The 259,102-nt window shown below is 39.9% G+C and overlaps 7 protein-coding genes and 2 long non-coding RNA genes across 28 annotated transcripts; 5 read left to right on the plus strand and 4 right to left on the minus strand.

Moving 5' to 3' along the window:
* Positions 1-2,712: 2,712 nt before the first annotated feature.
* Positions 2,713-13,524, plus strand: cfap36 (cilia and flagella associated protein 36). 3 transcript variants are annotated; one of them, XM_044372380.1, is made up of 12 exons: positions 2,713-3,123; positions 3,903-3,967; positions 4,113-4,214; positions 6,799-6,913; positions 7,000-7,087; positions 8,674-8,833; positions 9,124-9,213; positions 9,994-10,084; positions 10,198-10,376; positions 11,021-11,188; positions 11,685-11,789; positions 12,239-13,524. In XM_044372380.1, the coding sequence occupies exons 1-12, from the start codon at positions 3,018-3,020 to the stop codon at positions 12,320-12,322; spliced, it is 1,353 nt and encodes a 450-aa protein (XP_044228315.1). In that variant the 5' UTR covers positions 2,713-3,017; the 3' UTR covers positions 12,323-13,524. The 3 variants fall into 3 exon arrangements, with proteins under 3 accessions (XP_044228315.1, XP_044228317.1, XP_044228316.1); XM_044372382.1 differs by lacking the exon at positions 11,685-11,789 and having other exon boundaries at positions 2,715-3,123; XM_044372381.1 differs by lacking the exon at positions 9,124-9,213 and having other exon boundaries at positions 2,715-3,123.
* A 433-nt stretch (positions 13,525-13,957) lies between these two features.
* ppp4r3b (protein phosphatase 4, regulatory subunit 3B) lies at positions 13,958-24,658 on the minus strand. Its single transcript, XM_044372379.1, has 16 exons — positions 24,181-24,658; positions 23,381-23,436; positions 22,738-22,836; positions 21,889-22,512; positions 20,990-21,067; positions 20,465-20,581; positions 20,237-20,353; positions 19,295-19,426; positions 18,973-19,075; positions 18,829-18,870; positions 18,199-18,357; positions 17,802-17,971; positions 17,557-17,696; positions 17,261-17,409; positions 17,028-17,167; positions 13,958-16,425 (listed from the first exon to the last, which is right to left on the minus strand). The coding sequence occupies exons 1-16, from the start codon at positions 24,320-24,322 to the stop codon at positions 16,321-16,323; spliced, it is 2,373 nt and encodes a 790-aa protein (XP_044228314.1). The 5' UTR covers positions 24,323-24,658; the 3' UTR covers positions 13,958-16,320.
* Positions 24,659-27,193: 2,535 nt separating this feature from the next.
* Positions 27,194-52,670, minus strand: LOC122997511 (polyribonucleotide nucleotidyltransferase 1, mitochondrial). 2 transcript variants are annotated; one of them, XM_044373691.1, is made up of 29 exons: positions 37,820-38,105; positions 37,619-37,772; positions 36,602-36,662; positions 35,637-35,711; positions 35,277-35,382; positions 35,132-35,181; positions 34,936-34,999; positions 34,793-34,840; positions 34,550-34,663; positions 33,612-33,798; positions 33,207-33,258; positions 32,900-32,957; positions 32,605-32,701; positions 32,399-32,501; positions 32,129-32,199; positions 31,924-31,960; positions 31,747-31,813; positions 31,540-31,629; positions 31,317-31,370; positions 30,651-30,760; positions 30,431-30,502; positions 29,932-29,995; positions 29,743-29,826; positions 29,563-29,646; positions 29,283-29,389; positions 29,086-29,141; positions 28,820-28,898; positions 28,665-28,712; positions 27,194-28,556 (listed from the first exon to the last, which is right to left on the minus strand). In XM_044373691.1, exons 2-29 carry the CDS (start codon positions 37,735-37,737, stop codon positions 28,401-28,403), a joined length of 2,313 nt encoding a protein of 770 aa, XP_044229626.1. In that variant the 5' UTR covers positions 37,738-37,772; positions 37,820-38,105; the 3' UTR covers positions 27,194-28,400. The 2 variants fall into 2 exon arrangements, with proteins under 2 accessions (XP_044229626.1, XP_044229627.1); XM_044373692.1 differs by lacking the exons at positions 37,619-37,772; positions 37,820-38,105 and adding an exon at positions 52,589-52,670.
* Positions 52,671-52,788: 118 nt separating this feature from the next.
* LOC122997510 (girdin-like) lies at positions 52,789-127,085 on the plus strand. 5 transcript variants are annotated; one of them, XM_044373685.1, is made up of 37 exons: positions 52,789-52,898; positions 53,032-53,132; positions 64,489-64,597; positions 83,184-83,253; positions 90,892-90,950; positions 91,795-91,878; positions 92,001-92,141; positions 93,137-93,309; positions 98,396-98,477; positions 99,066-99,224; positions 100,540-100,686; positions 100,793-100,937; positions 101,567-101,745; positions 103,072-103,209; positions 104,981-105,164; positions 105,306-105,436; positions 105,601-105,894; positions 106,118-106,300; positions 107,208-107,486; positions 108,816-108,940; positions 109,394-109,532; positions 110,259-110,435; positions 110,587-110,748; positions 112,109-112,386; positions 112,690-112,833; positions 113,033-113,219; positions 113,453-113,598; positions 113,731-113,823; positions 114,246-114,448; positions 114,819-114,872; positions 117,043-117,120; positions 118,938-119,174; positions 119,318-119,371; positions 120,414-120,500; positions 121,175-121,264; positions 122,298-122,578; positions 122,839-127,085. In XM_044373685.1, exons 1-37 carry the CDS (start codon positions 52,836-52,838, stop codon positions 123,748-123,750), a joined length of 6,168 nt encoding a protein of 2,055 aa, XP_044229620.1. In that variant the 5' UTR covers positions 52,789-52,835; the 3' UTR covers positions 123,751-127,085. The 5 variants fall into 5 exon arrangements, with proteins under 5 accessions (XP_044229620.1, XP_044229623.1, XP_044229622.1 ...); XM_044373688.1 differs by lacking the exon at positions 120,414-120,500; XM_044373687.1 differs by lacking the exon at positions 114,819-114,872.
* Positions 127,086-128,707: 1,622 nt separating this feature from the next.
* On the plus strand, positions 128,708-135,063 carry LOC122996503. Of its 3 annotated transcripts, none has more exons than XR_006407007.1 (3): positions 129,318-132,052; positions 132,378-133,316; positions 133,999-135,063. It is a non-coding gene; the product is annotated as an uncharacterized LOC122996503 (long non-coding RNA). The 3 variants fall into 3 exon arrangements; XR_006407009.1 differs by having other exon boundaries at positions 134,002-135,063; XR_006407008.1 differs by lacking the exon at positions 132,378-133,316 and having other exon boundaries at positions 128,708-132,052.
* camk2g2 (calcium/calmodulin-dependent protein kinase (CaM kinase) II gamma 2) lies at positions 134,248-213,431 on the minus strand. Of its 11 annotated transcripts, XM_044371968.1 has the most exons (23): positions 213,209-213,431; positions 211,728-211,822; positions 177,903-177,962; positions 172,470-172,524; positions 171,338-171,403; positions 168,415-168,487; positions 163,309-163,411; positions 162,617-162,700; positions 162,422-162,516; positions 160,641-160,763; positions 159,371-159,454; positions 159,241-159,283; positions 158,318-158,377; positions 154,311-154,351; positions 149,399-149,479; positions 146,135-146,179; positions 144,397-144,442; positions 141,236-141,340; positions 138,957-139,088; positions 138,033-138,108; positions 137,787-137,881; positions 136,906-137,157; positions 134,248-134,396 (listed from the first exon to the last, which is right to left on the minus strand). In XM_044371968.1, exons 1-22 carry the CDS (start codon positions 213,271-213,273, stop codon positions 136,925-136,927), a joined length of 1,860 nt encoding a protein of 619 aa, XP_044227903.1. In that variant the 5' UTR covers positions 213,274-213,431; the 3' UTR covers positions 134,248-134,396; positions 136,906-136,924. The 11 variants fall into 11 exon arrangements, with proteins under 11 accessions (XP_044227903.1, XP_044227904.1, XP_044227906.1 ...); XM_044371969.1 differs by lacking the exon at positions 158,318-158,377 and having other exon boundaries at positions 144,388-144,442; XM_044371971.1 differs by lacking the exon at positions 149,399-149,479 and having other exon boundaries at positions 144,388-144,442.
* Positions 138,115-141,006, plus strand: LOC122996505. The gene is made up of 2 exons (XR_006407010.1): positions 138,115-138,256; positions 138,967-141,006. It is a non-coding gene; the product is annotated as an uncharacterized LOC122996505 (long non-coding RNA).
* A 12,768-nt stretch (positions 213,432-226,199) lies between the features above and the next one.
* Positions 226,200-233,852, minus strand: si:dkey-174i8.1 (arylsulfatase I). Its single transcript, XM_044371925.1, has 3 exons — positions 229,399-233,852; positions 228,463-228,795; positions 226,200-228,364 (listed from the first exon to the last, which is right to left on the minus strand). The coding sequence occupies exons 1-3, from the start codon at positions 229,701-229,703 to the stop codon at positions 227,278-227,280; spliced, it is 1,725 nt and encodes a 574-aa protein (XP_044227860.1). The 5' UTR covers positions 229,704-233,852; the 3' UTR covers positions 226,200-227,277.
* Positions 233,853-243,464: 9,612 nt separating this feature from the next.
* synpo2la (synaptopodin 2-like a) lies at positions 243,465-254,469 on the plus strand. Its single transcript, XM_044372742.1, has 4 exons — positions 243,465-243,806; positions 247,590-247,741; positions 248,051-248,763; positions 249,952-254,469. The coding sequence occupies exons 1-4, from the start codon at positions 243,705-243,707 to the stop codon at positions 252,600-252,602; spliced, it is 3,618 nt and encodes a 1,205-aa protein (XP_044228677.1). The 5' UTR covers positions 243,465-243,704; the 3' UTR covers positions 252,603-254,469.
* Positions 254,470-259,102: the final 4,633 nt, after the last annotated feature.

The following is a 259,102-nucleotide window of genomic DNA, read 5'->3' on the forward strand; positions in this document are numbered from 1 at the left end:
ACTTGTAAAATACTAATATTAATCAGCGGTGGAAGAAGTATCCCAATCCTTTACTTAGGTAAAAATACCAATACAGCAATGTAAAAATGCTCCATTACAAGTAAAAGTCCTGCATGAAAAATCCCACTTGAGTAAAAGAACATAGCAAAATGTACTGAAAATATTGAAGTAAAAGTACTCATTTCGTCCCTCTGACTGATATATTATTATATATGACATCATTATGTTATTAATGCTGAAGCATCAGTGTGTAAGCAGCATGTTACTGTTGTAGCTGCTGGAGGTGGAGCTAGTTTGAACTACTTTATATACAATTAGCTAGTTCAGTCCAGTGGTTCCCAACGTAGGGGTCGGGCCCCTCCAAAGGGTCACTAGATAAATCTGAGGGGGTCATGAGATGATTAATGGGAGAGGAAAGAAGAAAAAATAACGTTCTCATACAGAAATCTGTTATCAGTTTTTGGACTTTATCTTTGATTTCTGGTGAAATATTGGATCATTTGAACATTTATTGAAATGAAACCATTTAAGAAGTTTAGAGGGAAAAATCAGTATTTGGTGGAGCTGTTAACAACTCATAGACATCTGAAATGTGACCCCGACTACACACTGCAAGACTTCAAAAGCTAAAAAGGTTGAAAACCACTGGTTTCATCTTTAAAGGTGTACTATGCAGGATTATTGGTTGGTGTTTGTAAACACACAGCATTCAAAGTTGGCTCCTCCTTCCCCGAGCGAGAGAGAGAGAGAGAGCAGCAGTGGTCAGGCGAGCTATAGGAGTGAATGAATAGAGCAAGAAAAAAGCCGTGAATCAGATAAATAAAACGTTATTTTATGATTGTTTCACTGTGGTTATGTTCTAAAGCACAAATAAACACACCCACACCTCCACACAACCCTGCAGGAAGGTGCTGCATTGCCAGACTTTGTGTGAATGCAGAGCATCATCCTGTCTGCTGTGGCCTCTCTGCTCTGCGTGTGTGTACTTCAACCCCACCATCGGTCAAGCAGACACACAGACCTGCAGCTCTTTATACATCCATGACACAGAGACAGAGAGCAGAGCGGAGCAGAGGAGAGACACAAAGACAGCGATGTAACTTGGTCGCTATGTTATGAGTCCCAACCTCACACCCTGCTGTTATTGGCTGGGGGCTATACACCTAATGCCCAGAGACTGATGCCCAGAAACGTTCCAAACACACCAAAAGTGTCCCAAACTCAGCCACCTTTGAGAACGGAACATCTGCAAACTTCGATTTACCATCTGATGTCACATAGGAAATCAACATATCTTCGAGGGGGAAGGCGGTCATAGAGATCATGGTGGTCTCTATGATTCAGAATGCATGTGCTCCGTCTAGGGCTTACATGGCAGGTTGGCGGGTGTTTGTGGACTGGTGCAAGGCCAGGAACCTCAATCCCCATTCATGCCCCCTGCAGGGTACCCTAGATTTCCTGCAGGGCTTATTCAATAGTCGTCATGCTGCATCCACTTTGGGTTTTTTTTCCAGCAGCGATTACGGCAGGCCACAATGACCAGGAGCCATCCACTGGTGAAGAGCTTCCTGCAGGGGTCCTGCAGGCTGAGTCCCCCACTCGACACTTCGTTCCTCAGTGGGACTTTCAAAAAGTGCTGGGCGATCGAGCTGGTCCGCCTTTTGGGCCTCTGGGTCAGGTGGACCCAGAGGTACTGTCACTCAAGATGGTGTTCAGGGGTTGGTGGAACTACGTCTGAATCCGTCTTTCTGGCCCAAGGTCATCACCTCACCATTCAGGTTAAGGATCATTCAACTGAGGGCTTTTTCCCCCCTCCTCATGCTAATGGGGAGGAGGAGCGTCTTCATACCCTGTGCCCCCTTTCAGGAAGTCCGACTTGTTGTTCGTCTGTCGCGGAGGTTGGGCTCAGGGGGCCCCTCTATCGGTGCAATGGCTCGCTCAATGGATCTGTGATGCGATCCTTGGAAGTTATGAGGCAGCGGTTCGCTCTTGCCCAGCAGGTCTGAGGTTGCACTCCACCGGGGGCATTGCGTCCTGTTTTCAGGGGTGCCTCAGTGGAGGACATCTGTTTGGCCACCTCCTGGTCTACTATTTTGACCTTTGTGCAGTCACATCTCAAGGACATGACTGCTGGATCGATGTTTCATTCAGTGCTTGGTAAACTGTCTGGGGGGACCTCATCTAGAGCAGAATGAGGTGTTTCTTGATAGTGTCCAGCTTGTTGCTTGACCACTGGACTGCTGCTGTTTCTTAGTCGTGGCTGCATTTGAACTAATGTTGGTTCAGGCCCAGCTGGGAGTACATCTCATCCTTAACAGCCTTCGCCTTTGGTAGCTCCAGTTCTATGAGTATGTGCATGGCCCTCTGACCACAAGCCCAGCTGGCCCCAGTCGTTTGCTCCTGAGTTTCCAAGGGACGTAAGTAAAGCGTGCTGGGGCTTCATATGGCGGTGAGTGTAAAGAGTGTTGAGGTGGAGCCTCGTCGGATAAACGAATAGCGAAGCCCTTTAGAGGGATACGCACATATAGAACTAGAGTTACATAATCACTATTTACAAGTAGGTCTGGGGGGTGGAGGGGGTGGGGGGTGTTGTCGTGTCATTAAGTAGGCGTGCCGTGTATTAAAATGGGCGTGTCATATGTACACTGGGCGTATCATGTAGTACAGTGGGCGTGTCGTGCAGCTCTGCAAGGCTGCAGATAGACCCTTCTAGCTATTTACCTGCTAGGACTCGAGCAGCAGCCCACTGACGTAACGGTTACCTTGGCAACCGATTAGGCGTCGCCAGTCTCAACTGCAAATTCATGAGTGCGCATTTCTTCACGGAGACGTCCCGTCCCGTCAGGAGGGAAAAACGGCCACGGCAACGCGCAATGGGGACCAACTAGTTCATGACGGACAATAAAGCAGATGTGTTTTCCCAGCCGTTCGTGCTGTAGCGGAGCTGGACGCGCCGACCTGAAACATCACCGCTGTGACGGGGCTGTTGTTGATAACGTTACCCAGCAGCAGCCAACATGGCTGAGGATGACACGGAGTGGGTTGTGGAGAGCATCGTGGGCTACCTGGGGAGTCCCGAATGGGTCATTCCTGTCACGGACTTTATGGAAAACAAATGCACAGGTAGGTAAAAACATACCATCCGACATGTTCAGCCTCGGACATCTGGCCGCACAGTAAAACCTCCCCCGTTAAAGTGGAGCTGTGCACCGTTAGCTAAGTTAAGCTAACGCTAACTTGTGACTACGATGTTTTTGTTGACGTTTATTTGCAAACTTTGATAGTTTAACCGCCTGGTAACCCTGCATTTGACTCCATACATGTCCTAGTTGCGAGTTAATCAGAATTTATATAACATTTGGCACGACATTAAGCCACAAAAGACACAGGTGAGGATAAATATACCACAGTAAAAGTAACGTCGGCAAGTTTGCTAGCCAGGCAATCAAACAGCTCATGTATATTAACCTAACTGTTAGTGGACAGTTACAAAACGTTATTGGCAGCTATATTAAAAACAGAAGCAGTGATTTGACAAAAAAAAGATAGTGTAAAACACTTCCTTGTGCTCTCTAGTCTAAATGCTGACTTATTATCATTTAACATTAACATATACTTATATATATATATATATACATACATATATAACTACAGCTGCATCTACCAGAACCATTACTTCTGCACATATTTTATATAACTTTTCTATTTTTACAACCCACAAGTCAGATCATGCAGCCTAGTATTGTAATGTGTATAATGTTTATAATGTATATAGATTTAATTCCATTTGCTTTTCATTTTGTTTCATATCTGTAATCTTGTTTCCTGCACTGCTGTAATTTGTAAATTTCCTCTCTGGGGATCCATAAAGTCTTAACATATTTATCTTTTATGAATTTCAGTTTTTGATGACGAGGATGAAAATAAGTTATCATACACAGAAATCCACCAGCAGTATAAGAAACTGGTGAGTACACAAGTATCAAACATGTTAACTGACAGATGTACATTTTTCCAAACTGTCCTACTTTTCATGTTTTGCCTCATCATGACTAGTTTTACGTTGCTGATTCATCAAACTAGACTGACGTAAGCTGCTTTGCTTTTTGTAGGTGGAGAAGCTGTTAGAGAATTACATGCAGGAGGTTGGCATCAACGAGCAGCAGTTTCTGGATGCGTGCTCTTCTCCCTTTGCCAAGTCCAAAACTCTGCAGGTATGTTAAGCTCCCTGTCCCGCATAATACTGTCAGCCTGCCAGTTAACCTGAATGGAGAATCAAGAATAGGATGTGCTTACACAAACCCTTACACGCTGCTGGTTCCAAACATACTGTAGCTGCTCTGTGTGTCTCCTGTTTCAAGCCAGATGTTTTTTTATCCTAATGACTCAGCAAAATAAGAATCCAGTTTGTGACATAATCTACAACCATGTAAATATTTTTGATCTTAATCTATATTTAGATCTGTCCTACTTAAGTGTCATGGCTTTGTCTGGCTGCAGCGAGCTGACCAAACAGTGTCCTGAAAGTATATTACACTAAGTTAATTAGAAGTTTTTAATTCTTTGCCCTGGCCAATACATACACATATATCAGGAATCTCTCATGTTTTCAAAATTGTTCCTGAAATGGGACATGATATTTTTCTGTTTGTTGAGTTTCCACACATATTTATTCTGTGATCCTACTGGCAAACTACAGTCTACGACTATAGGTTTGGAAGAATTGGCAATTTGGTGTTATATAAACAAGAAATTAGCTCTACAGTGCTCTCATGTTTTTTCTTTTGGAAAAACTAGGAGGTTGCATCTCATTTTTCTTCTCCTGATAGGTTACATATAGTTATAGTTTGATAGTTTTACATGAATCTCTAATGATATTTTTGAGGAAGTTAAATTTGTAAATAAGTTTGTTAAATAAGAATTTTAAGATAATATTAGTCACAGTCTACAACTCTATTTTTACAGTCTATCCTTAGATTTCCCCTGGCACTGATCAAAGTGGCTTTGCCAAATTGGCAGAGAGAGAGAGATCCTCAGGAGGCTTGGATCTCATTAATTACCACTGAGATAAATAGTTAATGTCTGCAAAGCAGGTCAAATTCTCCTAATACAAAGATTAACAGTGGCAGATGTTGTCCTGAAATAGAAAGTACAGAATGCAGAAGTATAAAAATAGAAAAACAGTCTTATACATGCATAGAAAACAATACAAAAGCTGACTTTTCATAGGTTGTCTGTAGATGTGTTTAAGCTGCTTTTCGGGTTCACCTGTGTGACAGATTGTTGGCTTTATTTTTGTGTCCTGGGCAGCACAGCTCAAAACAAACTGAAGTTTTGTGATGATAAAGGGAAGTTTTAAACATAATTAATTGTCCTGACAGGAAAAATGGGAAAATAAAAATGTGGCCCAGGTTAAAAAACATTGAATAATTAGTCATTTCCAGTGATTTGTTTGGTCAACAATGTAAACAGACTCTCAACAGAATGCTTTAGCTACATTTAAAGCAAGGGAGAGAGTATTTAGCTCTGCATCCACACTCACAAATAGACTGAGGGATGTTTAGTTTTTCCTGTAATACTCTGCTGACAACAAGTCACAATAGCGTTTGGATTGTTTTGTTTTATAGAAAAAGTGATCGTATCTCAGACTGTTTTGCCTCATAACTCAGTTCAGTTTGTTTATTTGTTCAGTAACATCGTTGGATCTGGTCAGTTACTTTGTACAGGCTAATATGTCAAGCCGAATACATACCACTGTATCTGCTCTGCAAAGGTGGCGTCGTGCATCTGCACTGATAGGAGTAGAGGACTCAACTTTTAGTCTGTGTTGATGGACAGCAGCTAGTTGCAGAGGAATGTGTTGTGGTGTCATTTTTACTTACTTTGCACTTTTTGTGATTAAGTTACTCAGAAACAGGATTTTCTGAAGGATCGGGCTACAGACAGAGACAGAGAGAAAAGCAGAAGCAGGATGCGATAAGAGAGACTGACTAAGGGAAAAGGCAGATAGGGAGGAGAAGAAAGAGAGAAGCTGAACACGGAGAAGCTGATGACCCAGCTGAACGTACAGCATATTGAAGTTGGTCAGAACGATTTGCATAGTATTAGCCTAGATGAGGTACAGACCTTTGACTAGAGACAGGAAGCTCACGTGAAAGATTAGGCCTAAGTACCACTCTGTTCACTCTGTTCTGTTAGCTTAATTTTTTTTTTAGGGACTTGACTTGAGTGCCTACCATGCTAGAAGTACATCCAGTTCTGATCTGTTGTGTGCTTACAGGACAAGAAAACCTTGATGGGAACATAAAATATTCAATATCTCAACCTAAACCTCTAGTCTAGGGAGAGCTAATTTCATATGACAGACATCTGTCCCTTCAAATTTAAGAAGGTCTGTAAGACAAAATCTGGTGAGGAACTGCAACACTTTCAATCAGTAAAATTACACAATTTTTATTTAGACTTCAATTAGCTTGGTGAGACAGAAGTTTAGCTATGCAAAATTAAGTTTTAGGTGGAGTATGATACCAAAGAATTTCTAATATTTAAATAAACGCATGTATTAACATGCTGCATGATGGTGTCAAAGAAAGCACATTGTTTTTATAACTAATCAAATTAATACAATGAAGCAATTCATTTTTAGGTTCAGAGTATTTCAGCCCTAGTTTATACTCCCATTCTCCACACTCACAGACACTTTATCTCACCCAAATCTTAATGCCATTGATTCATCATCATTTTGTGGGTTCAGTGAATTTTCATAGTTTTAAGTAGTTTTTGTTTTTTGTTGTTCAGTCGGTATTCCAACCAGTTCTGGCCACAGATGATTTCCAGATGTTTCGTGCACTGATGGTCCAGAAGAACATGGAGCTGCAGCTTCAAGCCCTCAGGGTCATCAAGGAGAGGAATGGTAGGCTGGATTAACACACACATATGTTCACCCAAATACACACTGACACAGCTGCAAGTAACATCCCTGTGTGTGCGTGTGTGTAGGGGCCCTCCCAGAGTGTCTGACTGATGGCGTGGATGTGATGACAGAGTTGCAGCAGCAAGAGATGAAAATCCTGCAGGAGGTTCTCAAGTAAGTTACTTGTTCTTTCTCTCTCACACACAAAAACACAAAGTATATTGAACTGTACTGGTATTTCCACATTTCTTTTATCCGACCATCACCTATAAATGCCCAGGTAGATCCTGCCCCTGTTCTCTAATGGGATTTCACTAGTGGCAGCCTGGCCCAGAAGAACACGCTGTGTCTAATGGGACCGCAGCTAAGCTCCTTAGGGTCCAGCTAATTTAGGTTGGAGGGATTGAAACTAAACAAGCAACTGAGAAAAATAGTATTTTTATCCCCTTTGTCTTACCTGGATACCGTGGCTACTTATCAGCACTGCTGAATGTCCTCCTGTCCAGTCCGCCACTGGTTTCAGTTAATCTCAGTGTGCTCTCAAAATCAAACTGGAGAGACTTCAGCGACTTCAAGATGATTACAACACTGATTACAACAATTTATTGATTACAACCTTTGACAAAAGAATGAAAAGATTACGTCAGTTGAATGTTCACTGTGATGGATTTGGATGACCTTTAGCAGGTTTCAAGACTCTTAAGGGTTGATTTTTCATGCCATATAGACAAATATGTATTAAATATATACTGCTCAAGAAATACATTTTATACTTAGAATAATAAATACATTTGTAGAAATACTTTTCTCAAGTGCTGTAAAGTCTGATAGATAATCTTGTCGCCTGATGCACTGTGAGAGTACCATGGTGTACAGTTTTAGTAAAGAACAGAATCTGGATTTATTCTGTCCTTTTGGATCTATAAAAGTCTTGTATAGGATTTCTGACCTGGCACAGTCACAGTAACAGCTGGAATCACAACTCGGAAAAGGAATTACACTGACAGTAAAGGGCTCTAGTCAATCTTTTCTGTACTGTTGTAGTTTAATGCTCTTGGCAGGAAATCAAACAAACATCAGTCATTAAACATCAATTAAACAAACATTCTTTGTTTGGTTTTTTTTGGACCAATTCTGAGCAACACATTTATATGACATCACTCTTCTGCAAGATCTTTTCAGTAGGCAAATATGATTGTAGTTTATCAGTTATAAACCTGCCATCACTGAGTCATCATCATGCTGGTGTTTATTTTATGTTTTTTTTTTTATGTCTATTTTTTAATGTTTTTATCAGTTCCATCAAACATTATGATGACATGTTGACATTATATAGGTTTGTTTGTTTTTTTCTTTTTTAGATAAGTGAAATACAACATCTTTTTCTTGCTCTTTTACATAATCAATCTCTCTCTCTTGCTGTATACCGACTGGTCAATCCTTTATGGAAGTCTTCTCTAAGGCAATTTAAGTAGTTAAATCAAATTAAGGGATCTGTGTGTGTGTGGTGCCCTGGTGCTGCCCTGACGTTGTGGCCTTATTCTACCTTCTAGTCAGTATGTGTTGTCAGTCAGAGGCTACATGAACAATCCAAACTGGTTCCTGAGTGTTTTATAGCAGGACTAATTCAGAAATTACAAACTTTGTGATAAGAAAACATTTTTGCTTTGGGTAATTCATGAAAATTAATTACGCAACTCTAATGTTGAACAGTAGAGTAAAACTAGACACTTCATTTTTTTCTCCTACTTTCTCCTCAGAAAGTCAAAAGAGGAATATGATGAAGAAATGTCCAGGAGGCTGCTATTAGAGGAAGAGCTCGGTTCCACCTCCAGCAGCTGCTCTGATAAGCCAATGGCAGAGATTGGTCACACCCAGAAAGCCACCACTGCTCCCAGTCGACAAAGCAACACCACCAAGGTACAGCATCATGAGCTGTTTGTGCCAAATAATATATGAACCCTGTGAGCCTTCTCGTACGAGCCCAAAGAAACCTCTCAAAACCTGCAGTATTAAGGTGTTACCTTTGTTAAACTGCGAGATATCGTCGATTGCCTGTATGGGTTTTAATATCGCTGTTAACTGTGCCTCATGCGACCAATGTTTAATGGTTATTTCCAACATCCTCTTTACCCTTAAAGCCGCATTTCGCCTTTTTTAATGTGACCCTGTTTCCGATGTGTCCAATGTGCAATTTATTCCATCCTAAGACCAAAGGTGAGGGGACTGTTGACAGCAGCAGCAGTAATGGTCACCACGCCCCACTAAAGAACAGAAACACTGCCACTGAATCTAAACTGGTAATTGAACCTCCCATGTAGTAACAGTAGTGACCTGATAATAACCCACAGCTACTGTATGTACACCACAGTGTGACCTAAGGATGCATTAATACCCCATTAACAGTATCTCTAACGGCTAACACAGAATGAAAAAAGTAGAATAAATGTAAAAACTATATTGATTTTGGTCATGTTAAGCCTGCACCAGGCAATGGATTAGTATGAGGGATATTCTTTTATACCAAAACAAGCACTGGTATTGGCATGATAGGTATCAGTGCATCCTGTGGGCAGACAGTAGCTTTACAGTTTTATAGCCTTTGTAGTAGATTAGTCATGTAGTAGCTTTGTGTCTTAAAAGCTTGTAAATTAGGTTGCTCTTGTAGTATCAGTGGCTCTCAAATATTTGCTGACAGGCAGTATTTCTTTTGTTTTACAGATTATTAATAATTTGAGGTGAGACATAGTTTTCAGAGATTTAGAGCCAATTGTTAGTCAGGATCCTCTGTGATCAGTTTTTATCATTCAGAGCTCAACCATTTGAGGCTGGTGGAGTTTTAAAGAGCCTGCAGGGCATGGTACCAGCAGTAGGAGAGAAAGAGAATCAGTTGAAAAATATGGCGTATGTTGTTTTTTTTTTTCAGTAGACAGATGTAAAAAGTCCACAAATTGAGGACTGTGGATGTCATCGTAGCCACTAATTTCCAGCGCTAGCATGCCGCAATATTGGGCTGAATTTGATGCAGTGTTTATGTCATTATACTACATGTATTAATGCCTTTTGGTTTCTACCTCCAGGTCAACGGCAAACCTGCCAGAAAAGAGGAGAGCAAGATGTCTGCCACAAGAGGTGGAGATGAGAAACACGCAGCTACCTCTTCTAAGCCGGGTAACAGCTGCATCTACCACCACGTCTCCAACTCTAAACTCTTGTTCCTCTTGTTTTATTAAATCTCATCTGAAATTACACATTAATCAAACCAATTGAACATGTGTGTACAGATTGTGGCAGCAACAGTGCGGAGCCCAGAGTCCTCCCAGCAGTGAGAGCTCCAGTAAAGTCTGGCGAAACCTCCGTCAGCCTCAGTCCAGATACCAAGGAGCAGAGCAGCAGCCAGACTGCAGCTGAAGCCTGGCTGGAGGAGGCACACAGGGAGGCCGGCTTCTCCAAACCATATACTGTGAGTCTGTGTATCTGAGCACCTGCTACATACATATAGTACATTTTATATATTCTGCTCAGTGCCACACATGCTGCGTAATGTAGGTTAAACCAGTAAGGTGTTTAATGACCATCGCCTACACAGAGGTTTCTTCAACTGACAACTGATGCTGCCCATGACTCCCCAATGATGCTTTTTTTTATAGACAAATAATTATACACACACATTAAATGCAGCAAATTGTTGCTTTTGTTTGTTTTGTGAAACAGCAGGATATTGCAGTCATTTGTGACCAAATTCAGGGAATGTGTGCAGTTTGTGCTCAGCATAAATCACTTAATACATTCATAATTTTTAGAGAACAGTGTTTAATAGCACTACTAACAATGTTGAAATTTCTATGTTTTTAAAGGTAGACTGATTCTATCTTTGTCCTCTCTGTTAAGGCCCCAAGATCACTGAATTTTTACAGTTCACTGAGTTTAAAACATCAACAATGAGCTTGTTAGAAACTCAACCAATACCTGGATTTTTTTTATCATTGGATATGTTTGTAAAATAGTTAACTGGGCTAAATTTATGGTATTTGGATGTGCACAGTTTGAGTTGTACTCCTCCTGCTTAACCTCTACCTCCTCCTTCTCCTTCTCCTCCTCCTCCAGGAGCTGTCAGCGTCCCAGCAGGAGCAGCTCCAGCAGAGGGCAGCATATCTGCGTCAGCAGCGAGACAAGCTGCATGCACTGAAGAAAGAACAGCAGAAAACCAAGCAGACCACCACGCCGGAGGAGGCACCCACCACCCCCACACCAGCACCCACCACCACCACCCCGGTAAATACAGCCTGTTCCTCATGTCCTCGTACTTTTATACGTCTCTTCACAAGGTCACAGGTCATAAGACAAAACAAGTTCCTCCAATTAAAGGACACATAGCAGAACATGGTTTACTGTGGAAAAAATGTACTTTTCCTATCAGACTATTAGAATTTACTTGATTTTAGATGTAATTAAGTTTTTCACTATTTCCTCGGGTTAGTTATTGTAAGTTATTTATATAATTTATTTGTAATAGAGACAGTACAGATAATTTCAGGGTTATACCGGCAGAACTTACAAAATTAAGACTTAATATCCATACTTTTAATTTTGCTCATCTTTTAATTCAAAAACTTCATTCTTGATTTCACCTGCTTTTCTTTAACCCCCGTTTTTCCTCCTGATTTTTCTTTCCTTTTCTTTCCGTTTTCGAATCATCTTCGTGACTTATTTATTGGGTTCTTGTTCTTCATTTCCCTCTGCCTGTGTCTGACCTGGTCTGGCCTGTCAGGAGGCAGTGGGGCAGTCCCAAAGGAATGGGGCCTGTACCCCTCCTCCTCCCGCTGCTGCTCCTGCTCCTCCAGCACAACACTCTGCTAACTCCTCCAAACAGAAGGTGATCCATCAGCTGCCTCTGCCTGATGTGAACACGTGTACTCGTTCATGCTCAGTGTGTAGCTCTGGTTTTGCTGTGCAGTTCTGTCTCTGTTGCACTTTGTCTCACACACAAACCTGATAAAAGGAGTAGATGGTTACTGTTTTACTCCAGTTAATTGTTTCTAAAAGCCACAAAGTGAATGAGGTCTCATTGAAATCACACAAGAAATGTTAATATTTGATAATGTGGAAAAACCCCCTGAAAATACAAGCTTGCAATTTTCCCAGCTAGCTGCTTTTGTTCAATTTCCTGCTGATACATGTGTAGACGTGTGCTTGGTTGTATTTTAGAGGTCTTTCCCACTGCTTTTTCACTCCCTCAACATTTGGTCTTCAGCTGGTGGTCATTATTATATTATTATCTATCAGATTGTTTACACCACCGCCTGCTCTGCTCTCTTCACACAGGAGATTTCTGCCGAAGAGAGAAAGAAGCTACAGAAGAGAAAACATCTGGCTGACAAGCTGAAAGAGGAAGTAATCAAGAAATAGCTTCGCCCTCCAGCTGCAATATTCTTATTTATATCCTGTCCCTTTAATTCAGTAATCAAACATATGGCTTCCTTTACACAGCCTCCTTCATTCTGATTATTCACTTTCACAACACCGATCAGGGCACACATCAAAAGTACGAGATCTTCCTTCATAAGAGTCTTAACTTTTCATTGGTGTCAACAGATGAAAAAAAAAAGTATATATTTGTGTATGTTCAGTGGGCCAGTATGTTGCAGTTTTCACACTGTGAGAGACCACTCAAGTATTTTAAGACACTAAGATCAGTTTGACTGAGCGAGTTCAGAAAATGTTAAGGAAACTTGGAAAAAGCGTCATGCACCTGTCAGGGCAAGTGACGGCTGTACATGTTATTCATCCATCTGACATTCTGCTGCCAGATTCACCTGAGTTGTTTCCAAAATCGCTCTGAATTTTTGTCCCATTTTTGAGTTTCCAGAATCAAAGTGTTAAATTTATACACCGTGTGGAGACATTAAAAATCTGCACAGTGGAGCAAAAAAATGCCTTCCCAGCATGAACTTCTTGCTAAAAAATCTCACAATGCAACAAATGACCTTTTAATAGATGAGGAAATTACTATTATGCAACACTACATCCGCCCGTAATGGAACACAATCCTGATTTGAGTGTCTGAAATCTCATTTTCCCACTCAGTAGAGTAAACCACTGGCTGTTAGGGAATAGTGACTAAAGGAGTGAGTTTGTTTCTCTATAGACAGCAGTCAAAAGATCATTAATGGCAAAGTGGAAAACTTAATGTGAAACAGACTTTATGTGAGGCACAACTGGCCTCGAGTTCTGTCAATGAATTATGGGTTCAGACTTGATCGGGAGAGTCTTATCTTGAGGTGATGGTAGCATTAACTAGCACATGTGTACAGTCTTGTTTTCTACTGTCTTTAGCGTTCCCAGAGGGAAGAGTCAGCTGGTACATCGTAAAAGCTGGTAACACTGTAGCAGCTCATTAAAGAGCGCTGTGGAAGTTGTGAAGATGAACACGGGCGTCATGTGTTCGTAAAAAGGGGCCAAGATTAACAGTGTGTGGCTTTCTACGAGGAATGCACTATTTACCTTCAAACCAGTCTGCAATCTTCACTCTAAGCAATCATGATGCACCAGTTTCTATGTAATATTGTTACCATGCATGCTGTTTAATAAATCACATTTTATAGAAACTATCTGGACTCAGATTTCTGTGTATGAAAACTGTAAAGCTGCAGAAATTTGGCAGGAACTTCATGGCAGGTAGCTAGTCTCAGACTGATCCTCAGATTTGACCTGAAAAACAAGGTTTTTGTTTGGTTTTGCAGAACCAAACTGGATGTATTTTATCACAAATTACTGTATGAGTACAGAATATACCGTCCATTCCTGGTACAAACATTCAGAAAATGTGCTGTATGAATTCCCCGCTGTAAAAAAAAAAAAAGAATTCAATATAATTAAAAATGTTCTCGGAAATATTTCAATAATTGGCAGAATCCTCAAAACAAATGATACAAATCATATTGAGATAAAAGTCCACTAACTATAAAATCCAAAGCTGCTTGAGAGTCAAGTTTGGGATATTTGCCAATCAGTAAATTATTCAAACAAAGCTAGATTCACAAGTTCAATGTCAGGGTCACATTTAATTTCAAAACTTATCAAATAAATTCATACAAATGTTAAGAATGGATAGTGGTAGTAAATGCACTTGGTACAAATTCATCAAGGGAGAGCAAAAACAGTCATATTGTTGGGCGACACTAACAGACAGAATGTGTTGCAGGAGAAAAGACAATTCACTGCTCATGTACTGCTTTCTCCCTCATAACTTCTGAAAAGCACATTGGCAATGATCGTTTTGTGTTTCCTACCCTGCTGCTTGCAGTTTGACTCTTTTCAATTCCCTTCATCTGCCTCTCAATGTGCTTGTGGCGAGACCAGGAGAGAAGATGTCGACACGAGAAATGTTTCAACCCGACACTGAAATGTGTCTCTGCCCCTTCTGACATTGTCAAACCTGCTGTGCTGTGCTGAGAAATACTCCTCCTACACAGTTTCATTCAAAAGCTCCACTGCATCAACTCTGGGGGCTAAAATAAGTAATACAAACAGCTCATCCAATCATGGAGTTTGAATTAAACTTTAAAAAAAAAAAGAAAAAGAAAAAAAGTTTTCCTTCAACACATTTTTGATATGCAGAGTTGTTTAAGGACAGGTCAAAGTAAACTTGAAATTAGACGTAAACTGTGGAGCTAAGCCGGATACCTCCTGGCCTGGATCAACTTGGTGCTGAACTTTCTGGACCATCAGACTGAGATAAAAAGCTCCTGGCACCTCAAGCCCCGTATAACTCTCTAGATTTCTTCTCTATTCAGTAATAAACGTGAGATGTTTCACCAGCTAGCAGTGTTACAGCGCACAGACAAGGTGGATTTGCTTTTTGTGACACAAATTGAATTCTGAACCTGAGATCTGTTTGAGGGGGGGAGGAGGGTGCCAAGCCTTGAAACTCCTGAAACTAAAGTGTGCGCTATGTCTACTCTAAGCACACCGACAGCTCAGGTTTGTCACCCAGTTAAAACAAGAACAAAACAAAAAAAAACAAAAAAATAAAAATAAAAACGGGGCTATGTGCGCCACTAAAGACGCCACTAAATTCTTAAATCCACTAAAATACAAAACTCCAGACATCCTCAAAATGTTGGCTGCAAAAATGACTTTACTGCAGTTTTAATACGTTATTTTTAAAACCACCATTTGCAACTTCTCTGCATTTTACATTGAATCAAATGAACTGGACTGAAAGGGAGAACAGCGACCCCACCTCTTTGTGCAACAACAACAACAAAAAAAATACACAGGTAGGTAGGTGTCTCTCTCCCCTTTCAAAATCAGATCAGGGGCAAATGATTAAAAAGAAAAAAAAAACAAACAAAAAAAAAAAAAACACCTGTACAGTACTTTTTAACAAATTCATGAAATACAGGATTTCTGGCTAACGCAGTCCTGTGTGCGAGACGTCGTGTGTGTTTTCTTTTGTGTGTGTGTGTGTGTGTGTGTATGTGTGTGTGTGTGCCTTGGCCAAACTGACGCAATGGCTTTTGAAGGTTGAGTCCTGCTCCTCTGGATCTAAGCCTCATTACTGCTGAGTTTTCATCCTGGTACATTTTGTTACCTCCCTCGTCTCTAAAACATTTTGTTTGACTCATCTATGTTGCCTAGATCCCTCTATCCCCGATGAAGCTGAACAGTTCTGTGGCAGGGCGGCACACTTTGCTTCAGCCAGTCAAGCTTTCTATAACTATGACGGCTAGTCCTGCTAGCCTGACTGGCTCGCTGAACAGTTCATACACTGGCTGCTTGTGTTCTGGCTTCCTCTGCCTCTGGAGCTCTCTGGCTCGGGTCGAGGAGGATGGAAGGGAAAGTTCATATAAGGACATGTGAGGGTTCCTGTGGGGTTGCTGTAGTACCGCAGCTTCCTTACTGCTGTTGCTATAGCAACAGAGCAGAGTTGGGAACCGCCTTGGCACTGTTATTTCCACCGCAGCCCCTCTGGTCGGTAGGCAGGATGGTGGATGAGGGGGGAGAAAGTTGTTCAGAAGGAGGTCAGAACAGGGAGAGCAGGAGAGTGTTATGAAAGTTTGTAAAGGGTCAGTGAGTTCCTCGGGAGGAAGAAAGGAGCTTTTGGGATCCCCAGGACGAGGCGGTGGGTAGGAGGAAGAGGTAAAAATCAAGGGGCTGAAGGAACAGACAGATCTGTCTTTCTTTCCAGTAAAAGAGAAGCTCTCCATCTCCCTCCACTGAGGGAGAAAAGAGGAGCAGAGATCAGGAGGAACTGAGTGAGGTGGGAGCTCGTCTTTGTCTGTCTCCTCACTGAGACTGACAGGTGGCACAAGCAGGCCAAGGACCAATGAGACGACCAGAGGAGGGATGATGGGAGGGACTCGATGTCCGTCCCGCCACGACCAAAAAGAGGACATTTAGCCTTAAGAGCTCAGGCGGGGCCGCTTCCTCGGAGACTGCTCTTCCTCCTCATCTTCTTCCTCTTCATCCTCATCGTCAGGGTAGTCCACCAAACCAACCAGAGCAGTCTAAGAGAAACACAAGCAAGGCCAAATTAAAAACATTTAAAAACTTACTAAGATTATTAACTCTGATTTCTGCAGCTGCTTTCTGTCCGTCGCTATCAGCTCTCTTTTCTAGACGAGGAAGAAATATGTTTGCAGCTCAGGGATGTCACACAATTTTGTGAAAGAATGTGGACAAACACGAAAAAAAAAACACACACTAATTGATAGCTCATTTAACACCATTCTCATTTACCAGCCCAATCTGAAACATGTAATGTAGACATTAGCTTCACTCTAATTTTGGACTCATTTTGCTACACAACAACATGACTAAGAGACAATAAGGTCTGTGTGATGTTGCTCTTCTGTTCGCAGCGTTTAAGGACAGCTTCGCCTAAGAGGTAACACTTGAAACAGCACTGGCTTTACAAGTTGTGTCACATTTCTGAATTATGAAAAAATGTTGCATTTCAGTCCTCAAGTACTGAACATCGAAACCTCTTTGACAGCAGCGATGATGCTGGCTTCAAGTAGTTGGCAAACAGGTCAGTTTAGTGAATAACAATCAAAACAGGTGATCATGGTCTCTAATCTTCACAGCATTATTTGTATAGATTCATTACCTTCACTACTGGTGTGGCAGGAAGAGCAACTGTTTTGACAGAGGATGTTGAACTGTTGTTTGGAGTGACGGCTGGTGAGGCAGGCGGGATGGCAGCAGCCTTCCCGTTGTTGTTGGCACCATTAGCTCCGTTGGCAGCTCCTGAGACAGTAAATATCAAACTTAAAGGGCTGTTGCACTCTGGAGATGAAGGGGTTCCAGGAGGATAAATACAGTAATGCCAGAGCAGATTACCTTTTTTGGCTTCCATGTATTTGCCGTAGCTGTCAGAGAAGTCATCTTCCATTCGGCTCTTCTCGACAGCCTCTCCATCATCGTCATCCTCATCATCGTTGAACCACAACTCCTCATCCTCGTCCAACGACCGTGCATCTCTGCGATATCTGCAGGGGAAAAAAAATTTAACCACTGAAGTACAATTTTCTGTTTTGCAACTGGGAATGTTAAAAAATCTATCAAAATATAATCTCTAAGATTTCGATCACTTGACTGCATTTATTTGACCTTTTGTGACCAATCAGACTACTGACCTGTTGAGTCTCTGACTCTGCCGGTCTTTTTCCTGCTCGTACCGTCCTTTCAGGCCCTTGAAAGTCTGGACGTACTCGATGGATTCAAGTGCTTTGTAGAAGTTATCCACAATGTGAGCTATGAGAGACTTGATGTCCTCCTGCAAAGAGAAGACAATGGAAAAAGATTAACGAACCGCCCTCAGTGCCACGTGAACACACTTTATACAGATGAACACTTTTCATCAAGGTGTGTGACTACGCACCACTTTAATGAACTCAAAGAGCTCTATGATGGCTGAGTTGAGGAGGTTGTATCGGGTGCCGTTGTCCAGCAGGGCATTAATGACAGGCTCAAACAGGTTCCCTTTGATGATGTAGCGGTTGTAGTACTCATCCTTCAGACCAATGATCCTGCGCATGAAACGCAGGGCACCTTGGACAAACACAGACAACAACATTGTAAAGATGAAGCTGCGTTTGTGCTGAATTCTGTGAACAAGAACAATGCTGAAGCTGTTCATTGGTAAGAGCCATACCTCTGGTATGGTTAAAAACCTTGACAGTATACTAAAGATATACACTGAAAGGACATTTATAGGGAAAGCATGACCGAGAAACAGGAAGGTGTGTTCGTGTGTGAATCCTGAGCGAGCGACTTACAAAGAGCAAGGAAGGTGTGTTTTGAGTTCATGAGCACCAGCACTCTCCTGAGCAGGTCTTTATTCATGATGTAGGTCTTGATGTGATAAGTGTGGTGCTCCACACAGAAGGTCAGCAGCTCCAGGATGAGCGCCAGCAGCTGAGCTGTCTGGAAGTTATCTACACAAACAAACAAAAAAACCTACGTCAGGACATTACAAATGCATTTACGAAAGTTCAAATTCACATTACACATTTAAGCTGCAGACTATATAGTACCTTACAGTCTTGCCGTTTTCCCAACAACAAAAATTTTTTGTTATTCAATTGGAAGCAAGTGTGTGATCCTGTAATATTCAGTTTTATCTATTATCCAGTCTTTTTTAAACAAAACATCTGTTATAGTATTAGCTCTGGAAATGATGTCATACAATGTCTAAAATCACAAACACTGCATCATTTCAGCCATTTTGAAGCAGTACTGGTCATTTATTTCACCCTTTTCTAGCAGGTGACGGTGAAGGAAACAATATGAGACCGAGATAAAATTGAAATGCTGTTACTATCTGCTTCATGAATAATCATTCCCAGCAAGTGCTGGCATGCACAAGTTTCTGACTGATGATTGATGTTGAGTTACATAACACTCACCTGGACAGACTGGATTGATCTTAGTTGATCCCTCCTGCAGGTCTGAAAGGCCAAGCCAAAAGAATAATCAGTCAAATTCTCCACTTATCTCACAGTATGAAACAGTCACGTTCAGTTTATGCAAGATGTCTGTCCCCGGCTCACCTTTTGAGTTTTTGTCATGTGCAGTGTTCGCCAACAGAGGAGCAGTCAGGACATGCATGCAGTACTTGTAGAAGAAACTCAGAAACTCTGTCTTCTCAGTTTTCTGAAAGGACACAAAAGACAAGAGAGAGTGTCAGTGCTGCTGGCGTTTTAGTGTTGGAACAATCGGGGTTTTATTTAACAGCTTACAAGCCTGATTGAAAGTTAGACATCATTTTATGTGCGGTCTCCATTAAAAAACTTGACAGAGGCAGGCCTCACTCTTAACCCGATGTGGGAGTGTGTGTGTGTGTGTGTGTGTGTGTGTATCGGTTCTGCTTACGTTGGTGGAAGCCAGCATGTTCTCGGGGTCGATAAGCGTCCTGAGCAGACCCATCAGCTGGACCGCCCCACCTAACTCTGGGTCTGAGTCACAAATCATCTGCTTGATCACTACATTAATCAGCAGCACGTCCTGTAAACAAAAGAAACCACACACACACACACACACGCGCAAACAGTAGAAGGTATAGTTATTATGATGCAGTTTCAATCCAAGTACACAATATAAAAGAGAAGCGAAATTCACTAACAAATTTGCATGACACAGTAAAGTAACCCCATCTCTACTGAAAGAACATTAAGTTCAAATGTAGATTGTGGTTTCGCTGAACTATAAACGCTCCACTTCTGTTATGTATAGAGGAGAACATGTTAACCAGTAAATCAACCGCAATTTCTGTGAGCTGTCTCCAACTGCTGAAGGTGTTTCTTGTGATAACGACTGCCAAGTACATTTGTGTGTACCATATTTATACATGTTACGCTCCACCCAGTCCCAGAGGGGAAAAAAAAAAATCTGGCTCAGGGTTTCTTATTCTTTCCTGGGCGAGAGTCCATTATTAGGTCCTAAAAGTGACATGATCCCAGTAATTGGGTTGTCAAGTATGAAAACTGAGATGTGATGAACTGGGTATTACTGTGTACTGTGATTTTTGCACATAAATCATATGCAATTTGAAACTATAAAAACTCTATGAGGAAATATGGTTATGGCATGTTTGTTCATCAAGCTGAATACATCAAACTGGTATCAATGGACTTGAGGACAGTAAATAATTTAAATATTCTGTTTATCCCTTTTGTCATAAATGTACTGTGCAACAAAAAACTTGTTTTAAATATGTGGAATTTTTAAAAAACCCATTGCCGAACTAAAGCAAACTGCTCCCTGGCACCTAAAAAGTGTAACTACATTTGTTGAAAGGGACGTTCAGATGCTTACATCGTCAGTCTGCTGTGGTTCCTGCATGACAAACTCCCTGACCATGGAGGGGCTGAATTCCACCAGGTAGGAGAAGATGTCTGTAGCTGCTGCCCTCACCTGCAAGTCATCCATTCCCTGAGAAGGAGAAAAACAAGAGTTAAAAAGGGACAAAGAGAGCATTCATGAGTGAGAAAAAAAACCCCCATCAGCTTAGGTTTTCACACTGATGCAATGCCCAGAACATACCATGACTATTTCAAGAGCAGGTAAAATGCCTAGATTTGCCAGAGTTTTGAAGAAAGCATCCCTGTTTTGTGGCTGCAACGTTTGTGAAAAAGCACAGAATTCCTTGACAAAGTTCACCTGAAGAGTACAGAAGAAAAACAGATGTAATGGTTATTCAGCATCTGATACATTAAAGCAAACAGTTAAAGATCAGTGACAAAAATAATATCCCGAAGCATTACTTCTTTTGGGATACTGTACGGCAGCGGAAAAATTCTCTTTTGGTTCGGTCTCAAACACAGTCATCTTCTCCGTTCTAGTACACGAGAGCTTTCCAAAGTTAAATACATAAAAACATAAAAGGCCAATAAAATCAACTAGTTTCTATTTCACTTTCAGTAAGAGCCTGGACTGTTGAATGAATAATCTTGCCAAAGTTTATTACAAACAAGTTCACACTCACACCAATAAAAGTCAACATTATAATACAGTTCAAACTTGAGGTTTCTACACTAACATCAACCTGGCCTGGAGATTTTGACTTACAAGCTCTCTCCTTTTACTGTCCTCTGTGGCTTCATCTGTGAGCTGTGCAAAAACCTCTGTTAGGAACTTCTCGTCCTCCTGTGACACAAGAAAAACAGGGTTAAAAAAAGAAAGAAAAAAAACGAGGACACTGAAGAAATAAAAGGCTAAAATAAAAAGAAACTAAAGACAACAAAACTTAACCCGTGGCAATCTGTATTCAAGGGTTGAAGCAACAAGAAGAAAGAATCAAAACAGCAAACTACAACCCACGATTAACACTTCACTTGCTATTTGTCTTGAAAAACAACCATCACATATAAAACATTTTGAAATGGACGGACATTAAGGTACTGTCCGCATCATGAAAATGATTGTGTGGTACAAATTATTTTCCACAAACCTCAATTCATTTTGAAAACCCATTTAACAGAAAAAACAAGGGACCACTCAGTGAATATTTCAAAATAACTTATATTACTTTTATGCATTATTATCATAATGCACACACACAACACTTTTTTCTTTCACTTGTCCATTTCAGATTCAAATTTTTCCATATAAAACTGATTAAAAACTCAAATCTTTTTTTTCAGTCTTTAATATTTCACATTTCACAAAACCACTGATCACTTTAATCATTACAGATAGGCCAAACTATAGGTTATGTTATGGTCTTGGAATTTGCTGAAAGCCACTGGGAGGACAGGTTTCTTTGCATTTGTCAAACAAATCTGAGTGAGGGCAAACAGTGAAAATGGCACTCACCAAATTCAAAACTGTACATGCACCATCAACCTGCTTGACTGGCAATGAAATTCGGTCACCATAACTTATTGTCTACACCATTAGATCATAGGTTATGATGACAACGATTATGCCAAAAGGAACAGTACAAGCTACCTGGTTTGTATTCTTACCTGCAACATACTGACAATCTCCACCTTGTTGAAGAAGATGAAGGAGGTGAGTGTGGAGAGGAAATTCTCCTCAAAGACAGACGGTGTGGGCAGGATGATGTCCTGGATGTACTGCACCCGGTAGGTCTGGTGAATCTTCTGCCGTAGCTCAGAGTCTGTGATAGGGATCACCTCCTTAAACTTTGCTGTCTTGGTCAAGAATTCCCGGTGCCGTTTAGGCTGAACAAGCGCTGGGTCATACTCAAGACAGCCCACCACATCCATGATACAGTCGTCAGAGAACATCACCTCAAAGAGGGCCGCTTTATTGAGGAACAAGACACCTCGGACAATCTCATAGAGGTGATGTAAGCCTTCCCTGTTGTCCAGGTCCTCACATACTCTGAAGAGACCCAGGAGTTTCTTGATGTAGCCCTCACTCATTAGGGCCAGGGCAAGTTTTTCCCTCCGGATGGGCGAAGAAAGGACAGAAGTAACAAGGTCAGCTATCTCCTCCAGTCTGCTTAGCTCGCATGGAGGGAGCTCCACCAGGTGGCTTGTCTCTGGGATCTCCTCAAATCGTTCCTCCTCTGACTCATCAATGGGGTCCTGGGTGATGTCCAGGGCAGGGTCCTTCCCTTGCACCTGAGCAGTAAATAGTTGGTAGATATAAAGCAAAAAATTTAACTAGAAGTATCACTGTGTTGCCTATGTAAGGTAGGGTAAATTACATTTTAGCACCAGCAAACCAAAACCACTCGTTTGAGTACTCCCGAGGGAACAAATATCTTCTTCCCCTAATTGACTAGACACTACAAAATGCTGAAACAATGCACAGACAAAAATCAAGTAAAACTGGATTGACTTTACCTGGCAAATCTTCTCCCAGATCTCATCACAGCCAGCCTTTTCCTGGAAACTTAGAGCAAGGTCATAATTATCTGCTTCTGACCAGACAATCAGTGTGTCCTGAAAAAGAGGGAGAAAGAAACATTTAACAGAACAGAAAAATGCTTCTCAGTACATTCATAGGACACACTAAAATATGTTTGCAAACCTTCTCTCTCTCACACATACACACAAAAAAAGAGTGCAAACTCACATATGAGCAACACACATACGAGCTCTTTCATGCCTGTAAACGTATAAGGCAAGCAAGTCCTATGAAATGATGTCATTGTTTTGTCTATAATTTGCAAGGAAAACATTTAACTCAGGGTTATCATTTCAAACCATGTGAAATTTCTGTTACACATTTCATATTTGTTTGTTTTATTGTTGGTATGGTAATTACTAATGATGTTAAATGCTTATTACTTGTTTCCAGATTGACAATCAGACCAGCGTACTAAATTTCCACTATCTGTATCATTGTAGCAGTAAGTGTCCAGCACCAAGTATTAATGTTGAATTGATTAAAACTTAATACTGGAAATATTGAGAACTCATATCTAACAGGTATGTATTTGCACTCCTTCAGTAGCTGATCCAGTCTCAGCTTATCTATACTTACCTGTTGTTTCTGATATGCAGTATTTGGGCTTATCTTCGACTCCAATAGTAGTGATCCTACAACACAAAGAATTGAGCAACTTTCAACTGTTGAACTAGTGCAAATAATCACAACAAACTTTGCCAAATGATTACTTCACCAATTCTTGAAAGTTAAGGTCAACACATCTACCAGGCAGTGAGCATTTAAGTAGACAATGTGAAAACCTGAATAATACGTTGTAAAAACAGAGATAAAACTTAAAACAGAGGGGCCAAGCCTATTCCAACATTATTTATTTCCCAGTACATCATAGAATCAACTTCAAAATTCTGTTAATTGTCTATAAAGCACTTAATGGTTTGGTGTTCATTTTTAATCGTTGTATTTCTGTATTTTTAATACTTTGCTTTAAAACGATTTTATCATGTTTATCAAGCACCTTAAACTGCCATTGTGTATGAAAAGTGCTAAACAAATAAAACTGACTTGACTTGAACACATAACGGTGTATTATCCTGTGCAACATAACAACTTTGTACGTCCAGGACTCGACTTTGAGGCCCCCCCATGCTACCGAGATCACGTCGCCTGCTACAACCAATTATTTAACATATTGTCTTTTGCCTAAAGACAAGAACAAAACTGGCTATTCCAACAGTCTGGCTCCAAATGCTGCAGCAATATAAAAAACGCAACCCTAGTAAGTTAACCAAGTAAACATAATTGCCAACTGAAGCCTTCTGTCCGAACAACCAGGAGTTAGCATGCTACCGTTAGCCGACGTAACGTCGGTGCGGCTATGCTAACCGGGAACTTACCGTCTGATTCGGCCCGAACTAATAACGATATTCCCTTCAGGCGTTCAACAAAGGTTGACGAGACGTGTCCGGTACCCCGATCGTCCCATTGCCGGTCTTCATTCAGCGTATACACTTTGACTCGCCGCCGAGTGTCCGACATGGTTAACCGAGTCGGAGCTAGCAGGCTAGCTGTCTGCTAACAAGCTGTCGCCTCAACCCCGTCGACTGTTTTCTACCCGCGACCTGTTAACTTTGTTTCCAGCCGCATGTTACACTACATGCACGTCTAAAAGTCAACTTCACAACAGCCGTGGAAATATCTTAGTGGCTATTTCATGAACACATCACGTTCACGGCGTCAAGGAGCTCAACAGGAGGCCTAATGTGAAGTAGTAAAATTCACAGAGAACACAACAACTCCAACGGCCTCTCTGCTAACGTCCACAGACCGCCATCTTGTAATCCGATCTTGTGTTCCTTTTTTCTTCCTCGACGTCAATCAAGCGCTAACTGCCGCGCGTGTCCTCCTCCAGCTCCCGAGCAGAGCGGCGTCGTCCAATGGGAGAGCCGCAGCAGCGCCGCGTGCGCCACCTACCGGCAAGAATAGTAGCAGCAGCAGCATTTACCTGCAGAATTAATCTGTTTATTAGCCCAGTATGCAAGCATGGATGTATTATAAGATGTGAGACTGTAAGATATGTCTTATTATACATCCATGTGTCTCTGTGTTTGCTTGCTTTGCATTTCATTTTTTATTTTTATTTTCTTTTTTAGCAAGGCAAATTTATTTGTATTGCACATTCCAACAACAAGGCTGGTGGCACCTGGAAGCTGCTTGGCATCCTCTTCATTACATTCTTCATATATATTATAAATCCATTATAATTTTGTTATCTTGTTCCATGCTGCATATCTGTAATTTGTCTGTCTTGTTCTACATCTATTGCACGCCTGTCCGTCCTGGGAGAGAGCTCCCTCCTCTGTTGCTCTTCCTGAGGTTTCTTCCATTTTTTCCCAGTTAAATTGTTTTTTTTTAAGGAAGTTTTCCTTTATTTGAATTCAAGGGTCTAAGGAAAGAGGATGTTGTATTGCTGTACAGATTGTAAGGCACCCTGAGACAAATTTGTGATTTGTGATATTGCGCTATGTAAATAAATAGCCTCCAATAAATTTACTTAAAACATAAAAGGCATCAAGACAAAATGTAAAAGAAATATATTATAAAACACAAGATTTATTAAAGAGTTAAGAGAATAGGAAATAAAAATTAAGCAAAAATAAAATAAAACAGGAGAATAAAAGTTACAGTGGCAGGATAAAACAACGGAGCAATGTAAAACTATTACCAGCTGTCTGTGGGCCTGACTCAGTTTAAAAACTGTCATACAGTGAGCACAAAAAGAAATAAAAATATAAAACAAGACAGGCAGATAATAAAAGTTAACAAGTTAGACAAAAAATATTTTACATTAAAAATTCCATTTCAAAATTTTAACTGCTGGACACAAGCTGCTTCCTACTTCACTGGAAACTCCATCCTTCAAGTTTCTACATCAAACTTGTGTAAGGTGAATACTGGACCACGATTGGCTCAAAACTATTTGTGATGTCACAAATCATGCTTGTAGGCCCACCCCTTAAAATTGTTTTTTTCAATGAGCACAGAGAAACTTCCCACTTTCAGCAGATTGATGTGAAAACAGCCTTCTAGTGTCAAACTCTGCACATACATCATTCTGCACAGTGAAGCTCAAACATTCAACTGTAGAAACAAGAAAAACATATTTTTGAGTGGAGGGGGACTTTAAAGTACTAAAGTAAAAGTGCTCGTTTTGCAGAAAATCGGGCTGGGACTGATATATTAAATAAATTTACCAAAGTACATTATTAATACTGATGAGTCAATGCATAAGCAGTGTTTTATTGTTGCATCTGCTCGAGGTGGAGCTAGTTTTAACTGCTTTGTGAGGGATGTTAGATAAATCTGAGGGGTCTTGAGATGATAGATTGGGTAAGAAAGAAGAAAAAACAGTTCTGCTGCATACATTTGGATTAATTTTTCTGAACTTTTCTTTAATCTTTGCACTTTTCTGAAATATTGGAGAGTTTTACATCTTTGGGCCTCAAAGAGTTATTTCTTTGAAACCATGTGAGGTGAAATGTCTCTTTGGTGGAAATGCAAACAACTCAGACATCTGAAACATTAGAAGGAGACACAAATACACACTCATTTTTTGTTTTGTTTTGTAAGGACCCACAAGTCAAAAAGTTTGGGAACCACTGGTTTTATCTTTAATAATGCAGTGTAATTTATAAGCTCATCACTATGTTATTTTATGTAAAAATTGTAATCTGAAAAGTGACTAAAAACTAAAGCTTTCAAAAAAATGTAGTAGAGTAAAATGTACAATATTTCCCTCTGAAATGTAGTGGAGTGGAAGTATTAAGTAGCATGGAATGAAAATACTCAAGTACAATTACCTTAAAAGTGTATTTAAGTACAGTACTTGAGTAAATGTACTTACTTACATTCCATGCTAACTATGCTAACTTTACTATACTAATTAAAACAAAGACATTATTGCACCATTATAACAACCGGTGGATCTTAAATGGTTAAACATATAACACTGCTTTAATATTTTTTAATGAATTAATAAATTCATTAATTTCTAAACATCTAAGACCAGACAGCTTCACATTAAGCTTTTTCAGGCACTTACCCAGCAAGTCAAACACACACAAATCCTTTCAATACCATCCATGTTTATTAATACAGATATTAAACATCATAATCATTAGATGTAACCAGGGTGATAGACTATAAAGCTGATAATGTTCGGGCAGTAGTGGACAATATAAGAGACTCTGTTCTTTGCAGCATTATTAACAGCATTAACATTGACAGTTCACAACACTTGTGAACATCTAATTAACTGCACTTTTCTCAATTTTCACCCTCCTGGAGGTTTTAATTTGGTGCATAGTTCTGTGACTATATTTGAAAAAGGTTAAGGTTAAAAAATAAAAAAAAAACCCACATAAATCACCATAAGGGCCTCAGACGCAGGTAGTGTCTGATGGTGACACAGCAGCTCATGACATGGGTGTTTCACTATTTCAGGGCTGTATACATCTCCCAGGTGTTAAAGAGAAACTGTCTTTTTACCATCTGTTTATTTAGGAGTTCAGAGGCTGAAAATTATGTGTGTCAAGCAGCTGCAGAATTACAGCCACAGTTGATGAAGAGTCTTTCTATTTCCATCAGTGAGACAAGCAGGCAGGCCTCAGGGTGGGTAATTCTGTCCTTAACGATCAATCTTTCAATAAATTAACCATCCACTTTACTTAATTCTATCTCGTACCCTGTGATTTATAGTCTAAAATTAGACTTTTACTATAACTGGTTTCATACTACATCAATTGATTGTTTGGACCCTTCTCTCAAAGTGTTTTACATGGTGGGACTCAGGTTTAATTCTTTGTTGGCTCTCTCTTACAACATTTCACATCAGAATGATTCAAGTCTGGTTCTTTGTGGTTTTGTTTAGTTGTTTTCTAGAAACAGTGGTGAACTTTCATGCTACAAAGCAACCCGTCACTGTTTTATTTACAGATGACTCATATATACGGTAAAGGCAACACAGCATACAAGGAATATTAAAAAAATACTAACTGTACTCTTCTCTCGCTTCGCTTTTTTTTGTCTATAACCAGATCCTGGCAGCTCAAAAGGCACACCACCACAGTGGACACCAAACATGGAAGTGGTATACCACAAGGCGCAGTTTTAATCACGTGTGTGAATAACGAAACCATTGTTAGACTTTGTTGTGCCTACTGGATGACTGTGTTGGGCGAAACTGAAAGAAATGTAAACCTCTTACTGCTTGATAACGTCAAGGCTAGCTGAGGTATCAAATCAGAAAACAACACAACATAAACACGGGACGCTAATTTATAATTCTTGAAAACGTGTGTCTCCTGCCTGTTATTATCCGAGTGTTCTTCTCAGTTTGTCCACATTCATTGTACCTCAATGTCAACAGGACACTTTGATAAGCTGCAGGTCACTCCAGTGCAGTTCAATCATGTCCATATACCCACAACAGTAAGGTAAACACTGGTAGACACTGGTTCAGTTTGTGATGACATCTTCTCTGCAGGACTGTTTTGTGGCAACTTTAAATCCAGTTTGTTGGCAAAACCAGAAACAATAAGCCTGTTGTGTTGTCGTGTCACAAATCTGTGTTGGTTGTGTGATTGTTGTTTGATCGCATGGAGATACTCTGTTTCTCACTCAGTGTCTTGACAACAGTTGCAGCAGGAGACTGGAGCACCTTCCGTGAAAGTCTCATTCTGCCGTCTGTTGGGTCCCGTCCAAAGAATTTGACCTGTTAGCAGAAGCCCAGTCAGAGACATGTAGCCCAGAATATAAACACAAGAAACAACTGTTGTAATTCAAGAGGCTACTTTTAACAACACAGTCTGTAGTTACATACCTGGATCTGCTGTCCGACCTCTAAACCCAAAGCACTTGGATGTTTGATCTAAAAGAGGAAAATACAGAGCGATGACTTTTATGTGTCATTCTCATGTTTCACTCATAGAAATATGGACACACAGGCAAACAACATGCAGAGGCAAATTTACTAACCCGTTTGTGGTCCAGCTGTGAGTTGTGCAGCAGGACAGCGCTCATATTGGGATAGAGTTTCACCATGACACCGATGTCCCTGAAACAGAAGAGGAAAAAGGCTTTAGGAGCATTCTGAACACTGAAGGTGTGATTTAACCGTAGTTTGATTTCCTTTTCTATTAAGAACATGCATACATATTTCCCAAATAGCATTTTTTAAACTGAGTGCTCATGACTGGCATGAATTATTGTTTTACCATGAAGAACACAATACATTCATTTACCTTATTTCAGTGATGGTGGCGGTGTAGATAGCACCAAACTCTAGCTGCTGTTCTTGCTGCAAGAGATACACATGCATCTTCATTTACAGTACATACACAGACAAAAGGTCTCTTCTCTCGTTTTGGGTTTAAAAGTATGACTTTTTTTTTTAACATGCATCTTTTGAAAAGCTCCTACAAATGGTGGAGACACTCACATCATCTTTGCAGATCTCACTGATGAACTCTTGGGCTTCGCTCATGGCTCCTGGCGTTGGAGCAAACACAGAGAAAGTCTCCTCGTCCACCTGACTTATTGTCACACCTTTGAAAGAAAAACAAAACATTCAGAAGTTTGTAATTCTGCCAAAACATTTGTATTGTGTATTTGTATTGTATTAACAGAAAAAAATGTGCTGCTTTTTTTTCTTAGCACCACGTCTCAACAACAAGGATGTCATGTTCCTTTTAGATTTCATCAGATTACATGAATGTTACCTGTTTGAGCTTGTAGCCTGCGAAGGTTATAGCCTCCTGGACCAACGAAGCGTGCTCGTCTGGAGACAGGGACCCGCACGTTCTCTGAAGACAGAATAAAATTCACACATGTTAGAACAGCAGTCCAAATTGTTCCAAGCATGTCCCTCCTTTTAAATGTAAACTAATATTCAAACTTACCAACAACAGGTCCATTATCCTTCCTTGTCTCTCTTGGTTTTGCAATACATTTGTTCATGATACCCAAGATCTCCCTCTTTGCCACTGAAAAATAAAAATATTGAAACAAAAGCCATCAAACCACTAAGAAAATACAGTCACTTTATTCTTTAATATAAAATGTTGAGTTTCGCTGCTGTCTGGGATTACCTGTGGCCTGTTGAATAGCCTCCATGACCACTTTCAGAGGCAAACCTGGAATCTTCACGTCAGCCTGGAGGTTAAATAAAGGTCATGTGAAGGCGCATCAAAGGGGACCAAAGAAAAGGACAAAACTTCACGTAGCATTAAGAGCAAAGCTGTGATATTGTTGAGCTACTGTATGGGCAAGATGCAAAGTTAGCACCTGTAAGAGCCCTCTTTGTCCCATCATACAGTCTTCTAAGCAAAACAGTGTCTTTTTCATCCATAAGGGCCCTGTTTGGCTGAGTCTTACAATAGTTCAACACCATGTGGCACAGACTTATAATAAATAATGAACTTAATATCTTACCAGGAAGCAAATCTTAAATTAAAGCTCTAAATCTGACCTGGTCACCTCCTTAACGTTTCACACAGCACCAAATTCTAAACATTGAAAACAAGCCAGGTGAAAAACTTTCACATAAATGTCTTCCTCCCCATTGCTTTGGGGTGTCCATCAGAGTACCTGTAAAGCAGTGATGCCTTTGTTTGTTCCTGCCAATTTGAAGTCCATGTCTCCGAGGTAATCCTCAATTCCCTGTTTAAAAAAACAGAATCAAGTTCTTATTCAACATCCCCAGTTAGACCATTATCTCTTCTCAGGATTTATATTGCTCAACTAGACTTATTCTTCCAGCTGACATTGGTAAATGGTTCATCACACTCATAGCAACAGTTGTATGTACCAGAATATCAGTAAGTAATCTGTAGTCTTGGATCTCAGTAGGTTTCTCTGGGGTGGGTTTAGAGATGAGGCCAACAGCAACACCTGCCACAGCAGAAGAGATGGGCACACCTGGGAGACACAGATTTACACATATCAGCCACATATCTTCACACAATTGCTCTTTACTAAATTAATAGAAACACTGAAGAAAAACACAATCTAATGATCCTATCTATACATCTTTTAATAGCGATATCTAATTGCTTTGAGAGGCACAATAAAAAACAGAGGAAAAAGAAGGGAAAAAGGCCTGTATGGTAGAACAATTAAATATTCTTTGCATTGTTGAGTTGTATTTTGGTTTGTTAAGTATTTGAAAAATGGATAGTTTCATCATTGAAATACACCAATACCAATACTGGAAATAAATAGCATTTACACACCAGAGAGTGCGCCCAAACTTTTGACCAGTACTGTATGAAAGTACTCATAAAATTGTTTTAAAATTGCAACTATAGAACTTTGATAACATGTCTTAACATTTGACAATATTGATTTTTCATACAACAATTTTGAAAATGTGTTTTTATCCCAGATAGAATTTACTGCTTAGGTTATCTGAAAATTAAATTATATTAAGTTGAGTAAAAATAAAGAGCTAATTCATGCATCCCCACTCAGATACCTGCATCCATTAGAGCAAGGCTTCCTCCACAAGCTGAGGCCATTGATGAGGATCCTGAAAAGAGATAAAGAGGTAGAAATAGGACAAATCAGATTTTGTAACTCTATGATCCTGTCTGAGAGATCCTGCCAGACAATCATCATATCAGATTTCCTGTGGTGATTATGTTGTTGTTGTTGTTGTTACACTTAAAAAAAAAAAAAGAAACTGTCTCCACTCTCACCATTTGACTCCAACACCTCAGAAGTCACCCTAATAGTGAAAGGAAAGTCTTTAGGAATGATTGGTCTCAGAGCCTTCTCAGCCAGTGCCCCTATGAACACACACACACACATGCAAACATGAACAAACAAATATACATACACAGAGTAAGATTGTTGCTGGAAATGTGTGGTTACAAGTAGATGTAGATGTAAATATTTATACCAACCATGTCCAAGCTCTCTCCTGTTTATACCTCCCATCTTTCCAATCTCGTTGGTTGCATATGGAGGGAACTGAAATTAAATACAAGGTTGATTAAGGTTCATTTTAAAAACTAAAGGATAAAGAATCATATATCGAATCATCTACGTAGCTTTAAAAATGAAAACAGAATTTTACTCACTTCATAATGAAGCATGAAGTTTTTGTCTTTGATGCCACTGTAGAAAGGAAATAGGACAATAAACTGAGTACCACTGCATTCAGATATGACAGGAAAGTATCAGAAGGTTGATTTCATATACTTTGATTTGAGAAGAAAGGGCTGACTATCTGAACTGTATGTACTGAATGCGTGATTCTGCATGTGAGAATTAGATTGATTTTACCTCAAAGCTGTGGTGATGATGTCTGTCTTGACACTGGACTCCAGGGAATCAAATGTGACGCTGCACAGCACCTAAAAGGAAAACAAAGAGGATGAGGAGCGAGCTTTCTCTGTTCAAAGACTACAGCTGCTTTTTTCACTGTAAAAATCTCATTTCTTGATTCCATAAACATTTATTAGAGTTAAGACAGAACACAAAACTTATGTGGTCTCCCTCCTGCTGTTATGTTATGTTGAATCTTTCATTATTTTACTTTTTTTGCACACACACCTGTGTTTGTCCTCTCTGGAACAGAGCTGAGCCATGGAGCGGTTTAAAGAGGTCCACGCTGCAAGAAATGTTCCTTAAAGCAGTCAACTCCCTCCCATCGCACCTACACACACACAGAAAAGAAAACATAGATTTACATTAAAATATGTTTGTTGTAATTACAAGATCACATCATGTGTCATGAGAACGTACATCCACTAACTTACCTCCTGTACTCATTCAGCACTAAATTGCGGAAAATTTCTTTGCTCACAGTGTTGAAGGATTCAATCACTTCAAAAGGTTCAGCTTGAGGAAATTTTTCTGCACGAGAAAGAAAGAATTCGACAGACAAGGGTGCAAATTAATAAGTACTAAGTCAAAAATTGAAATGTCATAAATATAAATATATAAATGTGTGAGAGATTGTCATACAATTGTGAAGGAAGTTGCAGCAATATTGAAACAAATGTTCTAAAATGATTTTCATGCAACATAAACACTGATAGACGGATGATCTACCTTTTAGATCCTCTTCGGTTTCTAGTCGAACTTTGTTGATAGCTTCATCTCTAGAAATCTATGACAAGATTATTATAGTTACTGTCACTGATCAAGAGATAAGATCGTTTTCAGAAATACATACACATTCCCATAATACAGAAGAGACACATTAATGATTCTTCCTGTTTTGAATGACTTTAATCCACAACGCATTCACAAAAAAGATGGTCTCAGAATTACCACATGAAGTGTCGAGAGAGTTAACACACAGAGATAACTGTATAACAACATAATATAGCATACAGGGAATATAGACAGACTTTACCTTATCATGAGTGTAATCTGTGAAAACAGCATAGATCCTGTCTGAAGCCAATCTGCATGAACAAAGGCAAAAACAAGCCATTATTAACTTTTCATTAAATTTTGAAAAGTCAAGCTCACATATTGAGGTAAACTGCTGTATACAAAGTATTCCAACAATTAAATCCATTACTGCTGTTATTTAATTTACACACAATTTTATTTAGGAAAAAAAATCCTGAAAATTATTTTGTTTCAATCTGGAAATTGTATTTAAATACAGTCTTAGTGTTATATTCATGTTTTACCACCACATATACAATAATTCCTACTAATATAGCTAAAATACTGCTTTAACATTCTTCCTCCTCGCCTACCACCTTCATCGCTATCAAACTATAGAAAACAGTCTAATTATTGTTCTTACTTCCGAACATGTTCCACCATGTCAGCTGGGGCTGAGAAGACTTTGACCGGGGTGCGCTTGGTTACTTTCTGCTCCCGCACCAGCTGCTGGATGGCGTGTATGATCTGCTGGGTGTGTTTGACTCCGACCTTAACCGCATGGCAGAAGTCCTGCTGCAGCACGTTCTCAGCCGACGCCTCAATCATCACTGACAGAAAGAGAGTCACATGAGAGACTGGTGTTGTACGGCGCTCACATCAGACAGACGGAGGAGAGGTTAATTAATAAGGTGTGACGCTGAGTTGAAAATTGCAGATGCTGTGCAGTGTGGTGATGACATTTACACCTGATTAATTCACAGTGCTCCAGTACGTAGCTGATCATCTGGTTGATTCATGTTTTCACCAAAGTAAAGTTAATAAACTGGCATGTCAAAATTTAATAAAATATCCCTTTTAATCAGTGTAAATTTTAATAAAACCTGTAAAAAGCTCCTGGATAATGAACAGTAAAATTAACTGTTAAATTCACATGAATGTACTGAATGGGACATATGTAACAGCAATAATAATAACTAATATTGTTTGATAGCATTAAATTCTAAGTTTTCATATATTTTTAAAGGAGACATCACTATTATATTGCCATCTTCAGTAATAATTTGTGTAATGTTTAATGATGCATTTGTTTTTGTTGCAATTTTAACCAATTTAGATTTGTTGAAACAATTCATTAAGTTTGATATGTCACTACTATATATACAGAAAATCCAAGCCACTTGGTTGAGAACCTAAAATGTACAACTGAACTATTAGCAGCTATATTTTTTAGCATAATGACATATGTACATGCAGTAAGAACTAATGTATGGCTAAATGACTGTTCAGGTTGTTGCTGCTCTTACGGTTTTTTCCAGTAAATAAACAGTTGTGGATCTTTTACAGTGTTTGGAAACTTACCCACTTGACTGCTGGGGGCTCCAGCCACAATCAAGTTGAGACTGCTGGAAGTCATCTCCGCCCGAGTGGGGTTGATCAGCAACTCTCCATCTACCATGCCCACACGAACAGCGCCTAAAAAACACACACACACACACGTACACCCAAGCTAGATTTAAACAAGTATAAAATAATATCCAAGGTATTACAAGAGAAATCAAAGTATCTGAATAGAGATTCTGAATTAAAATGTGTGTTCCTCACCAATAGGTCCGTTCCAGGGGATGTCAGACAGGGCCAGAGCAGCAGAGGCTTTGTGGAAAGAAAATATTGGTTTTAGCTACCAAGTAACTAAAAAACTATGATGCTGTTTGCAGAAAAATGTTGGTGGCTGTGATTTAACTCACCTGCATTGATAGCCAGCACATCTGGATCATTGACACCATCAACAGCTAGCAGGTTACAAAGGATCTTCAGGAGACATGCACACAGACAAACATGAACACACACAAAAAAAAATGTTGGAGACAAATACATCACTATAATCTTTGTTCAAAAATCAAAACCACATAATGGTGAAACGATGTAAAAAACTGAACTGACCTGAGTGTCATAAAAGTAGCCAGCAGGGAAAAGAGGTCTAATTGACCTGTCTGAGCAACAGAAACAGGAGGGACTGTTATACAACATCAGTACACAGACCTGCTACATCAAAGGCCAATGTTGGGCCAAATATGTTATAACTCACCTATGAGTCTGCTAGTGAGAATCTCATTATCAGTGGTGCCCAGCTCTCGCCTCAAATAGTTAGTGGGGATTCGACCAGCAGCTGCTGCTTTCTGCCTGTAGTCCACCTGTCAATCAGAGTATACATATATTGCCCAAACAGCCCAAAAACAAGTTTCTATAAAACCTTTTTGCACTAAGTTCATCTTACTTATAATAACATCTTTTTGCTCTCTAGCCCCGGTAGACTGAGTTACAAATGCTTGATGGTGTCAGACTGGATAACACCAACTATCTTATACCAAAACCATTTTACATCACAAAAACACACGACTAAAGGACAACTCTTCTGAATGAGCTGAACATTACTTGGATAACGTACCACCAGAGGCATGAACTGAGACGGAGAGGGTTTGGTTTTGCTAACAGCAGTCACCATCACAGACGTCTCCCCCAGCTTCAGACAGAGAAACAAATAGAACAGGTAAACAAAAACAAAAAACAAACAAACAAACAAAGCTCACATGGCATCATGTGTGTGTTCCTAATTATTTGCTCCCCTAATGTATGTTAATGGGGTGGACAAAATATAAGGAACATTTTTCAATATAATGCACTGCAGTACACCACCTTCATGAGCTCAACAATAAACATAAAATAGAACGACAACGTCAACAAAAACTGAACATGTATAAGCTTCATAAAAGCAGAAAGAATTTATGGCAGAGCTGTTGCATTAGATCACACAGATGTTCCTAATAAATACAGCAAGTGTATATACAGAGTACACAATAATAACACTAGTAAAATTACTACATGAAGAACCAGAATGACAATATTAGAGAAATATAGTGCGGACATACAGTACTGTGCAAAAGCTTTAGGCACTTTCGGTGATTAGATTCTTATCCATAATGCAACACCATCAGGGAGGCGTCTGATTGGTCCCAAATTTATTTTGCAGCATGACAACGATGCCAAACATTCAGCTTGAGTAATAAATAACTATCTCCAGCAACAAGAAGAACAAGGAGTACTGCAACAGATGGTATGCCCCCCACAGAGTTCTGATCTCAACATCGTGGAGTCAGTCTGGGATTATGTGAAGAGATTGAAGCAGCTGAGACGCCTAAATCCACAGAAGAACTGTGTGCTGCTGTTTTAAAGGCAAAGCCTTGTATGACGTTAATTGATTAATAACACTATTGATGGTATTATTTTTGGAAGCATCCTCTTATTTCTTAGTACCAAAACTTTTGCACAGTACTGTATATTACAAATGTGGATCAGAAAGGATTCCAGGTGCTGCCGTGCACCTGTTTGGTGTAACAGTTGACTTTTCTGTACCTGAACTACAGCAGATCCATCAGCAAATCTGGCAAACCTCCCAGAAGTGATCTCAAGTTTCCTACAAAAACAAGGTCACAACATAAGAAACTGTCTGAGATATTAAACAGTAAGTGGTGGAAAGTGACTAAATACATTTACTCAAATAATGTACTTAAGTACAAATCTGAGGTACTTGTATTTTACTGGATTATTTCAGAGGGAAATATTGTACTTTCTATTCCACTACATTTATTTGACAGCTTTAGTTACTTTTCAGATGAAGATTTGACACAATGGATAATATAACAAGCTTTTAAAATACACATTTTAATAATATTACAATAACACATTATTAAAGATGAAACCAGTGGTTTCCAACCTTTTTGGCTTTTGATGTCTTACAAAAAGCAGTGTGTAGTCAAGGTCACATTTCAGATGTCTATGAGTTGTTAACAGCTCCACCAAATAGTGATTTTTCCCTCTAAACTTCTCACATGGTTTCATTTCAATAAATGTTCAAATGATCCAATATTTCACCAAAAATCAAAGATTAGAGAAAAAGTCCAAAAACTGACAACAGATTTCTGTATCAGAACTTTATTTTTTCTTCTTTCCTCCCCCATTAATCATCTTACGATCCTTTCAGATTTATCTAGTGACCCTTTGGAGGGGCCCGACCCCTACGTTGGGAACCACTGGACTAAACTAGCTAATTGTATATAAAGTAGTTCAAACTTGCTCCACTTCCAGCAGCCACAACACTAACATGCTGCTTACACACTGATGCTTCAGTATTAATAATCTAATTATGCCGTATATAGTAATATATCAGTCAGAGGGACAAAATGAGTAATTTTACTACTAACAACAGTAATTACAGTAACGTTGTTAGTAAAAACACTTGTTAGTAGTTACTCTTTGACAGCAGACAGGTAACTTACCTCACCCTGCCTGTTTCATTAACAGTATTAATAGTATTATAAGACGATGCTAATTAACTACATTGAAAAATGGAGGCTGGCAAAGTCAACTTACTTCTCCCCGATATCTACTCCCACTCTTCGAGGATTTGCATGGCTGCTGTAGACACTCTGGTGACACAGACGGATGTGAAGCCGAGCAAACGGCGACCCCAGTCTGAGCAGATACCTCATCTCCGAGAGATATACCGGGGTAGACTATACTATGGTATAGCGTATACTATGGTATACCGTATACTATGGTATAGCATACTATGGTATAGCAATACCGTGGTATAGCTGGAGCCTAATTGTGCGCATGGGGGCTTCCATGACAGTTCGTTACGTATACGGAATGACGTTGTTGAAGCAGCGTCCTCTGATTGGTCCGACCGACGTTTGTGTGTAACAACAAAAGTGTCCGTAACATCTGCCGCAAACAGATCCCTTCGCAACAGATCCCTTCTTTCTTGGCTGCGTAAAAAACACACCTGTGGCCATTGTTTCCTTTTTTTTTTTTAAATTTATTGTGGGATTGCTGAAAGAAGACAATGACAATTAAAATAGATAAGAGGAATAAAACATGAATACAATAAAATAAATGACTTAATAAAATAAATAATAGTAATAAAATATTCTAATCAAAAGCCAAGCAAAAAACTTAGGTTTTAAGTTTGAAGACATCACCTCTTTCAGCTGCTCTCAGATACTCAGGTAGACTGTTCCAACAGCTTGGAGCATAAAACCTTAAAGGTTTTTGTCATGCACAAGGAAAAGACATACATGCTGATTGTTGATTTTAGAAAAAAGGAGGCAAAGACACACACCCCCGTCTACATCAGTAGAGCTGAGGTGGAGCAGGTGAACAGTTTTAGGTTCCTGGGTATCAGCATCACAGAGAACCTGTCATGGACATCACACATCTCTACTCTAGTAAATAAAGCTCAGAAATGACTGTGCTTCTTAAGGAAACTTAAGAGGGCAAAATTCCCATCTCAAGTTCTTGTTAACCTTAACAGAGGAGTAATAGAGAGCATCCTAACTGCAAACATCACAAATTGGCATGGGATGTGCATGGCCTAAGACAAGAAGGCTCTGCAGTGGGTGATTAAAACCGCCCAGAACATCATTGGTACCCATCTACTGAGCATGAGTGATATCGGTGAGGTGAGGAGCCTGCATAGAGCCCAAAGGATACTAAAAGACAATATCCACCCCAGCCACAGCCTGTTCACCCTCCTGCCATCTAGCCAGAGATACAGAAGTATCTGCTGTCACCAGACTACAGAGCAGCTTCTTTCCTCAGACTGTGAGACTCCTCAAGTACTACAACATAAAAAATAGTTTTGTTTTTGTGACTTGCTGTTTATTGGTCCATTAGTGTGGTTTCTGTTTTTGTGATTGGCACTGGGGGGCTACAGACTACATTTCGTTGTGCAATCTTGTGTTGTAAGATGATAATAAAATGATCTTGAATCTTGAATAATGCTATTGTAACAACTACGTCCTAGGCTGTGCACACACATGCAAGGAAATTACAGCTTTTTTTTTTCTTTTTTTTTTCCAACAACTAAGCCAAAGTAAACCAGCCAAATTCTGTCCAAGACACAGAGCTACTTAAAGCTGAGGTAGGTGGTTTTCTGGAAAAGAAACACACACACAAAAAAAGCCAGAATTTGAAAATACCGCCCTCCTCCTGTACCTCTCCCCCCCTCCTCTCTGTCCTAAACCCCTCCCACCAGATGGGCATGAGCATATGCACGTACTTCATGCACATATGCAATACAGCAGCGTTTACTACTGCACTCACTCACACAGACACACACACAAACACACACACACAACGTCCTCTCAAGGTGCGACAACCTTCAGTAAACAGTAAACTCACCTGTTTGAAGCCCACCACAAGTTCGAGTGATATTGTGTCTCTTTCATTGTCCACCTCCAAAACCTCCTCAGTCACCAGATCGTCCTTGACCCGTAGCTCCAAACCGAAACCCAGAGTGATGAGCAGCACCAGGGCACAGAGACAGCTCAGTAACAAAAATCTATCACTAATTTTCACTTCTGAGAGCAGAGATCACTTCCATTGAAAGTCTCTCGCTCTCGCTCATCGTCGATAAAATAATGTGCTGTTCAGTTTCCCCCGCACTACAGGCAATAGTCCGATGATCTCACATTGCTTTTCATTCTGCTTTATGTTGATAATCTCGTCTTTTTTTCTCTCCTTCTGCAATTCATGCAGTCTCGTCACTTCCTATCCATCAGTATCCAGTATCCTGCTCGCCTGGCCTCAAAACTTTCCGTGTTGTCTGCCTATCCTTGTGGAAGACTCCAGTCACGGGCAGGGTGCACTAACCGAGAGGTTTCAACTGTATCTTACAGTCTTACCCATTTACATAACGACCATTACTGCCCAATAGGAAATTTAATGTTTGTATATGGTGTATAATTGCGACAAAGACCACACCATTTGCCTCATTTACACTTTGACGTATTTCAAATGTATGTAATTTGTTTGTTTAGCCAGTACGAAATCTTTATCTGTAGCATTGCTAGCTCATACTATCCCGAGTTTGTTTGTGTTTAGCATTATGTTTTGTTATAGTTACATCACATTACATTCCGTTAACTGCTTAAATCAAGAAAGTTAGGTATTGTTCAGTTTAGTTTTTTTTTTAAAATTTAGTCTACAGTTAAACATTAATTATCTTTGGTCTGTTACCATACTCACCATGCTTCCTGAAAAGTCAAAGTGGGTAGCAAGCAAACACTTCCTGCTTGTGTCCTCTTGCTGACACCATCAATGATGTAATGGGTTAAACCAAATTCGAAGGTGGGATTATAGTGGGTTAAACGTTTTGCTGATTATAATTTGTTTATCTGTGATATGATTAGTTTCTTGGCAAGTTGGAGAGAAATATTTAAAGTCGTGTTTGTATAGATGCGGTGTGTACTGATACAAGTAACACTGAGACACCCCTGAGAGCGATATGGTTCTGACTGAACTGATTGTAGGACCTATTTAAGGGAGTTGTTCGCCACTTGGAAGAGGGAGTGATGTCTGTGTACCTGTGTTCATGTGAGGATGCTGAAAGTTTTGTGAGTGAAGTTTTCCTCAGGTAAGAAAAGTTTGTTTTCAGTATGTTTTGCTTTTCATCTTTGTGGTAATACACATGTATTTTTGGTTGCACAGTGTAGATAATGTTTTCCAGTCTACCTGCTACCACCTTCCTTGACACTGGACAGACTTCCCCACAGGAAGACTTTAAGATGCAATTGAAAACAATGGAAAAAGCTAGCAAATGTACCTTGGTTCAAGATTTTTTTTTTGGCAAAGCTGATGAAGTTTCCCTTTTACCTATCCATCCCACCCTTTGTCCTCACAAACTGAGTTTTACTGAACTCAACTTTGCAGGAGACGTCCATGTGTCTTTCACCCATCAAGCTGTAAGACATTCAGATGGGGTGGATTTTAATTTAATTTAATTTGATTTGTTTAAGATTTTAGATTGGCAAAGAGAGTGAGGGGGTGTGGTGGACGTTCAGAGACAAGAATGAAATCCATTAAGAGTATGCCACCGATCTAGCATTACACTACATTACCCACAATGCAACTCCATGGCTGGCAGTTTGGTACGGAATTCAGGTGCGTTATGCTGGTAGTGGCTAATGTAGCCTGGAGCTGCAAACCTCAAGCAGTGATCCCCAGATCAATGCTGGGGACACACTAAAGCTACTTTATGTGGTTACCTTATTTCTTATGCCTCCCTGCAAGAAAAACAAACTCTGATAGTGAGAGGAAACCTCTAGAAGTGATTGCTGAAAGCAATCACACTTAGTTCTTCTTATTCTTTTTTATGTGTACTGCAAGCCTTATTTTTCATGCAATTAATTAAGTCTAAATATGAAAATCTGATCTTGCTTACTGTCTTGCGTCATGTTCAGCTCAGTGCACAGCATTGCTGTCAAACATGAGGTTGTAGGTTCAATCCCACCTGCAGGCAACATTAGTATTGGTCGAATTTTAATATTATTCAGCTTCCAGCAATACAATTCAATCAATTTCAGTTTTCAGCAATGACATGCAATTTCGGAAAAAAGCTAAAATTTCTAGTGCTATTTCTACTACAAAATTCATAATGGCAGTCTACAGGAGGAATAATGCAACTGAATGTTGTCCAAAAATAAACTAAACCCAAGATTGTCCATATTTTTATGGTTAATCTTGGGTTTACTGTAGTCTTGTTGTTGTTTTGTTCCATTGTTTATTTGTGCATACTAAATATTAATTAAATGCAAGAAACGGAGCCGTTTGAAGGTACAAATTACTTGATACCTGTTTTACCCGTACACTGTCTTTCTAAAATGTAAAGCAGCTCCAATATCTACTATATGCACATGCATTATTACTATATAGCTTATTTAAAACTATTTACATGCATGGAAGAAGACTAGTAGCCTGAAAACCTTAAAGATCCCCTACAGACATGCTTTAAAACATAGTGGACTGCAATTAGCTTCCAAACTAGTTGTGATGTCACAAATCCTGCTAATAGGCACACATCATAAACTCAGATTTACAGTGAACACAGAGAAACTTTTCACTTTCAGCAGATGATTAATGAAAACAGCTTTCTAGTGTAAAACTTTGCACATACGTCATTCTGCACAATGAAGCTCAAACCCTTTAAGTGAGGTAAGGATAATCAAAACACATTTTTGAGTGGAGTGGGACTTTACATAATATGCACTTTGAAATCTTCACCACCAGGTGTCAGGATTACCTCACAAAGATAATTTCTCAGCCAGAGTATGCATTTACAAATCAAATGATTAATTAGCACCGCGTACGCATATGTATAAAGTATACATTTATAAACAAGATTAATTCTGCACATATATTTTCATAATATTTTATTCAGTGTGATAAACCAAAGTAGAGCTGCAACAATTAGTCAATAAATTGATTAGCCGATCAACAGAAAATAAGTCGCTAAAGCTATTTTCATAATCCATTAATCGTTTTGTCATTTTTTTTTTTTTTTTTTTTTTTTAAAAAGCCCAAATTCTCTTTTTTCAGCCTCTTAAATGCGAATATTTTCTGGTTTCTTTAGTCCTCTATGATGGTAAACTCAACATCTTTTTGGTTTTGGACTGTTGGTCAGGACAAAACAAGACATTTTAAGCTGCATCTTGAGCTTTGGGAAACAGCAATCAACATTTTTCATTATTTTCTGACATTTTATAGACCAAACAACTAATCGATTAATTGAGAATGAATATAATTGTTAGTTGCAGCCCCGAAACACAGTTCACTTTTCAAACACAACTGAAGCATCAACGCCTTTTTTAATAATAGTTTACAGTAAGTGAAAAAAACTGCTGAGTGTCTGCTCTCTGTCAAGCCTTTCCTTCCAGCTCTTAATAAGTCAAGATAACTGCGAGCTGCTCTTAGGGTTGCAGAAAAAAATTGACACTGGTATCTTCTGACAGCCACTCACCCACCAGCAGTCTGTATTAGTCTGTCAGACAGTCAGTAAATCTGTGACCTTGCTTGCCGATCAGTCAGTCAGTCAGTCCGGAAGTTGTTTATCAGGCAGACAGCCCTCTAGTCAGTCAGTGAGCCAACTCTCTAGCGGGGTTGCTGCAGTTGTTATGGCAACAGATGAGTGTTAACAGCATCTCTAACACTCTCTGAATTACTTTCACGCACTTGTGCACACAAACACATGCACACACTCCAGCTAATTGCAGGGGAGAGTAGCAGGGTTTCACACAAGCGCACACAAACTGAAACACACATTCCCATTATTGCTAAGGTTTCTACTGGTATTATCTTGTTTCCATGGCTCCGGGACACAGTGAGATCTCATTATTACCAAGCAGAGCCATGGACTATTAGTGCGTAATGTACCCGTCAGTGTTTTCTGGTAGACAACAAGGATCATAAATAGCTCAGTGGAGGATGCTGTACTGCTTTGTCTTGACTCTACTTTTTGTTTAAATCTCCTCATGTAAATGTTCATCGACCAACGTAGAAATCAATTGGTTATCTATTGACTGTCCATCTATATATATCAATGCATTCTTTACCATATTCTAGACATTTTACAGAGACCTCTGCAACCCTTAAAATGATTTCGACCATGCTGTGTAAAGAGACAAGGTATTGATTAATGTGATTGATCAAATTCTCCTGAGTGGTTCTTGTTGATGAGTCGTGAAATTCACATTTCATTACTGCCAGCAGGCCAAATTTCAAGTTGAAAACTAAGAACACAGATGTCAAAAATGAAAACCAGATTTTTGTTTTATTGTTGTCATTTTCATCACCTCGTTTTTGGATTAATGTCACAGGGAAAATCAGCTTTGGTGTGTGTGTGTGTGTGTGTGTGTGTGTGTGTGTGTGTGTGTCCCTTGGTCACTTCAGGACTCAAGAGGTTTAAGTGCTTTTCTGATTATCATGCTGCGGTGTATCAGGAGGTGACAACAGGGCAGCCTGCACCCGCGTTGCACTGGTCTCTGTCACACACACATGAACACACACATAAACAGGATCCACAGGGTTTTTCAGCAGGGGTGAGAACCGAGGTTTCTGGGTCCCTGGCAACCAGACACAGCTGCGCCTTTAATAGGAAATTGTCATCAGATTGTCATCCTGAACATGCAGCTTCACTTAACAGGCTTTTTTATGTTTTACAACAAATTTCAAAACTTCTTAATTTTCTTGGTACATTAACCTTAAAAAATACTGCCGCATTGTGTATGTTTATTCATTTCCATCAACCAGTGATGCTGATATTGCTTGAATTCCACCTTTTCTGTTGTAAGACGTCACACCGTTACTCCAGTCTGTCACTGAAAAGCCAGTAATTGGATCCACGTCCTTCTGACTGATATCGACATGCATTAGTTTGAGGGAACCACCGTTTAGACAGCTTGGATTGGCAGAGCATAATTTCCTTTGTCACAAGCGTGGTAATTACATTAAGGCACATGGCACTGTTCCACACAATAAGGTCCCACTATCTCAAAACAAAGTGGAGCAGAATTGTGACGTGGGCAGTACTATGTACAAGTGCATTATGGTCAGTATTTATACTTTTGAGACCAGGTTTCTCTGTTAGATGGACAAAAGCTTACCTCAACAGACTTTGAACTATTAGAAACTTCTTTTGTTTATGGTACATCAAAATATTTATCACATTATGCGCTTATTATGGAACGTCAAGAAAAAGATACTTTTGCTTTCAGTATAAAAAGGTACTTGCATGCATGATGACAGTTAAATCTGTCAGGCATTGATTTACTAAAAAACAAAACAAACAAACAAAAAGAAACCTCTTTCCAAAGAAACTCAACTGACTGTACAATTGCACGTCAGTGGCCGGTACCTCTGTCAGTGCATAGGTCCCATAATAAATTAACCTCAAAGGATCAGTCGATTGATTGGATGCAAATTAGAAAACCCCCACTGTGTGTGTGTGTGTGTGTGTGTGTGTGTGTGTGTGTGTGTGTGTGTGTGTGTGTGTGTGTAGACTGTCTGGATATGAATGAGAATTCACAGATGATTGGGTAAATGTCTAAGCCTGTATAATAGATGCACAATCAGCAATAACCTGAGTAGGTTTCAGTGACAGGGTTCAGCTAAGGTACAGGTTGTCTATTTAAAATATTTAAAACAAAGATTGTAGTGGGAGAATAATCAGCAAAGCATCAATAAAAGAAAACAAAAAAAAAATACAGCAATTTTCATTAACTTTATTTGAGTAGCTTTTCTGATAGGACTTACCAATAGATTTACAGACAGTAAAACAAATCTTGTGAGAAATATAAGAATGAAATATATGAAACATAGTGAGTAAAAAGAAAAAACAAAACAAGGAAAAAACCTAAAATTGTTTTCCTATCGTCCTAGAGGTTTAATGCATCAACCATGAACTGCAACATCCTGGCCTATAATTCCCCATCTCTCTCTCTTCTTATTTCCTGTCATCTCTATATAATGTCAATACTCCAACAAAAGGCATAAAATGCCCCCAAAATACCTCAAGAAAATCCTAAAATTAGTTTCAGTATAGCTCTGACCCCTGGATTCCCTAACATTGGCTCCCTGCAGTGTTGTTGATTTAAAAAGCCTTTCCGATGGAGGGCTGATAGAGGGATTTAAAGCCTCGAGGCCTGGACTGCAAAGTGATGATTACTTTTTGCTCTCAAGCATTGAATCCAGAGTGGTTATTAAGGCTTTTCTTGAGGACCTCAGACTGTGCTGTGGCTCATGATAGGTTAAACAGAACCAAACAAACTCAAAATATTGCAACAAAATGTGTCATGTCATTAGAAATCTGGTGAAACTGTATAAATAAGTTTATTTTAGTGATGTGTGTTTAGTCTTCATCAGTAAGGTATCAACAAAGACAGTGTGTAATGCATCTCTGTGTTACTAAAAGATAAAACTCTCTGAGTTTATAAATGCATCAGGTTTAATAACAGATTTACAGGATGCAAAGAGTTGAACCATGGACACACAGCAACATGAAATATTAATCCTCATTGTGCTTTAATGTTATGTAATTACACTTTGACTGTGCCACAGGGGTCTTAATCATTTCAAATGGAGATTTGAGCGTTCGTCATTGATTTCCCATACAGATACCACAGAATGGAGACACACAGAGACAAAGTGGATGGTCAGAGTGACCTCCACTGCTAAAATAGAGGTCAGATCTCTACATTATTTAGTCAAGCTAGATAGTCCGGGTGATCTAGCTATTTAAAATCTTTTTTTGTACTATAGCGTCCTTATGATCCTGCCTCCATGAAGATGTATTATTGTTATTATCATATCTGCCTGCTGGTACTAGTATCTCTTATCTATTATGTCTGTGCACCACACTGGTCTAGAGGGGATATTTCAATCAAAAACTCATTAAATTGTCCAAACCACAGCTTTGGTTGCACAACACTACAAATAGTTTTTTAGCCATTAAAGGATGGGTTCACAGTTTTTCCAAGTCTGTACTGAAACAATAGTCAGGTGCCTGTATGAACATTGAAACATGTTAAGCTTGCTGTAATCATTCATCCTGTTCATACTGACCATTAAGAGGTCTCTTCATGATGCACTTTCAATGTGAGTGATGGGGACAAAATCCACAGTCCTTGTTCTGTGAAAAAAAAGTTAATATAAAGCTTCAGCCATCTGAATTAGTCAAATCAAGTGGATATCTTCCAGAGTTACACCCTTTTTAGTATAAATTTCCCTCCTTTTGTTATTATCATCCACTGCACCTCAACAAGAAAAACACTGTCCAGGGAACACAAAGAGGGAATTTTATACTAAAACGGCTGTAGCTTTGGAAGACACCCACTTAATTTGATTGGCTCAGACTGCTAAAGCCTCGTATTAACTTGTATGAACAGGAGGAATGATTACAGAGAGCAAAACCTTTCAATGTTCATCTGGGCACCTGAATATTGTTTTAAGACAGATAATATGAACCCATCCACATTACATATGTGGACGTATTCACACACTTAGTCTACTTTTCCGCCTCAAAAGTATTTGTTAATATATAGCTGCCTTGCCAAAGGATGGCAATGTTGGTTTGTCTGTCAAAGCAAAATACAAGATTTCACTACAAATAGCATCCAGATTGCCATGAAATTTATCATGGAAATAATGATATCCAGAGAATGATTCATAATGTTTTTGATGACCTTCTGATATTTTGTCTAGCACAAGTATTGGGTCAAAATTTCCCCTTCTCCAGGCTAGTAGTCTAAGACACATACAGTGTAATCACAGAGCATTTTACATATTATATAAACCATGGTTGGTTCGTGACAAGTAAACATAGCAAACACTGACAAGATTGCCATGAAATTTGGTATGAATATTCATTGTCCTCCCAGGATGAATCCTAATGTTTGTGATGTAATGGGTGACTCAGATTTATGAGGGTTTCTAAATCCATTACTCATCTACTTGTATTATCAGTCATATAACCTCATTTGGGGAAGTCAATGTAGGTTATGTTACGAAAATGGTTCTGCCCAGCGTTAGTCAGCCCACCTCGCATTCAAGGCTGCATGAGATCAGCACAGCTCCAACTCAAAATATTTGTGGTTACTTGTAAATTCCAGTGAAATAACTAACAGAAAACTGCAGTCATGTGAAGAAGACAGAGAATTTCATCTGTGAGAGAGGCGCTGCGAGGTCATCCGGTTGCTCCGAAAGGGAATTTATTTTTTGCTGTTGTGGATTTCAGAGCAGCGGTGCTTTGTGGTCAGTGGATTCTTTTCCCTGGGCTAGATTAATACCAACTAGAGGAAAAATGTCCATGTGTTTCCATATGTGCAGTGGTTCTGTAGGGTTTGAGCCAAAAGAGGCGGTTGGATTGTTTCCACTGGGTAGTTTTGGGTAGCTTTCAGAGCTGAGTGTGTGTGAGGAATGCTGCTGCGGGTCCGCACAATCACTGAGTCATTAGGAGGAGGTGGATGCTGTTTTGTGACAAAACTCCATAAAAGCATCATGAGTAATAGATTTTAATGAAACAGACATGAATACCCTGTTCAAGACAAGGTTAATGAATCTAACTCATACAAACACACACGTTGAGCTATATGAAATATCCATCTAATCCTCTACAGTAATTAATGAGAACATAATTGTGTTCAGGCTGCTGTGTGGTTTAGCAGGCACTACACGAGCCATGAAAGGTTTTCATTATGTGCGTCAGTGTTTAATCGTCTACTGGGGTGATACAGCTTGTAGAGATGTCTGTGGGTTGCTTTGTTAGCTCAGGAAAAAAAAAAGCTGGATTTGATTTGAAAAGACTTGATTTGAGTTGGTTCTGAAGCAAATTCCCCGTCTTTTTATTTTAGTTTGTTAAGATACGATAAACTTCATTGATTTCTAAGGGGAGATTGAATTGCTGTGGGAGCAGTGGACAAAGCAATGATGAGAGAACAAAGCATAAAAGATATTAAAGGCCCTGAAAGCTTTTTTTCTCAATCAGCTTATTACTCTGAACAACTGGGTCTGACTTGAACACAATATTTTATTCCAAAGTTGGACAGTTTTGTTTATTTGACGAGCGATTTTTCTGTATTTTTTGTTTTTTTTCTGTGCTCTTCTCAGTAGTTTGAAGTGGGCAGGACTCAAACAGGCAATGTCATGTTCATCATCTCTGTGCACCACTCCAGATTTAGCCACATTTGAATCAAAATGTGATGACAGATGTGGCGCTGTTTGCTTATGTTGACAGCACTGTTAAACAACTCAATCGCACAATGCCAATGACGCAGATTAGCTGAGTTTTTGACCATTATGATAATAACTAAAGATGTTTTTACTTTGATTGTTGCATATTTAGTCATGAATGGTTAATGTTATAGAGAAATATTTAATGTGAAAGTATGCAACATTTAAATTAAAAGTTTAATTCCTAAGAAATAAACTCTTTCTTGGTTCAATACGATGATGATGATTTTTGCTGCTACTGCCTTACTTGTTCTGGTATGACCAGTAGCTTATAGTGGATACTGTTAGCTAATCTATCTAAGTTCAGATAGATATTGTTGTTTTTAAAGCATATTACTGAGTCAGTCTAAGACTTTACAATTCCTCCTTGCTTGTGCCACTGTTATACGACATTTTGGCAAACATTATCCTGTCATGTTCAGCAAAAGTTGCATCGGTTCACTTTAAGATTTGAAACCACACTTTCAGGGGCTTTAAAGGATGTTATAGGTTGACACATTTCCAAGTCTGTCATAAAACAATTGTCAGGTGCCCAAATTAACATTGGCACATTTTTCTTGCTGTAATCAGTCCTCCATTGAAAGGTCCCTTCACGATGCACTTTCAATGTAAGTTATAATGGACAAAACCAACAACCCTCCCTCTGTGCAAAAATGTATTTAAAAGTTTATTTGAGGCTAATATGAAGCTTCAGCCGTCCAAATTAGTCAAATCAAATCATTATCAATTTCTTTTTAATGCCATGTTCCCTCTTTTTGTTATGATCCTTCAAATGCAGTTGAGGAGGAAAACACTGTCCATTGAGACAGAAAGAGGGTTTTTTTTTTACTAAACAGACTGTAACTGTGGAAGATGTTCACTTTATTTGACTAACTCAGACGTATATTATCTTATATTATCATATTATACATATTATCTTCAGATGAACTTTTAAATACATTTTTTCTCAAAACAAAGACTGTGGATTTTATCCTCCATCACTTACAATGTATAAGGACATTTGGAGAGGATCTTCTAATGGTCTGTATGAACGAGCATTACAACGAGCAAAGACCTGTTTCAGTGTTCATATGGACATCTGACTATTGTTTTGAGACAGACTTCAAAATTGTGAACCTAACAGGAAAAAAGGTAAGATTATTAAGTAGCACTGGTATTCAGAGTGCAAGATATGTCATAAAAAGGCATTTCTACAAAAAACAAGTAGACTTTTTGCACATTTGGTTTTGAGGAGTCTCTAAGCAGTACTATTGCAATGTCAGATGCCAGATGTTACCCAAAACCAGTCTTCTACTTGTAGTGGTGGTTAAATATATAGTCAGACATACTATTTTAAAACACATGTGACTTTGCCCAAAAATTAAAAGCAGAGCCTGGGATGAGTGATTTAATGTCTAGATGAAGATGAACACTCCAGCCTAAGTGACAGACAAATACAGAAAACCCTACTTTTGGTGGTTTTTGGAAGGCTGTTCTGGCTGCATTTTCAAGAAGCTGCACTTCATTCTGTAACCTCCTGATGTGCACTCACCCAGCTTACATCCCTCCAGTCCAACACGTTATGCAAAAAACAAGACAGGTCTAGCCAGGATCTTACACAGAATACCCTCGAGCTGAAACACCAACAACAGCAACCGTTATTCTAAATGCAAATGAGACCCTGTGCTTCTCCAAGAGAGCTGCTGCTGAATTGTGCTTACTAAAAGTTTTAGGGGTAAAATACAATAATCCATTCATTCCAACTGGGTTCCTGAGAGGAGACCCAGAGCCCCAGTTCCCAAACCAGTGATTGTGTTTTAATTGACTATTTGGCCACACAGCCTCTGGTTACTATTCACACCGACAGAGCCATTCATCAGTTGTTGATTAGGTGTCTCCTACCTCTATAGTGAATGACTTAGAGTCTAACTTGCAGTTATTACCTTGCTGCTGATACAGCTAACAGAAACACTGTGTGTTTAGAATAACTGCTGGTTGTTGGTATAAACTGAAGTTTAAAACTACTGTGCATTTCCTGTTTCAAATTTGTAGTGAATAGCTGCTCTCAGCCTCCGTTAAAGAGCTTCTTTCAGCAAGAACCAATTACAAATTCTGACTCAATTACAGTTTAACATGTATTTATTTTAATCATAGTTTTTAATTCCATGCAAGTGTCTTAACTTGTCTTATATTTTGGTATAGTTTGGTATACATTTGGTATTTTGGTGTACTTACAAAACCTCACCAGTCACAGTTTTTGGATCACAGTTCAAAATAGAGCTACAATGGTTAGTTAGTTGCCGACTGTTAAATCAATTGCCAACTAATGATATAATATACATGATATATATACGTGATTTGATAATCGATTGTTTTAAGTCATTTTTTTAGAAAAAAAGTCAAAATCCTCTAATTTCAGCCTCTCATTTTCTGGTTTCTTTAGTCAGCTATGACAGTAAACTGAATATCTTTTTTTTATATCTGTGGACTGTTGGATGGGACAAAACAAGACATTTGAGGACGTCATCTTGGGCTTAGGGACATTTTTCACCATTTTCTGACATTTAATTGAGAAAATAATCGACAGATTAATCAATAGTGAAAATAATCTTTGTTTTCAGCCCTATAGTTCAAAACAATGTGCGTCACAAATGATCCTAAATGATCAGAGGTTGATTCCTGTATAACATTTTTTTTTAGATCTTGCATGATGCTTTTAATACCTGCCTATTAAAATACCTATTTTGTCAACAAGGATGTGATATGCAACTGCAAATAAAGCGTCACACACTTTGGGAAAAACATATTGCTGTAGTTACTAAGGATAACTAATGATTTTTCTGAGAGAGGAACATTGATTTCAATTTAAAAAGCACTCCTTTTTAACCTTATTATTGGATCAAGCTCCCAGACCAAACCCTTTACTGTACATTTACAGCAGCCTCTTTACCACCAGGTGTCAGTAGCCTACTTGCCTTGCTGTTCTAATGTGTTGTGTGCTGGAAATGCAGACAATAGATGTGCATAAATTCCCAGTATTTTTTATTAGCTGAGGAGAAAATTAGCTAAAAATAGAGTATGCCATAGCCCATAAATTACAGGACTAGAGCTGCATGCAAACTTACTCCTATCCCATTTCTTTCTGCATCATTCTTTGAAAAACCTTGCTTCTTTCCAACAGTGCTCTTGAAACCATTTAATTGTGCTGTTGTTTTTCTAACAGATATAACTGACAACAAGACCCTGAAAAGAAATATAAACTGAATGGATGCCCTATTTTTTTTTCTTTCTTTCTTTTTAGAGCAAAGGAGGCGGAGGGAGATGCACAGGAGAGGCAGAGATGGAGGCGGTGCTATGTGTCCTCCAGTCATCCTCAGCTCTCCCTCTCCTCAGTAATATGCAGCATTTGAACGGAGACACACCGGAGAAGGCGAGTAACCGGCCAGAAACGACTTTACAATAAATATGAGGAGTAAACCGACGATTTTAAAACCAGGACCTTAAACATCTGGATTTTCTTTACACTTGATATTTTCTTTAATTTCGTCGCACCGGAGGAATATTTCCCCGTTAATGTCTTGTGAGCTGGATCTTTTTTTTCCCTTTTTTTTGCTAGTAACGGTCCGTTTTTTTTTTTTCAGAGTGAGCTGCTAGCATAAAACCACACCTGGCACAGGTCTCATGCAGTCTGCTTATTTCTGTAGATAGATAACTAAGTCAGGACGCTTAATTAGAGGCTTCATTTTAAGCTCTAAGGCTTTTTTAAAACAAACAAACAAAAAAAATGTGATTTCTTACCGTTTCCATGAAGTAGCTAAAACCAGCCGTTGGCAGTTGAAGATTGTGGATTAACGTTTTTTTTTCCTTCTTCTTCTTCTTCTCCTGACGTTTTTCAGCGGCCGTTAGCCAAAATGAGCGTCGATTTAATTGAATCAACCACATGAGTGGAGTCTAAACAAAACGCCATACTGTATTTCTCCCAAGGAGTGCACATTTTTCTTCTCCATATTTGCTGAAATAAACGGCGCCAGTTGCTCTGGAAAATATGGAAAGCGAGGTTTTCACCCCTTTACTGGAGCAGTTTATGCTCACGCCTCTGGTCTGCTGGGTAAGCTCCCCTAATTAACTATTCAAATGCGTCTTAAGCTCACTAATTAAACACCTCTGCCCTTTGTAAGCATTTCTTTTAAACGTTTATTGATTATCTTAACACCTATTTGCATTGTCCCATTTATTTCCAGGTAAAGACAGTCGGGCAGCCGACTGTGACCGATGGCACCACATTATCGGAATATATTGAATTAGTGGATGGGATTTACCTGAACGAGATCATGCTTGAGATGTAAGTAACTTGACACAGATTGAGAAATTTTCCAGAGCAATCCATCTATCTTCTGCATTGGCAGCCATGGTGCCACTTTCAACACTTAAATGGATACATGTGCAATCTGTTTGCTCAATGTACTGGGACTAGTGGTGTGGAGGAGGGCTCGCAAATGATACCCACCCTGGGGCTTTTAAAGGGGTCATCCACTCATGAGCAAATTAAGCAATCCTTCAAGAACCTGAACCTCTGTCCAGCACTTGAAATTGTCTGCTGAAGTGAATGTAGGCTACACACAATGGGATCTTGTATTGGGGGTAATAATGGGTCACACAGTCAGAAGTCTTTGCAGACAGTTATTGTTAGGATCCCTTGGAGCTGCGCTGGTTATCTGCAAGTATCCAGGGTACAAGGAGGGCAGCAAGCAGCTCCAAAACCTCCAGTAGCTCTGTTTTTTTTCAGTCACCCTACACTGTCATCTGCAGAGGACTGGAAGACACCCCGCCCCTGGAAGCTGCAGAGCTCACGTTTCCTGCTGTGCTGTAGATTAAACTAGAAATAGAAGCCTTAAGCCTGGAGAAACGCAGGTAGTAGCATTGCAGAATACGGCAGCTAATGTAGCAGGCCAGCACGGACACACGTTTGTCTGTTTTTAATTAGATGTTTTGGCAGATCTCTTGATGGAGAGAAAGGGGAGGATGCTGGAGTATGCTGCTGTATTAGTTGTCAATTCTGTCTACTCTGTCACCTCCTAATGTGTGTTTGTGTGTATATGTAGCATGATACAGGACAGCTTTCCATTCCTTTGTCTGCGCTCCAGACTGCTACTTCCCGCATGCAGGCCAGTTTTTCATATTTTTCCGTTAATGCCAAACTCCACACTGTCAGCATTTACTCCTCGTGTTTGCCTATCGAAGGATTGGTCAACTGAGCCTGCTCCCGGTGGAACTGATTTCCTCTTACTAAGAGATTATATTGTGTTGCAGTTTCATTGGACAACTTATCGTATCACCTCGCTTCAGTATCTCTTATATCTGTAGGTCAGATTAGTAGGATTGTATGCTTAAGGCGAAGTTGGTCTTTTGCACAAGTCTCTCTCTGTATCTATATCTGTACAGTTTTCTTTAGCATCCAGTGTGAATTGTTTTTAGAAGGGATAAGCTGTAGCTGTGTAGCACGAGGAGCTGATTAAACCAAACTGGCTATTTCCTGTCTCTGGATGGTGTCTCGTTTTTCCTGTCCTCTTCCACTGTCCTCGACCTCCTGCTGCTCAGCTGTATCACTCTGCTAAACCGCCTACCTTCAGTTTTCACCTCTCTTTCCCTTGTTTGTTGTCCCACCTACTTCTCCTCCTCCAGGCTCCGTCTACACACTAACAGGTATCCTTCAGAACAGAAAGGTGTTTAGGGAGTCCATCACAAGTTCAGTTAGATCAGGGCATCTTTCCTCCTCCACATCCAGCCTCTTCAAAATGGTGAACTATTCAGCAGTATTTTTAGAGTAATTTCCCATATGGGACATTGTATAATGGAGAGCAACCGGAAGGATATATGGGGGGAGGGTTGGAGGAGTGAGTGAGACAGCAAAGAATTCACCAAAATGGTAAAAACCCTTTAACATGACAGGAAAAGGAAAGAGCAAGAGGGTGTCACGCCAAATTCAAGTTCAAGCCCTGGTTTCCCGAACCACATGACAACGCCACAGCTCCTCTGAGATGTATGTCAGGTCCTCAGTAGGATTTCTGTCTGCAAATAAATAGAATGAGCTGGACGGGAATTTTCTGTGGTTGGTTGAGTGCTGCTGTAGAGAACAGCCAGCGTTGAGCTGAAATGAACTGTGACTGGCTTAGTGATCGCCTGACAGGATGTCGGGGATTGCCAGTCACAGCCAGCTCCCTGTGTTTATGTATGTATGTGTGTGTGTATGTGTGTGTGCGCCCTTACATTCAGGACTTCTGTGTCTGTGTGGGAGTATGTATCTGTGGGTGTTTTTTTGCGTGTGAGTGTGAGCGCCTGCATTTGGTTTTGGAGTCCGGCAGCTGTTGGTAGTCGTCTTGACCAGTCACCCTCCCACACAGAAGGCCTACAGTAATGATCAGATGTTGTGTTGGTGAGTCTGCTCTTTGTCTGCCTCTCCCACTTTACTAGCATTATGTGGTCACCTCCAGTAGACTCAGTGAACTGAAATAGGCTGTATCACAAGCAAAAGTGCATATTTACAGCTCATGCGTCTAAACTTTGCAGCAGCTGCAGGGCGTTTTTAGGTTGATGGCACTCATCAAAGACATATCTTTTTTTTCCTCGTCCTATTCATGTGCAGTGTTTTTTTTTTTTTTTTTTTACTTAACATGGGATAATTCAGTGTTAAGAGAGAAATGTCGTTGAAACACGGTACATGATGGTTTGTTCACATTTATGTTGACTGGAATGACTGCTCGGGTGTTTTGGTAACCCCTCCTTCCCTGTCTCCATCTTTCTGTTTGTCTTTTTCTCTCATTAAAAGTAACTTAGAAACCACAGGTGAGTTTCCAGACTTCTTTGAAAAACTGCAGGCGATAATTAACAGGGATTGCATTCATTCCAACACACACACACACACACTCTCGCTTACACATTTTGTTTCCTCCTCACCCCCTCTGTTCTGACAGCTTTAAATATAGTGAGTGTTAGCTGGCATTGCGCTGCTTGCGATTGATCCAGTCATGCTAAAAAGGGCTCCGCTGGTGCTCGCCTCCAGCTAGTAGCTGCTGTTTACACACAAAAAAAAAAACCCCGCTGGAGTTTACTACACTGTTGATAACACAGAAAATGTTTTTGGCAGCCAAGAAACACACTTACCTCCCATGATGGATGCTAAAACTTTAAAGATACACACACATTAATAAACGTTAAAATATTTTACTCTTATTATCTCGTGACTACTTACTTACGTATTTCTATGAAACTTGTGCTTTCAACATTTTAACTGGCGATTTCAGCTGTTGTATAATCTGTAGTGTTGCTTTGTGAGTGTCTGTCTCGCGCTAAGCAAGAGACATGGCAGACAGGTTGGCAGCAGTTGTCATTGGGACAGCATGGGAGAGAAGTGTAGAGGGACCTCGGGATTATCTAACGGTTTGCTGACACCCAGATGGCACCATGTCCCCTCCCCCCACTGCCCTCTTGTGACTGACATTACCTAGCCAATTAGATTGCCTCCTCAGTGCTGTCAAACCAATTAGTTTTCCCGCTCAGCAAGTGGCGGCCAATTAAATTTTTGCCAGAGTGACAACTGTCCAGTTGAATTCCCTGCTTTCCTGCCAATTTTGTAGACCCGTGCTGGCTCATCGGCCTTTTTGGTCAACCAGTCTGTCTGTCCTCTACCGGCTGTTGGGACGAAGTTATGTGATTGAGATAGACACTTGCAGCAATAAAAAAAGGAGATTTAATGTGTCATAGTTGATCAGTCTTGCAAATCAGTCACACATTTGTTGTGTTGACTGGTGCAGCGGGTTATGTCGTCTTTTTTAAGAATGTCTTGCATTGCATAATTGTGTGACCCAACTTTAACCCTGAAAGTTAGTCGAATAAATGATTTTTTTTTTCTTTTTTTTGTGCGTAGAGAGGTAAAAGGTGTGGATTATGAAAAGAATGCTGTTCGGCATGTTCCTCAGGTTGATATTTCTTTTGGCTTGAATATTCAGACAGATCCATGCATGTCTGTCCTGTAAATCTGTCTGAATGGCTGCACTCATGGGGATGAGAGTATAAATAACGTGAAGGCAGCCATCTCCTTCCAGCATTTTTATCTGCATAGTTCTTCCTTGCCAGTGGTTGTCTATCATAGTAAACCTATGAGTCACTGAATATGGATCTATTAATGCTGAATGCAGATTTGAAACCCTGCACAGCCCTATTTTCTCTCAAGGCTGCATTACAGTAAATCCAATGTGCAGGCTCGCATACGCAGAATATAGTCCTCACTACGCCTGTCATCACTTCCTTTCATAACAGCATTAGCTTTTCGACACCTCATGCATACACAAACACACTCAGAACTTGACCAATGAGCTTTGTAGAAGAGTTTTAGTTTGGAGAGGGGGCAACAATGAATGACATCTGTGTGGACTCATGTGGTCTTCTGTTGAAGATTATTTATTCTTACTTATTCTACTGTAGACTGTCAGATGCATCACTTGATTATCTGGTAATAGTTATGCTAACATATGGTGGCTACATTATGTATATGCTATGCTTTTTTATGGCTTTGTTGCTCTAGTAGAATATTTTGAGGTTAGACAACCATCTGGCAACATTTTATTGTTACAGACAGAATCTAGGAAAGGCTGCATGCAAAGAGACATATGAGTCAGCTCTTCCCTGGTTGTTTATCTCAACATGACATCCATCTTTCTCTGCTGTTTTTGAATGAGGACTCTTGGCTGTTTGTGAGGCTTAAGTTATAACAGAAATGGAGGCAGCAATGTAGAAATGAGAAAATTTAAGACTAGAGCTACAGTGATTGATCAAAAAACTATTTTGATAATTGAATTATTGTTTTAGTAATTTTATTATGCATGAAATTGCCAAACATTAAGCTGGTTTCAGTTTCTCATATGTGATTATTCAGTGCTTTTCTTTGTCAAACATGATAATAAACTGAGTATCTTTGAGTTTTGGACTGTTAGTTGAATAAAACAATGCATATGAAGACGTCAACTTGGACTCTGGGAAATTATAATAGGCAGTTTTCACTATTTTCTGACATATTAAAGACAAAATAGCTTATCGATTAGTTGAAAATAATTGCCAGATTAATCAATAATGAAAATCATTAGTTGCAGCCCTAATTAAGACCTATTTGCATGCAGCATCCTTGAGGAACGAAATTCATGTTAATGGGTCCTGTTTGACCTAATCAAGTATAAGACACAGATGATCGTAGTATATGGAGTTCAGAAAATATTTTTAAAATGCCAATTTAAATTAAATGGTCCTTTGCTCTCCTCCTTCTTTGTCTTATTCATCTGACATCCTAAGCCTACTTCTCTTTTCTCACCTGGTTTTTGTGTCATCCCTCATTTGTTCTATACTTCTCAGTTCTTTTCAGTCTGTCATCCCTCTTATTTAATCATGTCTCAACACCTACTGTTACCTCTTGCTCTTTCCATCTTTCTCCCGTCCCTCCTGCTGGTTTTTCTCTCTCTCTTCTTCACTTCTGTGTCTCCTGCTCTGTCCATGCCTCACCTCTCCTGCCCTACCTCCCCTTTCTCTTCTCTGTTTTCTTTGAGCAGCACGTTGAAGCCTTTGTTGGCGTTCTCCTGGGCTAGTTACAGCAGACATAGTTGAGATTCCAGCTGGACTAGAGAAAAGAAGCAGGCAGATCTGCTGCTGGGATTGTCAGTCTGTTCAGTTCCCCCACTGCTACTGCCTGATTGTGGTGTCCACAGCCCTCTGCATCAAAGTGTAGAATCGGACATAAATCTGGCCACTCTCATAATCATCTTTGTGTCATGCCATCCTCTCTGATTCTGTCTGGGGGTGTGTATCAAGTTAGACAGGAAACAGCAGCTGTGACCTTGAGAGGACAAAACTTTAACAAGCCTGTGTTAATGTGAGGCACACAAGACCCCAGAACCAAGGACACTTTAAACCCCACAGGGACCATTTTAGTACTTTAGACACAGGTTTGCCATTCGTTTCACAGCAAAATCGATCTTTAATACCAGTGATTTATACAGTGGTCGACATTTAAGGTAATGGATTCTTGAGATTAGTTGGAATTTCTGGGCTGCGCCAGCTTGTGTCAGCAGATAGCATAGATACTATTTAACTGGTCAATTGTGCTGCATTTCATTTGTGTACGCACTGCCCACAACAACTGAACATTTTGTTTTCGGATGTAATGATACTTGTACCATTTATGTAAGGGTATGTCAAATGGAGATGAATACTGTAAATTCTTAAATATTATTTACCTCAACTAAAGAGAGAACTGGGTCTTTATTTGAGACTGATATATTGTTAGAGACAGATGTTTATTTTCAGTTTCCCATTTCCCCTGCGTTATATTTGACTTTTGTCTCATCTGTTCCTTTTTCCTGTGTTAATTTGCTGCTGTGCTCATTTGCTGTTTAATGCAAACTCAACACTTCCTTGGTTCGTTTCATGTTACAGGCCCTTCAGCGGCTCAGGGGGCAGAATCCCTTCTGTTCCCTGGAAGACCTTTGCTGTGAAACATCTGCAGGAAGTATTGAGTTTCATTAATAGCAGCTTAACATAGAGAATTAACAGCAAAGCAGAATTAATCAGTGACCAAGTACAGTATTTCTGTGAAGAGGAGAAACTCAGAGCAGAGTTTATGGCATGAATATGTTGACATATTGAAGGAATTGTAGACCATCCAGGATTTACTTTGAGAGCCATTATAATACATGACATTTTGCCTTGTTTTTTGAGCCATTGAATTTTGTTTCAATGCTTTATGGTCTTAAGTGCTTGTCCAGTAAAAAGTAATACATCTAATGGCATCCAGCTTGGCAGCAGTGAGTTTAGCTGCAGTACCTATGGATACAATGGCAGAGGAGAGGAATGGGAAGAGGCCCAGTGGAAACAGAAAGACAAAGACGAGAGAGAAATGAGTCCATGAAAATCCAAGACAAGGAAATGGGGTGCTGAGAACCACATACAAATAGTCAGATCCTCACTGGTCTGTTTGTATACTACAGTTCCCATGGGAAAAGGGTCTGGAATGAGAGAAGAGGATGCAGTTATTTTCAAATATCTTAGCAGTACAAACTGATACTGATACTTACATGGTATATTTGTATATTATATGCTAAGATTGGTTGAGAATATGAATTTTACCAACTTAATTCAGTTGTTACTAGTTTGAGATGAACTGCATTTGTAAAAGCAGTGGTTAGCTTGCTTGTTTGTGCTTATTGTACTTAAAAGCTTCCACTTGGAAAGGCGGTCAGTGTGTTTACATGAACTCCAGTATTTGGATTATAACAAGATTAAGGGAAAATTCCAATTATTGCTACTGTCGTGTAAACACTTAAACACGGTTATCTTGATTGCAATGAGGTTGTACTTGGAGTACGCATGATTTGATTTTCAGAGCCAGATTACCCTTGAACTATGTCATACGTACTACTGACATGTAGTCACTGTTTTTCACAGAGTAATATGTTTTTATTCTGTGAAATCCAACATAAATATCCCATAGATCTATTTACATATATGAGTACATTTTCCCAGTATTATTTCCTATTGGCTTGTCAGCTTCCACACAGCCTACAAGTCAGTAGGAAACTTCCCAAACAAAAAAATGTCAATTTTATTCATTATTGGGTAAGTTGTGTTTCTACAAGGCAAGTTAATGGTTTATTACTTTGATCTGGGTAAAGGAGTTTGATGCTGTATTGTGGACACACTGGTCAAAATTTTCACATTTTGTCAATCTTGATTGCATGTTCCAGTGTGTTATGAGTGGATGTGGGCATTACAGAAACATACCCAATGAATTATCCTGAACTGAACTGTTATCCTTAGCATGGCTGCTAATCAGCTCATCCCCCAGATTCCTCTTTGCTGTTGGCTATCCCAGTGTGTGTGTGTGTGTGTGTGTGTGTGTGTGTGTCCCTCTCAAATACACATTAGACACAAACACACACTCCTGTGCTATGTTTGGACTGTACAGCTCATAGGCTCTATCCCAAACACGTGGCCAAATGTAGCCTGCATTTTTTTCTTTGTGTGTGTGCATTTACACTGCTTTCTGTGTGTGTGTGTATGGCATGTGCCTGGCTGCCCATGCTGACTGTAATGTAGCCTGTCATATATAGGTTAACACTACTCCCTAACCTACCCAGCCAATCAAAGCCAGGAGATGAGAGGAGAAAGCCCAGTGTCCCCAGGCTCTACTCTCTGCCTATCGACAGCACCGATAGTCCGGCTTATTGATTGGCCGTCTGGCTGACTTGCTGACTAGTTGTCTGTCTTGCTGGCTGTTCAGCTGGCCTTCTGGCTGTCTATCCCTAATCTATTTGTCTATTTAAAGTCTCAGGTTTACTGTATCAGCAGGAACACGGAGGGAGGTAATATCTGGGATATTTGACCCCCATTAGGGTTCTAAGTCCTTGTATTTATTCACTTGCTGATCCCCAAGGGGGAAGGGAGGGGGTGGTCGGGCTGTCGCGTGCTTATGTGTGGCATCAGAGAGGGAGCCAAAGAAACGAGGGGTGGATTGTGTGCCGTTGCTATGGTCTTGTTGCTGTGGCCGCCATGTTCTTGGCTGCCTCACTGGTGGTGAAGGAATGTGTGAATGGGAAACCCTTTCCCTGCTGTCTATCTGTCTTTTTCAGTCTCTTTCTCTCTCACAACTCATTTGCCGCATCACCCTCCTCGCCCTGACAGGATTACAGCCTCCACTGTGCTTTTTAATTAAGGGGTTAAATAGACCTCCTACTATGGACCTTGAAAGGGCTGCATGTGTGTGTGGCGGGGGGAGACGGGGAGGTCACATGACTGTTCATTTAGACCAGTATTAAAAAGAACCCTGTGTCCTTCTGATTAGCATGAGTGTGTGTGTGTGTGTGTGTGTGTGTATCAGGGCGGAGGCTGATCAGAAGACTAATTAACACATCCACACTGCAGCCATTTGACTTGAAAGACAAGGCTTTTTCATTTGGAACCAGAAATTCTGCTCTTCTTCTCTGTGTGACATAACAAGTATTGTGCCTTTTTATTAAAAGTTGTATTTAGGGTGCTATAGCAATAAATACACACTATAATTAGCATATGTTAAGATAAAAACACCTTTCCAGGAGATGCTTGGCAGAACTGTTTTTTATTGTTTTTTTTGTCATCAACACATAAGTTAAGAGTAAATTCATAGTTGGGTTCTAATAGTTTTTGTGGAACTGTTGTAGGTATAATTAGCCTTAATAGAAACACAGCAGCAGCATGGTATAGTGATGAGGAAGATGCCACCCCCCACCCCTGTGACTGCAAGCATCCACCAAGCTTAATGTCCTTGAGGAAGTCAAAGAATCCTTCACCGTCAACCTCCCCTCTCAAACACAGCAAAGCAAATAATACACATAAGAAAATCTTTATTATACACTGTGTTTGTGGTATTTCAGGATTAACCTTTATTACAGACATGGCGGTGCAATTCTGAAGCACGAGAGCACAGATGCAAACATGCATGACTAAACATGTGCTGCACACTACAAGCATGCATATATTCACAAGCAGGCAGGACTCTCCTCCCCCATACTAAGTGGATGTTGACCCCCCATATATAGGTCATGGGATGTACATGCTTTGAAGTCTTAAGTACATATTGTGAAAAATAGAGCTGCTCTCTAACAGTGTTGATGTAAGACTGGAGTCTCAACCACATGATTAGTGTTGTTTTCCTAGACAGTCCCATGGCAAATGTATCATAAATTAATTGCAGGGATAATGTTTTTTGGGAGGCTGGGAGGATTTTTATTATTTTTCCTTGGGGTTGATGTATGGTAAGGTCTGAAATACATTACGAATTGTTTTTACAAATAAATTTACCATAGCATGTATAAAAGACAGTTTCCATTCTGTAAAAATTATTTATGCATTGTTCATCAAGAGTGTTATTTTTTTTTACTGTGGAGCTGCCATCAAGATCCAGTCTAGAATAACCATGTTATATAAGAGTCAACAAGGAGTTATGTCGGTTTGGAAGAAGTGTGAATGACAAAAACCCACTGCATTTTACAAATATTTGAAACCTGCAAATTATGACAGCAAGTGGCCCCTCTACTACATGGGGAATCCACATCAGCTCTAGTGTTGCTGTTTTGTCAACACCTCGGATCTGTGAAGTAGGGAGTCTGTGAAATATAATTTCCCTTTGGGGGTCAGATGATATCACATTAATGCAACATGTCTTTAGCTCATTAACCTTTAGCTTGTCAAATTTACAAAAAATGACATTCAACAAGCTTTTAATTAGGGCTGCAACTAACGATTATTTTCACGATGGATTGATGTTTGGTCTATAAAATGTCAGAAAATGGTGAAAAATGCCAGTTATAATTTCTTACAGTTCATGGTGATGTCCTCAACAGTCCAAAACCAAAACATATTCAATTTACTGTCATGTATGACATCAAAACCTCACATTCAAGAAGTTACAACCAGCAAAAATTTAGCATTTTTGGTTTAAAAATTATTCAGTTGATCTGATGATCAATTCATTGACTAATTGTTGCAGCTCTACTTTCAATGAATACTACTCATGCTGTCAAAGGAAGGAGTTAAGAGGTCATGCTATGTTAACTTCACCACAGTTAAAACATGAGAAAGCAATTAGGTAATAAGCACATGGATGGCTGCCTACTACTGACCATGTGACTGACAGATAGTTGACATGTCTCCAAAGAGACAGAAATTCTCAGAAAACTCTTGTTTTTTGTATCGGGCAGTAACAACAATTATCTTGTCAGTAAATATGGTTTGAAAAGAGGTTTGAGATCAAATGCGGTTCGGTATTCTAAAGGTAATTTCCATAGATATGCGAATTGTAGTAAGGATTGGTTTAGATAACAGCGGTGAGGAGATAGAGTGAGTTTGTGGAATGTCTGAGGCTCACTAAAACATGTTGACACCCGTGATAACATCAGTCGTCATGCATGCTCCTTTTTAAAGTCCCTTGGGCGACTCTCGCTCAAATAAACACACAGCCTCTCCATTCTGCAAGCGCTAAGAAGACACCTCTTCTCTTTGATTCAGACAGATGGGAGGAAATGGGGAACACGGTTAAAGGTCACAGAATTACTGAAATCCACCACTGTGTGTTGGAGCTCTGATGAATGATAATTCCTCTAACTTTACTAATGAAATCAGTGTCATATCAAACATGAATCCTGCTCAGTCCCCTCAATCCTCAATCCCCCCTTTATCTATACAGTAGGTCTCTGGTAGAAATACACATCTGTGACAATCTAGTGTGTGGATTTAAGGATTTAAATGCCTCACAAAGATAGGATTTAACTCACCAAAGAATCTGATTTGAAGGCTGGACAAAACACTGTGTCTGAAACACTGGTGCCATCAGATTTATGGGGGCAGCCTTTTTAATGTGCTCTGTCTGCTAATGTGACTGTGGCTTCTTTAACATGGTTATGGCACTGACCCTACTCAAACAAGGGTCCATTGTCACTGTGCTGCTAACAGAGCAACATGGTGTCAAACTAAAACAGGCACATACATTTCACTGGTCTTCATCTTCCTGATTTCACGTTGTAAAATAGTTCTTTTGTGATTTATATCTTTGGTGAACAACAGTGTCAGACTTTTCATGATATGGTTTATTATTTGACGCTATCATGTTTATTTTTCTACAGAAATCCCAAGGCCACAGTGCAGAGGACCAATAAGAAAGTGAACAATGATCCCACACTGCGCATACAGAACCTTTCAATTCTCATCAGGCAGATTAAAGCCTACTACCAGGTAAGATTTCCTTAACAAGCTGCAAAGTCAGATATCTTGTTCCCCTTCTTGCTGCAAAAGTTGAGATTATCCAACAGTGTCCATTTTGAGATGAAGATTTTATGCAGTTCTCGTATGTAGGAGAAAGTGGCTCTACTGTGGGTAACTTGTGAATAACTTGTGTCAACAAATGAATAACTTGTGGTTTGGGAAGAAGCTAAGCGCCAAGTTAAGATGTACTTGTTCTCCTGTGCCTGAGTTGAGGTGGTCTTCATTCCACTTTAACCCCGTAGGTTAAAGTGGAAAAATACAATCAGACAGCAGTGTTTTCACTTGCATACATACAGAAGTGACTCCACACTAACACATATCACATAAAGACTTGGCAGTATTAACATAGATATATTTGCAGATGTGTATGTGTTTGACCGCATGTGATGTGGGACCATGACTCCAGTCCAGATGTCAGAGAGCATCCAGTAAATATACAGAGGCATCAAAAATGTGAAACACAGAGACCAGTGGCAGACATGCAGCCACTGATGTGGTTCTGCCTCTCCCCCATACTCTTATCAGTATTTGTTTTTCTTTTTTTTTTTGCTTCTTCTACTTTTCTCTTTTTTCCTCCAAAATTAGCTTCTTGGGCATTTTTCCCTCCAAATTATGATAATGAGCCTGACATATCAGCCTTATTTTATATTCAGTTTGTCTCCGGTGTCCCTGAAAGCACCCCAAACCACACAATGCAGCTCACAGCATTACATTCTTGCCTATGAGACAGACTTGGAAACTTTAGGTCAGAGAGATGTGTACTTGATAGAAGCATGCCGAGTCAGATGTAGTCAAGTCTTATCTCATGTTCAGCAGTGTTGTGTTTATTGCGTAGCACGCTATCAGATAATCAGGCCTCAGACTTGTCAATTTGCTTTCTCACCACGTTTAATCATTAGATGAGTTTCCTATTAATCTAACGGGCTGTAGAAAAAAAAATGGAGGAGGAAATGTGGGGGTGTTAAAGATGGGAAGGGGGGTATTGATATGTATGCATTGATATACAATTGGCGAGGCCGCTTTCAGAGATAGTCCAGGATGTAGTGAGCACAATTATTTCCCTTTGCAGTACATGCATATAGCACACTACGCTGTTGATTTGCCCATGTCACACAACTTGGACAAAGGTTTGCAGCCCATATTTGAGCCTGGTGCCAGATAGTCTATGTAATTCTAGTCTATTATCCTTCTCTGTCTGTATGACTGAGTGCAAATTAGTGCTTTTTCTTTTGTTCAGCAGTGCTCACAATTTCTCTCAAGTGAGAGATCAAATGTGAGAGGGGCTAGCAATAGCTGCTAGCAATAACTGCAGATTTGGACACAATCATAATATATCTATACAATATACTAAAGCTGAACATGACCTGATATCCTGAACTGTCTAACAGAATCAGGGAATCCTGGGAAAATAGCTAAATCTGGTCTTACCGAGCTTCACACCGTTGTCCTAATTTCTCTGCGTTTGGGCAAATTCATCGCTCAGACTGTGCGTTATCTTGACATTATCAGACCATATCATGTCACTCATCTTTACTCGCATGTCATTTTGAAATGTCCGCTAAGAATAACAACATGTGGTGGTTTCTGCTGGTATCCCACACAAATCACCAATATGATTTCTGTCACAGTTGTTCTGTTCTTTGGTTTTACTTGAAATGTTAAAATGAACTTTTTCCATTTTTTTTTCACTCTGCTGTCATAAAGTATTGCTTAAATGCACAGTGTCACTTCCTATACTGTGTAATTGCTGTGTCAGTTGTGAAATCTGTGAGCTTAACAAATTGAAACAATCCAGAGAAACATATGATTCACTACTTTTCTGCAGCAGTGTCTCGACCGTGTTTGTGATAACCAGGACTTGAGCGTGACCCAGCATGCTGTTGCGACAGAGCAGTGAGTTTAGGAATGTTATTATGGCCAAGCAGTCGCACTGACAGAGACACAGCTTTCCCACACTTCAGACTTAGGACTATGACCCGTATCCTCAGGGGCTGTGTAAAGGCACTTTCTTATCAAGCAAGTGGTAGCTTTTATATAAAGAAGTGTGAATGGAGACAATGAATTTAAAGGCCTAGTATAGCTTTTAGTTGGATCACATTATCTCTGTAACTTGACAGTGTTGGCATATAACCAAACAGGTATTAAGGTTTTTGTTTTTTTGATTCTTTATGCATCTGTTGGGTTTTTTATGTTGTGTGTTACATATTTTTTCATAGTTTAGCCCAGAAGTCAAGTGAAGAGTGTCACTGATTTGTTAATTGCTTTGTTAGATCTGGTTTGCCTTGGTGCTAAAGATCCTGTTAATCACTCCCAAGTCATCTTATTTAAACAATCAGCCTATTGTGTAGACGTTATAAGCCCACTAAAGCTCCACTAGGCCGCTCAAATAGCTAGCAGAATTATCTGTCAGTGGTTGGGTCAGTGGCTGCTGCGGGTTAAGTAGTGACCAGCGGAGTCTGTGGATGATGAGATGACGGGAAAGGTTAAGGACATTACCCAGGGCGTCCCAGTGACTCTTTTAGCAACAGGACATGCTCTACATCTTAACTGATCTGGATCTACCATGTTTATATAATGCTGAACTGTTTAATACTTGTTGAAAAGAAAACAATGTAGAAAATATGAAATTATATATGTTTTGCCATTGAAAGGATGTGTACATCTACAAAGGATGTGTAAACTTAATCTAGTCCATCTGCATAATTTCCTGTTTACTTAGAGTTGCGTTTTTAGGCTTGTTTGTACATCTGCTCAGCAGATTTTATGATGGATTGAAAACGCATGAACTGGATTGAATCATTGTTTTGGATTAAGGTTTGTACTTTTTGGGTTCAGTTTCTGATTTAAAATAAAGGCGACCAAAGCAAGTGTTTTCACCCTATTTGAAAATGTTGTAGTTATTTAAGGAGAATCATTACTTGTTGGATCAACAAGATGATCCTTGCCTCTTTTATTAGTATTTCATAAGTATCTTTTGGGGCCTTTTAAGTCTTTATTACAGCAGTGATGACAAACTCCATGAAAGAAAATGGCACGGTGTGAGTAAACAGGTGTTGTTTTCAAGATCTGAATGCAGGGCAAGAATTACAGTGTTCATTTAACATATACAACTAGGTAATCTAATTAAGTTGTTTTAGCTTTAGGAGGACAATGTAAGCCAACAATGAAACTTGTTCGTCCATGGTGTTTCAGTAATCTTCTCTGTTCATCCCATGCCTCGCTCTGTTGACCTCCTGGTCACACTATTGTTCAGCCACTTGTGTTTGCAAGCTCTGCCTCACACAGACCACCTACAGGTTAAAACCCCCTTTTATTCCCTGTTGTCCTCACTGTGTACCCTTGATGGCCTTTTGGGGACTAACCATCCACTGAACATCACTCAGTGAGTTGGTAATGAGATGGACCTGCTTGTTAAAATGGACATTTCACTGTGTACTTTAGACAAAAACCAAGCTGTGTCATAGTGTGGTTCTTAGAAAAAGATGAGTTGTATTGTGTACATGCATGGGACTCATTTCTCATACCAGAAATTTGGGGGATGGATGATGTAAAAAGTCACAAAAACACTTTTTTGTTCAGACCCTTGTTGTTGCATTGCATTTCCTTTAATCTCCCACTATCTTTGATTTACAAGTAGCAGTCTAGGTTATAAAGTGATGCAGTTATTGCTTTTGTATTTGTGTGTTTGGATGTGTATTTAATAGTCAGAAGTTGGTTGAGATAAAAGACTGCTGAGTAAGAGAGAAAGTGTGAGATAAACATGTTTTACCAAGAAAGAGATTGTGATCATTTGGTCTGTAGGCCAAAGACAAGTAAACAGTCAAACACATAGGTGGTATGAAGCAGACCTGTCCAGTTAAATAAATAAGTTGTGCGTCCTGGTCATAGCCTCGACTGCCTGGCTGCTGACAGCGCTGTCAGCCAAAAAGTCAATCATGTTTACATATATAGTGCACTCAGTAAGTACTGGGACAGTGACGCATTTTTGTTGTTTTGGCTCTGTACTCCAGCACATTAGAGTAGAAAAACAACAATGACTTTGAGATTAAAGTACTGCCTGTCAGCTTTAATCTGAGGGTGTTTTTCTGCCATGCTGTCCAAAAATTGGAGGGGCAGTGTCTAAACAGGAGCTACATTTCATACACTGTTCACCCAAAATAGGTGTTTTTAACACCCCTAAAGCTGCAAACTCTTTAACCTTTGTCAGTTTTCAATACAAATCAAATGTGGTGAAGTATAGAGAGAAAAAACAGCACAAAATGTGACAATGTCTTATGGATCCACACAGTACCTACTCACACACAGTTTCTGCTCTAAAGTCAATAGGAGCCGGTTCTTATTGGGGTAATGAGGACGAAAATTGGCTTTGATATGTGCTTTTGTGTCTCCTTTTCCTGTGGTTGTTTTGTCGCTTATCGGTTTCAGATTTCCAGAGCCATATGGATGGAGACAGAACCGTTCAGGTCTTGGGCTAATGGACTTAACAGGTTTTCAATTTATTCTACCACTCAGCAGTTTGAAAAAGGACACGAGCCTTGTAGAGGCTTTGTATGGTTGGTTGCGTTCTGTGATTCAATAAATTGATCTCACTTAAGACTCTTTTTAATTAAATTTTCCCAGGAATCGTAAATCAGAATAAGTTAGAAACCCCTCTCTGTCATTAAAGCGATTGGTTAGTGTTTTTCTTCATTGAAGCATTATTGAAAATACCTAAAAGTAATGCAGCAACATGAGCTGGATTTATATTGATAAATGTCTAACTCAAGGTAATGCAGTGATGCATACACCATTGGTGTCCATAGACGTGTTGTCTCGTCTACAAAAGCTCTGTATTTAGTTCAGAGTGGGAAAGGGGAGGACTTTGTTGAATTTGAGCCCTTGCTGACTCACCAGAGGATCTTCTGGTGTGAAGAGAAAAGTAATTAATTAACCTTTTTGAACCATTAGAGGCAGACAGTTGTGGACCTTTCCTTAGACTTTCTTTGTCCCTCTCCTCCCTCATTCCTTCCCTTCACTGCTCTACTCAGTCCCTACTTTTCCACTGCTCATTTCTGCCCCTTTGCTCTTGTACAAAATGTAATCCAAGTAGCATGTGTATGCATGAGTGTGTGTCATTTTCCACATGGGGAAACTCAAGGAGATCGATTTTTGTATAGTAGTTGAGAAAAGTGAATTGGCGCAAGGCAAGAAATTCAATAATACTGGTTTTCATTTTATAGTATCATCTCTCTTGGGCTGAGCTTGCATATCAGGAGTGTGTGTGTGTGTGTGTTCAAAGTCTCAGTGATTGTTCTGGTGAAGCAGATTGTGTAGGAGGAGTTCAATGTCTAGACAGGCTTTAGACTTTAGATTTCAGAATATGGTAAAGAGATCAAGGTTGAACAGCTGTAAACGTGTGTGTGTGCTTATCCGTGTGAATGTGCTGTGCATTTTAATGTTACATAGCAGCAGAAATGATGATTGCAGTGTCATATTTTCTAACAGCAAGTGAGCGTAAATCTGCATGCTAGCAATTATCCCATTTCTGCTTCCTGACTGGGATATCAACTTTTTCCGGTTACTCGGTCATTTCTGTATTGCAGAATTGAGTCCAGTGAAGGTTTCATTTCTCTGCTGGTCAGTCCAAATATACTCTGGGCCTCTTTTTAATTTAGTGGCCTTGGTTTGGCATTCTTAAGGGGGGTTGTAATATGGAGCCTCAGCCAGCTGAACTAAATTCTTTGTTCTTTTAGTGGCTTTTCTCAAAGCTCGCTAAGTGAATCCCTTTATCCTGGTTTATGAAAATCAGGCTCAGAGAGCATCTGTTGCCATTCAATGTCAAAATTACTTGATACCTTTTTCCCAACAAATAACATGGCTACTTTAGTTGTTAAAACAGTTTTTATAAATTTATGTAAGCTTCAGTGGTTGTTATTCAATGTTGATGTGTGTTTTTTCAGGGTGTTTAGCATTGCTAAGTTAAAAGTAACATTTCTCTCTGCCTCCATCCTTAGAAATACTACTGCTACTTTTGGAAATAAGAGCTGCTCTGTCCTCTTTGCGTCACTGCTTTGGTTTGGGGTGTGGCGTAAAGGCTGGTAGCTCTGTTTTGACTGTTCAAAGGCTAACAGAGGCCACCATTCATCCTGAGTGTGCCTGGCCCAAGACTTTTGCAAACCTCTTTGGCAAAGCTATTGGGATAGGTTATATAGGATAGGTTAATCAGGACTTTCTTAGGTGTTATTTGTTATCATCTGCAGGCTACATTGATCAGAGACAAGCCTGAGAATACTTTGATGGTTCTAGGCACATTCAACTCTGGTTTCAGAGACTATATCCGGAAGTTTCACTGACCTTTCCAGGGTTTTTACTGGCTCAGAATGAGCGTTTGGGGGGTGACTATGCACGACAGTAAGCATGATCGGTCCGCGTGCAATGAAGGCAATGAGTCTGTGTTAACTTATTTGACAGGAATATAGGTTTTCTCCTGTTATTTCTGACCATTTGATAAATAAAAATGTCTATTATGCCTGAGTAAATGAAAGTTTGAATTAACAAAACTGGTTAAAAAATGTTTTGTTTTGGGTTTTTTTTTTTTTTTACAAAATTGGAAGAGGGGGAGGGGAAGGAGGTTGAGGGAGAGGGGTGTGGGTTTGGAAGAGGTGAGGCAGTCAATTGCAGAGGTCACATCCTGCTTTACAGCATTTCACCCTCCTCTTTTATTGACTAGATAAAAGGATCTGACAAGGCCATGGTAGTCAATGTCGTCACCTTTTGGTCCGTCAGTGGCCACCCTGCAGCACACGTCAAGGTGGTCATCCTTGAGTCGGCTCCTCAGAAGTATTTTCACCTGTCGAAAATTGAATGGAGAATGCAATGATTGTGCTACCAACAAATTAGCCTATTAGTAATCCTTTAACTTTTAACATTAACGTTTCGCCTGCCTGTGGACTGTTGAGTTCCTGTGGCTGATGACAGAATCCAGCCTATAGGTCTTGCTGGGCTGCCTTACCCATACAACAACCATGTTGTTATGCTTTGTGCACACTGCACAGGTCATGCCCAAGTCAGTTTGGTGCAGCCAGTCATGGGTTTGAACCCACTCTGGGTCAAACTCACTGGCCCTATGATGGCTGCTCTTTTCCTTTGACTTCCTACAAAATAATACAATGTTAGTTCATGCAATTCAATTCAATTCCACTTTCAACCTCTCAGTCTCAGATCTGGTGCTGAACTTCCTGCCTGCTGTCCAGCTGCCTCTCCGAGCTCACCCTGTCTCTCTATCACTATCCCTCCTTGGGCCTCTACCTGGGCATTTCCTGACCCCCCGGCCTACTTCAGTGTTATGAAAGAGAAAAAAGATTAGGCCTGTAGGAATCACTGAAGCACTTATCTTTCATTTACTTTATTTAGGAGTATATCCAATGGTTGGCAATTCTAATAAACATTCACCTTTCTCCCTCATCTTCCTCTCTCCTTATCTTTTGAAAGTAGGCGGCTATTGTGCTTGCTCTCTTTATGATCAAACTGAAAACAAAGCAAAAAAAATACTGAAATGTATTCAAATAGAGAATTAGCCTATAATTTTTAATTTTCAATAACTTTTTAAGAACCATTTCCAAAAAATGGTTGATTTTCTAAGGATTCCAGTACTTGATTTTTTTTCGCTCCAACTTGAAGTAGGCTAACATTACTTTAACGACCTTGTGTGAACCCTGACAGAATAGTAATGGCAGAATTAGTTAGCTAGCTAGCTGTAGTGCTAATCACTCTCCTCATCCAACTACCACTTCTGAATAAAAGTTGGGAGACTTAGCAGTCAGCAGCCTCACATTTCTCTGATCTCTATTTCTGTGTTTAGCATCTGCAGGTTAGGCTAACCCAACTAACTTCGAGGCTAACCCCCTTCACTTTTACAGCAGTTGGGGAAACAGATGTGACTTTTCTTGGTCTAGAGATCACATATAGGACACACTGTGGCCTATACTGTACATTTACTGCCAGATTGACAACTTACGGCTAACCTTTTCCTCTGCTTCGCTTGCATTCACCGTCACTTTTCTGCCGATTGCTCTCTTGCTCAACTACTCACTACACCTGCTACGCACATATATTATGCACTGCCCTATTCCTTAAAAGGAGCTACGCTACCAAGAGTTTCCTGGGCAGTGACACTGAGGTTAACTCACGTTTCGGAACAGCGCTGCACAGAGGCTCCCAAACGCTGTTGATTTCCGAATGAATGGATATTTGGCATTATTTTTTTGCATTAAAAATATATTTTTTTGGTCTGGCGGGGATTCTTGTTTGCCTGGTGACCCGCCAGGTCCGTACAATTATGGGGAAACACTGCATATACTCATATTAATACATAGAAAATAAGCTGAATTTCATTGGAAACTTACCTCACAGGTGATCCAATTTGAAGGCTGTCCAAAAAGCTGATGGATGAGAGGTGTTTTGACTGCTGTAAGTCAAAGACGTTGTATTCGAGGTTATGTTCTGCTTTTTCAACAGTTGTTTGATAAATTGCCTCCAAATCACATTTGGAGAGAATTTGAATTGCTATTTTTATTCTCAATTATCACATTGGCGCTGGTTATTTTCCTTTAGCGCTGGCTAAAACCTCTTTGGGGGGTGCCAAAAATTCCTCTATGTAGAAAAAAAACCTACTTTCAGAGAAACATTTTTTTCATAAGCATTTCAGCACAGAATTTAAGTGTATTTCTCCCACATTTGATTGTTTCTGTTTTAATTAATATTTCACTTTGCAGTCCAGGCTTCAAATATTTATCAGTTGGAGTTTGTCAGCATTAAACCTCTGAGCAAGCATGAGGATAAAACCTTTGAGCTGACATGGCTGTCTCACTCCTCTGCCTTTTCTACCCAGCTGAGAGAAATTCCATTTGTTTCACTACTGACATTAATGCACCTTTTTTCTTATCTGCTGTCTAAACCACTATGCCTCATCATGTATTATATTCTTCTTCTGCATATGTTCTTCCCAATAAAGAATTTCTTAAGGTGAAGAAGAATTCAGGAATCCAGCTACCTAACTTGTACCTAGCACTGGGAATAAGAGAGTCTGGCTTCTTGGCTTGTTGACATAAAGCCTCACAAAGATGCTCTGTTACTGGGCCAGTGTGGCGTTGACACACACACACACACACACACACACAGTGCACACTCTCGCATTCACTCACATGCATACATGCACACACAATCTGCCGCGACATACTGTAGCTATTAATGCTTGTTTTTGTTTTTGACTTGGACATCAAAAACAGGGAAAAAGAATTTTCCATCCTTGTTATTGCATCTTTTGCTTTAAACCAGAGGTTATTTTCATTGCCATCAGCTGGAACTCTGACAAAGTATACAAATATATTTTCTATATATTATCTTTTTTTATAAGTCTGGAATTCCCCATTGACTCCTTGTCTTGCTGCTTCTTTCAGCATCAGCCATGAGCAAATCAGTTTATTAGGGCATGTGCTTGTAGCTGCAGGCCAAATGTGTGTTGTCATGCAGACTCACATGCTAGCTAGTCTGAATATCCTGTTGATGATGTAGCTAGTTAGTTACAGTAGCTAGGTCTTTATAAGCAATCACAGAGGCAGTGGGCCGTCAAGCATCTTTATTTGAGTTGAATAAGGGAATATAATTGAGTTCAGAGGTGAATCAGATTGATCTGTCTAGCTCAAGCCATAAAATTGACTTAAAGCCATTGAGCTGCATTTCATGCACAAAATAACCCAGCTTTTCTTGTTCTGCTCCTAAAACCATATTAATGTTTAGTTCTGAGTAGCTTTGAGTACTATTCTTTACTGCAAAATAAAAAAAAATGGAAAAGAAACATTTAAGAAATGATGACAAATGTCTCCAATCAAAGACATGACTGATTATTAATATAATATAGAATTATTCATGTCATTTCCATTTAGCTGTTAGTTGTTTATTGTTAAATTCAGAATATGTCAAAACCACAATTTGGCTTTAAAAAGCTTTACAGATGTTTAGGACAGTTTGATTGATGCATCCCATTCAAGTGAAACTGATTTATTAAAATCAAAGATAAATACGTCCTCTCATGTCTGTAGGGGATTTTTCTACTTTCACATTCCTGTATTGATATCATTCATTCTGACTACGTCATACATTGTAGTTTTTTTTTATTTTTTTTTATCTCAAACAAGGAAAGTATGCTAGTGCAAGTCATCTAAGAGTCATTTATAGCCGCTGGCTTTCTCATCTTCAATGAGCCTCTTACTGTAAAACAAACGCTCACTTATTCTCAGACATGTTTGTACACAGTCTGATTTTTTTTTTTTGTGAAACTTTAATATTTATTGAGTTTTTGTTTGTGCATACAACCAAAAGTATTGTGTGTTTGTTAACGTATGACTTTTTTATGAATAGAAAGTTAGAAAAAGAAAAGAAAAGCAAACAAACAAAAAATACATGCGTATACAAATCCAATATCTTGAAATTTATATATCAGTGAGTCCATAAGCATCTTCCATTTCTTCCATTTATTAACAAAAACATTTTTCTCTCACGCTTTTTTCCATAGTATAAATCTCTGTAGTCTATCTATAGTAGGGGGTTCGGTCTTAAACCAATTACTTGTTATAACATCTGCACTGTTTTTGAGCTTTCAAGTTCTTCATGTTGAGTGATGTCCCCGTTTACCACCCAGTCACATCATATAATCACAGCCTCAAGTGGGAAGTGAGCGTTGGCTTACCAAAATACCACAGTATGCTGGTATGTGAGCATACATTTCTGCGAGGACTGACTCTGTGTGTTTGTGTGTGTGCCTAGTGTGATAGAGTACATGTGAAGGGGAATTAGTGGCAGTTCTGATGTAGAGTAGGTTCCCATATGTTTAAAAATGGGAGGTATTTTTAGGCACTGCTAGCAGAGTGACTGTATGAAGAGGAAGCTAGAAGCCAGGTTCTTCTTTTCCATCACTGATCTACTGAAGAGCATCTGGGTTGTGTTTCTATGATTCACTGCTCTGTAATAAAAATAAATAAAATCCAGCCCCCAAAAAATCTGTTAAAATTCTAATGTTGAAGTCGTTTGAAGGTTTTTATCATGTATTCATTCAGCAGATGCACCTTTTTATTATATAAAATGATGTGGACAAGTTGCAGCACTAAATCACATGGCGTATTGTTGATATTGTAGATTTAAACATTTTTAAATGCATTTATTCTAAAGAGAGCTGCCACTCTTCAAGTTTAGTGCTACAAAGCAAATAAGCAAAGTCAATTGAAAACAGTTGATATGAGTTCAAGAGAACAATCAAGTTTCATTTAAATGAGGCCTTAAAGAGCGCAATAATTGCAATCACTTTAATTGCATAGACTGATGTATGTGTGTAATTGTGTGAACTTCTCCAGTTAGTATAAAGCACAGCCCTGGGGTGATGGGGGTGGGGGTGTAGGGGGCTTCCCCCAGCTCACCTGCCTCCACCTTTGAGACCAGCAGCAGGATGAACCCGTCCACTCGTTCAGCCTCAGGGCTCTGTTGTGAAAAGCACTCTAGCTGATAGATAAAAGCAGAGAACAAAAGAAACAGGAGTACTAATGGCTCGTTTTCTCCTCCTCCTCATGTAAGAGATGATCTGTCCATCTGGCCAACAGTGGACCCCGGCTGCTCTTCTTCTTATTGGGGTTTTACTGTTGAACCAAGTGCAACTGTTGAGTTTTTTTAGCTTGTTAGGTCAAATCTAATTATTAAGTAGTCCATCCGTACCACACTAGCTTTATTTCACTTCATTTAAAATTGTAATATAACCAGGAATTACGTGAACAGTTGCAGCACAACTTGCACAGGGTTAGCCTTAATTCTCCATAATTCATTCTTTTTTAAGTCAAAGCACTTCATGTATGCTGAGGCGACCCTCTTGTTATTTTGCAATATATGAACAGTAACTCAAAATAAATTGCCTGAGTAAAAAGATGAGCACCCAAATTAGTTTGAGCCACTGAGTATTCCACCGGGTAATTAAACCATGTTGACTTTCTTCGTCGAGAAGCTTTCACATTGTCATTATGGATGTTCTTTTAATGTTCTTTGCACAAATGATTGGAGACTCTAGATTTAAAAATCTAAATCGGTCTAGCTTTATAAACATTTGGAGTTGTCCATGTTGATTAAAGCCTAATTTGGCTGCATGTGGCTAGCTTGCATCCATAGACAATCACTCAATCAATGATGTTTGCCTGTTAACATGTCAGTTCCTGAGCTTGAATAAGAGGGAATAAAGAGTATGAGGCAGACAGAAGAAAGCCTTTAGTCATCCATCTAGCAACACTACTGGAGGGATGTTGCTTTGCTCCTTGAACTGCAGTGCACAAACCCTTTTGTGTTCTTATGGGTCTATTACAGTTTTGAACAGCAGGAGAACTGTGTTTGCATTGATTTAGTTCATGGGGATGCAGTGAGATCTGGTGTTAAGTGGTTTCTGTGTGTGTGTGTGTGTGTGTGTGTGTGTGTGTGTGTGTGTGTGTGTGTGTGTGTGTGTGTGTGTGTGTGTGTGTGTGTGTGTGTGTGTGTGTGTGTGTGTGTGTGTGTGTGTGTGTGTGTGTGTGTGTGTGCGCGCGCGCAGTGACAAAAGGAGGAAGCATTCTCCTTCCCATTGTTGGTTACAACCTTTTCAAGTTCATAATCTCTGCAGTTTTTCAGCAGGAGAGAAGTCCGCAATGCCATACCCAGGAGAGGGCTTAGTGTGTGTGTGTGTGTGTGTGTGTGTGTGTGTGCACGTTTGCACATGTACTGTACTATGTGTGTCAGCCTCACTAGCATGGGGAGAATAAACCTATCTCCTCGTTTCTATGGTAACACTGCATGTCTGCAGAATGGGTGTGATTCAGGATTTCAGGGTTCAGGCAGCATTTGTACGCACATGCACTTGACAGACACACACACACACACACACCCACACACACACTCAGTGGCAGTACAATTAGTCCCCTGTTAAAGCTTTGCCGGTAGCGGAACTTGTGCTTGGTTTGATAGGTGGGAAGTTGTAGGGGTGTGTGTGTGTGTGTGTGTGTGTGTGTGTGTGTGTGTGTGTGTGTGTGTGTGTGTGTGTGTTGGGGAGGGTGGGTGGATTTAACAGACAGGGCTCCTGTGAGACAGAAACACAGCAGCGTTACAACCTTTCCACTGACACCAATTTAACACAGACTTCCACACGTACATGCTTACCCACTGTAAGTGCACACATACCACTTATCTTAGGACGACCTATGCAGCCATGGAGGAGTGTGTGCGTGACCCTCCATCTACTTAGGCCGCTGTCTCAGTCAGCAGAATATTATCTCTGATGTCAGCAGACGTCTATTCAGCCCACATTTTGCTTAAGGTAATAGAGCAGAATCCTTTTTGTGTGGATCTGTCTCATAATTTTCTCTTAAAAAATTCTATTTAGTACCAGTCAAAAGTTTATGTTATCATTCAAGTGAATGGGAAGGTGTGTCCATACTTTTGACTGGTACCGCATATATTTGGCTTGGGTTTGAATTGAGGATACCAGAGATGAACTTTCCAGAAAAATGTCTCAGCAGCATAGGGAGAATGAGGCAGATCAATAGGTTTAAGTGTATCAGCTTAACTAGAAGATATTATTGTTCTGCTAACATGCATAAAGGCACATGTCCAATCTCTTTGCACTCTGCGTTCACGCCAACAACATCTGTTGAGTGAGTAAATTCCATTGTTTGACAAGCATCCCTTTAACCAACACCCCCATTCTATCAATCTGTCTAAATATCTCTGAGGGATGGAAGATGAGCTGTGAATCCTACCGGAATCAATAATACAGCAACATAGAGGCAGGATGGGGGGGAGGGTGGGATGGGGGTGAGGAAAGATGTTGAGAGTAGGAAGAGAGGAGGAGGAGGAGGCTCACCCCTGCGTGCTCGGACTGAGAAGTGATGGAATCAAAGCTGCATCACTCTCTTCCCCTCCGTCTTCCCCTTCCCCCTCTATTTGTCTTTTTTTTCCTCCATCCACTCACTCACTCCCTCTCCATCTGAGTCTCGGCTCCTTTGAAATTTTAAATGACTGTCCGTTCCCCATTTCCCATGTGTGAAATGGACATGATTAGATAGTGAATATTGGAGAGTGACATAGCGACTGAGCCGTGGACGTTTCTGCTGTCACAGCTACAGTGAGGCAGGGAAAGCTTTCCATTCGAAAGCAGTGTGAGCATGTGTGTGTGCATGTGCATGCCTCTCAGTGTTTGTAGCACATCACCATGACATGCTCAGTGTGGTGGCTGGTCTCTCTCCTGCAGTGTCCATCATGTTTTATGTATGAGAGAGCTAAGCCAGCACCAGCTAATCCAAGAGCCATATTAGTCGACTGTAGTTTAGCTTTGTTATTAGCCTGCAGCTAATCCTCAAAGCATGTTATTCCCCATATCCTTCAAAAATTCAGTCCATTTGAACAGCATCATACTTAAGGAATACACGCATTATCCAGTTTTATCAACATGAATACAGATGGAGCTGGTTGGACCTGCACGCCTTAGTTTGCTGCTTTTGCTTTGGTTTTGTCTTATTGATAACATTTATTGACAAGATGGAGATATTCAACCGTGGACCATTCTGTGCCTTTTGGGTTATGGTTATGATTATGGTTAGCTTTAGTCCTGTAATGCTACATTCTGTCTTTTTAATAGTTGTAAAGTCAGATACAGAATAGACATTGAAAATAAGAGAAAATGCATCAGAATCTCATGATGCACTAGGATTTTTTCAGAAAGCTTTAAACTAACGCCGGGGTAGATCAGAAGAACAGCAACAACAGACTAACAAGAGCAGCTCAATAGACCCTTGAGAAGGGAAGGAAAAGAATTGAGAAGTGGGTCTGAATAGCACAGTGTTGCACAAAGCTCATGACTCTGCACAGTACAGATAATTCCATTGAAAACTATAGCCAGAAAGAGGGGAAATCAGTTGAAATGAATTATTTGGGAGTTGAACAAAAGTACTGAAGGTCACAGTATTGTTCAGTAAAATATCAGTGTCAGCATAAAGTGATTGAGTTGTCATTATATTTGGGTGGTACGAAAAGTCTGACAGCCTGAAACGTCCTGCTTGCACAGCAAACACATGCTGCCATTGAAAGGGACAGGTGTGCGGTGTGTTGATGGGGAACATTGGTTAAAAGTGTGACAGGTGGTTGTTGGGAGAGGGAGAAAAGTGTGTGTGCTTTTGTTGTTGCCAAACTACAGATCTAGCAGGAGTTTTCTGCTCATCGTTCCCTATAAAGCCAGAAGCATAACTAGCAGTTTGCGCAAGCCAGTTGAGATATTAAAAACAACACTGTTGTGCTAGTGTTTCTATGAAAAAATGACCCTCATATCTCTTATTATCTCATGAAATCTAGTTTGTTCACTGAGCAGCACAAGTGCAAGGTGTAACATGAAGAATTAACAAGCCAGCCTTTTTTCCAAGCCATGTCCTGGGATTGCAGTATTGTATTACAACAAAGGACGTGATTGTTATGGGACTGTTTCTCTCCGGGTATTGATTAAAGATTATTTTTGAAGTTTTGGTTTCTTTGCCCTTTTGAAGTGTGGTGGTTGGTTTCTGCCCAAAGCAGTTGTCATCAGGTCTACACGGAGGATTGGCTGTCGGGCACACCAAATGCCTCTCCGTGAGACACCAACTGGGGCTGTCTGAGCTGCACCAATGATTCTGTCTGACGCTTGTTGAGTCAATCTGTCTCAGTCTTCAGACATTACGGCTGTTTACTCATTTTTAACTGGGACTTCCTGATATTAGTCATCATCATTATTATAGTCACTCATCTTTAGTATGAGTGTTGTTTTTGCCATCACTTTATTTTGTTGATGTCTACTATTCTCTATGCATTCATAAACATTTGATTGCTTTACTCGTAAAAATGATAAGTGATTAGAGGCTGAAAAAAACATTACGTCATTAATTTTTGGTTGAAGGGTTTGGAAATGGTTGGCTTCTTTTGAATCATAACGCACTATAACCCTTCTCCCTGCATGCCTCATACACCAGTGCAGACAGAGAGATAGACAGAAAGGGCAATTGGGGTCAGTGCTCTTATCACCACTGACAAGAAACCATGGCAACCATGCTGCTAACCTAATACCGTGACTGTCCATCACTGCGACCCAAAATTTGACCTTCACCTCGGCCCACAAAAGCTTCTCTATGTATGTGTGTGTGTGTCCATGTGTTCTCCTCCTGAATACATTCAGTCAGTAGCTACAAAGCTGCAGAGGAAACACTGATAATATCAAGTAGCTTCATAGACAGTGTCAGTCCTTTTGAATCGATACAACCTGGATCCATCCCATTCTGGTAGATTGTGAAGTATAGATACTTTTCACACTGGTCATGAACTGGAGAACTGGATCCACCATCAGTGTTGGACAAAATAATAAAACACTTAAATACAGGATGATACATAACAATGTTGAGTCACCTCCTTGTTTGTCTAGCTGTCTATTCTATACTACTACATGTGAGTGATGCACTGATCATCTGTCAGCCCATTCTCCACATCCTCTTATGTAAACCAGTGGTTTTCTGTCTCTGCAACAAAGGTTTAGACTACCATGACTGTCAGTGGCCTCTGCTGCAAGTTCCTGTTAAGGATGATATAGCTGACGTTTTGTTTGCAACTGTACTGAATAAATTTCCCTTAACATTAAGAAACATGTAACTTTTGTCCAACAACAAGAGAAATTGATCATGAAGTAAACCTCAGAAGAAAGAATGCTCATTTGATATTAAAACATTAAAACTGAAGCTTAGAAGATGTAGCCTAAACTTCAAAGACATTTTCAAATGTTTGCATTGAAGTATATATATATCAGTATGGTAATATTGACCATACGGTCATAGTAATCCTGTTAGGGCCTAGCCACCCTGCTTTTAGAGACAGAAGCTTATTTGTCATTCAAAGCTAGGTGCTAAATCTCAGACAAGAATACCTTTATACAGATTAGAGAGGAAGATAAATGTTGCTTGTAGATAAGTCTATTACATGTAAAGAATATCCTAGTAGGTAAAGTGTTATCCTTAGACTTTGTATTAGCAGTGGCAAATAGCAGTGATTTACCTTTTTGTTTCTATGCCTCCTGCATTTAGTTAAGTTAGTTTAGAAATGTTTAAGGAAGTATAGCCTATTAGGTATACAAATTTAAATTTAAGCAGCTAACTTGGTTGGTTGACTCATTTTGAGAATGCTTGAAATCGGCACAGATGTGGCTTTATTTTTAACCAATGAAAACCACTAAAATGATGTCAGATTTCCTGCCCCCTTCTACCTTCATGATGAGGTAATGCAATATGTATATGGCAGATGGTTACGACAGGCGGACTCAGACTTTACTTATATAAGCCTCTTTGTCATGACATCAGCAATAACCTGCACAGAATAGACCAAGCGTTCGGTCAGATGAGTTCAAACTGTTCTCTGCCTACAGGTAGACATGAAATATTCAAGTTAGCTGACCCTCATGTCCTTTCTTCTTAAAGAAACCATTCTTCCTTTTCAACACAACTGTGGTTTGGACTTGGTTCAAACTGCTTTAAAGGTTAGGACTGTAAAAATATTTTGGCAGGCAGTTTTTGCATTTGTGATTTATAATACATGAGCATATGAAATGACTATCAAGGACCTTTTTAGGTGAAAACATCTTACATCATATTAGTTAGGGCAAAGATTAGGCAATATAATTATGTAAAGACATTAATTTAAGGGATTTGTTATCACTACCACTTTGTACATTATTGTATTGTGAGATGATTTGACTGTGTGTGGATAATTGGACCAAAACATCAATGCTTAGTAACTCCTGCCCATCCCTACCAGTGGTCTGTGTATGTGTACAAATGTACAGTGCATGTGTCTGCATGAGTGTTGTAAATTGCAGATCATGGTTACATTTTGGTTGTCATGATTGGCATGTGAATGGAGGGGGCCCTGTGGCAAAAACCACACCAGCAATTTAACCCACATAAATACCACTGTCACTTGCATCATCTCTCTCACACACACACACAAACACACACACACATACAAACACACACATTGGATTGATGCTGTTAATTTTGGTGTCCCTTGGGTGTCTTGATAATCTTTTGAAGTCTACACCTTGCCCAGACTTTAAACCTGTAACACTGGTAAAACTCACACCTCAGGCCTGAAATTCACAAATACTTTCCTTGATTGGAGATTATGTTACAGTCTTAATACCTGCGGCCTTCCACTCCCACACTGTCAAAACCCTGAGGAGCGTGGTTATAGTGTTGTATTCTTACTGCAATGCCAAAAGCTATCTCAGATGGGGACGTACATTGAACCTTGACTCTCTTGGCTAAAGTAGACATGTGAGAGGCGTGTTCCTATAGTCAGATGTTATTCATACCTTAAATGTTTGAATCTTCCATTGAAATATTGACCAAACATACTTTTAGTGAAAAAAGTTATTTGTGCTATTATTTTATTTTTATATCCATAATTTATAACTCCTCCTGACCACTTTATTTTTTCTTTATTTGTAAAACAGGAGACTCTCCAGCAGCTGGTCATGATGCCTTTACCAAACGTGTTGGTTCTGGGACGAAACCCTCTCTCTGGTAAGTTGTTATATACTTTACAGTACAACTACAACATTACACAGACAAACTAAACACTGAGCATCAAATCAACCTGAAAGGAAACCAAAAACAATATTAATACGTTCTCCAAGACCGCCCTCTACTTGAATCACATGGGCAGGAAGCGTGCATACAGTTCACAAGGAGGACATGAAATCATACTGTGTTACTTCATTAGAATGCAATAATAGACCCGTTTTAATTATCCATTGCTTTGATGTTTCAAATGACTCTCTCTGCCTGTAAATTCCATTTTCTTGGTACTTCTTTTCTTTGTGTTAATGAGCTGTCGATTTGACCGTCATTCATAACCCACTCCGTTGAAAATTAGAGATGATGGCAGAATTAAAGGCGCCTTAATAAATGAAAGTCAAAAAGGCTTATTATTAATGTTGAGTTGATGGGGAAATGGACAGATTAGTGGGGTTTTTTCATTCCTTTGTCACTCTGGCCTTGGAAAGAGTTAACTTTGTAAATCCTCATGCTCGCCACAGAGACGATGTCGGCCAAATCTGTGGACTTCTATTACCTAAAGTGCTAAATTAATTTAACCATTTTGCGACATAGCTTTGACCTACTGAACCCAGCCATGCTATTTGATACGTCTGTGCGGCCTCAAAGCAACAGTAATGCAGTGTCAAGTGTTTGAATTTCATGAAAACATTACTGAGAGTGCCCAGATCAGCTTGACCTACGCAGCCCAATGTGCTACTTGATATTCCGGTGTGACCTTGATGAAGCCACAGAAGGGAGAAGATAACTAGAAGTAGGCCATCATTTAAGGTCACAGTGCACTGGTTGTGGTAATAAAAGCTTCACATGAATAAAAGGAGAAAAAACTGCTTGCTTTACAGCCCAGCTAGTTCAGTTATTGGCTTTTACTGCAATATTTTTGCTAAAGCCAGTGTAAGATCATTTGATTGGTTGTTTTGCTCTTGGAAAAGCGTGTCCATACAAAGGTGTTCATAGCCTTTGTGTTCTCTGTGCAAATGTAATCATCATCTCCTCAAAGTGAATTGTATCCAGGCTCGGCTTACACACCTTGTTGAAGGATATCTGCGCCTTTTTAAGCAGATGAAATGGCTTTTAAATCCTCATCCTCACTCAACTGCCTTTATCGCACTTTCACCACAGCCATTGCTGTTATTTTTGGGTTTTCATCGCTTTTCAATGGTTCCAGTCACCCCTTGAATTTTCATACGCCCCAACTGGCATGAAGGGTAAATAAATGAACAATAAGAGGCTGCAGTGAGTACACACAGACTTGTGTTGACTGTGTTTCTGTTTCATGCAAGGGTAACTGGGTTGTTAATTCACTGTAGAGATAAAACAATATATCACTGTTCTGCCAAAGTCACAGTAAAAACAAGCTTTTTCATTTTTAATACTAAAGCTAAATGATCCGCATGATCCTCTTGTTTGTAGTTTATTGCAGTATAAAACTATCTAACTGATTATTTTAAGCATTTGTCCAACTACTGGTGATAACAGCCATCTGCACATTACCTCAGATCTCTTTAAAAAGCTTTCTTTTGGCATTTTATCCACTGCTGCTTCCCATAATAATGCAGTCTGGTCATTGTGAAACCAAGATTGTTTCTTTCATAAACAGAACTCCCAAAACAATGTCTGTTCAAATATGACCACCTTTTTAAAAAATCTTCCAGATCTACAGTCTTGCACAAGGGCTTCACACACGACTGAAGTGAATATTGAGTGAATACTGAAGTCGACCTAACGCAGACAAGAGTGAAGGGCAGCTCCGAGCAAGTGGACCAGAGCAGGCAGAAAGCATTAGACTGCATTCCTCAGGGTTTCTTTTGCCCTTTACCCTCTAGCTTGTCAGATAATCAGTCAGTCAGCGAGTCCGTCAGACCAGCAGTGGCTGTGGAGCCTGGCTCTCTGGCTTCAGCGGCTGCCAGCTGAAAGTCATTGGCCATGTGGCTTTTATTATGCTCTCATTAGGGGGCAGGGGACGCCTCTGCGTGTGTGTGAGTGCACGCACGTGTGTGTGTTTAGTTGGTGGCTGGGGGAGGGGTGTCTTCACAACAGTGAACAGTGGGAATGCACTGTAGCACCCCCAGGCTCTGATTTACCCTAGACTGCCTTGTATATACACCCACAGTGAGATGCACAGACACACACACACTGAGTTGTGCATGCAAGTAGTGTTTAGTAAGTATGCTTGCATGCAGATGTTAGCAGGCATGCACACACACACACACACACACATAGACAGTACCTCCTTTGTTTAGTCTGTCTAAGTCTGAATTTTCAGCAGTGATCTGGTCTGATCATCTAAAAACTGAAGTATTTCCCCTCTAAATGTTTTTGTGATTATCAATGTTCTTCTTTCACCTCAAAACTGCTGCTTCACTCAAGTCACTTGCAGTCAGTAATGTTATCATTATTGCATAAGCACTGTCTGCAATTGCAGTCTGCAATAAATATACAGTGATGGACCAAAAGAAACATTATATTCTCTCCACTACCCCTGTGGAAGGAAAACACTGCACTGTTGACAGAGCTTGCCATATGAAATCCCAGATGCAGTCTAGATCTATTTATCTATTTATAAATATTAATACATGTCATGAATAAATATGACGGAACATATGAATGACAAAAATAAAACATGATTTTAGATGAGCCCACCTGTCAAAGAGCAGAAATCCTTTTCAAGTGTAGCAACAACCGGAAAGACAACTGTTTTTCCACTGACAGCTGACAGAAAGCATAAACTGAGGACCTGACAGGGTGTGTGGGTGGTTGTTTGTGTTTGTGTGTGTGTGTGTGTGTGTATGTGTGTATGTGTGTGTGTGTGTTAAGGAGTAGTTCAGCAAAAAAGTGAGGCCTGCTACTGTACTTTTTCTGGAAAAGTTCATCTTTCTGTGTTCCAGACTCCGTGTGTGTAGGCGAATGGTTGGTGGGTCTGTGCAGTCTGTGTTTCTGTGTTGTGGTAAAGAACAGAAGAGACATAAATTATAATTGTTTGCGTATTAAAGGAGAAGTTTGACATTTTGGAAAATGCATGAACAACAAATTACCATCAGTAAGAAATAGTCTGGCACAAAACCTCCGTTACAATTTGTTGATTTTACACTTTTGCCAGTGTACTGGAAAGGAAATACAACACGTTATTTAGTTTTAGAGGTGCTGGTAGGTAGAGACCATCTAGCTGTTTCCCTTTTTCCAGTCTCCGTGCTAAGTTAAGCTTATTTACTGTAGCTTCATTTACCGAACAATAAATTGTACAATCTTCTCATCTAACTCGCAGCAAGAAAGTAAATAAGCGCATTCTACAAAAATGTCAATATAGCATATAGCACTTTTTTTGTAAATTCAATGAATAAACAGTTTCTGGTCTGTGTCGTGAAGCTTTTATTGCACTTACGGTAACATAACGAGTTTAGTTGTTGTCAACTTGAGTACTTCTCTTGGTTCACTGTCTCTCCAATTGCACAAAAATTAGATAAGTAACATAAATAAATGTAGTTTCTACTGTGTTTTACTGTCATTTATGGGCATGCTCCTTTTCTATGCTCTCTGTGGTTCACCGCGGGCGGGGCTGAGCCCTCTGTGTGTGCTGCCTCACAGCGCAGCAGAGGAGAGACAATGAACCAGGTGCTCGAGTTGATGACAGTTACACTTGTTACGTTACTGGAAGTGCAACAAAAGCTTTGCAAATAAAAAACCAAGAAGAGTAATTTATTAATGTAATCCGTGCAAAAGATGGACAGACTCCAAATGACTGATGGAAAATGACTTGCCGTAAAGTGTGATTTGTAACACAATGAAATAAATGATAGAGCATAATATGAAACAATAGATGTTGTTCTATCGTCACGATATATATCATCATATCGCACAGCCCTGCTTTTTATGTTTATCTTCAGTGCTCCTCGTGGAAAGGCAGACTGGGTTGCGTGCAGTGTTGCTCATGACGCTGACCTCAGCTCCAGGCTGTCTGTCTTTGATGTCATTCGACACCGGATCTTGTCTTATAAAGCGCAAATGGCCTTAAATAAGCTGAAAATAAGGTTTAGGCTACTCTGTCCTCTGCTTCAGTGAGATGGGTTGAATACACCCTGGCATGCTGTCAAAGCAATGTCAGACTGCTTGTGTCAGTTTTGTCACTGACATGCAAGTCATCAGGTCCTGAACAACTCTATTTGTCATGGCAGAAGCAGGCATGTGATTGGAAAAGGACAAAAAAGCAGGAAAATATACAGAGCTCAGAGCACAGCCACACACACACACACACACACACACACACACACACACACACATACACAGTGGTTAACCGTATAAGTCATTTATTAAATATATATTGATAGAGTGAGGTTCCCAAATCTAAGAATTTGCTAGCCTTCTGTTTTAAGTCATCATAATTTAGATATTTTGGGTTTTCTGTCGGTCGGACAAAACAAGCAGGTTGAACACACACACACACAGTCCTAGTACAGGCATAGACATAGATGCAAACAACTTTCATACATCATACCATTTAGTCAGTGTAACACACACACACACACACACACATTTTTTCTTCTTATTCACTCACATCCTCATACACAGATTAACAATGGAGTTGCAGGAAGAAGGGTTAGTCACTGTCCTCCTAACCTCTTGTTTCCTGCCAAGAGGATGAAGCATGGAGGGAGGAAAGGAGGTGAAAAAAGGAAGCCAAGATGAGTGAATGCAAACTCAAGAGGAGCAGATGATTCGTAACAATGTTTGAGGAAGGAAGGAAGGAAGGAGGGAAGGACGGGTGGGTGGGTGGATGTGTGTTGCAGAGAATGAATGGATGGATGAAGTGAGTGTGTGTGTAAGAAGGGAGGAAGAGAGGAACTGAGAAAAAAGAGGAGTTGACTGCTAGCAGAGAGATGGGAAGCACCTCCTTGCTGCTGCTGCTGGAGGGAGATTTGTCTGTTTTCAAACTTGTTTCTTTGCCTTCCTCTTGCTCTCTTCCTCTCTCTCGGTTTCTTTATTCCTATATGCCACCCTTGTGTTTGTGTTGCTTGTGCTCTGTGGTGCTTTCCCTCTTTTGTCCTTTTTCCTTTCATCTCTCCCTCTTACTGTTTCTCCCTCTTGTTCTCCCTCTCTAGCTGTATAAATTATTTATCCTCTGAGGTCCCTTATCTTTCCTACCTAGCTCCAGTAGATTTGGTGAGCTAAATCCCCTCCCTGACTAGAATAGGTTCCTATGGCTCTAATAGAGTGCAGTTAAGCCCTGCAGCTGTGAGAATTAAGTTTTTATCAGTCGTCACCCTTCTAGGCAAGAATTTGCTCATATTCTCTTTAATTTTTTTGAATTCCTCTTGTATTGATTGAAGACAGACTAAGCAGTAACATCCCCTTGATTGACACACCATGAAAAGTATTTAAAATCATACTACATAACTGGTCATTTTCAAAATTATATGTAATTACTTGGCTTTTAAAAATGTATTAGATTCAGCTAATTTATTATTTATATTTTTTTCTCAAAATTGGATTCATAACATGTAAGAAATTAGCTCTCATTTGAGGATTTTCTAGTGTCCCAATTCATGCCTGTCAAGTCATATCACTTATGTCCGGGTGCTGCTCTGTACATGCAGGAACTTAACACTTCCTCTGCCTGGATTTCTGATCATCAGTAGGCTGCAGTACAGCACTCGTCTAGACTTTTTGAGCATTAAATACATTTTTTCCTTACATTCATTTAGCTGTGGTGTCTGATCCGAGAGCTCCAAGAGTTTTACCTAAGAGCCAGAAAAGCAAAATTCACCATTTTTCCTTGGCCGCAGTACAATACAAATCCAATTACAACTGAATTTTCATACCACGATTGAAATATCCAGAAATTAGCCAGTCTGAAAGGGTAAATTAACAGTGAAATCACATACAGAAGAAAATAACCACTACAGAGCTTCAGTTTTCCACCAGCTGTAAGGCAAAATAACCTGTTGTGACATTACGGAGCATGAAGTTTCAGTCTATAGAGAAGCAGCAAAGCAGGTTTCTATCCCTTATCAGTGTTTGTTCAAACTCTTAACTAATACTGATTAGTTGTCATAAGTATAATCTTGGTTTCTAACTCAAAGGATGATTATTTAACCTACCATATCATGACCACAGGGAAGTCTCAGTTGCTCAGTAACACATTGACGTGTGTGTCTATTGATTCAAGAGGAATGAGAGAGGGAGGATTGATTTGATTGTGAGGAGGATTCTGTAAAATTGATGGATAGAACCTGTCAATGGGACACGATTTCTGTTGCAGCATTTCAAGCCTTCCCAAGGGAACTACGAGGTCGTCTTTCTATTGCTCTCTAAATTGATGCTTTACACAAACAATAGGATTTCTTTTTCCAGAAGTCATTTTTGGGAAAGTTAATCTATTATTGGCTGTAATATTGAGAAGCAGTTTTATTTATTTAATTTGGTTGTCATTTAAAATCTTTTGGAAAGTCCCACAATGGGTAAAGTCATAGATCAAAATGGTGGGCTTCAGAAAGTTGTCTGTTGGCTTGTGTGTGTATGTTATTTAACTGTTCCTGCTGTGAAGATTGGCTCATTAAACAGAGAGGCAAACAGACCACCCTGCACAGAAAACATGTTGGCTGTCACTAATCTGGATTTATTATTATTAGAGCCGGACAATGTTAGCACTCGCTACCCCCTGGGTCACACGATGAGCTGGCTTATCACAACCATACACACACACACACACACACACGCACACCCTGCTCCAAATACGGAAAACACACAGTCCCAGTACAGACACAGACACAGATGCACACAACTTGCATATACCATACCACTTAGTCAGTGGAACACACACATATACCACCTGGTTTACTGTTGTTCAGTCCCAAATCCCACAGATGAGCTCAGGCCTGTTGAGCATGCTAGCAGCTGTTTGCGGGTTTCAGCAATTTATGGACAATATGTCCTGACATGTGGAAGAGTACTGGAAGTTCATCCTGCCAACCTGCTACACTGTGGAAAACATTGTGGCACTGTAACTAGAAGAGGTTTTTTTTAAAGGCGAAATAATAACAGCCTGAGAATTTAGCTAATTAGAGCAACCCAAGTAAATGTGGTATAAATTGAGGAAAGATAGCACCTCAACCGTGACGTAAATAAATTTAAATTTAAACATGTGCCCAAGTAGGCAGAGGCGAAAGACGCCGTAAGACTCTATCTGCCCACGCTACAGAGGAAACATTGGTTATAATTTAATTTTTATAAACATAATTGTGAAAAAGACAATGGTTTGTTGCACAACACTTTTGTAAAACTTCATTTTAAAGAATGGTTTCACAAATAAAGTAATCATCGTCAGTTATCACCCTCCATCAATCAACAGATCTCTGTTTGTGCCGAGGCGAAGGTTTCCACCACTATCAACAAAACATCAATCAATAGCATGTTTTTACTCCTTCCTAACCTGCAAAAGGTGACTGATCCGAATGACAGAGAAGACCAAACAGAAACAAGACTGAATTATAGTGATAAATTAGATGTTTGGTTTTCAATCATTTTGTTTGTTTCATGCAGACATATTTGTGGTTTGGCTGTAGTCCTAATACTCTGTTTGCTTTGTGTTTTTTCCCTTTTTTTTTTTAGAGCAAGGTCTGGATGAGATGAAGAAACTATTACTGCTACTGCTAGGCTGTGCTGTTCAGGTAAGAGCACTGTGTAGTCCACTTAAACTCGTCCTCTTAAAAACACTTCACATATGGGCATTTAATTCATGTTTCGAGGAGCAATGAACTCATATCAAAACAGACCGCAGTCAAATTTTGAGGGACATTCTGTGCCTGTGATTCACAATTCAAAATATCATTACTATCATCACAATATCCCAACTGAGCTAGACTTTTAAACATTCATAACTTTCTGTGTTTATCTTGTAGTACGATTCCAAAGCCAGAAATCTAATTTTGGAATTGGATTTAAATGATGCCCTACCAAATTACTACCATTTGCTTCCTCTGATAAAATGAATTAACTTACTTCATTATCATACAGGAAATGCTGTGTAATGAATGACTTATCATACCTTTTCCTGCCTTGCGACAAAGCCCCTATTCAGCTCTTCTCTCACTGTCAAACAAGAGCATTGACCTTTCACCAACTCTATTGTTTCAGCAAAAAGACAGCATAGTTACATTCATACAAGTAGCTCTGACTGACGTAATACTCTGTCTACAACAAGCTTTAATTAAACACAGGAGCAGCTGCTGCTGAATTAGAATTGGCATACAGTTAAAAGAGCTAACATCTGTAGAGAACACTGTTGTTCTAATCTCAATTTATGCTAGCAAGGGAGGAAAAAAGATAGACCTGCAGTTGAAGACTAGATTACATTCCTACATGCAACTACTACTTCCTGGAAACCTGTATATCAGATTAGCATTATCCCTTGTGTCTGCAGTGTTCTGTTAACCTCCACTTGACCCTCAGCCCACCTAACTCTTGAACATCTCTCTCCTCTCTCCTCAACTCTCCTCTCTCCTCTGTTTACAGTGTGAGAAGAAGGAAGAGTACATTGAGCGTATCCAGACTCTGGACTTTGACACCAAAGCTGCAATAGCATCCCACATCCAAGAGGTATTTCTCTTCCGTAATAAACAAAACTGGGAGAGAATCAAGATATTTAACTTCTTTTACCTTTTATTATTATCTCTTTTGGCCCCATTGTTGTTATTGATGTTATAACCTGGCGATTGTAGGTGACTCATAACCAGGAGAACGTAGTGGACATGCAGTGGTTGGAAAGTGGAGAGATGCCTCCTGAGGACCTGGACAGCCTCTCCAGGAACCTGGCTTTTCACCTCAAACGCCTGGTGGATGAGAGAGACACGCAGCTGGAGGTAATAATATACTCATGTGCATGTGTAATGTAGATTTATTTAGCCTTGTTGTAGAAGTCTCTTATTACGAAAATGGCATAATCCAAAAAACAAACCACAATAAACAAAACAGAGTAAAGCACAACTTGGGAAGTGTTTCTCTTTTCTCTTTTTATTGTGTTGGTGGGAGGTTGTTATGCCCAGATGTCATTTGTGGATTTCTGTCGTACTGTAGTTCTATGGACAGAATTTTTCTAATGAAAATGGTGGGCTGCTTTTTGTGGTGTTATGTGGAAACTTTTCCCTTTTTGCCGTTACCACAAGTGAGCTGCCTCAGGAAGGAAGGGTTGAAACTGTTAACTGTCTCATGCATGAAGGGTGTGTGTGTGTGTGTGTGTATATATGTGTCCGTGTGTGTGTGTGTGTGTGTGTGTGTGTGTGTGTGTGTGTGTGTGTTGTATGAAGCGTATATGCGTCATTGAATGAGTTTCCAACCCATAGGGTGCAGATACTCACGACTGATATAGCTGATCTTTCTGTGTGTGTGTGTGTTTCTGTGTATGTGTGTCAGGGGTTCTAATAGCCTCCAGATTATCACTGTGTAGTCCAGCCGCTCTCAATTAAAATCCCATTTCCTGTCACGGGCACTAGATCAAAATAGGCTGTGTGTGGGACTGTCGGTGTGCTTTTTGCCCTAATGCCTCTGTTCTAGTTTTGCTGTGGGCAAATCCATGGATCTGGTTCCCTCTTTACTTTTAAGTAAATTCTAGTCACATTGTTAAATCCCAGCCTGCTCTTGTCAAGTATCCTACTTCTAACTTCTGTCTTGGAAAGTAGCAATATTGGTTAGTTCTGTGCAGATTCTCCTAAATACGGATTTAAAATTGTATTTTCTGTTCAATACTTGTTACTAGCTTTTTTTAACTTTGAGGTGTGGAATATGAACTCTATTAAAGGGCCCTTGCACTCATTCTCTGCACAGATTCAACCTCACTCCTTGCTCTCTTTCCATCCAGACTATAGTGGAGTTAACCCAGGAGAGAGACTGTGTGCAGCTGTCTCCAATGGCTCCTTGTCCAGCCCAGTCTCCCAATGACTCCCCCAGCATGAGGAGGACCGAAAGTCGGCAGCACCTCTCCGTGGAGTTGGCTGATGCCAAAGCCAAGATCAGACGCCTTCGGCAAGAATTGTAAGTGCCACTGCCTTATCCGCTAGATAAGTAATTGTTTAAATTGGGCAAAGGGGACAGAAATGGAGAAGAAACAGGAAATAGACCGGATACAAACAAAAACAGCTGGGACTAGATAAGTCTAAGAACTACATACGAAAAGATCACTGGCACACAGCGACTTATCAACCTTAATCTCGTTTGCTACTGTAGTTCCGATTTTGTTGTAATTGAAGCTTCTCTTACTGTCAGATTTATGATCTGAAGTGGGAACTGTAAAGTCCCACATCATCATTGGCTGGTTCCTGAAGATAAAATGATTCTAGGTTATCAAGGTCATCACTTGAACTTCATTAATAGCTCACATGCCTGCAGAGATCAAGGCTTCTGTCATGGTCAGTGTTTATTTATCCAAAAACTGGTATGGAACTGGTAAATCTGAAATGTGGAAGTTGGTCATTTTATCAGTGGGTTTCATGGGAACCTACCAGAATTTACTCTCTGACTTTTGTGGTTCAGTTATAGCATTAGATGGTGGTTTTAAGCTGTTAGGTGACCAGATTGGTTACATCCTTTTAATTAAAGAATGTTGACAAATCAAGGAATCAACTTTTTAGTTAATGGAAAGTCTCAAATGTAAACACCAAGGCTGTGCCCAAAATCACTCTCTATTTACTAGATAGTGCCAAAATGTCCCTAGTGAGGCATTACGGTTAAATTACCATCATTTTATTTGAATGCCTGAATTCTAAGTGTCACATTTAGCCCAAGAGATTTGACATCATGGTCCTGACGGGAACTCATTAAGAGCTCAGGATTCAAACATGATGCTGAAAGAACAACAATGACGAGGCAGAGATGAATAATCGTGCAGACCAGCAGTCCATTTCCTCTCCATATCTCTTATTACTCACATGAGAGCAGGCTGCTGTGATGTCACACTTCCCATCACTAACACACACACACACGAGTAAACCCCCACTCTCACAAACCTTTTGAGAGGCCTTTTAAATTCTAGCTATGAATAATAGAGCTTCCTTTTTAAAGTGCTGTAACCTCTTGTCAGACAAAGGCTTAATGGTCAACTCAGATCAGTTATGCTGTTACTTCAAGGGGAAGTTGCACAAATATAATGTCTAATTTAAAAGTCTGGCTGGTGTCGTGAGGTCGGTGATGATACTGAAGCAAGACACTAAATTGCTTTTAATGGGATTGTTTTGTTGTTTGGTTAATTTAAGTGCTGTATACTATGTAATCTCTTCTTTTTCACGACATTTTCAAGATTTGAGTGGTTACTGAAACTATTTTTTGATTAGATTTCAATAATGGTCTGGGTCAGGCCAGAGAACATGTAATTTCTACTTCCAAGTAAATCATTTGCATCCGATTTCCAAACTGGAAGTACATCCATCACTTTGGCAGCATTTAAATGAATGCAACCCCCGGGTTTCTCACTGATATGAAGTAAGAGTTTTGTCAGAACTGCTGTAATTTATCAGAACTCAACATTGCCAAACCTGTTTGTCATTTAAAGCTGTTTGCAAATATATTTCAGTTAAACTTTATTAACAGAGACTGATGACTGGCTTGCTCATGCAAAGCTTGCTGCTGTTCTCCACTTTTCTTTAGAATAATGAAAGAATAACCCAGTTTAAAAGTTGAAAATGTTTTCAAAATGGTGATCTGTGTGCAAATTTTAGCTGTGGTCCGCAATGATTTGGATCTGGGGGTTTTTATTTTGGTTTTGTTTTGTTTTTTTTGTCAAATAGACAATAGCATGTGTGAGGGCCAAATGCAAACCAGAATTATGGTTCTTTAACAATAGGTTGTAACTCAGAATGGAGTGCAGGTCACCCTCTACTTGGTCACATGAAAAGAGTGAAAAGCAATGGTCTCCTTGAGCAAGACTGAAGTCACAGATATTGTGTGGAAATGGTATGACATTCATCACTGTAGGCATTTCCCGTACACTTACTTGACCTACATAATGACAGTTTATTCAGTAGACCTAAATAGGACTACGTAACAACAGTCGACAAGCTAATGAGTTATTTTGTTTGCTGGTTGCTATAGTATTGTTTACTTGTTGCTGTGGTGTGTGATACAAAGGTAGTGCCATGTGATGGAGCCGACAAGGGACAAATAAGGCTTTGAGTTCATGCTTTTTCCCCCAAAGAAGCTGATGCAGTCTGGTCACATGATTGCAGTTTGTTTTCTGGGGCGGAGGAGGAGTGTGTCGTGTGTAGCAGCACACATTCACATGCACAGATATTGTCTTTGCATACAAATGTGGATATGTGTGTGTCTGCTGTGTGGTCTCCGCGTGTGTGTGTGTCTGAGGGAGACCAGGTCAGAGCTGGAGGGTATGCTTCAGTGTTCCCACTGTGGTCTGTTGGTTAATGTTTCTATTAAACCTACTGCGGCTTGGCTGCTTTTCCTCATTTTGTTCGAGCTCAGACTATTCAAGCTGAGTTTATACCTATCAGGGGTTTACTGGGAAAGAAATTCAGCCCTGGACTTATCCGCCAGGATGGACCCGGGTGGTTATGAGTGGCCAGTGACGCATGCAGCACGCTCTCTGTGCAACCTGAATGACAGGCACACAGAGACGGCCGGTAAAAATGGATTTTTTGACAGTTTACTGGCCTACTGATGTGGCGGCCCACTGGGATTTGTCCCAGTATGCCTGATGGCCAGTACACCACTGATACCTATGAAACACATTTTGAGTCAAATTTAGAACTGCTACTCCACAATGAGTCCTTACTCTATTCCCAGGACTAAAATGTGTTGTACTACTTCATTTTATCTGCCTCTAAAAGTCCCTTATTAACTTTAAATATAGATCTATTGTACCTGTTCTGTTTCAGGCAAGTCAGGGTTATTTCAAGACCCAGAAACATTTTATAATGAATAATATAAATGTACCATTTGAAAGAAAATGCATTTATTAGTTGCCTTTTATGGATCTGAAATATGACAATATTCCTATTGTAAAACAATAACCCAACTAGTCAACCAAACCTGAAACATATTTGCAAGCATGCTATCCTTTTGATAACACAGATACATCAGAGACCGATAATCAGCAGTAGCAAAACATCACCCAATCATTGTTACTCATGTGGGGTCAACCAGCGAACACACTTTGAATGTCAGTAGATCATTAACTACTACAGATTCTCCTCACTTGCTTCATGCTGCACAGATCACTAGCTGAAAGATGAAAGGCATTGAATGCCTTTTAGTAGATAGCGACATTAGAGAGATGACTGGAAATTAAATGAGAGAGAGAGAGAGAAGTGACATGCAACAAAGGTCCTTGGCCAAATGTGAAGTTGAGATTTTGTAATTCGTGGTTGGGGCCTTAGACCACCAGGATGCCCCTTCTGTAGAAATATTAAAAATGTTATTTTTGTGTGTTCTCAGAAAGACAAGGATCTATTGTTATGAGAAGGCCAAGATTTAGAGTTACAGATAGAATTTGAAATAAGGGTGAGGAGGATATTGTTGTTAGATGAGGAATACAGGTTGCCTATGGAAGCTTTTTAAATATAGAAGCGCATACAAGTGTCTTTTCTTGCGCAGATGCTACGCATGTTAAACCATTAACATAAGCAGCAGAGCCAGCTGCATCCATAATATGAGCTCAAAGCTAATCTGCCGTGCTGGAGTTGACAGGTGTTTGTGATTTGGGAAGGGCTGTCTTTGGGGACAGGGAGGGGCTGCAGGAGGTGGAGGGGGTTAACTGATGAAACAAAAGCAGAAATGGATAAAAGAACATCCTGCCTGCATATATACATCAACCATAACTTCCCAAATAATTTTAGCTGTGAGAGGAAGGAAGAGGATAAAAAAAGAGCAAGGAAAGAAGGGTGCCTTTTCCATATTGAGATGCACCCCGAGACTCCAGAGAGCTGTAATCAAATAGGCCATCAGATGTTCAGTGGAGCAGTTTCATGCACACACGCAGACACAAACACAGAGCAGCATCTCAGGAATGCAGTCGTTTTCCTTCAAAGCAGTGTGACACACACTCCTTCTATGGTAGGATCCTGGGGGATTTGCACTCGCACACAAACTCACATAGACAGCAAATGCCAGACTGCCGGATTTCGCTGTTACCTAAACGATAGAGAGCACAAAATAGCAAGAACCTCCTGTTGTGTGTTTGACAAGAAATGAGATATTTAATTCTATGTTTTTGTGCCATTTTCACAACTTATTGAGATTTCTCTCCTCTGCCTGTGTCTCTTTTTGTATTTCATCTGTTGTTGTAGTTTCACCAGAATAAAGGGAGATGAGTTTGAGCCCCAGGGGCAGATTTGCATATGTTTACCCCTGAAGTAGTCACAGGGAACTGTGTATTTTTCAGTTGTTTGTAACTGCTTTCTTTCCCCCCTCTGTTACTGTGTGTTATGCTGAGTGTGATGTCCAGCAGAAAGAGGTTGTTTATCAGTAGTTGAATTCAGGGCAAGACACAGGAAAGACATTGTGTCCTGACCACCAGAACTCAAACACAACAGACACAAAAGGCTATTTTAGCTTTGTAAACTGGGTTAGTGGGTTGATGGATGTCTTCAAATCAACATGCGAATTGTTGTTTTTTCTAACTTGCCAACAAAGACCTAATATGCTTTACTGGATGCTGCTTATTCCATGTGTTATAATGTGAGCAAAAGTTTTTGAATTAAGAGGCTTCATTACCAAAGCTTTGTAATAAAAACAGTATCGATAGTATTGATTACTCCTATTTAGAAATACAAACTCCCTGAAATGCAACTCTTTCTTTCAACTGTGTCAATAGGGTGCTACCATTAAAGGATTTAGCTGCAAGCTTTGAAATGGAAACAGCCCTAAAGGAATGTCCTTGTTACCACTCTGAATTGATACATGCACGCATACTTAAAACAAGTCGGCACATGATTTTTGGTGCATAGGTTCATGTTAATCACAGTCATAGGCACAAAAGCATCATATTTCTTGAGGATTCTTTACTTCTTCATGAGCATAATATATGTCTCTTCCTTCTTGCCTGTGTTCTCTGTCTTTCATCGCTACTTTGGTCTCCTTGTTTAACTCCTCTACCTCCCTGTCTCCTTTCTAGAGAAGAGAAGAGTGAGCATCTTTTGGACACCAGACAGGAGCTTGAGAACATGGAGGTGGAGCTCAAGAGGCTTCAGCAAGAGGTAACACAAGTCAGAGTGACACTCACACCACACCTCCTGTACATGCACATCACACACACACATTCATACTACTTCATCTCACGTCCACCTGCTCCTCCCTCCTCTTTCCAAGTACTTTGTTTCTGCAGCGCTGCCAGGCTTTAATCAGTGAGCTAGTGACTTAGCTCATTAGGGGCTATTAGAGCTATCTTTAGTCTAGCAACAGCCTCACATGGCTTCTGATTTGGAGTTGGCAGCAGGGTGGCTGCTTGCTAACTTACTGGATGCTGTAAACAAGGTGGATGAGTTCAGGGCAAGGAGGGCATACGGAGGGCATAAATGATAGTGTGAAGAGTTTGTTCTGTTCTCATAAGTTATGTAATAGACAAGATTTAGGCTGTTAGTCTGTCATAGGTAATCTACTAATCATATAAGAGTCAATGAATCTACTGACCTCTCCACTGATTTTTTTTATACATTATACATACAGCATTGTATATCTGTTTACAACTGTTCATGTGATTCTCTATGTATTTATTCCATTTTTTGCAAGCATTCTCATTATACTGCACACATTCATGCTCTATATTCTGCTGTAAACTCCTGCAGAGCTACCAGCTGCTGTCAGATGCTCGGTCAGCTCGGGCTTACCGCGATGAGCTGGATGCTCTCAGAGAGAAAGCGATCCGGGTCGACAAACTGGAGAGCGAGCTGAGCCGATACAAGGACAGACTTCATGACATCGAGTTTTACAAGGCCAGAGTCGAGGTACACAACTGCATACAGAGCGTTACTTCAAACCAACAGGACAGTGTTTGTGAAAAGATATGGCTGGGATACTTGAGCATCATGTAGCTGACATCTAAGAAAGTAACCATTACTAAAAAACATAAACAAGTCCATATAATATTAGTCTAAACCAAGCGGCAAGCCAGTAAAATGTGACCATCTTAATCATGACCTCAATGACTGAAAGGCATACATTTATGTGCATATATAGAAAAAAACATAGACTTGAGGTGTAAAAAGTTGAAGCATGTTGTAATGATGCAGGTAAAACAGAGTTTCCTTGTTTTGACTCAGTTTAGACAATGGCATTAATTAAAATTTGAGCTTAATAAAAAAACAGTAAATAAATAAAAAATGTTGCATTTGCAAAAACATTTGCAGCGAGATGGACGTTAACCCTTAATTGAATTGTAACGCATGAGAGTTCTAACACAAGACTGTATATGTATTACATCCACCATACATTACTACTACTGTAGTTACTACTACTCCACAACTGATCACACTTATCAGTCCCTCCAAGAAATTGCGATTTTGTGATCGCAATAATTAACGCAAATTCAACAACTCTCCGCAATATTTGTGAGAGCTTGCAACTTTGCTAAATTACCACAACTTTTCCGTGTGAATTAGCCAAATCAACAGACCGCCTGTGATTTGGACCAATTATCACATTTTGTGTTGCGGTAACTTACGTCATCGCAGTGCATTCAGGTGGAAGAATGACAAATTATTGTTCAGTTATTGCGTTGTTCAGACAGCAAAGATGGACATAGTCTACCTCGAACATAAAAATAAACTATATTTTATGTTAATAGATTTATTTTAATGGCACTATTGACTGATTTTATTTGGTGCTAATATTAAGGTGAAAGTTTATTTAATTTAGGCTTATAAATGGAACTCAAGTATAGAATTTTCCTTTTTCTATAACTTTGAGCCGATGGTTCTCATGATCAGAAAATAAATTTAAAAATGAGCACTGGTATATCTGTGATATATATAGTATGTTTTTATTGAAGGAAGTGATTATATATGACACACAAAACATTGCAAATTGTGTTGCAATTTTTGAGAAAAGCCGCTGCAAAATCAAACATTTTTGGCTGCAGTAATTAAAAAAAAACAATGAAAATCCTGGAGGGACTGATTTATATTGTTGTCACTCATTGTAATCACACTGATATTAAAAGCAATAATAAAAAGAATCTCGCCAAAAAGAGTTTTCAAACTAGCTACAGTATTTGTCTTTTTTGTTTAACTTGTATTTTTGTTGATGCAATGGATTTTTTAGGAGCTGAAGGAGGACAACCAAGTCCTGCTGGAGACTAAGTCCATGCTGGAGGAGCAGCTGGATGCGAGCAGGACCCGATCTGACAAACTGCACCTCCTGGAGAAGGAGAATCTGCAGCTCAAATCCAAGATGCATGACCTAGAGATGGTGAGTCGATGAATATATGGACCAGTATCTCAGTGTCAGTGTAAATAGATTTTTAGAGTGCAGAATGTTTGTCTCAACGCACCTCTAATCTATCTGTTATCTCCAGGAGCGGGACATGGACCGTAAGCGTATGGAAGAACTGTTGGAGGAAAACCTTGTGCTTGAGATGGCCCAGAAACAGAGCATGGATGAGTCCCTGCACTTGGGCTGGGAGCTGGAACAACTATCCAAGACACCAGACCTGACCGAAGGTAAGAACAGGATGAACTTAAAAATCCTTTTAGTACCAGAGAACAAGTTTCCAGACCGAATTAATAAAAATAGAACAAAAAGAGGAATTTTTAAGAGAGCAAAAGGTGGGAAAGAATATTTCACGCTGCTGACAGTCAGCTGAGTTGAGCAAGTACAGAAGAACGATTGGTTTGAAGGCTTCAGATTGCCAACAAATTGGGCTCTGGTCATTGGCTCTTGGTCCTGGCGACATCCCCACAGCCCTTCTGCATTTGCCAGCCTCCACTGGGTTTTCTTTCCACTTGGTTAAGACCTGTAATTAATATTCAGTGGCTCCTGGAGGATAATCTGTGCGTTTAGATTATTAAAGCTGTTAAGAGGTTTAACTAGCCAGGGATCTGGATAAAGAGTTTGTGTGGTGGGTAGTTTGTTAAAATGGCACTTAAAAGCTTTAAGACCGTAAAGTTAGACCACAGGGCTTTGTATTCATTTGTTTTTGACTTATTGTAATCTTCATGACTTTTATAGTGATTTGTATCTCTTAATTTTTGGTTTTGACTCGGAACACCAAAATTATGAATAGAATTGTAAAATTTTTTGGGATTTGATAAAACATTGATGTGTAATCCACATGTTCTTGTTGTCGCAGTCCCTCAGAAGTCTCTGGGCGAGGAGGTGAACGAGCTGACCTCCAGCCGCCTGTTGAAGTTGGAGAAAGACAACCAGACCTTGCTGAAGACAGTGGAGGAGCTCAGAGGAGCAGCCAGTCAGGACACTGCGGCGAAACTGAGCAAAGCCAGTCAGGAAAACCAGAGACTGAACAAGAAAGTAAGCAGTTAACTGTATTTTTAAGTGTTTTTTTTGGGAGGGGGCGCCATTCTCCGTCCAATGCTCTTTCTAATTTACGTTAATGATCTCCTAAATGCTTCTTAAAAATGCTGCCTGTACTCATTGCAGATGATACAAATCTCATAATTTCACAACTTGATACACTTCCCAAGGATAATCAAAAATAGAAATCCAATCAGTCAGCTCTTAGTTGTATAGTTTTTTAGGAAATCGGTTTTGTTAATTCAGATTTACAGAAAATCTGAAGGCTTGCCAGTTGTGCGTCATGAGACGTTACTTCTTGCAATTTGTGAAGGAGGTCACTAGATAATAGAATAATGAGGAATGCTGTGTGGGTGGATATATTGGTTTGTTTCCATCTTAGGCTAGAACATTCCTGCAGTACACAAAGTGACCAAGAAACTGTTAAATTTCCATGACTGATGGAAATAACATTCAGGTATACTATAGATAGACTAACTGAGCTGTATCTATCTTAGGACACTGTGTAACCTCTTAACTTCTGCCTCTCATCAGGGTCACTACAAGATTAGCATACTGGAACAGCACTACACAGTATATCACCCTAACACTTGCCTTAGACCTTTTCACACAGTGACAGAAATAAAAAGCGAAAGAAGGAGAGAGTATTGAAAGAGGGGTGGATAGCAGGATGAAAGAAAAGCTGTAAATCCAGGCAGCCCTGTATCGCCTTTTCTTTCCCTGTCTTTGACACTCAAATGCCCTTTGCTAAGAGAAGTCTCTGAGCTATTTTCAGAAACATAAGCCTCTCTCTCTGTGCACTCTGAACAAAAAGCATGAAATTGTGTTTTTCCTGCCACAAAGAGAAAATCCAGAGTGAGAAATTTATTTCTGGGCAACTTGGAGTCAAGAATCAAAACACATTAAAATGTGAATGCACCTACTGGTGGACTGGAACAACAGAAATAGTCTCATTAATTGTGTTTGTGTGTATGTGTGCATACATTAACTTGTGTGTGTCTGCAGAGTTGTTACAGAATGAAGTGATGTCTGTATCATTGATAAATAACTGCACCAGCTTCTGTGTGATTGGAAAAGTCACAGAATTATACATTGGCTACAATATTAATGGTTCAAAATACAGGTGATCCTGCAGCATAGAGTGTATTGCATGATCATCATCTACGATTCATCATGATATCTATGTAACTGAAGGGGAAATACTAAAATTGCTGAATTACTCATTACAGAGCCACCATCAGAGCCACCTCACTACAAACACAGTCAAGATTGTTTGAAAATGTTACTTTAACCTTTTTTTATCCTATCTATGTTTGTGTGCAGTTGGGGCAGCTGGAGAGTGAACTGACAGCAGACAGAGAGTCACTCCGCAGCGCTGAGTCTCTCAGTACTGACCTGATGAAAGAGAAAGCTTTACTGGAGAAGACTCTGGAAACACTCAGAGAAAACTCAGAGAGACAGGTAAACACACACCGACCCACACACACACACAATTTGATTTGGGAAGGTTATCCCGAAACCAGACAGTCATCATTTTAAATGGTATTTAGGTGTATTGAACTATTTAAGTATTAAATATTAATGAATGAAAAATCCAATGAAAATCTAGTTTTAACCTTGTCAACATGTCCGTATGGTGTTTTTCATATGCTACAAGCCATATCAGGAGTGAAATAAGCAGTCAACGCCATAGCTGAGCATTTCCGCTGTGAAACTGCAGTATACCAAGAAAAATGGATTCAGTCAGGCAGGATTTCCTGCATCACAAGTCTAAGGAACCAATCATTTATAATTAAAGATAAGTATATGCAAAGTCCACCTCCTCAGGTTTTCCCCGACAGCTGGTTCTGATCTGCACAGAAGAATAGCAACCTGTCGAGTTAAAAAGCAGAACCCGGCATATTGCTGTTGAGCCAAGTTCTCTTCAGGAGAAAAACACAACAGTTCCTCATCTCCCGATGAACGTTTTCTGGTCCCGTTAGCTTTTAGCTTGGCTAACAGACCAGTCCCCTAACCCCTCTTCTGCTTCGGTGCACACCACTCCCTCTTGCTTCTGAGCCATTGTAGTCGGTTACTCCAGTCCGCTGCTGCAGGGCATTGTGTCCTCAGGAGCTGTAGTCTGCTAAATGCCGCTCTAGGCTTCGGTAGAAGTGAGGCGAGGATTTGTTGATAATGTTCAGAAGTTCGGTTGGGTTGCACCTTTTTGGCCTAGTTGCACTAGTGGTGTTATCCGCACACTTACGTTAAGAGAAGAGTCCCTAGTACTCTTTACACCATAACCGGCAGCCAGAGGAGACGCTGCCATGAATATATTCATAGATTGTGGAATTTTTAATGAAGGAGAAGGAGTGGTGTAATTTTAAGGATTTTAAAGTGGTAATTATACTTTTTTGCGGAAAAAAAATCAGATGCACATTATTGTTCAAACAATAGTATTTTAATATGTCTTAATACATGTCTTTAGGGGATCTTTAAGTATAAATGAGTGACAATTGCTTGTGTGCCATTTTTCCTGAATTCTGTAATATAGACTGATTAGAACAAGTGAGTGCAGTTCATCTAATTTGTTATTGATACTGACTGGGAATTACTATGATCACATCAAGCATTCATGTGATTTCAAATATAGATAACGTTGCAAGCATATAGTCAGAATCACCAACACTCTCAGAAAAACAAGGCTTTGAGACCATACGTCATACACACTGCTCTTTCCACAAAAGCCCTCATTGATTCTCGTTCCAGGAAGCTCTGAGAAAATAACACGACTAAGCTGTGTAATTTACTAAAGTCTATACTGAGTTTTCTTGTGAGCAATCTTTGTGCAATTGATTGGCGCTTGGCTCAACAAAAAAAAAACAACTATTAAGTAGAACTACCACTGTTTTATTGACTACGGAGATTTCTGGCACTCTGTAGCCCAGATGCAGTCGAGCATGAGTCGAGCATGAGCTCATACAACCAATTTCAATTTAATTGCAGCAAGGTTAAGTCCTTTCATATAAAGTCACAGAACACATAATTATGAAACATATGAACATTAAACTCTTTCATCAGCCCAAATGATCAACCGATTCTTTGGGAAATGGCCTACCTGAGTAAAACTGGTGCAAACTTTGTTCAGTAAAATCAACCTAATGAAGTGCCATATGGCTTGTTGCATTTCAGTTATATCATTTAGATTCAGCATTGACTGAAGGCTGTCATTGAAACTCTGATGTCTGTTCTCCAGCTGAAGGGTCTGGAGCAGGAGAACAAGCACCTCGGTCAGACGGTGTCGTCTCTGCGTCAGCGCTGCCAGGTGGGTGCCGAGGCCCGGGTCAAGGATGTGGAGAAAGAGAATCGCGTTCTCCATGAATCCATCTGCGAGACAACCGCCAAACTTAATAAGATGGAGTTTGAAAGGAAACAATTACGTGAGTAGTGTGTTAAATAACAGTATTTTACATCTACTTTTTTGTGGATGTCAAGTTCATTGTTTAGAGCTTGGGTCAACATTCTGGTTGTTTGTTTGTAAGCACGTGTGTGTTTTTGTTTTGTTGTTCTTTTTAATGCAGGTAAGGAGCTTGAGGTGATGAAGGAGAAAGGTGAGAGAGCAGAGGAGTTGGAGATTCTGATGCAGAAGCTGGAAAGGGACAATGAGAGCCTGCAGAAGAGAGTTGCCAGTCTAGGAATCACCTGTGAAAAGGTGTGGTGCATTTTGTTTTTTGCCTGAGAGAGAGAGAGAGATTTATACTGCAAGTAGCTTTGGATTGAATATGACGGAAAAATTTTAATGATTGAGTATATTTAATAATGAATGCATTTTCTAATAATACATTTTTTGACCCCGTAAACCATCACCATGTGTAGGTGTCTTCGTTAGAGAAGGAGAACACCGAACTAGAGGCAGAGGGCCGTCGTCTGAAGAAGAAGCTAGACAGTCTAAAGAACATGGCCTTCCAGCTGGAGGCTCTGGAGAAGGAGAATTCCCAACTGGAGCAGGAGAACCTGGACCTCCGCCGCTCGGCTGAGAGTCTCCGGTCAGCTGGGGCCAAGGCCATTCAGCTGGAAGCTGAGAACAGGGAGCTGGAGAGTGAAAGGAGCCAGCTGAAGCGCAGCCTGGAGCTCCTCAAGGCCTCCTCCAAGAAAACTGAGAGATTAGAGGTAAGACTTTAGGACTGCCAGTTATTTGACGAGCACTTCTGTTTCTGCAGTGAGATGCAGCTGAAATGTATTATAGTGTTTAATCAGCAGCATGGGGCTTATAGGTGAGTTACTTGGTCCTTAATAGAGACAACTAGGGGATCTAGCATATAATGGCATCAGGGAGCAGCACAACTAGTTCACGGATGCTTTTAATATCCTAATCTGACAATTCCTTTCCCAGGTGAGTTACCAGGGCCTAGATACAGAGAACCAGCGCTTGCAGAAGGCTTTAGAGAACAGCAGCAAGAAGATCCAGCAGTTGGAGGCAGAGCTGCAAGAGGTGGAGGCTGAAAATCAAACCCTCCAACGCAACCTGGAGGAGCTCAAGATCTCCAGCAAACGCCTGGAACAGCTGGAGCAGGAGGTAAGCAAAAAAGAATCTTCAGTTTCTCATGAATTCATTCATAAGCAATAATCACATGTGCTACTGAAAAATAATACCCTGAAGAATCTGATGACTGAGTCGATGTTTAGAAATTTAAACAGTTTTTGGTTCAAAGTCCTCTGGGTGACACTGCTGTTGGTGTATTACTGACACATTGTCAGTGATACACCAACAGCAATGGACTGATTCAGACGTCTCTTGGGGGGGAAAAAAGTAAAAGTTTGTTTCTGCTGTAACAGTATCATCACACACCACTGTCATATCACTGTCAATTTTTTTTAATGTATCCTCATAGGGGCTGCAGCTAATGATTATTTTCATTATCAATTAATCTGCAAATTATTTTCCAGATTAATCGTTTGGTTTATAAATCACAATATGCTATAGCACAAGGTGGTCTTTTTGTTCGACACATTTCAGAAACTACTATGATGTAAGATCAAGAAAAGCAGCAATGTCTCACATTTTAAACCCAGAACTATCAAATGTTTGATTGATTATCAAAATAGTTGCTGATCGATGTATCAATTAATCGCCTGATCGTTGCAGCTCTAATCCACATGGAATTCTCTTGAACCAAGTGCAAATTTGTTTTATATGCAGATTTCTACACACATTTCTTGGTTCTAGTTTTTGTCGGAGCTGTTTGCTCTGTTGGCACTGCAGCAGCACTGCCATATTTTAGTTGATGTTGATAAAATTACAGCATGTTTCCCAGCAGAGTTGGATTATCCAAGATTATTTGTCAAAAGTGATTTTTGGTCCTTTGAGTTAATCTGTGTCCACTTTTAGCCAAACATGTATTTACAGGGCATTTAGACTAAAAGTAATCCCATCAAATGCTGTTTTATCCATCTGCTCTCCATTATGTATCATTATCCCTCAGAACAAGACTTTGGAGCAGGAAAGCTCCCAGCTGGAAAAAGACAAGAAGCTTCTGGAGAAGGAGAACAAGCGTCTGAGGCAGCAGGCCGAGATCCGCGACTCCAAGCTGGAGGACAGCAACCAGCGGATCACCACCTTGGAGAAAGAGAATCGGACCATGGGCAAGGAAATGATCTTCTTCAGGGACTCCTGCACCAGAGTCAAAGACTTGGAGAGAGAGAACAAGGAGCTGGTTAAACTGGCCTCCATTGATAAGAAGACCCTCATCACACTCAGAGAGGTAAGCAGAGCCCTCACACTGTTAGAGTTTCACACACTTCCAGATGAATCTGTTGTAATCCTTTGTTAGTGCTGGAAGTGTTGAACAAGTTTTCTTTAAGTCACTTGAGGAAACGGATTTAAATGAAATACATGCTTGCTTTTTATTATACTGTTCTACAAAATTCTGTTTTAGTTGGAATTTATTAAAATGATCCTGTGTCTGGCGTTTAATTAGTTTCAAAACCCACGCACATAAAACCAGGCACGTGCACAAGAAATGAGCACACAGAACAGTATCCACGAGTGGAAAAAGCTTCCTCGCGAGTGAGCATTTCTGCTCTGCGTGCACAAATGTGGTCCCGCGAGCACAGGGTTGCGACGAGCTCGATCCTCCCTATGCGCTCGCAACTGCTCAACGCTCACTCATCAAGTTGACTTTTGAGACTTTGGAGGTGGGGATGGAATAGACAGTCCGCTCCTTTGATTAGCTGTTTGGTTTGATCACTGACACAGTGGAAGACAGGCAGTTGCCTGAGAGAACAAAGGGCAATATAAATAATGATATTTAGTGGCAGATTCTCGTTTTTTTTTTTTTTTACCACTTACACTTTTTAAAGTTGTGAAAAGGGCAATTTCACTGCTTTTTTCCCCATCCAGACCACATTCGACAGAATAGAAAAGTTACTCCAAGTATTTCTGTAATCCAAAAAGTGAAAATAACTTTTCTACATTTGTTGGAGAAATAGGAGCTCTACATGGCCATAACCAATGAAATGGAGAGACATTGAATCACGCTGTGAATTTCTAGCCACATCAGTGAAATTGCCCGTTTTTGTGTTTTCACAAATAGAATAAAGGTTTCACAGCTCTGAGTGGACTGTCTATCCCATCCCCGCCTCCAGAGTCAACTTGACGAGTGAGTGAGTGTTGAGCAGTTAAGAGTGTATAGGGAGGGTCGAGCTCATGCTCATCACAGCCCCGTGCTCACAGGACCACATTTGTGCATGTGGAGCAGAAATGGTTGCCTGGTTTTTATGTGCACAGGTTATGAGACTATTTAAACTTCATACCTGTGTCATTGCTGAAGGGGAAATAATTCAAAAACAGACAACATGGATGATTATTAATGGAAACTGATCATGTAATTTATTGATAATCTTGGACACCAAAGCAGATTATACTGTGTTGACTTTTCCATTAAAATCATACATCTTGATCATTGGTTACTGGTGAATAACTCAATGAATGTGGCAGTAAGTGTCAGAGTCACTCAAGTGTGTGTGTGTGTGTGTGTGTGTGTGTGTGTGTGTGTGTGTGCGTGTGTGTGTGTGTGTGTGTGTGTGTGCAGGAGCTGGTGAGTGAGAAGCTGCGGACTCAGCAGATGAATAATGATCTGGAGAAATTGACCCATGAGTTGGAGAAGATTGGACTGAACAAGGAAAGGCTCCTGCATGACGAGAGCTCAGACGACAGGTATCATCTTACAAACACACACACACACACACACACACACACACAAAAACTAAATCACACACAAGCCAGAATATTTACTATTCTGTGATTGCTCTTAAAAATGTTTCAGCCTGGAACCCAAATAAGAACTAAATCTATCATCTTGGGATCAGAGTCATCTAAAATGATCGGTACAATTGGGAATCAAATAAATCAGGTCTGTGGCCCATTTTAGATTAGGTGCTATAGTATAATCAGAGTTTATTGCAGAATCATCCCTGTGGTAGATTTCTGAGCCAATATCTCTCCCACCTGCCTACACTCTTACCAAGAAGTCATTTGGCCTTGCTACACTGTGACTATGATAATACTTCATCTGTATTTTGGATTACGAATGTGAGATCACACTCTAGACTGGACACACAAACGCATTAATACATACACACACAGCTAACTCTCAGTCTTTATTTTCAGGTTTAAGCTCCTGGAAACCAAACTGGAGTCGACTCTGAAGTCCTCTTTGGAGATCAAGGAGGAGAAGATCGCTGCCCTAGAGGCCAGACTGCAGGAGTCCTCTAACCTCAACCAACAACTTCGCCAGGAGCTCAAGACAGTCAGTAACACACACACACACACACACACACACACACACACACACACACACACACACACACAGAAATCCATACTTATAGTACTTATACTATGTTGCGTATGGCTGTGTTGCATACAGATACTTAGCACAACCACAATACATAAGACCCAATATAAAAACACATCCCATAAAACCCAAACACCAGTCTGCCAGACTGTCCACTTGAGAACAGGCTGTCCCAAAATCTTTCCCCTGCAGTCTAAAACATTAGAAACACTCAAAACACTGAGGACATCTCGAGGCAGATACATTATTTATTCACCCACTCTTCCGTTTCTGTTGGCGGTTTATCTATTCATGAGGTGGCAGGAGTCTGTGAAAGAGTGGAGGAGAGGATTTCTGTTTCCCTTTTGGGTTTTGGGGGGCTGTTTGTGTTTTGGACTTGCTGACACATCTGATCCAAAGTTCTTGAGTGGAAAAGTTGAGGCATCTGTGAGTGATTTGAGTTTCAGCTGTGAAACTGTAATGGAACCTGTCTGCTATTAACCATTTCTCATGTTACAATTTAATAGAGCAGTCTGCTTTTTTCATTTTGTAATTTTCCAGTATGTTGCTCTCAGCTGCAGTATTTTATTCTCAGCATTTACATGGTATTTATGTCGGAGGAAATCATTCAAATGTACTGAAATAGCAGCAAAAACCACCCCACCATGATTTCACGGTGTTGACTTGTGCGTCTCTCTCCAGGTGAAGAAAAACTATGAGGGGCTGCGTCAGAGGGAGGAGGAGGAGAGGATGGTGCAGAGCTCGCCCCCTAGAGGAGGGGAAGATCCTCAGGCTGTCAGTAAATGGGAAAAAGAAAGTCATGAAGCCACCAGGGAACTGCTGAAAGTTAAAGACAGACTCATTGAAGTGGAGAGGAATGTAAGTTCACACAATATCAGGAATGTAGGAGGGCTTATGTGACTCTCCCAGGACAAATGATGAACACATATACATATAGCTTTTATGCAGTTCTCTGAATGTATTTGTGCATGTCTGAAATCCAATTGTGTGTGTATGTTTTTTTTCCCAGAATGCCACACTGCAAGCTGAGAAGGCGGCCCTGAGGAGCCAGCTCAAACAACTGGAAACTCAGAGCTCCAACCTGCAGGCTCAGATAGTGGCTGTGCAGAGACAGACTGCCTCCTTACAGGAGAACAATACGACTCTACAGACGCAGAACGCCAAGCTACAGGTAATCTCCGTCACATCCATAACAATACACAGTGTCCAGCAGCGCTATCATTTCAGTGATGTACATCTGAAACACAGACAAGCAGGGGTGGCACAATATACAACTATGTGTCTCACTTAAATACATTTCAGCAGGTTTATATTATCACAGTAAGCATCTGCCACACAGTAGAAACCATAGACTCCAGTCTGTGGTAGACACATTCAGAAATGGCGACAAATTGTAGGAAAAGCAGATCAAGATATCACACACATTATATCTTATTTCACTGCAAAGGACCTGATAACCCTGTATCAACTTTAGTTTCATGAAAAAAACAATCAAATCAATCAATTTCTGTTCTAGGGCTTTCAAACATATCACATAATCTTCATCAGCAGATGTAATCTTTAATTTCTGAACATTTTTTGTTGTAATTCCATTCGAGGATTAAATAATTAATAGACTTATAGCGTCAGTTTTTATCAACTTTATTTGTATCCCCCAAAATCACAAATCACAATTTTTCCTCAAAACGCTCAAACACACAAAACATTCAACACTCTCTATCCTGAGACCTTTGATATTACTCAAAGATATATGCTCTATAAACTTTTTTCATTTCATTTCATCATTATAATAAAGATATAATAATATGTTTAGTAAATATATTATCATAGTAGGGTTATTACAGAAACTAATAGAATCAGATAGTGGCAAAGCTGATATGCCTCCTGATATATGACTCTCTATATAACACAGTACAACATAGACAGTCCTACATTTTAAACAAAATGTGAAGCCATCCTCCTTCTCTACAGTCCTCAGTTTGCACAGTTGCCCTGCCAGGCTGCTTTACTCCCTGGTATGGATTTAGATTTGTACTCCTTGTTTGGCAGCCGTTCAAACCCAGCTTATAGGCTACAGGATTTACGCTGACCATACAGTAGCTTCTAGCTGTTTCTGGGTGTGTACACGTTAATGTCTTTTGATGTGTTAAGTAGGTTGTGTGTGTGTGGGAGCATATGTTGGCAGGTGTTGTGTGTCTTTGTTTGTACTGGAGGTAAAAAGCTACTTCTGTTTAAAGGTACTGAAAGTGTGTCTACACCTGGACAGTATGTGTGTTTGTGTGTGTCATAGGGTGAGTAGACAGGGGTTTGAGACCAGGAAACCAATTTGACCACAAAGGAAACATGAAAAGAAATGAGTTCCTGTTTGTGTTTTATGGATGGAGAATACAGTGAAGGCAGAACAAAACAAATGAAGACACAGTGCCCCCTATAGACTGATTCAGCAACAACCATTTCCTCTAGATTTTTCCACAAACCTTTTTCTGGTTTTCAATCCATCTCCATCCTTAATCTTCCGTCCTCTCCTCTAGGTTGAGAACTCCACCCTTAGCTCGCAGAGTGCAGCCCTCATGGCCCAGAACGCCCAGCTGCAGACCCAGCAGAGCAGCGTGGAGGGTGAGCGAGAGGGAGCGCTAAAGGAGAAAGATGAGCTGAGGGCCACCTACGAGCTGCTCCTCCGCGATCACGAGAAGCTGGCGGCGCTCCATGAGAGGCAGGCGGCCGAGTATGAGGCCCTGATTGGGAAGCACGGGGGCCTGAAGAGCTCCCACAAGAGCCTGGAGCAGCAGCACAGAGACCTGGAGGACAAGTGAGTTGGGGTGTAGGAGCATGGGGTGTAGGAGCATGGGATGGGCACATGTTCAAGTCTAATAACAGTTCAAGTCTCACTCATGACGTGACTCACTCTTATGACCTTCTTTTGTACACTGTCTTATGAGTACACTATTAAAGATCTTAAAAGGAACCGTGCTGAGTAACTAGAGGAAACTGTAGACCCCTTGGGATAAACAGAATATGAATGCTTTGTATTCCTTCCTGTCAGACTTAAATCTTTCTTTATGTAACACATGGAACAGTTTGCAATCTATTTGTGTGTTTTTTATGTGTGCAGGTATAAGCAGCTCCTGCAGAGGAAGGGGGAGCTGGAGGAGCTGGAGAAAAATCTGAAGCAGCAGCAGGAAAAAATGGCGTTGGAGAACCAAACTCACCAAGCCACAGCTGACCACTGCAAACAGCTCAAAGAGGAAAACGATAGGTCAGATCTGCCTATATCAATATTTATTTTTCTTAAACACTATGCAAACATATGAATAACAGGTTGACAATGTGACTTAACCTTTTAAAACTCTTTATCTTCCTTAAATGTAAACTTAAGTTTATTTTTTAATTGAGCAAATCATCTCTTACAAACACATGCGTCTGTATACTGAGGATTTCCTCTGCTCCATCCTTAGACTGAACACTACGTATCGTCAGCTGGTGAAGGACAACGAAAATCTCCAGCTGGACCATAAAAACATAAAGAGCCAGTTGAACAGCGCCACACTGGAGCAGACCAAGCTGGAGGCAGAGTTCTCCAAACTGAAGGAGCAGTACCAGCAGCTGGACATCACTTCCACCAAACTGACCAACCAGTGTGAGGTGAGGAGGGACTTTTCTCTTGTCTTCTCTTGTCTTCTCTTTTCTTCTCTTCTCTTCAGCCAGCTGTCTTTTGGTTGATTTATTCCTTTAATTATTACAGTATATTTGTTCAGCTGACTTCTTCAGACAGCTGTGTTTTGGATGGTTTACTCCTTTTCCTATATCATATTTATTGTTGAGCCAGGTGTCTCAGTATCTCTCTAATATATTGTATCTGTGTTTGTGTGTGTCAGTTGTTGAGCCAGCTGAAAGGAAACCTGGAGGAGGAGAATCGTCACCTTTTGGACCAGATCCAGACTCTGATGTTACAGAACCGCACGCTGCTGGAGCAGACCATGGAGAGCAAAGACCTGTTCCATGTAGAACAGAGACAATACATGTATAACCCTCTTTCTTGCCATACAGTATACATCACTTCTGATAATGTGTATACTTAAAACAGCCAGCAAACACATCCTCAAGTATTACATAGACTTGTCTCTCTTTTTTTTCTACTTTTTCCGCCCATCAGAGACAAGCTGAATGAGCTGAGGAGACAGAAGGAGAAGCTGGAGGAGAAGATCATGGACCAGTACAAGTTCTACGACCCCTCACCTCCACGCAGGTAAAAAGCAAAGTCTAGATGACTTTGCTTCACAGATTGTTCTTTGTGTTAAAAAAAAAAAAACATGCAAGCAAATGGCTCTGTGTGAGTCAGAGTGACTCAGACAAGTCAGTATATCATAGCAAACTGTGACGTTAAAAATTCTGTCTGCTTGTTGACTCTTATCTGACTGAATGGGGAATGGCAGAAAACACTCACACTGCAGCATCAGGAAGGAATGCATTAAATATTTATGGTCTGCAGAGCTTTAAACAGCTGTATACTGCAACATTTTATCTTGAGAATCATCAAAGTGGAGGTTTAGAGTAACATAAAGCCTTAAAGTACATATATGGAACAAATCAGTTATAAAACAATTGTTTAAAATATTACATTTCTTTTGTCTTCTTGTTCCTGATGATTTCTCTGCCATGTCTCTGTAGGCGTGGCAACTGGATCACTCTGAAGATGAGGAAGCTGATCAAGCCAAAGAGCCGGGAGAGGATGCGTTCTCTCACGCTGACTCCATCTCGTTCAGAGTGCGGAGACGGTTTCCTGACCTTTCCCCAAGACAGTCAGGACAGCTCGTCGATAGGCTCCGGCTCCAACTCTCTGGACGACACACTCTCACAAAAGAGGACCAGCAGTGAGTACAGAGGAAACATGTATACACACACAGAAAAAAATCCTGTACGAATATGTACTCACCAAAACCAAAAAATATACAGTAATAGTAGCTGTGATCACATACTCAGACACTGTTTCATACACAAATGGACACAAATATATATGCAAAAAGCTGAACAAAACAGTTACTAGTTCCATTTGATGCTGAATACTCTTTAACAGACACATAATCATACACTCACGTACCCACAAAGTAGTCACAAAACACACTTCTACTTGGTGTGTGTGTGTGTGTGTGTGTGTGTGTGTGTGTGTATGGTTGAATGGGTCTTTCCCCCCTAACTGCTCCTGTGCTTCTTTATCTCTCTCTCTCTCTCTCTCTGCGGAAGGGAGGAGAGGGCAGCAGCCCCATGCCCAAGCCCAAGGGCAGGGCTCCACCAATGGTATGCTGCGGATTGGTTGGGTGGGCGGGGTTTATGACTCGACTGTCATGTCTCTCGGGGCATGTTTTTGTGAGTCCATTGTCTGTGTCAATCAGCTGTCCTAGAGGTTACTGTTGAGCTGCGCAGCACCACAAGGTTGACTCTCCACCTCTGACCTGGTTCAAAAAGTTAGATGCATTTCTTGTGTTTGAAACAACACAGGGAGCGCTTGATTTGAGTCCTAAGAACAATATCTTTTTGTGTGTTCAGTGACACTAAATTTTAAGTGTTCACCTGTAAAGCTGAATCAAGCACGTCTCATGTGGTTCAAATATCAGAAAATACTTGAGGTATATTTTGTCCCAGGTCTGTTTCACTGTTAACTTCTGCCTCCGACGGGTCTATAGCTCATTAGCTCTCAGTCATGTCAACCTGCTGATCTGTGCAGTTCACCTGTAAATAAGTAACAAACGCCCTGTAATGTAGTTTCATAACTATTAAAAGGTGCAATGCATCATGACTCGCCTCCAGTTAATGTAAGAAGTGTTAAAAACCTGGTTGTCTGGATTCAGTAGAAGATAATGAATGAAGACTACAGGTTGGTCTTATTGAGTTTGCCTTAAGATGAGTATTTGAAGTATTGTGTAAAATTAAGAAGCTATAGCCAGTATAAGCAAGCTGGTATATTTTTCACACCAGAAGGGAAAACTAAGGACCACAAAAATGTATGGCTAATGCACATAATTAAATTCAAAATTTTCATTTAAAAGTAAACTTTAAAAGTTATTTAAAGTATTAATACCGTATTTCCTCAAATAAAAGACAGTAGCCAATTAAAAGCCGGTCTCAGATAATGGCCAGGGGAAAAATCAAGGGTGGATAAACTCCTGGTGCCTGTTATATCATGTGCAGGCCAGTGAAGCATAAATAGTAAGTTACCTGGATGTAACTCCAGTTCTATGAGTACATGCGTGGCCCCCCAGCCGACGATCACAGAGAGGGGAGGGGGATGGAGGAGACACAATATTGTTTAAATGCGGGGATAATCGCGCATATTTTAATAATAATGACAGCAGCAACACTACATGAGCATGGGTAACCAGGGTAACTTGGCTAAACCGGCGAGCCTACATCCACTAGCATGCTACCTGCACGCTACAGCTAAGTGGTGCACTGCCAAAACTTTTAGAGGAAATACGGTATAAGAGAAAGGAAAAAGTATCCTTAAACAACGATGCAGTAAAATATAAATTACAAATAAATAAATGAATATAAATAACATCATAGTTATAAAACATGTAAGGCATGTAATGGAGAAATTACACAGTCAGCTATGCAATAATAAATAATGAAGTTCTTGGTTACGTCTATGAAAACTTTGCTCTGCCCTTTGACCTTTTCCCCCCTCCCAATTGCACCCTTTAATATTCTTCATCCTCTGTGTTTCATGTAGGTGTGGTAATGTGTTCACAGTTATGTTGTTGTGTACAGAACATAATGCTTTAAAATCAGCCGTAAACGTAGACTACAACACTCATAACCATCTACATAAGAGCGTTTGTGTGTGTGCAGAAAGACTGCGTGTGAGAATTTGCATAATGTGTTTATGTTTTTGTATTTGTTTGCATAATGTGTCTTATTATACAAAAGTCTGCCCTTAAAAGGATCGTTTAGGTTTGTCTGCCTGTCTTATCAGTAGTGAGAGAAAAAGAACACTTAAACAAGTATTTTATTAAAAAAAGAAATGTGAATTGTTTGCATTTATTGAAAATGCTCCTAAAAATCAGTGGAGCTGAGCATGGTCTCTCCGAGGAAATGAAAGAGTTTCCAGCTCCTTTAACTTGTGCTAGCATTGCTAATATATTTCTAACAGTATTTCAGTGTATTTTTACACATTGATATAGCCTAGATTTGATAATAAATCTAATAGGCTTTATAATAACATGATTCATCTCTCTTAAGTTATATATTGTAGCTGTTTTGTCTATTGCATTGTTGTCTGTTGTCCAGTTGAGTGTCCAGGGGCTCAGTTCTCTCTCTGCTATCTTTCCCCTGGCTCTCTTTTTGACAACGTTAACCACATCCCTCTGTTCTGCCCTCCTTTTTCTTTTGTTTTCTTTACCTCCACCTGCCTCGGGCTTGTTCTATCGCTCTCCCTCTCCCCTGTCTGTCTCTGGCTGCGCTCTGACAGCTATAAAAAGGTTGCCTTTCATGAGGAACAGATCCAAGGACAAAGACAAGGCCAAGGCCATCTACCGGCGCTCCATGTGTAAGACCTCCGATAGCCGCCACGCTAGCCTCCCTCTGCCTCCTCTACCTCTCATAGCCACACTAGGAGAAACAAAGAAAGAACGGTCACTGATGTCAGGGGCGGCTGCAATGTGGGGGGTGTGACAGTATGACAGTTTCAGGTTTAAGTCACAGCTCGTAAACCTACTCAGGTGTAAAGTCATTCATTTTGGATTCTTTTCAAGTTTAAGGCAGAGTTTGAATAAGTTTGAGACATCTACACAAGATTTAACAAAGACTCCGGGTTAAAATTTGTTACATCGTTACCAAACCTCCATGCTACGTCTGGTGACATCAGTGACCTGTCCTTATCATTTTTTCCTAGTAGACCTCCCGTCACCTCCTCCGCCCTGCGTCTGCTGCCTCCACTCCCTCTTGTAGAATACCTACTCTTAGCTTTTTATCAGCTCTCATCTCATCTGGTGATCACTTTGCTCTCACTGTTAGTAGATGAATAACTGACATTAGAACTAACCTCACAAAAAAGCACAACTGATAACTGAATTTTCTCCTACTGTAGATCTGCCTCTTGTAGTTTTTTGCTGTTTGATTTTCATCTCTTTTGGTTTTGAGTGTTACTTTCCAAAGCTTATCTTTCAGTTTAGTCATTGTGGGAATCAGTATGCAATGGGCGACTTATCGGGCAGCTTTGTCATGTGCTCTGTGGTTTCATTTTGTTGGTTTTTACTGAATGAAAGGCTCTATGTGTGTGTATGAGTGTGAAGGTGTGTGTTCAAATGAGAGATTGGGAGAGACTGTGGGCTCGCCTTTCATGCGCCTGTGGTGTGTTTGCTCCCATCTTTGATTACAGCATGGAAAAAAAAAAAATCACCGCCACCCACACACACCATGGAGGACTTGAAATGGAGCCTTTACTCTCTCTGTATCTCTTCCTCTCTCTCTCTCTCCTTCTCTCCTTCTCTCTTTCTCTCTTTCTGTCTGTCTCTCTCTCTCTCTGTCTCTCTCACTCTCTCTCTCTCTCTGTTTTCTCTCTGTCAGTGTGCTGCATTTCAGATCTTATTCTGCTGACATGGACTTGCCTCGCTCTGATTCTGGCTCTGATCTTTTGTGTACAGTACCGCTGCTGCAACTCGGAGCAGCTCTGCATGCCGTCATGCTTCTCTACCGTCGCATACAGCTCAGTAGACAAAGTGCATAAAGACAGTGGCCTCTTAAGGTGACGATCACCTGTCCAAAAAATTACCTGGCTGAGATCAACCACGAGGACTGAAGGATGAAAAACTATGCAGCTGCCATCTTTATGCACTTTAGATAATTTTTGTTTGACTATTTTTTAATACCTTTTTCATAATTCGGTATGCCTGCATGTGCCTTGACTTCTGTAAAGACTAGATTTGATTTTGCTGTGTTCTACACAGCAAAATCTACACAAATTCTGATCAAGACCTCACTACAAAAGCCTTCTTTCCATGCATACTATGGGAGTTGAGCCTAGCTCTTCATGAGGCTTATTGATTGAAGCACTGTAGACAGGAAAAAGTTAGGAAACAATTGATTAGAGTTCTAGTGCTTCAGGCTTAAGTAACCTTTAGAAACCTGTGCTCTGCAGGACTTATGACTTAAATGTTTGCTTTTATCTGAGCCATTAGTCTAAGAGGATACAAACTGTCTCTGACATAAATTTAAAGAAAACAGTTTTGTTATCTGAGGTGTATTGATTTCTTTAAATTTGACTACATATCTAGGCCATGACTTGAGGTGAGATAAGATGTAACAAAATGTGTAATTTTTTTAATGTTCCTTTCTTCATTTCCCTCCCTCTGTCCGTCCATTCAGCCATGAATGACCTGCTGCAGACCATGGCGGTGGCGGGGGGTCCTGGGGTTCAGTGGGCAGGCAGCATCGAAAACCTAGATGGCGCTGAGGGTGGAGACGCCAGGATGACAGGCAGCAGCAGACACAGCGGGCAGCGCATGAAGGAGCTCGCTCTCTCCACCAATGCCATTGACTGTGCCGCCCTCACCCTGCCCACTGCAGGGCGTAGCAGGGCCAAGCTACGGCTTCAGGTCAAAGGTCAGGGTGCTGGTTTTATTTGTGTAAATCTAATATCCTTTTCTCTTTTTTTGGTTGGTGTTTTACTGACTATATATTTAAATGCATTCAGATCAGAGTGAAAAAAAGCAGCTGTAGCATGGCCGCCTTCTTTATCTCAACAGAAAACGCGTCCTGTGAAGACGTTGCTGGCTCATCAGATGACCCCAAGAGTCAAGGTAAGATGAGACGTGTCATCAAATCAAACTGCACGTGTGTGTTAAATGAAAAAGATGGGTGATTGCAGGAGCCTCTCAGAACCAGCTGGGAATGTGAAAACCTTTTTAAAGAAAAAAAAAAGAAAAAGAAATGGTTGAATGGCCCAAAAAAGCAGGTCATGTCCTCAACAGCCCCGCTGCTAATCTTTGGACTGCCTTCCAGCACTTCGATTAAGCCTGATCTACAGTTGGAAAAGCAATTTTAGTGGATAGCAAGAGACAAATCAGCCTCCGTTGAAAGTAGGATTGACTCTATTCCAGGCTTTAGGACGTTATCCAGGGCAGTTAATCTGTGGCCAGGCATCTATTCATCAGTTCTGTGCCGCCTCTAATGTAGATGACCCAGTTGTTAAACAGCCACCAAACTACTGACACACATTCCCAGCACTTTAGCTCGGTCTACACCCTGTTGTCATCAGTTGTATCTCTCTTCAAATACTTTTTTATTTATTAGTTTAAATGCATTTTGTACCTTAAGTCGGCTAGCACTTACACTTAGGCTAATGCATGATGTTAATATACCACTCACTACGACTCTGCATCAAAATATGTAACCTATAGTCTCAGCAGGTCATTAGACTGGTTCCCCAGGAGATTTAGCTGACGAGTTCCCAGAATGCACTCCAATACACTACACTAGTGTTCAATCTATAACACCCATTTCACAGCACCTCCTCTCTAATGTCTGGAGGAAACTGCCCTCCACTCTCACTCGCACACCGGACATTACTAATGTAGAAGCCATTAGCTCATCTTCTATTACAGATATTATTTTGTGTAAAGTCATTAATGGAAGTTTCAGATATCTATTGATTTTTCAAGAAACTTTTATGGCTGCTGTTACATTTTTTTTGTTCCGTTTTGTGTTTCTAAACATCAAAAAACATTCAACTTTGCATGTTTTGCACTGTGAGAGTAATGTGATGTAACCTTCAAACGTGTGATGTGTTACAACTAGCGTGCGCCGCATTGTGTGTATGTGTGTGTGTGTGTGTTTTATCAGGCCTGCAGGTGTATAGCAGCGCTTTGGCTCAGTATCCTTCTCCTGTTGAGCTGAGCGCTATGTGCAGAGTGCCCTGTAGCATCTGTAGTAAGTGACTACTACTCGGCACTGAATCCCACTCTGGGCCACAATAGGCTGGTTTCCTGGATATAATGAAAACTTTGACACTAATCAGTAACATAAAAGTTCATTTTAAATTCTAATTTGGTGTCACCCATTTGAAAACGAGTTTGAAATGATTTCACGGTCACTGCTTTCCAGCTGAAACTGTCCCTACGAACACAAGCAAGAGCAAGATCACGTTGTCACCACTCCTTTCCTTTGTCTTCCCTCTCAATTCCTCTTCTCCTCATTTGACACAAGGCATCCCATTTCTTCTTTTAATTTCTAATTTACTCCATCGTCCTCTATTATTCAGTAGTGTCCCTGTCAGTTCCCCCCTTTTTTTTTCTCTCTAAGGTGGATTGGTCCTTTGATTTAGGCGTCCCCGCCCTCTCTATTGGTAGTTTCTTTGTTTTCTGACTGGACATATTGGGGCTACAGCCTGGCACTGATCCACCCTTCCTAACCCTCTGCCTGGCATGTGCCATCTGCTGCCCCAGCAGGGGACGTTCTGTCAAACTGTTAGCGTGTGGCTACGTGTGACTCCTTGTGTTAGTGCATGTCTGTGTGGATACATGTAGGTGTATGTTAATCCTAACTGTGAGTGTTTGTGTGTGTTTGCGTGTGTGTGTGTGTCTTCCCTCTTGTCCCTTACCCAGCCTCCAGACCCACCAGTCTCCATAGCAACAGGACCACCAGTAGTAATAGTAACAATAACTCCCACCTCACTTCTCCTCTGGAGGGCAAAGGTATGCTCCTCCATTCTGTATCCCCACCTTCCCTTCTCCTTCTCTCAACTAACTACTCCACTTCTCTTCTTCTCCTCCCTTCATCTTTTTCTTTTATACCTTTTCTGATAACTACTTTAATGTGTCCTCCTGTGAGAATTTGATCAAGATGGTTTGTCCTGATTTAAGGGTTTAACTTGCTGCTGTAATATTTTATGTACAAATATGCAATGGAAATTTGGAAAGTTGGAGTGAGCCAACAAATAAATCACTGATTCCAGAGTCTAAGCACTCATTGCATTTAGTCTCATATGTTTAGGGAATATTGATATTTGATATATTCTAGAAGACTTTAATGGGCAGAAAGTGCACGTTCACTGCCCCATAGTACATAAAACCTGCTATACTTGATTTTTTTGACCACTTGATGGCAGCAGAAACAATCTGTAAACACAACACTGACATCTGTGTATAAAGTTGAAATAGCAAAGTTGTGAGGGAACAGTTGCTTATTTACACATTAGCATTTTTTATCATGTTTCTGGCCATCAGTGAATGTAATAATGATAATACATTTTATCTATAGAGCACTTGTCAGGGTACTCAGACACTTTACATAAGTTGAAAGGATCATAAAAAACAACACACTTAAAGCACAAATGCAAGTCCTATATTCACTCTCCTATTAGCTCTATTTTTGGTCTCCAAAATGAAACATGTTGCTCTCAAGATGCTTTAAAGCTGCTCAAATATTTTCACCAGCTAGTTGCTAATAACGTCTGCTGTTTCATGCTGGGCAGGTAATGTACAGTGGGGGTTTATAGCAGTTGCCGGCGGTGGCTGAAAGCAACGGAGATGAGAGTGAACCAAAATAATAAATTTGCAGGCTGTAAAACTGTAACAATGAGCTGAAAGACACTAAAATAGCTGAATTAGCTTAATTTGTTTAGTGTAGTAGAAAAGAGGTTTGATCAGTACTAATTCAGTTCCTAATAGAAGTCAAGATCATAGAAAACTTGGCCTAAGATCTAATAATTTGTCCCCCTTCCCACAGGCACGTTGAACGGCAGCCTCAGCAGGCCTCACAGTGAGAGCAGCGGAGAGTTCAGCCTGAGTTTGGACCAGGAGGTGTGGTCCAGCAGCGGCAGCAGCCCCGTCCAGCAGCCCACCTCCTCACGCTCCTCCCATCAGAGCCCCCTGCAGATGCGCAGGTCCCTCGACCCGTCCACCGCCGCAGGCAACACTGGCCAGACCCAGATCAGGAAGACGGGATCTCTGGGCAACGAGGTGCTGTCCCTGCAGCAGTTTCTGGATGAGGGTATCGATCCTGCAGAGGTGAGGGCCCAGTTATCAGTGATGTGTTACATGTTGTTGATTTAAAACCTGCAGATGCAGCAGATACTTTTATGCAAATATAACTGGCATATTTTTGCGGTTCCCAATAAATTATGAAAGGAAACTGTTTGATGATGAATCACTTTTAAGAAATTTTAATGTAAAAACAATTAAAAGAGAATAAAAATGCTATAAAAGAACATGTGATGTTTTTAGTCGTCCTCTAGTTGATTCTTGTTGTTTACTCTCCCTCTCTCTAGTCTGGCAGTCAGGAGAACCTCACTGTAGACTCTCCTCGCCTCTCCACTTCTTCTGAGCATGTGCAGAAAGAACGCACTTCAACGAGGGGGCGGGGCATATTACGCTCAGCCAGCGGGAAGGCATCCCTGGTGTCTGATAGGCCACCGAGATCCTCGGGACAACCAGGGCGCCCCACCCTGCGGAAGGCAGAGAGCACCCGTGTGAAAGGCTCCGTCCCGATGCGCTCCAGCCTGTCCTCGCAGGGCAAAGCCACGTCCGTCTGCGAACGCCTGGACTCGGCTTCCTCCACACTGCCTCGGGCCAGCAGCGTCATCTCCACCGCAGAGGGCACCACACGGCGCACCAGCATCCACGACCTGCTGTCGAAGGACAACCGGCAGCCCGTGTCCGTCGACGCCTCTCCTCCCGTCGCGGCCTCCAAGGCTGGTGCGCACTCCCAGCCGACACCCAGTGAGTACCACCCCAACAGCACCAACCTAAAGGGACCCCTTACCACCACCATCCCCCTGCCCAAATCACACAGCTTACCTTGCCATAGCTCAGAGGACCCCGAGCTCTCCACCCTCGAGTCTTTCCTCGGCCCCTCCTTCACTGTAGAGTCGGTGTTCATGGACTCCATCTTTAGTGAGTCAGCGGGCAAAAACCTCCCCTTCCTGTCTCTTAACCCCACCCTTGTCAGCAACATCAGTGGGCCCCCCGTTACAAATAAAGCACACCCTCCTCCGATCCCGAATCACATTTCCACCCAAAACCAGACCCCTCACAGCCAATCAAACGGCCAGATGAAATCCAGCCCCGCCTGCGTGAAAGAGTATAATGAGGGCGTTGATCCCAATCGTGTGAATAATTCGGACCAGTCGCTCAACCCAGAGGACAACCAGTCCCTGTGGTACGAGTACGGGTGTGTGTGAACGACAGGGAGGTTCTGGCTTGCTGATCTTTCTACCAGACGTGACTTAAGAGAGGATGGATAAATGAATCCTCCTCCTCTGCATGTATTTATCAGAGCACTATCTGTTAGTGTGGTGTTTTTGTTTCGTTCTTTTCTGTTTGCCATGGTGCTGACTGGTGATTTTTTTGATTTTTTTTTTTTTTTTTTTTGTCACCTCCTTTTCTGACCTTTTTTCTGTCTTGTTCTGTTCTTCTTAAAGTGGGACTTTGATGAATGTTTTTCCGTCCAACAAGCCTTTTACCATCATTGTTTTACCATCAAATCTGTTTAACTGGCTAACACTGTACCAGACTATTATCTGCAGTATTGGGTTTATGCATCACAGTTCAGGCTTAGCATTTCTGTTTATAGCGTCACTCTTAAATTAGTAAGATTTATAAAAAAAATTTAAGTTCACATGCTGCTGAAATGAGCTGAGTCACAGCAGAGTCAATGAATATGCAGCGGAATCTCTAAATCTCAGACATACAGTAGCTGTAGCAGTTTCTTCATTACAAAACCAAATTAAATTTGTCAATGTGTCAGATAATAGATTGACTTTCCACCTGCTGTTTTATTTTGATGTTTCAATGTATCGGGGAGTGTCTTTTTCACTGCTTTTAACTCAGTTGCATTATCCACTAAACTGCATGGCTTTGAAACGCTCATTTTGATTGCTGTGATCAAAATGGTTATCACTTTTATCTTCTTTTTGTTTCTATGAATGGTGTGTACTGTTTTTGTACATTTGAAACCTTTTTTTTCTGTATTTTCTTTTTTATATATATATATATTAACTGGAGCATTTGCTCTGTGGATGATGGGTTTTGATCTGGTGGATCTGAACTGACTTCTTGGGCTGGTGACAAAATGATGAAGCTTCATTCCTTAAACGACCTGAAGGACGGGTTTAGTTGGTTAAGTGAAAGTGGAATATGAGCAGGGTGAGTTTTAGGCAGTGTTTGATAGAGTTGGTGAAACAGTGAGACATTATAGTAAGTAGAGAAGAGTTTGCAGGGGTCAGATTGTTTTTGTGAATGAAGCTAACATCATTTCATGTGGGATTTTGAAACTTTGCATGCCAACGCACCGCAACTTCAGAATGGATATTTAATTATGTATTTTGGACTGACAGGATCTTGTACAGATTGTTGTAATCATTAAGTTATAATCAAAGACGAGCACTGCTTATTGTGCCAGTACTAGTAGACCTGTCCACCTCTAGATCCTTATTTATTTCTGCTTTTGTACTCAGTAGTTGCTGTTTTTAAGTTTCCTTATTATATTTATATTAATCTACAGTATTATGCAGGTATGAATTTTCTTGTCACTGTCTACAGATGTAACATAAACGTTGCCTTTGTCCTACAGATGTGGAGGGCAGAAAGTCTAAAAGCAGGAGTGGGGAGCCGCAGCAAAGCTGCTAAACCTCCCCCCCCCACCCTCGTCTGTCTGCTACCATGCTGTGAGCGCGTGGTGAGTGAGCGCTGCTCGAGTGGGAGGAAGAGGGGTGGAGGGGATGGGGGTTCGGTCTTGTCTCCATGGGAACCTAAAACATGGTGTAACAGATGTCGTCCATCCTGCCGTGCACTTGCTTCCCCTGCTTCTCTAAGCTGTTACCCCAAAGTCCACGCCCCCCCTCCCTCCCCTCCCTCACTGTCCTGTCCGTCGCCCCGCTGTCCCTGTGGTGCCAAACGCCTGTTCAGAGCCTGACGAGACCCCGGTCTGCATGGCATCCGGGTCGTTTTACCACGGTGCTCTGAGTGGGTGAATGCTTTGCCTGTTTCGAGTCCTGCAGCTCACCTCATCTCTCCCCTCACGACGCCCCTCGTGTTGTTTGTAAAGGTGATTGCTGAGTGTCTCCTACTGGTGAAAAACGTTGCTGTTTTCAGGCTGCTTACTGTTGCCGCAGTGCTGCATGGCTTCGGTGTAGCGCTGAAATCCTTCCCCCCTTCTCCTTCCCTCGACCACGCATGTAGATCCAGGCTGGCTGCTTCCCTCTGTTTACTCTCGTTCATGACTTACTGTGTTAAATGATACAGTTTCTGACTTTTAACCTTCTTTCTCTCTTTTTCCTTCCTGTCTTCCTTTTGTGTTTTTGTATTTTTCTAATCTGTCTGTTTTTCTTTCTTTTCTTAATCTTTCCACTCTTCTTTGCTTGCCTGGGACTCAGAGAGAGAAAGGTGGCCTTGAAGCTGTGTGTCTGAAGCCTAGTAGAGTTAATCTGCTGAGACCGTCTACAGTGAGGAAAGATTGTATATCCCAGTCCCCCCCCCCGACCCCCTTTTTTTGTTTTTAAATCCAGGACACTTCAGTAGAGAAAAGTGGCTTCCTTCTCTGTTTTGTTTTTCTTCCTTGAATCAAGGAAACAACAGAAAAATACTCTAGAAAATGTTGCGGTGACTTTTTTTTTTTTTTTCTATAAAGACTGCTGCGGCACATTGCACTGCCATGTGTCCTTCAGTGTGACGGACTGCTAGACGTGCACTAGTCTCCACGGACTAAGATTAAAGTGCCAACGTTCACACAACAGCCAAAAAGGGCGATCTTAAACCAGACTCTTGACGACTCCACTTTGGGTCTTCTGTGCAACTTTAAAAATCAGCCGGACCTTCTTCTGCCCAAAGGAATGAATCTTTTTGTAAAGGGGGGCAGCGTGCACAAGCAAAGACTGACACACACACACACAGTCCGGCTCGTACAGAACATTTTCAGCATAAGCATGTCAACACAAACATCTCCAACTCAACCTGCTATCAGACTTGAAGAATCACAATCTGCATGGAGCAATCAATCAGCCAATCAAACCCCTACTTCCCTCTCTGTCCAATCAAAGAGGAGGACACCGTTCTGTGGGGATTTTACTTGCCAGGGATGCCAAAACGACTTGGACGGGAAGCCATGATAGCTGTGTGATTGGCTGCCAATTATGAGTGGAGGTTGTGTGATCTGAGAGAGAAAGAGAGAGACTGATGACTGGAGCGTTCCAGGTCACCTATATGACAGTCGGCAGCCGTTGCTCATGCCACCACAGAGACACCCTGAAACAAACCCTACATACTGTACTGTTCATCTTAGCTTGACTCATGTATCATTATAGATCACACTAAATCATCTCATTATATCGCTTCCCATCCTGCTCAGTAACAGCACACTTTCTGTATATGAACTTTCTGGAGTATAGGTGACCTGTAACCTGCCCGGCAAACGCAGAACGTGCAGATTTCTGTTGCTTGTGATGATGAGACCCAGTGTTTTCCTCCTTTTCCACTTTTACATAAATCCATTTGATGTAATTAAAATTCATCAAGAGAACTGTGTGTTCTTTTTTTTTTTTCCTCGTGTTTGGTTTACATCAAGATCTGTCAAAAGTCATGGAGACCTACCAACAATACACCAATATAAAAGATCCAGAAAGAGGTGAAAAAATGAGTATTTGCAAATCGTTTGAAATTTAAAATTGGTGTAAAAAAAAAAAAGCTGAACTATTTTTACACTTAAGTAGTTTTAAGTTCCTTTTTAGAGCTGTGCATATGTAGAATTTTCTTAAAATCAGGTTCAATTCCAGTTTAGTCTGAACCATTAAAGTCTCTGAGCTGTAAATTGTATTAATACATTACCAGTTTACTCAGTATCATCTAAAGAAATCCAATTTAATGTTTTTGAAGCTTATAGTGTTATTTTTTTTTGTTGACATCGTCAGAGGTTTTGATTCAAAATTAGTAGTTTACGTAGTTTTTATTAGTAGATATATTTCTAATATTCAGCACTTTCAGGTTTCATCATTGGAAGCTTCTTTGCTTAAAAACTTAAAAATATTGAATAAAGCTTTTTAATGTGTATACCAGTAACCTGTATAAGGCTATAAAGTCCAAATACAGATATTGTTATCACTTATTGTGTCTGATTGGTCTTCACAGATGTCTACTTCACTCTCTTCACTGTGATATTTAGCTCTGTAAGGGTTCAACAGCTGATATTTTTATTAATGCTGCATTCACGTCACGTCGTTCAAAACGTATTTACGAGTAACCGAGTTGGCAAATACAACCACCATTGTCGTTCAAGGTAATTAAACCTGATATTACACACAAGTAAAACTGAAACCAGACTGAAATGGTTCAGACACTGTTCAAAAACAGCAACGACCATGAATAATTTAGACTACTTCGCCATTTAGCTGTTTCAACATCATTGGATGTGACAGCTCACAGTGAGGGCAACGTAAACAACAAACTCCCAACCGTCAATTATCTGTAATTTATACTCGTTACTATGGAAACGTTTTCCTTATTCTGATGACATGACGGGACGCACGCATGTGTTTTTTTTTTAAAGGGGTTTATTTAACAAATACAAAAACATCTCAGCTCGAAAACAAATAAACACAAATAGGGTAAAATGCCTAAAAAAAGAATAAGATGGTTATGCAGAGACTTTATGCTGGCGACGCCTTTTCCATGTGCTTCAAACATTCTTGACCTTTTTATTTTTATACAGGCAATTGGTTTCAATGCATCTGTTATAACTTAATTAGGCTACAACGCTTGCAAGTCGTAAACGGGAATCTTTCCCATATGACGAGAAGGCGGCGTTAGTACAAGAAGTTTGGTGCGTCGTGCTTTGCCCGACTTAAAACTGAGCAGAGGTCTAATTATCCGCAGTAAGTGAAAACACCTGTGAGGGTTTGCGGGGCCTTTAACAAAAGCTAAACATCTGTGTAGCTCTGACAACGCAGACAGGTAGATGCACAGTATCTGTAAGTAGCTTCCAGATGGATTTTTACTGTTACTGAGCCTGTTTGGAGGACAGTTTTTTTGTTTTTTGTTGTTTTTTTCCACCACTGCCCACATCATGGCCATACTGGAGTGTGAGCCACTACGGGGGAACCTGCCTGATGGAGGGAATCACATCACATCATAAATCACAGGTATGAAAACACTCACTTAATAGCTGAAACCTTTAACATTTTTAGACCAAAAGCTCCTACTGCTTTAATTATCACTGTTAGTCTAGCTGCTATTGTTTGACTGAGATGCTGCTTGCAGCTCAGCTCTGGTTGAATTGTTTGGTCTTTGGCGCTCCGTAGTGGTGAGAGGAAGAACTGCAGCTACAACATAGTATGTTAGTATATTATAGTACTAATGACAAGGACAACTTTGCTTTTCAACTGCAAACAAATTCATTCATTATTAAATCTTTTTTTCCCCTCTGATATGAATATATTTTCTGAATAGGGCTGGACAACATGGTAGACATCAATATTATTAAGACTATTTCTCCCATATTGGTAAAATAAGTGATGTTCAATACATTGAATGTGTTTCAGACATAACTTTGTGTATGAAACAAAGACAAAACTTGTTCATTACAATTAATCAATATTCAAAAAGCAGAATCTTGTTAAATATATGGAAATGTGACTATATTTAAATGCTGTATATCATAAAACAAGACCTCTAAGTCAATAAATAAATCCCCAGCAAAATGTAATAAACCACTGTATTAATGTATTAAATCATTTAATAATTTTTTGCTCCACACACAGAAAACAGAGAGCAGTGTTGAAATGCTATTTTTATTAAATACTCTTCCATTTTACAATAATAACAAAGCTATGAAGAACAACCATCCAAACAAACACTTTGTAGTTTTAAATGTATGATTTTTATTAACTGTATGGTCATGCAAAAAATCCAGCATCCAATTGAAACTCAGAGTATAGACATATGTAGCCCCTTTAGTATAAGGTTACAATGCAATAAATTTACTTACAAAGGGGAAACACACAAGCTAAGGCTTTTGCTAATCTTTTATGCATTTTATTGTGAGATATTATCACTTGATTTCGATATATCCCAGACAGAGCCGTTTCATAACCTCGAGGATGCAAGTAACATAGATTTCCATTTCTTTATCAAGTAAACAGTGAAAAATTACCAGAAAGTAGACATGCATATTTCTTCCATTTGTAAAACTGCATATATAGTGTTGCCGTTAAAGATTGTGGTGTTTTAATGATTCTTTTCCAACATTTGTTTTAAGCATTTCAAAGATCTTTCTGCTGCTCAGTTCATTCAGGTGCTGCTGCCAAAGTATTTAAACAATTTGCACTTCAAAGATTCATATGAAGCAAAACCCACTGTGAATTATTCTGTAGGTAGTTGGTGCAATAAACCACAGATTACTCAGTGTAAAGTTTCTATTTGGTCACGTATCCTGTATACAAAAGTGAGACTCGCAAGTCAGTAAATACCCTGTAAATGTTAAAAAGCTTTCAAGTGGATTTCAATGACATTTCAGCTGCAGCAGGAAGTTACAGGACTTCCCAGTAAGACCATGGACCCACTGGTGTTCAGCTTCCAGACTTTTAACAACAGCAGTGTGCAAAAATATTTCTCGTTTGCCACCATTTCTATTGTTAAACAGCTGGAAATATGAACTGTGCTATTTTTAAAAGGGCCAGTTCACCCAAATTACATTTTCTCACTAACCTCCAGTTCTATCTAACCATGCAGATATTTTCAGTTTTATGTGAACACGTTTTAAGGCATCACCTGATTTCTGCTGCTGTACTAACACAATAAAGGTGAATCCATTGTATAGATGTGGCAGAAATCTAAGATATGAATATCTTAAAACTAAGTTAATGAAAGCCAAACTATCTGCATGGCTAGACAGGACAATAGGTGAGAAAATATTCTAGTTGTTTTTAAGAAGTTCTGTTGTATGAAACTGTTACAGATGGGTAACAACGGAGGTTCAGAAAAGTGATTTTAAAAGTTCTACACACAAGTAAAACATCTTATCAACTGAAATTACTGAGATCCATGAGGAAAAACATAAGCCTGAATTTATGTTAGTAAGACTCAAAAGCATGGTGATGGTTTAGCTGTACAACAGTGGTTCCCAACCTGCAGTGTCCAAAGTGTTACGAGATGATTAACCAGACAGGAAAAAAACCAAATCTATAGTCTATCTATCTATAGTATTTTGCACAAATTGTAATTTTTTTCAGACTTTTCTCAAAAGATTCTTGATAGTTTTATCTCTTCAGGCCTTCCAGTATTATCCAAACTGAGTACAGAAAATCACTTATATGTGGAACTGCTCACCACTGATGATTAAGACATGTGACGAGGTGTTACTACCTCATTATGCAACCCTGTCTCCTAAAAATCACTTTCACATACAACCAAATTGTTGTTTCTCAATTATGTCGCATTGGCAAGCATAATAGCTGCCTGGATGAAGGTCAGGGTGGATGGTGGGTGTACTAGACGCAGTTATCATTTTAAACATATGCTTCAAAGCAAAAAGGTTGGGAATCACTGTTTTACAACTATATAAAAAAGGGTAAAAGTGTGAGTGGGCTCACTTCACCACCAACTGCCTATTCCTAAGACTCAAGAGATTCAGAATTGAGAAATTTTGACTTGTCATAGCAGGAAAAGCCCAGGTGTAACTATCAGTGGCTCAAGTCCATGTAAACGCCCAGAAAGTCAAGCTATGGAGTAACACCACAACCCTGGAACTGTCAAACTGAATGGGATGCACCTTTTATTGATGTTCTTCTTTACACCTGTGCTTTTCCTGCTTTAACATGTCAAAATGTCTGTTGTTTTGGCTTTAAATTAATCCATAAAAATGCACATTTTAAATTCAATCAACTGTCCAAATACTTTGGCAAACTGACATTTTTGCATTTCTTTCCCTCCTTTTGTTTTTTGATATAACCTGTAAATCAAACAGCATTGTACTCTTTCATCTAAACTCTCCCTTGACTGTGTGGAAGTACACACACACACATACACACGCACACACGATGAAAAGCATCTTGTCAGGTCGGTGGCATCAACAGACGACTGGGCCAGCGCCCACAGCACAAACAGAACTACTTAGAGCCATTAAAAAAACATCACATAGTTTCAGTACTGGTTTGAACAACGCATTGTCGTCATGGTGCAAAAAAAGTGGAGGAGGGAGGAGACACAGTTTTCATGGCATGTCCGATATGTCACAGCACTCCTAAGCACAGTTGATACAGTAGGTTTGGGCTCACATATGATTCACAAATATGTGCGTTTGTTGTTTTTTTTTTTCCCCCCATCTTTTTCGACTGTTTCGGTGTACAGACATGATATGTGATGATTTGAAGCATCATCATGACTTTCAGCTTTTTAGGCGACCACCGGCGACAGCCCAAGTAGTGCATGAGTCACTATGGAGCAGCATAGCACAGAAAGACGGGACAGACGGCAAGCCTCAACCCCCTCCAGCTGGTACAAAGTCACACACTCACAAAGTTTCTACGACACTGTGAAAAAAACAACAACAACAAAAAAACAGTTTGACCACTGACAAGGAGATATGTTTGTCCTCTTTTTTTTTTAAAGGGAGAATATTTGATCTCATGTGCTTATATGATGCTGTGAATTCCAATATAATTCATCAAAACTTTTGTGTCAAGATTTCAGCATTCGGTGTCTGTGTTAGTCTGTGTTTGTTTAAGGGGATAACAGTTTAAAAAAAAAAAAAAAGGGTTGCGGCTGTTTCAGCCTCCATTAATTTCAATCCCTATTTTTTTTTTTCTTTTTTTTTTTACAGCTCTGGCTAAAACAACTGATAAAAATATCAACATCAAAACACTAACAACTACAACGTTTACAACAGAAACTGTGACAAAAGGGACCAAATCCATTGATTGCCATCAGCAAAGGTCCCGCAGCCTGCGAGCCAACGTAGCCCTCTTCTCTTCCCATCATGCCTTTTTTTTGTTTGTTTGTTTTTGTTTTTGTCCAATCCCTGGCCAGCAGTCAGTCCCTCTCCTCCACTGCATTCCCTTTTTAACATGCTTTTTTACAGTGCCGGGACTTCATACAGAAGTACAGCGAGCCAAGACGGACAATATACATATTTTTAAGAACACAATCAGAACAAGAGACAGGCATAAGGGTGACATCATCACTTTTTATCATCATCATCGTCTTTGTCATCTTCACACGGTGTGGTGCTACTAAGACAGTAATGTTGGGGGGGGGAGGGGGGGCTGGTTAGCGAAGGTCACAAGAGTATCAGACGTAGAGGATATAAGAGGCAGGAATGATGGAAGTAGGGCGGAAGGGGGGGGGGGGGGGGGGGGGGGGGATTTTGGCGAGCGTAACCTGAAGTTGCAGAAAAGGTTCACTCCCCTCAGAAGAGCGAATACAACAGCATCGAGTCTTAAGTGTCTGTGCGAGAAAACAGTACAGGCCATTAGATAGTTCAAACAAATCATGCTTCACGTCAAAAAAATTACACAAAAACAGAAGAACAGAAGTAGAGAGTTTGGCGTGAGTGTGTCCGTGCTTTCGGGTTAGGTAGTTCAGAGATGTGAGGAGCTTTAGACATTGACCGATAACGCCTTCTAGTGTTCGCCTCCGAACACTGCAGGGGGCAGACAGATGGAGACCTTCTGCAACTTCAGGATGAGCTGGCCCGCATGTTGTCTATAAAGCTCAAGAGAGGCTCGACCCTAAAGGCTGGAGCAGCACAAGGACGTTGAGTGTATGTGTGCATGCATGGTGTGTGAGTATATTTGTGTTTGTATTTACACCAAGGGACCTCAAACAGGAAAAAAAAAAAGAAGCAAAAAACACCCACACACTCATGCTTAAAACTCCCTTCCCTTCACACTGAAAGAAAATCCCCTTTTCTCCTATATAAATATCTATTTATACACAAATCTTTTAAATAAAATCCCTCTTTTGATTAAAAATGATCTGTTTTCCAACACAAAATACATCATCCAGAAGATAAAAACCAACAGCTTGATAACACATAAGAATACAAAAAGACAAAATAAAAATAAAGGTCCCTTCAGTAACGTATCGCAACGCCTAAACCCCTTTCAAACATTGTGTACAGATCTTCAAACCCGACACTTAAAATGGGTGTTAAATTCTGATATTAAGTCATTATTAGTAGCTCCCCCTTCCTGTAAACCCACATCTGTTAATAATAATCCAAACAATACTTCTATTAAAGCAGACGTTCTGCTGTTCTCTCAAAACAAAACAAAAAAAAATCACATTTTCTTGAGATTTTATAATTGCCGTCCCAGTCCTATTCACTATGTGTGTGAAGTGTACTTCTTTTTCTGTTTTTATATATATGTATATGTATATATATATATATATATATTTATATTTATTTATTTTTTTTTACATGTTAATACTTTTCCAAACAGCAGACAAAACAAAGACGGGAGAAATAAAGGCCATGGGAGAAAAGGACCAGGACAGCATCACCCCTGTGTCGCCACCAGAAGCATGCACCATCTGCAGGAAGGGACTGACATCACGAGCTGCCGGGCCCCAACATCATCTAGCTAGGGTTGGACTGGATTGGTGTTGGTCGGTGTGGTCGGTCATTCAGTCAAGCTTTTAAAATATTTTTGTTTGTTTGTTTTTTTCTATATCGTAATGATACTTTTTCCCCCCCCCACTTTTGTGTTTTTTCTTTTTCTTTTCTTTTTTTTTTTTTTTTTTTTACAACTTTCCAAGCCACCTCTTCCCAGCCCAGATCCAGGCACCAATCCGACCACGGAGAATAAATGCTCCAAACAGCTTTAGAGTTCAGGCAAAGCTGAGGAAAGAAGAACGCAACAGTTAGAGTGCAAATTGTCTTTAAAGGGGACCTATGATGCTAATTTCCAGCTCTAATATTTTTTATTTTTGGACTCCACTAGCATAACTTTGCATGATTCTGACTCCTTGTTTATTTTACACTGGCCCTTTACGCAGCCCCTCAGCTCAGCCTCTGTCTCTAACAGGCAGTTTTAGCTCCTGTCTCCTGTTTCAGCTGATGGAAAAAAACCTTGGAAACTGAGCGTTCACAGCAGTCTGAAGCTGGTGCTTTTTGCTCACAGGGATTATTTCTACATACATTTACCTCATTATTTGATACCTCAGAGTGTAATAGGTTCCCGTTTAAGGGGTCAGTTCACCCAAATTACAAATAACAAGAAATATTTCCTCACTTGGCATTTAACATGTTTTGAAATATCTGCCTGAGAGATTTCTGCCGGAGGTGAAATTAATTTTGTAACTCAAAACTTGCATAAATGACATTTAAACAATTTAACAGCAATGTGTCTTTCAATAAACAATGTGCCCTTTACTTTACTGTCAACAGTTTTCTATGGAAGTACTTTCTGCTGATGAAAACTGTTCAGAGCGATGTCTGGATTATCCAGAGCAGGCGGCTTATCAACACGGTCAGCAGTTGAAGCTAAAGTTAAGTGCAGTTAACGGTACTTAAAAACCCTCAGCATCCAAGCATCAAAACTCTGTGTCAGTGTGACTTATACTTTCTGAGGATAATATATAGTGGTATTCGATGTCCACAAATAAACATCCATAAATCTGCTTATAAATCATAGAAAAAAAGATGCACCATGAACTTCAGAGGTGTCCTGAGAATCGTCCTACTTTTATGTCTGCACGCCGGCGAGAGCCACGGCCAGAGGCGATATGTTTTCGGGTTGTCCGTCTGTCCCATTCTCATGAACGCAACATCTCAGGAACGCCTTGAGGGAATTTCTTCAATTTTGGCACAAACGTCCACTTGGACTCAAGGATGAACTGATTTCGTTGGTCAAAGGTCACTGTCTTTGGCCATAACTAAAGAATTCATACACTAATTATGACAGTTTCACACAAATGTCTACAAGGATAAAATAATGAAGTGATGGCATTTTATATCGAAAAAGGTCAAAGGTCAACTTCACTGTGACATCATAATGTTCTGCAAAAATACTTTTCTGGCCATTATTAAACACTATAACTCAGAAACAGAAGAGGAGATTGTGACCATATTTCACATTTGGTCAGATACTGAATTGGTGACACTAATGTAAAATGTCATTTTTCATTGCTGTCACCACCACAAATTAATTCCTTTCACCTCCTTTGGCAGAAATCTGAGAGTCGGAGCTCAAAACCTCACCAGATGAAACCTAAGCTTGTCATTTGGGTGGATTTAATGCTGCATTACTCAAGCTTTTTCCCTCATCAAAGTATTATTCTGGCAAAATATCCTTCTTGCTCTTTTTCTGAGAGTAAGATGAGAAGATCAATACCATTTTCATGTCTGGAGTCATTTGTCAAGATGTTGTTAGCCTAGCTTAGCATTAAGAATTGGCCGGCCTGGCTCTGTCCAAAACCCCCCAACATGTATCAGCACCTTAAAGCTCAAAAACTAACACTGTGTATCTGGTTTGTTTAATTTGAACATGAATGGAGATGAGAAAACAATTTATGGTTCATGGAGGAGTCACATGCTTTAACTATATCTTGGCAAACAGCAAGCAGGAGCAGCGACTTCCCACAGTCTTGTAGTCACAGTGAGGTGGCCAGATTCGGCACTGGGCAAGAAATGGTTACACCATGTAACCAGGCCCCTAAAATCACAAATTGTTTCTGTTTGTTTCTTTAAAAGGTGCTGGTAGACTTATTTTTTTCCACCAGGGCCAGAACCAGAACCATACCCCGCCCCCCGACCCCAGTCTTTATGCTAAGCTACGCTAACCTAGTCCTGACTCGAGCTCCATAATTAACCCACAGAATAAAAATGGTGTCAATCTTCTCATCTCAGACAGAAAGACAATCAGCATATTTCTCAAAAAGTTCTACTACATACATACAGTAAAAGTAGGTAACCACCTGTATGAGTTTGTCTTTTAAAAGCATAACTCCCTCCATTTCCTTCAAATTAGATTTCAAATGAAGCTAATAAAAACATAATTTATCATATTTGTGGGAAGTTTGTCTTTTCACTACAGATTACCAACAATCACTGTATGTTTTATCAGTGCCTCCTATAAACTTGACAGATGCTTGTTGCCTCAGTTTCAAGGTAGACTAACTCATCACGATGAGTTCTGCGGCGGGGTCTTTCCCAGCTGAGGGGGGAGACTAATAAAATTTTGCTGCCTCAAGGCTACAAGCTGCATATTGTAGCTTTTAAAAGAATTTGTTGCACAGTAAAAACCTTCAGAAGATCCAAACAACCTTTGATCATAATCCTTACATGCAGCATAAAACTGTTACTGCAGCCTTCAGACGGTCATAATAGTGCGGTTCAGTGAGTTTACCTGAGCCTGGGTTCTCAGTTCACTGCAGGGGTGCAGCCGGTGCTCCTGAGCAGTGGAAGTGCACATTGAGCCATTTGGCATCACGGCGATGCCACACGCGCGTCTCCTCCGACTGGCAGGAGCGCGGCCGGCCCTGGGTGTCCATGTACTGCGTCAGGCGGATGTAGGCGATGCAGGCAGCGTCCTCGCCGATCAGATGTACATGGGGGTTGAGGATGGTGGTGTGCACTGGCTTGCTGTTTTTACTCAGCACTGCGGAGATGAAAATATGTAGATCAGCAGTTTGTAAGTGGACTTGTCAGGTGTCAGTGTGAAACTAAGTAGCCAAATTTGAGAGTATTTAGCATATTACAGCTACCCGAGACAACACATGTTGGCAGTCTGAAACAGTAGAAGGAACTACTTGTTTGATATATGAGTGAATTTATTGTATGTTCCAAAATATGTAGGTAAAAGGAGTGATACTGATATTTATTATCCCTGCCAGTCTGATAAATGTATACCACAGGTTTCTACAGGGATGATGTTTGAGAGTCCAGCTTTATCTGGAAGGAGGAGATTATGTTTCACCAATAATTTCACATAATTCTCGTAGGAAGATAAGTCTGCACACTCAAACCACAGTTTTGCTTTACAAAACTATTATCAAGTTTGGTCATTTAGGCTTTGGAAGAGGCTGCATTTGCCCAACAATCCCATGTAGTTTACTGCAGATTTCACATTGTACATTTCTCGTACATTAATAAATAATCACAAAATGGTTATTTCAAATAAAACTCTTGTTAACAGGCCTGCTGCAGTGAGCCTGCAGATTAAACTGTAACAATGAAGCATTAAACTGATGCAAGACTTACAAATCTGCACAAAACTGAGCAACTTACAGTTCTCAAAGTAGAACTTGTGAAAGTCCATGCCCTCCACCAGGTTTCCGAGAGCCTCTGGCTCAAAAGAAGTCAGGCCCGGGTCACAGATTCTCCTGTCAGAGGAAAACACATCATAAATAAAACCTTTGCTTATAAAAAAAGAACATATCCTGCAGATAAGAGATGCAGAAACATGACTTTCAAAGCTTGAGTGAGATCAAGGTGTGCATTAAGCCCAGATGTTTTCTGCATATGCAAACTTACGTGTAAGCCTCAAAATCTCCATTGTTGATGGCTTCAATCAATTGCTCTGTCATCTTTATTATCTCCTGTTTACGAGCTGAAACCAGAGAGATGGGAAGAAAGAGGGGAGGGGAGGAAGAAGACAACCAGAGGAGGTCAAAGACAGTCAGAAAGCACTTGGAGGTTGAACATGCACAGCCCACTCCCTGCTCTCCCTTACAAGCCTTAAACCTCTGACATTTGAAGTAAGTTCACCACATGGGCACCGCCTCTGGCAATAATCACTGTGGCATTTGAAGTTACCCTGTACAAAACACACCACGCTGTCCACTCTCCATATTACACACAGCATCAAGAGTATTCAATGCTGTGACATTCAAGAGACCATCCGCCTCTGAAACCTGAAACATCTCTTACAGAGAACTTTAACACAAACTTCAACTACGAAGACTGATATAAGTCCAAAAACCTTTCACTGTGCACACAAACCCACACCAATAAAATCCACTGCAATTTTTAAATTCAAATACAGCAGAATTAAGAGAGTGGGGCATAAAAGTCAAGAAACTTGAAGTACAGCAGACCAGAAAAGCACAAACTGCATGCACTCTCTGAATGAACATCAGTTCATACTGAGGAGAGATGACCACACACACACCAGGCTTTATGGATAATGATATGCTATAAATATTATTACTATTTACTATACTATATACTATCTTTAACTAACATGCAGCTGCTGACCCAGCGAGCTAGCAAATCCTCTACACATGCATGTAATGCTGTGTTCATAACGTCTTCAAAACAAACAAACAAACAAAGACCAAAAAGGTCAGTTTATTTCCTCAAGTGCTACAACTTTCTGCCAACAAGTGGCACAGAAAGTCAGAACAGACAGTATGAACACTGCTTTCAGAGCCTTTGCACAACCTGCCTGGCACTTACTCTGCTGCAGGTTGCAGCTGCTGCCTGCGGGGGCCGACAGAGCGGACTCTGGTTCAGGACAGGGGCTCAGAGCTGGACTGGTCTGAGCTACAGGGACACTGGGGCTGCAAGCAGCATCCTGCACAGGACCAGCTGCAGGCAGTTACATTCCAGTAAAATAAAGTAAGTGTTAGTGAAGCTGTTAAGCCATGTATGCAACTATTTACATGGCATGTGACATAATTTATTCTGAACAAATAAATCAAGCAGTGATTGCAGGGGATTAAACTCATGAAGGGGGAGCAGCAACCTGCAGTCGGGCCTGAGAGCCAGTAGATGGCAGCACAGGAGGACAGAGGAGAACCAGTTTAGAGACGTTGGTGGGAAGAGTGGAAAAGAAATGATCCACATTTTTATTTATGTGGATCCATTAACACCACAATGTGTGTTAATTTTCAAACTAGACACTTCCAGTTGAATGATGTAGTGGAAAGACGTGGTATATTCCTGTATAACTTTGGTAACTTTTGTTAATTATGTCTATCTTTTAAGTCTATCCTCAGTGCAACTGTTAGTAAGTTGAATTTGCATGAGAACGAGTAAATCACAACAGACTTCTCTCGCTTCCGGAGGCGAAGCTAGCAAGGTGGTGTCCACGCCTTCTCCTCTCATGTTGGAAACATTCATCATTGAGCTGGAAAATTCCAGGAAAAGCATGACTGCGGAAGTCACCGCCTCTCTGAACGCAGCTACCAAAATAATTTATTCGAATGCTAGACAAAACAATTTAAAGGTTTATTTGGACCGATAACGACCCAACAGCCGGGCCGGGCGTTGCCTAAACTTTTATTTTATTATTGGGCAGCTAATCTTCAAAAAATTCATGCCTGGCAACCTTGACTGGTGTATAATGGAGGACAATTCTTCCAACCCATCATCTCTGGCGACTTCTTGTCATCACAAATACATTTGATATCTAGTTGTACTCTCTTCTTTGAAAATTTGGAAACAATTCAGGCAATATTTCAAACTTTCTGCCCCCACCCCATGCAGCCCCATTTGTAATAACCACTTGTTTCCTCCCTCTAATTTAGATACAGCTTTCACTCTGTGGACAGAAAGAGGCCTGGCTCGTTTCTCAGATTTATATTTAGAGGGCTCATTTGTCATTTTTAATGATCTCAGCGTTAAGTATAATTTACCCCAGTCTCATTTGTCCCGATATTTTCAAGCTCGTAATTATGCTCGCACATATTTTACATCCTTCCCTAAGCTTCCAGTGGGTTCTCTTGTCGTTGAGGTGCTTTCTCTCCCTAAGGCACGTGGTATGATCTCAGATTTGTATGACCTCATATCATCCTCGGGTGGGGCCTCTCTTGAGGGGGTTAGGGGTAACTGGGAAAAGGAGCTTGAGCTTGAGGTGACAGACGAATGGTGGGAAGAGGCACTAATCAGGATCAACTCTACATCTTCATGAGCCCGTCTAAGTTTAATTCACTTTAAGGTCATTTTACAAAAGTTAGGCTTAGAAGTTGTTTCCAGGTATAAGTGATTTTCTGGTCTTGTATCTTTATTATGTTAGGTGAAGCCCTCAACATTAAGCTAGAACCCTGCCCCATCTTTGGAGTAACCCTTATACCAGCCAGTCTCACAAAGAAAGTTTCTGATGTTGTTGTTTTTGCCTCATAGCCCAAAGATGTATTCTGTTACAGTGGGAAAGCCAAAATCCACCTTCTGCTACAACCTGGCTGAGTTATTTAATGTTTTTTCTGTTATTAGAAATGATGAAATATTCCTGAAGAGGTTCAACTGCCGATTTCTACAAAAGATGGCAGCCTGTTATCTCATATGTAAACACTCATACCTCTCTGGACCCAAACTGACTCTCAATGCATCCATTCTTTGAAGTAAGCACCTTGAGCATCCTTTTTATTGTACTTCCCTCCCTATTTTATTTCATTTTATTTACTTTTTGTGTGTGTGTTATTCATTTTGTTTAGTTTTTTGTATGTGTGCGTTTTCTTTTCTGTCTCCTTCTGTGAGTTTGGGATGGTTGGGGGGTCGGAGGAAGGTGTTTTATTTCTCGGTTTTAACTCACCAAAACAAGGGGAGAAAAAATTTTGGAGCACAGATTTGTACTTTGTATTTGACATTTGTATAATACCGGTTTCCAATAAAAGATATATGGCAAAAAATTATATTCAAACTAGGCTGCAGTTGCTGCTGATGTTGGGATGAAAGAGGAGGGAACACAAAGGTCAGAGCTGAGAGTTTGATGAGGTGAATTGCTGCTGACTTACAGGTGGGTGGCGGGCAGCAAGGAGACGGAGTCTCGGTCTGTTCCTCAGCGGTGCTGCACTGGCTTAATGCCACACTGTCTGTACTAGTAGACTCACAGGCAGCGACTACCCACATCACAAGACAAACACACATATAAACAGAGGCACACTGACACAGAGCCTTAATGTATGTTTCTACATTCTGGTAGGAACTCACGAGTTAACAAATCAATATTTTTTCAAATAATGGATTTAGTCTGTAAAGTTATCTGCACATTAAGTGTGTGCAAGGTTATTCAAAAGGCAGCATGAATTAAAAAAACAGCACCTGCACAGAGTCCAAGCTAGAACATGTCTTCAAATAGACAGTGTTTTTATTCAAGTTGTATCTTCATCAGGTCAAAAGACAGATTCAAATCGAAACTTTGTCTATTTGAATGAATCTTACAGCTTGGAGTCAGTGTGCAGGCACAACTTTTTGTATTTGTCTTTAAAATGGCCATCACAGGTTCCCAGAACCCAAGGTGACATCTTAAAATTGCTTGTTTTGTCCGACCAAAATCCAAAAGTATTTCATATATAATCACATAAAAACAAAGACAAGCAGCAAATCTTCACATTTGACAAGCTGGAACCAGTAAATACTTGACATTTTCATACATTTACATTCTTCATAGATGACTAAAATGATTAATTGGTTAAAATAATTGTTAAATAAAATAATTTTCCATCCATCGACTAATCAGGTTAAAAACTTCACAGTCTACTATTGTAAATATTACAATTTACTATTGTAAATCTCTTATGATAACGCACAAAATAAGGCACACTGAAACAGGACAGTGATGTAGAAAACAGACTCTATACTACTACTATACACACACACAGATAATCAAAGGAAGCTGAGGCGGACGCCAAAAAGTACAAAATAAGCTGGACAAGCCGCCAACCAAACCTCTCAGGTGACTTGTGCTCCTAAGCGAGTAACCTTTTAAGCATCAAGGTCACACAGAGATCAGAAACTTGTAAGCTGCACAATTGTTGGTTTACAGTCACTCTCTCTTCTGTCACTTTAACATGTGCTTCATCTTAGAGACCTTTCCTATGCTGACCTTCATATTAGAGGAGAACTTCACTCTGATTTATGTAAATGAAAGAGCTGAAGCTTCCTAGCAGTGTGTCTGTGATTGTGTTTCAGAGTAGACGAGATAAATTACATAACATTCATTTTGCTTACGACCACAGCGACTTACAATAAGTGCATTGAACGTCAGACGTCAATGGAAGAAAGAGCAGGAACAACATCCTCTCGATTGCATGTCAGCGATGATCCACTATAAGATCGAGTACTAGTAAACCCACGGAAAGCTTCCTTAAGTAAGTGGATTAGCTTTTCTCTGGTAAGCTGCAGGTAGTTCTGGCCTAGTTCATTCACCTGTAACCCTTAAAAAGGTTCATCCCTGGACTGAAGATGACTAATTAAAGGCTTAAGTGTCATGTGATGCCAGCATGTACACACTCACGCACACCCAACACACAAAATGAGGCTCAGGTACCCACGTGGGATAGAATTTAAGGGATCCTGTATTTGAGCCTTTTCAGATTTTTATGGAAATACTGTAAAACCAGCATGACTATAACCAGCTGCTATACTTTCTGCATAGTTTCTCCCACAGATCCTCTAGTTTTCACCTCCTACTTAAAGCCGGTATGTGTAGATTGTTTATGCAATTACAGCTAAAGTTTTTTGTTTGTAGAAAAATGAGACAATCCTGATGAAAACATTTGAAGGGAGTGAAAACCGGTTGTTTTCAGCTCATTCGTCTTTGTGTCTCTGGGTCGGATCTGTGGAGGAAGGAGGTCACTGCAGCTTGATTGCTCTCTGCCTCAGTGCCTTTTTTGATTTGAACAAAGTCAGGTTGTTTTTTTTTTTTTTTTTTTTTTTTACACATAGTGGTGTTAACAGAAAAGGGCCTTTAACACAGGTCTGCTTGCTGGATAGAGCACTACAAAGGTCCTTAAAGATGCTTTAATTGATTTTTCTGGACACTGAAGGAAAGACAACAACTCCACAACAAGCTGAGAAACATATCTCCGATGTATTTTCACTAGAGCTCAAACTGACTATTTTCGATTAAGCTGCAGATTATTTCTCAATTAATCGTGTGGTTAAAATAAATAGAAAGAGGGAAAAAAAGCCCATTATAGTTTCCCAGAGACGAAGTTGAAATCTTCAAATGTCTCGTTTTGTCTAATACTCAAAAGCCCAAAGGTTTTCAATGTACTATCAAAGAACTCTAAAAACTGTTTAAAACTGGAACCAATTAGTATTTTGCAATTTTCTTAATAAAATGACTAATATTAATCAATTATCAAAACGTTTCTCAATCAAATTGACTTTTTCCAACAGTTTCAAACCTACTTTTCAACTTATAAAATAACCTCAAATTTAATAAACTATGTTGACAAAACCTATATTTGAAACAATGTTTGTTGTTTGTTTTCATCATATAATTACAATTTGCAGAATGTTATCAACTGAATTTTGATTTCTTTGAGAATAATTAAAGATCAAACTGAATCATCACCCAGCTCTGATCTGACAGAACCACAAATACACACATTTTTAGGTGGGAAAAGCTCCAGCCTAAATATTTACATACCATTCTTGGAAAAGGAAGATAATATAAGACATCCAAAGCGATGTACAATGAGTGAGTAGAAAGCGGAGGTTTGGCGTCTTTCTCCAGAGCAGTTTAACAGAATGGACAAAGCTGCTGCAACCTGCTGTTCGGTTACGAGACTCTCTCAATAACCACTACACCACCAGTGTGTTACCAGTTTGTACATGAGATGTAAACAGCAGAAACATGTTCTTCAAGATGGCAGCCTTTTATCTGTCACCTCATACACACACTGTGTTTATATCCAAGCGTTTACACCACATTTGTCTTTCCTGTAACACTCAAGACATCTGTCATCTAGCAACAAAACTCACTCCTGACTGAAACCTCTACCCAGAAGACATGTATTACCTCAAACATAAGGGAAGAAATATCAGGTATTGTAATATTTCTCTACCTGATCTTGAGTTCAACGGAGCGACAAAATACTTGGACGCGATAAAGTGAACAGAAGGAAGCATGCAGAGTAGGTGAAAGTTGGACAAGTACCTTTCCTACCTTTCATCTCCTCCTCTTCTGTGTTATTGCAGCTCTCTGTGGAGCCCTGCCAAAAAGAAAAGGTTGGGGACAAAAGAGAGATGGAAAGAGGAACGGGTGCAAAGAGAAGAAGAAGATGGATAACGGGGGGAAAAAGAGAAATAGCAAAACAAGTCATTTTTAATGTGTAAGTGAAGGCAAGGGGTTGGGAGGCTTTTGGACAATTCGCCCATACGGACACAAATACAACCTGACGGACAGATGGACGGGTGGACAACTCCCTCCCAGGAGCACAAACCAGCCAGGACAGCAGTGAGGGGAAGCGCAGACGGCCACACACATAAAAACAAACCATTATGTGTGCGAACAAGGTGTGTGAGGAAGGAGTGTGTGAGTGCATGTTAGTGAGAAAAGTGTCAATGTAAAGAAAATTGTGTCAATATTTAGTGATACGAGTATTTTGCAAGCTCGCACACTAACAGTGACAGTGCAAGCAGCGTGGCAGTTGGCTCCTATTTTACTAAAAAAAGTCTCAAAGACATATTTGAAGTTAAAGTTTACCAGTGTGAATGTGCTGCTGTTACAAAAGGTTCGTGTAGGATTTTCTCTTTTGTGTACATTTGAAATGAGCTGTGATTGTGTATCAATTCTGGGGTGGACAACAGGAATAATTGTAGACTTTTACAATATTTTTATATAAAACAAGGTGTACTGATAAATGTGAAAAAAGGGTATTACAATTTTTTAAAATGTGCATTTAGATTATGCGTTAAAAGTGAATTTTGCTCTCTCCCCTCTCTCCACCCACACACACAAACACACCTACACAGAAGAAGAAAATCTAAAAGTTTTAAGCCAAATATTCTTTTTATTAATGTATCTTTTTCTTTTTTTGTCTTGTTCTGTTGCTTCTCCTTCTCGTTTTGTCATGTTGTGTCATATACGTCTTCATGTTAATCACTTATCTTGCACTATCAATAAAAAACCCAATAGATTATACATTAATAAAGTGGAAACATATAATTAATTATATCTATTTCCTTATTCTGTCTTTATATTGCAAAAACAATTGCAAAAATGGAATTGGAAAAATAGATTTTTCTATTTTAAAAAGGCTTTTTAAATATAATTTTTGTTATTGTATTTATTCGTGTTATCTAATTCACATTTTATTTGTTTGACCTTTGCTTTAACATTTACAGCATTTCTAACATGCATTTTAAAGATGTATACTGCAAGCAGAAAGCCACCTAGACATTAAATTAACCTAAAGAGACAGTTTTGTGTGTCTGAGTTCCTGCTTTTAAAATATTATTAATCATTTAAAGACAGAATAATGAAACAATTATTAATTGACCATTTTAAATCTCTTTTTGTTATCATTTTTACATTAGGTTTAGTAATACACCATGAAAATTCAAATTTAATTAATCCATTTCTAATAGCTTTTTAAAATTTATCAGCTGCAGAAGTCTACTGTATAATTATTCCCGTGGCACACACCAGGGTCCACGCTGGTGCACCTTTACACTGGTTAAAATGTCAGCTACCTTCACTACAAGCTGTGAATCCCTTTCGGTGATCAGAGAGTGAAATGATGAAATATACTGACAGAAGCCAGCTCACATTAGGTGCACAATGAAGCGTAGAGAATCGTTACAGCTGTTTTGACAGAGTTTATTTAGAGAAACTCCTCCACGAGTGACCTGCGGGTGTTAGTGGTGGCTGGTGGCTAGTGGTGGGAGAAGGAGCGGCTTACCTTGGTGCCGTCAGCTGGGTTGTGTACAACAGTTGTCTGGGCTTCCTGGGGGGAGGTAGGAGACACTTTACCATGCGGGGAGGGGATGGGTGGGGGGGGGGGGGGAGGGGGGCGGGGGAACCCAGGGAAGATGTCAGGGAATACCAACATATTCCATGACTGAACACGTACAAAACAGACACATGTGTGCACACCAAAACGAAGCACAGAAGCCGCAGTAGAGAGGCTGTGGAGGATCAGCGTGATTAGATAGATGACTGGAGACGTCAAGTCGATCTGTGCTCACCAAGCCCATGTTTCAAGTGGCAAAGACCATCGTGGCCTCAAGTATCATTTTATAGAGCCTCATAAATGCATGAAAACAGCCGTAAACACATGATTACCTACCAGGGTCTCGACTGAGGAGGAGGGTTTGTGATTGTACTAAATGTGCATATAAGTGTGAGTGCTGGTGATATTCTATGTTCATGTCATATAGATGTTACTGTATTTACCAGTTTGAGGTAAAAATCCAAGTGGTACCTTTCTGAAAGGTCCAATATATTGTAGAGCTGCAATCGATTAGTTGTTTGACAGAAGATAATTGCTAACTATTTTGGTAATCGATAAATCAGTTTGAGTCATTTTTAATGAAAAAATATTAAGATTCTCTCGTTCTGAGTTATTAAATGTGAATATTTTCCAATATCTTCTGTGATAATAAATTGAACATCTTTGGGTTGTTGACTGTTGGTCGGGACATTTTAGGTTGTGAGACTTTGTGAGACTGTGATTGACATTTTTCACCATTTTCTGATATTTTATGGACCAAACGACTAATCTATTAATTAAGAAAATAACTGTTTTTTTGCTGCATTATTTCTCTAAGCACTAAATAATCACAGAAGTATTTAAAATGCCCTAATTTAACGCCAATGTTTTGGCTCCATAGAACCAGTTCTGCCATATCATATCATATCAGTGCAGCTCAATGCTACATAGATTATCCCAGTTTCTCCTGGTTAACTTTGGCTCAGTTGCTGAATAAACACTGTTTCAGCTTTCACTCAGAATTGAGATGTATAAATATCTTCAAATGAACCAGTAACACATTGAGTTAGTATGTGTAAACTATTTTAGTGTCTTCTCATTCCTTGAACATTTGACTTGACAAAGGGACACTTAATGTTTTGAGAACTACACAAGTGTTACAGAGAGCATCATGAGTCGGTTTGGAAGTGATTACCATGCATGCACGGTGACTGAGTGTCTGTGCGTCTCCTCATCCTCAACCTTGACCCTGCCACAGAAACATTCAGCACAAAGCAATTCAAGAGCTCCAAGTACTGCATTGTTTGGAAAGCAAACCCACAGTGTACTCGTTCAGTCAGTCACACGCTCAGGTTCTTCTGATCTCCATCAGCACGGGACCCAACATCCACTAACTACAACCATAGAACATGCAGCCCCTTCAATGACACATGGGATTATGGGTAATTTTAAGTGCTTATTGTATCACATATGGCAGAGAATTGTATTATTATGATACTTCTGTTTATTGTTACTGGAATAATTTATGTGATGTATGGATGGTGGATTATTGCATATATATATTATTCAAAATATGGATATATTGCTGCCATAGCTCACAGTGCTAGCAGAATAAAAATGTTAGAAGCAAGTAGAGCTGCAACGATTAGTTGATTATCTATTGTGGGAGTCGTGGGATTAATAAAACCAGTAAGCTTCTCTTTTGGCTGCGCACCTCTGTGGCTGTTAATTCTCACACTCAAACTGCCAAACCAAAACCATGGCGCCATCGTAACATCCGCTTTAACACAAAATGGTGCTGCTGTTACCATGGTTATACTTCCACCTCTTAAAGGGAGTGCATCAACATGCCAGGAGTCCCCTAACCCAGCATTTCATTCCCAACACACATATAAACAAATCTTGGTGGATTATGTCCTTGTAAGTCCATGTAGGGTCCACTTCACTGCAACTATTTTGATGATTGATTTTCATTTTTTCAAGCAAAAATACAGAACATTCTTCAGTTTAGCTTCTTAAATGTGACATTTTGCTGTTTTTCTTTGTCATATATGATAGTAAATTGAACATCTAAAGGTTTTGGACTGTTAGTCAGATAAATCCAAGCTCTGAGACACTGCGAATGCAATTTTTTCACAATTTTTTTTGTATTTCACTGACTAAACAATCAATTGAGAATAATCAGCATATTGATACTGAAAATAATCTTTAGTTGCAGCCCTGGAAGCAAGTTAATTAAACTAATTACTGGTTATTGGAATACGAGTCAATACGTTCTACTGAGAGGCTGACTAGTAAAGGCTTAGTAAAGTTTGGTTTTGCCCCAACATGCTGTGGCTGTAACACCATCGTTTTGATTTAAAGATCTTAATAATCTCAATCGATCCTGATTTTATCCTCCTACCTTTACAGATTGTCATTTCTACAGTTTTTCATTTGCACTGTTTCAACAGCGTATCAATCTCTGGACGGAGCCACAGGGATGTGACACGATGGGCTGGTGAGACGAGGGGTTTGGCTGCCATATGTCAACTCTGGGCCCTATTGTTTTTTAATATATGGTTCAATCCCATTACATATATGAACACAGAGGGGCTGCATCCTCACACAATTATGATCTCTCTATTACTCCGGCTCCTGTTTTACCCAGAAGTCCTCAACATTTGCATTTCACATATCGAAGAGCAATTTGCAAAAGGCTCTTTTTGATGTAGTAGAGGTTTCATCCTTTGCGTTTTTGAGCTCTGCTTTCCACGAAAACGCAATAACCCTGTCGAACTTCAAAGGCGAACCATCAACAAAGCTCAGGTGACACAGTCAAACACACAAAAGAGTCACCGGGTTGCGGCTGAGCAGAACTTGATTGAAGTGTCTGCTGTCGTGCCACAAAATGAAAGTCATTTGTCTACCTGTCAGTGTAAATATATATATATATATATATATATATATATATATGAGTGTGTCCACAGGAGGTCTGGGTAAAACACAAGCCAGGAGACGCACTCAAAAGCACAAAGCAGTCGTTCAATTTTAAAGTCGTCAAATCCACCGCCAACATCACAGTTTGTGTTTAAAAACAGAAGCAAAGAGGCAGCGGATGGAAGGACGAGAGAGGACAAATCACAGAAAAGAAAGGATTTCACTTAATAAAGGGGTGTGACAAAAAGATGAGGAGGAGACAGAACTAAACATTAAAAAAGATGGAAACAATGAAACCAAATAGAGATGATGTACCATTGGTGCTGAAGATGACATGCTGCTGTCTTTGGTGCTGCTGCTGCTTACTACACTGTTTTTACTGTTGTTTCCCTGCGACTGGGGCAAAGAAACACAACACAGAATGACTCCCGCTGCTCCCACTGGGTCTAAATCATCAACTACTGTATGGGAATCTTAGGTGGAAAACAAGAATAGAGCCATTACACGGCCAATAGAGATATTCTACATCAGGATTTAAAGTGCAGGAGTTTATCTGACTATCCGTATGCATCATCTACACCTTGCTGCCTCTGCATTTTAAAGGGCAGTTGTTGTTGTTGTTGTTTTATTCTCCTGTATATCTGTTACGCACCTGACTTCAAATAATCTTTTTAATCCATAGCAGAGCACAACAACAATGTGAATACACTAATTTTCCTTACTTACTAACTTTTATTTCTACTATAAAGCTGTGTATTGAGTCTAGTGTCCCGGTGTTTGCCTGTAATAATAAACGTCTACAACTTTTGCAGACATTGCACAACATTAAAAAGAGTAAAAAATACAGAACAGTTAGTCAGCACATGCATTTTAAAACAACGAACATATTTCCAGACTGGATTTTAAGTATTTTCCCAGCACTTTAACAAATATGTAAATCAACATCTGCTGGGATAAAAAAAGAGAAATCACAAGTTTGTATCTAAAACAAGCATCAGCGATTGGCAGCCCATTTCTGGCAGCAACACAGCCAAAATATTGTATGTGTGACCGAGTCAGAAAATAAGTTTATAATAATGGTTACCAGTCCAGGTCTGTGCATGCAGTGAAAGGCCTTGATGAAAGGTTTTTCTTTAATTGTGGAAAATAAGACTGTGTGTGTATGCATGGAGGTATGTACTGCATGTTGTTATTTCCCACTTTAAGCTCATGCAAAGTCAGATGGAAGTCCGTTTACTTCAGAGCTTGTTCATCACTTTGACTGAATTTTAACTAAAGTCTTGATTCTTCTAAAGTCTCGAGGTCAATCCGAGGGTTGACCTTGAGCAAAAACCAAACAAAGATCTTTAAAGAAACTTTGAAAAAGAAAAAGAGAAGTTACAATTTTTAAGCAAAGTGTGATTACAAGGCTGTTCTATAAACCGATATAAACATTTTCAGCAACATTTGCATTATATTTTAACAGTCCTATCCCTAAACAGACAATATAGTTTTACAAAATGGAACATTTCTTTCTGTAAGTAAAGTGGTGTACCTTGGAGAACTTGCATTGTTTATATATAGTATAAGTTTTAATTAAATTGAGAAATGTGTTTAGTGCCAATCGGATTAGCTACACATGCAGGAAAACAACTGATATAATAACACAAAGTCATGAATTTAAAGTGTATTTAAAGGATTTTTTTGTGGTGATTTCTGTAATGTATCAAATACTGTATGAGAAACTAAACTAAAACTACCATATGCACTCAGTAATTGCAATAAATGGTCTATTATGTATTAATGGTTTCATGTTTAACCACTTAACCACTTATGATGTATGTTTTGGTCCATTTGTTGAAACCTGTGAGCTGGAATAGTGGTTCAGCTGCAGAACAGAGGTATATAAATATAGCTAAAGATTAGAGATGGAGCATGTGATGTGAAGAGGAAAACAAAGCTTGACCCCCGACTCTCCCTTCAGCCTCAGGCTAACTGGAGGGGGAGCAGAAAGAGACGCTTCTTGAGTGCACATCAGTATTCCCACAAGTGAGTTAAGAGGTGTGAAGGAATGGATTACGTCAATAAAAGGTTGAGGGCAAAGTGCTGGGAGGTTTTCAGCTGTTTCCCTACGACTCTTGAGATGAGTCAAGGCCCCAGTGTGACTTTAAAAAGTGTTCTGGCAGTCTCCCCAGCCCACCAGGTACATCTCCTACAGACAGACTAATGTGTGATGCTGAGAGCAACAAGTTTTCCCATCTTTCACTGGGCTGGTAGAAAAATGAAGGTGAATTAACACCAGACTTTTTAACTTAAAGGATAGGTTCACAAGTTTTCAAGTAATTCTTAAAACAACAGTCAGGCGCCCGAATGAACATTTTGCTCGCTGTAATAATTCCTCCTGTACTGACCATTAAGTCTCAAATGTGCTTACAATGTAAATGACAGGGGCCGAAATACACAACCCTCGTTTTGAGCAAAAATGTATTTAAAAGTTTATCTGAAGATAATATGAGATTAGTCAAGTAAAGTGGACATCTTCCACAGCTACAGTCTGTTTAGTGAAAAATTCCCTCTTTGTGTCTCCACAGACACTGTTTTCCTTTACAGCTGCAGTGGAAGGATCGTAACAAAGAGGAAATTTGGCACTACAAGACAATAACGTTGAAAAATGTCCACTAATTTGGACAGCTGAAGCCTCATATAGGCTTCAAATAAACTTAAATACACTTGCACAGAAGTAGGGCTGTGGATTTTGTCCCCCGTTGAAAGTACATTATGAAGGGATCTTCTAATGGTCAATATGAACAGCAGGAACGATTACAGCAAGAAAAATGTCTGTTCATTTGGGCACTTGACTGTTGTTTTAGGACAGACTTTGCTCCTTTGTGGCCTTCAGGAACCTTTAAGAAGTCTAAATATGTAGACTCACTTACAGTTTCCACTATTGTCTATTGTGAACATCAGCATTATGAAGAGACTACTGGAAGTCTCCTATTAGTTAGAAGTAGATTAGTTATCTATTTCTAGATCTAGTTCTCATCTTTTATACTATTTATTGGCTCAGGAAAGGTTATCTGAGGACTGTTGGAACTACAAATATTTTCTTACCAAGTGACACATTCATACATGATAACTATTCAGTACAATTTCAGTGCTGTTGAAATAACTGGGGCACAGTGTTCGATGAACACTTATTTAGAAAAAAAAAAAGCAGATAATTCATTTCCTTTGCACAAATTTCCCCAAATCCAAGGATTCAAACTGCCTGCTTTTCTGTACATCACAAGATCTGTCTGAGTTGATCTTGTTTCCCTGCAGCCACAAAAAGGATGTTTACTAGGCTTGAAATGTTCAGAACAGTGTGTTTGTTTACTAACTGAAACAGTTTATTACGGCCGAGTATCAGACCTCAGTACTTCTTCTGGTACTGGCTGAATCATCAAATGTCAGGTCATATTTTTACTCTTTGCTATTTATTCTTTCTTTTATAATATTGCTAATTTTAGACAATTTTAACTAGGAAAAGTTCGTGTACAGATGTTTTGAGTTTAGAGAATATGTAACATTTGAGGGGTGTGGTTTCTTTCGCTAAATGAAAAAAGGGTTTTGTAGAAAATAAAAAAACATGTTGATATTTCTGAAAGTAACGTATCTAAATGGTATCATGTATTATACCAGATATCCAGCCCTACTGTTTGTTTTTTTAGCAAGTGACAAACAGTATAAGTATCAATTTTTATTGTAAAATGCATTCAAATGCAAATTCCTAAAGAAATACTTAAAATATCACACACTTTTACTGAATTATTTTACACACATCAGTGCTGATATCCTCAGTCTGTCATGCCTGAACTGTCTCTAATTCAACAGTGGTGATTATCTGCAGGTGACCAAGACAGCTGTTATATTTACAGGAAGAAGGGGAGAAAAAAAAAGAGGTCACTCAAATGAAAAATAATGAGGGTACAATAAATATGCAAAAAGTTGAGACAGGGAAAATGATTGTGTATTGATGTTTTAGGGTGATTCAAATGCCCCTCGCTCAGCTGATGGTCAGGGATGTTGGCAGGTAAGTCAAAATGTCTGATCTTATCCATACGCAGACGGGTCAGAGAGTGGAAGAAGATAACTGGAAGAGGTTGAGTGTGTGTGTGTGTGATCTGTCAGGAGCTGAAATGGTTTTGGTGGCGCTCATGGCTGAAGGGGATGCAGGGATGTTGGATGAAGTTTGGAAATCCAACAGAAATCGGACAAGACGACAACTGTCATAGACGACGCCTCAAGCATCTCTGCCCCAAAGCAAAAAAATAAATAAAAATAAAACAGACGAAGGGGAGGGGAGGCCGGAGGCTTATAAAGGGAGACAAAGAATGAAAAATGAACGAAAACGACAGAGCCGATCTCACCATCAAACAAACACTCGAGCTGGACTTCCTTTTCTGACAGACAGCAATGGAGAGGAGGAGGAAAAAAAAATAAAATAAGGGGTCATCGGGAAACAAGGAACTAATCAAAATATTAAAAAAGTGAAGCTGCCAAATTGATCCCAGAAAGAGAGAAAAACAAAACAGCTGCACAAGCTTACACGGGAACAAAGATGACACAAGGGGATGCTAAAAAAAAGGAAAGTCTTGAAAGATTTAAATCATTGGTCGTGCAGTTTATTTGTAGAATGTATTGGGGGTTATTTTGTTATTGTTTTAGTTACTGTATGTAATGGGGATTTTGTTTTGGCCCTTGTTGATCATGGCGCTTCACTGCATGCATTGACGCTGACCGTCGATCAAAACAAAATGAGCACCAGGACATGAAGGTTGCTCGAATCGCTGTGAATCAGAGAACAAGCTGGTGGTAAATAAAACAAACAGCATCTAAATTATGTCCCTTATGTTTACATCTTCAAAATAGAAAATGTGTATTAATCTGCGCCCCACCTTTAACTTCTAGCACAAAAACATGTTCAAGTGAGTATTTAATCTTTACGATCATCAATCCTTTTACCCTAAGGCACCAAATATCTTATCACTTTTAATAGACCTTAACAAATTAACAATTAACAAAGGAGCACCAAAGCACAAAGGTAATCCAACTTAAAGGACATACTGCTTTTCCACATGTTATATTGAAGAAACATGATATTAGAGAGTAGTTAGGGTGACAGACCAAAAGGGAGACAACAGAAGGAAGTAAGTCAGACAGAAACAGTAGAGTCAATAAAACCCTCATGGGGGGTCAGAAAACTTACCTTCACACCATCCGACTTTTTGTTTAGTAAGGTCTTGCATGCTGAAAAAAAAAAGAAATTATGGTAAGAAGTGGACACAGTTTGGGAAGTAATTGTGACATAAACTGAACAGTGGTTGAGATCAACCAGTCAGCAAGAGACGCTCCAATAATAGTTTGTCAAGTCTGAAGTGTACATCTGATTTCATTAATATTTGTAAGAGAGGAACTGTTGTTGTATAAGAGACAATCCCACCCAAAATGCTGTGAATGAAGTATTCTTACTCTACCACACTAGGGATAATCAGGCCATGATTAAATGTTTAAAAGGAAATTTGACATTAATAGCACAGAAATAGCAAACTGAAAATGAAAAGTGAAATTTTAAATCCATTGCAGGAAATGGAAAAGTGATAATTAAATTATAACTTTTTTTTTTTTGATTAAAGTTTAAATAACTTTGCACAGTCTTGGAGGAGGTATTTGCTCCGTCTCCATTACAATTTTCATTTAAATATATATTCACTGATATTGTTACAGCCCCAACTCCCCAAAGTGTTTTGTATGGAGGCCCATTTCTGCCAGGAAAAAAAAAAAAAAAGATGAAAAGTTAGACATGACAAAAATAAAAATACTCGTGGTAAGTACTACAGTAAGACAAAATTTAGAGTTAGTGTGTTAGTGTGTGAGATACTGAACTTTTCATCTATTTTTTTTTCCTGAAACGGAAAAGAACCGCTCTGATTTAAAAAATAATAAAGAACCAGGTAATGACTCTTTAAGCTTCTATTTTATTTTTCCATTTTTCACTGCAATTTTTTTTCGTGTTTATTATGGATTTTTTCATTTTTAATTGGATCAAATATCAAATTTCCTTTTCCAGTTACATTTTATTTGATCCATTTATTCATTCATATACTGTATATCCCTAGTTGTAAAGCAACATATAAGTCAACCATTTCTATTTTTAATGTTCTGTTTGATGTTAATGTTTTGGGTAACATCATCCTCCATACTATCAACATTTTTTGGAGCAGCTGAAAGAACATTAAAAGAAAACATTCAAAAAAAAGTTTAGTCTTTTTCCCCCCAAACACTAACATTTAGTGTCAAAAAGCACACAACACGGTTCACCAGTGTTACAGACGGAGCCTGTTTCAGTGTTCAGTGTGATCTACAGAAAATCATCATCCTTCCTGACGGCCACAACGGAGCAAATATGAATGGTGAGAAAAAAAATAAATGAATGAATATCTGAATCAGATACTCTTGATCTAAGAATTTGTTGTTTTTATTCACAAAAGAGTCACAAAAGAAAATATAAGTTGTTTTAAGGGAAAGATAACATTGCTGGAAAGACTTCCAAAAAGAGGCCTTTAGAAAAAAACAAACAGTTGGTTAGCCAACATTGACTACACTGACATAACGTCATGTGCATGCATCTGAAAAAACAACCACACAGCTACAGTTTAACCTGATTTACATAGAAATGACACAAAACACACAACAAACAGGAAATTAAATAAATGTCAATATGCATGCACACACATACACACACACACACACACACACACACAAAACATAGACTAAAAATAAACATACACACACACACACACATATATTCATACTGTTCAAACACTCAAATTTGGGTTAAAGTCATGTTTCAATGATCCTCCCTTACCTTCCATTTTAAAGGGAGGAATGAGGGCAATGAAGAAGGTGAGAAAACAGTAATGCATTTAATATCTGCATCTTAACATCTGAACAGTGACCAAAATTGAAAACTTGAAATTGAAAAACTTGAATTGAAATCATTTTAATCATTTTCAAAAAAGGGGTGGTGGGATTCATGCGATGACGGTGGCTTATCAACATGTCCAGCATGCAGCATCCACTTCAAAGTCTTTATCTCAAAAAAAAAGTGCCAAAGAGAGTGCAACAGTCCAACAGTTACTAAACTTGACTTTTAAAGTTTCAGGACATCATCTCTGCAAATTCAAAACCAAAATTCACACTTTATGTAACAATCGTACTCAATGAGTGAAGAAATTCAAGCATAAAGACAAACCCATTATCAGCAACCTATTGGTGTAGCATCCACTTGTCAATAAAACCGTGATTTTGGCCTTTAAGCAAGCAGCTCGTCCTGTCGCGTGAATGTAAATCACCATTAAAGGGTCAGTAAGCTTCAAACCAATCAGTTGGTACGACTTGTTGATCAAGCACATCTGAAGGCCCGCTGTTGTAACAGGGTCTGTATAGTGTTTGATTTTAGAAAGTTTAGAACTAGTGTACAAAACTCTTGTTGAGAGTGTTTTAACTTTTCATCTTTACAGCTGGTACACACACTTAAATTGTACATCTAAGAATAAGCTTCCCAGCTTTATCATAATGGCCAGCAGAATGGTTTGCAAACCCTAAAAGTCCTAAACTTTTTACAGTAAGGACATGGAGGACAGCGAGGATAACTATTCAGTCAGTTTGAGCCTTTGAGCTCCGGGAGGCGCCATAGAGTGTCTCTGGAAACTAAAAATGTAATTTAAGAAGTCCTTCATCCCAAGTGTCATCAGTATTCTTAACTCTGCAAAGTGACTGATGAGATTTAAGACATGAACTGTTTTTAATGTGTAATGTGACCTTGTCTCTATGTTTGTTACACTGACTGCTTCACTATGTCTTTCTTGCAAGAATCATGTGTAGTGCCGAAGACAATTTTCCACCCTGGTGGACAATAAAGATGTATTCTCTTCTCTTCTCTTCTTCTCTTCTACTTGCCATGTATCCAGTTCATGAAAGATATGCCTGAGGTATGTTGTCATGGTATAGTATGTCCCCTTTATTAAATTGCTACTTTTGTGAAGTATTTAAATGCTATTAAAAAGTGTAACAATTGGATGTTATGCATTTTACAGTGCTAAATGGTTCAATTTATGTGAAATAGAAAGCTAGCTAGCCATTTTGTAAAAATAACTTGTTGAACTGATATGGTGTGATGGATTTGAGCCGACTGCGGCGAGCTAACCGCATGACTAAACAGTACATATATTCTGCTCCAGACAATAAACGGCAGCACAAAAATAGAGGCAGGCCTCCTGTCCATCATTTCTCCACCCTACACACACACGCTTTTAGACAGAGGGATGTGAGTGTGCTTTTTGAATTGTCGGTTTCTGGAAGTTAGATGTCAGAAACGTGTGAAAGGAACATGTTTCATGTGACACAAACTTAGTTTGAAGCATACTGACGCCTTGAGGTTTCTTGTGGTTTTGTCTATTCACACAAAAACAACGCAGCAGGCAGGAGAGGGGAGGAGACAAAGAGAAATAGTTTACAGAAGACATTCTGCATTCTGTTTATCCAGCTTCCCATGCAGGTCGGCATACTGTTCTGTACGCTCATACACATGCTTGGCTGGCTGTTAGTGCCAGAGCCATGCAGAGGGAAGGTTGCAGCGAGCACAGGCAGGCATCGACTGGGCATCGGCCAAGTACTATAGATACAAAGTGATTCAGAGGAGGCAAAACTGAGTGTTACGGAGGATGGATGTTAGTGTGTCTATGTGTATTGCAAATTAAAGAGTTAACATGGTTATGCTGCAGAGGAAAAGATATGCAGCATGCACCAGTTGTGTTAATGCAAAGATGTATAAGCAGAGCTTGGCCAGGTAGCAGCTGCAGTAGTTGGAAGGAGGTCAGAGGGTCATGCTGAGTGTCAGTTAAATGGCTGTTTTGTTCGACACAGGAAATTAAATAGCCAGTCCTGGAGAGGAGCTCTGCTCATCAGAGCATCAAGACACGTAGTAGTACTGAAAGGTCCAGAGCTGAGCTTCGTTTGTGGTTTCTATTTACATGTTTGTGTGTTCGAGGGTGTGTAAGATGCCCCAGTGCAATAACGACCATTCAAAAGTGGTCCATCAGTGTGCAGGCAGCAGGCAGCAGGTGGAGGGGTTCAAGCAGCCCAGGCTACATGCCAATAGCCTGAGTTAAAAGTTGGCAGTGCCCAACTCAACTCCCCCTCTAGCAGACGTACCTTCCTGTGCCATTGCGGCCGTGCTGGTGGTAGCGGCAGGGCTCGTATGCTGCCGTCCCACTATTGGACAGAGAGGGATTCAATGCGGAGGCACAGGTGGGACAAGAGCCTCACAGAAGCCTGACAGCCTTTTACTTTCTGGATTTCTTGAAGTTTAATAAACTCCAGAGTTTTAGAATGACAAAACATGTTTCCAGAAGGTGTTTGGATCATCCAATGAGCTGCTCAACATTTGTGACATTTTAACTTTAACAAACTCCTTTTTTATTAGGATGAAGGCAAACAGGAAATCCTCTTCACCAAAAAAATACCTGTGCATGATAAACATGCCTACAGTTATGTAATAAAGCAATTCAGAGGTCTGGGCCGTCTGCTTTCCTCAGTCTAGATCAATCTTGACCAGAGAGCGGTTGGCTATAATCCACAGGAGCTGCTTTACTTACATGAAAGCATATCAACACTGAGCCAGTAGCATTAATGCATTAGCTTGCTAGGCCATCGTCCAGCCCACAAATTGGGTGTTCAATCAAGAGTGTACTGTGTCTCGGTGATCAATCTGCTTACTAGGAGGAAATCCGAGCCAAACCCCTGAAGTGCGAAATCAAAACTGCAGACAAAGCTGACAAGTAAATGTGAACAAGAATAAAGATGTGCGGTTAAGGGAATCAAATTCAGGCCAATAAAAAGATTGATCGCAGACAAGAAGTATAGCAGCGATGTGTATCATTCAGCATCGTTGAGATATCTAATCAGGAAATAAATACTACACATATGATTAGATTATGATTATAATGACAAATGGGTTTTTTTTTAATCCTGATCATATTTATTCAAATATTTCTACATCATTGGGCCCTATTGAAATATATGGGGCAGATCATCGCTGCCAAAGCAGTAAATATCACTGCCAAAGTCATGCTCACCTGAAAAGTTCCTGGACACCAGCATCGTTGTGAGGATAGCCCCCTAAAGAGACATAAAAATCAACATTATAGTGATTTTAGTAACACAGATAGTGTGTGTGTGTGTGTGTGTGACTATGTCCACACTTACTTTAAGTTTCCTCCTGGCGTTGAACTTGCGCAGGCATTCCACAGTCTCTTGACGGTGCATCATGGAGGCCACAGTGGAGCGTTGCTACATGTAGAGGAGAGGAAACAACATATTAATATACGTTGCTTCAGGGTAACAGTTAACCATGTCGATGCGGAGGGAACGACACTGAGATAACATACAACAAGGTGCCCTGAAATACAAAAATAACGGACAAAGTGAGCACAATGAACACAACCAAACTAAACAACTAAATCCAGTCCTGCACTTTAATACCACGCTAATGTAGCTAGTTTCACGTGAAAAAAATCTTATCACAATGAATTTCAACCATGCCAGATGCATGTGGTGGAAAAACACTCAACTCAACTCAGAGATAGATTCGTTCACATTACTTTCAATAAACATCACAGAGATTTAAGATGGATTGAACCTAACTGGAGTCCACAGAGTTCACAAGACGTTACAGTATCATGCACTAAATAGTGACTTTCAGCTGGAGCTAGACATTGTTTGAGGAATAGCATTTGGATTTGTTAAAGAAGGTGTAGTAAAATGAGTTGGGAAACATTAAGATACAATTATGAAGTCACTATTTTAACTTCGGCTCACAGGTCAGTTAACGCTAAACACCTGAGTAGGGACAGTACTGGTGTCAGATGCATGGATTTCCATATTTTGCCATGTTTGTATGTGAGACTAGTGCTCAGAGGGTGGAAATCGACTTCATGTCATAACTGATTAGCCTGTATATTGTTTAGGCCCTTCAATACGGCGCACGTTGTTACATGGCAACATCACAGCAGGACTTCAATATTAAGACCATTTATGACAAGTAAAAAGAGAATCAGTTTTTAAAACGGACATCCTTTTTGTTTTGTTTTGTTTTTGTTTTTGTTTTTTTTACAGTTTTTTGTTACGTTCAATATTTGTCCCGTTATAAGGTTTTAATGGACACCTGCCTGTAAGCCAGTCAGAACGACTAATTGTGGCTAAAATCTAAGCTAAAATCTAATTTAACTGAGAGCTTTGAATGTGTTTTATTCTACAGAAATATAAATTTTGCTCAAGTATATAATGTAGGTCTTTGTGTCCAGCAGTCCACAGTTTTAAAACTAGGCTACTGGATGTGACGGAGATGCCAAAAAAAATGCTTAATCATAAGGAAGGTAGTGCAAAAAATGTGACAAATTGTTTTTGAAGCTGGTGACAACACCTACACCAGTATTTTACATGCTGGAAAAGATTGATTTTGATGAGTGTCACTTACGCAGACCCAGGGATGCTTGAGGGCCTGGTCGGCGGTGATCCTTTTGGCAGGGTTAATCGTTAACATCTGATTGATCAGATTCTTGGCCTCGGGGGTCACTGTGTCCCACTCTGGAGATGGAAACTGAAAGAGGGAGATTGTGAGGAAGAAATGTTAAGAATATATATCACTCTTATTATGATTTCATTTAACACGGAACATCTAACACTGAAGAAGCTCAGTGATTTTCAAACCGCTTCAGTAGTAACAGGTGGAGTTTCTCTCACTTTAGTCATCCGTCCATCCATCCGTCCGTCCATCCAAGTAGCATGAAAATATGTTTACTACTAAATATCAAAGCAAGGTTTCAAGAGACATTTGAAGTAAACGTCTCTTGAAAACTTGTGTCAGTTGTCAATTACTAACAAGATGAAAAAAAGAGACTCAAGGTATCTGGCATGACAGTGATGATATTCAAGAAGTGCACATTATTACAAGTGCTTGTCACCATCACTTCATATCAATGCTCGTATTATGCACATTCATTAGATGTGGCTGCTTCCAATTATGGAAATTAATACGGATAATAAATTCCTATCTCCCAGAGGAATATGACAAGATCTGATAAATAAGCCTATTGCTCTCATATTGTATCATTTTTTCTTCTACAGTGAAGATGGAAATTATGCAATATCAAGTAGCAAGCAATTAAAAACTGAAATTTAATTTCAGAATTTAATTTCAGCTCGCTGTTTGTTATTTGACTTAAAATGAGCTTTCGGCAAAGGTGTCCTGCAGGGCTCATCTCGAGGTGCTGTGTTTGTTTTTCACATCCATGTAAATAATATTTCAAAATAGGAAACAAAAATTTGTATAGTTTAATGAAAGCAGACACTCTCTCGTCCACAAGGATCCACATACTGAAAAGTTGCACACTAAGCCCGGGATGAATAGTGTTCATTAAAGACGCATTAATCAGTATTTCTATATTAACAACGGTGTCACTTATAGTGATGAACCCACAGACATTTATCACCTGACTTCAGAGCTTTATAGCGTCTTTCAGCTCATTGTTTTCGCTTTACAGCTCGTAACTTTACTGTTTTGATTCAGTCTCACAGCTCTCATCAGCACTGTTTTCAGCCGCAGCACGAAAACAGCTTTCAGCGAAAAAAGCTTAGATGGATCAACTGGATGCGATCCTCCCAGCACCAAATGTCAGGCAAAGTTAGCAACTAGCTTGTGAACATAATGAAGCATTTAACAACTAGAGATCCAAACAAAGCTAAAAGGGGAGTGAATATTGGACTAACATTTGCCAGATGGTCAAAAACACAATTCCACATTAATGCTAATGTTGCTCTTTGTCTGCTAGACGTCTAAATAAGCAACTGTCTGCTAACAAGCTCACCAAACCAACTTTATAAGAGCTAAAGAGCTCTGCTTGTGTTCACAGACCTAGAATTACAGTACATTAAATATATATATATATATATATATATATATATATATATATATATTTCACATGAGATTCAACATCTAACATGGCTCTATAGGTTTAGGGACTGAAGTTTGATACATGCTCCTCCTGCCACGACTCCAACACTGCACACACAAGGCAAAGACTGTTGGTCATGTGGATGTCACAGAGAAGTGTGAACGATAACAAATGCTGGCTATAACGATTAAGGTTTATTCAACATCATCATCATGTTATGTCAACTGTTTCTAGGAAAACTGTATTGCACTGCTGCACACAAAAACACACATGCACGTGTAGAATACATGAGAGAGGTACTCACATCGTATGCACCAGCCTTGATTTGTTGATACAGTTTATGTTGGTCCTCGTCCCAGAAGGGAGGGTAGCCCACCAACAAGATGTACAGGATCACTCCTGAAACATACACACACACACACACACACATAACATCTATATAAATACATTGGATAAACAAACTTACAAACATGTAAAAGGTGAAGTCTGACTAACTGACCACATGCCCATATGTCCACAGGCTTGCCGTACGGGTCCTTTCTCAACACCTCTGGGGACAGATAACCAGGAGTTCCTGCGAAACCTGTGAAATCACAAACAGACTGGAGTGAAATTATGATAAAACAATATTGATATACACCATTGTGACATGATTCAAGCCTATAGGTTTATAAGCCTCTCTGACCTTTATACCAATTTACAAAAAGTTCAACTGTTATTCAGTTTCTGTGTTTTAGACAAATTAGCACAATGACATTATCTCCACATTTCTCCTTCGCTTTACCAACCTCGTCTTCTTCTTGTTCTGCTCCTTTTCCAATTATTTTCACAAGACACACAAACTCACTACTATCTTATTTTTTGCTGTGTTGAATATAAAACTATATTCACAATAATACCATAATATAACTTCAAAAATGCAACAATTTTTATTTACCGACAGTTCTTTTAAAACAGTGTGACCTACATTTTTTTCCCACCGAGAAACTTTGATTATTTACTACTTTCTAAAAATGCTCTTATGTACTTTTCTCTTATACAATAACAAAAATGTAGCATATGATAATTTACTGAAACACAAACTATCTCTACTGATTTAATACGGTCTCATTTTCTAAAGCAGTGCTGCCGGTTTTTCTTGCTGCTGAATGCAGAGTGAAAACAGAGAATAAAGGATGTGTTTTCTCTTACCAAACCATGCCTGTTGGTCCCCCTGCACTTCAATCGCCAGGCCGAAGTCTGCGAGCTTCACTGCTGCTCCCTTCATCTTACTGGCCAGGAGCAGGTTCTCTGGCTGTAGCACACGCACACACACACACACACACACACACAGATAAATTAATTAATTATGAAATATGTTCACTAGAGCTGCAACTAGTGACTGTCTACAATATGTATTCATTTGTTTTCTGATGATTTATAAATGTGTAAAATAAGACACCCCGTAACATGTTACCAGAGATAAACGTGATGTCTCATGTAACATTTCATATTTTGTCTGACCAACACTCAAAAAAAAAACAACGATTTCCAATGAAATGAAGAAAAACACTCAAACCTTCACGTTAGAAAAGCTACATCAAATGTCTGTGTTTCCACTTTCAGACATATTTAAGAAAAAAAAAGTCAAATTTATCCTCAAACAGACACTATAAAGTTTTGTATAGCACAAGCTCAATCACAGAATTGTTATGAGTGACAAGAAAACAACATTTAATTAAGGGCAAAAGTGATGAGCATGTACCCTCAGTCAGGAAATGTCCTATATGTCTGCATGACTGGATGAGCTGCAGGAGCATGATGACATCTACAGTAGTAATGAGGCATGATTTGGTCAAGCAGGCGACAAAGGCATCCCCCAAAGGAAAGACCATTGCAGGATTTAACAGCATTTTGACACTGTCCTCCTGTTCATACAGTCATGCAAAAAAAAGTCAGCGCTCGGCAGAGATAAAGATGTATTATTCTAGCTGTCGTTCTTGCTTTCCTTATTTGTGTCTCTTAGCTTTGTAGTTCCTCTCACATAATGAAGAGAAGAGAGGAAGAAACATGTCAGGTCAAGTGTAATCTGATGTGAGGTCAGTTGCTGATTATAACTGCACAGCTGTTTTAGCTTTACTTGTTTTAGGTCTTTATTTTTTCATAATATAAAGTTGACCTGTTGTTTTTTTTTTTTTCTTTGCCTGGTGGTTCAGTGGTTAGCATTGTTGCTTCATAATAAAAAGATCTGAAGTCAAACAGCCAGCTTTAGCCTTTCTCAGTCAAATTGCATGTTTTCATTCATGTCAACCCTAAACCCTCTTTAAACTTCAAAAAAAACGTCTCATGATCAGTTTAATAATAAAGGACTCCATATGCTGTCTGAGGAACGGGACGAGACTCTGTGGGCTAGACACAGTGTTTTCTACAATGTGATTGTTGGCAGCTCTGTCTTTTTATCAGCTCTGTTTTTATAATTTCTGATTTCTCCCTGTCGTCACTTTTAGCATGAATTCACCCAAGTAAATTTACAGAACTGCTGAATAAACCCTTACATGCTGTTTTGGCCCGTTTTTACATTTGAGAGCTGTAAAAACACCTTTAACACCATTCTTTTAGCCTGAAACTTTATGAGAATATGCAAAAATGGAAATATTTCCAATCCATTGAAATTGTGATGGCTGTTATGTTCTCCTGTTTCAGGTAACACAGGACCATAATATAGAGTGACTGTGAATGTTTTTTTCTCCATAAACAAATAGTGTAAAACCTAAAGGCTACAATGTCTCTGCTCTCTGAAGGCTTCATTAAGGTTTAATCACCCATTTATTGATGACTGATGAGGTATCATGAAAGATAGATTTGTGGTTCAGAAGTGTGGTACAGAGGCTAATTATGAAGGGTCAGACTATGAACATTATGTGAGGGTTAAGGAAAGTGCCTTGAGTGTACATTACTGCACGTTAATGTTGGTATAAATGCACAAAGAACACGTTGATGAGACCACATCTCCTGTAACCAGAGATAATATCTCTTAACACATAAGCTGAGTGTGTGCAGAGTCTTCTTTCAGTTTGTCTCTCTCTTAGATGCGGTCGCCAGATTAACAGCACGACGGTTAAAGCTAGTGATGTTACGCTCGGAGCAGACTACTCAACACAGTATTGACCTTTTAAAGCAAAAGTATCACAGCAAGATTTTACGATTTCTTGCTTCACCACAAAAAAAACCCAAAAAAAAACACCCCAACAAGGCCTTGCTAGGTCACACTCGTATCAGAGAGTTGTCACAATGGCAAGTGATAGAAATCACATAAACTGCAGTTTTAATATGTTATTGTTCAGGTTACAATTTATGGGACTGTTGCGACTCAAGACAATTAACGTAGCCAGTTATCATCTCTGTAAATACTTACTTTACTACTTTACATTACTTTTCGAATGAAAATAAACTTTTTGTGCACCTTGTCATAACCTGATTTTGAATGTATACATTTTACACATCATGCAAAAACTAAATAGATTTTCTTTAACAATGTGGTGGCCCTATGTTCTAGTGTGTGTGTGTGTGTGTGCGTATGTGTGTGTGTGTGTATTGAGGGCAAAAGTCTTTGCAGTCGTTAGCTGTCCTCAAGGCCTCCTTGGACAGCCGGACGGATATCTGACACTTGTACCAACTGTCTTTGTGCTGCAAAATTGTTCCTTTTCATCTGTCAGTCTCTCTCTCTCTCTCTCTCTCTCTCTCTCTCTCTCTCTAGTTATCTATCCTTCCATCCCTCCCTCCTTCCACCATTTTGCTCCTCTATCAGGCAGAGCTGAAACAATGGCAAAGAGAGAGAGAGAGAAAAGGGGGAACCGCACGGGGACAGAGAGCTGGAGTGAAGGCAACAGACGAACACAGACAGATAGAGATAGATAGATGGGAGGTGGCATAATGAGTCCCTACGCTGGCGCTGCAGCAGCCGGGTGACCTCACCCCACAGTTACCATGGCAACCCAGTCTGCCACCAGCCAACAGCTCTCAACTCTTTCTCTCCAATTCTTCTTTTCCCCTTCAGCGAGTGGCCCTCCCAAGATGACAGGGAGGCAAAAATATGATGTGTATGTGTGTGTGTGTGTGTGTGTGTGTGAGGTCACACCTCTCCACGACACACTTTTGTTGGGAATATTAGTATTTTTATGTGTCCAATGCAGATGTTGCCTCTGGCAGCTTCATCCCCTGGAGTTACTTGGAAAAAATAAAATAAAAGCAGATGTTGCCTTCTTTTTAGTTGTCTAGTGAGGAAACTGACTACTAAGAATCTCTCTGAAAGAAACTAACATCTTAAAGCAGTATTAATTGATTGTTTGGTTGTTTGGTTAGGAGGTAGAGCGGGTCGTCCACTAACCGCACGGCTCTTCCTGTCCAAGTGTTGAAGTGTCCTTGAGCAAGACACTGAAACCAAAGTCGCTCCAAACCCCAAGTTCCTCCATCATCGGTGTGTGAGTGTGAGTGAATGAGAGGCAAAAATTGTAAAGCGCTTTGTCCATTAAGGTAGGAAGGCGTGATATAAGTGCAGTCCGTTTAGCACAATGTTTTTGGCCACTAAACACAACGCTGACATAATATCACCTGTAAAGTTGTGGTGGTGTGTCTAGACATCTGACAAATTCAGGTCCAATATCTTCTCGCCTTTTAGGTCTGCGTTTGTCTTCACCAACTCCTCAGGGAAATAAATATCTGGCTCTTCAGCTGCTAAATGCTTCACTACAGTACGTTCACCGGTTAGTTGTCTGTCTGCTGTTTGGTGCTGGGCAGGTAATGTACAGTGTGTTTATCACAGCTTTTTCACAGATAAACTACTGCTTCTGGAGATGAGGTTGATGAGAGTAGTGAGAGTGAACCAACAAAGTGAAGTTGCAGGACGCTGAAAGACGCTGATAATTCTCTGCAGGTTCATTACTACAAACAGCTTTCACATTACACAAAGTCAAGTGATCCGTTCTTAATATAAAAACATTGATTAGTGCAGCTTTAGTAGCTTCAAGGTTGGAAAAATCATCTTATTCCACACTGTCTGACATAGAGCTGCAACCATTAGTTGATTTATCGATTAGTCAAATCGACAGAAAATTTATTCTCAACTATTTTGATAATCGTTTTTAGTCATTTATTAAGAAAAAAAAGGTCCAAATCTCTGATTCCAGCTTCTCAAATGTGAATATTTTCTCGTTTGATGTTTGGTGTCTTTGAAAACTCTGATCCTCACCAAGATTTAAAATAAACTTCTGTGGGTTTAAACACTGATTGGCTGAGTTTGTAATGGCTGCCACACCAGCCAGTCAATGAGGATTAAAATGTTAACTGCGAATACATTGATTAGTGGTTCATTATAACATTTAAGAGAGACATGTTTGCAGTAATGATGCAGCACAGAGAGAGCGCCGTACATTAACTACTACATGTAATTTATTTATATCCTCCGCCCTCATCATCTATCATCGTTATCTTCATTCTAATACTTTAAAAGTTCATTTGATACTAAGACACATACTGTATGCAAGCTAGAAATCAATGTAAAGCAACACAAGTCAATTTAAGCAACTCTCACACAAAGACAGACTGTTAATTTTCCAATTATGTTTGTCTACTTCCACTACATTAATGCTTTAATGTTGCTCTGTCACATTAAAGTAGATGATTTCGTCAACTATTAAAGTTCTGGACTCTGAACTCGGCAATAAAAAAAAATAAAAAAAATGGCACAATTATCCAGGCGTTCAAATTTCAGCTCACTTTGCTGTCTTCATTTACCACATTATTAACATTTAATGACACAGCTGATGAGGTCACAGTGGTGTTGGTTTTCTGCTAGGGGTGAACGATTCTGCTGCAAGGGAAATCGTCACTGGCCGTCATCTCACCCACCGACCCGCTATTAATAGCAGCTAGTCTGCTTTCGTCACTCCGCGGCAGTGCAGGAGGGAGGGAGGGAAGGGGGAAAAGAGGGAGGGGGAAAGAGAGTAGAAAGGAGAGGAAAATGGGGGGTTAGATGAAAAAAGGGAAGGGGGGCTGCAAGCGTAGACGGAGATGGGAATAGAGAAATAAGGGGTGAAGGGAAGCAGGTGAAGAGAGGGAGCGATGACGCTCAGCCTTTAAGTTGTTCTTAACGTCACTGCATGACGTCTGCGTGGAGCGCATGCATGTGTGTGCAGACCTGTTGTGAATCGCCACACATCCCTTTCATCTTCATTCACAACACAGACCAAAATAGATTTCCGCACAACTAGTATGTTTGATAGTACAGACGTTCAACCGCTGGCGCACGATATATCTCACCTTAAGGTCCCTGTGCACGATGTCATGCTGGTGGATGTGACTGACGCTCTCCAGGATCTGATTGATGCAGTGGCTGTAGGAGACAGAGAAGGATGAGAAACAGAGGACACATCTGTCAATCCACAACCGCTAGATGACAATGGAGTGAAGACTGACATGTGGACAAAGAGAAACCTTTTTAAAAATATGAAAAACAAAAAAATCTAACTCAACACAATGTCCTTTGAATCAATCTTTTTTTTTTTAATTCATATGACATAAAAGGTGAAGCAAATGAGAGACTTTCTGAAATCCAATCAAATCAATACAAGTCAACTTAATGCTTAATTGTGCCCAACAAGGTCAAACCTGAGAGGAATAATAAACTGGAAATGACAAGAGACATGCTGATACAAGCCGAGGTCAAAAGGGAAAGACAGAACAAGACATAAAAAAAGTTCAAGATGCCAAATCAACAGTGTGACTGTGCAAGAAAGGAGAAAATAAAAGATCAATTGAAGTTTCCACCCTGCACACTGGTCAATAACAGCCAGCTCATCAATAGACCACAAAATGATAAACAATTTAAAGATTAGCTACCACATATATAACCAAATGAACGTGGAGATCCGGAGTCTTAACCTCAACCCTAACGAACACCTTTGGGATAAATTGGAGAGCTGACTGCGACATTAGTGCTTGACCTCACTAATGCTCTTGTGGCTGAATGGGAGCAAATCCCTGCAACTGGGGACCCATTTCACCAAAACTGCACCTTGAGATCGATTCCTCTCAGTCTTTTTTTTCACGTTTCACTAATCAAAATAACGGCCATCCTTGCAACCCTTTTGAGAGCCCAGTAGGACTGACAAATTACAGGCATTTGTTGAAGCTGTTTTCTGTAGCTCTGCACCCAAACTGAAGAGTTTTCCGCCTCTGAATTTGAGGGCAGCTGTTAAACTTAATTGATTATAAACACTACTGCTCGATAGTACAGGATTACAATTAAGATGATGACTGTGTTTTTCTTTAAACTCTTTATTATTTTGCTTCCTTCCTCTTTTTAAATGAATGTATATTATTTTAACTGTTTAAATTGTCTGCACTTCAGTCAACTGATTGAAAATTAATTGCCGACTATCTTGATAATCAATTAATTGTTTTGAGTCGTTTTCTAAAGAAAAAATGTCCAAATTCTCTGATTCCAGCTTCTCATATGTGAATATTTTCTTCTTTTCTTCTTCTTCAGTCTTCTATGATAGTAAACTAAATATCTTTGAGTTGTGCACTGTTGTTTGGGACAAAAGACGACATTTAAGGACGTCAACTTGGGTTTTGGGAAACAGTAATAATCATTTTTCACCATTTTTGAACATTTTATAGATAATGATTACTAGTCGCAGCCTTGGAACGCTGTTTAAAAATGTCCACATACTTTTGGCCATGTAGTGTGTGTGTCATTGTATTTGTGGTAATAGTTATTTGTGGATCCAACATGGCTGACACAGACAGCAGGATAGATGGTGTATGTGGGAGAAAAGTTGGGTGCATTTTAGTGGATGAATGTGTGGAAGCGAGAGGAGGAAGCAGTGTGTGTGTGTGTGTGTGATGCTTGGAGGGGAGGAAGGGGGGGGGGGGGGCTGGTGGTATCTTATATAAACTTGTCCCTAGCATCTGTACTTTTGCTGGTCTGATGCGCAGTTAACATTACTATTATTTCTTTTAAATTAAATTGAGCTTGACATTAGTAGAGGTAACGTCAGGGTCAGCAGCAGGAGGGTGTGCAGACACAGATTTTGGGAGAGTAGCGTCTTCTCTCTAACACAGAATCAAAAGAATAGCTCCCGACATTGTGTCTAAATTAGGCTAAATCTGGACTCCACATTTTATTCTGCATATCCTCTCTTCACCTCCTCAAACTACAGACACACGCACTAATTTCAGTATTTCACTACCCCTGTTTTTATCTTCCTACTCCGCGTTTTTACAGCTAATATGGTTCCCATCAGATTACCTTTCTACTGCCCTTATTCGCTTTTTTTTATATTTTACATCTTATCACAGTCTCTCTCTTACCCCCTGTCTCCAACACTTTTCACCTAGTATCTCTCCTGCCTTTCCTTCATTTTTGTCTGGCTCAAACTGGAGTCTTGGTCGTGCAGAACACTATCAGAAAATAACTAATCCCAAATGTATGCGTTCATGCACAGCTGGGTTCATTTTTCACTTGTGATTATCACCAAGATAACATATATTGCAGGAAATGTGACAAATAACTGTCCCATATAATCTGGTGTAATCACCACTATGAAACTGTAGCTTTGCAGATTAAATTTATAGCTGTTATTTATATATATTAAATGTTTCCATTCTTCGTCATGGTTAACCACAAGTTGTGTTTTCGGTTGATTTTACTGTAAAATGACTTTCTGAAAAACAACTCAAGGAGGAATAACTGTCACAATTTCCCAAAGCCCTAAAGGGTGACGTCTTCCAGTGTGTTGTTTTGTTCAACCAACAGTTCAAAACACAAAAAGCAAAAAGTGCGAACAACTGAAATGCTAGAACTAATGACTTTTTTACGTTTTTGCAAGAAAAAATTACCTAACAATTAATCAATTATCAATACTTGCAGATCAATTTCCTGTCCATCTAATACTTGTTCAATGGATTAACTGTTTCAGCTGTAATGTGACACATGACAAGATGGCAAAAATCTACCAGAGCATCGCTTCAGGTTTAGCCTGAATGATCCAGACAGGTGATGTGCAGCAATGGAAACGCTGATGATGACGGACCCAAAATAAAGTTTCAAGAATAAGGACGGCTTTATTTATTCATGAAATGAAATTTACAGAGCCCTGAGTCACATGCTCAAAGAAAAAGTATATACTGTGTGGTGAGAACAACTTGTGTTCACATGTTGCATGATGTCATACTGTACCTGGCGTCTGCCTCGCTGTAATACTCTCTAGCAACAATGTCCTCAAACAGCTCTCCTCCAGTGACGCTGCAGATAGAAACACAAAGAAGAGATTTTCTTATTTAACTTTTCTGCTTTTTATGCAAATGAGGAAAATAAGTGCTTCAGACGGTATCACGACAACACCTTTCAATGGCATTTCTAGACACAAACTTGGCTATTTTGATCTGCTGTTGTGTCTTAATTTATAATAGATGATAAAGGCTTGAAGTTAGTGGTGACATGTCCTCGTAGATCCAACATAAAGCCTTTACAAGACTGCTTTTCATGTCTTGTTAGTTTATCTGTAGCTCTGAAAGACAAGGCTGTGGACTAGAGCCTTTATGCAGCAATATTTAATTAAGTAACTAACTAATTATGTGCTGAATTCTTCTAAACACAATGTGATCCTGTTGAATGCAAGCAGGTAGAGTAAATCAAAGTGAAGCAAGTTGATAAACTGTAATTAATTATAAGAAACATCATTTAAAATGTAATTTAGCTGCAAAACATGAATCAGACATAGCATGTTTGCTATGTAAAATATGACATTTAACATGTGCTATTTAATGCATATTTTTCTTAAAAAGGCCTAACAAAGCCATGAAAATATACACCAAATATACACAAGGAGCAAATTGATATATTTTGTGAACTACAATGCAAAAGGCTGAAGAGAAGTCCAGATTCTGTCTCATATTTCATTAAAGTATGAAAAGTGCAACTCGCCCCACTCAGCTGTTCTCATTATTTTTTATAATTTGTGCAGCCAACACATTGATAACAGGAGTAAAATGTGCATAACGTGAAAAATTGGCCACCAAATAATTCCAGTCACACAAAACTCTCACTACTGAACATAGTTTGTGCATTTACTAGTTAAAAAAGGTTTCATTTAAGAGTAGACTGACTTTTTTCCGTCACGGCAGCTCAGTGGAAAAACTGATATACTGAAGTGAAAGGTGACAGTCATGGAAAATAAAAAAAAGGGCAAACAATTTGCTCGCTGTTTAGGTGAAGCAATTCACCCTGGAGCAATACTCTAACCTTTACAACCTGTGAACTGTGCGTGTGTGTGCTTGTGTGTGTGTGTGTGTTAACGTGATGTACTTACAGGTCAAAGACAAGGTAATGGAAGCCTTCCTCTGAGATACTGTCATGGAGTCGTACTGTCGTGAAGGAGGACAAGGACAGAGAAAAGAGATTTTAAGATGCAGGACAAGACGTATGTTCACGTGTTTAGATAAGTAAGAGACTTTAGCAGGAAAGCTAATGTGGATTGTTGTTCATAGTCAACAAAGTCCAAAAAATGGAGTTTAATTTCACACACCCACACAGGAAACCCACGCTGTTATTAAGGTACACACTAACACACAATCATACACAAGGTGAAGTGATACACAGTCATACAGGGATACAAGGTTTTAAGCTGCACAGTTTTTCCCCCGCCGATCTGAAATAATCTACTCTGAGCCTGACAGGAGGTCTCTAAAGCCTGGGTGCCACCTGGCCGGTTGGCAACAAGGAATCAGCTTTTTTGGATGGCGAAATTGACAGAATTGTTGCCATATTTTAATCATTTATACTCGATGTGATACTGGTAATTTCTTTTCTGGTAGTCTCTCTGTTTAAGAAACACAAAAACAAAAGGAGAAAACATCATTCAACACAGAGGGGCGAAAGTGTTTTTTAATTTTTCCTCACACAGGAAGGAGTGTTTGCCAAACAGGACGACGCTGGTCTAAATTAGTGTCCCTGTGTCAACTGGGCAGCCATCAGTGTTGAGCCCTGCGCTGTGTTGACTATAAACATCATCACATAATTTATGAGCGTATAAATAAAAAAAACACTCAAAGGAAAACGCACTGATTTACTGCACTGTGGGTTGTTATTTCTCTGTGACCGTTTATTACTCTTTCATCAATGGACCATAAGTCCGTGTCAAGGTGGTTGGAGGTGCTTGAGTTCTTGAATTAGGTCTGAAAATGTGGTATTTTAGCCTCTTTCTTCTTCCTTCAGACTACTTACATTGAGATAAAAGAAAACTTGACAAGCTCTCCCCTTGAGAATGGGATAAGGAAATAGCAACGGAGGGAGGAAGAGAAAAGCAGAGCAGGAGGATGAAGAGGCAGGAATCAGGTGGGACGAAGAAGAAAGAGGCTGATGAAACCATACCTATTATACTGTTATCATGCTCTGGCTCTGTGTGTGTGTGTGTGTGTGTGTGTGTGTCTCTCTCTATGTGTGTATAGCTAGCACTGGACTGCATACTATGATAAGACACTTGGCAGTTCTGCCACAATGGTACTTTGCCATTTCCTTCCTTTTCCAAAGAGACCACCATCTATTGTCTGGGTTTTACACACACGCACACACACACACACACACACAATTTCAATAGTAAAAGATATGATACAGTATGATGACAGTCAAGTATTATATACTTCATTATAATTCAAAATATTTAGTAATTGCAGTTGCGATTAAATGAAAGTGGGATTTTGCATCTTACAAAAAGAAAAATAGACACAACCTGAAAGGAATCAGAAAGATCCTTTTGCTTTTTGATCATAATCATCTATATGGTTCACCGGCATTATGTATGTGCACCAGGGCTGCAACAAATGATTATTTTCATCAATTAATCTGGTGATTATTTTCTCAATTAATTGATTAGTCCTATTAGTCCTAGTCTATAAAATATCACCCAAAACCCAAGTTGACTTCCTCAAATATCTTCTTTTGTCTCAACCAACATTCCACAACCCAAAGATATTCAGTTTGCTATCAAAGAAGACTAAATAAATACTTATCATTTTTTCTTAAAAAATGACCCAACAATTCATCGATTATCAAAATATTTGGCGACTAATCATTGCAGCTCTAACGTGCATGTCGTCTGAATTTGTTGACTGACTAACTGATCAGTTTTACTTCTGAACAGGGAACGCAACAACAAAACACTCTAGTTCAACAAGGTGGCATGGTTTAACAAAGTGCAGTGTTTGGAGCTCTTTCACTCTCCTGCACTCAAACACTTGCAGTGATGTCACCGGTTACATCAATTCAAGTCTGAGGGTTCAGTGTTTACAGACTTATGGGGGGGCTGGGCAATTGTAGAGTGATCCCCAAGACCTGAAGACAGACTTTGATGTTTAAACATCAACGTGGGGGGAGCACGATGTGAATATCCTTTCCTCTTTCTTTATATTGTTTAAATTTATGTCTTTATATCTGCACATATTTCACATTGTTCAGTATGATTTGAGTTGGAGGGCATAAGCTACGTCCTTAAGTGCTAATAAGTACACATATTCTTTAAACCAGTAACATAATATGTATGTTCCAGTTCATTATGATTCTCATGTTGTTTTCCATGTTTTCAAGTAAACATGGAGAAAAGAACAAAACAGAAACCCATGTTGACTCTATGAGACAGGATATCAACCGTGTTCTCCGATGTAAAACTTTGTTGACCCAACAATTAACCCAAAACTCCCCGAAGCTACGTCTACCTTTGCTACTTAGGGAAGACAGTAATTTCTCTCACGGGTGTTAAAGGTTGCTTGAAAACAGTTGTGTTGTTTGAACAGACGACCAAAGCTGTTTTTCCGGTGAGGACAGTCTCACTCTTTCCAAGGTTGCTGAATGTGAGGATCATCAGGTTTGCAGTCAAACTCTAAAATATGCAGCAGAGTGCTGATACGGTATTTTCGCTCTTCAACATAAAGGTCAAATGAAGACACAATTCTCAGGAAAAGTACTTCTGTCTGCTCTCTGCTGACTAAACTAATACAAATATTGAGAAGGATATCAGGTGACCGTTAATAATCCACTTTCACACAAACACACAGTGTTCAGAGTGTTGATCATATTAGTGCGAGCAGCTGACCGTGCAGGTGCTGGTGTGCAGAGTCACTTCACCTCTTTGGCTGCTGGCCAGTTGCACCATGCAAATGTCCCACACCATGACATGCCAGGTAACTGGCTGATTTGCCTATCATCAGAGGTTCAGAGATATTATTAAACTGAACAAGACTGGGATGAAAGCTAACTTTAAAAAAAAAAAAAAAAAAAGTACTCATTGGATTTAAAATGAAACAGTGACTATGAGGTTTCAGCTTTAAAATTGAGGGTTGTCACATCCGTATTGGGTAAACAGTGCAGGTCTCGTAGACCTCTTTAAAGCACCTCAATATTAGAAAACTGACCTCAATCCAACAGTGTTTCACTTGATAAAGACCAGACTAAAAGACTACAAAGGACTTGAATGCAAATATGTGACAATGTTAATTTTTCTATTTGTTAATGGTCCACTATACATGGTAGTACTCTAGAGCTGAAACAATTAGTCGATAATTAATTGATAATAAACTCAACATCTTTGAGTTTTTGACTGTTGGTTCAGATGAAACAAATCATCTGAATATGTTAACTTGGGCTTTATTTTATACACTGAACAATCAAGTGATTATTGAAGAAACTAATTGCCAGATATTGAAAATAATAGTTTGCTGCAGCCTTACAGTGCTCCTGTGATGGAATAATACTACCTTGCCCTCAGTTTTCTGTGTGAAATTTGATAAAACACAACTTAACGACAAACAACCACAACATAAACTAAAACGATGAAAGTCTTAAAACCAGATTTTAAGACCAGAACCACAAGATGGAGGATGAAGAACCTGTCACTGTTGATACTTCAGTGGTGCAAATTTCTAACAAATCTGCTATAAATCAAATTCTGTAGACCCAGATGAACTGGAGTAAACCTGCCTTTTTTCCACATGGTGTTCGTCTGATGTGGAAACTTGACAGTTCAACTTCATAGTATTGGTTTAATTTCTTTAGTGCAGAGCCAAAATAATAAAAATGAGAATAAAGTCTTAATTAAAAGTCAACTCAACACTGAACAACTGTCCAGCTGGACGCCAATATGATGTTTGGATATGAGATACAGTGAATAAAAGACAAAGAACCCCCCAAACTCTCATTTTAAAAAATTATTCTATTTTAATTGACTGATGAAATCTTATGACTGGTCCAAAATGAGCTCGGCCTCTTTTAGATGATGTGACGTTATCAATCAGACACATTCAGTGTAACATTTATTTTTGCCTCCTCGTCTCTTTTCTCTGTCAGCGGTCAAACGTACTGTGGAAATCGTCACCTGTTGCTATGCAACCAGGAGGAAGGCATGAAAAAACACTATTGTGCCAATAAAGGTCAGAGAGAGACAGAAACATGTAGACAGAGAACCGAGTTTTCTCTTATTTCTAGACTGACTGAGTTGTTTTTTTTGGCACCAGAAGGTCATTAACCAAAAAATTTACCTCTTCACCTACTTTATCCCTGAATGTAATATTAATTATAAATAGCATAAAGATTAGCAGATTCTCTGAGACATTTTCAGTGATATACAATATCTAGTGTTATATACATGCAAATGTTGCATCTGGTCTTAATGTGTTAATTCCTTATTTCAAAGTTTTGTCTTCTCTTCTAAATGACATTTTGCTGAGGACTGAAAGTTGAAACGCAGAGTTCGTCTGAACTGTAATTAACTGCAAAAAAATGAAATCCTCCTGGATTTGACCATTATAGGAGGCAGATTTCTATTTTTAATCAACTCAAGCACACAGTGGTGACAATATCTTTGTATTAATTAAGAGGCAGATGGACTCTGGACAATTGAACCCATGTGGACGAATAGATCAGTCAAGATGTTTGTCTAGAGATTTTACAGATGTCTCGGAAAAAGACAACTGCTTAATATTATTTTATAATATAAGTGAATTTTATACTGTACAATGCAATTCCAGCCTGAAACTCAAAAGTCTGCTTACAGGTATTGGGGAGTACTACTGTATATGTGAATAAAAGTCATTTAAAGCCTTCTGTGAGTTGAGAGAAAGCTGTGCACAGTCTGATAAATTGCCTCAAGTTGCGTAACATGAACAGCTTCAGTTGGGTTGATGGCTACAAGTTTGAAATTTAAAGTGAGGTTAGCAGACCACTCCTCATCTGTGCTTGAGGCTAGTGGCTCCTGGCTACATTAGCCAATACTAGCATAACACGCGCAAATTTCCAACATAGCTGTCAGCGGTAGAGTTGCATTGTGGGTAATGTAGGAACCAGATTATGACAAGGAAGATGAATGTGTTGAATACATAGGGCGATGGTCCTGGTTCTGCTGCATCGATTTTGATCCTTTTATTTACTGTTCATTGTGAGTCTGATAATATTATAGGATGTAGAAAAGTATTAAAGGAAAAAATGTATTGTTTTTGCAATTACTGTTGTTATTTGTTATTTTTTCCACAGCGATGGAGTCTGTGAGACCCCAAACAATGAAAACCAATTTCAATTAATGTGACTACACAACGGCACTGACTTTTCAGCGCTCTGATCTACAAGTCTGAGCCAAACAAAAGAATTCTGTTGTAGTGACTGAAAATTTCTACTTTTAAACATCTTTTCCTGATGTTCAGAATTAACACAGCTGCTCCACTGATCCACTAGCCCGTAGGCTCTGGAAATGACTCACCTATGTTTGGGTGTTTGAGCAGACGACAGATTCTAGCCTCCCGCTCCAGTTTCTGGTGATCTGAGGAAAGAGAGGGGAAACAGGAAGGACACAGTGTCAGTACTAGGAAGAGAAGCTATCGAGATACGTCGTTTTTGTCTACAAAGCTACAATAAGTAAAAATACAGGGAAAGAAACACTTCTTAGAAATCGACTGTGCAAGAAGAAGGGCAGCAAAACATTCACTGCATCTGACTGCAGTTCATGCTGTTCAACATCAATTTTGCAATATTGCATTTGGAAAATAACTTTTTCTACACAACTTTTTAAAAGAATGATGTTCAAGAATCCATAAATAATAGATACAATAATCAATAATGAATGATATGTTGAGTTTTTTTTAAAGCAAAGACTTTTGCAACCATTAAAACTTGATATCCTGTTTGGGAAGCTTTCTTAAAGAAACACCTGTACCAGGGGTTCAGAAGTGCAGGGGCCAAAAATGATCAACATGCCATGCTATTGTGAAAATGTCGATCATAGCCTACAACAGCCTAAATAAACTTTAGGAGCACTTTGTTTGCCTTTACTCAAAAAGGAAATGCTTTGGACAAAGTTATATTGTGAATTAACCAACTCACATGAATTTTCAAAACGTTTACTGGCTGGTTGCCTGCGTGTGCCAAATAGGTTTTGCCTATGGGCGTAAGCGTCCCATTAAGAAACAGTCAATTCACTTAGAAAATATTCCTCCTGTTTTATGTTGTTTTATTTTACCGAATGTCTTTGAGTGGACGGGAATACTTGATATGTCTTTTTACCATAAGTGTTGCAATTGTTTTGTGACTAAAAAACAATGTGGTAAAGTGGGTAAAGTGTGGGAGCCAATGTACTAGCAACTATGTGATTTCATTAAACATTTTCATTTAACTGTGCAGCTGTAACAGATAAACACCCTAAATTCAATTTCTTTCCCATCTCTTCAGCTCCTCTTACTCCACTCAGAACAATAGTTCTCTTCTAAACCTGACATCTTGCGACCAAACTCAAATCTCAAGATGAAAGCCTACTAGAGGGGAAAGCAAAACAGTTATAGCAGTGACAGGATGTCAAAAAGGTAGGAACACAGAGCGAGCCAGAGTAGCTAAGAGGCCAGAACAGTGGCTGCCAACTAGTATGAGCTTGCACAAGTGGACAGACAGACATTTGTATACTCTGTGTACACACACACGCACACACACACACACACACACACACACACCCTCCAGCACAAGCTTTTTGCACTTAGTGAAATTAGTCTTGTGGGTCTGGCCTTAATATAATCATTGTCCAGTTAATGATTCTAATGGCGAGGGGAGGGGGGGGGGGGGGGACGTTAATGCGTGTGCATGTGCCTCTGTGCAGTTGCATGTTTACGGCAGACAGCTTGGTTGTAGGACAGATACAGTAGATACATACAGTGGATGGCATCTCCTTTTGCAGGGAGTCAGAGGTCAAGTTCACACTGGACACCCCTGCCACCCGCCAGATGCCGACCTCATGGGACAGATGGGCTGCTTACATGGGTGCACACGCTTGTGTGGGTTTGTTTTTGGTTGGTTTGCGTGACAGAGAGTGAGATACACTGGACATCCCTAATCCCCTGTCCCGTCCGAGGCTTATGGGAGGCACTGTCATGGTCTGTAGATAACCGAAAATATTGATACCACACCTACTGTAGCACGTACCAGTATACATGGTCATAGTGCAATCATGTGTGCATAAACAGAAGACATGAGTGCACACACACTGAAACACTAGCTACAGGCTACGTACAATAAGAAAAAGTGCTGCTGTCAATGCTGTGAGCAGCGCTGCTTCTGCCTTAGTGACATTTTTATGTGTTCAAAAAAAAAAAAGCCTTCAACTCACACTGAAAAGAAGGTTGTAGCTTCAGTAATGTGGTGCATTTACGCTGCAACAATTCTTAAATTAATCAATTAGTCTATGGACAGACAATTAATTGCCAACTATTTTGATCATCAATTAATTGATTTGAGTCATTTTTGAAGAAATAAAGCTGGTTCCAGCTTCTTAAATGTGTATATTTTCTGGTCCCTTTAGTCCTCTATGATATTTTTGGGTTGTGGATTGTTGGTCAGGACAAAAGACATTCTAGGTTGCATCTTGGGTTTTGGGAAACAGTGGTCAACATTTTCTGACATTTTAAAGACCAAAAGACTAATCAGATTAACTGATACTGAAAATAATCATTAGTTGCAGCTCTATATTTACCAGGGAACTGGAATACGTGGATGGTGTACAATTACAAGAAGAATTTACATCAAATCCTTTAGATTTGATTGGACCACTACAAAGTGGACGTGACTTTGCGAGTACATCGAAATGCGGAGCAGTCATGCGGGATGCAGAGGACTTGGTCTCCACACACACACCTCCCTCACCTTTTATAAGATCACAAAAGAGGATGAGTGAGACATGGATAAATAAGACCTCAACCACATTCTTTCGGAAATGAAAACAACGTTTTTGCCCCGAGTTCAGGAGGAGTCATCAAACATGTTTTACAGGAAGAGAGAAGACAGGAACTTTGATGTAAAACATACTCAAAAAATTAGTATATTTATCATGTAACAAGAGATAACTGAATAATTAACACAAGTACACAAGATTACGACTAGGAAAATTAGGCCACTGACTTAATTTTAATGCAAATGGTTAATAGTTGTGGTTAATAAGAGTGCTTCTCTAATCATTAACAGTTCAGGGTGGTGAAGTGGTTAATCACTTGGAGTTGAAAGTAAACTCCATTAGACAACTATACAAGATGTTATGGTCAAAACCAGAAATCCCAAACTTGCACACCACTGTAGAGGAGACTAACTGAGTTCTATATTATCAGTGAACCCCGCTAATAGGGTGGAGGTAACCCAGAGGCTTGAGCTTGTTGAAATCCCCCGACTGGCTGGAAAAACATTGGCAGGAAAAGGAATAGGAAATACTTCCTTCCTCCACAGCAAACACTGAGGGGCAGTGGAAAATCTATTCCATGACTACCATGAAAATATGTAACGTGTGGTCTTGTGTGCATACAAAGCGTTTAAAACATGAAAACTCAATTACAATTTTACATGTGGCAATGGCAATCTCTGAGGCAGCAACAGACAACTGACACCAGTAAAGTCCTTTTGATAATTATTTATTTCACAACTATTTATTCAGAGACTGTGAAATGCTTCTATTCTAATTAAAATTCAACAAAACTCAGTACTGGTCAAAACCCTCAAAATGCCATTTCTGAATTATTGTGCTGCATTTAGGACTGTTTTTAGTAGCTATGAAAGGCTCTAAGGATGAGTACGAGGCAGGAAGATGTCAATTAGTGCTGAAATAATTACTCATCGGATCTATATGTAAATCAACATAGAATTAATCAAAAAATTATTTCAATAATTGATTAATCGTTGAAGTAATGTTGCACATAAAAATGCCAAACATTCAGTTACAGCTTCTCAAATGTGAGGATTTGCTACTTTTCTTAGTTTTATATGATTGAAAATGGAATATTTTTGTTTTTTTCTGACATTTTATAGACTATACGATTAAATCAATTAACTGAAAAACAATCAGGGGATGAATAACTTAGGGCTGCAAATAACGATTATCTGTATTTTTATTATTAATTAATCTGCCTATTAATTTCCTAATTGACCAATTAATCAGTCAGTTTATGAAATATTTTTTAAAAAGTGAAAAAATGCTCATTGCAGTTTCTCAGAGCCTTAGGTGATGTCTTCAAATTGCTCCTTTTGTCTGACCAAGATTTAAAAACAAAAAAGATATTCAATTTAAAATGATTTAAACCAGTAAAAAGCAGCAAGTCATCACATTTGAGAAGCTGGAATCACTAAATGTTTTTTTGGCATTATTGACATCCTCCTTCTTTGTACTCATACAATGTTTGGAATTTTTGCTTGTAAAATGACTAAAACAACTAATTATCAAAATCGTTACAGATTAATGTTCTTTAATCGATTAATCAATTCATTGTTTCAGCTCTAGAATTGACAATGAAAATAATCAGAAATCGCAGCTTTAAAGTCAGTTAAACATGTTCCCACAGTCCTGAAAAAAATTTGGTCAGATGATCCTTAATTTCACCTTGTGTATTTGTCTTTCTAGATGCTTAGTATATCCCTCAACTGTGATATTGTATACAGATTATTGGGTTTTAGAGCACTTCTTTCATAATTGCCAAAAGGCCAAAAGAATATAGAATACAGGTTGTACTTGCATTGCTAGATAAGCACTGTAAATGCATGCTCAGTTTAATCTAATTGGAAGAAAAAACAGCTGATCCATGTTTACCACTGGCTGTGGATGATTTAAAGGTGGGACATGTGGGTGTAAAGTCACTCTAATATTAGAGGCGTGAAGGTTTGTGCACTGATTTCCTGTTAAATCTGTTGCTTTCACCACCAGCGAGCTCCCGCAGTAAACACAGGAGGGATTAGAGCCCTATCTATATAGCTGACCCACCGAGCTAAGCCAATCAGCTTCAGCTTTCTATCCTGCATGTCTCTGTTCATGTAGGCCTCTCCAGTTCACTTCTATAGCCATATTTTTGGGTAGACTTCACACACACACACACACACACACACACACACACACACACAAACACGCACACAAGCTTTAATATGACCAGTGTGTTCAGAGGATGAGAAATCAAAGCATTCTGCAGACATTCCACAACCTTCTTCTCACAGCTATAAATGGACTATTTTGGCTGCCTGTATTCTTAGAACTTGGATCTGCCTGGAAAAATAGGACTATTTTCAATGCTGGCCTGAGATGACGGCTTTATTATGCTTGTGATGGCAGGAAGTCTTGGCAGCTAGCTGCTTAGAAACGCTAGAAACTGACAGAGGGGTTGCAATAGAAAGATGAGAGGATAAGTACAGGCTTCAAAAGCACAAACTGTATACAAAAGAACCGAAACAAGAGACAACGACTGCGGCTTAACAGACGTTGATCAGTGTCAAATACAAAAGGTAGATGAACAGTTTAGAGGCTGTGATGGAGACAGAAACTGAATAATGACCCCCCTTGTCCTAAATCATAATGAATAAACTTTTAAATCTTACATTTTAATTGACTACACACGAGTTAGAAATAACTGTTAGGACTGTTGAGACCAGTTCAGATTTACAAACAGCCAATAAGACTCTTCTCACAGATGTGAGTCAGTGCTGTGGCATACAATCCAACTGAAGATAAAATGGATGTTTTATTTGCTCTTTAAATCATGTCCTGTGTTCTCCTTTGAGAGAAAAAAAATAATCAGACACCAGCATTTATATTTAATATTTTTTGGTTTCATGATGGCGTCCTCTATCTGCATTCATTCTCCGTCCACATAGATGGAGAACTTCTTTTCATACAGCCAATGAAATTGCTTCATTTTAAACTATATTTGCATAAAACAGTAACGTGGTGTCCTATCATAAGCAGAGCAGACGGTCACACTGAGCCTGATTGCATCCTGCTACACAACACAAGACTCACAGACTCTGAACAACAACCCACATTAACTTTCCTGCTAAAGTCTCCTTCTTAACTGAACAAACATGGACACACCTCTTGTCCTGCACCTTTACTTGTTGAACAAGCCACAGGGAAAAATGTATCGTTAATGTCAGTTTGCAGGCTTGGTTGCTATTTAGCTGCTCATCTGTAGCACAATAAACAGCATGTAAACAAAGCTGCAAATGTCACTTCGGTCTACTTAGATGCTGGTTCGGTCTTCATTTTTCAATACCACAGCTAACAACATGCTGTCTGCCCATGACGTGTAAGCTACAGCACAAGTTTATTTGGTTTGCCACTTGTTGCCCTGCCAGTGTTGCCGGAGGTCAGCCTGCCAGCTGCTGTCAATCAAACACAGACACCGACACGCTCCAGCACCCAGTGAGATGAAAAGGAACATTTCAGATATTTACCCAATGACCTTTTCTTCCTTCTAACAATAAAAAAAACAATATGACAATAACTTTAAAAAGAACGATTACATTATTTTTGACTGCAAAAAAGGATGAATAAATGTGATTTCTGTTGGACTTTAAAGCAAATATTAGTTTTAATGTGGATTCTTGTGTTATTTGTGCAAATTTGACAGTTGGACTATTTGTGCAGTCTGTGTTTATTCACCCTAAACAGCCGATGACATAAACTCACCTTTCTGCCAAAGCTAACTGCTTTTCATAATTTTTAACATGTTTGCCTATTAATGACATAATAAATGCAAATTTAAAATGTCTGTTACAATGAAGTTATTGTAGGTGAGGATTCAACTGAAGAAAATCTGAAAAACAGGTACAGTGGGAAGCTTTGAGTGTGTTCTCTAAACTCCAAAATTGGAGTTGACGCATTCGGACTACAGAGTAAAAACATTTTAACCCTTTAAACCAGTTAGGTCACGTTATTACTGTAGTGGTCTGCAAATGTGTAGAGGAAGAACTGGTGTGCAAGTTCCTTGGTAACTTTTCTTTCAACTTCCTTGTAGACTTTGCACAGGACAGAGTTTTAAGAGTCAAACTGCCTGAACCAACTCCACCCAAACACACACACACACACACACACACCCCTTTTACAGCTTTCCAGAGAGATGTTGTGATATCATAGCATCAGTTTCGGAGAGAAGAACACGAAGCACTTAGCCCAATTGGATTGAGTGATGGCCGACGGCGTGGCACATCATCATATTCCTTTATCCAGACAGCCCTCCCCTTATTACAATCTCATCTAGAAGCTCTGAACAAACTGGAGCAGTGGATGAATGGATGGGTGGATGGATGGATGGATTCTTTCAGCCCACATCCACTATTTGAAAAATGATCCATACCCCCTCCCTAATGTACATCAATTAACCTGTGCCTCCAGGGAAAGAGACAGACAATACTTTCCAATAAATGCCAACAAACTTAACGCAGAGTAAACACAAGACTAAAAAGCCGACACTGTTTTTTGGGGGGGTTTTTGTGCTTGTGTTTTTTATTTTTTCTCTACACTGTCTGCACATTTTGTTGAATAAATTGAATGTAAAGCAACATGGCTTCTTGTTCTTCTACTTCCAAATGCACCAAACTGGAATTTTTTTCCCCACACAAGACTGACCATAGCACACCAAGTACTCTGAAACAAATGTAAAAGATTTCATGACATGGCAATGGTTTCTTACTGGATTTTATTAGTGGAAATAATAAGTAGCTAATAATTCTACAGTATGCATCACTGGTTTGGCAGACTTTGTAATAACGTGTCAGTCTGCAGCTCTGCCGAAGTCGCCTCCCATACAGAGTCTACAAAGATCACAGGTGACATGTACTGCTCTTCATCTGCTTATTGAGGTCAACCTGGCAACCTGCTCCCCAAACACAGCAGGATATTAGCAAGATGACTCGCTGATTAGATGCAAGCGGCACAAACAGAAGAGCTTCTCCATTTTAAACAAGTTTATCATGAAGGCGCTCGTTCAAAAGACGCCACCGTAGACTACTTTCACAATACGGCAGGTTCTGAGATACATGATTTATTGCAAATAAGTCAATGCATGACAAAATCTCTGACAATATTTGTGTGGTTTAAGATGATCGACTACTCTCTTCTCTCATCTGGATTTCAGCAGCTGGACAGTAAGAGGATGCTGTTAGATAGATGTTAGTGATGAAACGGAAATCACTCAGCAGACTCACTGTTAATATCAAGTCTGCATCAATCTTCACTGAGTTGTGTTATTGTTGTGAGGTATGATAGTGCAGACTGCATTATCACGCAACAATAATGTAACACTGGGAAACACATACGCAGACATGACTTCACTGTATTGATTGAACATCATAAGTAAGTTTCAGAAGTCTGCTAATTGATTTTCCTGCTGTGCAGACATAAATGGAAACCCTGCCTGGAACTGTAGAGTATTGTAGAGAAGTATAAAAAGTACAAAAGTATAACCTGCATTGAAAAATGGTGAGGAAAACAGGTAAGGATACATTTCTGAAAGACATATAGATACTCACATGCTATTACCATGCACAAACAAGCCAGAGATATAATGTGATACATCTGATGAAGAGATATGAAGACATGTCAGATGTTTTCATGCGGTTGTCTTTTATGGGAGGCCATTTTTTTGTCCCGAATGTATTTAGACTTAAAGTGGTGTACAGTATTGTATTAGAGTGCATCTATGTGCGTATTTTAGTGGTTGAAGAGTGAGTGTGTTTGTGCGTGTTGGTGCACACATCTTTATTCGTGCAAAGCCATTAGATAACCCAGTGATTCCATTTGAAGCCTTTAGCAACGTTCCAGTCAAGTCAATGAAAACAGCCCTGTGAGCACGACTAAAAGCATGGCTCTCAGCCTCGTTTCACTCACTGCATACACACACAAAACAAAATAACCCAAATACACATAGACCACTTCTGGATTCTCTAATTTCATGAGTCATTTTCTGAAACAGACACTTTGGGTGAAACTGGGTGGTTTCTCTGAGTAAAGCTCCAACACCTTTTCTGCCCAAATGAAAGAAAACTCACACTGATTTGATGGTGATACACTGAAACTGATGTTGAATGTGCTACCAATTAATTAGGTAATTTATGAAGCACTCTCAAAATAACTCTTTTCCTAATTTAAAAAAAATGTAATTTAAATACCATTGGGGTTTTTTAACTGCTGGACAGACATAATAAGGAACCTTAAGTCATTACTTTCAGCTCAAGTATCTTGAGATTTCCATTTTTTCTAATTCCAGCTTCTTAAATGTGAATATTTTCTCATTTCTTTCATCCTTTATGATAGTAAACTGAATATCTTTGGGTTGAGGACTGTTGGCCGGGTCAAAATAAGACATTTGAGGACGTCATCTTGGGCTTTGGGAAACCATGATCAACAATTTTCACTATTTTCTGACATTTTGTAGACCAAACAATCGATTAATCGAGGAAAAAAAAAAATCGGCAGATTAATCAATAATGAAAGTAATGTTTAGTTGCAACCTTAAAAACAAGTTTTCATGTTTTCATGAACCTATTATTTGTTTGCTTTGGTCCAAATCAGTGGATGAGTTGGTAACCTTGTTGTGTTTTCTCGCTTTTCACACAGAAAAAATTCCTTGATTGAATTGGATGGAGGTTGGATCACCAAGACCACTTCCCCAGAGGGTCTCTGTACAGTTGTTTTGTTCCACATCCAAGTATGACTGCTGTGTTCAGATCTGCCCAAACAGACTAAACAAGGCAGGTTTGAAAAGACCTAAATACTACAGCACGGTAAAATTTTCTTGGTAGCACTAAACACAAAGTACAACTGAGGCTGGTGGGACTGTCATTAGTTATGCTAGTATTTGGTCATAGTGGTCAAAGTATTGGACAAATTAAAAATTTGATCAGATGATGACACTAAATGAAAACCTAGTGCAATTCATCCTGAAGAGGATGTGAATGTCTGTACAAAATTTCTTGGAAAACCATCCAAAAGTTTGTCGAGACATTTTACTAAAATAAACTTTTTAAAATGCTAAAGTCATGGTGGCACTACAGAGGAAAAGTCAGAAGATCACCAAAGTCATCAGGATTCATCGTTTGTGAACCATGAATGTCTGTACAAAAGCTAAGCAAATTGCTGTTGAGATATTTCAGTCTGGACCAAAGTGGTGAACCGACTGACCGACATTGCCATCCATAAAGCAACGCTGCTACTGTGGCCAACAAAAGCTCTTCTCTGGATCAGCTGGCAAACAGACCGAGATAAAGTTTATGTCCTCAATCCAAGAAATGGAAGAAAACAGGATGAATTTTTCATAAGTACAGTTGTGTGTGTGAGCGGTTTGTAGACAAAGCTGCTAGAGAGAATATCAGCGATGAAGAGCTTGCAAAACACTGCAGGTAATGTCTTCTTATCTCAGCGTTAGACACGATAAAATAAGGACAAACTGATATGAGAGAAATGAATGACAGCCTGACAGGCAGACAGAAAGAAAAACAGACAGAGACTTCGGGTCAGTGTGGCCCAGAGCAGACAAGACTATAAATAGATCCAATCCTCCTCCGGCTTACAGCCCTGAATCACACTGACCTGGCCCGCCCTGCATCACCAAGCAGAGAGAGCGAGACACAATGAGACAGAAAGTCAGAGACAGAGAAAGACTGACAGATGGAGGCGAACACAGAAATGAGAGAGACTGATTTTGTGAATCTCTCTTTCCCTTCCTGTCACCGCTTCCTCCATCAGCAAGTAACTCCAGTCACTGTGAGAGGTCAGTCCGGTGTCAGTGGGCCAACGCTGAGGCTCGTGTCGCCTACTCAAAGCCAACAGCGTAATGATATCAACACAACGAGGAGGATAGTGATGGAGAAGAGGATAAGGAAAGAGATAACGATACAAGTTGATAATGTCACAATTATAATGACAATGGTGATGATAATGCCTTCAGGCTGATATGAAAATAAGATGAAACAACAGTGGTAAAGCTGGTACTTGTTGTGTTTTCTACTATTTGCAGCCAGTCAGGACTGACATCCTCAGAATCCAACATGCTTTTCCACCTCGGACCACCTGCTTCTTCCATCAGTCCTCTGTTTTAATGTATAAATTAAAGTTTTGGACAAATTAAAAAGTTGACCTGATGATGGTGCTAGATGAAAAGTTAAAGGATCACCAAAGTTAGTACAATTCATCCTGAGGGGAACATGACTTCAATCTGCCACAAACTTCAATCCATCAAACAGTTGTTGAGATATTTCAGTCTGGACCAAGGCGGCGGAGTGAATGACAGACGTTTCCAAATTACACCACAGTGCAAATATATAACTAATCTGGCTCTCCCCTAATAAAACAAAGAGCCCTCATTCACAATTTTAAATGTTACAATCACAAGTTATGTATAAAATATTGCAATGAATGTATAAAACTTGACTACCTATAAACTGTTGAGTGCATCAGTCCAGGTGCACAAATAAACAGGTGGTAGGGACCAAACACCACTGTACAAAAAAATAACAACCATAAAACCACAGTTTTAAGGTTAACACACCTACATATGAGCAAAATAGTAGGTTTTAGAAGTTAACCCATATTACAGGTTTCCAAGAGGACTCTGAACAGTCAGACGACAATTAGAGCACATTACATCTGGATTTCTGTTGACAATCAACAAATACTTTAAAATTAGCAGACAGTATCTCACAATATTGTACACATCATCTTTTAATGTTTACACTTGATATTTTGTGCTAACATTTCACAGGATATCTACTTTCAGAAAACAACCAAAGGCTCCATGGAAAATAGTGCTGTGACACGCCTTTCCCAATTATCCCTTGCGCTCACAGGGATAGCCTTAGTCCTAGTCTGAATTACTGCATTATCCAACCTAGCTACATATGTTTAGAAGAACCTACTTCTCCTCCTCTTCCTGATGGCATACAGTGATGCAAAAATCAAACAGCTTTCTTTTACTTTTAATTAGTCTATCCTGACCTTTGCATTTATGAACAGTGCACAGCTTTGCACAGCTGTGGAAAAAAATCACTCCTTTATTCCCACTGCAAAACCTCTCATGCATACCTCATCTACAAAACATTGTCATTCAAGTCTAAATGGTTGTGACCCCCGCGCTGCTCGCTGTCTTAACACAAGTCATGTGTTTACATCTTGAAATGTGTTGCAGCTCAAGTTTAACTTATGATTATTTGAAGAGGACTAGTTCTTACATGCTTTTCTGCGTTCAAATTTAGGATGAAAATCAACAGCACAGTAGTCAGTGTGTTTGTGTGTGTAGGGGTCTGAGAGGTATCAAAGTAGCTGAACCAAAACATGAAGTGACACAGTGTGTATACTCCTTCTCTCTCTCATTTTGTTTTTCTGTATTATGCTCTCTTGCACTTTCTCCGCTCGCCTGTCTGTACGCTAAAACTGTCTTCAGTCGGTGTGTGTGTGGCTTACTGGGTGTGTTGAGCCATTAAATGAAGCTTAATCAGACCTCAGCTGACCTGCTTGGAGACACCATTAACATCGAGTTGCTGCACAGCGTTGTGTGTCCCTACCAGGACCCCTAACAGAGTTTGGTAGATAAAGTTCACTTAACTAACAGGATAACAAATATGACTACAGCTTCACCTCCTTTAAACTTCTTCCTGTGGGGAGATGGCAGAAGATGTTATCATCTCTTCTTTATGATCCCAAAAGCTGGGTGAGTTTAACACCCCCTGAAGGAAGGCAGCGCTCTATTCATGCTTCAACATCTTGCAGTAACACTCTCCAGTAGGAGGAAGGCATTGATGTGGAAACATTAAATATTTGCTGGCTACAGAGGGTGTTTCTTATCATCAATTGAGTACATTTAAATATGAAATTACTCTGGGCAATGGTAGCGACAGGCAGTTGTCATTATTTTCATAGACCAAAATGAAAAATTACAAAATAATTAAATAAAATAACCAATGATTAAAATAATTGTTGCAAACCTAAATAGCAGTGTCCATAATCTGCTTGATATTTAAATTAAAGTCCAGATGGATGTGTTTATAAGTAAATAACAGACAGGAATAAACAATAGGATAACAGGTAGATTTCATGTGTTTTTGGTTTTCATGTTGATAGATTTATAAAGCACCTTAAAGTAAGCCTTTCTGCAGCGTCAGTTGTTATTATTTCCACCATTAACACCATTTCTCATGTTGCACTTTTTTTTTCAAACGCCTGTTTTCATTTGGTTAACTCAGTGACCTTTTTTGTGGTTCATGCACAGAGAAAATAGAGCGGTATACTGTACATGCCAAGAGTAATATGAAAGATTAACATGTAATCAAGCTGTTATTCACTCTGATTAAAAAGTATAGTATGACAGCCAATAATTAGAATATTATCTTACTCTGATGATTAAATTATTAGAGTGCAGTTAAGTTCACTTGAAGATCATCTTCTAAATAGACCTGTAACCTCTTACTGGGGACGCTGGGAGAGGTTTTATGGACAAAGTATATTGTGAATCACAAATATTCTGCACATAACCTTGTGAACTCCAGGTTTGTTTGTTACTGTTGTTTGCACTCTGCAGTTTAGTTATTCCTGTCCCCTCACAGCATGATGTGTTGAAATATGCATAGACACAAAGGACACAGCTTGATCTACATTAAACATCTTTTAAGTTAATTTAAAAATTCAGAATCTCTTTGTCCACCGTCTCACTCTGTGTCTTGTCATGTTCACTCTGCTCTGTTATAACACTCTTCCACTTCTGCCATGGCAACACCCTCCTTAACCCCCCAAACACCCCCACAAGCATCCCACTCTCATCACCTCCCTTCATCCAACCCTCTTTATATTCTAATTGACTGGTCCAAGACTACTGATTACTCAGGTTTATTTAATTATGTTAACAGCATTTTCACTTTTTCATTATACTGTAAGGAAGGACAAACGGAAAGGGGGATGAGTAGTAGGAATGGTTTGCATACAGTTACAGTCTGAGACAGGAGGCAATATAGGACAAATTCTGAATAAACTGTAAACTAACAGTTAGCAAACTCTGTAGCTCAGAGAACTTTTCCCCCCTTCAATAACTCTTTATTGAGTTAAATTATGTACAATCCCGAGAGCAAAATGCCAGGGGGAATAAAGAGGCACAGCAGAGAGAAAATGGAGAGACGAAATGAAACCAGAACTTCTGGGTTCTGCTCCAGAAGTTAGAAAAATCATGTGTAACTACAGTAATAAATAAAAATCCAGCCTTGGAAGAAAGCCTTTCACTACAGTATGTCATGTGCCTTGGTTCATATGTTTAGATAAGGATGGAAGTTTTGTGAAAAACTATCTAATATCGTTGTTTATTCAATATTTATGTTTTTTAGTGGCCTTTAATACATAAGCCCTAGACATTTGTGGGCTCAACAATGGAGGTGCATCCATGAGCTGGTTGAAGGGTCGGGGCTAGCTCAGACATGTATTAACAGCAAGACAGAGAGGAGTGAATGATGTAGAAATGTTTAGATAGCAACAATTACAACTAGAAAGTTGAAAAAAATGAGTTTAAAATAAAGTGTTTTATGGAGTTTTATGGATATGGACGATGGGAATGTAGTTTTTTCTTTGTTCACGAAGTAATCTTTGTTTAACTTATTTGAAATCACTGATCTTCTGATAGCAAGCGTTACAGTGGATGCTGTGTTGTCTTAGAATATGGAAAGTAAACCTCAGGAACACGCTTCATTTAATTTTTTCAGAAAGACAGATAAAAGAAACGCAAAATGAGAGACTGCATTGAGTTACAGAAGCTGGTGGAATAGAGGCGAGACCAGACATGACATCACGACTTTGCAACTCTTTTGCGACTCTTGTTGCGCCACTTTCTGATGAGACTTGGCCCTAACAAAAAACATCACAAGCCATATACAGTCTGTCAGATCCCTAAATTTATGACGTGGATAATCAGCTTTGATGAGCTTCTAATGAGTTTTTTTTTTTTTTTTTTTAATTGTCTCATCTGAAGTAGCTTTCCTTCTTTCTCTCTGTCTCTGCAGGGTTGACTTTGTTTTCACTAAACAGATCTCAACATGGCAGTGAACAGTGAAAGGCATGACACTCTTGCTTACAGCAACACATACACACTGTGGATTTACTGCTGACCCGTGGGCACGCAAGCTAGCATGGGCTATGTCAAATATGGGATAATCAAAATATATGCTGGAGTACACGAGAGGGGTTATTCTGCTGCAAATGAACTAAGTTGGCCACATTACTAATCTGTCAGGTCACACACTTCAAGGTAATTATTTTCTGAGGGGAAAAGGCAGAAATAATCAAACTAATTTCAAAAGGTGTTATTTTGTTTTTTAGGATAGTTTATGCTTTCCAGCCACAGTGAATCCCAAAAACTAAAGTTTACTACAGATTTATTAAATAAAACTGCAATTGTATTGGAAATGTATACATTATTGCTGAAATGATTGGTCAATTAAACATAATCAGCAACAATTTTGTCAATCAGTTGATCATTTGAGTAATTTATCAAGCAAAAATGCCAAACATTCTCTGGTTACACCTTTTTAAATATGAGAATTTGCTGCTTTACCTGGTAGTATATGATTGTAAATGTAATATTTTGGCACACATTAACAATCATTCCAGCTATATACTTAACACCTTGTACTACTACTAATAATAATAATACAAAATAATACATTTCTGTTCACTTTAAGATTCGATAGGTCCACCTGATACAGGGTATTAGCTTCCCTTCATGGGTTATCAGCACTGGTAGTGAAGACAAAAGTGAGGCCATAGCAACATCTCTCTACGGTCTCCTCCTTACACATCTCTTTCTCTGTTTGTGTCTCTCTGTACCTACCGATGGTCTAACTGCTCTCTCTTTCACATGTGTTAATTTTTAGCTGTTATTATTTTGTCCATCTCTTTCGCCTCCCTGACTCTCTCTGTGCTCCTGCGCCTCTGTCTGGACTGTAACCTTCATAAGTCATACGAGATCACCACCACCCTGTTTCAAATCACACACACAAACACAGTGGGAACTAACATGTGACAGCATTCGTTATCTTCTCAGGTCCTGACTCACCATCTATACACACACACGCAGACACACAAATCCTTATACAGTACATCAGTTCTTGTGAGGACATTCCTTTGACTGCAATGACAACATACATGTCACATTTCAACCTTATTGTAAACTGATTTTAGACATGATTAACATGAAAATGTAAACATTTAATAGTTAAGTTTAGAGTTTAAAGATGGAAGGAGCCGCTGGTTCCAGAAGTATTTTAGTTTTCTTTTAAGGATATCTTCAATGTTTCACAACATAGAAACACATTAGCTTCCTGGATAATTTGATGAAACCATGTTTGTTTGATTTGTTTGATGTCACCTTTGCTGTGGAAAAGAGGCCAGTCAGAGGAGCAAATACCTGTGTCATAGTTTCTGAATTCCACCAAATGTTGACCCAGACTCCAAAAGTCAATCCATTTAAAAGGTGCCCTGTTGAGTTTTTGACCACTATAGAGCTATGAAGCTGGGTTTTAGCATTAGCAGTCATGTCACACTGTCCTGCTGATCAATTGGTGTTTGGAAAAGGGCAAAGAGACAGTAATTCACCTACAAAAGTGAGGAAGAAAAGGGTGCTAGCAAGTTAACATGGATGTAAACAAAGCAGGATTTCAAATATTTTAAAATTGGGCTTCATAAATGATCTATGAGGAAAGATTTCCATACAACATGTTTGTTAGCCCTCAAGGATACACGTACAGTGTTTTGGCAAGAAACACTGAATGTAAACATCACATTTGTTTGTTTACGAGAAAACTCTGCAGGGCACCTTTAAGCTGTTGTATGTTTCATCAGGAAATACAAAAAGTAAACTAGAGTTTTGGCTTTTGTTAGAAGCACACGTTTCTGTGTAAGCAGGTTTGTGCCCTTGACTTGTTATCAATTAACCAAATACTGTTGCTCATTTGTTGGACTGATGATACAACCGAGGGAGAATCATGCTCATCAAAGCTTTGCAAGTGCTTCAGCTGGAGGTTATCTACCTGGCTATGCAGAAAATCAACAATTCAACAACTCTGGATTCTCAAAATAACTCCTCCCACTTCACAACACTATAAATTTGCTAAATATAAATATTAAAAGTGTTGGACAAGCGGAAATTATGACCCATTGGTAGCTCTAGATCCAAAGAGAATCACTTAAGTCCAAAATTTCATGACAACCCACCCAATAGTCATCCCTGAAAAAGAACAAACACTGTCCCACCAAAGAGGGAAAAGTATTTTAGATAAATGTAGTCTGATATTGTGCTGAGTCCCTTGTTAACCTTCATTTTTCATTAAATTTGAACTGAGAAAATCCTGAGCATTAGTGCTGCATCATCATCTCATCATTTTTGTTCAGTGACCCCAAACTAATGTTCTTAGTTTTACTGTTATTTTAAAATATTGGATCGAAGCAGAAAGCTGCCCAGCCTGTAAAAGTTTGATGGTCCATTCACAAGTGGAAGTGAAAACACTGACATCACAGCATCCCTGAAAGTAATAACACGCTTAAATATACAACTGCTGCCAACTGTGGTTTCTTACATTGCTAATGTTTTTATTCCCCTTGTTATCTCAACTACACGGCACTGTGTCTAAGCAAACACAACGTGAGATTAAATGTAAATTAGATTTATCACAACTACTCTACCAGCTCACCACATGTCATTAAGTTCATTTGAAAGCTTAGAGCTTTGTGAGCTGTGAGCATGACCCTGTCGTAATTTAAAGAGAACTTATAATGCTCATTTCCAGGTCTATATTTTTATTTATCTTATACAGCCCCTCAGTTCATCCTCTGTCTCTAACAGGCAGTTCTAGCTCCTGTCTCTTTAAGACCTCCCTCCTGATGAGCCCACTCTGTTCTGATTGGCCAGCTTTCCTGAAGCCTGCCGAGGGGCAGCCGTATCAGAGTTGTGTTAAGTTACTGTTGATGAAAACTCAACATTTCCTGCTTTACTGCTTCATATTAAAAGCTTTTCAATACTAAATAACGAGAGACTTTAAATTGTGAAGAATTTACAGGAAATGAAACGTGTTCCTCACCGAATTAGCGTAGCTTCATTAGCGATGCTAAAAAACGGTTGAAACAACAACATATGGACATAGATGGAGCTATTAGTTCTGCGGATCAGTTAGAAATAATGCAGGGAGCAATAGTACAAGCAGAAACAACCACAGTGATGATGATGTTTGATGAGGAGCCGCAGAGGACCAGCACACCTCCAGCAGGAAACTTATTTTACTTTGCCCTGCTGTGTAAAACAATGGAAAAACACTCTCAGTGTGCCAGCTCTACTCAAGTCATGACGGTGAAAAATACCCGCCAAAATATCACAATCACTTACACCTTGACATTCTTTTGATCAATATTAAGCTACTGTTAGTGACACTCAACATTTCCATGTTTCACATTAAAAGCCTTCCAGCAGCTCCTGATAGGCTTATAATGTGAAGCATCTGCAGGAAGTGCATTGACTGTAGCTTCACAGCAATTGAAGAAAATGGCAAAGTAAAAGCAATTAGTGAATGAAAACAGTATTTGTATGTTGAACTGGTGCAACTAGCGCTGTGGAGATGTGCATTATTATGCTGAATTTACCATGTAAACTATTAAAGTGCATGAAATTCCACCCCTAAATGTTTTTTACTCAGCTTTTACTGGCAAACAACCACTATTTCTTTGTGCTGGCTTTATTTGAATAACAGCTTTTACTGGAGAATTAATGGTATGACAGCAGTGTTTCTAATACTGCATGTTAATTTTGCAGTTGAAACATCATAATCACTAAAAGAATGTTTAAAAATGTGTGATAATGACACCCAAATAAGTGCTAAGAATAGATCCGGAGGCAAATACTGGCACCTTTATTCCAGCTCATAAATAAGACTGCCCAGGTTCACAGCCTCGATGTGTCAGAGTGCAACCTTGATCCTCGCTGATAACTAATCACTGATGAGCGGCTGCTCCAGAGAGAAATGCTTCAGCCCTGACAATGACCAGCGCTTAGAGTTCACAAAGCACACACACACACACCCACACACATTATCTCCTGGTTATTCCCTGAGAGAGGGATAAGGAGCTCCATTGTGTGTTGAGACTGGCCAATGGTGAGACGTGACACACATGACCACACATCCACAGTTGAACAAAAACTGAATGCAGCCAGTAAAGCTGTGTAAAGAGTGACAGCTGATGTGGATCATGTCTGACAGCTAAGCAAGCAGTGACTGTTGTACATTCTGTGTGAGTTAATCCTCCTCAACAGCAAATAATTACACTATTTTAATATTTGACAGAATGGTTTTAACCTTCCTATTAAGCACAATCTGGGATGTTAGATATGCATCTTGGAGCTTGTGGAGAAAGTCTTGTTTGTTGTATGAGCAAAAAACAACACGAACACACAGGATCAGATGTTACATAGGCTTGACTTGACACAGTGCAGGCTTACAACACTATGTAAGCAATGAGTTGTATGTGTGCCGTCAAGTAGGTTGGGATGGATTATTCTGCTTGCATCTACACTATACCATGGCCACTTGCCAGTTAATATAAATAATTGTTGTATATTTATATTTTCATTCACAAATATTGCTCATCTTTTGAAGCTGTAGCCATGATTAAAAACATACATGTGATCAAAATATTTTGACTCAGACTAATATATGCACTGTTAAAACACATTATGCAGTTCTCCAGCAGGGAAGGATAGGAAACACTGATATTCTTGTGTAATGTATAATATTTTTCATTTTTGGTGTGTACTGGATTAATGAGATACTTTTTAAAATTACTCTGGTGTTTATTTTACTTATCGAAGCTAATTACTTTAGGTACTTTCTTTATATTTTCTTTATTTAAAAATTATCCTAGCTCTGGATCCTTTAAAAAAAAAAAGTGCTGACGTCAAAGTCCCGTTATTGTGGCAGCTCATTTTGTAATTATAATACTCCAGTGATCAAGTGGAGGTCGTGCTTCATTTCACAAAACCTGAATCACCCACACCAGCGTGAAAGTGTGTCAGGGCAGCCGGCCCTGAACAGGACTTTTATTGTGAGTAAATTTTTATTATGAGAGGCTGTTTTGATTGTAACCTTGGAAGCAGGCACAAACGCCCCAACAGTGTTGGTGGTGTGCCAGTTAACAGCAGTACACAGTTCAACCAAATGATACGATCACACACTGGACTCCATTGAAAACATTTATTGGGATACTACAAACTGTTGTTAGATCTGCAGAGCAGCTTTCAGAGGGGACCATCAAATGATTTTAACTTGGCCAACAGTCTGCGAGCAAGTGCCAATTGTTAAGGTGAATCTTCTATTAAACACATAACTGACTGGGTATTACACAGAAGAGAGAACAATAAACTATGTGTATGTGTCTTCGACTATGGGTGTGTTTGTGTGTGGCTGGTCAAACATCCTCCTCTTGGGAAAATAACAGCCTTGTGCAAAGAGCCCTTAGTGTAAATGTAGATAATGACAACAAAGGGTGAACCAATATTTACACAGATGACTTCATGTTGTGTTAGCGTGTGTGCACGTGTGTTTGCATGTGTTTATGTGTGTTTATCTTTGCATTTAAAGCTGGAGTGCGGGACTTTTGTCTCCCCCTTCTGGCAGTGAGAGTGATTTTTAAAAACACTGTCAACACATAAGCTCCGTCGTAACCTTCTCCATCGTTACTGTTGCGGCTATAAAACGGTGGATAAATTGTTTTTAACTTCACTCAACCCCCGCGAAATGACTCATTTCACTATCAGAATTTGATCCATTCGGTCTGATAACATTTGGAAAGTCTAGACGAGCCGCACGATTAAATTATTTTATCGCCCTTCAACCGGAAGGTAGCCGGCTCTGCCGACGGAAGTCTGCATTCACACGACCAGCACGTGAATGTCACACCTGAGACCAGATCAAAAACTCCAGTATACTGTGAAATACAGAGAGATTTATCTGGCGGTAATGGGCTTAATCAGCATTGTGTGAACTTGTTTGGCAAGGGCTTAAATGTAAAGGACGTTCATTTATATGTAAAAGTTCCGCACTGCAGGTTTAAAGCATAATTGAGACATCAATGTGGTTTCCTGGTTCTGGTTATATTATACCTGGTTTGCATCTTGTAAAATGAACAGTCAAAAGCATACACCATTAAAATGATCAGATATGCAAAGTGACATATTGTAGGCAGAAGCGTCTAGTTCCTGGATAATAACCAACTTCAAAAAAGGAGATGACTAAGTGAAATGAGAACCAGAGCATGATGTGGTAAATGAAGTTAAACAAGGCAGAAACAGCAATGTTTAGAAATATGTCATTCATAACAATGAAATATGTCCTGGCAGTATCAAAAATATATACATAAATTAATCATTAAGGCTACCATGCCTGGCTGAAGTACTCAAAACATCAACACTGGAAAAAATCTAAAATATTTTCAAACTGACTTACTTTTCATGTTCATCTCTGTTCCAAGGACTAAACACATCAATCTTCACCTATTTAACAGTCTCCAACCTCACTTCACAAAAAATAGCTGCAGATGGAAACTGATCAGATCTGTGTGAAGCAATGAAGAGACTGTAAAGCTCCTCAAATTAATACATAAAACAAATATAAATGCCATATTTCCATCATGTCTTCTACATTGTTTTCACTGTTTGAGATTTGACTAACACTCTTTTAATCATCTTATTGCACCCTCTTCTTCTGCAATGGTTCGATGCCCCCTCGACTGGAAAATTAGCGCCACCGGCTGTTTACCTCAACGACCCAAACAAGCTCAAATATTCGCATAACGTGGGTGGATGGAAATGCGCGTTAATTTGACATTTCTTTTGACAATTTAATGGAAATTCAGTTAAAATTTTCACTATATTTAGATGGAAACCGAGCTAATGAGCCACACCGTTGCACTGGAGGACATGTTCCTTCATTACAATGACAGGGGAATTAAGTCATTCTAACATACACAGTCCTAGTTAAAGAAAAACTCTTCACCTCCATATGTGTATTAATCCATGGCTGAAAACAGTCCCCAACAAATGCACTCTTCACTCCTGTTTGAGTAACTTTTTCCAAATTCTACTCTTCCCAGCTGTTTAAGGAAGTAACTGAGCATTTTTACAATATTTTTGTGACACGATTTACATCTTTTGACTCAGGGCTGAGTGCAATAGATAGGGAACTGAAGCGAGAGACTGACTCACAATACTTTGAGTGTCTGTGTACGTGTTCACACAAGTCACAAACACCCAGACGCAGAAAGCATAGCTGATTTTTGCCTTTTCATGGGATTTGACAGTAAGAGAACAATAAAATTATGTCAGCTGTATCCCTTACGTTGCAAAGATGTTGCATCTTTTAAAAATCCCAAATTCAGTCAGGAAATCAGTCTGATAGCGCAGCACAAACTCAATAGACCATATTTTCTCTAATAGTGGCCTGTATTCAATTAAAAGCCGGGTCTCTAATAATGGCAATGGGCGTGATCGACATGAACAAATAAAGGCCGGCCCCAATTACAGGCCGGGGAGGGAAAAAACAAAGGTGGATTGAGGCCACATTCAGACCAAATCAGGTGTTGCTGCGCACCGCTGCAGGGTTGTACGGTGGTGTGTGGGCGTGTGGGTGTGTTTATTTGTGCTCTAGAAAGTAACCGCTGTGAAACATTTTTTTTTATTAATCTGATTCACTGCTTTCTTACCAGCTCCCTAACCAACTCTCTTCATTCACTCTCTAGCTCCCTCTTCCTCTTTTTCTCGTCGGGAAATGAAAGCTTTTAATTTTATTAATAGCATAATGCAGTCACAAAAATTTAACAGAGCAAACAGAAGCAGATCAGAAAACAGGAAGGCTTTGTACTAAAATATGAGCAAATATACTTATCAAACAGAGGGAATTAGGAATAAAGGCCTCTCTCTAATATAAGCCTGCTTCCAATAAAGGCCTGGTACCCTCTGGAGTTGAGGTAAATAAAGGCCCTGGCGACTATTAGAGAAAATATGATATTGTAGCTCACCTAGTGTTGGGAAAACTAACACAGGCCCAGGCTGACATAACTTTGTACTGATCATATTCTTTTTTGTTTAGCTTACAACTATCAAAGTCTTTCTCTCCTTCTCCTTAACTCTTACAAACTATGAACTCACAAACTACACAGATTTTACTCTTTTTAAAAATTTGACTGAATCTCTAATGTGGCTACTGTGTAGGCAGATTAAAGCCATCAAAATGACAGTAAACAAAAAGTCACACGTTTTTCAGAGACATTTTTTGGAAAACATCACTTAGTCTGATTGACAGCCATGCGTTCAGAGTGGGTTTCCTCAGGCTCAGGGACTTGAGATTTCCACGGTACATCTGACTGCACCATGTTACTATTTATTGTACATGACACCCAGTGAATATGGTGACCATGTTTATGTAATCTTGGCTGTCAGGCGTGAAGGTATGGAGGATGCACATAAGATGGCTGTTACCATGGAGACAAGCTGCTTGATTGACAGCATGATAGAGAGTGATCAGGAATGTATGACGCCTGTTATGTCTGAAGAGGCTGGAGAGCCACAGACACACATGTATGATATCAAAAATGACCAATTACCAATTACTTATTTATTTACACATTTATAACTTATGTGCTTGAAACTTACTTACTACCTACTTATTACTTACTACTTACCAATTACTTACTTACATATGACTTATTTACATACTTATTAGTTACATTATTAAAACATACTACCTACTTATTACTTACTACTTACCAATTACATACTTATTTACTTATTACTTGCTTACTACTTAAATATTTGGTGTTTTGCTTGAAAAATGACTAATAAAATTAATCAATTATCAGAAGAGTTGCCATAGTTTCAATTTTAGTACTAATTGACTGATATAGAGAGACAATACACTAAAAACATAAAGAGACCGATGACAGAGAGCTGCTGAAAGTAAGCAAGTTTCATTCGAGCTCCACACCTTTTAGTTATACGAAGATCACAAAGCAAACAGCTGAGATACAATATAGATAACAGGAGGAGTCTCCACACGCTCTGTGCAATGTTCATTTATTGAGGCAAGCTTTCGGTCAATGACCTTCTTTAAGCTGCACACATGAACAAATTGTTGGCACTGTCAGAGGAGGGACATACAAACAAGACCTCCTGCATGACTCACACACACTGACGTGACCTGAACTGACAAGGAAGCGCACACACACACACACACACACGCAGATGGACATGTATGCACACACACCTGAGATTCTCTAATGTAATGTAATCCAATGAAGTGTTGGCAGGCAGTCTTCCCTATGAACCAAATTCAGTAGGTTTCCATGGACTGATGAGCATGGGAGGCAGAGTGCATGCGAACGAAGAAATGCACAACAATGACCTTGTGGTCTAAGTTGAAAACCACCTCATAGAAACGTTGGCATTTGATTCTGGCAGGAGACATTTGTTGTATTTCTCTCACTCTCTCCTCATATTTCTGTCTCTCTCTGCTTTCGGGCTGCAACTAATTTTCATAATCAATTAATCTGTTGATTCTTTTCTCGATAAATCAGCTAGTCTACTGATCTACGAAATGTCAGAAAATGATGAAAAATGGTAAGGTGTGACATCCTCAAATGCCTCCTTTGTCCCGACCAACAGTTCACAACGCAAAGATCAACTAATCAACTAATCAATTAATCAGCTCTCCTCTGCTTTCAACTACAGAGTAGAGGAAAATTGGCCCAAACTACTGAACAAAAAACAAATGCACAACAGAGCAGGAACAGCCTGAATCAAACTGAACAGCAACACTGTTGTGCTAAAATCATTAGTTGATTGACAGAAAATTGACTGTTATTTATTAAGCAGTCGCCAAACAGTCGCTAGTTCAAGTTTCTCAAATGTGAGGATTTGATGCTCCTGTCCACTTTATTCATTGTAAACGAACTCTTGGTTGGATAAAACAAGCAATTTAAAACACAGTCATGGGGTTTAGTAAATTGTGATGAACAGTTTTGACTGTTTTCACTAACATTCAACAGCTAAAATGACAGAAAATTACTATTCTGATAATCAGCGTATCATTTTTTAAGGCAAAAATGCCCAAATTTAACTGGTTTCAGCTCCTCAATCGTGAACATTTGATGGTTTTCTTCGTCCTATTTGATATTAGATTGAATATATTGGGGCTTTGGACAGTTGGTCAGACAAAACACAATAATCATTAGTTGTAATCCTAATATTACTACATTTTTTTTAATTTCATATTGTTAGTTGCTGTCTTGGCTTGTAGATTCAGCTTCTAGTGTCAAATCCTTCCCCTCAATCAGCACCCCCTCTCCTCGTCCAGCACTATATGGCAAATGAAAATTTTATTCAAGTTGGCTCCTACACCATGCCATATGCTTCGGACAGGGGGGATAATGATGAGCAGATAGGACAGAAAAGAGGGCAAGATGAATATGACAGGAGGGCAGCATTGGAAACACACTCAAAGCCACCCTCAGTTACTGTCCTGCACCAAAGCCTTGATAAGAAAAGAGGAAGGTTTGCATGCTGCGGGAAGACAAACCATGCATGTGTTACCGTACAGTGCGCTATTTCTGCTTTTGAGCATATAACCCTGCCATCTCATTCTCTTTTTCCAGATCTACATCTTTCTCTTTCCATATATGACTCTCTCACTCTCTCCCTCTCATCAAATATTCACAGTTGGTCTCATTAAACATTCACCGCGCAGCGCTGCTACGTTTATCTACCCTCCGCCAATCAGCCTCCAGCGAGTGCACTAGAAGCCCACCAAAAGCCTGAAAACTAAAACACACATACATACACACACACACACACACACACACACATCGTCTGCCTGCACAGCCTGCGATGCGGCAGCCTTGCAGAGAGAGGGGAGGAGATGACAAGGAAGAGGGAGGAAGAAGTGGCATAAGAAAGAAAGAGACAAAAAAGGAAGGGAATGGCTACTGAGGGAGAGATGAGACACATGAAAGAAAATCGGATGAAGAAAGGAAGCAAAAGAAAAGGGAGAAAAGGAGTTTGAGGGTCCGCTCTTCAGCTCTTGTCCATGTTCACCGAGAGCAGAGCAGCCTTGCACCTCAATAATTCAACAGTGAGACGAGTGCCGCCAGTCCCCCCCTCCCCACCACCCCCCCTCTCTTTCCCTGACATCACAAGGCCTTACCTAATAACAGTGTAAAAATACACTCCCTTCACAGTTCAACACAGTGCGTGATACATAATTGTTGCTAAAAATAACATGAAACACTGTAGAGATAGATCACTCTGCCAACAATCTTCTGTTTGGGTATTAATTACATCTCTGGATGTGGAGTCACCCTAAATTCAGGTGTTGCATCTCAAAATTACTGACTTTGCATTAACTGTCCTTTTTATGTCCATTCACAAAGACATCAGACAAAACACTTCACACGTGTAAAATAAAAACCAGTTACTCGTTTGTTTTCGATTAATCAAGAAAATAATTGGCAGATTAACCTTTAAAATAACAATGTAATTGATAGTCTAACTAAATCCTTTTCTCTTTCTCCTTGCAAGCGTAACAGAATAAACCAAAAACTAATACACAGTGTTATTTTCATAAAGGAACACCTACATTTTAAACAGTACAGAAGTGATATATTACATGCTCAATTGTTAATGTGGAAAATAGTAAATGTTTACATTTACTGGGAGAGGTGCAACTCTGGAACAAACAGCATATATATACACACAATCACCAGCCACTTCATTATGAGCACGTGTGCAATTCAATGCAATCCAATACATCAGCTCTGCCATAAATTTTACATTTACAAGGCTTATACATTTTCAGTTTTTGTTGACATTGTCAGAAAGGTGATCATTCTACTTTGTTTATTATTGAGGTCGTAGTGGGTGTTGGTGGTGTACTGGAGTGCATTATATTGAATGGTGTTCCTAATATTTTGTCCACTCCATTTTTCTCAGCTGGAAAAATGTCATGTGCACCTCATGTTATGTTTGCTTCTTTGAAATCACATATAAAAAGAACTGGAGATTTGCACATCCATATCTTAACACATGGTTTGGGCTGGTGCACCCAGGTACCTCCAACCAAAAGTTGGAACTCAGACATATTCTTCCAATGTGTACAGCCAGTAAAACCCTAATGATCTTAACTGGTTTTAAACTGGTTTAAGCACGCTGCACTTCTGGCCACACCCTAGTCAGTGATGTCAAAGACGAAATACCCGTTTTGACATCATGATTTTCATAAGAATTTCAGCCCTATTAGAGACAATGTTGAAAGCATTTATTACCCACATACATTTTTCATTTCTTTTCTTTTTTTGACCATTTTCTTAACATTAACTATAAAACTGCACTGCAACATCATCAGTGGATGCAGTTAAAGCAGAAGATTGGTGATGACAGGGATACTCATAAATGGAAAGCGGCAGACGAACGCTGAGTGGGCAAAAGCAAATGCTGACTTCCTCATATACATGGAGATATGCAAGGTTTGACTTTTACACAATGAATTGTAACGGAAGAGGTACTGTAATGAACCTCCTGTCAAAAAAGAGATATGAAAAGTTCTTCTAAACTTCCTTTTATCATATTTTTAAAATCTAACCACTGACTTCTGGTTTATCTTTGCACAGAATAGATTCAAGCTTCTGCAAAAGATGTATAGGAGTCATTAGGAGTCATCACAAAGCCATTTAAAGGAGACCTCTCTATCTCCCCTTGTCATCGGAGCATGTACAAGAGCATGTGACAGCCCTCCACCACTAAACTAAAAGTAACATCAGTTTATGAACACACTTCCCTTCTTAACTTCTGCTTCCCACAATTGTTATCATGTAGTCACCGTTGCCTCAGGCTAACAATAATTGTCATTATCTACTTCTGTAAACTGATGCTAGTGTGTCATCACTGCTTATCTTGTGAACTACACTATTACACTATCAGCAGCCTTGGACTGAAGGAACATTTTCACATCTGAGTAGGTATCTATTAATAAAAGTTGCACCGACATTGTCAGAGCAGCCGGCTGCTACTGCAGACGCTGGCCAGCGAGACATCAGTTGGTCATGTCAGCTGATCCAATGAAGTGCACTGGTTTGCTATGTGAAAGCTTGCATTGGCGTCGTAGCACATCATAGTGTGTGGCAGCAATTAATGAAAAATATAAGCTGTGTGGCAGAAAAACTGCTGTTTTACCATTAGTGAGTTCTGTGACATTTTGACCTACTCTATGGGCATGTGTGTAACTATTTAGTTGTTACTCAGAGATATGTTGTAACTTACCTCTGTGGTGCAACCACTTTCTGATCTGTGCAGCTCTTTTGTAATTTACCACTGTATAGCCTTACACTATATTTAGTGAGTGATAGGTCAATTGTGGTTCAGGATCTTCCACTAATCGGAAGATCGGCGGGTCGATCCCCGGCTCGTCCAGTCCGCATGTCGAAGTGTCCTTGGGCAAGATGCTGAACCCTAAATTGCTCCTGAAGGCTGTGCCATCCGTGTGTTCAGTGTGTGTGTGTGTGTGAATGACACCAACTCCTCCTGATGAGCAGCCTCTGCCATCAACTTATGAATGTGTGTGTGAATGGATGACTGTGGCACGTAGTGTAAAGCGCTTCGAGCGGTCGGAAGACTAGATATCATGATAATGGTGATGCACGGGTGATATGCTGCCCCCTATTTGTTTGGATCGGGTGGCCAACTCTTACACATTAAACCTTTAAAAATGTCAGAAAATGGTGAAAAATGTCGATCACTGTTTCTCAAAGCTCAAGATGACATCCTCAAATGTCTTGCTTTGTCCCAGCAAACAGTCCACAACCCAAAAGATATTCATTTTACTGTCATAGAAGACTAAATAAACCCGAAAATATTCACATTTGAGAAGCTGGAATCAGATGATTTTTACATTTTTTCCTAAAAAATGTCTCAAAATGATTAACCAATTAATTGACTAATCGTTGCAGCTTTGTATTAATGTTCTGTTTTCAATTTTGATTATTATCCAATTTAACTGAACTCACAGATTGATAGATCAATTAATCAATTCTTTAGCCAAAACACTAATCTATCATTTAAGTTTTGCTTATCATGATGCAAAACTTTATTAAGATGTGTGTAGCTGTGGTAGTTTTCTGCACAACTGTAAATCAATAGATTAGTCTTAATGTTTCTCTGCCCTTTTTTGTTTACTTAAGGGTAATCAGACTCTATAACCCTTCAATATTCATCTTCTTTTTTCCACAATTTATAAACTGCACTGACTTTAGGTTTTAAAGATAAAATACTATGAACGTTCATTAATGAGAAAATGTCACCAAACAGAAAATATGACTCAATGACATTCAAATTACAACAGCCGCTGAATCTAACGTGTCCTTAATGTGTGTCTGTGTCGATGTACACGTGTGTGAAAGTCAGTGGATGCGACAGACCACGTGTGCATGTGTGTGTATCCGTCTGAGCGACGGTGCGCATGCATGCGACACAACACGACCCAGCCATAATCACTGACCTCACTGTCAGCCGATGTGCCCTCCCTGAACCACGGAGAGTAGGGCTTAATCCTGTCCACACACACACACACACACATACACACACACAAATGCACGTACACTTCATAAGTACAAACAATACTCCAAAGTTCCCCAGACATCAAACCACCAAAGCCGATATACTGTATGTTCAGTGTTTGCAAACAGGAACAGGGAAAACAGAGGCAGAGATCAGACTAAACATGTACAATATGTGCGGATTTGTTAACTTACTCACACGCTGCTTAACAGCTGTACGACGTGACAAAGAGGGTCTGGACCTCCTGCTGCTGCAGTACAGCGAGTAGCAGGACTGCGCTTGTGCTGGGGCACCTCTCTATCACTTATCACATTGTACTTAAAGTAATTGCTGAGATGTAGGAACACAAAAACATCACTACAATAACAGAATTACTGCTGGTTCCAGAAGTGTTTTTCCTCATTCTGTAGTGCCAATTCAACTTTTTCTTTAAACAATACCCTCAATATTACTTAACATAGAAACTTCTTTTCAACTTCCTTTCTGAGAAATCATGTTTTGTCTGAGATGTTGGCAGGGCGAATGGCTAAGAATACTACAATACCCATGAGCCTCAGCCTCTGTTGCTATGGAGAAGCCTGTCAGAGACCCAGAAATTAAAAGTGAACTGATTTACTCTGTAGATTAGTAAACAAAATCAGTTTTCTCAACACCATAATCTTTAGATTCCACCCACCATTAGCGCCACATGTGACCGAATTTTACGCTCGGTGATTGGCTGTTTCTTGCTGAAATGCACCTCACTAGCTGACATTAACTTCATCTTCTGTACTGATGATTTAACTGAGAGAGTTTCATGTCGATGCGAGACGTAGATGTGCTCAAACTGTGAGTCACGTAAGGTTGTCTATGGGAAAAATGAACGGGATTTTTACTTCCAGAACCAGGGGTACCAACTAAATCACTCACCACTGCACAGCTGGTCAGACACTGGGCTGAAGTTAAACTGTTTAATAGACAGTTTAATCATTTTATCGTATGCTTAGCTCTGTGACACAAATGTAATGGAGTCAAATACTGTGGACTGAGGAAAACTGTTCAACTGAATCAACTGATGCAATCAGTTGATTCGTTTGCAAGGTCAAAGAAAATCTGTGTGCAGAGTTTTCACATATTGTTCAACCTCTGTGAACTTTGGCAAGCATATATGCACCACTGACCAACCGTCTCGACAGTACGTGAGAGAGCAGTTGATACAAATACATCTCTTGAATAAAACAACTTAACTTATTGTGCGCTTGGTGACCAAGCTAGCTAGTAGTCAGCAAGTAGTCATCAAGCTTCCAGCTATCACATCAAAAAGCATAGATGAATTAGCCATGATGGTGCGTTACCAGATCTTTAATTTACATGGTGAGTACAGTATTACTGTAACCAGTAGAAATGATGAAAAATAATGAAAAAGTTGTAAGAAACCAGAATTATCCCTTTAACACAAGGGTGTCCATGTCGCTGGCTCTTTTCTCTCCACCTTTTAAGTTTTATAGGCATGGTGTGTGTGCGTGTGTGTGTGTGTGTGTGTGTGTGTGTGTGTGGTGTTGAAGGAAGGAGAACATGCTTCTTGTGTTTGTGAGGAACACATTGACAGTGCCAGCACATTTCAGCTCCTGTTATGGGCACTGCGCACTAGAGGAGAGTCGAATGTGTGTGTGTGTGTGTGTGTGTACTTGGGTCTCACAATGTGAAACTGTATACAGACAGTTTTGTCTTGTACGTATGTAGTTAAGTGTGAGAACCGTTAAATAGGTGAGAGAAAAATGTGTGCAAATGTGTTTGCGCTACAAGTGAGAAAAGAGCATTCGTCTGCGTATGTGTGTGTGATCAATGCGACCACGACCCACAGACACACACGTCTCTCTGTCAGACAGCCTATGGGATGAAGAGTTTCACCCCTGCTGTTGCCGGGTTACTGGCTCCGGACCGCTGCCAGCACAGCCCTCCACACAATGCACACACACACACACACACACACACTAGATCAAATCGCCTAGTGAGAAGGGGTTTTTAAGATCTTTCTTCAAATCAATCTTTTGTTTAGAGAGAAGGGAAGGAGGGGAGAAAACAACATTAAAAGGAAGAGAAAATGACATGGGTGGGGGTATTTGAGATGGGAGATACAGACAGAGCAATTCAGCCTGCGTCCCCCGGGAGAGAGCAGCCCAATCAGTCCAGAACTGGCCCTGATCTGCAGTTCACATCATCACTCAACCTTTGGTGGCCTGGTCTGACGCTTGCTCGGACAAACACACAAGCACACAAGGACTCTGCAAAAACGCTCACACACACCAAGACAAGAAGGGATACAGTGATGGATCGATGGGATGCATGTGCAAATACAAACACATGTGACAAACAAAACAATCAACAGACCAAAAATGCTCGGATTCAGCAACATAATGCTTTGACACACACGCAGTGTAACAGGCAGACTAATGACAATGACAACAAATCTGCCACAAATACTGAAGCATTTCAACGTGTGTGACGATAATGAGAACAAACACATACAGGCTGACAATAACTGGAAACTTTCTGCCTCTGAACTGACCACAATGACTTAAAGGTGAAGTCTGGTTTAGTACAAGTTTGGTCTTGTTTTCGTAGCTGCAATATGGGAACTAAAAAGATATCTGATGTCTAAAGTCTGGCTAAAAATGAATTCTGTTCAATCATCATCAGACTAGTAACCATTAGCGCTTAATTTGGAGGTAAAATTGGGAGTGCAACTGAATGACATGCTGATGTTAGGCAGGTGTGACACGTTAGCATGCTTACATTTGCTAATTAGCAGTAAACACAAAGTGCAGGTGAGAATGATGGGAATGTTGTTAGTTTTTCAGCTATTTGGTCATAAACTGAAGTATTGGACAAATTGAAATGTTGACCAGATGATGATGCTTGATGAAAAGTTAAGGGTCATCAATATTACAATTCATCCTGTGGTTGACAGAAGCTAAAATGTGAACCTCATGGTAGCACGAGAGGAAAAGTCACCAAAGTCATTAGGGATTCATCCACTGGGGACCATGGCAACTCATCCACTAGTTGTTCAATAATAGTAGTTAATTCTGGACCAAAGTGAGGGACCGACCAAGGAAAAGCAGATGCTCTGTTGCTCTGTGACTGGAATGTAATGATAAAACATGAGAGGAACGAACATGGGGCATGTGCACACACACACAACGACGGCAGGTCCGGTACCAGGAAGTCGATTTGTAAACTGCGACGGACATTTACAACAGATAGTTTGGCTAATGATTTTACTGGTGGCCTTTGTTTGCTCTCCAGAATAAGTCTGTCTGGTCTGGGAGTTTGTTGTTTGTTTCATCTGATAGATTGACTGCTCATATTTCTTGCCCTGTCTGGCTTTTTTTCAGTGATACTGAAGCATTCTCAGATCTCAACCATCACTATGGTGAGTATGTTATCATGACTAATAGAAATAATTAAAACAATGATTATTAAAATAAGACCGAAGTTGTAAACCAGAATCCTTTCAGTCTCATAGACTTAAGAGTTGAGGGTATTTTAGGCAAAGGGTCAAGCCGGTGCACATATGGCATTTGAGAGAGACCCACAGTAACCATAACAAACCAAAAATGGTTGCAGACAACTGCCAAAGCTCGCTGAACCTCACTGTGCAACTTAAACCGCAGCAGTCCAGCTCTGCCAAGTCCTACAGCTTTTCAGGAATCTCCACTGACAAGGAGAGGACAGAGCGCCCGGCTCTCTGCTCTTAAGGAAATAAACTAACAAGCCTGCAGCTGAAAGAACTTTACCGAGCAGTTACTGTTGTCAGCTTTCAGTTTGCATAAATTCATGTTGCTCCTTGACTGTGACACTGAGCCACACAATGGATAACATGGGTGACAAAAAATTGACTCACATAAGAATCTGATTCTGATCTCCTACGATTCTGAATCGATTCACAAATGTCAAAAATCAATTTTCTAAACGTTAGTTGATGTTGACGGAAAGAAAAGCAGAACTCAACAAGGGCAGCGCGGCACCTGGACGGTCCACAGCACACATATGTGTTATCTTGTAGTTCATCTTAACAAAAGGCAGCGGAGCAGAGCGGCAAACTCCAGCAGTAACAGACGAGACCGGCTGAACAACACACGCTGCAGCATTAAACAACTTAAACCAACTCGGAGGTGAAGAAAATAACTCAATGCTCAGTCTGTTTCACCTCAGAAACCCTGCACCCGCTCGGCATGTTGGACAACGATGTCTTTCCCCGGAGCTGACAGTGCTGCAGCGAGGCTGCTCTCCACTGCTGGAGACATGACGTTAATAATAACACAGCGGAGCACTCCACCTCCCCCTCATTTTGTTGTTCTCATACAGACAGGAGACTGTGAGATGCTTTCAAATGAATTCATTCATTAATTAATGCAGTTTTTTAAAAAATAAAAAGGCTGCAGACCATTTATCTTATCTGCCAGTTATGTTTCATATTGTATTTCAGTGAACTAAGGACACCAGTGAATGGTTCAGCACAGTATAGTGGAGCGAGAGACTGAAAAAATTGATAATTAATTCTGAAAAGTATCAGACACCAAGAATCAGAATCCGATTTAGTCGTGAGATTCCCAGAGATTCACACCTCTGATATCCACTCCACTTACCTCTGGCTGAGAGCTTTTTGGTGTTGATAATTTTAGCAGCATACTCCTGGCCGGTGGACTTCTTGACGCATCGCCGAACAACGGAGAAGGCACCCCTGGAGCAGGAAAAAAAAAGAGATGTATCTGTGAAACCGCTAACAAAACTCTCCATTAAATGCGTGTGTCACAGGTAGAGCTGCAATGATTAGTCGATCGACAGAAAACTAATGGGCAACAATTTTGATAGTTGATAAATCGTTGGTATTGTATTGTTGGTAGGTATTTTTTTAAAGAACATTTCTCTGGTTCCAGCTTCTTAAATGTGATTATTTCCTGGTTTCTTTGGCCCTCTGTGATAGTAAACTGAACATCTTTGGGTTGCTGACTGTTGGTCATTTTAGGTTGCATCTTGGCCTTCGTGAGACTGCGATTGACATTTTTCACCATTTTCTGACATTTTATAGACCAAACAACCAATCGATTAATCGATAACGAAAGAAATCGACACAGGGGGAAGTGCACGGCTGTGCGCTGAACTCGTCACACACTAAGGGCATGCAGGAATCACATACACCTAAAGAGAGGGGAGAAAGGAAGTCACATACATAATTAAAACTGTCTGATATTCTGTGGGTGAGATGTGAGAGGAGGTCCTGGTTACTAGTGCGTGACAGGGGAGGGAGAGGGGCTTGCTCTATTGTGAAAGGACCCAGTCATTAGCGCACAGGAAGAAATGTGAGGAGGGCTACAGGAGAATGAAGACACTGAAGAGGTAGAATTAACTGTGCCTTGTGCATTTTGCACAGACGCCTCCTTTAAACTCTGTATTTGGAAGGTCGAGCAGCTCTTATTGGCTGCACGCAAAGATTAAATGTTACAGAGTGGCTCTGTCGCCAGGATATTCATCGCAAACCGAGGTGTCCTTTCACTCCTGCATGCAGCAGCATGTGTGAAAATGTGCAACCGCCTCAGTCTTGTTTGCAGCACAGCCTTCTCTCGCTCTCTCTTTTTTTTTGGCTTGACATATACAGTACAGTACCCCTGCAGTCTGCTTACAAATGCACAAAAAACACAGCTGAACGGTTGATGCACAACGAGTTTTCTGCAGATATATTGACAAACAAGTAGCTCCTGTACGCGGATGTTTCACACCTCTTGCGTTACAAGGTAATAATGGTGCGATACACCTTTAAATACGCGCGCACAGGATTAAATACAAGCCGTAGCGCTAACATGAACCTGCCCACAGCTTACTGTTGCTTAGGGAGGTTGTCTACCCTTCCCTGTTTTTTGACAGCCCCTCTCCTGCCTTGTCAACACTGAAGTAAACGCGCACAATGGCAACAGCAGCAGCAGCAGCAGAGGAGAGACAAGCGTGCAAACACACACACACACACACACACACACACACACACACACACACACACACACACGCACGCACAAGCACGCACGCACAGACTGAATGCAACAAGACAACAGCAGTGGTGCTGACGGTCGCTTACTTTCCGAGTTCCTCGTACAGCTGATATTCATCTGTGAATCGGGTCGAGGTTACAATTGTAGCCATGTTGACTGAAGTGACCGGGGAGAGGGGGGGAAATAGCCTCGCGCTTCAGTGACCGCCTCGCGCAGGTTTCGGGAGGAGAACTCGTGAAGGCAGAGAGGGGGAAGACAAGCGGACAGACTCGAGCTCAGAGAGAGGAGCAGGAGAGTGGGAGGAGAGAGGGGAGAGAGCTGTAGTAGCGAAGATCCTCTATCAGGAAGATGAGTCACTCTGTGCTTCAAAAGGAAAATGAAAACTATTTTGCAAAAGTGGGCGTTAACATCTAAAAACAAGAAGGCCTAAAAACCTTTCTATTCAGGAAGGCTTTTTCATCTTAACTCATTATTATTATTTTATTTATGTTGTTCAGTACTATGCCAACCTGGTGTTATGTTTTGTGGCTGTACCATTTTCTATTTAATCCTTTATTTTCATCATGTCAGTTATTCAGATTAATTTTAAAGGCTGCAATTTTGCACCTTTAAAGGACACATTTAAAGATTTTTAAAGACATGTTTAAATGCTCTGCTTTTAAAAATAATTACTGCCTGATTTTCTGTTATTTTTATATTGTTATGATGTAGGATGTACATATAAATGAACATCGATTAGATTCAAGCCCTTGCCATATGAGTACACACAATGCTAATTAAGCCTATCGCTGCCAGATAAATCTCTCTGTGTTTCACAGTATACAGAGTTTTTAATCTGGTGTCAGGTTTGACATTCCCACGCTGGCCGGATGAATGCACACTGCTCATGCAATATGGGCAGAGCATGTGCACTAGAGACTTCCGCCAGCTGAGTCATCTACTTTCTGGTTAGCTCTCTTGCTCTCTCTCTCTCTCTTGTGGCTCGTCTAGACTTTCCAAATGTTATCGGACTGAATGGCTCAAATTCTGATAGTAAAACAAGTCATTTTGCAGGGGTTGTGACACTCAAAAACAATTTATCCACCATTTTACAGCCACAACAACAGAGTAGGCTACGGCGGAGTCTATTTAGACACTGGTTTTGTAATTACTCTTACTGCCAGAAGGGGGAGACAAAAGTCCTGCACTCCAGCTTTAAAAATGGTCAAAGTTCCAAAACTTGAGGTGATCGTATGTAAAAATACTCCCTGCAAGTCAAAAGCTGCAGGGCTTGAACCTGCTCTGAAAACTTCCTTTGCAAAGTTACCGCTACCTCCTCCTTGTGATAACGTCAGATTGTTCAAGCATGCCCACAAACAGCTGTCCGTTCTGTAGCCTTTGTTGCTAAGGTTGTTCACGTTGTCCACTCGCATATTTTGGATCTGATTTAGGCTCGGACGTATTTGAGAAGTTTCTATTTTGAGTAGGGAACGAAAAAAATAAATGAAATTCTACCTGGCTACTATTGCTTGTTTACGCAGCCTCTGGAACAGCAGGAAGTTTCCTGAGGGGCAGCTTCCAGGAGGCTAATCAGAACAGAGTGGGCTCATTGGGAGGGGGGCCATAAAGAGACAGGAGCTAAAGCAGCATGTTTCAGACAGAGGCTGAATCAAGCGGCAACTACCACGGCTTGAAGCTGAAGTCATCATGGAAGTACCTTAAAGCGCAACGTTGCTAAAGACAGCTAGCTGCCAGCTCCAACTGACTTCAATTCAGAGAGTGTCGACTTCTTTGTAGAAATGCTAAGTGAATAATCTTTTTAATCAGTTTGTCACCAGACAAATGCCAGATTTCTCTCAAACAGGCCAGCTAAGAAAACAAAAGTGTTTCAAGAAGTAATATACATGTACAGGTTATTCCAACTGTTGTGGCAGGACAGTCATTTGGCATTGGTGCGCTGTCACCAGAACATCCACCACGTCTTGCAGTGATGATGTACTTTCCTGTTACTCTCCTTGTCCTTGTCACACCAGGACACATTAGCATTTACACTACAAAAGATATTTGGTCAAATGAGTCCCAGACCACCTCGGCAAGTGGTTTGAGTGATCGGATCTCAATGTGTCTTGGTGGTCCTTTACACTTGTATTTAGTGCTGTCCACTTGTGATCCGATCGGCCAAGACACATTTTAAAAAACCAAGTGTATACAGGGTCACAAGGTTAGCAGCTCCAACCCCGACTCATCCTGTCCACATGCCGAAGTGCCCTAGAGCAAGATAATGAACCTCCAAATTGCTCCTGATGGTCCTCACTACTCCTCTTCATCACTCTCTTGTAAAATTGCTCCATAACATTAATCTTTGTGTGGCTTGTCCAGGTCAATTTTTAAGTGTGTAGTGTGTTCACTGTTGCCCCCTGTGGCTGATGGGGGGGAAAAACTCATGATAACTGTCTCTCATCAACCTTAGTGTGGATCAGGCTTCAAAAACACTGGATCCTACAGTTCCCATAATGCAACTCAATAGCATATTTTGTTAGATCCTGCTCGGTTAATGCCCACCTATTTGAAACTCCACACGTCAAGTTTGTTACATGTGATATTGTTCCAGGCTCATCAACCTCTACACATCAGGAGTTGCAGTTGGTTTTTATTCCCCTGCTGGGAGACAGAAATCATATCAGAGTGAGACGTCTGTCTACTGTCTCCTCTTCGGCAGTAGTGATAGAGGTGGGTTGTTAGCAACGCGAGATCTTTTCTGGTGTATCTAGAGCTACAGATCCAGATTCAGTTTCAGCATCTCTTCCTTCCCATCTTTGATTCATGTGCACAAAAGTAAAGCTGACATCAGAACAGCTGATGAGGGCAGCATCCTCCGAAGTCATGTTGATGTGATGCCGCAATATTTTAATATTGGCACGAAGCAATGAGCTGCATGGCCACTATATTATGATTTTGAGTCACAACACAAGGCCCATAAAAAAGGGGGGGTGGGGTGGTATTAGACGCCCCCTCAAAATGTAGCATTGGGAGACAATAATAATAATTCACTGTTTAGATTTAGTTTCAGGCTCTCTCCTAATGTAAACCATTTTATAAATCATATGCAACCACAAAAATGAATACTTCAACTAGCCCTTGCTTTCAAAACAATTCAATAGATCCCCCTTTTAAGTGTTAAGTGCTGTATTTAAGCATCTTTTCCAATCGTTGGCATAAACTTTGCCTCACAATTTTCTGTTGGCAATGACATTGTGTCCTAAAACAGAAAATTTACAGATATATTCACTGAAATGTCACATTTTTCTGGGGCTATTTTAAGAGATCAGACGCAACATTTGTCCTTCAGTTTCCCTATAATGGCTGAGAGGTATTTACAATGGATCATAAGCTTTGTACTGTTAAAATAACGCTTTGATGACCTGCTGCTGTCCTCATTTATTTCTTTACTATGTATCTATAATGTCCGGTCACTATAACATCACACTGTGTTAGCGTTACCCTTAAGGCTGTTTCCCTGTGACAGTGCGTTTGCATAAAGGCGATCACCTTCACAGCCAAATGCACATGTTGTCTTCCTCTGTGTCTTGTAACGCTGCTTGTACCCATCTACCTTTCTTTTATTTTACTCTTTCCACAATGATAATTGTCATCCTAATTCAATCACTATCATCACAACACCCCCACAGTTGTTTATCAAGACACAATTTCACCGAGGGATCTTAAAAAATGCCTACAATAAATACAAATAGAGACAAAATCTGTTCAGGGAGCTGAGGCTTCGATCCAGCTCGTATGCAGTTTTAGGGATTTTTAGCAGTAAGCTGGAGCATCATTGTATAAGAGACAGGGAATTATACTGTATGTGTTATGTAATGGCCTGCTGCACTGTAAAGGTTTATCTGCGCTTTCATGAATATCTCATGAGGGGTATTAATATATCCTCTTGGCACCGTGTTTAAGTATGTATGTGTGTGTGTGTGTGTGTGTTTGTGTGTCATCACAGCTGCACACACTCCAGTAAGGTGGTAAAGTACTCATGATCATATAACATTTATTTTTGATTAAGATGATGCACTGATGAATTCACATATGATTTTAGATTAATATTTCAAAGCTCATATGGTTCCCTAGTGCCATATGATGGAAAAAAAACATATTTTGCTTATTGTTGCTTCACTTGGTTGTGCAGAGTTTGACATTAGAGGGCTGTTTTCACATTTTTCACAGTTTCTCTGAGCTCACATGAAAGCTACGTACAAGCAGGATGGTTCAATATGTGTCCAGGAGACATCTCACCACTCCTCAAACTTTTGAAAAAGAAAATATTTGTATATTCATATATTGTGGATTTTTCAATGAATGTATGTAATTTTAAGAATTTTTAATAAGGTAATTGAACTTTTTTATGGAAAACATTCTATTAAATAGAAATCATTATTCAAAATAGAGAATTATTATGTCTTTAAACAGGTCTGAAGTGGATTTTCAGGCTCCAGAACAACTATAAAAAAGGATCTTGTATTTAGATGTTTTGTCAACTATGTACAGTACTCAATAATGCAAATTTAATAGGATAAGATAAATATTTGTTCTGGGCATGTTGGTCTGGAAGGAGGATGTGTGAATGCCTTTTCATTATTGATGAGTCAATCAGTTTCCCAGAGCCAAAGATGACATCTTCAGACGTCTTGTTTTGTCCAACCAACAGTCCAAAACTTAAAGATATTCAGTTTATAATGTTGTAAAATGGAGAAAAGCAGCAAATCCTCACATTTGGAAAATGCTGTAACTGGAGGATTTTTGGTGTTTTTGCTTGAAAAATCAGTGAAACAATGAATCGATTACTGACTAATCAATTAATAGACTTATAGTTTGATCTCTCTATGTATGCTGAAGTTCAGAACTGTTAATTATATCAATACTGAACCACTATCACGGTGACTCTGTCATTGCTCACCTGTCCACTAGTCGCCCCTGATCTGTTTTTCCCACCACTGCCAATCACCTGATGATTAGCCACCTCCCTGCACAGCTGCTCTCACTTCAGTCATTAGCTCCCTGCTATTAATAGACGGCTATTCACCCCTTTTGTTTGCCAAATCATTAATGTTGCTATGTGGTGATTGTGTTCCATTCATCTCTCTCTGCTTGTCTGTGCAAGCACGTAACCTTGCCACCCTTTCTCAATAAATCGCCCATAAAACCTTCTTCCTCTGCCTGTGTGTCACGCATTTCAGTCCTGCCTCTGATGACATGCTAAAGGGCCAACAAGCATTTTCTTGTTATAGTGTGCTTTGATAGTGGAAAATCCCAGAATTATGTTTCTAGCCTTGTGCTAATAATAAAAACAGTACAATGTATTTCACATTTTCAATATGATTAAATGCATCTTTCTGCCTCTGAACTGTAAGTATATATATATATATTGAAGTGTGTTTAGAGAACAGTGTCGGTGATTAAAGAGTGCTTACAGTGAGTACAGGAGCAGTGTGACCAGTTTCTGCCATAATTACAGGGAGCCGCTCTGATTTGAAAGCCTAATTAGCGAGGGTGCAGAGTTACCGGCGTATTAATTGTTGAATTGCTGTGTTTCTCTGCGATGAGCCTGTCAGATGAGTCTTGGACAGGCTTTGCAGTGGCAGGTTGAAAGGTGGGTGGTAACAGTGGTAACAGTGGCAGCAACCAACCTTTCAAGCTCGTGAATCCTTAAGATGAAGCAGTTTCTATACTTGCAAACCCTTCACAAGTTGTATGTGCCTGTGAGTTCTGAGCAAAGGCCTAAAAAGGGAAACTATTCAGTATTACATCATAAAAATGCAAAAACTAAACAATTACACAATGTAACAGAAGACAGGTTTGTATTGTTCTAGACTGTTAATCATCTGTCAATGTCTCATATTTATCTTTTAACATCTTGTTTGGTGTGGTACATGCTGAGGAGGAGGAAGCAGGTTAGTTAGCGAAAAATAAGTGATACATGGGATGTAAAGTAATGTCCTCTCTTTTTTCTTGGGGATTTTGGCAACATTGGAGTACTTTTTATTACATTGAGAGTATGTGAAGTCTATTTCCAGTATTTTCAGACTAAATTTGACTACTTTTTGGCTCCGAACTCCCCCCAAATTTGTGTGGATTCACTTTTTTTATACCTGAATTTAGCTCATGTCTGTGTAGAGGGGGGTTTTGAAACAGCATTTAGACGTTGTTGTTGTTTTGTTGTTGTGAAATGGTAACGCTTTATTTAAGATTCTTTAATTTCGTAATAATTTCTCAGAAGTTTCCTGAAAATGACTAGTTCTGAGATAGTTGAATTAGTTGTGTTGAGTTCATAAGCATGTGTTGATTTCCTGTGAAAACATGCAGAAAATATAACTGAACAACTAACTGAATGAATAAGACATGAAAAATCCAAATAATTAAAAAGCAAAATTTAGAGACAGGGGTGTTGACTTTGACCCATGACTTTAGTATTTCAAAACTCCTGAGGCTGAGAGAGAGAGAAAGAAAGACAGCTAAGAGAGTCAAACTATTGATAAGATTTTTCCTCTTGTGTAACTGAAACTGGCCAAATTTCATGGTAATTGGCTCACATTAGTAATAATGCAGTCTTGTCCTCCTGTTTAGATATCTCCAGCCTCATCATATGGTATTGCGTTATTTAACCTCATTAACTCCACGAGAACACCAGTATCCGCTAGTTGTTCCTCTCTTCTTTCTTGTGATTTTGTCGTAATCAAGACGTGTTTGTCTCCAGATGTTCTTTTTGGAAATCTGTCCGGACCTTTTCATGACAGAAATACTGTAGAATTGACATACTGTGTGCCGTCTTCTTCAAATGTGAGGCAGGTGTTCACTGGTATTTAGTTTACAGCCCTCAACCTTTACAGGCAGTTATTTAGACAGTACAGACAGTTTTATTTTAGGAGTATAAAATGTTTCAGTTTTTACTGATGTCAAAGACCTTCTGCTCTGTTTCTGAATCACCTAAAGTGTTTCTGACACTTTCACAAGAAACCTTGGGAGGTTTCTGGCAAAACCAGAACAGTCACGCATAGTCACTGTGATTCATCAGCTCTGGCTCTTATGAGAACATCGTCATGTTGCTGCATAGCGAGACAGAATATGGCATTTAAAGTAGTATTTCAATGTATAAGAAGCCTCTAAGCACAGTGGTGGAAAGTTACTAAGTACATTTACTCAAACACTGTAATTTTGAGGTAAACTCCACGACATTTCAGAGGGAAATATTGTACTTTTTACTATACTACATTTATCTGACAGATGCTTTTCATGAAGATTTGACACAACGGATAATAGAACAAGCTTTTAAAATACAACACATTGTTAAAGATGAAACCAGTGGTTTCCAGTCTTTTTGGCTTTTGACATCTTATAAAAAGCAGTGTGTAGTCGACGTCACATTTCAGATGATTTGTTAACAGCTCCACCAAATACTGATTTTTCCCTCTAAACTTCTCACATGGTTTCATTTCAATAAATGTTCAAATGATACAATATTTCACCAAAAATCAAAGATTAGAGAAAAAGTCCAAAAACTGAAAACAGATTTGTGTATCAGAACTTTGTTTTTTCTTCTTTCCTCTCCCGTTAATCATCTCACAACTTCTCAGATTGTTTAATTGATAATGTCATATACAGTAAAATATAAGTCAAAGGGACAAAGCGAGTACTTTTACTGTAATACTTTAAGTAAATTTTGTTGCTGATACTACTAATGGTACTAATGTACTTAATGTATTTAAGTCAGATTTTTTATGACTTTTACTTATAATCAAGTATTTTTACATTGCTGTATTGGCACTTTTACTTAAGTAAAGGATATGAATACTTCTTCCACCACTGTCTAAAAGCTAAACCTCCTTGCAGTGATGATACAGTAACAGCAGTGTTGTGGAGCCATTGAGGCTAAACGGGAGTGACTCATTCAGCAAGAATGTTTTCAACTTGGCTCATGGCTGCTCTACGTATCTTTGGAGAGCCTCTCCTCCCTTACGCTGACCAGTGACATCACTATACTTTTATGGTTTTGAGGTGTGTGTGTGTTCGAGGGAGTGACCACTGTCATTCCTTTGCACAACATCCAGAGGTCAAACTTTTCCATTTGCGTCTGAACTGAAATGCACAGCGCTGAGACTGTTTATTAGACGTCATTCAGTTAATCATTTTTTTCAAATTTAAAACCACAACAGTTTTCTTGGGAACAATCTGTCATGTATAGTACATTTAGCATGGCTCTATTACCATTCTAGGTCAACTACCAAATCGTCATGTTGTCCCAAGTAAGCATTTAATAGTACATCAGTGCTACTTCAGTGCTTAATGGCCTGCAGTTTATGGTGCAAGGAATAGTGAATGTGTCCCAATTGAGTCATTGATTTCACTCTGTCTCACTGAATGAGTGTAGAAAAAGGGCTGCATTTATTTTCAAAGTGGGAAATGAGGAACAAATGGCCACATCTACAACACAGCGTCCACCAGAAGGAAAGAAAATGTTATATTTAAAACAGCATCATGAGTCTGTTGTGTTTAACAACTTCACCGAAGAATCTTAAGATCGTAAGTTAGCTTTACTTTCAACTGATTATCCAACAATGGACATGACAGCTCCCTCCCACGTACTGAATAGCACTGTGTTCCCGTGTGTGTGTGTATGTGTGTGTGTGTGTGTGTTTGTGTGACACCTCCTCTGTGATTTATATCATCTGACGGTACCTTATTTCTGCAGGCCATCACAGTATACTGGGATGTGTGGGCATCTAACGATTGTCTTCACCAGTTCCTCACATGTATGAGCCTCTGAAGGTCTCTGAGCAACATTCATACTGTTAACCCAAAGCAGTCTCATCACATTTCATCACTGGAGTCCTGTTTTGATGGCGTTAGCTTTTCTGTGTGTTTGTCCCATGCACTTATACAGGAGGTTACCGAAGTGCCTTCAGCTTCAATGCTCCTTGGAGTGATGTCATACAAATCATGAGCTGTGTTTCTGATGAATTCTTTGAGAAAAGAAAGCCTCCAGTAGTTTGATTTCCAGTACTTTCCCATAAAGATAGAAGTCACAGGAACTGTTTGACTTTCTCCTGGTGTTTGTGAAACTGTGCTTGAATTACTTTAACACTTCAGCAAGGAAGAGGGGTCTTTATTAAAGGAGAAATATTATGCACATTTGCAGGTCTATATTTTAATATGGGGCTCTTCTGGAATATCTCTGCATGATTTACAGTTCTCCTTATTTGTTTTATACTGGCCCTTTATGTAGCCCCTCAGTTCAGCCTCTGTCTGAAACAGGTCGTATTAGCTCCTGGCTCTTTAAGGCCCCCTTACCAAGGACACTTGCTTCTGATTGGCCAGCTTTTGGAAGCTGCCCCTCAGAAAACCTCTGGTGGCTGCGGAGGCTACATAAACAAACAGTAGTAGCAGGATTTCACTTCTTTTTCTTGTTCTTTAGCCGAAATGTCAACTTCTCAAAAACATCCATTCGTGTTGAGCCCAAATCCAATAAGTACAGTTGAGGCTGAGGGGAATGTCATTAGTTTTGCATGTATTTGATCATAAACAAAAGCATTGGATGAATTTAAATTTTGACCTGATGATGGCTCTTAAGGAAATGTCAGGGGATCACGAACATCATCATCCTGAGGAAGACATGATTTACTCTAAACCAACAATATCAACCTCATGGTGGCACTGCAGAAAAAGTCACCAAAGTCATGAGGATTCATCATCTGGGAACCATGAATGCCCGTACCAAATTTTGTCCAAATCCATCCAGTAGTTGAAAATGCAGGGGATCACCAAAGTGAGTAGCATTCATCCTCTGGGGATCGTAAATGTTTGTACAAAAATTCACGGCAATCTGTCCAATAGTTAATATATTTCAGATTGGATAAAAGTGGTGGACTGACCAACAGATTGACCAAATGCAGTACAAGTGACCGACCCACGTGGACTTTAAGACACCAGAAATAACCTTGCAGGGGTGAAACATTTGTCAGGAATTATAATCATGTTTTTTACTGTGCAGGCACAGCATTGATTTGACATGATGAAATGTGTTTGTAGGTGCCTTTGGTGTCATTGGTATGCCACATGTCAAACTACAGAACATACTACATTTATTGTTATTGTAGTAGTAGCAGCAGTATTGAATAGTTACAAATACACGTACAATGTCTGAAAAGCTTTCTTTCTTTAAAGGCATACTATGCAGGATTTGTCAGTTGCTGTTTGTAAACACACATTCAAAGTTGGCCCCTCCTCCCCAGCTCAACGACACCAGAGTGAGTTGAGAGCATGAGAGAGAGAGAGAGAGAGAGAGAGAGAGAGAGAGAGCAGCGTGGTCGAGCGAGCTAGAGAGTGAATGAAGAGAGGGAGCGGGAGTAGCAAGAACAAAGCCATGAATCAGATAAAAAGAACATTATTTTCTGATTGTTTCACAGCAGTTATGTTCTAAAGTACAAATAAAAACACCCACACGTCCACACACCTCCGCACAACTCTGCCGGAAGGTGCCGCATTGCTGAATTTGGTGTGAATACAACCAAAGCACGTTTCATCCTGTCCACTGTGGACTCTCTGCTCTGTGTGTGTGTGTGTGTGTGTTTGTAGTTCAGCCCTGCCCTCGGTCAAACAGACACAGACCTGTTCTCTTTATACAACTATGACAAAGACAGAGAGCAGAGGAGTGAGACGGAGACAGTGATGCAACCTGGTCGCTACGCTTTTAGAGTCCCGACCTCACACCATGAGCGCTGTTAATGGCTGGGCGGAGAGAAACAGAAACAGAAACATCCTGAACACAGCAAAATGATAAGAAAAAAAGAAAATACAGGCAGAGGGCAGGGTCTCTGCAGATAAATACACCACCACACACTTCTAGTGGGTCATAAGTGATGGTTGAGAGGGATTATTTTTGTTTTTTAGGAAAATCCTGCATAGTATGCCTTTAATATATGATGCACATTCAATAAGGTAAAACAGTAAAATTATAAAAATGCTTCGCTTTAATTTATTTCTTATGTTTTTACTTAATTCCTAAAGACAATTTGTGTTGATATATTATATGTGACAAATTTATTTTACTGCTGTATTTGAGTATTTTCACTTTATTGTTATTATACATATTTGTGTGATATATATGCAGTGTGGCTTTTACACTAAACAAGACATTTTAATCTGATCTACAAGCACTTCAGACATGACAGCCCCTTGCAGCCCTTGGGGAACTCGCTTCCCTCCTCCACTCTTTTTATTTAACTGTACGCCACAGAGCTCTGAGCAAAACACGGCTAATACTTCTAACTCGATGTTCCAAATGAGCATGAACAAGTGAGTAGGATGATGAGCAAAATGAGAAAGAAAGGAAGACAAGGGGGTGGTTAGCTGAGGGAATAAGTAAAAAGAGCTGAGGGATAAATGGAGGGAGGTAGGGTGAGGGTGGAGTGAGGAGGAGGCGAGGGTAAAAGTTGACCAGAGGGGGAAGACATGGCGAAGAAGGACAGTTGAATATTCATTATAAGGCCACTAGGGAGAAATCTACAGCCCTGCTGTTACTGTGTGTGGGATTGCTGCTCACACGAACACCCAGAAACATGTCTACTGTACATCCACATGCAGACTCAGACACACACCTAAAGGCCGGGGTCAAGGGATAAGCTGTGCACACAGTACCTAGCAAAGTTGTTCCCAATGTCTCTGGGAATTACGTTATATTCCACGATAACAAGTTGAACCTTCAGTTTTACCCTTGTACTATATTTTACATTTCTCAAATAACTTTGGTACAGAGTCAAGAGGTTGTGATATGTAGCACAAAAAGCTAGTGAAGCAGTGTAACTGGAACTGCGTTCTTGCGTGGTGGCGTCTGCTGTACATGAAACTACTCTCCCCAGACTGAAAACATGATTGCTGTTATTAGTCTTTGGAGCCATTTCTAAACAAACTACCATGACCGTAATCTTCATAGTGAAGGGAACATTTCATCCAGTACAGCAGAGTGACTCACTGACATGTTTTTAATAGTTTTTGGATTACAACAGTGGTCAGCGTCACAAAGGACTGAGATATATCAGGCTTTGGATACACACACAATACATGTAGGTAGTATCAATTCATTGTTGGTTTGGCACTGCACAAGGGATTTGTTGACAATAAGAAAAATATAGTAAATTGCCATCCATATCCTTTAATCATACCACATGTGCCAGATATTGTAGAAAAAACATTGGCATCAGATGTAAAAAAAAAAAACGTCACTGAACATAATCCAAGGTTTTGCAGGACCAGCCAATATTGGATTAGGGTTAGGCTTTCCACATTTAAATACATGTATGTTAACATACACCTCACAATCTGTCATAAAGGTACAAAGTGATTTAGCGGTAACGCTTCATTTTACAGATTCATAATTTCCCTAATAGTTTCCAATGGAAGTTTCATATTATACTAGTTATGGGGAATATAGGGATTTCCATAAAGTAACGCTCAGTTTAAACCCAAGTTAATGTTAATTCATTATTCACTTATTATAGGAAATATTATTCTCCATATACATTGAATATTGTATGCTTGGCTATAGAATCATTTCACATTTTTGCAAGTTCAGGTGTGTGCTGTGCACTGACTAAAAGAGTCTTACTGTCAGTTACACTAGCAATTAATTTGATTTAATTTTGTGGAAGTGTACCAATTTAACTACTTTCCCTTCTATTAGTACCAAGTAACATAAATGTCTTGGAAATTTTTAGGAAATAATAAAAAATCACAGACCCATAGAATAAAAAGGGTACAACTTCAAAGGTTGCACAATGATTTCCTAATGATTATATGATTGTTTATGGGCACATTTATACTTGGAGTGCAATAAATGTCCTTTGGGAGGCACACAATGAGGGCTACAAAAATTGACTTGCAATAAAGTGCACTGTAATTTACTTCTCTAAGGTACAACCCCAGCAACAAGGTTTTAGTGATCCTAATTCTATTCTGCCTTTTTCTGAGAGTCCAACAGTTTTGGTCCATGGCTTTCTGTAGAGATTGTGTGTAGTCATGACATGATAAGAATGATTTTTGGCATTCAGGATTTTATTCAGATAATTTCAACCTGTTTCCCAGCATTTTATAACACAGTATATGAGTTTAGAAACATTTAGAAGTTCACAATAGACTGATAATATCATCTACTGAGCCTTTGTTTAGTCATTGCAACAGGGATTTTACAATGTGTGGTGGTCAGAGGTCTTTCAAAGGCAGAGGAGCATACTATGAGCGGAAGTGAATCTGTATAACCCCTAAGAACAAAAGAACAAGGTGACATTTGACAAAAACAACCCCTGTGGGTGTCTCTGTGTCATCCTTAAAGGGTCCATTCGGATGATTAGGAGATGAGACATCGAGAGGTCACCCTGCGTGCTTTTCCTCTTCTCTTCCAATCTCTTCAGGCTTCACTTCAACATGCACGCACTCTATCTCTCTGTATTAATCAGAACATACTCATGAATACAGGCATACATGCACAGTGACACACACATTGCTCCCTACGCAGTCCAACGACGGACCAAAGTCACCCTGCTGCAGTTTGGCCGCAGGACAGTGAGTGAGTCAGCTTGCTCAGCCAGCCGCACAGCCCTGTCTGCTTTGTCTATCAGGCTGCCTGTTTATCTGCCGAGCTTCAGTATTTGATTGTGAGACTATCTTGTCTATCTGACCTGCCTGTCTGCTGGACTGTATTTGGGTTCATTTGTCTCCAACTCTATTTCCCTCTCAATTCCTCCTAATGAAGGCATCAGTATGCTTCAAATGAAGTGTTTGTCATTGGATTAGTCTGAAACCCCCTCCCCCAACACATTTTTGTATCTTTCTGAAATCAACAACATTGGAACGCTCTGGTAAACTACTGGTTAAGACGCACACCACACAACCACAATGTCCATTGATTGATTGCGGTAAAGAATCTTTGTTGGTCTCTGCTCTTTCACCGTCTAATTTATGTAACAGTTGGCCAAGCGTGCTGAGTAAAGCCAACACCATGAATGCCTTTGAAGAGAGAGGAGTATAAACAGGAACAGGTATAAACACTTTTGCCTTCATATGACCTATTTCATTTGAAGCACACTGAATCCTTTAGTCCTATAAAAGTTGCTTGATGAGACATTTAGATGAACAGAGAGTTCCTCTGCAGGCGTGACCCCACCCTCTTAAAGAGGGCTTTTAATTTGCATACTCTGCAGTGCTTAGTCTTTGTCATCCTTTCTTTTCTGCCATTCTCTTTTCCACTATCCCGCTCTTGCCCCTCCAGGCCCATCCAGGGGCTCCATACCCCACCATGGAGCTCAGGGTAAGCCATAGGATCATCTGGTGGATTTCTGGCCATCACAGCTGTCTGGTTGTACTCTGCCAGCCTGATCAGCAGATGTTTCACTACCTCTGGACGTGCTTCTGCCATGTCGAACCTCTCATAGGGGTCAGAGGAAAGATTAAACAGCCAAACTGACTTCCCCAGTTTATTACGCCGCTTCTCGAGTCGCTGCCACCGTTCTGGACCACCTGGAAGGGCTTGTGGTGGTATCCAGTCCCCATCACCCACATTTCCTGTCAACAGCTTCCAGTCACCCGCCCTTATTGCTGCTCTTACTGCTGTGTCCCAGATCCCAAAGCCGTTGAGCACCAGTGCCATGTAATATGGCTCCCCAGGCCTCCTGGAGACTGGGTCTATGTTGAAAAGGATTTCAGTGCGAGGACAGGGTAGGCCCTCACTGATGGTCCCCCACACATCATGACCGTCTAGGCCACGCTGGGTCTGTCGGGTCCCAGCAAGCCCTAGTAATGTGGGATACCAGTCAGAAACATGGATCAGTGCCTTGCTGACTACACCCTTCCTCTTCAGGAGGGGACTGTGGACAAAGCCCACAGCCCGGATGCCTCCTTCCCAGTAGGTCCCTTTGCCACCTCTCAGCGGCCAGTTGCTCCCCCCAGAGAGTGGCTGCCCACCGTTATCAGATGAATAGATCAGTACTGAGTTTTGATAGAGCCCACTAGTCCTCAGTTCCTGGACCACTTGTCCAACCCCGTCATCCAGGCAGCTCAGCATGGCTGCGTAGTGGCGCCTGAGACGATTGCCCTGAGAATCATAGGGGTGCAGAAAATGGTCAGGTACCTGTAAGGGTGTATGGGCAGCCTGAAGGGACAGATAGAGGAAGAGTGGTGTACGGTGGTCGTGGCTCCTCAGGATCTGCTTCACTCTGGTTGGACAGAAGGAAAATAAGGAGGTTTTTAAATATGTTTGTGTTTCTGTATGCACGAATGTATTTTTTAATTTAATGTATATTATGATGCTCACCTTTCTATGTAGAGCAGAGTGGAATAGTTGCCAGTCATCTCCCATGCAGGTCTGTCTCCATCATGCAGGTCAAATCCACAAGCTTCAGCCCCATCACAGCTCTGATAGGAGAAATGATCCCCACTGCCAGTCAGTGTGCCCAGGAAACTCTGAAAGCCGCGTCCCGTGGGTAAGCAGCTCGGCCTGCAGAAGCCCAAGTGCCATTTACCCACCATGTGTGTGGCGTATCCAGCTTCAACCAGGCGCTCTGGTAGAGTGGGAATGTCAGGGGGCAGACAGAGGGGTTGACGTGGTCGGATGATTGAATGCTGGAGGCCAGTGTGAATCTGGTAGCTGGTTCCCAAAAACATAGCGTGAGAGAAGAAAAAAAAAGTGTCTGGATGAGATGCAAGTAGTAACGTAATAATGGGAAATTTTACAGATGGTTAAAAGAAATATTGCACTCTTGGATACTCTCACACTGCTACGCATCATCAAGCCACTGTTGTTGTTATGTTTGGTGCTTTTAAGGAATTATTTTGTGATTAGGACTGTAATTTTACTTTTTTGTTGTCGCCACTTTATCTCAACCTGCACTATTTCTGCCAGAAAACTGCTTTTAATCTGCACTGAAAATATGTCTAGGTTTGGCTGCTTTATCTACATTTGGCCAGTTATACACCGAGATCATAAAGATTCAGCATCAAACAATGGATCAGGCCCAGAAATACAATGTGGTTTGCCAAGAGCAAATTAAACGCTACAGGTGGTACCATAATTTTATTCCTTTTCTGGCCTTGTACTGGAAGTTGCCTCAACACTGAATACACTGTTAAATATGTGAGCAAAAAGACAAAAAGCCTTTAAAGCCCATGCATAATTATATCACATGAGAACAGATGCAGTTAATGAATTATATCATCGTAATAATAATGTAATGATAAGAAAATTACTCACCGGCCTGTCATGAGTTGACTGCGAGAAGGTGAGCAGATTGGCTGGACATAATAATTTTCGAGTTTGACCCCCTCTGCTGCCAGCTGGTCCAGCACAGGAGTGTGGATATCAGAGCCATGGTAGCCAATGTCTCCGTAACCCTGGTCATCTACCATTATAAAGATAAGGTGTGGGGGCCTGGGCTCTTGCGTCTTCCCCGTGCCGACACTATCATCTGTAGACTCGAGTTCACCCAGGCAGCCGAGGCCACTGAGCACGATCACCCCAGTCACCAGGAAAAACACAGAGCAGATGCCTCCCTTCATCTCTAGCTCTGCAGCTAATATCTACTAGAGTCTGATTCTGGGTATTTTCTGTTCTGCTTAGTCTGCAGTAGATAAATCTCAAGCCGGATCACTTCTGCAGAAAAATGGGGAGATCTGTGTGTCTGAGGAGATAGTCCAAAAGTCTTATCTGTCCATTAAGTATGAGTCTTGGTCTTTTTCAAAGGCTTAGGCTCAGCCGGTGCCAGCCGCTGTGGTGGGGAGAGGAAAACTGCTGTCTCTGTGATGGGCAAAAAGTTGGCAGAGGTGCGTGTATGTGTGTGTTTGTGCATGAGAGAGAGAGACAGAGAGAGGCTCACCTTTTGCAGTACCTTGCTACATTCCTTGGTACTTTCAGGCGCCTCATAAGGCCTGGTCAACTGAAATACACACACACGCACGCACACACACACACACACACACACACACACACGCACACACTTGCAGACAGAAATATATAGTGTCTATACTGACAGTAAAGACAGACACTATGTACTAAACTCCCCCATCTTCCTGTAAATCTTGGACACCTCAGCACTAGAAAATCTAACTGTAGAAAGCCAAGCTCAAAATTGTCAACATTTGGTCATGAGGTAAAAAAAATAAACTCAATACATACTGTAGTTTGTCTTCATTTTCTAGGCCAAAGGGGAGTAGACAAAAAATGTCAGAATGTGATTCATCAAAGGCAAAACAATGACAAAACAATGGATTTTAGCCTTGAGTTTGCTGTTTTGGGAAATACACATATTTGTTTTTATTGAGTTAGATGAGAAGATTGTTACAGCTGTAAGATCTGTCCATTAAATAGGTTCAATATAACAAAATCCACCTCTAAAGTTGGTGAATGACATGTTATATCTTGTTTTTTTAAATTGGTACATCCCCTGGATTCTCCTTTGTTTTTTTTGTATGGAGACTGAGAAAATAAGTTTTCAGGTCCTTTAAAAGGTTGGTTGACCAAACATATTTTGTCACTTACCCTTAGTGTTGTGTAGCCATGCAGGGGGGTCGCACATGACCAGAGGCAAAAAGTGGAGTGACATTTTGACTTGCCAAACACAGATGTAACTAATATCATTACCTGCTGCACTGCATTACAGTAATTGCTGGATTACAACAATCATTCAAGTTATCATTTCCACCTGTTCTATTTAAGGTCAAAATGTCTGCTGTGAAAAAGGTTCATGAATCTGATGAATTTGGGAATGATAAAGAAACAAGACTGCTTTGATCAAGATTTTGACATAAAAGTAAAGAAAAACAGGTGCTGCTCATCAGTCAAATCAAAAGTGAAGAAACTTTTGTGTGTATAAACTGTGACAGCTTTGAAAAAGTATAAAACTTTCATTTTTCATTGGCACATCAGAATGAGAAACATACTGAATAAGTTATTTCAGTAAAGTTTGACGTGGATTGTTTTGTTTGCTTTCAAAGCAGGGCTTGACAGACAAACATTTGGGAACCACTGCCATTACGGCAAAGATAATCGTAAAATCCATTTTACAAACCATATTAAGCTTAAAAGGTGTTTCCCAAATGCATTGTAACTGAAGACTCTTAGAAATGGTTGTAGATTAATGAGTGACTTACACCTACTCGTAGGAGGCTACCTGCTCCATGACTTGCAGGAGGAACCAAAAACTACATGTTCTATTCGAGTTTTCATTGTTTTTGTACATTTTTAAGTCTATACTCCTTTCATGAACAGCAATAGCCAATGTTAAGAAGCTCTTAACATCGTGCACATGCATTTGCTCTTAAGTACAGATTTGGTAAATGCATGTAGAGATTTAAGAGCGTTCTTACTCTCAGGAAACATTCTTAACTTCGAAGATCGATTGTTATCAGGAGACGAAGCCTAGATCATCCGCAGACTTCACCGTAACTGTTTTCATAGGGCCTATCTCTTCAATAGAAAGTAATAATCTATTGACTTCCATTGTAATGGGGTGTTTATTGACTTCCACTGTACTGGGGGGGGGGGGACTGTAATTTAGAGGGACTGATCATTTATGGCTGGTTCATAATAGAGTATTCTGTATTACTACTATTACTGCTACTACCGCTGTTACCAGAATTATTGTCATGATTGACACTCCCATTAAATCCTCTTTATGACTGCTGCAACCAATATTTCCACTGTGAGTTCCCGTACTGCATATTTCAAACTATACTGTAAATCCCTAATTAACTTCAAATAATCCCTGCCATTTTTCTTTTGTTGACTTATACCGCTCAATTAATAGAGTCACCCGGCGACATTTACCGCCCGTGCTGGGGCGGTGAAACCAATCCGACTACGGAAGAACATCCGGTGTTGTGATGAGAATGTGTATCGACCGCACGGCTCTTAGCCTTCACCTCACTGCCATCTCCTTCCCATAATGCTGAGAGGAAATCAATGCCTCAGATACAAGTCAATTTCCTACAGAGTGTTTTAGAAGCAAACTCATGTTGCCTCACCCTTTGGGAAATTTAACAGGCTTTTTGCCCACAGTGAGTTAGGCGGATGCAGGATAGATTGAGATCTATGGCAGGAGAGGGAAAGATGACAATGAGGTAAAAGTGAGGTTGACAGAGTGGGGGTGGGGGTGATAGATAGAAGTGGACTGGATGAAGTGGGAATATATAGAAAGAAATATATATAACATAAAAAAGAAAATATGAGCAATAAGCAAAGAAAACCAGAGGGGTGTCGGGGAAAAAAGAAGGATAACTGGAAGAAAGCAATAATGTGCATGCGAGAAAAAGAAAGCTTCACTGTCTAAGATGAGAGTACAACATAAACAAAGTGGCATAAAAGGAGCAGTCACTTTGCCTTGCTGTGTATGTACGTCTGGGTCTCTGGGTGTAGCCATCAGTTTGCCTCAGGGAAATGCAGGGAGACATGAACTCCGTTTTACCGCTAAGAGGGGGAGGAGAAGGAGGAGGGGAGCTGTAAAAATGGAAAGTGACAAATGTCTTCTTGAGGAGAGGGCAAGGGATTGTGTTCCTTCCTTTCCTCAACTGTCTGTATACTCAGTGGAGACGCAAATAGATGTCTTTATATTAGTGAAAACTCAGTTAGTTTAGCAAAGTCATACAATTTGCTCCATTTTTAAGTTTTAATTAAGAATTTGCAGTGCATGTTGTACACCATGTTTGTGTTTGTGTTTGTGTATTGTATATAGTTTACAGTGTGTTTACTTGTGAACATGTGTGTGTGTGTGTGTGTGTGTGTGCGGGTGTGTTTTGGAAAAGGAAGTGGTGCAGGGTAGAAGAAAGTAGCAGTGGGTGTGATTTATTCATGACGATGAATAAGTGACTCACTCAATCTGGAGCCACTCTGTTGAGGCAGAGCTAAAGTGGGGGAGTTTGTGTGTCAAACTGCGACTTTCATTTTCAAACCTATCAGCCAACATAAAAAGGAGCCCTATTTTTATATTAAAAAGTACCCGTCTGAGATGTCTTTATTGCATTTCAAATATGTACATATATATTCATTTAACAGTAGATGGAGGTCAGCACTGACTAATGCTGAAATGATCTCAGTGATACTTATGGATCCCATAATAACTAAAAATGCAGGGCTGGCTTTCTAAAATCTCCTGAAAACATACATTTAAACCCAGCAACTTTGCATGACGACGGCCCAGAACGACAACACAACATTACGACACGACAACTCAAAAATGCGTAGTACATGTAACGCAATGGAAGTGACCAAAGTACCATCTCACGTGGCCTTTTCTAACAGTTGAAAAAGGACCACAACTTTGTAACATTATGGGAGAACTACTACTGTACTATGCTGTATGAGCTGTACAAACATGTCCAGCAAACAAGAAAAGAGTAGAGCCATGTTTGTAGGAATGTTACTGGGAACCTTGTTTTCTAACAAGTTTGTCATATCAACTTAAAACGTAAATGTTGTGTTCACAGCTTGTTTCTGCTGCCCCTGAAGTAGCCACAATATCAATTGCAGATTTAAGATAATGCCAGTTTAGCTGTAGCTTGGCTAACAATCTCTCCTTATGATACCATATTTATAATATTTTCTAGGCAAATTGGCAGCTCCTCAGCTAATGCAAGAGTTTTGAGACAATAAACATTAATGACAAAATAACCACCATCAAAATATGACTAAATCAATCAGCTCATACTGATTTCCTACCACAATTGCTTTCTGCTTTGTTTGCACTGCACTCAGGTAACATCCGTTGCATGAGTGATGAGGCAACTGCCTACACTAGTGGTGATGGATAATATCACCAAAATCAATATAATGATGGTGATGACCTCCAGTTGTAACTTGTTTTTGTTTCCTCTGGATGCTTACTTCATATCCACTTATGAGTAGCCTGTATCTGTGAAGATATCAATATTCACTGTTGAGTACTACTGGCACACTATGTCTCTTAAAATAAATTAATAACAAGCTCTCCTTCTCAACACAAGGTCATATTTTCAATGACTTTTTAATGACATTTGGTGATATCCAAAGATGGCAAAAATCTGGTTGAAAGTGAAAGACTAAAAGACTTTTAGCCGTTGATTGAACATTGTTTGGCTGACTTATTTTCTTGTACACAAGGATGACACAACAAATAGAAATAACTTTTAGTGCCCCTTCAGGCAAAGAGAAAAACAAATGTGGGTGTGTGTGTCACCTGTAAAGCATTATTCATAGCCAAAGTATTATTATTATTATTATTATTATTATTATTATTATTATTATTATTATTATTATTATTATTTTCTTTTTACAGAAGCTCAAAGTAAGAAGGTGAAGACACTAACCAGCTGGCGCCAGGACAACAAACTCTCGCTCGCCAGTGGCTCTATTTCTTGAGGAGACTGAGGATGTTTGGCATGAACACCAGCAACCTCACAAACTTCTACAGGTGTACCACTGAGAGCTTGGTACGGTCTAATACTTGTACTGCTTTGGCCGCAGCCGCAAATCACTACAGGGAGTGGTGGAGGCACATTGCTGGCAACAGACTCCCCGCCATTCAGGATATCTTCCACCAGAGGTGCCTGTGGAAGGCACACAGCAACATCAAGGACCACAGCAACTGTTTACTGCACTGTTTGCTGCACTGCTTACATAAAAAAAATGCACTGTCAACCATGACTGCTGCTATTGGACCAGAACTGCTACATAGCCAATGTGCAATACTGTTGTATACACTCGTCACTTTTACTTTTATACATAAATCCTCATTTTCATATATGTATATAGTGTTATCTTTTATTTATATCTCATCCCATCTTTTTAAATTTTTTATCTTATATTCTATATTTTATGGTTAGTGCTCTTATTGCTTAGCTGACCTGTTTTCTCGTCCAATACATTTCATTGTTGTGTTAACCCACATATGACATACATACATACATATATGATAATAAAAAATTGAACTGAAAAAAAAAACTGAACTGAACTAAAACCCAACAGACTGAGGTCTATCCAAGATTAAAACATCATTACCCATACTGGTCAAATGGCAAAACCTGTAATAACTGTAATAACAGCTTAAAAATATACAAATATGGTGTGAAATACTACAAATTTACTTAAAACCTTTGTATCACATGCAGGTAGACATTTTTTTATATCAAACATATGTCACCAAAGTGAAGAAACAGGCATGTATTCAAAGCACAGTTACAATACAGCCTCATACATATATATACCTGATCATTTTGAAGGCTAATTTGACATGACGATCTTCATTACTGCTGCACTGGACTCATACAGTATACTGTAGACACATTCATACACACAGGCAGTGTAATCTGAGGCTGGGTGGTCCAAAGTTACGTCTGTCTCTCTCCAGTGGTCCTGGCAGACGTCGTCACTCCAATCAACCGTAAAGGTGACACTGACAGAGACTTTGACTCTGCTGCTCCTGAAATACTCAAGGATCATCTTCCAGCCAGCAGGAACTTAATCCACTCTCTATTCTTTTCACCTTACTCAGTGATGGAATGACAAGGCTGAGGGGGTGGGGGTCCATTCAGTCTCATCACATCAAACAAACCACCCACGCTCAGGATACTGGTGGCCTCATGTCAAATTCACAAACTTTGGGTAAACTTCTCCTCCTCCTCTGCCTGCGTCCTAACAGTACCCCCATGGCCAGGCCATTCTGTCTTATCAGACATTTCCCCTGAGGAGGATGAGTGCTGGGTTTGACTCATCAAAAATGAAAGGGATTACACAAGCTCAGTGTGTGCATATATGTGTGTGTGTGTGTGTGTGTGTGTCCAGTGGCAGTACAGTCAGTGGAGAGTGCCACCGTGAGGATTACAGGAATAATGCATGTATATTGATGGCAAAGACGATAGAAGGAGAATAGTATAGGGGCCCTGATTCTCAAAAATATGGAGGCCCAAAAGTATATCAGGGTTTTTTTTTAAAAAAAAAAAAATCCATACACATGAGCTAATTCTAATTTTAAGTGCCAAGTGAAACCACCAAATTACCTAAAAAATATTTTTATACTATACTGTAATACTTATTTAATATAATCACAAACAAAGTGTGCTCTTTTCAGTATTATACGCAAAGAGGGTGTGTGGTGTACACATCCAACCTCAGCTGGGTAAAGGACAAAACCGGCATACAATGGAAAAAGAGAGGCAGTCCACAAACTAAATATTGCAAGCTCCCAAAAGTTTAATGAGGCAACATTTCAAACATCAGGCAAAGAAATAAGGACATAATACCCATTAATCCTGATTCAAGTGTTACGGGAGCTGTATATTATTGTCTGTAAATGCAGCCAGCCTTTCATTCACATGGATGTTTGCCTGACAAAGATGTTGATAGGAGAAACTTTGCCTCATAAACATTTTGGGAGCTTGGGGACTACCCCTCTTTTTTCTTGTCAGTAATTTTTATTGTTTATTCCCAAAGTTTGTTTCTGTGATTATGGGTGTAACTAAATGTAGTGGCCTGGATGAGAAGTATAAGGGTGGTTGCAACTATTAATATACCCTTAATTATAATAAAGGAAGTTGTTTTTTATAAAATAGTTACTTTCCAGATTATACCACCTGAAATGAGAAGAGTCCAACTGTAGACCTCACATCTGGGGACCCCAGGTCTGTGAGCCAATGGGAGGTCCCCAGACCTGAGCTGCATCACTTCCTTTTCTGCCACAAAAGTATATAAAGAAATAGGCTACTTCTTACATTAATTTGACTCAATTTTTGCTCAGAATGAAAAGGTAACAGTGTCTGTTATCTGAAAAAGTAACAGTAACAGTAAAATATGCAATATGTGAAACAAAAATCCAAGAGAGCCACACAAAAAGTGAAATGTTCAGGTAATACTGCAGCGCTTGTTGTGATTTTGTGTTTGTCAATGAAGTAATGGCACTGTTACATTTTTTATCCTGGGTGGGTTTCACATGGCTTTATAGGGTTAACATAACATAATAATAACAAAAGGTTAATATAAATGTTAGCTTCTCCAACAGGCTAATATCACCTGAACTTTATGTAACATCAACCAGGTTGTATTTTTTTCAGTAATTTACCACAGTAATTCTCTCAATTTCAGAACGAATATTTTTTACTTGATCAAATATAGCGTTAACTCTCTTAAGCAGATATATGTCACCGTTTTGCAATCTAGCAAAGTAAAACTTTTTTTTGAGACAGCCAACAGAAGTGATGCACTTTATGTCTGGGGACCCTACTCTCTTCCCAATGGCTCGCAGTTAGACTTATAACTGCGGTCCCCAGACATAAGGTCTGCAGTTGGACCTTCTTGCCTGAAATCCAATCTTCCAGAAGTACAGTACTTGAATATGAATGCTAGCTACGAGGAGAGCAGCAAAGATCATGCACGACATGTCATGACACAGACATAAACAAAAAAACAGCATAACAACCAACGAGGGTGGTTTTGTCTTTGAGCCTGGTTTTGTCTTTGACCAATCAGAGCTTGGTTACAGTTACCTGTTGTATAACTCATTTTTAAACAGATGGTTTACCCAATTGTTTTGTTCAAGTTTGCAGGTGACTGTGTATGTGCGTGTATGACTCACTGGTGACAGCACACTGAGGTTATGAAAGGCCACCTGGCACGATGCCGCCTCTGTGTCATGAAGCAGATGACACAAGACTCATCTCTCCTGGGACAGTGGGAGTCCTGGGAGAGATGCAGCACAGTCTGTCACACACTGGGGTCAAGAGTTCAGCGTATGAGGGGAAAACAGGCTGAAGGCAAGAGGTAAAGACAGACAGAGGCAGACAGACACAACAAGATATCAACCAGAGTCCAGTTTGTCTGTCAGCCTGTAAGTAAGTGTCAATGAAAATTCAAGTGGTTCCAAATAGGGCAGTGACTCTCTAACAGACATCTCATACAGTACAGACAAATACATCATATTAAGAGTAAAAAATAAAGAAAGGATCTTTTCTGTAAGTGGAAGATTAAGCATTATTGGCAACAGATCACAGATATGAACTCAAATTTTGTGATGACAAGCTCCACTTACATTATTGTGTTTTATAATGAATGAATCGCATTTCACACACAGTCTGAAAAGACTAACATCTTAAAAATCACAAGACAGAGTTTCATCCAAAACTTAAAAAGCAGACATGTATGTGTGTAATTCTTTTTCATGCTACTTCATCCAAAAACACACATGTAGTCCAAAGCAGACCTCAAAGAAATGGAATGATGTAGAGAAGGCACCTTAAAAAATATTCAAAAATACTCATTCAATTAAAAATTGAGCTGTATGAGGCTACCATGTAAAAACAACCATAATGCACAATATACAGCAAGATAAATACACCCATAATACATTCATAATTTATGATAAACTCCAAAAAATGTGAGATTGGTCTTACTTTCTGAGGCCTTACATTTTATGTTGTTAAACGTTATAATGATTATAACGTTATATTTGTACATTGTAAAATGTCAGAATTACATCTCCTTCAGAGGGAAAACCAACTTTTTTAACTTGACATTTTGAAAATGTGAGACTCTCCGGGGTTACTAAAAACGTGTCCCCCAAAAGGGATGTCAAGTACAACATGTTCTCTAAAGCTACCCTGTGCAAAATTAACCTCCTCTACAGATAGACAACTTCTATACATTTTTAATATGCACAGCTTATTTTACATGCATTTTCCTGCATAGAATAGAAACTAGGAAGGTTTAAATTGTTTTAAAAAGCACTGAGAATGATCATAATTTTTAGTTTTCACATTCACCTTTATAAAACACTCACTATCCCCTTTGATTACTGCCTCTTTAAGGTGCAGGGTTGAAATGTCCCTGCTTGAAATAAACCAGTCTCAAATAAGCTACACAGATGTTTTGAAGTCACTATCCTTTATTTCTGTTTCCTTACTGTTATTAAACATATACACTGTACCCTTTGTGCACTGGTTATTCTAAAAGCTCAGCGTGCATCATGTTGTTGATTAGTATGGCAGTCTCATTGTCACCTCATCCGAGCCGTGGGGAAAGGCTGGCAGTGGCTGGTTGGCAGTGTCTACCATGCTGGCACTGATGCCTCAGTTAAAGGGCACTGGGTCTGTGCCTGCTGCTACTCGACAGATCTGTCTGTCAAAGTCTTCCTGGGAAGGCAAGTTGGCCAACAGAGAAGTCATTAGATAAAAAAATTAGAGAGAAAGAGAAAACACAACAAAATGTCTAAAGCTGTCTAAAGAAAATGGGAAGAAAAGAAGACACACCATGAAAGAGTGGAAGAGAAAATCTTGAAAGGAGAGATAGGCAGACACAAACTAATTAACAGTGGGAACATGAGAGGGATGAAGCTGTCGCCTCACTTAACAGTTCTCCCATGTCCACAGGAAAAAACACTCTGCTTTCTCCATTTCCTGAGTTAAAGCCACAATCAGCAAGTCTTTGCCGCACCCATATGCACCACTTTAAATGATTTTGTTGCCACAGCACAATCCAGAGCATATGGAATAGAAAAACATATGGAGCCACAGGGGAGAGTAAAACGTTTCACATATGCTGCTGCATATGGATTTAGACCTTTTTACTCTCTTTGAAAGACAGCAAACTTCTATCCTGGGCAGAGTGACTTAGCAGACCTCTTCCTGACTTGTTGTGGGCCTGCTTACCCACCACAGCCGTCTGAAGTGCAGTATCTAGTTTGACAACGGAAGTGTCACCGACCACAAACAGCCTTTTTTTTTTTTTGGTTTAACTGAACTCTGTTCTAAAGAAATTTCTTCTTCTGTTGTAAGATTGTCACTGTGCAAGCAGTGGTTGTGTGACTTTCTTTAGTGCCCATAGTCACAGTGTTTTTCAAGTGTCTCCTAACAATGCTGCATTTGTGTTTAGTTATTGCTTTAGGGTGAGGAATTAGATATCAGTGGTAGCACAACTCAAGGGTCTTTGAGTTGTATCTTTATAAAGCCCCATTAAGTCCATTTACGTTTAAATTGTTGTTTAGAAATTGCAAACATATTTTATCAGCTACAACTAATTTCTCAGTATAGCTGAAAAACTGCTTCAGACTGGTTTCTTCATATCCTGAAATATTTTAGGCAAGTATCTGTATATGTAGTGACATGCAGGCTAGTTGACGTTGATCCTAAAGATTGGTTATAATGTATCATAAAACTTGATGCAAAGTTGAAACAGCCGATGCAAAAACACAAGAGATCAAAAATCGCTCAAATGCAATGTAATTATTTTCTACCACAAAGGAGATAGAAATGACCACTAATCAATAAGAGACGTAAACGCTTCAGGAGGCCTATTTTGAACCACTAGAGTGCATGGTTCGCACAACTGATCTACAATACTGCATACTTGTTCAGATATCTGTCTTATCCCTTACGTCCCTGTGTAACTACAGATCTGATATAATCTTAATCAGTCATATTTGTGTAGGGAAGCGCTTGCTTTAACTTGTTAGATCTGATATTGTCTCCAGGAAGAGAGGGTGACATTTTTTCTAAATGTCTGACCCAGGACTGATCTTGGTTACTATCCTGAGGTCTGGAGACAGGTGCAGGGCAAAGCTGCCAAAGGCAGCAGCTATCATTGGTAACCTCCAGCAGCATTGATAATAGCAGCGTTGCCTCTCTAGCAAGGGGATCATCCAGCCTCTATCAACAGGTTTAGAAGCCAGTCAACGTCCCAAAGGAAAATATAACATAGTTAAAGCAAGTTTACATGCAACAGAGTTGCCTGGGAGACTCTGTGTGCAGTAGGGATTGTACTGTTTATTTGTGTTTGTCAGACAGCTTTTCAAAACATTTTTCTGTTGTTTAATTAGATTACGATTAGATTGCTAAATTTATGTTAAGACACGTAAAACAGAAAGATAAAGAATAGGAGGGAACAACAGAAGAGAAAGATGGAAACAGTGTGAAAGAAAGAGCCAAAGTCACGCTGGATCATCTTTTGATTCATAAATCAAATGTTTGAAAGATTTATGGGAAGTTTCTCAGATATGACTTTTCAGCAAACTTGTCTTGTCTTTCATTACATGGACAGCATTTGATTTTAGTTTTAACTAATAAAACCAGGATGGATTTTGGAATTTGGATTTTTTTTGTTTCACCTGTGCAGTGTGTGATAAAAATTGGTGCAACTAGAATGAGCTAGTATCAAAATAGATTTAAAAAGGGAATTAAAAGGGATTTAAATGTGCTTACAAAATATATATTGAATATTACTGTAACTATAAATCTATTCTAAATCTAATCTATATCACTGTGTGTGTGTGTGTTTTTAGCTGTGCACTGCCAGTCTGTCAGTCCACCACCTTGGTTCAGACTAAAATATTTCAACAATCTATAGGATGGATTTCCATAAAATTTGGTTACAACATTCATGGTGCTCAGAGGATGAATACTAATGACTGTGGTGAAAACCCCACTGTTAGACTAGCGCTACCATAAGGTTCACATTTGTGGTTTTGTGAGAAATATCTCACCAAAGATGAATTGCCATGATATTTGGCACAGGCAGATTCATGAGGTGTAATAACTTTGGTGATCTCTTAACTCCTCATCTATGCCATCATTAGTTCACAATAGTTTTAATTTGTCCAATACTTTGGTTTATAACCAAATACCTATAAAACTAATGACATTCCCATCAGCCTCAGCTGTACTCTGTGTTTGATGCTTATTAGCAAATCTTAGCATGCTTACTAGGAAACACGCTGAATTAAAATGGTGAACATGGTAAACACATGAATTTATTAAAAGAGCTGGATAGAGCGCCACTGCTCAGCCTTGCAGCCATTTTTTCCCAGTGGTCACTCCATGGTATTGCTACGAAAAATCCCCTTGCGGCCCAAAAAGCATTTTCCCAATAGACCACCATTATAAAAGAGATGTCTGTAAAACTGTTGACAGGACACCTCAAACTGCATACAAGGTCAACCATTACTCTTTCTATTATTAAATTTTATATTTGTAAAACTTTCCTCAAGCCGAGAAAAGTGATTTAAAAATCCATGATGTCATCACAATGCAAAGTCTATGGGCTGAGTGGGAACTCGCGGATGGGACCAGCAGGGGAAACAGTACTGCGCATATTCAGTGGGCCACACAACACTGAGGAAAACCTGGAAGCTAGGAACTTTTTTTGGCACATGCGCCAGCCAGCCATTCATTGGACTGAATTGGTGCCATTTTCAGTTTGGCATCCAGCTATATCCAGTCAATACATCCATGGGTAAACATCACACCTGCTAAACATTAGCATGTTAGCATTGTCTTTGTGAGCATGTTAGCATGCTGACATTAGATTTAGCTCAAAGCGCTGCTGTGCCAGCCTCACAGAGAAGCTAGCATTGCATCTAGTTTTGAATGTCTTTGTTCAGACTGTCTCTTCACAGCTGCCACCACATCCAAGAGTTTGGCTTGGTGTAAGAATGCGGGGTCTGATTGTGACAGATACCTGAGTGTGAGTGAAGGTAAATGTGTGGCAGGATTGATCCATTTCTGCCTGTCTACAAAGAGAGATATTATCCTGTTTCTGTGATTTTTTTAGTCCACACCACAATTTAAAAAAAAAAAAAAAGAAAACCACATTTGCTTTTCTTGTGTCTTCGTATGCTATTTCTGTATCAGTTTTATACAAGTAAGCCTGGGTTCCTACTGTCTTCCAAAGTATTTGTCATTCAGTAACCACTGAGGAATTCTAATTTGGACATGTTTCCAAGTAGCTATGCAGGCTGCTCATCCAGTATTTATCCTAAAGGCTCAATGATGACAGCCTAGAATGTCTTCAGATCCAGAGGAGCTGGCAGGACACACAGGCCCAACAGTTAAAGACTAGCACAATAAACTAGCACCAAAGTCAATCCAGTTATGTAAATTGAATGATATTTGAATATGATTGATATTGAAGAGTGGTTTGTCCTATCATGGCAAGTCTCAGCCCTGAGATTTGGGAGTCTAGCTGTGGCCCTGCTAAAGGTTACTGATGACCTCAATGCTGTAAAGCCAGATATGAAACAGTGCCATTTGGATGTTCTGAATGTTAACGTTCCCTTGGTCTACAGAGGAGCAGGCAAAGCAGCAGAGGTGGTGGTGGTGTCCTATTTTTGGAGAGGCTATCAGCAGCCCAGCGGCATAGGTCTGAGTGACAGGACAAGTGTTGCGTTGGACCCTCCCCTCGCTCATTTCAGGCAGGAATTTCTCAGTGTAAGCAGACACAGACCCCCTCCCATCATATTTCTCCCTCTTGCTCTCCCTTGGCTACGATGGTTGGCCCACGCTGGGTATGGGTGGGCGCACAGAAGTGTGTGTGTGCATGTTTGTGTGTGTTCAGGTGTGAGTGTCGGCTGTGGAGCTGGAGTCAGAGAGAAGTCAGCGCCCGACAGTGTGGCAGGCAAAGTGTAGGTCAGAGCTCTCTGAGGGGGCCCTGACCGCTGACCATGGTGCCTAAGCACTGAGGGCCCCCTGGACAAAATTAAAATACAAAAAGGAGCGGAAAATAACCAAGAAAAAGAAGAAAAGTTTAAAAACAATAGAGAGAACAGCACAATGGTTGCGGAGGAAGTGATAATTACATTGTCCGGAGGAGCGCCATGGGGCTTTCGTCTTCAGGGAGGTGTGGAACATCAGAAACCGCTCCAGGTGGCTAAGGTAAGGCGGGTCACTCAGCAGGTTGGACAGAGGAGAACGTTCAGCTGAGGCAGTTATTTCATGGTTTGCTGAGTAGAAAGTGGAAATTTGTGTTGGACTCAACAGCGTCCCTAAAGAGCGGTGAAACATCAGCTGAGATATATTAGTAACAGATTTAAGGAGCTGTGAAAGAAGTTGAAATGGAATATTGGATGCCATGCAGGTTGGTTTTGGGCCTGGATATGAGTCATCATCTTGTTTGAGAGTGGTCTTCATGCAGAGCACTGATGATTGATTGGGTAACCTTTAAACTTCAAGTTCAGCTGGGAATGTAGGGCAACCTGGTCACATATCTTTCACTAAGTGTGGCTTTTCCTATTAAACATCATAGAGCTCAAAGTTCTAGTGAAATTACGGTGATTCTGATCAAAAGTGAATGAAAATCTGAACTTGTCTACATTCGGTTTCCTGGTTTGTTTTTGACAAATAACATGGTTGACATGGTTCTTCTGTAGTGCTTTGAGCAGTGATATGTGCACATTGTGGCAAATTATAGACTGTTACTTTGTCTTTACTGTGAGGAAGTTATGGATACTACATAGCTTTCACACATGCTCATGATCTGATTTGATGCTATTGAACTAGCATGTTTCCACTACGTCATTGTTTCAGGAAGAAACTCAAATCACTCCAGTCATGCTTGGTTATGTTTAAGTTGGCATGTCACCTGAGATTTATTTGGAAACCCTGTTTTAACAGTAGAAAACAGGTGAGCAATGAATATCAGAAAAGTCTGGATTGATTTCAGAGTCAACCAATTGTTACAGACTAGTTTTACATCTACATCTTCTTGTATGAAGTTGATGGAAAGAAAATATTAATTGGGTAAAGGAAACATTTAACTATACAGGTTTCACAGAGAACCTCTCAGCTCATTTTACTCCCCCAGCGCAAATTCTTCATGGCCAAGAATTTGGTACCCACATTTGGCACCAGTGAAGCAGTCCAGATTTGAATCTTGATCTCCATTTGCGAAAGCAAAGATTGACACACAAGACAAAGTGGAATAAAACATGGTTAAAAGGATTAATTAGGCTGAAAAGCAGAGAAAAACCCATACCAGGGTATATTATCTCTAACTGGTGAAGCTGAAATCAACTGTTTTACTAAAATTTTTCATGGTTCCAATTAAAGTTTAAATCGAAATAGTGGTAAGAATAAACTAAATGTATTTATATTCTCTGACTTCATATCGATCCTTTACTGATCATTTCCAGTGAAATCCATATCATTATGTGTGACATGAGCTTTAAAAATCACTGACCCACAGACATAACTCCTCTACCTGACTCAACCAACTTCATCATTCCTGCTCAAACAGACTCAGACATGCCTTTTTTATGAAATGTTTACAGATCTTATTTCTGGATACCGTAATTCACGTTTCACATACCCACATGCACACAAACACACATCTCGATACACACAGTTAATAATTGTTGACTGAGCAGAACTTCTTTTCCAGGCTATTTTTGGTTGAGAAGCAGCAGGTCGTGAGGTTAGCCAAGGTGTGTGTTTCAGCTTGGTACTCAAAAATTAACCTCATACACTATTTTTGTACATGCACTCCTCAGTATCTAGCTGCTCAAAGAAGAGCGTATGACTCTTTCTTGTAGGTTTACATGCAAAGGAAATCCTAATTGTTACACTTCTGCTCTACTCCACATTGTTCCTGTTCAGGCACCACATGAACTGTGAATAAATGCATAAATTAGTACTTTTTTCACTGTCTGACAAGAGAACAATATTCTCTATCTTTTACAACAGTTAATTGAAGGATTATGGTGCTAACATAGATGTCCTGTTCATTGTTTTATTCACATTCCCCCCAAATTTTGCTTGACACTTTTAGTATATTTTTAAAATGTTGCCTAGAACTTTATGAAGAGTTTTCTATGGGTTTGTCAACACAATCCGGATTATCTACCTTATATCTCATATGCCACTAAATCAGTCATTATATTTCCCATTATATATGCCTCTATCATGCGTAATTATCAAATATAGGTAGTAACACTGGTACAAAAGTCCTTAGTGGGTAAAGAAACTATTTCCATGTACAGGCCTCTCTGCTCATTTTACCTTGCAAATTTGTTTATGGAGGATCATATCTCATGAGTACTCCACTTTGTCGGACAAATGGGAATCTTTACTGGCTAAGGGGCTAATTCTGGTTTGTTTATCAGAAAAGGAAGTACTTTACATCCTGCACTTCAACTTCATACCTCTTAGACACCATATTAAATAAACTAACCACTTTTTATAGACAGTATTTAGCATCTTAAGAATGTTAAAATGTTAATTCTACATGTAGTTGACTTACGCGGAACGTGGTAGTATGCACACAGAGCCACAGGACACCAAATCACCTTTACGGCGGACAGCTGTTTCTGTCTGACCATCTAAAACAGCATGCTCCTTCACCCCTGACAGCAGGAAGGCGTAGTCATGTCAGGTCTCATACTATACTGTCCCTAACAGGTGGAGCAGTTTGGGACTTCGCTGAAAGAGCCTGTGTGTCAGTGCTGGGTTTGTGTGTTTACATCCCTGTACTGCAAGCAGGCACAGGCCACTTTGAAAGGCTTAGCTAAATGGGTACGTGGGATTTCATTACAGGCAAACCAGAATAGCTGAAAAGAAAACTAATTAGGTCAACCAAAACAACTCTTTCTTATCTCTGAAATCGAACATACAGTCTCCATTTAATACATCAAAAGAGGATCAACACTGCAGTCATTGTCTTTGAGAAATTTCAAACATCTGCTTTGAATTTATTATGGGACATGTTGACATGGTTTGCATAGACCTGAGGCAATTTAGGGTGGGCATAACGCCATGGTCCTGATGAGACCTTGGGCACAAATAGCAAAGCACCAAATGAAGATGGCTGCTGGCTGGCATTTCCCTGTTAAAGTGTGCATGAGTGCCCCACTCGAGCTGCAATATGTGGCATATGTCCGCAGCAAGATCGAGCTGTCGGGACCAAATCTGCTCTCTGTCAGTCACTATCTCAAGCCAAGACAAGACAGCAACATAGCTATGCCAACATAGCTATTCATTTTATATCCCTGCAGTTTCAAAAGCTGATCATAGAATCCCAGGGGAAATAAAAATGCAGGGATAGAAAGACAGAAAAAGATGGCTGATGTTTGAATCAGTTGTGTTAATATTGCTCTACATCACAGCTCTTCATATCAGAGCAATAGACTTGGCCTCAAGTCAGAAGAAAAGGACAACTTGAAATTTGACTTGTGCTTGTCAAGTTGCTCCAAAGCTTGACTTAATTGAGACTTGAATCATTTTCAGACTTAAGGCCAGGCTAAAATCTGTCTTAAAATCTGATATGATAAAATCCCGGAGCAATAGAATATGAATATGACAGCATCAGACAGACTTTGTATAGTAACACAACTTGAATACTTAATTATTAGCCCTATGCATTGACAGGACTTGCTCTCAGCCATATGGGAAGGCTATTAAAAAGCAAATGTACCAATAATGTGATTAAATGGTCAGCATTCAGACCAGAAAGACTTGGACTTGGGCTTGCTGTCAAATTGTTAAAACTTGATTTGAGATGTACCCTTGAGACACACGTAAAAGAAAGTTGACACAGATTTGTCCCAAAAGTCTTAAAAATTGTTCTACTAACAATATTTTTTACATGATCAACTGAAACTCAACATTTGTGTAACCTTTTGCCCTCTATGTGTGTTTGTATTTTTCCTCCCTTTGTTTGTGCAGGTGCGTAAACGCAGCAAAGCATGTAGGGCTGGACTGCGGGAGACTGATGAGCTGGTGTCCATCAATGAACAGCCATGTGAAATGCTATCCCACGCCCAGGCCATGAACCTCATCGACAGCTCCCCGGGTATATTACACATCCGGGTCAAAAGGTCAGAGGAACAAAAGCATTATACTCTCACTGATGATAAACCATCATCAACTCACTGTAATGGATCAAGACAAAAATATATCCCACACAAGTCACAGACCAACTTTTGACACAAAAAAATACAATTTAGGATGCACATGCATTTGATACTACTGATGTATATTATCCTTCCTACATATATTAAAAATCATCAAGACATTAAGTAAGACCTTACTGACTTCAAGAAGACACTCAATCCACATTTAGAACACTGTATCCAAGGGCCTCTGTTTAGCCCCATAAATTTGTAAAACCCTCTACTTGTTTGCAGGGCGCCTGCTGGTTTTCAGTCTGTGGTCCTTGTGACCCGTGCCCCATCTCCTCGTATAGACAAGGAGTACCGTGCTGCTCTGCGTGCCATGACACCCCCCCACCATGCACCCGTCCGTGAGGTCCACCGTAGCCGCTCCTCAATAACCAGTGGCTTGACATCTCCACCTGGTAGTGAAGCTTACTATGCTGAGACTGACAGTGACGCAGATGTGGCAGGCTTCGAGAGGCAGCGCCGGCAGAAACGCCGCAGCCCCAGCAACTCCATCCCAGGGAAACCAACAGGACGAGCCTCCCCTGAGGGTGGGGAGACATCAGAGATGAGTGGCTATGACAGCGCTCCAGATGCACAACTTTACTCCAATTTGTTGGATGGACATGGGGAAGGTGGAGATGGAGGTGTGGGGCTACCTGGGGTGGCACGGAGGGAGGTGATTTACCAGCCTCCTGGTCCAGGAATGTGGTCTTCTCAGACATCCACAGAGACGTCTTCCATCATCTCCTCAGCAGAAGACCAGGGGCCACGGGATGGAGTGCAGGAAGAAGACAGCGGCTTACTGGAGCCAGCCAACGTGCCACTGGTATCCCCTGAAAGGGCCAAGGAGGCACTGATGCTGGGCTCCCGCAGCCAGCTTGTGCCCATGGTGGGCCCTGTGAATAAACCCATCGATGAGGAACTTACGACAACCTACATGGAAAAAGCCAAGCAAGCCAGTAAGTACAGCTGTGCAAGAACAATGACATAGACATGTGCTTCACATTGGTTCTCATGCTAATTTCATTATGTTGTTATTTATATTATTTTCTATATTATATATTATTTCTATATGCCATCTGCTTTACAGCACATAATTATATCCTTGAAGTGAAGATGAGCTGATCTCTGTTCTCATACAAAGAAAGAGAATTTGTCATTGTCATTATCTAAAATGCCATGGTGCAGTAACAAAAAAAAGGTAATGTTTCACAATGTTTCTATATAGAATAATGTAAGAAAACCCTTTCTACTGTAGTTGCTGAAGCCTGAAAAATTAGCCAGTCATGTTTTACTGTTTTTGGTATCCACAATCTTTGAAGAGGTCAGAAATTGTGACAATTCAGTGACGCAACAACAAATGCAGAACACTGACCCTGAACAAGTAGTCTTTCCTACCACTTGTCATCTTATCCATCATCCATAATAAGCCCAAGCATACGGCAGAGCTAGGCTATTTGAAGTCAATGGGCTGTTTTAAGAACGTGAATAAATGTACTCTTGTAAATCCTCCCTGCCATCACTGAGTTCAGGTTTAACATTCTAATGTCCTAGTTAGGAACCATGTCCTAGACAAATTAAGAAATCCCTTCACCTGGCGGTGCATATTAGGGTAACAGAATGAGGTTGCCTATGATAATCTGCTTAATACCATAACAAGTTAAAGGATATGTTGTGGCTACTCTTTGAAGTTCTCCTTCCAGTCACCTACAACATGCAACTTTCCACAAGCTTGCAAATATTTTCTAAGTTAGATGTTAGAGTACATATGCCTAATAACATGCAAATTTATCCTTCACACCAACTAATGTGAGAAGCCAAAGGCTTGCCTGGAATTTTTTCCAGAGGTGCTCCTGTTGCAAGTTAAGAGACCTGTTGAAGGCATGGCGGTCGAGATGGGTTTAGATGGTGATGTCAGAGCCAGTTTTTGATGTAAAGGTTAAATATGTTATTCAGACTTCTCTGACCATGCTGCAGTACTTACTTATGATGTAGGTTCGCCAAAACATCATGACTAGAATGCATCAGTGTTTTATTTAGAGGACTTACATACTTAGGTTGAGGTAATAGTTCCCATCTGTTTCTTTATATACATGGAATGCTACTGTGCAATTATTCCTAATAGCTATGGTTTTTACACCCTGCAGAACTGAATCGAGGAGATACACAGCAAGACAAGCATGTAAAGGAAGCCAAAAGCAAGTGTCGAACAATTGCATCCCTACTGACAGATGCTCCCAACCCTCACTCCAAGGGGGTGCTGATGTTCAAGAAGAGGCGGCAGCGGTCAAAGAAGTACACCCTCACCAGCTTTGGCAGTGTGGATGAGGATAGGAGTCTGGACTCACAAGAAGAGGATGGGGTGTTTCCTGGCAGTGAGTCAGAGTTTGATGAAGATGGGTTTTCATCAGCTCCTGACCCAACTTGGGATAGTGACTACATAGATATGCTAGAGAAGAGGGCAACTGCAGGCACTGAAGGTCGTGGGGATGGGGCAGAGGACGCTCCGAGTCCAGGGTTGAGTCAGACTGCAGGCAAGGGTGTCCAATTGTTTGAGCAGCAGAGAAAGAGGGCTGCTGAGCATGCCAAGAAGGTGGAGGCGGCACAACCTCAGGCTCCTCCACAGTCTCAAGTCCAGGAGCAGGCTCAGGTGTATCAGTTACATCCAGAGATACAACCACAGATGCAATCAAATCTTCAGCCTCAGCAGATGATACCACCTGGTCCTCCAGTCATACAACAAGAGCAATCCCAAGTTCCAGGTCCAGTTGCTGTTGCAGCTCATGGCATGTCTAATGGGGACCTATGCCATTCTGAAATTAGCACAGCAAGCCTGGTGATGTCACCTCCACCTGTGGCACCCAAACCAGCTACTGCTTCTGTGACTATTCTCACTAGTCATACATCACCAGTGGAGACACCATTACCAGAACTACCTGCCAGTAATGTTCTCAATAGAACTGCACGTCCTTTCACACCTGGCTTTATCAGCATCCGAGCTGCGACCGTCCCTGTAACATTCAGACCACCTGTTACAAAGACAAACCAGCGACCTGCCTCAGCAGCTGTTGTGACACCACCATTTTTCAATGCCTCTGAGGAAGCCATTAATGCTACATCAGTAATGGCACAGCTACCCCCTGGTCCTCCGTCAGTGCTCTCCCCGCCATCCTCTATACCTCCAGGTCCCTTGGCCCTGACACCAGAGGCTCCTGTTACCTTTCACCCTCCAGCCATCTCTACCTCTGTAGAGACAATGCAGGCAGCGCAACCAGTAACTACTGTTAATCAGGCTCCATTTGCAACTGAGCCCCCAGTATCTATGTCTTCAATGCACCCAGCTCCACAACCACAAGAACCAATGGCTCCAGCCCCTGTTCATCCTGTATCCCAAATTACCAGTTCAGCTCAACCAGTTGTATTAAGGCCTCCAGTTCAAGTGCCAGTTGCTCAGCCACCTCCACCTCAATTTTCCATGTCACCTGTAGCTCCAGTGTCAGTGGCCTCCCAGCCAGAAGCTGTAGCTACAACCCCTGATCCTGGTTCAGCAGGTCGCACAGGAATCTTACTTGAGGCTCGACGGCGTGGTGGTAAACCCAAACCTATGTTCAGTGTGCCAGATGTCAAGAAGAACTCCCCCAATCCTGAGCTGTTGTCCATGGTGCAGAAACTTGATGACACGTACACTCGGTACAAATTTGGCCAACCACCCTCTGAGGTTACCTATGATGGTGCAGGGGAAGAGAGCAGTGGTGAGGCTGGTATTGGGAGAGTGCCTCCACCAGTGGCACCCAAGCCTCGGGTTATCCACGAGGCCCCACAGATTCTTCAAGCAGGGGGCAAGGGGGCCCAGCTGTTTGCCCGCAGGCAGAGCCGCATGGGTATGTTTGTAGTTGACACCCCACCTGAGACCCCTTACCAACAGGAAGTGGCCTCATACAGTGCAGCCCAACCCTTTGACTCCTCCTCTAGTTCTTCCTTACCTTCTCATTGGAAGTACTCCCCAAATGTCCGCGCCCCTCCACCCATTGGGTACAACCCACTCCTAGCCCCCTCTATTCCAACGGGGCCTCAAAGGGATAAAGGGCCAGACAGCAGGGGTAGAGGGGGCTCCCAAAGAGAGGGCATCAAAGCTCTGGATTTCATGAGAAGGCAGCCCTACCAGCTCAACTCTGCGATGTTCAACTATGGAGGCAGTGCTGCTAATCTATCAGGCATGCCTTCTTACCAGGCCCAGAGGCAGCAGCAGGGTGACTATACAACAAGAATGGTGGGCAGCTCATTAACCTCACCTAGGCAGATCCCCCTGAAAACCGCCCGTGTCTATGAGGTCAAGCGATTCTCCACACCCACACCAATGTCAGCTCCCACTCTGGCTCCCAAAGTCATTGCACCCCGCTCAGCCACTACCCTTGGAGAACGTCTGACTCACTCCAGCATGATCTCCCCACCGCCTGCTCTTTTCACTCCAACCCTGGCCCCTCCCTTGACACCCGCACCAGTCAGTGCTCCAACCCCAGCTTCACCTCCCTTCCAACCAGCTGGACTACCCTGCCTGCCAAAATTCTCTACCACCCCTATTCCAAACCCTGTGCCCGCTGCGGTCCCTACACCTTACACTCCAGTCTCGTACACCACTGGGCTCCAGGCAGCCAAGCAGTTCCAGAGCGCCCCCGAGCTCAGTATCCTTTCCTCTTTGCCCCCGGTCAAATCCAACCCAGTACAGGCACCCAAACCACATTTTGTAGCAACCAGGGGAGGCGTTCAGCCCCGTGTCTGGAGGCCAGGGGCAATGTGAACAGCAGCAAATCAGCCACCTCCACAATTCGACATCTTCATGTAGTATTCATTTAGTGCTGTAATTGTTTAAGTCAAGCATAAAAGCCAAATATCCGTTGGCTCCAGTTTCTAAAATGTGACATTTTTCTGCTTTTTGATATCTTTTTGGTGGGTTTTGGGTGGTTGGTTAAAAAAAAAGCATTTTGAATATATCACCTTAGGCCTTAGGAAATTGTGATGGGCAATTCCCAGTATTACCTGATATTTTATCAATTATTAATCAATTACGTGTTTCATAATGGTAATAGATTATAAGCATCTACTTGCTGTTAAAAATGCTGCTTATCATATTTATTTTGCTGCCAACACATTTACTCACACATGTATCTGAGTGAAAATAACAATAGGGAATACTAGCACATACTGTATGCTGTATAGTCCACCATATGCCTGTCCTGGGGGAGGTTTGTGTAAGGCTTCTGGAGATCTCTTTCTTCTAATTTAGCAGAAATACCATCCAAACAGAGCCTGTACTGAATTATTCTTTGAAACTTGAAATGTCTGACAGATGTTCAAAATGAACAGTTGCGGTTCTGACAATAGGATTAAATCCCTGAAGATTTATGTTGTAGTATGTTGACAGGTGGAGGATCATAAGGCAAAAGTAGAGGGCTTTTATTTTTGAACATGTAATTATGTTATTCAACACTACTACTACTAACTGATGTGCACAAAATGTTTTTTTTTACCCTCTGTAGCATTATTGAGAAGAAACTCATGATGACCTAGTCTTCTCGTCCAGGGGTTTAATGATGCATGACCAGTTGAAAACTGTAAAATGTATTTAAACGCCTCAGCACACTGTGAAACTATGTGAGGACAAAGTTTGCTCTTGCAAAGTTTTAGTGGCTTGTGCAAAACACACCTGCTCACTATAGCCAGCGAGAAATGCAATCTTTTGAATGGGTCACATTCATCAAGTGCCTGGCTGTCACTCAATGTACACTTGTCACTGGATATCATTGCTTCTAATTGCCACTTAGACAGAGCCTTCTTAGTATCAGTGTGGTCTTTGCAGATATATGTAACTTTATTAAACAAATAACACAGATAAAGGAATGTGTATTTTGTTTTGTTTAATTGTGATTTAATCTGAAGTGGTGCAAGGGGAAGTTGACTGGTACACCAGCATTTGTAAAAGAATTCAAGATATGAAGGTAGCTGTGGAGGGGGAATAAAGGCAGTGTAAAGCTAGGCCAAATAACTCAATGGGGTCATTGCCCAACATTTCACATAAAGGGTCATGATCACATATAGTTCTTTGGCAGAAAATTGAGATATATAGGTGAATTGCACAGAGTAATGAAATCCCACAGCCTGTAGAGGTTAAAGGAGGATGACAGGAAGGTTTCAGACCTGAGATTTATTGATAAAGCTAAAGAATCTGATGGAGAGAAGCACAGTTTAGCTGGTGACTTTTTGGTAACAATGGTTGTTATAAAAAAATAAGGATTAAAGGTATTTGATGACTATATAGTATATCTTGAGAGACTGGTCATGTTAATGGTAACAAGTAAAAAACAAATAAATTAATATGTTGTTTTCAGTTTTGGAATTCTTGGAGAGATACTTTTGTTATTTTTTACCATTTTTAAATGATTTTATCTCTTAAAGCTTTTTCTTGTATTCATAATATTGTGGCTGCCAAAAATCTAGTTTGTGGATATAGTAGTAATGAGGTGTAAAATATGATAAATACATGTTTCTGGATGTAGTTGGATTAAAGAATAAGTGTGAAAATGTTTGTTATTTATGCTGAGTAGAGACATTTATACTGACAAGGAGACAAGACATTTTTAGAGGAATAAAATTAGATTTGAAAGTGCTTCACTTGTCTGACATGTCTGATTTTACACTGCCCCCTGTTGTTGATTGTGTGATCCTGCTCATTTCTTTTAATGGACAATACAGTACATGAGTACAATGATAGTGTTAAGTTGAGCGGTGCAATAAGTGTTACTGTATATTAGTTTGAATAAAAAATGTCTTATATTTTATAACTATACAGTCAATGGGCAAAAATATTTTACAGTGTTTCAGGAGAAACACACAGAAACACACACACACACACACACACACACACACACACACACACACACACACACACACACACACACACACACACACACACACACACACACACATTTTCCCAATAAGTATAGAAGCCTATATGGTATTCATTTCTACCACAGCATGATCTCCATTCACTCAATACCATCTGCACATGAATAAATGTACATTACTCTGTACATTGCTTTATCACATAGATAAGATTAATTGCAATGTTATTGAAAACTTCCAGGACAGATCCTGAATTTATCAATTTTAAGGGTTGTTTCATAAAGCAAGATTGCTATTGCCAGTTAAGTCGAGTCAACCTCAGCATGCTCTGTCCCAGCTCCATAAAGTAACTTTAGAAACATATTCTTCATTACTAGCTTGCTCAGGCTAGTTTTTAGGCTTGGTTTGCGTACTTCATTCAAAACATGATAATTTATAAAACAGACACAAAATATTCAGAGACTGGAGGATAATCAACAATATTTCATCACATGAAGGCTACAATGTCTGATAGCGAACTTGGTTTTCAGAAAATGGCAAAAATTGGCAAGGACCTATTTAATATGTCAAGGTTGTTGTCAATATCATGTTGGGTCTTACACATATATATTTTTAGCAGTTATGATGCAGAGAAAATCACAGAATTCCCCATATTCAGACTTTAATTGATACGATTAGAGGGACAGTACTGCAATAAGCTCAGCTAACTTGATCAAGCATCCCTCTGTGAAAGAGAGATACAACAGTAAGGACAACCATATGAAAACACATGTCCATTCTTTGCCACTAGAGGGTGCAAGGTTCAAAGATATATTTTTAAAGACTAGAGAATGAGGGACAGAGAGAGAGAGAGAGAGAGAGAGAGAGAATGAATTTAGAAAAAAACTTGAATAGTCTAACATTGAGCAGAGTGGAAGAAAGAAGATTCTACACTCATCTTTGCATATAAATGGGTTTGGTGAAATCCAGGCCGTTTTGCCCCAGAGGACTTTCATTCAATCGAATTTCCTTCACATCGCCACCAAATTGTCTAACTTCAGGTAATGTGGCTGCATAGAAAACCCAATATCAGGAGTTATACACACCCCAGATTCAGGAGGGGCAACACATCATGAGCTGGTCTTTTTCATAGATTCCTATTCATCCACGGAGTCAAAGTGAGGTGACACGGTAGTTAATGATCTTCCTGTTAATTAAGAGACTGCAATGTCCATCAATGCTCCAAGTGACTATAAGCAAAAGACATTTTCATCTTTTAGAAATGTACCAAAGCACTTAAAGAGTATATGCAATGCAGAAACACAAATACAAGATATGAAAAGCCTTTATGGAACCAGTAGGCCCAGATGATGTCAGCAAACACACACTTTCTCACAGCTGTACACTAAGGAACCATCCAATCATGCTGAGATGTGTGTATATACATAAACTGTGCCAATGCTGCTAACTCCTGTTCATTTTAAAATCACTGCATTTAATGTCTACATTACATATTACATTTAGATATTACATATAGGTCTACATTTTATATTTCAGTCTTGATCATTTAAATCTTGTAAATCAGAGTAACTTTGCTTTAAATGTCGAGTCAATGTGTGGAAAGTCCCGTCTCCATCATCTCACATACAGTATGTGTGTTGTTGTTTTTCTGCTGGGAAATTAAAGAATATTATTCTTTCTTGTCCTCATGAACCTTTGCCACTGAGTGGTGCTGGAGTCTGTTGGACTCCTCTCTGACTGAGTGTGAAGTCAGAAGGGCATTTTGTTGCCAGCCTCCACGCTCACAGGGTGCCTATATATAGAGCTGTTAATATCCAAACAGAAGACTATTTATAGTGAAAACAACTTTTTGCCAGGTCGTTACTGTAATTAAAATTTGTTCTTAATTTAACTGCTTTAAAAAGATCAAAAACTGGCTTCTCAGCTTCTGCAAAGTTTCTATTTCAAGATCTATTCAAAACACCATGTACAGTAGTTCCCCTGGTAGTTTTCCTTCACATAGTGATTATTTCTAGTGACAGAAAAAGAATTACAGTAAAATAATCTGAGATTCTTCACTTCTCTAGATGTCACGTCAACCTTTAATGTCTGCCTGTTTCTCTTTATATAGAGTCTGCACTTCATTTGCAGTGTGAATTCATGAGATCAAATTGAATCTTATCACTTGACTTGATCATTAATTACGCCACCCACTATTCTAGAGTTTGCAGAGATCTCCTAGAGTGAGGACAGGACTATTTACAAGTTTTGTAGAAGGCAAGGAGGCTTTTGGAGGTATGTCAAAAAATTTCCAGAACTTGAAGAAATTACAAGCAATGCAACAGTGTCAGTTTTTAAAGAAAATAGTAATTATAATAATGATCATTATTTGTTGTTACAAACTGCTTCACAAAATTATCACATTAAAAAACACAGAAACAGGAAGATTAGATTAAAATAAAATGTGAGAAAAAACAGCCAAAAAAGAAAGCGAAACAAAGATTATTTGATTATTTGATGGAGGACACTAACAGTGTAACATCAAGCATGTTGCTGTGGAGCCAACGGGCCCAGACAGGAAAGGATAGACTGCCTTTATTCTTCACATAGAAGCCAAATTGAAAATGCTTCACTTACTGTAATCTGACTGTATTGAAGTCATACAGCAGATGATACAAAACTGACTTTGACTTTGGATAAAATAGGAGTTTGGAGACGGGTTTAAAATTGACTGAGGGGTCAAGCCCTGTTATTTTAAGAGGAGGTTGGACAAGTGTTTAAAAAAAGATAGAACTAAGCCAAATGTAAGTGACTATGATTATGATAAAATCACTGCTGATGGGCAGTTGCCCAGATGCCAGGCTACAACATGCACCATGAGTTATACAGATTCACAGATATACTGTGGATCGGCAAGTTTGGTTTTCTCATTTAAATAGAAGAACTACACATAAACTTGGTCAGGAAAACACCAAAACCTGCAAAGTCACATTAGAAGAAATTCTTAGTTTGTTGGCAGTTACATTTTCTCTTTCCATTGTCTAGACACAAGACTAGCAAGTTCCTGGCCAACATTCAGAGAACGCTCTTGTCATGTTGAGCTTCCGGAGTTCTAAATTTAAGCCAAGGACTCATAAAAACCCCCGGGATTATGTTGCATGCCTGTTTAAGTGACAACCATGCTCTTGTGAATATGACAATACAATATCATCCATGCAAAATGCACAACCCAACTGGTCAAGGCAGATGGCTGCCCACCTAGAGCCCGGTTCTGCTTGAGGTTTCTTCCCATTAAAGGGGAGTTTTTCCTTGCAACTGTCACCAATTGTTTGCTCATGCGGGAATGTTGGGTCTCTGTAAATTAAAGAGTATTGTTTAGACCTGCTCTATGTGAAAAGTTCCCTGAGATAACTTCTGTTGTGATTTGTCATATAAATAAAATTGACTTGACTTGACTTGACAATGCACTTCACAAAACTGCAGTGAAATCTTACCTTAATATAAAGTACTTTGATCAAACATAGCCACACAATACATACAATTGCCTAAAAATATTGGTCAGTGCAATGGATAGCAGGCCTTTATCTGATAACACCATGATCATAATATGTTGTGTTTATAAATGTTCTATACCCCAAGGTCACTGATGAGTAAAAGCCTCAGATTTTATGCTCCATACTCAGGTTTTCTGGGACTGAAAATATGATCAGTTTACACTAAGATGGGGTAACAAAAAAGCAGAATTATTACAATTGTGAATGATAAAACCTGTTGCTACAACATGAGATATGAACAGTATAAGATAGACGACAACAATATTAAGCCCTAATAAAAGAAGGGGTATACATACTTTTCTGGTCATTATTTTTCTCTCTTTTTTAACTTCAAATATACCAAATTTTGCTTACTTGTATAAAATGTAGCAACAATGAGAGCACTAAGGACATGTCTTTGGTATTGTTTGGTAATTTAATGACTTCAGGAGGACTTTAAGTTCAATTACACATTCTGAAATTCAAATGTTTTTAGACCAAAATAAATACATAAAAAGGAAGGGATTTAGTATTTTATATCCTGACATTGTGGAGAAGGCTTTGAAACAGCAATTAGACCATTGTTTAGGAAGACACATAAAATGTGAAGAAAAAAAATTACTCTGATGTTTTTGGTGGATACTAAAAATGTAAATGTTTATTTGAGGGGAGGTTGCACTGAGGGGATCTGGACTCATGACTTCAGTATTTCTAAAATCCTGGCTATGACCCTAGATCTAATTACAAAGACTGTTCTCATGCATTCATGTTGTAGTTCTTTGAATGCTCTCAACATGAACAATATTACAAATGATACAGAATGGACAAAACATGCATTGTCTTTACTGGTTGTTGGCCTTTGGATGCTCTCTAGTACTCTTACTGT

This window comes from Thunnus albacares, chromosome 14 (genome assembly GCF_914725855.1).
Source record: "Thunnus albacares chromosome 14, fThuAlb1.1, whole genome shotgun sequence".
NCBI classification, from domain to species: domain Eukaryota; kingdom Metazoa; phylum Chordata; class Actinopteri; order Scombriformes; family Scombridae; genus Thunnus; species Thunnus albacares.

Excerpts from the sequence above, each read along its gene's own strand:
- cfap36 (XM_044372380.1), top strand. The coding sequence starts at position 3,018 with ATGGCTGAGGATGACACGGAGTGGGTTGTGGAGAGCATCGTGGGCTAC. Across the intron at positions 8,834-9,123 it reads GACAAAGCAACACCACCAAG|ACCAAAGGTGAGGGGACTGT; the intron begins GTACAGCATCAT and ends TTCCATCCTAAG. Across the intron at positions 10,085-10,197 it reads AGCTACCTCTTCTAAGCCGG|ATTGTGGCAGCAACAGTGCG; the intron begins GTAACAGCTGCA and ends ATGTGTGTACAG.
- ppp4r3b (XM_044372379.1), bottom strand. The coding sequence starts at position 24,322 with ATGTCGGACACTCGGCGGCGAGTCAAAGTGTATACGCTGAATGAAGAC. Across the intron at positions 20,582-20,989 it reads ACAGTAAAAGGAGAGAGCTT|GTGAACTTTGTCAAGGAATT; the intron begins GTAAGTCAAAAT and ends TGTACTCTTCAG. Across the intron at positions 18,358-18,828 it reads GATCAATCCAGTCTGTCCAG|ATAACTTCCAGACAGCTCAG; the intron begins GTGAGTGTTATG and ends TTGTTTGTGTAG.
- si:dkey-174i8.1 (XM_044371925.1), bottom strand. The coding sequence starts at position 229,703 with ATGAAGGGAGGCATCTGCTCTGTGTTTTTCCTGGTGACTGGGGTGATC. Across the intron at positions 228,796-229,398 it reads AGTCAACTCATGACAGGCCG|CTACCAGATTCACACTGGCC; the intron begins GTGAGTAATTTT and ends TTTGGGAACCAG. Across the intron at positions 228,365-228,462 it reads ACTCTGCTCTACATAGAAAG|AGTGAAGCAGATCCTGAGGA; the intron begins GTGAGCATCATA and ends CTGTCCAACCAG.
- LOC122997511 (XM_044373691.1), bottom strand. The coding sequence starts at position 37,737 with ATGAGGTATCTGCTCAGACTGGGGTCGCCGTTTGCTCGGCTTCACATC. Across the intron at positions 35,182-35,276 it reads TCTCACTAGCAGACTCATAG|ACAGGTCAATTAGACCTCTT; the intron begins GTGAGTTATAAC and ends TCTGTTGCTCAG. Across the intron at positions 29,996-30,430 it reads AAGGCATCACTGCTTTACAG|GCTGACGTGAAGATTCCAGG; the intron begins GTACTCTGATGG and ends TTTAACCTCCAG.
- LOC122997510 (XM_044373685.1), top strand. The coding sequence starts at position 52,836 with ATGGAAAGCGAGGTTTTCACCCCTTTACTGGAGCAGTTTATGCTCACG. Across the intron at positions 109,533-110,258 it reads TTCGCCAGGAGCTCAAGACA|GTGAAGAAAAACTATGAGGG; the intron begins GTCAGTAACACA and ends GTCTCTCTCCAG. Across the intron at positions 114,873-117,042 it reads AGGGCAGGGCTCCACCAATG|CTATAAAAAGGTTGCCTTTC; the intron begins GTATGCTGCGGA and ends GCGCTCTGACAG.
- synpo2la (XM_044372742.1), top strand. The coding sequence starts at position 243,705 with ATGGTTGCGGAGGAAGTGATAATTACATTGTCCGGAGGAGCGCCATGG. Across the intron at positions 243,807-247,589 it reads AACCGCTCCAGGTGGCTAAG|GTGCGTAAACGCAGCAAAGC; the intron begins GTAAGGCGGGTC and ends TTGTTTGTGCAG. Across the intron at positions 247,742-248,050 it reads TTACACATCCGGGTCAAAAG|GGCGCCTGCTGGTTTTCAGT; the intron begins GTCAGAGGAACA and ends ACTTGTTTGCAG.
- camk2g2 (XM_044371968.1), bottom strand. The coding sequence starts at position 213,273 with ATGGCTACAATTGTAACCTCGACCCGATTCACAGATGAATATCAGCTG. Across the intron at positions 172,525-177,902 it reads GCTCAAACACCCAAACATAG|TACGACTCCATGACAGTATC; the intron begins GTGAGTCATTTC and ends CCTTCACGACAG. Across the intron at positions 139,089-141,235 it reads TTGCTGCCCGCCACCCACCT|CTGGTCCTGTGCAGGATGCT; the intron begins GTAAGTCAGCAG and ends AACTGCCTGCAG.